Here is a 265,154-nt window from a genome sequence, read left to right as displayed (position 1 = left end):
GTCTGTGGAGTTTATTTTACAGATAAAGGGGTTCCTGGCTGCCTAAAGTGATCCACTCAAGTTAGATAAGAGCAGAAAAGGAAGGAAAATGCCTGGAAGGAAAGTGCTGAGTTGATTGTGTCTGTGCTGTCAGGGCTGTTTTTGCTTGCTGGGGGTTTATGCGTTTAGTTCTCATTCAGAAGTAACTGAAACTGTGTCAGATTTAGTGTACCCTACTTGTAAACATCATTCTCTCTATATATGTTTATATTAATTAATTAATGAGATTCAGTAAGTACTTTATCTGGTCAGGTCACGGTGGATCCAGAGCTTATCCCGGGAACACTGGTGTGAAAGACGAGGAATATGGAGCTCTGATTTGAGATCAGATATATCGAAGATCGAATATAGTATGGAATATTGACAGTGAATCTGAAGCTCATTAATACAAATGTCTTTTTTTCTGAACCCACCAGACAGTTTAATTCCTGATATGAGCTTATTTTTTAAAATACATTTTTAAAAACTCTGCGTACTAAGCATAAAACATAATAATAATAATAATAATAATAATAATAATAATAAATGGAATACATCTTTATGTGTATATTTCATATGAGTAGAACATAAGGATGAACCATACCATTTTACAATCTTTTCAATAATGAATTTGTAATATTATTTGTTATGCAGTTTCATTTGGTTCAGACAAATGCTTTAATGAAGCCTGGATTTCACTGAGTGACAGCATGACAAGTTCATTATAGGACAATTTGTTACCTATAGAGATTTCAATCCATTCTATTAATCACATACACTATATGGCCAAAAGTATGTGGACACCTGACTATCACACCCATATGTGCTTGCTTTAATCCCTCTTTGCACTTATAATAACCTCCACTCTTCTGGGAAAGCTTTCCACTAAGTTTTGGAGCGTGGCTGTGGGGATTTGTCAATTCACCCACGTTAGTGAGATTAGGGACTGATTGTTAGGCAAAGAGCCTAGCGGACAGTCGGCGTTCCAATTCATCCCAGTGTTCAGTGGGGTTGAGGTCAGAGCTCTGTGCAGGTCACTCGAGTTCTACCACACCAAACTGGTCAAACCATGTCTTTATAAATTTTGTGTGCAGGGGCACTGTCATGCTGGAACAGGTTTGGGTCCTTCAGTTCCAGTGAAGGGAAATCTAAATACTACATCATACATACAAAGACATCCTGTTGTTTACTCTGCCATATAACTGCGTGCGTCCACCTTGGTGGCAACAGTTTGATCAAAGGCCCACATACGGCTGTGATGATCAGGCGTCCATATACTTTTGACCATATAGTGTATGGATATCAAGATTTGCTAGCAAAAATCTTTTGAAACATTTAGTGAAATTGTTTACGTAGTGTGACGACAAGACTGCAGGGAGCAGCAACTGACTTTAATATTCCAGATATGAAAACAGCCTCAGTGATGCCTTAGGTCATCCTGCAACAAGATACTAATGATGATGAAATAAAATATTCCATTTATTCTCATAATAAATATTTGGCAATCAAAATTTGCTTGGGTTTATATGTTTTAATCAGCTGCCTCTAGTATGAAGGGTGTAATATGGGTTTTGTAGAGACATTTGAAGAGGTTATTTATTACAAAATTGCAATAGAAATGTGAATGCGTGTCTAGCAGAGTGGCGTGATGATGCAGCGGGAAGCATTGCTGCCTCACAGCTCCTACAAAACATGGCAGTAGGATCAAAATTGCCCCTAGGTGTGAATAAGCGTGTGTGTGTGTGTGTGTGTGTGTGTGTGTATGGTGCCCTGCAGTGCATTGGGTGATTCTACAATGGCACTGACAATTAACCTTTTATCCTGACTGTTTTTTCTTTCTTTCATTTTGCAATACTAAATCTATGAAAACATGTAACCATTAAAAAAAAACACACATTCTTTATTATTTGTTTTTATAGGTGTAACAGGGTTGAGGTTTTGTGTTTGTTTGTTTTATTAACCATATAATTAGCAAATACACCAGCAAGAATCTATGCTAATGGGGCAATGACAAAATTTCCTCGCTTATCAATATATAATTTCGGTAACAGGGCTGTGGTTTCAAAGTGACCTCGTCAGTCAATATTGCATTACCACCAACAATAAAGAAAGAAAGAAGAAGAAGAAGAAGAAGAAGAAGAAGAAGAAATGTAATTATTTTCTTCCCATGATCTCTTGATTAATCAGATTCCTGTTGAACAAATATTTCATAGGGGTGAATATGATATGGTATAATATGATTTTATAAAATTAAATATAATCTGATTTAAATAAAAACTATTTTAATGATTATATTTCAGGTGTAGTTACAGTAGGCTGGGGCATGTAAACAATGCTGATGATTGGTTATATTACTGCATACATTGTTGTAAAAGACAGATATCTTTTAAATGTTTAAATATCTTTTACATTTACATTAAGCCAGAAGAAGACTATGCTGCACACTGGGTGCTACAGCTGTTTCCCCAAACTATGAACAGATAATAATGTGTTCTCCAGAGTGTGGCTAGAGAAAACTGTCATTTTTACAGTATTAATTTTCTAATATTTGGAAAATTTTCTTTGTGAAATTTGTCACATGTAGTAAGTTCTTAGAAAGACACCTGCATCGTTGACTTTTTTCAGGATGCAAGTGTGGACAGGGACAGAATGAGATACTCTAGCGGAATTGTTCTATTCACTGTTTTGCCGGCCAATGAATTTGAGTTTCATAAAGAAAGAGATGAAATACTTTAAAAATATTCTCATGAATAATAATATTTCATTTATAAAAAATAAAATTTTATTTATTTATTTATTTATTTATTTTGCTTTAAAGAATCAATTTCTGTAAGTAATAACTAATAATAGTGATCTTAATTAAAATGCTTTTTTTTTAAAACAAACAAACAAACAAACAAACAAACAAACAAACAGTGGTTTATTTACAACAGTGTGATTGTGAAGTTAGGCTGGCGCTACGCCCGTGTGAAGTCTTTGTGTGGATTATCAGTAACAGACAAACCACAACAAAGCTGCTGACTACAGAAAAAAAAACTCTCCTCTCCATTGATTCTACGTGGCACATACATGCTTCTTTTAAAAAGCTCATTTCTCCTACTTTGTACTCAAGCTGCCACATACACCTTGTGCTGTTTATTGTCAAACAAAAAGCGATGGTTAGAAGGCCAAAGTAGTGTGTGTGTGTGTGTGTGTGTGTGTGTGTGTGTGTGTGTGTGTGTGTGTGTGCTTGTGTGTGAGGGTACAGTGTGGCATCTACTCTTTTTCTGTGAGATCCTTCTTCTCTCCAGCCTCCTGAGACAAGATAATAAGGCACTCCAAAGCACAATCCAGCATTATATTTAGCGACCAAAGCCTCATCTCTTGTCACTATGCGTTTTATTGGGGGCCCGAGATGTGATGCTTCTATCATCAGCCTGTCAGAGCGAGAGGCCCGGAAAGACAAGACCACTCATTTTGTACACTTAACGTCCAAGCCAAATGGCCAGCACTTATACTGAATCTGCCGAAATGGAGGACACGTTTCAGCCCAGGGGTCACCTTCAGCAAAAAGAGAGAGTGAGAGAGTAAAAAAGGGTGAATAGATTAAAAAAATGTGTATTGATTTGTGTAATTAAAGGGGACTTTGAGAGGAAAATGTCTTTGTTATGTACAGATGGATAGGGTTTATGCTTCACTGTTCTAATGTGAAGAGTAATATACGTAAAATTGTACATTTCAAATGTTTACCCCGGCACGGGACTACTGTCATGCCATGTCTAGTGGAAGAAACGTATTTTGACACTGTAGTGCATTTTCAGAGCCATTCAAATGTATCTCTACTCTACTTATTATCCAAAAAGTGTCCTGGAGACATCAATTTGTTTGTTTTAATGGTTAGCCACAAGCAAAATTAGTACTACCTCCTTATCCTGGATTGTTCCATACGCATAGAAGTACACATACACACAGGCATTATGCTTTTAAAATCCCCCTTTGCAGCCCCCAGAACAAAACATGCACATTATGTTTGTGTAATCAGCTTATCCGTGAATAGGGAGGAGGAGGGATTGGTCCTAATGCAACGAGAGCCTTGATGTGCTTTGCTGGGCCTAAGTAATAAAGTGACACACACACACACACACACACACACACACACACACAGTCTTTTCAATGAGACTAGCCTGTGTAAATAGAGCCCAGTGGCCCCAAGTACCTCTCCTAAGGAGTTAGATCTCATTATAGACATGGCCTTCAGTCATCTGCTTACAGCCGACACCCGTTCCCATCTAACTAATGTGTTCCTACCAAGCATGTGTAATCTGCTCGCTAATGCATCTGTAGTGCCCGTAGCTACAGGTAAGACGCTGTTCAAGAACAGGGTTGAGGGAGGGATGGCCATCTAGGAGTTGTACGAAGCCCTTTCTTTAAAAAAAAAAATTAACAAAAAAAAAAAAAACAGGCTTCCAGCAGTTTAACTGAGGGCAGGAGTGTGTCAAGTTTTTATAATGGATTAAAAAAAATAATAATTAGTTGTATGCAGAAAAAGGGTACAAAAGGCTGGAATGTAAAGCATTTTATTATGATATTTTTTGTGGATTGTAATGATGATCTTGCTGGAAAAGCTTTGCATTGGTTAAGGTTTGAAAAATTTTGCATATATTATATCAAAAGTACCTCTATTTTACAATTTAACCCTTTCTCATAGTACACTGGCGTTCTATTCGGACGATAGAATGGAAATCAACTTATCAGACATTTTCAATCAGTATGAACAAATGAATTATTTTGTCATCATAAGTCTGTTATAGGATTAGTCAGGTTTCTGTGTGTAGAGAATGTTGACTTTCTGTTTAGCTGCTGGAGAGCGGGGCGATGGGAACCTGAGATGAAACGGACAGCACTAAACGGACTAAAGCATTTTTGATAGCAAAAAGAAAAAAAACTATACACCTGCCACAATAAAATGATCACATTTAAAACTAGTAGTCTACGCAAAAAATAAATACTTAAGAAAAACTGAAAATTCTTAAAGCCCTGAGTGTCTTCTTTCATATGAGCCATCAACCACTACGGTGGCATGTGATGTCACAAAGAAATTAAATGCTGAACAAGGGCACCCCAAATTCCTTTTTTTTGGCCAGTGGTGAACAGAGTTAAGAAATTGCAAAGAGTGAGAAATGAAATGTGAGTTTATCCTGCAAACAAGACAACAATGAACAAGACATACAGCAAAAACTAGAGAAAACATATTCTGTAGATGTGATATTTATCGGAGTCAGTGTATTTCAGTAGGTCTACATTGTATTAAAGACTTGGATCTTTTATAACAGTTTCTAAATAATTTTAATGTTAATAAATATAAGAATGTGTTGGAGGATGGTCTAGGCTCAGAGAAAACTAATCGGAATGATATTCATATAACGAGAGGCACGCACACCTGCAGCATTGGACACGACGATCAAACAACAACTCGTATTATTATGCATCCATATAGATCAGATTAACACCATTTTAACATATTAAATACAGTGTGAGGTTTAAGTTGCTTCATTTTGCATTTTTATTGTGTGTTGAATCGGAATTTTATTTACACTCGATAATCTATCCCGGATCCGGAGCCTATCCTGTGCACATTCTGGGACACCCGTCTATTTCACAGCGCCATGCACATGTACATTCACACCAACTGGAAACCAGAGAACCAGCATGAAGTTCACACTGTAATTAGGAAAACATGCAAAAAAAAAAAACCCAAACAAAAACAAAACTCCACATGGACAATGCAACACTACCTAGTACACCACCTAGCTTATTTAACTGAATTTCAAAATGTCCTGAAGCAATGAGATTAATGTATCTTCTGATATCTTTTTCTTTCACTCACCATAGTTGGCATAAATCGCGATGTCACATCTGTACCATTATGATACGTCAAGAGGAATCAGAATTCACGGTGCAATTTTACCATCCCAGATTTTGTCCTAAAGTTCCATATGGCAAGGTGAGCGGGCCAACGAACCACATTTGAGTTCTTGAGCAAGGCTTTTAACTTATCCATCCGTTTTCATACCGCTTATCCTACACGGGAGTCTGAAGCCTTTCCCGGGGAACTCGAGGCACAAGCCAGGGGGCTGACCCATTGCATGGCACAATCGCACACACACACAACGGACAATTTGATAATTACATTGTGCATGTCTTTGGACTGAGGAAGAAAACTGAAGTATCTGGAGGAAACCCCCAAGGTACAGGGAGAACATGCAAGCTCTGCACACTGGGCAGAGGCGGGTTTTGAACCCACAACCCCAGAGGTGCGCGGAAAAAATGATAACCACTGAGCCACCATGACCCCTGGCTTTTAACTCTCACCTGCTATATTCATGGATTGCATTCTTCCTGGCTTGGTTAAAAGTGTCTGTGAAATAAATAAATATATTAAAAAACCCATTTGTTCATCATAAGATGGCTGTATAAATAACATGCTCTCCTTACTTCACAGTAAACTAACCTTTAAGGGACACGAGAAGCATATCAGCTGCAAATCACAAACAAATTGTTTTCATATTCATGCAAAATAAATAAAAGCTGCCACCACTTTGGAGTGACACCCTCAGCTCATCATATTCCGGCTCCTCTATCGGTTCCACATTATAATTGAAGCAGTCACCTAATCATATAGATCAAGCATGCGGTTGAAATCAAAATCTCAGGGTTTTCTGATGTAGTGCAGCGCAGGGCTCGGTGTACGGACGTTAACAAGAGCCTGGATGGTCTTCCTGAAGCCTTTATTATTTATGACAGTTTCTCTTTGAGCACTGACCAGTACTAATGCATAACCTTCTGTCCTTCTGCCTTATTCGCTTCCTTTGAAACCACAGACTGAGGAGATGAGAGGCAGGAGAGTGTGCCTGTGTTCATACATAGAAGAGGTAGATGTCTATGTGTGTGTTTGTGTGTAAGAGAGAAAGAAAACTGGAGACACTAGTTATCTGGAAAAGATTTTTATCACCCCTGCCCCATGCACACACACCAACCTCATGCTTAAGGACATGGAATGAAAAATTGTGGGTGCTTCTGTTCTTGCAGAATGAAGTTTCCGTGGCTTCAAAGCCCCACACTTTCTGCGATTTTTTTTTTCTTTTTCTTGTTTTTGCACCCTTCACTAGGTGTTGAGACAGGGCACTAGATGACCTTGCGTGGGAGATTTTGAGAGAGAGAGAATTCGCAGCAGGTCGTCGACAGTGCCCTCCGTCTGCCTGTGTTTATGATGATTTGTATTGATCCTCCATGAAAGAGCTCACAGAGAAGGTGGGGTGGAGGACAGAAGCACTGACTTCACAGGTGAGGAAATAGAGGAGGGATGGAGAAAAGAGTACAGAGGCAATGAGATGATACAAGAGTGAAAGTTTATGATGTAGAATATATTGTTTCTATGTATTTATTCGCTCTGGAGTTTTCATATTTCTGTAAAGATCTTGTCGCAAATAATGTGTTTTTGTGGGAGGAAAGCAGAAGTTATGTTCAGAAAAAAATACCTGCACGCAGTGGTCATTCTAAACAAAACAAGCATAGGATACAATAGTACATATATGGAAAATGACCAAATAAGAAAAAATTGCTTCTTTTAAAATAAAAAAGTTGTTTACAGGGCTCTTGAGTGGTGCGGAGCCCAAACTACGGCCCTGTCATTGTGAAACAGACTCACGTTTTAAGGGTTTTGCTGGGAAGGATAGCCATCTATCAGAGTGACACAATCCAGCTGTGGCCATTTGTGAGGTGATATATACAGATAAGGGCTGTGAGTGCTCTTCTTAAATATGGTGGCTTGTGATTAAATGTGATGTCTCTTACGAAGCACATAACAGACTAGTAGCTGTCACATGATTAGTGAGACTGAGCGGGTAGATGAATTAGGCTACAGTTCAATTAGGATCAGTTTTAATGCTATTTTGTTATTTGTATTATTTTTTATGTCTATCATTCACATTGAGGCCTGGGTTTAGTAAATGTCAGTGCGTGTAAAAATCATGTGCAAAACTGATAACATCAGCCGAATAAAAAAATTAAAAAATAAAAAAAAAATCACAAGATAATTCACTAAGAGGATCTACTATGGAGAACCGAGTCTTTCAAATGAATAAAAGAACACATCTGTTTTACATAACTGCTGTAATGAATATGTAATATGGCATGAAGGAAGTATACAGGGAGTATCAATACTAATTATGCTGCCAATGAAAATGGATTATTTAGATAATTTAACGCTCCCTGAATGATTTAATGTCAGAAAGTGATGAAGAGTGGTTGGGTGCACAAATTAATACAACCAAATTGCAGGTATTAAATTGACTAAGCTTGCTTCTGCTAAAAGCAAACAAACACCAACAAACAAACAAACAAACAAACAAAAACACATTATTTTAAGCTGGAAATTATGTCTCATTAATAATGAGTTAATTCCCAGGAGGAGAAATTAGGGTGTCACAGCAGCAGCAAGACACGTGAAGAAAAAAGAGATCGTATGGAGAACAGTACAGGGATAGATCATCATAAATAATATTATATTGCTGTGGGGAAATTTTGTTTAATATGAGGTATTTTGCTAGTGTTGATATTTCTGTGTTATGCTTGTTGAATAATTACACAAATTATATGTCTAATATAACAAATAGTTTTCTCTTCTGGGATCAAAAGGCTTGGACTTATGTGTGACTTAAAGTAGGAGTAGAGGACTGAAGATGATTGATTTAAAAGGAAAGATTAATATAAATTAATTTAAGCATTAAGGCACAGGATTGGAACAACGTGCATTTTTAACTCAGGAGGGAAACCAGGAGTGTGTACACCTTTGCAAGAACAACACAATGTAAGATCATGAATCATTTCTATGACCTGTTTTTATTGCTTGTTTATTTATGTATGTGAAGGGAGCTGTCTGTGGGCTAAAATGTAGCTTCCGCTAGCTAAATTTGAACTTGACATAGATTAACCGTCTTGACGTCCTCCGTAAGCTTTAACCCTAGCTTTAAAGCCAGTCAGTGAAAATCCAGTTAATGCTGATTCCACTGAATTCTTGTGATAATTATGTTTAAGTAGTTATAGCAGTAGGATGATATTTTTTTATAAATGCTAAGTAATAAAAGAAAATGGTATTTCAGCTAAGCAGATAATAAGACACAAAAAAGCATGTTTTCTGTTATGGAGATAATAAAAGAGATATAAGAAGTGCCCTTCTGCAGACAGAATGGTGGTCAGGAGGCAGAATCCTATTTGTCGCAAATACGGTTAAGATAATTTGAGGTGGGGTTAGCACGAGTGAAAAGCATGATGACCCCAGCATTCCTCTGACTCGCTCTAAAAGGGTTAGAGATTCCATAGACAAGGGATGGACCTTGAAGACTCTGCTTTCACAGATGGGCCTAAAAGGATGAGGAGTCATCTGGGCACATATTTGTCTCTTTCAACCCTCAAGTTGACATTGCTTGAGGATGATGAGCGTAGAGGAAGCTTTGTGAACAGATGTGTCCATCTGTGTGGTAGCTAAATCAACACCGCATTCACGTCTTCGGCCGCCTTTCTGTTCTATACATCTGTTATTACATTCTTTCTCCTTAAATCAGTAAAGATCACTGCAGATAAATGATAGATCAGCATGTGAAAGCTTGACATCTGAATATAGGTAAAAGTTCTGAATATTCCTTATAAGAATATTATATCATTATAAAACAATTTCTGTGTCGTTTGAAATAAATTGACTTATTTCACAAAATGAAAAGAGCTGAAAGAGCTATCGTTCCAATAACATGAGATCATTTTTGATTGAAATAGGTTTAATAGTATTATAATGGCATCTTATGTAGCATCTTATCTAGGAGTATTCCTGCCTTGTGCTCAGTATTCCTGGGATAGGCTCCGGGTCCACAGTGATCCTGACCAAGGTGAAACCTATATGAATGAAGATGAATGTCTTATTTTCCCGTAATTAAGGTTTAACATTGCTTAATTAATGTTTGTCAGTTAATTTTAAAAATATTTGTTAGTCTTCATCCATCACTTAGTCCTGGTTTGAATTTTTACTGTAAATTCGATCAAAAGTCAATTTTGTTCCTTTATTTCTTTCAAATGTACAATTTTAACTTAAGATTTCAGATTTCAGTTAGGGATACTTTTTTCCATTTCATTCAAAAATGGAAGAATGGTGACCTCATCATGGGAGACAGTATAATTACATTTTAGAAAGGTTGAATCAAATCTGTTTTCTCTAATTTGCAGTGATGTTTTAAAATGAACATGAATTATGATAATTAAACAAGTCCTTGATTGGCTCTAAACTCTGATTAAACATTTTAAACCCACACTTTGGCTTCCAGACATTTCTGAAGTTGTTGAGACTCTAGCACCAGCCTGCAACTGGCTGTTTAGACTAAATACTAATGATGGAGCATTTCATATAAAACCAGCAGAGGAGATGAAGCAGATTGATCTGTTAGTGAAACACCGTGCTCCTGAGTCACTGACAGTACTTATTTGCCCACACTGAGCTGTAGACAGAGCTATTTTATGTTTCAAATTCCTTTCTCTAAATCTCCCTCTCTATCAATCTTATGGTCTTTCCTCTGCTCTCTCTGTTTCTTTCTATTCCCCTATCCTCTATTTCTCCAAGCTAAAGTGCTGTTCCTCTCGAGCTATCAGCTACATTAACTAGCCTGAATCAATGACCGTACAGTTTAAACACTGTTCTGGTTATTGACTGGATTTGCTTTTATAAATGCGACCTGTCAATCATCAGGCACACTCACTGTATCCCACCAAACCAAACCACAACCTTTTATGATATTAAGTTGTAATAAAAAATACCGTGTGAACCGAATCATATGCTGTCATCGAATGTGTTATAGAGAGCTAATGGACTTTTGCTTAATGGGAGAGACAGGATACGAGAAAATGAAAGGTATTCGTGAACAGAAAGATATCAATAGCCTTGGAGTTGTTTCATCTAAATCATCTGTAAAACAGTTTCCTGGTCCGAGCAGCTGAAAAGCAGATGGCCCAGTTCATTTTGGGTTTGTGTGCGATGTACTTGCCGAATGAGGGCGGAATGAGATGATAAATAGATGATGTGGCACAAAGCAAAGTGCCAGCAGGAGAGCTAGCTCTACCTAGAGCTCTTTGCGCCTTGCCCTGTTGATTTTGAATAGACGGATTGAGCAGCCCCCTCCGCTCCTACCAACCAACTTATGATATAATGGATTTCCACTAAAATAGCCAGTGTTAAAACTCCTTTTTTTATAGAGGGCAAAATTGATTCATAAATGCACTCAGGGGCCAAAAGCCAACGCGACGCTTTACAAAGCTTTCAATAACGGCCATTTGATTCAGAAATGTTGGACGGAGGTGGCATGTGAAATGGTGATGGCAGCAGTGGTGGCTAGGATGATTGTTTTGTGGTTGTCTGGTGGGGGGTCAGTGTGTGTGTGTGTGTGTGTGTGTGTGTAGTGTGTCAATTACAGCTAGCTCTTTGCACTCTGTAGAAAAACATTAAATAAAATTAATATGTGCTGACTTTCAGACTTGGTCTACCAGATCTATTCATCCGCACTCACTGGTCACCACTTAGATGATCAATGCAACAGAATGTGTTTTTGTGTCTGTTTAAATTAAAGGTGGTCCTTTTGCTGTTGTCTGTTTTAAATCCACTGATGTGCAAAGCTGCCATTGTTGGATCTGCATATTATCCTGGGCATCAAGCCCATCTATCAATTAATTTGGCAATCAAATACCAACGCAAATATTGCATTTATCCTCTTACTAAGACCATTTTCATTGTGTTGATTAAACATCCACTTCCGTGCACGTGTGCATAAACAGCTCATAACAGACTGCATTGAAACAAGCAGAAGCAAATAAAGCTCAGTACAGGGGCTTTCATAATGAGCTTGAAAAGGCTGTTTAGTTTCTTTTTTCCTCACATCTTCCAATTTGGTTATTTGCCAAATCCTGCCCACTACTGAGCTCTCCTGTAGCACATGACCCCTACCAGTCTGGCAGGGGGAGGTTCTAAACCAAATTCTTAAAAATAAAGGTTCCAATTAGAACCAAAAAGGGTTTTTCAGCCTGATGCCGTATGAGAACCCTTTTAATTGGCACAGAGAACCTTTTACTCTCAGGTTCTTTCGAGAACCATCTATTTACTGGTGCTTTAAAGAACCCAGAAATGGTTCTTCACAGCAGTGCCACAAGGAACCATGTTATCATAGGTTCTCTAAAAAACCCTTAGTTAGAGCTTTAAGTAAACAAAGTAGGGTTCTTAAGAGCAATGCCAGGAGAACCTTTTCCAGTCCCATAAAGAACCTTTTAGGGTTCACTTTAACCTGTTAAGGGACGATACCTTGAAGAACCAACATACTGCTCTGAAGAACCTATAATGAACCATAACAAACTTCTTTAATCTCCAAAGAACCATATAGCTCAACTCAAGAGTCAGGTTCTTTGCAGAACCCATGGTACTGTAATGAACCATTAAAGAACCTATCTTCAAGAGTGCATGTGAATCCAGCCACCATCTGCTGCATCACTGGGCAGGTGAACATACTTGGAGGAAAGCACTGTCACTGTGACTGACAGAGATAATGTCATCCCTCCCACCCAGAGAGACCCCAGGCAACAGATTGCTATGGTATCATCAGGATTTGTACTCGTGATCCCCTGACAGACGCTTTTGTGTTGCACCGCTTGAAAGCCGCCTTTTAATTTTTCACATTTGATTTCAACTTGGTTCACTGTTAGCCTCCTGTGTCACACTGAGGCTCAGAAATGCATTTACCCAGCTCATGTACAGTGGACCTTAACGTGCTGTTAAGCAAATTGCATTTTGTAATTTCTTTACATGAAATTTTTGCTTGTCCCATTTTTTCCCCCCTTTCCCCTCATATCAGCGGTAAAAGGTACCAAACGTTCAGCAAGTAGCTTCGGCGAGTTTCTAGCTTGAGTTTAGTGACTGTAGGAAGCATCTTTTCTTCTGACTCTGGTTTTTGTGTAAACTTCCAACCTGTACAAAGAACTCTAGGTGTTAGCTTGTACTACATTTGCATCTGAAAAGCACTTTAAAAAAGATGACATTTTTGATAAAAAGCTTAAATATGAAGGGATTAATCAATTTCCGTTCAACTGCATTCACCAACACATATGTCTTCAAAAGTACTCCACGAACACTTTCACTGGTAATTACAGTATACTATCAATAATACATGTATAAAAGTGGCTTCCTATGAAATCAGTAAAAGTACACTAAGAGTTTCTCCCCATCAGCGCTCTACACATAATTGCATTCTCAGTGTTCTGAAGGTAATCCTCTTAGAGGACAGCTCTCTTTAATAAACAGGTTAAAAGAAGAGTGGGATCTGATAATGGGACGCAACAGTTGCTGAAATCCCCAGACATTTCCTCTGTCAAGCGTTTTAATTTTGTTGCAGGGACACAAATTCATACTTTACCCCTTGTGGAGAAGCCTAAGTGCATGTATTAATTATTGATTTTTTTTTTGTTGTTTTGTTCATGCACTGAAAACAGGTTAACTTCACAATTATGCGCAAGAAGATCAAATGGTTCCTATTTCATCTAACAAAAGACAGCACTGCAAGCTACACTACAGATGTGTATAGGATATATATTATTCACATGGAACTAAATGCACCACGGTGCAGACATAATCTTTCAGTGTAACATCTTCATAAATTACACAGGAGACTGATTTTGTGGTGTACAGGTGAAAGCCCAGGATCTACATATTAAAATTTAGTAATAATGAGCTGGGATGACATGCTAGCCTCTTCTTTCGTGGTTAATTTGACAGAATCTGCTTTTGATATATATATATATATATATATATATATATATATATATATATATATATATATATATATATATATATATATCTGTTATGTTCTGGTATAATAAGATTGCAACAGTTATTGTAAGGAATCATGAGAAAATGTAGATTTTTTGGTTATTCATTGATTTAGCTTCAGAAACTGCTTTATCCTGGCCTATCAGGGGAATATTTGATGTAAGATGGGAATTCACATCAAATAGGATGCCAGTCCCTTGCAGGGCACCATGCACACACACACACACACACACACACACACACACACACACACACACACACACATATATATATATATATATATATATATATATATATATATATATATATATTCAGGTGTTTCCTCCAGGTATTCCGGTTTCCTCCACCAGTCCAGAAACATGCTGTGTAGGCTGATTGACATTTCCAAATTGTCCGCAGTGTGAACGGGTATGTGAATGTGTGTATGATTGTGCACTGCAATGGGTTGGCACCTTGTCCTGTGTGTCCCCCTCCTAATGCCCCGAGTCCACTGGGATAGGCTTCAGGCTCCACGTGACCCTGTGTAGGATAAGCGGTATACAAAATGGATGGATGGATGGAACACAAAATTTGACCTTAAGCAGATGTGCAGCCTTCTCCATCCCTAATTGTGGTCCTTGTTACCATGGTTATCCCTGGACCAGTTTAGTCACATCTGCTTCCCTTTTGTTTTTGTTTGTATTGTGAATGTACTTTAAAATAGTGTTCACTTTATATTTAAAGTCGTTCAGGTGTCATTTGAAAAAAAAGAAAAAAGATTTGGAAAACAGTGCCAAAAAATACACAATTTCAACCTGTTATATTCGGGACAATTTCAGGGAGTAAGTGCAGGGTACTTAACGGCTCTGTAGGTTTTCTTGAAAATATCTAGTGCAATGTACAAAGTATGTTAAACATCAACAGTCATGCACAATTTCCTGCACCACATTTATTCTAATTTGAAAATTATTTATATATATATATATGAAATTGACTTGGTCAGTATTCATGGTGTCATATTTTTCCCTGTGTCAGGTCTCTCTCTCTCTCTCTCTCTCTCTCTCTCTCTCTGTCTGTGTGTTTGTCACAACTGTCAGAACAATACATCATAATGTTTACAATAACGTTTCTTAAAGTGATTTCCTTGATGTAACATAAGAGTTTGTTCCTCTAGTTTCTTTCTCATGTCTCACAGATTTTTTCCTTGTCACTGTCGTTTCCGGTTTGCTGGTGAGGGATTTAAACACAAATGGATATGGATAAGCTGCTTGAAATGAAAATGTCTCTCGTTAAATGTAAAAATTTCAATTTAATTGAATTATTTACCATAATTATCATTCAATATTATGAATCTATTCGAATTACTAAAATAACATGGAGCGATTTTCATGTTGCGAGACAAGATATCATCAGTTCTGACATTCAGTAAGATTGTCTTCAGCAATATGCTTAATAGAGCTCAATTAGTGTAAAATTATTATGACATCCAGTGTGCTGTCGTAACAAACATTATGACACCTCTAATAGTATGACATTATCCATAATGTTAAGATAACACTTTTATATTATTGGACATCAGGTATATGATGTGACCGCATTAACATCAGGCAGGACACGTGTATGGCATGTCCGTGTGTCGTGCAGGATGCAGGATTCATTTAAAGTGCTCCTCTTACTGCTGTAGTGCTTTGTTAATCATCAGAAGCATGTGCTTTAAATATTGAAATTATTCAGTCTCGCCCAAGTGGACTTACTGAAGTGCTTATATACAGCACAAGGACAGTTGTAGCTAAAGGCTTTTATTGGTGTAATTAAAAAAACATTCTCACTCCTCCTGTTTCCACACACAACAGCTCCCGAGTAAAACGCAGGCACTTTCTTTCTGTGTGCTTTTCTGTGTGGTTGTGTCCTTGCTGGTGCATTTTTTCTATGACTCTTCAGAGTAAAAACTCTGAAAGCTGTGGACATTAGTGTTGAGTCAATAGTCTAAAACTGTCCAGTGCCCCATGAAAAATAAGCTTGCTGTAATTAATGAAAGGCAGTGCTACTTTACTGGAGACTGCTCTGTACCAAATGGATGGAGTTACACATTACACTTACTAAAACTAAATAAGCAAGTGCTAACATATAACTGATGTGAATCGAAGATTTGAGAATAAAAAAAGTTTTTATGTATGCATGAATTCTTGGCCATGTAAATTGCTGAGAGCAGTGGAATGGGAGGAATAAAAGGACACAATGAGCTGTGGGCAGTGCTGCCAGTGTGTGTGTGTGTGTGTGTGTGTGTGTGTGTGTGTGCTTATGGCTGAATGTGTTGATAAACTACTTTACCACACCACTTGCAGAGTGGCTTTCTGTCATAACAGCATGACCGTGTGTGTGTGTGTGTGTGTGTGTGTGTGTGTGTGTGTGTGTGTGTGTTTCTTGCAAGAGAAGAAAAGCAGAAATGGGAAGCAAATGGTAGTTTAGGACTCTGTACTTTTTGATGGTTGTCTTGTGTGAGATCATAATGGAATTTGTAAACTAGATTTTTGGGTAGAGAAGTAACTGTCACTTGCCTTCTCTCTCTCTCTCTCTCTCTCTCTCTCTCTCTCTCTCTCTCTCTCTCTCTCTCTCTCTCTCTCTCTCTCTCTCTCTCTCTATTCACTCTGTTAGGTGGCAGAGGTGGTTCAGTCCAGTCAGATGCAAGCAGTAGCCCCTCTGAGCAGGGTCACATGTGTCAGCCCCATCCAGCTTACCCTGTTGGACCACAGGTAAGAACACACACACACACTCTCACACACACACACACACACACACACACACACACACACACACACACACTCAAATTTTCTGAACTTCATGACTCACTTTTAAAAACAACAGTTAATACAATAAATGTGTTATTCAGATATCACTGAACATATATATGAGAAGTTTATGGAGGAATATAGTTTGGCTTAGTATCTTATTAATTATTAATTAAAGTAATTATTATTATTTTTTAAAAATAATTTTCTTTTATTTTCTTTTAAATACTTTAAAGTGTCAACATTTTTTAGTATTGTTTTGACTAATATTTTCACACAGTAGCCATACTTTCAATTAAACACTTTCTCCTGTGAAAACTGGTACGGTTGGGAAATCATCAGGAAACGGGAAGAAGCATAAAGGTCGAGTGATGCTATATCCCACACACTAGAGTCTTGCTCTAAAATATGAGTCCTGTCAAGGTCATCGTGCCAAAACAAACATCTTTCAGCCACACTGGTCTCCTGGCCTCTCGCCACAGCCAATTCCTCTGTTTCGGAATCAATATGTTTTGATGGATTCACACTTCTCCGTCGGATGTTGTGCATTCTGCCATTACTGAGCTGGATCCGTAAGAGGGCAGTTAGCCCTACGTGAGTCTGTCTCTCTCTCTCTCTCCTCAATGCACTGACACAGGCCTGCCATCAGTGTGATTGTGGGTAATCTCTCAGCAGCTTCCCCTGCCAGGCAGCTCTGGGTCCTTGAGTTCCTCCTAACAGAGGACGTGTTCATGAAAAATGGCCAAAAACCAAAACAAAGATCTTGTATGCTGGAAAATATACTGTCTAAAACACTGTCAGCCGTCATCATGAACATTGTGCTTCAGATGCCTTGATGAATAATTAAAACAACTTTAGAGTTAGCTACAGAAAGCAGAACTGACTTTGTTAGATTTTGCAATTGAGGGCTTTTATAAGGGAAAACCACCAGTGAATAAACATGCCTAGCTGAACATGATCTCAGTTACAGAAGAAATGTAAATTTTTATTCATGTTACATATATTAATAAAGTGTCTGCATAAACTCTTCATGACAACCAACGTAAACCTATATAAACATTCAGAAAGGCTTATTCCAAATAGTGTCAACTGCTTTTATTCATTTTGAATGTCAAGTTGGGAGAGACGCAACGCTGTGGTTTAACACTTTCTGGGTTGAGTTACTTTGGAGCATCATGACAGCTGACTTTGTAGCTCACTGTACTTCTGGCATGTGAAAAGGTTTACAGTATATATCCAAGATCAAAACCAAATGCACTCTGATTTACGGATGTATATAACTCTGTTATTACAGCGTGCTGGCACAGGCAGAATTATTCCGAAAAGTCCTATGAATAATCAAATTAAACTCACTTAAACTGGCCAGAGAACTATATACATAATACTACACTATAATAATTTAAATATGTTTTAAAGATGTAGTGCATCTGGTATTCTGGGAAATTATTTCTAGAAAGGACAGAATATACTGCATCATGCAACAAGTTTAAACTAGCTAACCCTTGCAAGCTTGCCTGATGTGTTACAAGGGTGACATTAATACAGTAACATTTATTCATTTGGCAAACGTTATTATACATTAACATTTAAAACTAGTGTTCCGTAAGATTATTTTCTGGTGTTTTAGTCTCAGATGCCACTGTGTTAAATTTGACAGCTTTACTGCGTTTATGTCATTCGGGTCTCCTGGCTTCAAATCGTTATGTATGAATTACACATCTTTCTACATTTCGTAATAATCAATTTGAAATCATGCACGTTTACTTATCTTACATATTCTTTCTTATGGAGCATGTTTAATTTAGTTTTCCCCTACGGGTTATTTAATACATTAACTAACAATCATGTACAAACATGTACTTAAGATATTCATTATTTATGCATGAACTCATAAAACTCATGTCGTAGTTAAGGTTAGCGCTTCATTAGTTCATGATTAGGACATGCCTTAACTTATCATTAGTTCGTATTTAAGTAAGTATTAATTCAGGTATTAGTGCATGATTATTCATGTACAGTTCAGTGTTACTGAGGATTTAATTTAATTTAATTTAGCATTTCTCAGCTAGGGTTCAGATGCAATCTCCAGCCTTTGCGGAACAGAGAAGGGGCTGATGAAAAAACAAGCCAGGAAATGGGAAATGTTATCAAGTGAGCCAGTGAGGGAGAGATAAATTAATGTAGGACGCCCTCAATTATTGTAAGTTTTGTAAAACATTTCTAAAGACCTCTCAGGTTGAGGTTTTCCACTTAACTTTGGTTATTGCCAGCATGGAGTGCTTTACAGTGGCATTTCTTTGACTAATGTCTCTGTCTATTAAGATGGTGGCAGCTATTAAAGAATCTATTTATGCAAAGATGCCAGAGAATATAGCAGTCTGTCCTTGTCTATATGGTTCGAAATTCACTACAGTCACTACAGCCTCCACTTCAGAAGGCTGATGAAGGCCACTGTAATGGCCCAGTCTAGGTCATGTTTTTTTATTCACACCTCAATGAAACCAGAAGTGTTTAAATTATGTCAATCAGAGGAACTTGGAATGATTCTTATTCCACTCTGTTAGTAATGAGACAGAAGCTGGGCCTCTCCAAGAAAACAGAGCCATGTTATATTTGATGATGTATCCAGTGCACACATCTCTCAGAGGTATTAAAATGTCCACTGCGATTTAATATTCACTGTTTGTAAAAAAAAATAAATATATATATATATATATATATATGATACGCTTACTATGCTATGACTGCAATGGTGTGTATATATATATATATATATACCATTGCAGTGATAGCATAGTTAAACTAAGATTATGCTTAAAACCTTGCAAATTTGCTAGCTAGGCGTGATATCCTCACTTGCTTTGATCAAATTGTTGAATAGCTATGTGCTGTTGCAAAATGTTCACATATAATATATACAAGTAATCAGTGCAGTCAAATCCATGATACGCTTACACATATTGCTCTTATACACTTATAGAGATGGTAGCAAGAAAGAAAAAGTTTTAAATTGTACGAATGATGTAATGAAAATTATGGAACTTTAGTCAACAGATAAAACTCCCTGAATTAATCAGTGATTATCACACCACGGACGTAAGCGCGAACACTGAGTAGTGGAGTGAAGCGGTGACGATGAGACTCGTTTGTCAAACACCATGAGTGACTTTTACCTCATGTAATTCTTTCATAAGTGTCACTGATGCATTTTCTTGCTAGTTTCGGATCATATTTAAATTGTGTAACACAATTGTAACTAAGATAATGTTGTGCTGACAGTAGAGTTATTGGAAGCAGTTTATGGTGTAAATAGAATCAATTTATAAGGACATATTAAAGTTACTTGTTCTTTGTATATATAGTAAAGGTTAATTATAGAATGACTACCGTGTGTGACTAACTGAGTTTAGAAACCTAGAGTTCAGTCAGTGTCAGACCAAAGAGTGACATTCACTTTAAGACAGAGAAGCAATGCTGATAAGCTATGTTTGATTGTTTGCCTGAAGGATCCGACAGTACATCACACACCAGGCCACACACACTTCAAACAGCAAGATTAAACACATACCAACTGATTCTGTCACACATGTCCTTGTAGGTGTCTTTTTCAGTGGTTAATTAATTTCCTACTCCGTCTAAGCCAGTGTTCAAAGATGCCTGTTTCTAAATGAAATGACAAGCGGCATTTTTTTAAATGTTAAACAAAAATGATTCTGAGAAGGAAATGACCTCTGTCAGAGTACATAAAATAAAATTCCAGAAATTCTGAATGCAGGATCTACTGTTTAAAATAGTTTAACATTCACATTCACAGTATTTGGCAGATAGCCTCATCCAGATTAACTTTCAGAAGCTTAATTTCTCCATCAGAAACAAATCCTCATGTTTAAGAATGCTCTAAACTAAAACCCCTGTAAGAGAGTGTTTAGTATGAGTTAACACCACAACAAAACACATTATTTTCTATTAAAAAAAAAATTTACATTTACATTTAAGGCATTTAGTAGATGCCCTTATCCAGAGTGACTTACACAACACTTACAGAAGTGTTTTGAAGTCTCTATCAATAAATACATCCCGATACGGGTTCACTAGGTCAGGGATTAAGAATATCATCAGTCTTAAAATTAGTGATCATTTAAGTGCTTCTTCAGCCTTTGTTTGAAGACACACAGTGACTCAGCTGTTTAGACATCCAGGAGATGTTCATTCTAGTCTTGACGCATGTCTTCCTTGTATCGTGAATCTTCTGTGTCACGCGTTAACAATATTCCATCAAGTGTTAAATCATGTGTTTAATCTCTCTCCTCACAAAACAAATGTTCCATTCTGAGGCTGCAAAGAGAGAAAAAAAGTGCTAATAATAATAATGATGATAATGATGGTGATGATTAATTATTATTATTTTTAATTATTATGTTTTAAACTATTTTCTTCTATTTCTTCTGGCCACTCCAGAGCAGTGACTATAGTCTCCCTCTGTATGCAGCATAGTGGCTTATCATACAGATGTGTGTTTGCCCTCTGGTGTCTCTGTAGCAGTCACAGGCTGTGCAGGTGATGTTTAGCAGAGAGAGAGAGAGAGAGAGAGAGAGAGAGAGAGAGAGAGAGAGAGAGAGTGAGTGAGTGAGTCATACAGTCAGACAGTCATAGGCTGCAGTGAGACTTACAGAGCTGAAACCAAAGTTCATGAATGCTGGATGAAACTAAGTAAAAGACCTAACACAACACACACATACGGCAGCACGGTTGCGCACTGGGTAGCATCGCCTCCTCACAGCTCAAGTTTGACCTTGAGCTTGCTTATTCTCTGTGTGTGTGTATTTTCTCCGGGCTCACCCTTCTCCCAAAAACATGCACATAGGCTACACTAATTTGCCCCATGGAGTCAATGTGTATGTAAACGTGTGTGCATCGTGTCCTCCGATGAACAGGCATCCCGTCCCTAGTGTATTCTGTGTATTTACGCCTCACACAGCATTCATGTGGTGTAGTCTGGATCCATTGTGAGCCTGACTCAGATAAAGTGCTTACTGAAGATGAATGAACAACACATGAGCTCATTTCTGATATCCACACAGAGTTGGAGGGTGACTTACAAATGCACTTCTGTGTGATGTGCCCCTCTAACACCATGTGTTTCAAAGACATTATTTGTTCCTGAGAAGCATGTGGAAGAAGAATGCCAGAAAGCAATACCAGCTGATCGCTATCACCGATCATTGTTTCACAACTCTGCAAACTTTATTTTCTGACTTCATAAAAAGTTAGAAATGCTTGCGTGCTGCTTATTTATTAACTGATTTGTAATGTTATTTTTGTTTCAGTCTATCCTGGTGGCCCAGCAGTTGGCCTCAGCCATGAGCGGCGTGATGTCAGGAGGTGCGCCTGGTCTGAACCAGCCAATCCTTATCCCCTTTAATGCAGGTGGTCACCTGGGGGGACAGCAGGGCCTGGTCTTGTCTCTACCTACAGCAGCCAATATCCAGGGACTGGTGGCTGCCGCAGCCGCCGGGGGCATCATGACTCTCCCTCTACAGAACCTGCAAGGTAAGAGTTTATTCTACACCTCAACTGGAATCTTTATAGAGATTACCCAACCACAATGGTACAATCATATAGCATGATACCCATGCACATACCGCACACATGTAGTTTATCCTGTAGTCTCAATCCAACTATGTATTATATGCACTTGTTAAAATTAACATCATTGGAAAATGTCTGTTTTTATGTCCTGACATATACTCTCTATGCATATCTACAATGTATATGTACAAAAATGAATTTCACCGTACACTGTCATAAAAAAGTTCTGGTACATTTTTGTTTCCCAAGTTACGATTAATATAAGTGTAATATCAAATATACAGCAGTGGTCCTTAATGTCCAAATTAATACTCACATGTGTTTCACTGTATTAGCTTCCTGGCTGCTGCTTGGAACCTTTTGTAAAAGGAAAACCCTCTGTTGCTGGGTTTCACGTAGAACTTGAGGAACAAACTGAAGAACTCTAGACGGAATCTATTTCCTTGGACTGTAAGCTTATAAATGAAGTGCAAAGTCCCTATCCATGTGAGATGATGGAAAGAACAATGTGAAGATAAGCACATGCTAAGACAAAAAGGTCTTCAAGGGAGAGCTGGAGGTTTCAGTTTCCTGACAGGGTTTTATTATCTCTCTAATGTTCTACAGAAAACATTAAGCATCCCCAAGAGGGACAAATGGATGAACATTCTGTGGGTTCTAGATATATATTCTTTTTAACGTGGAGTGTAGGCCTATAAAGTTCAAAGTCACTGTCCGAATGGGTTTTAATGTTTAGTCTTGTTGGTATTCAGGATTTAATCTGGTTCCTCAAGGCTTCTCTGGATAATTCGACGGATTTACTTGAAGTCTTTTGTGAAAGGAAACTCTCTGTTGTTCTATATGGAAGCTTTACAGCGCTAGAACCATTTAAAGAGTGTATAAACCACAGTGGTGTCAGCAGAGTGGTGGAGAAGTGAAGCGCTGAGATAAAGCAGTCGTTCGTTTTGTTTCTTTTTGTAGATGCATCCGGGAGCAACCTCCTGTCTTCTCTTCTTCTCTGTCCATCTCTCCATCCTTCATCCCCCCTCTTTTAAACTTTAATGTGTTCTCTTTTGATCACATAGTTGTAAATGGTTTTCATTTTAATGTTTAAAACATTGTCTCTTTTATACCATTAGACCGTTGGATGGAGGAGGGAAACCATCAGTCATAAATCTTGGATGAGATGCCTTTACTAATACCTAACTAAAAAATGCCACGTTATACATTTGAGTGCATGTAAAGTAGCACATCTTTTAGCTCCATCTTTTCGTTTTTTTTTTGTTTGTTTTTTTCCAAGAGGCTCCAGATTAAAATAATGCCCAGGAGAAAAAAGCCCAAAAGAGAGGTGACGGACAGACGGATGGACAGATAGCTGAGGCGCTCAGATGGAGTAAAAGATGTCTCTAATGGACACAAACATGCATAAATAACAACAGGCAACACAGCATCTGAGCTTTTAATAAACACTCATGCAGGCAGAAGAATTCCTAAATGTACCCAGAGTTCCTCAGTCACGATCATATGGCTTGAGGTCTGCTTAACTTTTCTAGAAGCTTCTGAAATAGGAAGCAAAGTGGGGTCTAATACTTTGAGTTTTAACCTTTCAGCATCAAATAACCATGAACTCTTTATGTGAGTTTGACATCACCATTTTTTCCTAAAAGCAACAAATTCAACGGAGTCAAAAAACTGAAGCTATAGAGGAGAACAGGGTAATAATAAACTTTTTTTTTGTTTTCTCATTGCATTGTTTGGACAAATTAGCAAATTTTGTAAAGAAAACCAGTTTGTTTCAGAATTGCAGAAGCTCACAACCTTTTGAAAAAAATGTCAGTGTTTTTGGCATAATTATATAATTCTACATCATATAGAATATCAAATGCATTGAAATAATGATACTAACTAGAAATGAGTTGATCATTTGACATAATGAGATACCATACTTGAAGTAACAAAATAAGTTGTAATAATAACATATATTGAAATAACAAAAGCCAGTAAATTAAAGTAACAACATAATATCTTGAAATAAAAAAAACAATACCTGAAATAAGGACCTAATATCTCAAAGTTAATGATTTATAAAAGTCAAACTAAAGTGGTTATTTACAACCCCAATTCCAAAAAAATGTTTACACTGTGTAAATGTAAATAAAAACAAAATGCAATGTTTGCAAATCTCATAAACCCACATGTTATTCACAATAGAACACACAAAACATATCAAATATTTAAACTGAGAAAATGTACCATTTTAAGAAGAAAAATAAGGCAATTTTGAATTTTATGGTCGCAAGACATCTCAAAAAATTTGGGAGGGGGAAACAAAAGGCGGGAAAAGTAAGTGTTACTAAAAAGAAACAGCTGGAGGTTAATTGGCAACAGGTCAGTAACATGAGTGGGTATAAAAAGAGGATCTTAGAGAGGCGGAGTCTTTCAGAAGTAAAGATGGACAGAAGTTCACCAATCTGCGAAAAACTGCATCTACATTTTGTGGAACAATTTCAGAATAATGTTCCTCAATGTAAAATTGTGAAGACTATGAATATCTCATCACCTACAGCACATAATATCAAACAAAATCTCTGTGTGCAAGGGACAAGGGTGAAAATCAATATTGCATGCCTGTGATCTTCGGGCCCTCAGGCGGCACTGCATTAAAAACAGGCATGATTCTGTAATGGAAATCACCGAATGGGCTCAGAAACACTTCCAGAACTCTGAACACAGTTCCCCGTGCCGTCCACAAATGCTGGTTAAAGCTCTATCATGCAAAGAAGAAGCCATATGTGAACATGATCCAGAAATGCCGCCGTCTTCTCGCCGTGTCCTCTGAACTAAAGAGGACTAAAGAGGAGAGGGACCATCCGGCTTTTTAATCAGCGCTCAGATCAAAAGCCTGCATCTCTGATGGTATGAGGGTGCATTACTGCCTATGGAATGGGAAGCTTGCACATCTGGAAAGTCACCATCAATGCTGAAAGGTATATACAGATTTTAGAGCAATATATACTTCCAACCAGATTCCATCCCATCTTTACTTCTGACAGACTCTGCATCTCTAAGATACTCTTTTTTTTTAATACCCAATCATGTTACTGACGTGTTGCCAATTAACCTAATTAGTTGCAAAATGTTCCTCCAGCTGTTTCTTTTTAGTAACACTTACTTTTCCAGCCTTTTGTTGCCCCCATCCCAACTTTTTTGAGACGTGTTGCGGGCATCAAATTCAAAATTGCCTTATTTTTTTTTCTTAAAATGGTACATTTCCTCAGTTTAAACATTTGATATGTTTTGTATGTTTTATTGTGAATAACATGTGGGTTTATGAGATTTGCAAATCATTGCATTTTGTTTTTATTTACATTTTACACAGCGTCCCAACTTTTTTGGAATTGGGGTTAATACTGATGAGTGTTTTAGTGCATTTAACGATTTGCACAGAATTAATGGCCATATACCTAATACCTAAATTTACACAAATTCAGGAGCTCTTGTAGAATGTGTTTTCCACGAATACTACAATACTGAATTTTCATGAATACTACGTACTTGATTTATGAATACATTTGTAAATCATGTCTAGCTTGAGAATAAGTCCTGCTATTGTCACAGGATGAGTCTGTGCCATTGACAGGCGTGTTTGGATGGTATTTGGACATTTAACATGAACTTCTCGGTCCATTGTGAAACGCACTATTTGCTGAACCTCCAGGTATGTGGCTTAGACAGCTCTTAAACATGGCCCCCATCCTACGGCTACTGGATTCACCCGTGCTCAATAATAACCCACAGACTCTTGTAGATCTCCCCATTCTTGACAGAGCACACTTTTCATGAGTCCATTTTCCTTGATGATGTCAGACTCACTATCAGAAATCTCATCCTCAGGATCACTCGCTGTGGCTGAGTTAGAGGCCTTTGTTTAGAATTTCTCCGCTGTTGCCAGGAGATCTCTGAATGGGTAGAGACAGGGCTCCACCATGTGAAGACAACAGTTTTACTCTTATTAGTAGCTTCCTCAAGCTTTTGCTCCGGTTGGGCAACTCTTCTTCTCTCCTCCTCCAATTGTTCTTGGAGAGATTCAAACTTTGAGATGGGACCATATTATACACTTCATTTTTCTGCCGTCTGAGTTGGGTCTTGCACCGAATCACTTAACTAGTGCTCTTCCCTACAAGCTTTCTGCAGATCAGACTGATCCCAAATACCAACCTTTTCTGTTTTAACGTCACACTTGTCACATATCCAATACAGTGTGCAATGGTACTTTTCACATCTGTTAATTTAGTGATGATGTCTTGTAGCATGATCTCTGTTCCTCAGTGCCCTTTGGCCTAATCATGGGTTTCCTTTGTCACAAATGAAGAATAACATGATAGTCCCTCTCCTTAACTATTGCAGAAAAGTACAGGAGGATACGCATGAACTGTTGGCTTCCAGTTTTACAGATAACATGTCTTCTGCTAATGCAGGATAACTATGTTTATATATATCACCATAAATGTCTTTTTTTTTTTTTAAACCAGAATAACTCTTCAGATAAATGCAGCGTGTGGAAGGATAAATCTGGGGGCAGGATCTTCTCAGTAGATGAATTTTATTTGCAGAAGTTCTTCAGATGGAGAAATACAGGAGTGTAGTCAGAGTTCTGTTTCGGCCTTGTGTTCCTTCCTGTGTGAAAGCCTACCCGATATATAACAAGTTTTTAGGTCGTTTATGCGGTAACATTCAGAAAGGCTTAGCTCATTGTATGATGAAAGGCTCTTTACACGACAGCGTGTAGCACGTATCTATCTCCTTATGTCCATTCTATCCATGTATCTAATGGTGAAGCCTGACTGTATTTGAGTGAAACCAAGTTTAAACTGGAAGTTAGGGTATACACTGCTAGGTAATGTTAACCCGGTATTTTAAACAGATAACACATGTAGCTTGCTTTCTTTTTCTGCAGTGTTCAGATGTTACTGTGATCCACTCACTGTTACACTGTTGGCCTCCTTGTTCATTTTGGCATGTTCGTATTGTATAATGTGGTGTTTCTGTGAATTGAATGAAACTATTTATTTATTTTGGCAGATATTTTGATTGGAATTCTTTTCCCAATTTGTTTAAGATATTTGGCAATTAAACTATAAAATTACATGTGATGTATCATCAGTTTGCTAGCTAGCTAGGTTTTGGACAATCAGAATATCTGAGATGGTAGAATCTGATTCGTCAAATAGGTAATCTTTTGTTTAACAGATTTGTTGATATGAAGTAAAAGATTGAACTGCTTGTTATGTCCCCAAATGTGTATAATTTGATTAACTCTAGATTATTTATACATTATTGGGATTTTACTAGAGACCCTTAATGAGCTAGCAACGTGGGTATTCTATTGAAAATCAATTAATCTTAGGATTTAGTGTAAAACAGTAAACTCTTGCAGGACAGACAGAGACATAATGAAATGTTATTTTAGAAATAGAAGATTGGTGATGTGACATATTGTAGCGTTCATATTGTGCTTTCATTTCTGTGACTGTCAAATTTAATTATATTTCCCAAAACATTTCCTTTTATTCAATTTGTCTTACATTTTCTGCATTCTAGCACAACCAATTAAAGCAAACTTCACGTTCTTGGTGAAATAGCATCTGTGTGGATTTTCCCCTCATTCAACAAGCCTAATTTCAAGAGACCGACAGAATTCAGCCTTAGATCATAAATAACTTTCTTTTCATGACCCATTCAAGTGTTTTTGGAAACACTAATGTAGTGCACCAGTCTGTTCCCTACAGACGTATGCGGCAAATGAAACATCAGCCTCCCGCTTGTCAGAATGTCTCTGAGTTAATGCAGAACAAATGTAGAGTCGGACTCTTTCATATTCATATTGTAAGCTGCCTGGTCACAGATGCATCAGAGCTTGCAGTGTACCGTGCAGCGAGGGAACCGGGGGTTGACGGGAGGGCTAGAGTGTGTGTGTTCTCTTTATAGGAAACATAAAACGGCACTCAGGGGTGAGGGGGTAATTGCCTGCGTCTCTCAGCTCATGTAGGCTAATGAGGAGCCATGTTGGCTCTAATCACTACAATAAGAGAACAGCTTCTTGCTCCCACTGGAATGTCGTTTGCTGTCAAAGAGCTGGATGGCTTTAGATGGAGATGCATAACTGGAACAGAAAACAGAGAGATCAGGGAACTCAACATTTCAAACACCCTTACTTTAGTTTAAAGGAAACTCGAACGTCTAGTATTTGTAAAGTTAACACTAAGTAGACGACAACAAGGTTGATGATTAGAGTTTGTCTAAGGCAGTGAGGCAGAAAAGGGTGGTTTGATATATTTGGGCCAGGCACTCAGATTTTACCTTTATTTAAACTTCTACCTGCTTATTTCTGTGGGTCCTTATAAAATCAAATAAAATTCTCAGTTAGTCTCCTGTTTTGACGTTTATTTGGCTTTATGTGATGGACCGATGTCCCGTATCGGGTGTATTCCAATCTCGCATCCAGTGTTCCTGGTTTCGGCTCCGGATTCACCACGATCAGGTTAAAGCAGTTACTGAAGATGAAAGAGTCAATTAATTTATTTGGCTGATGGTTTTATCCGAAGCATATTACAGTTCAGACGGGACACAGTTAAGGATCAAGGTTTTTGCTCAAGGACCCAACATTGTCTGCTTAACAGAACCAGGTTTCCTGCAAAGTTAGTTGAAGCCAAAATTTCAGCAGGTTGTGTCTTTATTAAGTTCGGTTTCTTGTCTATGCTTCTGAGCTCTGCACAGGTGTGTGTGTGTGTGTGTGTGTGTGTGTGTGTGAGAGAAATCTACTAACTGAATGAAATGTGTTTTGATTCTCAAAATTTTCTTAAATAGCACAAAAGCAAAGGTATTTATTTTAGTAAAGTTCCTCACGATCCCCTTTTTGTCAGCTGCAGAAGCCAGAGTCAAAGTATGCGTAAACTGTACTAAAGCTGATTCTGTTGAAACAACCTCAGTATTCACATGTACAGCTCTCACTTTATTTCAACACAACACTGATGCAAAACCTCGCTCAGTCTCTCCCTCTCTCCCTCTGTCTCTTACTCTTTCTTTCTCTGTGTTTAATTTAAAGTGCTCCCCGCAGTCAGCCTTCTGTAATGTCCTTTAATGATTTAACTTTGCAGCAGTTGTAAGATGACTCGCAGGGGAGCAAGTCGCATTAAATAAATAAGAGTGATAAAATTGCCAGCGCTCTCATACATTTCAAAGCTAATGCGACTGGCGATGTGCTAGCAGCACCTGCACACAGGCTTGCTGGAGTAATTTGATTGATTTGTTGTGACAGGAGCCAAATAATTGAGAGTGAGAGGTGGCGTCGGAGACAGGGAGGGCTGCGCTGTGCTTGCTCTCCAAGGCAATCCCGGCAGAAATTAAGCTTTTCATCTCCCATACACCTCTGATAACGCTCCGGTTCCTTCTCCATCCTGTTCTCTTGCATTTTTTTCCCCTGAATATTGTCTGACTTGAATAAGCAGCTTGCAAGTACGTTGCCAGGTGACTGCATATGACAGTGGGGTAGAAACAAAAATAACACAAATTGTAATGTACACACAGACAGGCTATGAGGTGGAAATGCACACATACCCACACACACAAACACACACACACACACACACACACACACACACACACACACACATATGTATAGAGCACACCATGTCATAAAGACTAGACATCAAGGGACAAGTGACGGAAATTGAATGAATTTATTTTCCATATCATTTATTTTCCATTTCATGCTCAAAAATTAAAATATAGGAATGCTATATATACGTTTGCTATGTAGGAGTCCTTTTTATTACAAAACAGGCTACAGATCAAGAGAAGATTACATCTGCTCTCCTCTTAAAGCTGAAACGCTACAGGCAATGAGAGTCCTTCGAGTGTCTGCTAAAATCCTGCTGTTACTGTTTGGCGTATTTGTGGCATTTGTGGTCTTGAAGCGGACTCAGCAGCCGCCTGGTCTGCCACATGCTGTTCGTTTTAAATGTGACTGGTGGCATTGTCACTCTGTCTAAATGCCGTAAAGAAGAAACAGCCACAGCGAGCATAAGAGAGAACGAGGGAAGATTGAAATAGACAATAATAATGATAATCGGATATGGCTTTGTCTGTTTCAATTGAGCCGACCTCTTTGTCTTGCTGCTTGTATGGTAAAGCACAGAGACACAAACATGCAGTGCGGAAAGCCCGGGTCAGGAACACACCGTCTAAAATAGATACTCCTGTTAATCTTGACAGGGTCTGCCATTCCTTCCCTTCTTCTTTCTGCATTCATCATCCTCACCCGTGTTTGCTATATTCTGTATATTTTATGGTAATAGCATCAGTCTCCAAGTAATTGGAGAGACCCAATAAAGGTTTTTAAAAGGTTGCAACCGTTTGATGTTTGTCTCTGATGGGGAAGTGGTGCAGAAAGGCCTGAAATGACTTAAGCTCCTCAACACTGGCATTAAATTAAACAAATCGCTCCGTGCGCACTTTCTCTGGCATGGTGCGGGCTCCTGAATTTTAGCTGTCTGCCTGTGCTCACTCAGATATTTAAATAGGAGAGGGAGAGCCGGAGTCAGGTTGTGCACACAGAGATGGACAAAGACTTAACACAGGCAGGGGATGATGATGTTGATGCAGAAGGAAAACAGCTAAGGCACAAGGTAGAAGGAGAATTTTTTGTTGTTGCTCAACAAAAATATGTCAGGGATGGAGTCAGGGATGTGTTCAGATGGAAAATGGGCATGAGAAGGTAGTTAATATTGGCAGGTATTGAGGTAGCTGGGATGTAACCAAATATGAGTACATTATTTGAATTGAACATATAATGTGTTCTAAACAGATACAACTACAGATACGGAGGAGGTAGGAGGCACACTATTCACATTGTTCCTGTGCTCATTTTGTATATAGTTTAACATCTTCATGTCACTTCCCAGTAGGACCACTGCTCCATATAGCCCACATAGACCCTGTTGTGCACAAATAAGCCTATCCCTGCTGGGTTTTAAAATATATATATATTTAAAAAACAATAACTTGTACATTAATTGTGTGTGTTCTTCATTCTTCATTAAGTGAGACTCTTACTGGGCAACCAAACTGGCACTATAATTTATTTGTTTTTATGTATTGTGTTAATGAAAAATGTTATCTATCTCCTGTAGTTAAGCCCAACTACAGATAGAGGCGAAATATTTGGAGCACTAGATACACAACAGATAATGAGGCAGATGCAGATAGTAGCACTGCACTACACCCCTACTAAGGAGTGAGACAAATGAAGAAGTGAAAGGTAGGACAGATGAAAAGTTACAGATAAAATAAAATTAATCTTGGTCTTAAAAGTCTTATTAACAGTACCGTCCAAAGATATGATACAAAGCACTACAAAGACAAAGAGCCTGACCCTTTAATTTGATTGAGTGAAATAAGGAATTTATGTTGCTTAAACCATCAGCTACGTACAATTTCATAGACTTATTCGAGTGTAGTTTTTTTTTTTTTTTTCCATGTACTCTCCCAACTCTCTTTCTCCTCTGAGATGTTCACCTCTCCGTTATTAAAGGTCTTGTGCTTGGCTGCTATGTGACGATTCATAAGCGTTCAGTGACAACCCATCATCAGGCCTTGGAAATGGAAATTGATTGGTGATTTACATGGTCAGTGAGAGGAGAAAAACCAACGATATGTTGTAAATGAAATAGTACACTTGGCAGCATAGAGAAAGAGAAAGAGAGAAGGAGAGATGGTAATCTGCGGGAGCTGGCATTCTCCTTTGGTTGAATTGGGTGACGTTTTTACATTTATCTCAGTTCTGCATGAGTCGTAATGCTAATGGTAATTTCATGGGAGTGAACTGCAATGAAAAAGGGGTTATCGTACTGCGACGACAATTGTGTTCTGTCACCGGAGTGACAATATGTCACTCCTTTTGTGTGTGTTTCTGTATGTGCATGTGAGTGTGTGTGTGTGTGTGTGTGTATATATAATATAACATATTGCTTGGTACTCTGACTATGAGAACTGAAGCTTCAAGCTTTTTGTTGAAGCTTTTAAGAGAAAGAGGTAGAGATTTCTAACACCCCTATTGACACAAATATGTACCTTTTGTGAGAATTTGAAGGTAAAGGTATGCCATTTCGTGTTAGAAGAGCGTGAAAGTTCTCTTTGATGGATGGAAAAGTTGCTAAAATATAGGGTGAGGTGCAGAAAAAGAGCTTCTGATGGGCTAAGCCTGCCTTTTAGTTCAATCGCTTGGAAAATGTGAAGTTTAAAAGGTCTGTCCTGTATGAGCATGGCTTTTTTTCTCCGTATTATAGCTCATGTTGTAAGAAAATACACGTTTCCATTTTTGGACACTTATATTTGAAAAGAAGGGGGAAAAAAACATTTTAGTGTTATAGGGGCATAGTGCACTATGTCTTGAATGTCAACAGCAATCAATAGTAACCTAGCAGCTTATCAATGCCCACTTACCCAGGAATCAATACAAATGCTACACAAATCCAGCCATGTCATTATAACCTCAACATCTAATCAATATCTAAAGAATCAACCTATCAATACAAATCAAACTGTTTTTCAATACACATATAGGCAGCTCTGGCTTCTCCATTCAAATACATTCAGCCATAATAACAAATCGATAGACCTTAAAGTGCTGCAATATATTTTAACCGGGATCACTCCTCAGAAATGGATCACTTCCACATTCAGTCATAAGAGCTCTCTGACATACAATGCTGCTTTCACTTGTCATTTCATATCAGAGAAGGGAAAAAAGAGATGAAAACTCAAAATCTGAGATGTTCCAAAAATCGAACCCTAGGGTCACGTGAAGGTCTGCATCTCAGATAACATGTTCCTCGTCTCCCCGAAACACAAGACCCTGTGGTGAGTTAAAACTCAGCAGATGGTACTGAAACCAAGTCCTCTTTTGAAGGCGAAAAGCAGTGGCTGAAAGCCGTCTGCGGTTTCTAATTGCTAGTTCAGGGCCTAATTACCTTAATTAATAGCCATGCTTTCTACGGAAGGTGGCAGGGCTTTGGGTTCGGTGGTGGTGGTGGTGGTGGTGGGGGTCCTGTGTTAAGTGTTAAAGAGGGCTGAACGAGGCCTCAGAGGAAGGACTGGAGAGTGTAATGGTCCCTGGGGGGTCCTTGGTGAAGGCACATAGCAGCTGGATCGTGTAGCACATGAGTAGACCACAGATATCTATTACACCCAAAGCCTTACATCTAACCCCAAACTGCTAAGAAAGCCGAGAGCGAAGGAGAGACGGAGAGATAGCTTAAGTGTGTTTTTTGCCCTCAAACATGCAACTTCTCACCTTCCCTTTCCTCCTTTCCTCCTGTTTCCCCCAACCCCCCCCCCCCCCAACCCCCCCGCCCGTCATTAGGGAGTTTGGGTTACACTCGCCTGACAGTTTTCCTTTTCCTTATACTCACTGTAGCTACAGCTAACATTTGGCTCTCCCTCTACCCATATCTCTCCTGTAACTCTAATAGACTGCATTTTCCATCTTCCCTATAGAGTTTTACATTGTTATAAACTGAGCGCTTGAATTTGGACAGATATGCCATATGAATTGTATTTCCCCAAAACAATGTATGCCCATGATCTGACCTGAATATTATACATTTGTACCTGTTGTGACCTTAAAGATTATGATGCTCATATAGAGTATCCTTTTAATCCGGTTAGTTCAGTTTGACTTTACTGTACACAACTGTGGAAGAGTAATGATTTATATATGAGGTTTCTTCTTCATGTAATCTCAGGGAGACAAAATCACCTCTGGCTTACTTGCAAGGGATCTGCTTTGTAACATTCTCTATTGTTGAAAGCACAATACAAATAAAGTTAAATTGAATTAAATTGAATTATACTAATGAACCTGACAGAAAACATAGCAATAAGACAGACACCTCTGTGTCACTACTAGAATAGTCTCTATTCTGCGACATGCCATGATTTATCTTCTCCTAACAAGCTTTCTGTGTTAAATTAGCCACTGAACATTCAGACATTCAATTTACTCCCACCAGTGAATAGTGGAAAAGTAAAGAAGTAGAGAAAAAAAAACCCATCAGCTTATATGAAAATACACTTTGTTACCACAGCTCTAGCTGCATCTCACCCCAAGCACCCCCCTGCATACCCATTACCTCTATTTCCTTCATTTCCCCTACCCATCACACACTATGTCAGCGTTTGGCTCGAGTTGCTTGTGTAAGTTTGGGGTGCATACATACATTTGCCGTGATGATATATTGTCCTGGAGAGGAATTTCATTTACCTCAGCTGAACCTGTTGCTGCTCACCGAGCATGATAAGCGCATAAGCAGCGCGCCACTTCATTCATCATACATCGCTCATATGCCTTATAGGCCATGCAGAGAGAGAAACCACTAAACCGACAAAAATCGGGCTGCTACTTCACAGAAGAGCTGATCTTCTATTAAATGCTACGTGGAGAGAAACAAAAAGCAACGTACACATTGCTTTTTTTATTCTGAGGCTTTTTTTTTTTTTTTTTTTTTTTTTAAGTACAATTTGCCTCACTTTTTGTTTGGGCACCGCAAAAAATAAATAAATAAAAAACCCAACCCAGCAGCTGGGTACATAATAGAAAGACAGATGATATACAGTGTGTGGAATATGTATCTGATCTACTTCTTGATCATATGTGTTTTATATCAGCAATTTTTTTTTGTCTTTGCGCTTGTGATTTTGCCTTCACTGGACTGGTTTTAAAGGGCATTTAACATCACAGGCAGTGACATGTCAGTGTGTGCATCAATAATCAGTAACACTGCCGTACTTGTGGGCATGATGCCTCTCTCATTTTCTTTTCTCTTTTTTTTTTCCTTTCAACTTTCATGCTCTCCTATCCTTATCCCCTTTCTTTTGGTAAGTGTGAACAGATTTTAAAGACGAGCAAAGGGAATAATTAAAGAGAAGATGGAGCGAGAGGCAAAAAACACCCCCCAAAAAACCCATTGTTTGGTGTTCATCCCACTGAAATCGTTTGTTTTTACTCAGCCCTTGTTCACACCCAGAGTTGCTTTGCACAACAATAAGTCCTTCTTTTTATTTCTACATGACTGCCTGAGTAAGTTTGTGCTCATCTACGCCAGTGGTGCAGAACAACAGACACATAAAAACCTTGCAACAAAAAAGGATTTTTTTTTTTAACATATATTTTAGACAGAAAAGCAGTGTGCTCCATTTAAAGCTCTTTCAGGTAGGCTCTGAACCTAGCGAAGTAATCCCTCTGATAGAAGGAAGACAGAACACGAAGGCTGTGGTCCATCTCTGGATCGGCAAATGCAGCCCCCTGTCCCTCCCCACATGTGCGCACACACGCACACACACACACACACACGCACACACGCTCACACACACACACACACACACACCCCTAAGGCTTTTATTGTCTGTCAACCAGCACTCTGTCTCCCCGACGCATCAGTGCCTACCTCTATTGATTTTTCCGCCCACTGAAACTGCCGGGTGAGCATAAATTTTGCATGAGGCTCTTTACCCGCTGCCACACACTCAATGGATGAAGAAGGGGCATGGGAGAGACCTCAGTAGTGGTGGGCATGGAGTACTGAGGCAGAGGGGCATCAGAGAGTGTAAAGAGTTGACCTCTAAGAGAAGAGAAGAATTTCTGAGGGCTAAAGAAGTATTTGAATTACAGACGGTGTCAGGGGTGTAAGACCATTTAATTCCAGCCTGAAACCTTCTAGTTATTAAAAAAAAAATCTCAACAAGGGAGATGGAACATCATTTATTGTATTAGTAAATACGATGTCTTCAAATAGGCTACACCTTTGAAACTTATCTAAGGATGGAAATTCAGTAACAGCAGTGACACATCATCAGCCACGGACTCTTAAAGCAACACCACTGCCAATAGCAATGTGATTTTCTTGTGTCAATCAAATTGCCACGACTTCTTAACTTCTGCATACAAGTTTGCAATGAAGGATTATGTCCTGATACGATAAGGAACCACACCATCAAAAGTGCTGGAGGAAATTTTGATTAATTCTGGTGAAATTCAGTGCTCACAAGGAATCATTTCATAGGCCTTAAACATAACACAGTCACATACTCCTGTTTAAAGGAGTCATATGATTTTTGACCGTTTTTAAACATTAGTAGAATAGGTTAACATGCTTTAATGTTCAAAAACGGATTACTTGTCACATACTGTACATTATTGCAGTACCTCTATTCCCAGGCTGCCTGAAACGCTCCGATTTCTCCAAAGCCCCTCCTTCCGAATAGCCCAGAGTGCTCTGATTGGCCAGCTGACCCATTGCATTGTGATTGGCCAAAAACTCCAAGCATGTGCCGGAAATGTAACGCCCCTTGGTTCAGCTTCCAAGGCTTCCTAAGCAATTCTAAGTTCCCAAACAAAATGTCTTCAGTTTTACTGTATCAGTTCGAGACCAGTTCGGAAAATGCAGATGATCAAGCGGAACCAACTTTGCAAACACGACTTGAGCAGAACGTGTCACAGTGGTAAGTCTTTATTTTGAAACTCTCTCAGCTTTCAGATATGATGTAAATTCCGACACCCTGGTCTACTCGGTCTGCAAAACTACACTATGTACACAACTTATGTGTGTACATAGGTACTCATGCGATATATCTTTGGAAAGCTAAGATTCCTGTGATTGGATTGATATAAACCATTTCAAGATACAATCACAAAGCAGCTACAATCAATGTGTCTGTCTGACCACCAACATATAAACAAACACTTAAAAACTGAGACAACTTAGCAAACTTTAGCTAGCATGTTAGCAGAGGTCTACAACTGAGCCACAACACCAAACTCAACAGTCACAAAAATTTGACTTACAGGTTCTGATTGAGAAGCGCAAGATTGTCCCAGCAAAGTGGAATCACCCACGTTTTTACGAGTAGTCTTTGTGTACTCGCCCAGGTTCAGGAACATATCCACTGTAAAATGCACTTTGCACAAGCAAACATTTGTGTTTTGTTCTGCTCAGGAACAGCGTTATAAATAAACAGTAACCACTGATTCCTAATTTTGTCTGTTTTTGGAAGGCCAAACAAAGAGGTTTTGCTTTCGCACCGAAACACACAGCGTCTTCGCGACTTCACTGAAGCCTCGCCTTCTTTCTTAGTAGCTGCCTTTGGGTGGGATTATGCTGACAGTGCGCGCTGTGACGTAGAGAAATTACGGTAAATAATTTAAATTAAAGTAAATCTGGACCTCGAACGACGCGTTTCGGGCAGGTCTGAAGCAGTGTTCTCTATGAGATAGAATAAATCCCTTCGGGCGAAAATATGAGTTTTGTGACTTTGCAGAGCTTATACATGCACAAACAGATATATTACACTCCCAAACAGAAGGAAAACATTAAAAATCATGATATGACTCCTTTAAGATCAAGACTACACTGAAAAAAATGGAATCTGATGTCGATTAGATTTAAGAAAAAATATTTCGTATGGTTTAAATAAAAATATTGCCTTTCTCAACAAAATGTGATTTAATTGCTTATGCTATACACTTTATAAAAAGTTTCTAATTACAAAAATTGTAAAGTGAGCATGATCGATTCACATATTCACATTAATTATATTATGAAATCTTGTGCGGATGTTGGCACTGACCGGTACTTTAACTATACTATTTAAATTAACATGGCTAAAACATGTGTGGTTGAATATCGCAGCTGTATTGTGGCTCTAGCAGAATGTTAGCAACCTGGGATTGATCCTCAGCTCAGGTGAGAATGTGGAGTTTGATTTTATTCAGGGCTTTTAAAATACGTGATCAAATCATGTTGGATGTACGAAAACAAATTATGTTAATGTAACTCGATTCAATCATGTGGAACCGATGTACACATTTGAATTCAGTAAATTTTACAAGCTTTTTTTTTTTTCAGTAGAACCCATTGTTCTTTAACATTGAGCTTTGTGGATTGGTTTCTCCTAACAAGCATGGTTTGGAATACATAGCACAATTAGCATGCAGAGCAGATCATCATGTCGGGAAACTTTCATTTGTAGTAAAACGTTTCAAATTATAGGACACTTTGCTGCCATGCTGCCTCAGTGGGATCACAGGTTCAGTTCTGGGCCACTTGTGCCCATGTGGGTTTCATACAGGTTCTTCAGTTTCCTTCTGCTCCCCCAAACATGCTGGTGTGTGAAGTTAATTGCCCCGAGGTGTGAACGAGTTACCTCTACTTCGATCATATGGAGTAAAAAAAAAAAAAAAGCAAATGAATTTCCATTAAAAAAAAAATGAACAAAGATAACACACATCATCTACATATCAGAGAAATTCAGTATAGTATCCCATCATGCCTAGTGTGGGTTTTATACACTGTCTCTCATTGTAATGTACTCTCCTTAGGAGATTCATCATTTTCATAATTTTATTACTTTTAGCTATACATGAAACACCTACTACTGTTGCACATCTCCTACTTTTCCACCTCATCCTCCCTCAAGACACTCCCAAACCCCATCTAAATCCCCCTCTAGGGATGACAATACTGATATATGTGATATGTCATGTATCTCCTAGAGCCAGCTCTGATCCCAACAAGCTGCTTTCTCTAGTCCCCTGAACCCTCTGGACCACTTAGGCTGCCTATCATTTAGTGCTGTCTGATCCCTATCCAAATTGCTGCTTCTGGACCTTTTAGTACTGTCTGAACCCCAAGTGTAAGGAGTAAGATGTGATGTAATGCATACACAGACACACACATTAAAATTCTGGCCCAGATGTGTAGATGTTGTGGTGTTAGGACACACAGGTGCTACAGAGTAATGGGAAAAGTAGCTACACCTCTCCTTCTGTACACAGAGTAAAAATAGCCACACACACTGTCCATCCTGCTCACTGTGACCTCTGTGTAAACTTCTGACAATGAGCCACACGTGACACACACACACACGCACATACACAGTCTGACAACACTCAAACACAAGACAAGTGTCTTTTTTTCATTGGCAGCTCAGAGACGGAGCTTTCAGAATGGACTATGAGCAGCACACAGTACACACACTTTCACCCACACAGACACACACAGGCTATACAGGGGCCACAGAGGTCAGCCAAACAAGCTTGTGTTTAATAGAGGAAATCCTGTGATCTGTTCTGGTGGTTTTGTCTTCTTGCTTCCTTTCTCATGGCTCTGGGGTGAGAGTGAGGTAAAAATGAGTGCTAGATTAGAAAGAGTTCAACAAGAACAGAAGCTGCCAGAAGTCATGGCATTTCTTTTGTCAGGTCCTCAGAGAGAAAGATGGAGGGAAACATGTAGTGATGAGCTGTAATATAGAACAACTGTTTATTGAACTAACTTCTTACAACCCCAATTCCTTTTGGAAAGTTGGGGCACTGTGTAAAATGTAAATAAAAACAGAGTGCAATGATTTGCAAATCTCATGAACCCACGTGTTATTCAAAAGAGAACATAGAAAACATATCAAATGTGTCAACTGGGTAAATGTGCCATTTTAAGAAAAAAATAAAGGGAATTTTGAATTTGATGCCTGCAACACGTCTCAAAAAAGTTGGGACGGGGCAATGAAATAAAACCGAGTCCCTCGGTTGTCCTCAGTGTGAAAAGATGGATCTCATATAGCCGCGGTTGGAAAGGGGTCAAATATGCAGAAGATGCTGGAAAACCAGTGAATGTGCAGGACCTGGAGGATTTTTCCGAACAGCAATGGACAGTTGAACTGCTCAGGACAAACAAGGGACTCAGTATTAAGTATTAAGAATTAAGTATTGTTATTTTAAAAAGCTTATCAGGACAGTACTAAATACAAAGCAAGATGCAATTTTTATGATCCCTCTTATTTATTGTTTTAAATTATGAACACTTTGCAGATTAAATGCATGACCTCAACCGTAAGTAGCGTCTTACATAACAAACTACTTAGCTAGTGTTAGCAAGCAACAAACTTCATATGATCAAATATTATAATAATGTATAATTAGTATTTCAAATAGAATAAATTGCTCCTAGGTGTGAATGTGTGTGCATGTGATGGACTGGCATACCATCCAGGGTGTATTTCTGCGTTCCTGGGTTAGGCTCCAGATACATTCCACCTCAAACCAGGATAAAGTGATTACTGAAGATGAATAAATATTTCAAACAATACCAGAAGTAAAGTAATTACACTCTGATGCTTATAGGAAATAAAAGGAAATGGATATTCTTTGAAGCGGTGAGTCACTGAGTCAGTCGCACTGCCACTTGCTCTGCGTGTTAACTACTGTTCACATCACGTTGCTTAATCAATAAAATCACAGCACACAAGCACCCAAGGGAATTTACTGGTCTACTGAAATAAAAATGAAGAAGGAGATGAAGGATGAACTCTTACTCATGTTTGTAATTATTAAGGAATCTAGATGTAATAATTACAATTAGAAATAAATATCTAAACTAAGATTTTTTTTTTTAACTTCTTGAATTTTTTGGCTCCTTTGTGACAGCTTAGATGGTAAATTAATCATAAAGTGTCTTGATCAAAACCAGTGTATAATTCTGATGATGTCTTTAGAGCCTGCAGTGCAAGATCAGCTCTGACAATTAGCTTCCTCACTCTCTGCGATTAGAGCGGACCCGATGAATTTGCTTTAGTCTTTTAAGGAGAGTGGAAGGTCAGCAGCTCTCCTTAACAAGATGACAGCATTTATAAAGCACTGCCGTTAAGACTTACGGTTACCTGCAGTGGTGCCCATATAATAGGGCCACATGGGGGTTTCTTCAGCGCTTTCCCTGTCTGCCTCTCTTTATTTGTTTTTCTTCTCTTCACATTCCTTTTGTTGTTCCATCTCTTTTTCTGGACCCGTCACTGGAGGCGGGAGAAGGGCCTGCTTTCGCCTTTGATCGTTCCTCAGATTCTGATAATTTTCTGACAGAAATCTGTTTTTTTCACCTTCTTCTTAAATTCATTTTTTCCCTCCTCCCCTTCAGCCTTCTGTTCTTTGCTCTCCTTTTCCACCAGTAGTGCCGTTCCGAGTGCTTCTGAGTTGTGAGAGTGCCACATACACATACACGCTCTGTCAAGGCCTGCAAGACAACTTACCCCAACATTTCAAGCATGAATTGGACTCTTGGCTTTTTTCCGGGCACAGATGCCATATATAATTCATGGCAGGGTGTGAGAGTGGTGTCAACGTGTCAGCAGATAGAAGAAATATAAAAGTGGCCTGTTTACTGGTCGAGAGACACTTTTTTTTTGTTCTTCTCTGATTTTCTTGCTTCTTGGAGTAGAGGAGAGGATCAAATGGATGCCTGCCTGACTCTCAAGCAGAAATAGCCGTACTAATCAAAGCAATGCCAGCCCCAATGTATTTTCCCCAGTTATCTACAAGGAAAAAATCCTGTTTTTAATAATTGAAGTACATCAATTAATTATGGCCACTGGTGTGTCTGGTGCTGACAAATTAATCGGTGTGATGCTAATATGTGTATCACTCTTGCATCATGCATCGATCTATCGTAGTAAACACTATTAGTTACACTGCCAAATTTAAACATTCCAACAAATCAAAATGAATTATTTCTGATGTGAATATTCTGCTGCCTCCTCTGTCCTACATATAAAATCTGTCCTGTCTTTGTTTAAGGAAGTGTTATGATGAATTGTTTGTAATATTAATGTAATGCTGAGACAATACTGTAGTGAGAATATATGATTTTGCCCTGCAGGTGACAGAAAACAGGAAACTGGCACAACTTCACAAGAGTGGTGTGCATATGTTTGCTGCTAAATATGATGTATTTGTTCACATTTACAATAAATATATATATATGGAAGAAGAATGATATTGGGTGTCACAGCATTAAACAAGTCCAGAATTGCGATATTATGAAAGATAATGAAAGCTCCCTTAACCACAGTGAGGAGTGCAGTAGATGAGCTGCAAGATGCAATGTGAAATTACACTAAAGGAACTCTAAGGGCCATTCAAATCAGGAAATTGAAGAAATGCACCGACATCAAAAGAGACATCTTTAATAGCCTGCGGAATGGCGCTGTACTTTCACAGAGGCTTCCAGAAGACAACTGCTCAATAATTTTTAATATGGTAGAATGGAACTCAAATATATTTGCAGTTTCGTAAAGTCACTTGTGGGTTTGTAATGTTTTAGAAAGAAACTAAAAAGCCAAACATTTGGTAGCATTAATTTACATTACATAATCTACACACACATCTATGAAGGCTTAATTCAGCAGGCATAAAGACAGCTTTTGTTGATTTCAATGTCACGGTGTCCCACATAATTATGGGAGAACCCGGAAGATAACCCACGAACAATGGGAGAACATGGCAAGCTTCAGACAGACAGGAACTCTGTATCGAGGTAGCACCGTGCCATCTTATACGTGTTTGCTTGTTATTATAAAATTTTCCGATTAACCTCAACTGTGAAACTATGCTAACCAAAACATATCAGATGTACAGTTATTTACATAGTCATAATGGAATAAAATGTACTCCAAAAATGTCATAACACAACTTAATATATACAAGTCACTTGACTTAGTATTTAGGTTACGTTTATCAGCTTGATAAAGTTTGGCACAAGTTTGAATAACTTTGTATATGTACCTCTATGGCAGTTCTCATGAACATCTCATGTAGGTGTCATGTACTTTTACGAACACTGCGCTTAAGTAAAATATTATCAAACGCCTTTTGGTTGAATTCATGAAACTGCGTAGCTCTATTCATGCTGCGTAGCTCTTAAAGCCATTCTTTCTTCTGCAGCTACCTCATCTCTCAACTCCCAACTCCAGCATCTTCAGCATCTCCAACAAATACAACAGCACCACCAGCAACAACAGCAGCAGCGAGAACGGGAACACCGGGAGCGAGAGCAGCAGCGAGAGCGAGAGCAGCAGCGCGAGCGAGAGCGAGAGCGTGAGCAGCAGAGAGAGCGGGAACGTGAACGAGAGCAACATTGTGGGTCAGCACACCTCCAGTCTCTCAGTCAGCTGCCACCCCATCATCCACTGACTCCTCCAATCAAGTTACAAGCCACTGGTCCTTCGACAGGCACCGCCTCCTCCTGTACCTCGTCCAGTCTTGGTTCAGTTCAGCCTTCACAATCTCCACCTTCTCATAAGCAGAACCAATCACCAGCACACAGCCTACCCTCACCAGTCACACCTCCTCTGCCACTGCAGGTAAGCTCATAGTAAGCTCAATTCAAATGTACACTGGAAGAACACACTTGAGTTATGTAACTGCATTTTAACTCAAGGAAATTAAGGATAAACACCATGGTATACACTTTAGCTTAAAATAATACAGCTTACACAGTAACTTGATACACAATCCACGTTGAACCTGCGCACTACATAAAACCCCGGCGCAATGTTTTCACCCCAAAAACACTGACCAACGACCTTTATTTCTCCTGATGTCCTACAAGTTTGTTATTGCTCCTTATTCCAAAGAAGTCATTTGTGGTTGACATAAATGCTGAATGATGACTGAAGGATAAACTCTAGTCGGGATTTCTGCCTGGCATGGAGACCTTTGAGACAGATCTATATAATGTCTCCTAAATATGATGTCGGTCCACTTAAAGGACCCATTCTTCTACATTATTCACAACATGCCTACAAAAATGGAGGTTAGGAGTGACATAGGGTCTGGGATGAATCTTAGAGAATGGGGCAGTAATTCAATTTAGTGATTGAATCTGTCTGGGGAAATCTTGGATATTACAAATATTGTTTCTGGAAGAGGTACTTGTTTGCCAAGCTGGTCCCTTTGAAAGATTGAAAATTGAAAGTTTATTGTTAAGAGTTCATTCCTGCCATCTTGCTTGCGACAGCAATAGAGCATTATTGAGGACGAAGAGCTTCAGAATATTAAGTTATGAGTTATGATGGTTTTGGTCTAACCTAATTTGAATCAATTACATGATAATTACTTATTGACATGTTTCATATGGGTGAAGTATACACAGCTGATGCTGCATTTAACTGCTGGGATTTAAGATAGTGATCTTTTGTAGTTTTTAATATTAATTTGTTTGTAGCCTGCAGAGACTTGATGATTTTTGTTTAAATAATAAACGAACAGCATAAATGTAAATCCTTAACACACACACACACACACACACACACATATTATGTATATATATATTATGTATACACACACACACACCCACACACACACACACACACACACACACACACATATATATATATATATATGTGTGTGCGTATGTGTGTGTGTGTGTGTGTGTGTGTGTGTGTGTGTATACTGTGGGTGTATTCTCCTCCTTTTTCATTTATCCACCTGTTCATTTGTCCATCCATTTCTCCTCTGGCTCTTCCCTCCTTCTTTAATAACCCTCTTTTATATCCCAGTGGTTTCATTTCAGCCAGAGGTCGCCTCCATGTCCTTCCCCACATTCATCAGCGTCACGGCCCTTTTCTGCTCCGTGCTGTGGCCCCCTTCATGACTGCCGTCAACTTAGGCCATTTATTTCATCTTCTATCCCTCTGTCAGGCCTTTACACATACCAGCTGGACCCTACAGGCCCCTGAGCTTAATGGTCCCTGGAGCCCACAACTAATGCTTATCAAAAAAAGGCTCCTCGGGGTCAATCAGTTATTTTTAATGTTTTTTTTTTTTTTTTCAACAGCAGTTGAAGCACATCTGATTTAATTTGGCATGCAATTTTTGAACCCATGCTTGCACGATTTAGATGCATTATATATATACATAATTTAAGTGTTTACAGGGTAAAGCAGAATTAAAAAGGGAATTGTGAGAACCAGTCAGTAACACCAACATTTCACCAGCATATTTGATGATTTGATGTTTGACCAGTTTCTTTTAGTTTGTGCCAGGAGTTATGATATCGTCTGAGTCCACAAACACTGAAGCACTGTCCACAAACACAGTAACCTTGACACAATCATGCCATGATGAAATTATTCGTTGGTCTAAGAAGTCATTATAGATTAAACTGAGACATCATGGCTCTTTCCCCAGGTCAGAGGAACATTAGGGCTCATTACTTTATTGCCCCATTCAATGGGATTAAGTGTAGTGGTGCCATAAATAAGTAAAAGGTTTACTGTGTCCCTAGGTCATAAGCAAGGACTACATCACATCAGGGCCAAGGACAGAGCCTTGAAGAACACCCTTTGCAGCGTCTGTGGCAGAGTATCAGTTTTGTACTCCAGCCTATAGGATTTGGCTTCTAGAGTGGCTCCTTAGTTTAGATTAAAGTTAATGTTTGTTTAATCCATAGAGCAGGGGTGCTGGACTCTTCTCATCTCCTCTCTTCCAAAGGGGGCAGGATTAGGCCCCCATACCCCCATATATATATATATATATATATATATATATAAATCCACTTTAGTTAAGGACTCCTTCAAGAACTTCCAATTTCAATGATTTAATGCTTAGTGGTTTCCAGTTCTTTTGAAATCACCCCTTCTCACTGTTAACTTTTCACTTTTTTTTGCCTGTAGCATTGACTAAATATCATTCTGTAAATTAATTGCCAGTTGTAGTCAGAGAATAAAAGTATCTTGCATTTTAGCTAACTGTGTTAACACAGTCTGTGTTAATGTCAGGTCAAAGGAAAAATTGCCGTGTGTTGAGCGGTGGACCACCTATCAGACATTTTAATGGAGAAGATGCAGGCTAGTTAACATCTGTCTCCAGGCTGTATTTGGCCCTGGGATGGACTTTGGACACCCCTGGCATACCCCTGGAGGTGTTCAAGTAAACAGTGTTTCATTACCCATTCGTCAACACCCAAACACAGTATGTGTGATAGTGAGAGAAGGGTGAGAGAAGTCCATGATTAGGGTGCCACTTGTGTCCCATTGATGATATATTTGCAAATATGTATGTAAAGTAAAGTTAAAAGACAGTTTAGATATAGCTAAGGGGTCCTTCAAGGCAACCTTTGTATATGATACAAACTTAAACCACTAACAAAAAAAAAAGACTTAGAAAACTTAGAAAAATGCACGTCCCAGCTCACTATAACCTCACTTTTATTAATCTCACAACCATTAAAATACTTCAAAAATGCTATTTTTGCATTAAAGTGTGAATCCATTTAACAGCTCATGCTTAAATCATCCTTTTCCATGAGTCATCCATTATAGGTTATGGAAAAATGTGAGATTTTAGGGTCTCATAACATTCACTCAACCCTCTTACCGTGCGCACATTTACCCCATGAATTCTAAAATTTGCATATTCCACCAGTCACATACACAACTGAAAAGGGAAAAAAAAAAAAGGGTTTTGTTTCTTGATTTTCAATGATATTTTGATTTTGACAGATAAATTAAATTTTAATTTGTTACCCAAATTATAGATTGGAAGTAAATTATTTTTCAAAAGGTAAGAATTTGGTAAATCAATTGAATGTCCTTAATGAACTCATGCCATTAGTATGGATGCTAGTTAACTCCATTTTCTGTATTTGCTAATTCTTTGCTGATATTTTCAATCCTGTTACTCACTGAAAAGCAAACTGAAAAATTACATGAAAGCTTGATTAAAAATAAAAGAAAGAAAGTATAACTTTTAAGAGTCACTAGGGCCAAATGGCACCCCAATCATCGAAGCATGTAAGAAAGATGTGAACATGTGTATGCATCTGCTTCTTGCTCTAGTACGGAAACACCATAAGCCGTCTCTCTTGTGTAGAACTCCCATCACCACACGTGTGTGTGTGTGTGTGTGTGTGTGTGTGTGTGTGTGGCATTTACATCAGCGTCTGAGGTAAAGGGATGCACTGTGTTTCACCCAAGATTGGCTGCTAACGTCTCGGCACAGCCACATACTGACACCCCAAACAACCAGAGAATTAAAGGAATGTTTGTCTCCAAGACCTCTATAATAACCCCTCCTGGTAACATGGGTACAATACACTTTTATTTCTTGTTCTCTCCTCCTGTCCTGTCTTACCGGACAGGAGGAGGGCTGAGCAGAGCTCTTGTAATCAGAAAAGGCCTGAGGGACAAACGAGAGGCTGAAATGACAGCGTTGTGTTTCAGTAATGCCACATTGAGTGAGTCCAATGTAGCCTTTCCTTCTTTCTTTCATACTCTCTCTCTCTCTCTCTCTCTCTCTCTCTCATCTCTGTGTTGTTATTTGTAGGAATGTTTTGAGTAGATCATGTGTCATCAACCTTTCGTTGGTGAAACATCTTTCCATCATCTGTACTTCTGGATGTAGATGATCAAGCACTGATTTCTGGGTCTGGATTAGTGCTTTAGATACTTGCTGTAAAACAAAATACAAAATCCCAATCAGCACAGCACACCTCCTAATCTGGTACCAACTGTAAGGCAGAGAGATGTGAGACAGAGAGACAAAGAATGAAAGAGAGACACAGAGACAAACACAGTGAGGTAGGAAAAGTGCATATATGCGTATGAACTGCTTGTGTGGTAACACACACGTCCACGCACCCACACACACACACACCCACACACACACACACACACACACACACACACACACACACAGGAGATTATCAAATTTGCTTAAGTGTGTTAATGGGATGATTAGCATGGTGACTGGGATTTGCGGTAGTTGATTGATCGGGGCAGCAGGGTTTCTCCACGCTGAGGAAGCTCGGGGATTTGTATATGTCTGAGTGTCTGTGTGTGTGTGTGTGTGTGTGTGTGTGTGTGTGTGTGTGTGTGTGAGTGAGTGGCCGATATAAGCCAGTGAAGTGGCAAATTACAGCAGGCCTACAGCTGTAGGCCGACATTATGATTAATTTGATCAGTAATTTCTCCTGTTTTTCATTCTAATCACCGTGACCATTCTGCTGTGGCAGGTCTTTCAGATCTAATTAAGATCAATTCCACTGTAACCAGCTCAGCTTGTATGCTCTCTCTCTCTCTCTCTCTCTCTCTCTCTCTCTCTCTCTCTCTCTCTCTCTCCTCCCTCTGTCTGTCTCTGTCTCTCTCTCTTTCACACACACACACACACACACACACACACACACACACACACACACACACACACACACACACACACTAATCTGTGGCTAAGAAGTAGTTTTGACTCTCCACATGTGTACATGTGTTATCTCTTTCTCTCGCTCTCTTTCTCTCTCGGTAGAAAATCATAGATTGACAAAGACACTGTGTATAGAGTAATGTTGGTCAGTGCAGTCACATGTTTATGTGACTGTTTACTGGCAAATCCTCTCTGTCCTCGGGTGCAGCCAGTGCTTGAAATTAACTTTGTAGATCACTAGCTAGTCAATAGTGACACCCCAAATGCACTGGTATACATCAGAATCTTCTAAAAATTAATCAATACACTGGAATAATTATTCATTTATTGTGCCGTTGGAACAAGAATACAGCAAATACAGAATACAGAGGATGAAATACAGTTATATACATACACAGTATCATAACACAGATCGTCTTGACACTATATGTTAGCCCGTAGCCTCAGGCTAACATAGCCTGTAGCTAACACACACATATATATATATATATATATATATATATATATATATATATATATATATATATATATATATATATATATATATATATACAGAAGGTCATACGCAGGCGAAATCAACACAGGTAAAGCACTTCTAAATACACAAAGCAATGATCTGCCATGGGAGGGAGACTGACGAGGCCGCCAAAGACATATGAATGGACAAATAGGACAAACAGAAATACACTTGAGAACGTACCAATATTATATATATATTTTTCAGATAGCCTTTAAGAATGCCTTTGACAACAGCAGAATGTATTGAAATCATTCTCATGGCTGAATAAATTCAAAAAGATTGGAAGTGTTGCAGACCAACCGAGAAGTGGATGTCCATGAACATCCACTGAAGAAGGCACAACCGACGTGGTGCTGGCAAACATAGTCCCTTATGTACAGAGACTTTTTGGACACCCTGTATTACATTCACCTTTTATTATTATTCACTTTTTGCCAACTTGTTTTGCATTTTATTCATTGCACATATTTAAAGTGTTTAATGGATTTTAGAAAACATTAATAGAGTATAATATAAGCAATAATCATGAATAGAAATCCTTCACTAGCTAATATTGAAAGAATTCTGTGTTGCTGTGCAATGTCAGTACTTCAGGAAACTGTACCTACAGACCTCTCTTGCATCAATATAGGTCAGGGTTCATGACTCCACTATCAGAAAGACACTGGGCAAAAATGGCATCCATGTAAATGTGGAGAGGTGAAGACCACTGCGAACCCAGAAGAACAGTAAGGCTCATCTGAATTTTGTCAAAACACACCCTGATGATCCTCAAACCTTTTGGGAGAATGTTCTGTGGATTGATGAGTTGAAAGTGGAACTGTTTGGAAGACAGGGCTGCCATTACGTCTGGCGTAAACCAAACACGCATGGTGGTGGAGGTGTGATGGTGTGGGGATGCTTTGCTGATTCAGGGCCTGGGAAATAATATTTGGGAGAAAACATGAATTCTGCTCTCTACCAGAAAATCCTAAAGGAGAATGTCCGGTCTTCAGTCCGTAATCTTTCGATTCAAGCGCAACTGGATTATTTAGCAAGACATTGATCCAAAGCATAGGAGTAAATTCTAATTCTAGAAGTAAGTGAAAGACTGATCTCCAGTTCAAAGCGTTTGATTGCAGTTATTGCTGCTAAAGGTGCCAGATTATAAGTTTAAGGGGCAATTAGTTTTTCACATAGGTGATAGGTGTTGGATAACAGGTTTTTTTTGCGACAAAAAAAAATAAAATAAATAAAAACTGTATTGTGTGTTTACTCAGGTTGCCTTTGTTTTATGTCGTATTTTGTTGGAAGACCTAAAACTATTTAGCATGAGACATACACAAAAACAGAAGAAAACAGATACTTTTTCACAGCACTGTATACTGTCACTTTTTTGTTTATGCCTGAGCAGCTCCATACGGTTACCTACATATTAGACAAATTTGTCACTAATTTCAAGCCCTGAAGAGTATTAAGATATACAGTAGAGGAAGATGTCCTGTCTAACTTCTCTCTGTGTGTCTTTCTTCCTCTATCTCTTTATCTCCTTCTGTGTTTGTGCGCAACCCTCAAGCCCTGAGGCTTAATTACACACTACTACTGGCCAGGATTCAAACAGTGCCAATTTACTGTCACAGCCCCAGTCCATCGACAACTCACCTTCTCTCTCTCTCTCTCTCTCTCTCTCTCTCTCTCTCTCTCTCTCTCTCTCTCTCTCTATTTATCTCTCTCGGCAATTACGCAGGCCTCTTCTTCTCCCTCCTTGTCTCTCTCGTTGTTCCCCTGGTCTCTCCTCTCATCTTTCCCTCCCTCTGCATCCTTCTCGCCATTCTCTACCATTCCCCAGCAATCAGCCATCATTACAGCACACTCTTAAAATCCCATCTCTGCCAAGGTCAGCTGCACGCACACACACATACAAACACACACACATCAACACACACACACACACACACACACGCACGCACGCACACACTAACTCTTCTGTCTTCAACCACTGCTTTTATGTTCTTTAGACATTCTTCATGCGCGCACACACACACGCACACACGCACGCACACACTTCAGGGCCGCCTTTAATTTGCCAGTTTGTGTCAAAACCCTTACGACCAGAGTCCACTTTTCACCTCTTCTGCCCCAGAGTGAGAGGGGATGAGCTCATTGCTAATTATTTTATCCACCCATAATAGCCTGCATTGATGATCTTATTAGGTTTAATGTATCTATTTATTTTGATGGCGATGGCAGCGACACAGTAATTAGGTGTTCATTATAAAACCACTTTGTTTAATTAGCCACCCTCGCTGACTAAAGCCGTTGAGTGGAATAACAGTAAGGTGCCATGCTGCTAGATCCCAGGTGGTTTCTTCGCACCAGTAACCCAACGTGATAATCCGCTCATGTAGCGTCCTGTAGAACACAAAGGCTAAATGTGTGTGAAATTATATGTCCTCTCATTGGATGGGAGCAAAGTGGAAGAGAAAGATGAATGTTGGCATTGCGGATGCCAGTGTAAGTGTTTGATTCGTATTGAGAGCCATTCTTAATCCATCAACAAATCCTTCTTAAATTCTACTAATTACATCATTCTGCACTAATATACATAAAATATTCGTAATTTACTATACTATTTGTTTCTATTTATTATATTCTTGTAGATGTAATATCAAGGCACGAATTACTTGTTACGATGGAAATGGAAGTACATTGAAACTAACGAGAAAAATGACCAGAGTATAAAGCAGTGCTTGATGCAAAGTTATTTAGACATGACATTATCAGTAACCATTTACCTTTAGGTAAATAATAAATAATCATATAATGCTACAAAATTATTACACATCTATTGAACTATTTGTATTCATATATAGATGTATCTACTGAAGCAGAATTGTACTATTTGTTAATTTCATGTTACTTCTAGAAACAAACATTGTAATCACATCTATCTGTCCATACGTCTGAATTTTTTATTTTTTTATTTTTTTTGGACAGATCTACAGAACGTTTTCTCTCAAAACTGTAGAAATACAAATGTCCAAACCTGTCCACTTGTGACCACCAAACCTAACAGTGATGAAGCTCCACCCATAATCACATTATATAGCCCCGAAAAGCTTGCTTAACACATTACATGTCATTATTTTATGCATACCATGCTATGTGTTTCCTTTATAAACCTTATTAACCTCATTCACTAGAGTGGAAACCAATGCGATCACATTGTATTTTTAAAACTCTTGTCAAAATCAGTTCTCCTGAGTGTGTCTTCACAATGAAAAGAACATTTTAAATTTAATATCATCTAAACACTAGATTTTTGGGGTCTGTTAAATGAATTAGTATGCATATGTACACATATTTCATTAGATGGCGCCTCATTTGCATAACTAAATATTCATCATTGAAGTTCCAACACAAGATACAAAAAAATTTGGAAGAATATCAGCAATCAACTGGAAAACACTGATAATGCTGTGTATTATTAAAGAATATCCTATTTATCTGCAGTGTCTTGCTTTAAGGGATGTGTAACTGGTTAACTTGTGAAGTAAAAAAAAAAAAACAACAACAAGAAATACTTGTAAGTATGAAATTTCCACCTATTCTGTGTAATTATCACACTGTAGCACCATGTACACAGTACAAACCTGGTCATTTTCACTAATACTACCAAGTATGCAAGGAAGCTTACTTGTAATTACTACATACTTGTCTAATAAATACTTGGTGCTTACTCTACTCCACTACACAGCACACTACCCATGTTGTATTAGTCTTTGATCACTTATTAGTAGCAAGTTTAGACTAATGTACTCTACTGTATCTATTTTCTGTGGCTCTTTGATCTTTTCCTGTCCTATCCTTTTCACTGCACATGTCTCTGCTCCCTTTCTTCTATCCTGACTCAGTCTCTCTCCCTCTTTCCCTTCCTCCCTGTCCCTCTCCCTCCCTCCCTCCCTCCCTCTCACCGTCTCTCATTAATGCAGGCCAGCAGACAGTCTTTCTTAAGAAGGCAGAAAATTGCCTTACGTAACGAGTGGCTCGCTGTTTGAAAATACAAATGTGCACTGGTGACTGAAGCAGAAAATAAGACTATTGCACATCGGCGGCGGCGCATTTCATATGAATAATTATAAAGCATGGCACGGCGGTAGCGTGCAGAAGCTGGCCACTGAAAGCTACAGAGAAAAGCTCTTTTTTTATTTACTTAGAAATTAGGGATTATTTTTCAGAAAAAAAGCAGGAAGGCTGCAGAAGGTGTCTGGATCAGGATGAGCTGGTGGAAAAAGGAATGACTGTGAATTTTTTTATGACATCTTGCCTGAGAAAAAAGTTTCTTTATTTCTTTCTTTCTTTTTTTTTTTTTGTCCCCCTTACTTTTTACATCAGGAAAACTTTGAGAAAACTCTCCCAGAAAAGGCACATTAACATCATGTGAAATTTGCATACAAGGTTTTATTTAGACGCTACTCATGTTTCTTCACTTTCCTCAAGTAGTGCATATGTTTTCATTTTGACATTTCACGAGTCATGATTTTTACACAATTCAATTATGTCCACATGGTCATTTTTCACATTATTCTCAAAGGAGTAATTCTTCACACATTTTTCTCATATCATGTCACATGTTTCCTTGAAGTCACGTGTGCAGTTGATGGGTGAGGTGCATCGTTGTTTGGTTTTAAAAACCAAAACAAAAACTTGAAATGTATGTGAGTTTTCCATAAGGGTTGTGTTGGCCACACTTTTCCCTGATATTAGCTGTTTTTTTATTAGCTGTACAAATAAAGACAAATAATTAATTGTTGGCCATTAAAAGGCATCACGATGATAACTAAATCTATTACACAAACATGTTCAAGGGCAGAAAACGGAATCAAATGCAGGGCAATGACCAAGTGCGCTCCTTCATCCTCTCACTCTTTTCTCCTCTTCCCACAGCCGTTGGCAGTTCCAAATTTTGTCTTTCTGCATAGATTTTTTTTAAAGAGTTTTGTCATTTGCCCATCCTTCTCTAACAAATCAACACACTCTTGCAGTGTCGTAATGAAAGTAATAAATAACGCTGAAAGGGGTAACAGAACAATTCCGGAAACAAATGGACAATAACGTGTAGCACTTGTTAAGTTTGTTCCAGCCCCTGTAGACCACCTGGAGAAACATATGGAAGAAACTGATCAATGCTGTCTTCAAATGTCATAGATTCATCACTCCACTTAGAGATGATACAGAGCAAGTGCTTGTAGTTGTGTGTACATGCCTGAGTGAGTGTATATTTGAAAGAAGGGTAAGTGTATTTTTGTGTGCGCATGTGTAAGGGTGTGTATGTGTGTGTGTGTGTGTGTGTGCATGCGGGTTATTGATTGAGCCCCTGACCACATCATTGCCACACAGGCGCTCTCAGTCACCATTAATCTTGCACGTTTGCCTTTCCAAATGGCAGCTGGCAGCCGCTGCCGAAAAAGCTCAGCCATTTCTCTTCATTAGCGGCGTTCAGTTTGGGACATGATAGTGTGCAGTCATCATTTACCATTATTCTGTTTATGAAGCTTAGACACAGCTGACCCTCACCAGACTGAATAGAGACCATCAAAAGATCACCAGCCATTGATTAGGCCAATATTAAAGTCATTCAAATGCTGGATTTGTATGCCAGGACAATAAGCAACGTGAAAAGGGATGGCATTCTGTGCAAATGTCGCACAGCACAATTTGATGTGATGGATTAGAACTGTTTAGGTTGTTTTATGTACATACACTGGATTTTATTCCCTTCATTAGATTAACATGTCTAGTTTTTATGTTTTTAATCATGCAATATAACTTTACCATTGATTATCCTGTGTCTGTCTATATTTGTATTGGGTTTGGCTTCTTTCCATGCTTTATTATTCAGGTGAAATACAATTGATATTCATTGTATAAATGGTGTAGGTAAATGCTAGCAAAACTGCTGTCCAAATGCTATTAAGAAAACGCTATTTAGCAGTGAATGTCTCATCAGACCAGCATGCACACACACACACAGAGAGAGAGAGAGAGAGAGAGAGAGAGAGAGAGAGATGGAGTCAATTTGACAGAGACTAAAACCACCTATTTGTTTGAAATTTAGAAATAACAGGATTCTTTTCAATAACGCGTTTATTTCACTTTGTTAATTTCAAGTTACAGTGACCTGAACACAGACATTGTTTATTTTATTTTTATTTATGTATCCTTTATTTAGCCAGGACAGTCCCACTGAGACACAAGATCCCTTCTTCCAGGTAGTCCTGGTCAAGACGGCAGCACAAATAGTTTCGCATGGAAGAAACAGTTTCACACATTGAAACATATACAATACAAAAGAAGAATACAAGGAATACAAGGAGAAATATCAAAAGAGAAAGACACGGAGGCCATAACAGTTATATCCATAACACATTTCACCTCAAGTCAAGCATTATGTAAAACAACAACATGTTTCCTTTAGGGCAGTTTGTAAAAGACCTTTAAAAGTATTCGCAGAAGGAAGTGTTTTGAAGGTAATAGTATTCTGCAACTCGCTCCATGCCTAGGGAGCATAAAAACAGAAGGCAATTTCACCAAGCTCTGCGCTCTGGGAACATTTAACTGAAAGCGGGCAGTAGATTTAATACTGTAAATGCTAATATGATAGGATAAAAGGCTAGAGATGTAATTTGCCTAACAGTGTCTTGACAATAAATAGTAATGTGGGATTTTCTCCTTTGGTATAAAGAGTACCATCGCAAAGATTCATATAAAATGCAACGGTGAGTACGTGAACTTCTACATGTTACAAAGCGTAATGCAGCATGATATACGGAATCCAATTTGTAAAGTTAAGATTAAGTTGCAAATATTTTATTATGAATATATGTCAATTTTCTCTACGTCTAAAAGTGGCCATTTTGTCCTGAACAGTACGTAACAAGTTAAAGCAAATACTTCCAAGCACTAGTGGTAGATCAGCACATAAAGAAATGCCTTAGTTCTTCCTTATGTAGTCTTTCTTGTGTGTTCACAAAGACTTTGCACTGGGACAGTAGTCATAGATGCACCATACATGATTTACCACATTTCCCATTTCTCAACAGAGTAAAGTGTAATCCGGTTAATTTATTAGTCGACGCCTTTTAAAACCATACTGGGTTCATCACAGTGGGGGAAAATAGGATGAAAGACTAATGGATTAAAATCTATGCATGAAATTAGTTATCAGTGATTTGAGAGAGAGAGAGAGAGAGAGAGAGAGAGAGAGAGAGAGAGAACATTCTCTATAATGGCACATACTGTAGTTAATTATCATAAGAGATAATGAGTCACAGGATTGACGCTTAGTGCCAGACTCTCAATCATGATTTTATAGGTGCATTTGTCAGTTTATTCCATGCCTTTTCTCGTCTTCATTTGCATCCTGACTCATTAAACGTGCCCCCTTTTGCCTCTCTTTTTGCTATTTCAAGCAGCACATGGTCAGTTGTATGTAGATACAGTGCCAGACACTGATGATATAAAATCCCAGGCTGGGTGGAAGCTCCAGGTTGGTCTGAAGTCTACTGCTCTTACAAAATGAAAGTGTTTGTAACTGAACTATAATTACCTATCTAATATGGAAAGCGTGATTTTAAGTCATTTGAAATGTGCTTGTGTGATAACTTAGCTTAATTAATGTATACTAATTAACAAACTTCCACCTAATCCTTATCTGTTAGTTTATTTGGGTGAAATAATTATTAAGTCTTACGTTGATATTCTCATTATTCTTAGGTGATGATTTGTTGGTGAAAATAGTGGTCACACTGTCGTTATATTATTATGTTTCAAATTACACCTTAAATGATCAAAAAGGTAACGCTAGTTTGGTGTGTTGGAAAAGTAATGCTAGCTTAATATGCTAGAAAGGTAATAATAGCTTAATGCTAGGTAATACTAGCGTATTTACTAGTTGGGAAGTCTTAATTATGACATCAGGTGCGTTCCAGTCACTTGGTTCAGAGCAAGATGGCAGTGTACCGTCTTTTAATTAACTACAAAAAAAAAAAAAAAAAAAAAAAAATCGCTACAGCAAGTTTTTTTTTTTTTAACACTATTTCTAGAAAATGAAGAACAAAGAATTAGCATCAGGTGTGTTTTGCTTTTTTATGTTTTTAATCAATTTATGAAGCCACTGTAAACTATCATTGCATATTATATTGTAATTGTACAATGCTATTGTATTTTCTTGAGTCTACCACTCGTAATTACGACTTTGTGGTGGCGTACAACTCGTAAATACGACCATTCTGACATGACTTGAACGCATCATTAGTATGTTAGAAAGGTAATGCTAGCTTAGTTGGGTGTAACTGTTAACTGCAAGTTGCTGTTTTGGCAAATAGTAGCTAAGTTAATGTGGCCAATTTATCTAGCTAACACACATAAAAATGTCATTTTAAGCTTTCGTTTAAACAATAGTTGTGTAATTACAGCCTAGCGTCTATGAAATGCCACACGATTTATTTTTACTTAGAAACTCTGTGATGCAGAATTTTGAACCAGAGCCCCTTTTCCTCTCCATAGTTTTCAGTTGTTGTTGCCAGAATCTGGGCATATATATTTTATTCTTTATAAAACTGATTTACTTTGCTTATTTCTTGACATGCAGCCAGAGCAGTTGAACATAAGAAGTAGTAGCCTGTTGGTGGTCAAGGCTGGGGAATAGAGGTTTTAATGGCATTTTGATGTACCAACATAAAGGGAAAGGCTATGCCAAGGGGACAATGAGAAGAATAGAGGGAAAGTGAGGGTGAGGTTTTTGCACAAGGTGCTAAGAAGTCTGCAGAGAGGAGCAGTGAGATAGCAAGCATGTTCACTCTGTCATTAGAAAAAGAGGGAGCGAGGGAGAGCAGAGAGAAAGGACACAAGTGAGATAGGGACAGGATGGTGGCTGTTTTAAAAAGTTGGCAAAAACAGTGCATTGATATGTGTTACTATGTTTATAGAACTATTCTGAAGAGGAAAAAGAAGACCTGCCCAAAACAGCTTCAGCCCTAAACACACACAGTTGTGCAGATATTAGATCACACACTCATGATTTTTACTGAAAATCAACTTTTTTTCTTTTAATACACCAACCTTCTTTCTGGTTGTGTTATATTAATGGTTATTATTATTATTATTATTATTATTATTATTATTATTATTATTATTATTATATCCGTAGCTTTGCACTAGGGATCCTGTGATTCATGATCCATTATAAATGCATTTATAACGTGTTATATACCCTCTATGATACCTAATCATGCTTTAACAAAAGCCTCTATAATTGTCTCCTAAGTCATTATGGTTACAGGCAAAACACTTTATAAATCACAGGCATATGAGTTTACAAAAGTCAGTATAAATAACACGGTAACATGGTAATATCTGCTCATAAAGACTTTATAGACAGTAGTGTTGTAATAACTGTAATACAGGCTCCGCATTATAACTTGCTGTACATATATTCTGTGTTAACAGCACTAGTGCCTGTGATATTCGTATAAACAGATATTACACAATTTAATAAATATTTAATTTGCTATGTATACTGACATTACATATATAGTACTAATGCTTTTTAAAGTTTTATGGATCAAACAATACTTATGAGAGTTTTTATTTTAAATACAGGTTTAAGCCAATCATTCTTAGCTATTATACCACAGCACTGTTAAATTCTCAATTCCATTTGGTCAGAAAGTGTAGATTAATTCTCTGACAGTGTTTCTGGCTGCAAGGTTTATATGAATGCTCTCCTTCTAATATGTCATTGCTTATAGTGACAACTCACATGGGGACTTGAACAGCAGATGTTCCACATGCACAGATTTAAAAAAACAAAAAAACACAAACAAAACTGTTTATGTCTTCTATAACACATTGGAAATGCATCTATAATGCATCCTGATTACTGATTTCATAGGAATTGTGGCTAAAGTGGATACATTTTTTACGTCTAGTGAACTGTTAAGTCTCAGTCCTCCTGTTGCGCCTGTGTGTCAATAAAGTACTCTCTATCTATCTATAAAATTGTACCTAGGCGTTTTTAGTAGTACACTGCATTTAATCCAGTGTATGTACTTTACAAACTGTCAACAATCCTTCAATAGACTGTTAACAGCCTGTAATGTGGCACACATCGACCAACCTAGACAATATTTGAAGAGTTTGTAGTTGTTGATGTTTAGTAGATCATATATCACATCTCTGCTCATCCCTTTGTCCTATCACAATTTCAAATTCAGTTCAGTGATATATTTTATGACATGCTGAAAGACAGTTAAAGCTTATTTGACGTGGTGTAGAGAGTGAGTTCATAGGCTGCTTCATGACCGTCTACTGAGTAATGTGTCTAAAGCATATTATCCAAATGAAGTATTACTGAATATATAAATTAAATCGTCAGGCTTTGAAGACCGCCAGGCTATCTGAAACAGATCTCCGGCTTGTGTCACAGGGCTAATGCAGTTAACATTGCCTTTTTTATTTTTATCTTATAAACAGCTCTGGTTTCCCTGAGATCCTGAACATCTACATCATTAACGGCAGTCACCTTAAGGCCAGCTGAATTGGATAGTGTTCACAGTGAAAGCGATAGAGTCTGTGTGAATAGAAGAGGCAGAAAATGGACTCTAGCTTTTGGAGCGCTTTACTCAGGTGTTCAGAGGTCTCTGTGAGCTAACACAGAGCCATTTTTCCTTCCTTCTGGAGATTACATGGGCTGTTGCTCCATCTGACCGTGCCGGTCAAACGACCGTTGCAGGCCACACAGAACTTAATAGAGTTTAAAATTTACTCACCCGATTTGGCAAAGGCTGCAAAATGTGTGTGCATGTGTGCTTATGTGTGCTTATGTGTGCTTATGTGTGCTTATGTGTGCTTGTGTGTGTGTGTGTGTGTGTGTGTGTGTGTGTGTGTGTGTGTGCCTGAGGATGAGGGATTTTTCCACACTGAATAGATAGATAGTAATTCTGTTTAACTTTGGTCTGCTTATATGGTCAAAACATTTTGTTTCGCATTGTAATTGCTGTATTTCTTGCACCATTAAGATCATTAAACTTAAGTTTCTTTTCTAAGTAGCGAGGTTTAATCATAAAACCTCAGATCTGTACTCTTTAGTTTCATCACCTCTGATCTCTTTTTGGAGAGGAGAGAAGGAAGGAATGTGTTTTACCTGCAATTTCTCTGTGATTTGTTTGCAAGCAGGAGGCCTTTTTAGTGACTCACATCCATGTCTTCAGTAAGGATGCATGGGGCGCCTAAACGTTTCCTGCCTCGCTGTACCTCTTCGAAGCGAGTCAGCCTCCTGGAAAATCACCTGTTTAGCCTCAAATTCTGCAATCCTCTTCTCCTCATGTTTCCCCTTCCTCTTCCACCTCCTGCTGCTGATTTTACTGAAGCACACATTAGCACCAGTGCATCCACACCGGGTCTGAATGATATTAATGAACATAATAGAGGGATTATTGGCTTGCTCATTAGGGATGAATTCCTCATTAGGGTTGGCTTCCTCTGGCTTGCTCAGTAGGGATGAATTCATACATTTAAAATCTAGATCCTGAATTCATATATTTCTGTAAAGCTGCTTTGGGACAACGTCCGTTGTTAAAAGTGCTATATAAATAAAACTGAATTGAATTGAATTTGTGTATAATTATATATTCTAATAAATTGATATACCATTAAATGACATCAGTGTCAGTGGTAGAGCTGTGATGATATTGATTTTGTGGCTTAGAGTTGTGTATGGGTCGTGTTTTATGATACACACATGCTGTGAATTTTGGTTATTTAAAGAGATGTGGTGTTGGGTTTTATATGATTCACAGGGCACATGGCATCCTTTTAGCTCAGCAGTGCTGGTGTGGTATGTAGTGGAAGATGAGAAAGATAACAAGATAAGACCAAGACAAACAAGGCTTAATCAGGCTGAAAGCAATGGCATAATAAAGTAAGATGTGTGAAAGTGACATAAAGTAACCCAACCATTCTGTTCATGGTAACATATTATGCAAGTTTTTAGCTTTTTCTGCCCTGAGACTAGCTAGATGTGATAGAAGCCTTATATAACCAAGATCTTTGGCGACCATTAAAGCAGATTTTAATTATCTCAATATTTGTCCCTAAACTATCCAAGTGTCATTTTCTTATCTCAGTGTTTATGTTTCAAGAAGTGAGCTTGGGTTAGGGTTACTAATATACAATTACTGTATATTAATTAATTAATGTATAATTATTAATTAGCCATGTGAGCTATACTGACGTGAACACCACCTTGATTAAAAAGAAAGAAAAAAAGATAATGTTGCTGTGGCTTTCCAAATTAGCCGAATGCTGTTGGGGATTCCATAACGTTCTAGGTTCAGTAGCTAGCTAGCTCATGCTAATTCATACGTGCTTGTAGCTACATAGTTAGCTATCTAGCAAAGATGCCCCTACACTCTCCTGAGTGTTACCTACAAGCTGTAGCAGCACTTGGATATATTTAACACAACAGGCACATGCTACCAAATACAGAAGTGACATCTTAATTGTAATAAAGAGCTTTCACACTGTAAAACATCAAAAGATCTGACTAGCTAGTCTAGCTCACTCGGCTAGCTGTGAAATGGCAATATCTCCACAGGTTTTGTGAAAAACATGGGATAGTCTCCAGGCTCCCCGCAACGATGTGTACGATAAGCAGTACAGGAAATGGATGGATGATAAAAAATCACATCTGAAATAAAAACCACAAGCAGTACATGTAAAAAGTTGTGAAATATAACTAAAACTACTTGTGAATCATGTGGAATTTGTGTGGCCTTTCTGTGAGGGTACACTGAAAAAAGAAAAAAACATATATTGTGATGCCATCTATTGAGTCCCTTTTTTAATGGTTAGATATTTAACCTTTTGTATTAGTGCAGCAGAGTACAATTATCATTATGTGGAAAGATCTTTGTGATGGAGAATTGTTTTTCGGCTTCTTGTGGCAAAAAAATAAAATAAAATAAAAAGTTCTTGAAGAAAACAAAAATATTTCTTCAGTGGCATCACCCTAGATAACCATTACTGGCACCTTTATTTTTAAGAGTGTAGCATCTCAACTCCACAATAACTCAAATCTGTTAAGAATCACGCCTCTGTGTGTTTCACTACCTGCCTTGAAGCAGTCAAACCTCCTCAAGCCTCTTAATGCATTTAGTTGTCACAATTGTCAAATAGTGAAGTATTGAAGGACGCAAATCATTGCTCTTAACATTTAGGCCACTGATATCATCAACTGCCACTTGACTTTTGCCGAAGGACAAAGGAACACTGGACAAAGAAAAGATGATTTCTGTGATTAGGAGTTTTTAAAAAATATATAAATATATAGCCTTCAGTCCTAGGGACATGGTATCAATCTCATCCAATTTCAGGCCACCAACATGAAATATGATTTCATAAGACAAATGCGATGTCATTCTTAATGTGCTTAACCTTTACTGTCAATGAAAAAGTATTGATCGCTCCGTGGCATTTTCTCATCATTTGATTTCAGAAAGCCTGGTAATACATCGCTAGTGTGGTACAATAAAAGACAAATGGCTGCTGAGTGGTCTCAGTTTAACAAAGGTGGATTCCTTCCCACGAGAGAGAGAGAGAGAGAGAGAGAGAGAGAGAGAGAGAGAGAGAGAGAGAGAGAGAGAGCGGCAGATATCTAACATATTTGTTAAACTTGACACCCCACTTCTTGTAATATCACACTTTTTACACTTTTGTAAAAAAATAAATAAATAAAAATCTATGCAATTTATGGAATGCATAATTTAGAGTGGGGATCTTAAAATGTCATTTGTTGAGCTATGTATACAAAGTGTTGTTGTTTTGTTTGCCAAGTAATCTTAAGTATTTTAATAGTATATGAAATTTAAAAGTAATTCATATTTGATAAGAGAATAATATCAAATAAACTTATGACGGGTGACAGTTGATAAGACTGAAGACACGATAATGCACATTTTGTATTGGTATATATTTAGCCAGATAGCATCAGCCAGTGTAAAATAACAAGCAATGATGACAAGCATTATTACTGATATTACAGCACAGCTTTTTAATTCAGTGTTATATTAAAAAAGGCTAAATATCTGAGGTCACTGTCTGTCTTTGTCTGTCTTAACATAGCTATTTTGATACTTCCCTGCCTCAGCTACTGCCATGTTACTAAAATATGTAGTTAAACTAGTAACTAGTAGCTAACTATTCCCCAACACAGATAAGCAAACACCCACTGAAGTATATAATGTATATTATGTGTTATCGTGTTTATTTCATGTCATTTTTATCCACAACAACATGTAAATATATATCATCATGAAAATATCCCTTGTTTTTGTTTTTTTTAAAAGAGAGAGAGAGCGAGAGAGAGAGAGAGAGAGAGAGAGAGAGAGAGAGAGAGAGAGAGAGAGAGAGGAGATGATTTGTTTAGATATCTCATAACTACATGTCTTGATAGTGAGTTCATCCTAGCCCTAACCACTATTAACCCATGTTCCACCTGTACCTATGGTCTTAAACATATCAAACACAGCATATATCATGACTACAAGGCTCTAGAGATAGTGATGCCACGGATGTAGTTCTAATTACTGCATTAATCTTCCCATAATTCATGCTTAAGATAAACAAGATAGCTAACATTCAAATTTACCTCATTCAAATTTAAACACCTCCTTATGTTTTGTTTAGGTTTGGTCCTGGTTTAGTCATGCTTTAAAATAAGATATTAACTGATATCAGAATCGGTGGAATCTCAGCTTCCAATTGTGTCATTAAAGCCCTCTCTGCCTCTCCTCTCTATCTATTCTCCACTTCATGCAGTGTTTCTATTACTCCCTCATTGTGGAGAGTAATTGGACACTCTGTGCGCAGACTCTGTGAGCTCTTGATCTATTTAAGCAACCTAATAAAAGGCTCCAGTCTGCCTCTCAGGATTCCAAATAGCAAACCATGCACACGACTTGATAGAAGGTTAGCTTGATTTATTAGCTCTGCACAATAGTGTGTGTGTGGTGGGGGGGGACATGGGTGGGAAAAAGGGAGCCTGGGAAATAGAGGAAAAGAGACAGGACACTCCTTTTAGGGAAGGAGGGGAAGCAAGGGAGTAAATAGCTTCCAGGAAGGATGTGGATCACATAAGATCACCTGTAAACTGTAAGCTGTGAAATGGAGGCTGTAAAACATTTATTTTTAACTTGTTATGGCCAGTAACAAGTTCTGTTTTTGGATACTTCTTTTCAGTATAATTTCTGTGATCAGCTGTATATGTTAAAACATTACGGTGAATATTAAATAATTCTAATTAAGCAAATAAAAGCTAATAAATTCAGTGTTGGTCTACTGTTAGTTAAGCCAGTGAGCCTAGATATAGGTGCAACTTGTATACTTGAAGTTGGATGTAAGGACAAACCAGATTTATTATACGTACCTAAGCACACTGTTTCATCTGGAACATGAAACTGGACATGAAGTCAGGGAAACCATGACAATATTGGACTGCTCATAGAAAGGGCTTCATTAGTTTGTAATCCAGTGTCTTTATTTCCTTATCTTTGTTTAGCTCAATCCACTAGCCAGCCAGGCAGCAGTAGCAGCAGCAACCATGGGTTCTATTGCTGGATCACAAATGTTTGGGAATGGTGCTCTGCCGAACCTGCAAGGCGTTACAGGCCAACTGGTCACCAATGCACAGGGACAGGTCAGTAACACACACACACACACAGTAATAATATATATATATATATATATATATATATATATATATATATATATATATATATATATATAAAATTTGGTTAATATAATTTAAAATTTGGTTACTCGCACCTCCGCGGTTGGGGGGTTCGAATCCTGTTTCCGGCCTGAGTTTGCATGTTCTCCCCATGCTTCGGGGGTTTCCGCAGAGTACTCCAGTTTCCTCCCCCTGTCCAAACTGTCCATAGTGTGTGAATGGGTGTGTGAATATATGTGCGATTGTGCCCTGTGATGGGATGGCACCCCTTCCAGGGTATACCCCGCCTTGTGCACAAAGTCCCCTGGCATAAGCTCTAGGCTGCCCGTGACCCTGTGTAGGATAAGCGGTATGGAAAATGGATGGATGGATTATACTGTAGGAGGCACATATTTGTGTGTGTGCAGTTTTTCCTGTCAGTGATCTCAGGAACTGAAGGAATGGTGATGTTAACTTTTCATGGTAACAGACAAGTTAACACTTTATATAAAAGGGCATTTTATCTTCACTAACAGAACTTCATGAAACTTCATGAAGAGACATTTTCTATGAACTAATGACCCTGTCATCTTACCTTTTAGGAAGTGTATTTATTTTTATCTACTTTATATATAGATGAATTGGAATTTGTTGGCTCATTTGCAGTCAAAGTTTATGAAGCACTGATTCAGTACATATTTACAACATATACTGACGTCTTTATAAAATGTGTGTGTTGTGTGTGCATTTCTAATGTTATGAAGCTCATGTCAGCTAAATGAATTGAAATAAAGTAGATACTTTATAGTCTCAAAGCTTCGCTAATATGCTGGTAGTAAAAACAACTTTTAAGATAAGGATAATATCTCTACATATTGTCAGCTCTGAGGCTTTGATATAAGTCTTTTTTATTTTTGTTTGTTTTTGTTTTTTAATAAATAAGACTTGTATGATGGTTCTGTGTGTTACTGAGGTCCAGTATAGATACCCTGAAAATAAGTGTTATTGGAAACAGTAAAATAACTATTTATTCTAAACACACAGTGCATCCGGAAAGTATTCACAGCGCGTCACTTTTCCCACATTTTGTTATGTTACAGTCTTATTAAAAAATGGATTAAATTCATTATTTTCCTCAAAATTCTACAAACAACACCCCATAATGACAACGTGGAAGAAGTTTGTTTGAAATCTTTGCAAATTTATTAAAAATAAAAAACAAAAAAGCACATGTACGTAAGTATTCACAGCCTTTGCCGTGACACTCAGAATTTATCTCAGGTGCGTCCTGTTTCCACTGATCATCCTTCAGATGTTTCTACAGCGTGATTGGAGTCCACCTGTGGTAAATTCAGTCGATTGGACGTGATTTGGAAAGGCACACACCTGTCTGTATAAGGTCCCACAGTTAACAATGCATGTCAGAGCACAAACCCAGCCATGAAGTCCAAGGAATTGTCCGTAGACCTCCGAGACGGGACTGTATCGAGGCACAGATCTGGGGAAGGGTTCAGAAACATTTCTGCAGCATTGAAGGTCCCAATGATCACAGTGGACTCAATCATCCGTAAATGGAAGAAGTTTTGAACCACCAGGACTCTTCCTAGAGCTGGCCGCCCGGCCAAACTGAGCGATCGGGGGAGAAGGACCATGGTCAGGAAGGTGACCAAAAACCCGATGATCACTCTGACAGAGCTCCAGCGTGTCTCTGTGGAGACAGGAGAACCTTCCAGAAGAACAACCATCTCTGCAGAACTCCACCAATCAGGCCTGTATGGTAGAGAGGCCAGACGGAAGACACTCCTCAATGAAAGGTACATAACAGCCCGCCTGGAGTTTGCCAAAAGGCACCTGAAGGACTCTCAGACCATGAGAAACAAAAAGATTGAACTCTTTGGCCTGAATGGCAAGCGTCATGTCTGGAGGAAACCAGGCTCCAGTCATCACCTGGCCAATACCATCCCTACAGTGAAGCATGGTGGTGGCAGCATCATGCTGTGGGGATGTTTTTCAGCGGCAGGAATTGGGAGACTAGTCAGGATCCAGGAAAAGATGAATGCAGCAATGTACAGAGACGTCCTTGATGAAAACCTGCTCCAGAGCGCTCTGGATCTCAGACTGGGGAGAAGGTTCATCTTCCAACAGAACAACGACCCTAAGCACACAGCCAAGATAACGAAGGAGTGTCTACAGGACAACTCTGTGAATGTCCTTGAGTGTCCCAGCCAGAGCCCAGACTTGAACCCGATTGAACATGTCTGGAGAGATCTGAAAATGGCTGTGCACCGACGCTCCCCATCCAACCTGATGGAGCTTGAGAGGTCCTGCAAAGAAGAATGGGAGAAACGGCCCAAAAATAGGTGTGCCAAGCCTGTAGCATCATTCTCAAAAAGATTGAGGCTGTAATTGGTGCCAAAGGTGCTTCAACAAAGTATTGCGCAAAGGCTGTGAATACTTATGTACATGTGCTTTTTTTTTTTTTTTTTTTTTTTTTTTTTTTTTTTTTTTAAATAAATTTGCAAAAATTTCAAACAAACTTCTTTCACGTTGTCATTATGGGGTGTTGTTTGTAGAATTTTGAGGAAAATAATGAATTGAATCCATTTTGGAATAAGACTGTAACATCACACAATGTGGGAAAAGTTAAACACTGTGAATACTTTCCAGATGCACTGTATACCCATCTGCCTCCTTATTCACATATTAACCTTTTCAGTCTGATCCCAATTGGATAAGAAGACATTAGTCTGATCTGATTTGAAAGCTGAAGTGAGTGTGATTATCATGATTGGTCAGCGGCCCAGTTTTGTGGTTTCTTAACCCGAATGTAATGGTTTGATTGGTCTGCAGTGTGTAGACAGGGGGATAAACAGCTGACCTTGTCATATTTATATGGGCCGGCTGCAGAATAGTTCTATCGCTTGCCAGAGGCTTGAACGATGGCGCTTGTCAGAGCTAAGTCCTATCTAATGAATCATCTTATCACAGGTACACACCACCCTTACACTAAAGGGAAAGAGTGTGTGGCCAACATGCCCTTTTCATACCACAAAGCACTTTTAATTTAAACTTTATTATTATTATTATTATTATTATTATTATTATTATTATTATTATTATTATTATTATTATTATTGTTGTTGTTGTTGTTGTTGTTGTTGTTGCAGTTTTTCTGATGTGCTTATGGGTGTCACATAATAAATTCTTAAACAGCATATCTGATTACAGATATATGGTAGGTTTATTTTGTGTGTATTTGCATTGACACTTTTCAGCATGTACAGGCAAGTGTGTGAACATGGTCAGCGTCTTGATGCTGAACATCCCTAATGAGCTTGGCATGTGCTCGGTTTCTGAAGGCACCCGCAGGGCCCTGGCTGGATGTATCGCCGTTACGCTGGCTTTGATGGACCACGCTGTGCGTTTTTTGCTGTGCGTTCATGCTGTCATGGCCGCCTGACACAATCAGGTCATGGAGATGGTCAAAGCCTAGGGCTACAGCCTCTGCTCCTGACCTTATTACAGCAGCCTATTATTTAGTTTGGGCTCTCTAAAACACTTGTACTGTAGGTCTTTGAGCCGGAGCCCCCTCCTTCTCCTCTTTCTGCTTTTAACATTAAAGATACTAATACATGCCCTGAACTAGGCCAGATGATGCCTCAGACATGACACAGAAAAGAAGATAATACAGTCGGAGGCACTGAATTTCAGATGAGACGTTGAGGCCAGGCTGTGTGTTTGTCCTTGTGGCTTTTGGGTTTAAATAGATGCCTGGTGCCAGAACTATCTTAGCCACATTGCCTTAAGCTCAGTCTAAATCTAGTAGAGTGTCCTCTAAGCTAAAACAGATCACATGATTGCCTCTGCTAGAAACATCAGTGAGCACAAGTGAGTATTTATATTATGTATTTTCTCTTGCTGAAAGAGCAGCGTGTGCATTCAAGGAATGTTTCACCTAAAAGACAGAGTGAACGCAGAGTGAATACAGAATTGTTTCAGCAAATTTAAAATAAAACTACAAGTCCTCACTCTGAGCTATAAATCCATCAAGTCAAGCTGCATGCTGAGGAAAAAGATAGATGGAGTTCAGAGGTCTCTCTCTTCGTGTGCTCCCGTTTACACTTAAATATAAAGGAAGCCTCTGGGAGTTATTTTGTGGCTCAGCCTCGGAGGTAAATGGCAATGGATGCTACCTTTCTCTCTTTATCACTGTAAATAGCAGTTCTGGAAGTGTCAGGCTTTTAGCCTTTTGTTCATTGTTTGTGAGTTTGGCTACGGCTGAGCCTGCTTTGTTGACGCTGAACCTTATCATTTGTCAGCAAATTGTCGTTGCCAGATCCTCTTTGTTAATAGAAAGATGGTCGATAATTTGACTGTCTTCCACTTTCTGGTATTCTGTAAAAAGCTGGAAGTGTGTCAGACACTCCTTAGCTGATTCTCTGTGTATGAAAGGCACTAAAATACGCATTGTTAAGATATGTCTTGTCCAGTTACTATTGCTATTTATGAAATAAAAACTGTCATAAAGCATATTATATTCAGTGGAGTATTGAGTTCAAATAGTATGTGCTTTTTTTTTTTGTTCGGTTGTTTGTTGTTCGGCATTATTGGATGTTAGAAGTTTGGGCTTCTCTTCCAATATAGGTTGCAATCTTATTCTCCTCTGAACAGGGGGCACTAGGGGAGAAAATGGGCAGGGATATTGGCTTGCTGACCATGGCGAACACTCCAGATTGGCCTGGCTGGAAGAAGGAGATGACATTTGTTGCAAAACAGTGACTTCTCATGGGAAGAACAGAGAGAAGGAGAGAGAGCGATATGTTCCATTAAAAAAAAAAAAAGATAAAGGATAAAGAAAGCAGAGTTGAAAGGCAGAGGGAACATGGTTGTTGACCTAAGAATGTAATGTTCTTTTATCTTCTTATCTCTTAAACCAGGTGCTCTCAACAATTCAAAAATATATATTATGTAAAATAAATACAGAAGTATGGAAATATATGACTATGCTGTAAATAAGATAGTTAGCATTTGTAATCTGGTGTAGTATAAGAGGAATAAAAGACTTAGTTGGTGTTAGTAACTCCCGGTTATTTCAGGCCGCATCACACCACTCAGTCGTTGATTAATTTCCTATGACAGCATGCCGTATTATGTTTTATTCCTTACATAAATAAATGATTTTGAGTGTTTTATAACTGACGGGAGAAACCAAGGGCGTTCTTTGTTAAATATTCTTTGTTGCATATTTCAATCCATCCTACGTAGCATTGAATGATATTTAACATGAAAAATGGTCTGTAGTTGAAAGACAAGAGACGAGTGAATGGCTCTGTGCCGTCCCGTGCATGTGCGAGCACGCTGTCATCGCCTCGCTGCTCATACAAATAGTAAAACCACTTAGCCCAATGAAGATGAATAATTGAGCAGAGCAGCTCCTGAGACACTAGCATCGTCACCCAGCACAATGAAATATGCTAAGTGGCAGGAGCGAGTGCTGAGGAAGGGATAAAGAGCAGGAGCACAGGAGTGCACAAGATAAAGAGGGACAGGGAGAGAGAGATAAATTATCTTTCGAGTAATGCGAAGCAACGCAGGCAAATGAGCCGTGGAGAGGATGAATTACAGATCACTGGCATGCCACTCTGTCGCTATTATGTCACTGAGAGCGGGATGAAGCAGAGGGGGGATGAGTGGAAGAGTAGAGCACAGAAGGAAGTATTGCTCTTAGTTTCTACGTGGTTTACAGGATTGCCAGTGCGATTTAAGGTGTCCAAGGGTAAATTAGTTATCGGACGTTATGCGCACACTCTAGGTAGAAAATCAGACACCGCCACACACACACACACACACACACACACACACACACACACACACACACACACACACACACACACACAACCAAATATATTGCACTCTTTACATCACAAGTAAGGAAAGGCATTAAAATGGCAACATATGAATTAATTTAATTATGTACAGGAGTAACAGGGTAGAGCAATGTAACAATATTTAGTTTAATTTAGTTTAAGTAACACACACACACACACACACACACACACACACACACACACACACACACACTATCCAAGGCTTTAACTTCTGTTAATATTGGCTCTTACTTTCCTGGCTCTTACTTTTTTCAATAAAAGCTGCAGTTTAAACAATAAATGAATAAATAAATAAAATTATTTCCCTATAAGTCAGTTTTCCACATTGGAACCAGCCAAATGTCCCCAACATTTTGGAAACTTTCAGGTATTCTTATAATTGTGTGGACATGTGATCATCAAGATATAAAAAGCAGACCCATATCCATAAGCATACAATGAATGTAATTTTATTTATTGTTAAAAAATTCCTATGAATCATTTTCATGTTTCTAGATTTATTAAACTGACCTGAATACTCGAGTCCATACCCAGAGTCCCTGGGCTTTGTCACATTTTTTGTTTTAACATAACTTCTGAACTGTAGATTGATTGCACTAAATCATGCAACTTTCAGAAAAATGGGAAATAATAAATAACACTTCCAATATAAGGGGTCAGATATGATCTATTTATTTACAACTAATAATTGTGCACAATGTAAACAGCAGTTATAAGTTATTAGTAGGCAGAAATATCAGCTTATTAGTGTGTTATTTGGTTTTCTCATGTCCTTACTTTATACAGAGACGGAAATAAGTATTGAACGCGTCAACATTTTTTTCAGTAAATATTTTTCCAAGGAGGTTATTCACATGAAATTGTCACCAGACATCAGTATTAACTCAAGAAATCTGAAAATATAAAGAATTCACAACATTAAGGTCCATAAATGAAGTTATGTGTAATAAAATGGAATTACACGGGAAAAAAGTATTGAACACGCTAACTGAAATGTATTTAATACTTCGTGGAGAAGACTTTGTTTGTAATGACAGCTTCAAGACGCTTCCTGTATGAAGAAATCAGTCGCAGTATTCAGGTGTGATTTTGGCCCGTTCTTCTAAATATTGTCTTTAAATCTTGTTCAGTTGGATTCGAGTCAGGTGATTGACTGGGTCATTCTAACACCTTGATTTCTTTTCTCTGAAACCAATTGAGAGTTTCCTTTGCTGTATGCTGTGGATCGTTGTCCTGCTGGAAGTCCACCCACGTCTCATCTTCATCATCCTGGTGGATGGCAGCAGATTCTTCTCAAGAATCTCCCAGTAAAGGGCTCCATTCATCGTTCCTTCAGTTATATGAAGTCTGCCAGTACCATGTGATGAAACACAGCCGCACACCATGATGCTTCACCTCCAAACTTCACTGTTGGTGTAGTGTTTTTAGGGTGATGTGCAGTGACATTTCTTCTCCAAACATGGTGTGTAGTATGATAACCAAAACGTTCAATTTTGCTCTCGTCTGACCAGACTACACTCTCCCAGTATTTCATAGGCTCGTCCAAATGAGTTGTAGCAAACTTTAAACGAGCTTCGACATGCCTTTTCTTTAGTAATGGAGTCTTGCGGGATGAGCGTACATAGAGGCCACGGCAGTGGAGTGCATTGCCTATTGTTTTCTCTGTGACGATGGTACCTGCTGCCTCCAAGTGTTTCTGGAGCTCTTTCCAAGTGGTCCTTGGGCTACTCTTCTGACTATTCTCCAGACTACCTGTTCAGAAATCTTGCGAGGAGCTCTTGTGCGTGGCCGGTTGATGACAGAGTGATGTTACTTCCACTTGTGGATAACGGCCCCAATGGTGCTTACTGGAGGATTCAGAAGTTTTGAAATACGTCTGTATCCAATTCCATCAATATGTTTCACAACAATACAGTTGAGAAGGTCTTGGGAGAGCGCTTTGCTTTTACCCATCATGAGATGTTTCTTGTGTGACACCTTGGTAACGAAAAGCCTTTTTATAGACCATCAATTTACTAACCCAGCTGATATTAATTTGCACAGATAGGAGGTATAACTACTTATTGATTTGCCTTACCTTGCCTTGGAGAACTGCTTTTTCTTAGCATGTTCAATACTTTTTTCCCGTGTCATTCCACTTTATTACACATAACTTTATTTACGCACTTTAATGTTGTGTATTCTTTATATTTCTGGATTTCTTGAGTTGAGAAATTTCATGTTAATAGCCTCATCTGAAATATATTTACTGATTTTTTTTTTGACGCGTTCAATATTTATTTGCCCCACTGTATTTGTAAGTGGTTTTTGCTTCTCCTTATTAATTCTGTTTTTGCAATTGTATGTGACCCTTAATATCAAATCACTTTATTGTCACTTCATCATAACCATAAGTGTACAGGTGGTGAACATCTTGGGTGCATTCTCCACACATGTTCAGTATAAAATACAAGTATACAGACTGCAAGATACACAACAAACACCTGTACAGTATTCACAAATACAAAATACACAGCACCCATATACACGTATGCAGTAGTGGTACCCAGCGTGCAGGTGAGCAGTACAGCATGCAGTAGTGCAAATGGAATGTCAAGGAGTACAGAATAATGATGATAGTGAAATCAACATTGCTGGAATGTATGCTGTGCCGAGCAGCACACGAGACACACTGCGGCACTATCAGTTAGAGTCTGATATCAGTCTATCTATCAGAGTCCGGTGTAAATGTAAATAGAAAGTGTTACCCATATTTTTTTATTTTTTGAGAGACACTGCACACGGAATCTCATTGTACTTGTACACTGACAATAAAGGTATTCATAATTTTGAAGCCTTTGAAAGTAATGATATTATTTGACTCCCAGGCTCATTGCGGTCCATGCACATGAAGTGAATCAAAAATTTTCAGATGGAACAAAGATCATGTCACAGCTTTTGGTGTTTTGAAAATAGAGAAATGAATAAAGAAAGGAAAAGGACTAGAAGAAATGAACACCGGACGAAGGAGAGAAAACAAGCAGGCAGTAGAGTGTTTTGGGGGTTAAAGTACAAGATCCACAGAATTAGAAGTGTGTGTGTGTGTGTGTGTGTGTGTGTGTGTGTGTGTGTGTGTGTGTGTGTGTGTGTGTGTGTGGTGTAGCATTGGTGGTGGAGTGAGAGATGCCTTAAGTGCCACAACTGTATTTCAACCACTTTCTAAATTACAGAGTCACTGAATAGACACAAGCTGTCCATGGCAGACTCACACAGACAAGCACATGCACAAACACACACACACACACACACACACACACACACACATTTCATCTGGTCTTATAATGGATATGAGTCAGTGGTGTGCACCAGTTAACACAAATCTACTCACATCCTGACCTTTACTAGGTGTGTATTATGTGTGTGGAAATCAGCAAACAGGCTGTGTGTATGTGCCTACATTTTCTACAGCACTTTGACCTTAGCAATGCTCAAACCACTTTGACGGATAATCATGTGGGACGTACCTGACAGTCCTAAGCAAAACAAGCCTGATGATCTGAGGTTTCTGATACAAGGACATATAAATGTCGTCTGTGTGTGTGTGTGTGTGTGTGTGTGTGTGTGTGTGTGTGTGTGTGTAAGGCCAATCTTCCAGCAACTTCTTCAGCTGTTTGGTGACTTCTATAATTTCCTTTGAAGTAAAAAAGACTCGTTCCAGACCTCAACTAGAATAAACTGTTTTTTACTCAGTCGATAATTATTACTCACAAATTATATTTGAAACTGAGATCTCTTTTTTTAATTTGAGAAATAAAAACCTAGGTGTGGTCCTTAATGCAATATGCAAAGAAACAACTTGACATTAATTCATAAAGGCCGGCACAAAATAATTTGACAAAAAATATATTTGTTTTAATAATTGATGTAATAAAAGCAGTTCTTTATAGTGGACTTTTATATCTTACTGTTTATGTTTACTGCAGTTAGATCGTATTGTGTTTCTGCATGAATAATGACACAACTACATATTTCATTTGACCTAATGTGAATGAATATGTCTCTGAGTAAACTATGAACTTTTCTTTGTCCACCCCTATATTTACAGATAATTGGTACAATCCCACTGATGCCAAACTCTGCAGGACCTTCCAACCAAACAGGGGGTGGAACTTCATCTCTCCAGGTCCAGCCGATCACGCCGCAACTTCTGACCAATGCACAAGGCCAGATCATCGCTACAGTGATTGGAAACCAGATCCTGCCTGTCATCAACACACAGGGAATCACACTATCACCAATCAAAACTGGACAGCAGGTCAGCACTAATGTCACACACACTGTAATACATTATTACACACTGCTGCACACACACACACACACACACACACACACACACACACACACACACACACACACACACACACACACACAGACAGACTGCTGCATACACACTGCTGATGCATATACACATTATTACTTTACTTCACAATGTTGCACATACACTATACTTCACTATCACACACTGTTGCACACAGCAGCAAAAGTTGTACATCATTACTGTAAATTACTACAGTTTGTCTCTACAGTACATCACTACACTACCTCACTACAGTACATCACTACACTACCTCTCTACAGTACATCACTACACTACCTCACTACAGTACATCACTACACTACCTCTCTACAGTACATCACTACACTACCTCACTACAGTACATCACTACACTACCTCACTACAGTACATCACTACAGTACATCACTACACTACCTCACTACAGTACATCACTACACTACCTCTCTGCAGTACATCACTACACTACCTCACTACAGTACATCACTACACTACCTCTCTACAGTACATCACTACACTACCTCACTACAGTACATCACTACACTACCTCACTACAGTACATCACTGCAGTACATCACTACACTACCTCACTACAGTACATCACTACACTACCTCTCTACAGTACATCACTACACTACCTCTCTACAGTACATCACTACACTACCTCACTACAGTACACCACTACACTACCTCTCTGCAGTACATCACTACACTACCTCACTACAGTACATCACTACACTACCTCACTACAGTACATCACTACACTACCTCACTACAGTACATCACTACACTACCTCACTACATCACTACACTACCTCACTACAGTACATCACTACACTACCTCACTACAGTACATCACTACACTACCTCACTACATCACTACACTACCTCACTACAGTACATCACTACACTACCTCACTACATCACTACACTACCTCACTACAGTACATCACTACACTACCTCACTACAGTACATCACTACACTACCTCACTACAGTACATCACTACACTACCTCACTACAGTACACCACTACACTACCTCTCTGCAGTACATCACTACACTACCTCACTACAGTACATCACTACACTACCTCACTACAGTACACCACTACACTACCTCTCTGCAGTACATCACTACACTACCTCACTACAGTACATCACTACACTACCTCACTACAGTACATCACTACACTACCTCACTACAGTACATCACTACACTACCTCACTACAGTACATCACTACAGTACATCACTACACTACCTCACTACAGTACATCACTACACTACCTCTCTGCAGTACATCACTACACTACCTCACTACAGTACATCACTACACTACCTCACTACAGTACATCACTACACTACCTCACTACAGTACATCACTACAGTACATCACTACACTACCTCACTACAGTACACCACTACACTACCTCACTACAGTACATCACTACACTACCTCACTACAGTACATCACTACACTACCTCACTACAGTACCTCACTACAGTACACCACTACACTACCTCACTACAGTACATCACTACACTCCCTCTCTACAGTACATCACTACACTACCTCACTACAGTACATCACTACACTACCTCTCTGCAGTACATCACTACACTACCTCTCTGCAGTACATCACTACACTACCTCACTACATCACTACACTACCTCACTACAGTACATCACTACACTCCCTCTCTACAGTACATCACTACACTACCTCACTACAGTACATCACTACACTCCCTCTCTACAGTACATCACTACACTACCTCACTACAGTACATCACTACACTACCTCACTACAGTACATCACTACACTCCCTCTCTACAGTACATCACTACACTACCTCACTACATCACTACACTACCTCACTACAGTACATCACTACACTACCTCTCTACAGTACATCACTACACTGTCACTACAGTAAATTACTAGTGTGTCACTACAGTACATTACAAAAGTAAGTTACTAAAGTACACAATACATTGCTACAGTACAATACTAGAGTACATTACTAAAATACATGACTACATTACATCACTACATCACTACAGTACATTGCTATTGTACATCACTACATAAATGACTACAGTATATCAATACCGAAAATTACTATATTACCACTACATTTATTGTATATTATAGTATATTACATTATAGTATATTGCCAGTACATTTCTACAGTACATCACTACAATAAATTGGTACATTACATATACAGAGCATCACTACAGAATATCACTACAGTACATTACTACAGTATATCACTACAGCACATCACTTTACTGTAGTATCGTATAGTGCAAAAATTAGAAAAATTGTTCCTAAATGTTGGTAAATTACAGAACTCTGGTCTCAAGATGTAAATAAACTTGCTATTCAGCCTCAGTCCTGAATTTTGCTCGTTACAGTAACAACTCCAATCATGTTGTTTAAGCTGTTGGTTCATTGGTTATTCATTTTACTCAGTGATGGGATGAACATTGGTTAATGCAGATGTCAATTATTTGGCTTATTTTGGTTGTTATTTGAAATAAAGAAAAAACAATTAATACAATTGTTAGTTACATTGTTAATGCTACTGGGGTATTAATGCTGAAGTTCCTGATTGTTCATGTTAACTAATGTGCTAAATAATGTCAGTTAAAGAAAGAACATTCTTGTCTCTTGGGCAGAGTCTTGTAGAGCGAAAATGCATGTAATGCTTTTTTTTTTTATCTTTCTCTTCATTTTTTTTTCACATTTAGAAAATTATGGTATCTTAGATAAGTTTGATATGATACCTTCATATCAGGAGTGTACAAAATCACCCTAGGCATCCCCTTCTAATTGAAATAAGATCATGATAATGAAGCTAATCACAGCATTTTGAAATGCTCTGTACCGAGGTGCTTAAAACATACCAATACACATTATATAGACATACTGTATGTGCTATTAGAAAATCACACAGTTTAATAGAGAAAGTGAGTCATGTCTTGTGTTCTTATTTCTCCCGATGCCTTTACTGTTCCATCTGAAGCCTATAACCAGTTTGAAGGCCAATTTGAAGGACTCCCACTCTTTATATTATATAGATTTAAAAAAAAAAAAAAAAAAAAAAACACAAGCATGAAGTGCATTTAAAGTTTATGACGTACAGTTAAAACTGAAGAAAAAGTTTCTGCCTTCCTCTTGCATCACAGATATAAAAGAAAAAAAAAAAGACTTAAGAATGCTCATAGCACATAAAAATAAGATGCTATTGTGTTGGTGCTCTGCCTCAGTTACGCTCCTGACAGCACTAGATTACAGAGAAAGAGAGACAGAGAGAGTTTTCCTTAGCTCATAATAAATAGTAGGACATTTTTGGGTTTATGTGTGTCTGTGTAGTAAGAGACAGGCAGGTCTGTGTGCCAGTCTGTGTGGATTTGTGTGTGCGTGTTTGAGTGTGTGCAAGAGAAAAGGATTAAATTATGTGAAAAATAATTGAGTGTTTTTGTGCCTTGTACATATTTACTTACTCATAGTGTGTGACACTATCACTAACACTATCACACACACACACACACACACACACACACACACACACACACACACACACACACACACACACACACACACACACACACACACACAGAGGCATTTGTCTGCACTACACTACTGATATATACTACAGACAAATAGTGCTTGTCCATATCCCACCCCACGATTTAGAGTCACTCAGTGGAAAAATGCACCCAGGTTAATCTCATTTCTCTGGGAGGTGCTGTGTGTCATTTTCATAGGCTGTTTGATCACTCGTGCGAACACGCTAATGTGTTTGTAATAATGTTTATGGTTTTGTGTGCACACTAAAACGCCAACCATTTCTGTGTCCCAGATAATTTATGGCTGTCAAACACGACTGGCTATGTGCGAACACCGCAGATTCGGGATAATTCTCCAGCAGCTGTCGACAGTTCTGACAGTATATGCAACACTTGTTCTGACATCCAAACATACAGCAGCACACACACACACACACACACACACACACACACACACACACACACACACACACACACACACACACACACACACACACACACACTGTCTCTGCAGAGTATAATTAATAGCACTAGGGACTAGCACAAAGAAGCCAACCTACGTTTTCTTCTCCAAGAGCTGCATTGTCTTGATCTTGTAAAAGCAAATCAACTGTGTATATAACATGAATATATCAGTTTTATGCTCTTGACACACCGCTCCTAATGACAACCTGTACAGCACCAGTAGAATTCTGGTAACTTCTTTCACTAAACTGGAGCGTCTGTGATTCAAGTTAAGCACAGAATGCTGAATACGCCAGCCTCCCCATTGTGCATTTTTAATGTGTATATGACAGCAGAGTTTAAAAAAAGTTTGAACCAGAACTAGCATTTCATCTAGTTTAAATCTTTATCTAGGAGCTGCAACAGCAATACTGCAGTCACCCCATAGAGACTGACACCTAAGTTTTTCACAAGAGCTTATGAATATATATATATATATATATATATATATATATATATATATATATATATATATATATATATATATAAAATGTGTAATGATTTTTTTCAACACATGTTGAAAAAAACAACAACTATTCATGGCATCATATTCAGATCAATCTGAAAAATTAAACTGCATGCCCGACACAAATACATGAATCATGTATAAAATTCACAAAATTCACCTGTGCAAAAAGAGAGATCCCCAAATATATCCTTTGCTAAGGTTGGAGTGGAACAACTCGTGTGGTCTGCACAGAGCCCTAACCTCAAGCGCACTAACACCTTTGTGATGAATTAAAAAGCTGACTGTATCTCAGGCCTCCTTGCTTGGCAGAAGTGCCTGATCTCATTAATGCTTTTGTGGGTGAATGTGTAGAAACCCCCACAGCCACATTCCAAAATCTAGTGGAAAGCTTTCCCAGAGATGTTATTTTCACAGCAAAGGGGGAACCAGCTATATCTTAATACCCTGAGTTTTGGATTAGGATGTTCGATGGTCAGATGTCCGCATACTTTTGGCCACATTGTGTATATATTTTCTATGTAAAATTGACCTGTATCTCTGTGATTTTATGCATTGCACTGCTGCCACATGATTGGGTGATTAGACAATTGCATGAATGACCAGGGGTCATTAAAGTGGCTGATGAATGATTTTTTTCCCTAAATTTCGGTGCACACCTGTTTATGCTTGAGCAAAGGCATGGTAATGATTCTACATTTATTACATTGTGTGTATAAGAGATGAGAGTGACAAACTATAAAACTGGCATCTCAGCTATTCCTGGTCTTTCTTATCTACATCTTTAACTTAACCATGCACACTGGTACACTCATACAATTGCCACTGTCTCTGCTACTTACAGTTCCTATGTGCGTTTGTTTGCATGTGTGTATGTGTGTCTCCGTAGCTGTCCCAGGCTGCCCAGGCCCAGCCGCCTCCTCCCGTGTCTCAGCCAGGCCTGCTGCGAATGCCCCACAGCCAGAGTCCTCTCCGCCAAGCATCTTCATCCTCCTCGACATCTTCATCCTCATCTTCAGCACTCAGCGTGGGGCAGCTGGTTAGCAGTGAGTACAAACAGCTCACCCTCTCACATACAGTCCATCCGTGTGCTCACACACGCACACACACACACACACACACACACACACACACACACACACACACACACACACACACACACACACACACACACACACATCTTGTGTGAAATCTTGGATACAATTACTGGTTGGTGAAATGGTGATTATAACAGGCCTAGCTATGTATGCATTTGAAGGCTTAAAAAGAAATAATGTTTTGAATATTGTAAAGCAAACAGAGGTTGTGGTGCTCAAATACACCAATGAAAGTCTGAATACAAATTTTACAAAACAAAAAAACAGAATACAAAGAACTCAGAGAGCTTTGAAACTCTGAAACCGTGTATCAAGGTCTGCCATCTACATGGCCGAACATTGTACTGATATTTATTCCTGTCTTTGTCTGGAGCCGAACAGTATTGGGATTGTTTTTGTGCACTTTTCTTTGTGACCGTGTGCATTAAAAAGTGTATGTGTCATAAACAGAGGCTTGTGTGCGGAGTTGCTTAGCCACCACATATAAATCACTCCCTGCTGCCTGTCACAGACCCGGCGTCTCTTTAAAAAACTGCTTTACTTAGATAAATTCTCATTTGTCACAGGCAATTGCCTTAAACCTGTTTCAAAGGCATCTGCGATGGAGTTTTGAATTCAATAAAAGGGAAGTTGCCATTGATCGACTTGTTGCAAACACAGCCAATGGTCTGTTTCATATTTCTTTTCCCCCCTTCTTCTGTGTCAAAATGTATGTAATACCTCTGGCATTCTCTATTCATTTCATCAATTTGCTGCCATGGTGCAGCTTTGTATGCCACACTGTATTTGTCACAGCATCCTTGTCTGGCACGAATCTGGAGAACAGAGGTTGAAAGTAAGAAAAATCAGTGACCCAGAGCTACAAAAAGCTGAATGTTTGCTATGATCGGACTGAATGAATGAAGGCTTTATATTTTCAGATCTCTCTAAAGAATAAGAACACTACGTCAATATTTCCAATATTTATCTGGATTCATGGTATTATAACATTTATATTCGTACTGAAACAGCAAGGCCAATTATTTTGTGTTCACTATACTGAAGTCACATTATTTTTGAGAGCAAAAGATGAAAATGAGACGATGAATCAGGATTTCAGATGTCATTTCTGGGTATTTTTTTTTATATCTGGATGTGTTAAACAGCTTTGAACGTCGCACCTTTGGTGACAGACGACCCAGTTTTTAGGTGAGCAAAAGTATTGGAACAGATCATCCTAAAGTAAATAACATTTAATATCTGGTTGCTTATCTCTTGTTTATAATAACTGCATCAAGCCGGCGACCCACTGACATAACCTGTTGCATCAACTGTTGCATACTTTTTTTGTGATGCTTTTCCAGGATTTTACCTCAGCCTGTTTAAGTTGTCTGTTTTGGGGGTTTTATCCCTTCAGTCTTCTCTTCAGGAGGTAAAATGCATGCTTAATGTGGTAAAGGTCTGGTTTCAAAGGCATCTGGAGACTTGGCCGGTCTAAAACCTTCCACTTTTCCCCCCTGATAAAGTCCTTTGTTGTGTTGGCAGTGTGATTTCGGTCATTGCCTTGCAGCATGATGAAGTTCCTCCCAAATAGATTAGATGCATTTCTCTGTAAATTAGCAGACAAAATGTTCCTGTAATCTTCTGAATTCCACATCAATAAAGATTAGTGAGTCCATTCCAGAAGCAGTCATGCAAGCCCAAGCCACGACATCATGCTCGAATGATGAGCTTGTACATTTTGGATCATGAGCAGATCTTTACTTTCTCCATATTTTGGCCTTTCCATCACTTTGGTAGAGGTTCATCTTGGTTCCAGAACTTTTGTGGCTCATCTCTGTATTTCTTTGCAAATTCCAATCTAGCTTCAAATTCTTACTACTGATGAGTGGTCTGCATCTTGTGGTATGGGCTCTATATTTCTGCTCTCGAAGTCTTTTTCGAACGGTGGACTGTGATATCTTCACCCCTGCCCTGTGTTTTTCTTCACAGCTCTCACAATGTTTCTGTCATCAGCTGGTGTTGTTTTCCTTGGCTGATCTATTGCATGTCTGGTTACTCAGTACACCACTGATTTCCTTTCCTTTTCAGGACATTCCTAATTGTTTTACATACTATGCCAAATGCTTGTGCAATGGCTCTGATAAATTTTCCCTCTTTTCTCAGCTTCAAAATGGTTTGATTTTCTCCCATAGACAGCTCTCTGGTCTTCATGTTGCTTTATCCTTTTTAACAACAAATGCAGGTGATGTCACAGGTGAAACCCAGGGACCAAACCAAGAGTATACATTCAGAGTTATTAGTTGAGTAAACAATCAATTTGTCCTTAGTGTATTGCAAAAATAAAACAATAATAATAATAAAAAAAGTTGTGTAATGTCATATGGTATTTAATAGACATTTCCAGCATATGTAATGCACTATATTTCCCATAGAGATCCTTCTGTTTTTCTCACCTTCAGTACAATAAACCATTTAGCTAACTGAGTAGTTAATACTGAATTTGAAAGTAGTTATCGAGACTTACTGAGACATAACCACAGACTCAAGCTCTATCAGACCATTGTGTGCGAGTTGGAAACATATGGTGGCATTTGTCTTTAACAGACATGTGTCTCAGTTGCACGCAATTCTGAGCTTGGATTTAAGTCTTTTTTTTTTATTTTTTTTTATTGAGTGATATAGTAGCCAAACATACATAAGCCTAATCAATTCAATTTCTATTCAGATACAGGATGTCAAAATGTCTGTGCCGATTCTGTATATGGAAATTCCTTTGAATGCAAATTTACTCCACTGTTGGAGGTCAACAGATTTTAAAATGTTATAACTTTAATTCTGCCTGCAATATGTACAAGAATAGAGACAGATTTCAGTTCAGAAAAACCTGCACTTCTCAGAACTATATAGAATACAAGTCACCTGTCCTCAATAAACCTTTATAAACCTTAATAAACCTTAATACACCACACAACTTAACTAAAAATAATAAGCTGATAGGTGGCATGCATTGCAGCAGAAGGTCACACTATTATTATTTTCTTAGTTAGCCTAATAGCTCTACTTTCACAGCATCTGTCTCACTCAAAGAATGGAGAAGCAGCAAAGACAACATGAAATTGCATCTTGGTGCTGTTTGTTATTTTTAAGCTAAAGGACAGCCATTCAGTCATATCTTAAAGGAACTGCTCGGGTTTACCTTTAAATGTGTTTGATTGTAACTCAGTATGTCTTGCTAAATATAAGTCATTTATCTTCATCTTCATCTCCACTATTAAACATTACAGGGCCAGAGCAGAGGCGAGTACTGCTCCATGTTTGAAGATCACATTTACTTATGAGGAATGACAAGGGGTCGGTTCAGTAGGTTTTTACCTTCAATATGCCCGGAGGATTCTTTAATAATTCATTGATAATGACCAACATGAATAATTTAATCTGCCAAACTTTTTCCTCTACATAAGTGGAATGCTAAGCAGGACTACAGTGACATACAACACAAAACATATTTCATTGACTTGCAAACTGTTATGTACAAAGTGTAAACGATTTCTTTTATCCAGGAAATATTAACTTGCATTCTTGAAAACACTGGAATTGAATGCATTGTCCAGTTAATTTAGGATAAGGGAGGAATTTTAAACGAACAAGGGGATTTTTCAAATCTCTGTTTTGCAGGTTTGCGAGATGAGAGGCTCACATATTCGATGCTTGCATGCTAAAGTTTTCAATTTAGCACTGAGTATATCCGTTGCCTTCTGATAGATAGATATATGTACAGTATACAGTTACGAATTTCAGTATCACGAGTCAAATAAAAAATTTTGCTCCTTTAAATCCCTCCTGACGACATTATTTCAGAATGTTTTTTTTTTTTTTTTATAGGATAGGATAATTAAATAGGATAATTATTGAATAGGATAATTAAACAAAATACCTAATTTCAAGATTCTATGTTTTAATATTTATCGTTGCTCGTTTTTATATGCTTCTCAGACCCTCAAACTGCTCCAAGTGAAGTGGATGGTGTGAATCTGGAGGAGATCCGAGAATTTGCCAAAGCATTTAAAATCCGTCGTCTGTCTCTGGGTCTGACGCAAACTCAGGTGGGCCAAGCTCTCAGCGCCACGGAGGGGCCTGCCTACAGCCAATCCGCCATCTGCAGGTAAGCAGGGCCATGTGCTGCACAAAACAACAGGTTGCAAAACTAGTTTGATAGTTTTGCATTTGAGATATGGAGTTTGGGGGTATTCCTCTCTCAGTGTAAGTTGAGACACACGAAAGTTACTTTACAGTACAATTATATCAACACCAAAAACACCCAAACCCTGATAATTACCCTACCCAACCCTAACGTAAAAACTTCTATGTCGACTCATCTGCACTGCCTAATGCAATCATTAAAAAAAAGGCAGAGCAGCATTATTATCTCTAAATCTGATGTATAGGTTATGATGATGCTCTGGCTACATATAATACAGTAGCATGTGTACTGACGTAGTCACTGGGGCTGTCTTACTTTTGATAGCAGTGATACGAGGGGTAAAATGAAGAATAATCATTTTTAAAAGGCAAGTGATAAATTCCTAAAGAAAAAATGGATTAAAACACTACTGTTTTTGTGAAACATTAGCCACTTATCAAGTGGAGTTTGCATGTTCTCCCCGCGCTTCAGAAGTTTCCTCCAGGTTTCCTCCCCCAGTCCAAAGACATGTGTTGTAGGCTGATTGGCATCTCTAAATTGTCCATAGTGTGTGAATGTATGTGCAATTGTGCCCTGTGATGGGCTGGCACCCCATCCAGGGTGTCCCACGCCCTGTGCCATGAGTCCCCTGGGATAGACTCCAGGATCCCCCATGATCCTGTGTAGGATAAGTGGTACAGAAAATGGATGGATGGATGGAAGCCACTTACCAAGTCCATCATTGGTAAACCTATCATTAGCATGTGAGATGGTATATCCAAGGATGGATATAACTAATTTTTGGAAAAATAAAATGTACATTCGTGGGGGAAGATGTGAATTTTGGTCATAAATAAGATGATTTTATAAACATTCTTCATTTTATTGGTCGCTGAGAGATTTGACTATTTAACATTATTAATGAACAGTCATTAACATTGAACATTTTTATCCTCCTCAATCATTCTGAATACTGTATAACCAATTACATTACAATGAATAAATAAAATGAAATTAAAATACTGACAGTTATCAAATACCCAGGAAAATCAATATATATGAAAATACTATATGTGCTAGTATAAATAAACTCTCCATAATGTCCGTAAAATAAGAATTCGTACCTACTCCATGCTCCGATTAAGAGTGTAGGCCTGTATTCATATTGAAATAGATGTAAGATCCTAAGATTTCTTTGCTCTGTCCTGTGTATATATATGAGAGTTAAGTTACTGAGTGTATGCAAAATGTATTAGCAGTATTACAAGAAGCACTTAAAGCAGTTAATAATTACTAAGGTCTACATGTGTTCCTCATGGATTTAGCTAAAGAGAACGTGACAGAACTAGGCTTTTAATGTTCTGAGTCCCATAAAAACTACTGACAAAATATTCAGCAAAAAGCCATATAAATCACCTTAGAAGCCTTTTAAATCCATTATTCCCATTATTTGTACTCCTTTATCAGACCTTATGGCTCATGTTGGCATAAATTAATCATATGAGTTTGGATAGACTTACCTATGGGCCGGTGTTTTGCTGTGGGAAACAGCTGGTCATAATAACAAATGCCCATCACATATACATCTGAAATCTAAAGGCTTGATATAAAGACCTTACACATGATAAATTCATATCTTTGGGCTCAGATGCTCTCACACATTAGATTTTTTGTGGCACATTTTAACTTTGTTAAATAGTTTTCTCTTTTTAAGACGATCTTTGCTGAAATCTTAGGGCATGATGATGAGCTGCTTCTGTTTATGTGTCACAGCGATGTCATGCAATTTTTAAAATTTCATCCCATCAACATCAAACGCGAATAAAACCTGAAACAGTGTGACAGAACTGAGGGGCGAGTTGGCGGGGAATTATAAAGCTTCAAACTAATGTTTAAAGTCTCAGAAATTCTGCATGAATTATTTATACTTCCCAAATACATAATTCAGATATTTAGGAAACATACATTAAAAGCCATTACGTTGCCAAATAAATGGATAGTGTGAAGCTTTTACTCCATGTTCTTTCATCTAGGTTCTTTAGAGAGGAGACAGGAGCTTTTATTTATTTATTTAATTACTCGTTTATTTGTATGACATTGGACATGACAGACTGATCTATGTCGTGGAGTTTAACAGCAGACATCACATGCTTTCCTTTGGTTAACATCAACAAAGATAAGGAGGATAAGGATGAGGTGGTTGTTGTTTTTTCTGTGTAGGCTCTTGAGGCTCTTATACTCTGTGCTCAGTCAAACTCAGCTTGACAGATGTCTCCATGTTGTCTGATCTCTCAGAGCTTACACTGGGGAAAAACATTCTTACTACATTCCCCAACAGTCACATAAGGGATGTGGTCAGTCATGATCAAAGCTAATGAATCGAAAAGCTCAGAGATTGGTGAATCTACTGAAGACCTTCAAATGAATCTTAGTGTCCATTTAACACTCCACTAATGATACAAATATTAACATGGCATAGCTTTCTATATGGATAACATTTACTAATTCACTTGTATCAATTGGTAGGAAGCATGGATACGATATTCTGTAATCAAATTCTCTTTCTCTTACATGCAACGATTCACAACCATCTGCAACACAAATCCTACTTAGGATGCAACGATGCGCATGAACACTTCCAAAATGGTCACTGCATAATTTCGAGATGGGATTCGCTTTAAGACGTTTAAGCCACATGAATGTACAACATTAACCCACACTGAAACACCAGCTAACATGAATGATTCATGTACTAGGTTCTGGTTATAATTTGCCAAACAAATTAGGTAGAAACAGTGCTTAACACTGATGTGTATACATAAGAGAATTGGAAGACTGTCTCTCATGTGCATCTTGTATTTTAGCACTCATACACTTATTTACAAAGATAAATATACAGTATATAGCTATATAGTTATAAAAAGGTCAATGAAACTTTACATTTAAAAATATTTATTTTAAAAAATTATAATCTCTTGGTTTATGTGTGTGTAGTTTGGACTTTTTCGGGCCAATGGGCCATTTCCCCGCTTAATTCCAGTTCTATTATAGTGTGGCTTGTAATATGACACTATTCTCATCATAAGAACAACAAAGGGCCACAGATTCACGCAAAAGACAAAATGCTAATATGCTCATAAATGAATAAATAAGACTCCACTATGCCAAATCTCTGGCTTTTGTTAACTCCTCTGTCCAGTGTTCACATAGGGCTGTCACTCATCCTTGTGTTAAGGGAAAAAAAAATGTGTCTTGCTGCATTTGGGGTCCTGAGAGCAGAGGCCTTTGCCCCTGCTCCAGGCTTCTCCTCAACTGCCAGTTAAGATTCCGTCAAAGACATCCTTGTAGGAGTCTGGGACTCATCTCTCTTCTCCCTCTGCTAGGCTTTTCTCGGCCTGTCTGACAGGTGTAAGCTGCTTAGTGAACACCCTCGTACACTATTGTACACACTCAAACACACAATTATATTAGAGTGGCTCTGCCTGTGAACAGTCTCTAAAAGAGGTTTTGTTATTTTTACTTGCTGTTGACATTATCAATTTTACTAACGTGGAAGAAAATGATTTCCCCCAGTGTGATCTTATGTGCTCTGCTCAACTTCTTAATAAACATGATTAAAAAAAATAGAAATATTTGTAACATTTTACATTAAGGTTCATTAATTGACACATCACTTAACATGAACAAACCATGAACTTTAGCACACTTTGTTAAGTACAATTAACAAAGTAACAAAATTTTAAATAATAAAGCAAATAAGAATCTGCTTTAACCAATATTCACACCATCAGAGAGTAAAATTAAATCCACAGTCTGAACCTACACCTTAAGGAACATGTTAGTAGTAACCAGAGTTCAACAACATTCAGGAACGTGCTATGAATTCATTTGTGTAAATTCATTAAACACTAGTCAGTGCAGGTGTATTTATGTTAACATTTAAACAAATATCAATTACTATACATATGTTAACTTACTTTGTTATTTCATTAAGGGAACCTCAATGAACAGTGTTACCAAAACCTGAGATCGGAGAATAATAAGCTGAAATAAAAAGATGACTTTAGTCCCAGTGACATGTCCTAAGTATTTACACACACCTGTTGTCAAAGCAGATCCCCACGTCTGTGTAGGGAATTTATCTGTAGTCCACAAATGTTTTTATATGGTAATTTTATTGCGTATTATATTGCTAATTTATAATATATAGTTAGTGCTGGTTTGGGGTGAAATAGACTGGTGTTCTTTCATTAAAATAAACATACAGTAGTGCACTATGGCGTAAATATGTATAATATATTTACAAAAAAGTTCAATAACATTCACAGAAATTTTTAATTATAATAATATCATCATCATCATCATCATCATCATTCATACATCTTCAGTAACTGCTTAATCCTGGTCAAGGTTGCAGTGGATTTGGAGCCACTTGAACACTGTGTGGAATAAACCCATCACAGGGGACCATGCATACACACATGCCTAATAATAATAATAATAATAATAATAATAATAATAATAATAATAATAAAATATTCAAGTTTCCAAAGTCTAACGAAGTGTATTTGCAAGCATATGCAAAACTGGGGGATGAAAATGTATTAATATTAAACATTTACTGGATGCCAGAGTTGGCATGGATGGAGATGAAGAGAACTTGTGTATTAAAATGGTTGTGCACTATAGTCAATAATTTAAGCCATAAATGTGAATAAATAATGTTTTTACTTGTAAATGCACATTTTGTTGCTTAGGGAAAGAGGGAATATTGAATGAGGTAATATACTTCAGTGTGTTATGTTTAAATCATTGTGCATTTGAGTTAAACATCAGAGTTTAAACCCACTTAAATTGTTTAAATATAGCAGTCAGGTGCTGAATAATTTTGGAGCATCTGATTTTTTTTTTTTTTTTCAGTCTGTGGAAGTGTCTCCTCAGTCCATCACTGCAAACTGAGCACAGAGAGTTACAAAGGGAACTAGCACAGAAAGAAGGCTGTGTTACAAACACGTGCCCTAGTGGAAGTAGATTTCTCAGCATACAAGTGCTGATGCAACAAGAAAGTGGCATAAGAGAAACTCTCTGTCTCATTGGCAGCTTGGACCAGGAGACCCTTCTTGAGAAACTGGGTCAGGCAGCAAACCCCGTTCGCCCAGTCGGGGCAGCCGAAGTAAGCTTGTTCTCTCTCAATTCTCCCCCAGACACACCATCCTGAGAAGCCACTTTTTCCTACCACAGGAAGCCCAAGAGAGCACTATAGCTAGCAGTCTGACAGGCAAACTGAACCCTGGCCTTTTATATCCTGCCAGGTTTGAGAAGTTGGACATCACGCCAAAAAGCGCCCAGAAGATTAAGCCTGTGCTGGAGCGCTGGATGGCTGAGGCAGAAGCCCGCCATCGCTCGGGCATGCAGAACCTGACCGAGTTTATCGGCAGTGAGCCATCGAAAAAGCGCAAGCGCCGGACCTCTTTCACGCCACAGGCCCTGGAGATCCTTAACAGCCACTTCGAGAAGAACACACACCCTTCGGGCCAGGAAATGACCGAGATTGCTGAGAAACTGAACTACGACCGTGAGGTGGTGCGTGTCTGGTTCTGCAATAAAAGGCAGGCGCTTAAAAACACAATAAAGAGGCTGAAACAGCCAGAGCTTGGGGCTGTCGCACCTATGGACCATCTGGCTGACCCTTTGGAAGAACATCCATAGATCAGATGGACTTATGTGAGAAAAACTGGACCCATTTACCAATGATTCATTCGACTGGACACTAAAAACCTGGACGTTTCTAACATTGTACTGTGATGGACCACCAACCAGGATAGAAATGTTAATAGCAGTGCTGTAATGACATTGAAGTGAAGAGATTTAAGCAAAAAAAAAAAAAAAAAAAGTCTAAACGCTTACAAATTTGCAGTCCTCATCCAGGACAAAGCAGAGAATTTACACTAGAGATCACACCTAAATCAAGGACAGCTATAAAACTACTACAACCAAAGTCTGATGTGTCTGATTCCTGAAGGGTTTTTTTGTTTGTTTGTTTGTTTTTTGTAAATGTGTTCTAAATTTTTACATTTGTACTGACCAAAAAGGAAAAGAAGATCTATGTGTAGGGGCAGTGGGGTGGTGGGAGGGTGTAAAATTATCTTTGTCTCACTTGCTCACTTGGGTTTATATGTAAATATTACGATAATTTTGTCTTTAAATTGAAATCACAAACTCTTTGGAAATTTTGTCCCAGAGATGACCACATCATATACCTGTGGTCCTTTCTTTAGTCACCTCACTCCTGTTTGTAAAACTATCATTTAAACGATTTTTTTTTTAATCTCTGGAAGAATGGGTTATATGTCAAAGGTGGTCGATATGGCAGAACCCACATTGTTGCAGCTGTGACTTAAACTACAGTATGTCATTGTATTGCCAAAGCCTTCTAGCCAAAGAACATCATTCTTCAGCCCAAGGACATGGGCTCTAGCCCAAGGACTATACATGGGCAAAAACATTACTTTTTTTTTCTTCTTTTGCTGTGATGACATTTTTCAATGTTTTGTCTCAACAATGGCTTCAGGACTGCATGATTTGCAGCACAAAACCAATGAGTGGTAAATTAAATGAGATCATTGCTACGATTTATCATTTTCGTGAATGTTTTTTTTTTTTTTTTTTTAAACTTTATTATTTGGTAGGTTTGTTGTAACTTTGCACTGTATTTGTTAGACAAAAAAGTGATCAAAACACAACGTTACCAAAATGAACAACCAGTTCTCTCACAAAATTGATAGGAATTCTAAATAGTGGGGTCATTTGTTTGATTTTATACAAATGACACGCTAAGCTAGCTAGCCTAAACATGCATGTGTATTTTTATGAGTTGTCTCATATAAAGTCTTATGAATTTGCAATTTGTTGAAATGACACTATTGCAAATACTGATTGAGCTTCAGAACAAAAAGTACTACAACCCAAGTACTATACTTGCATTACCTGCATATACTTGCATTAAGTTTGTGCTTTCTTTCATTTTGTTGTTACATGACAGAATATTATTTCTTCAGCAGTCATTAAAGATTTCTGTGCTTGAAGAACACTAAAATATTCATTTGTACTAATAAAATCACAATTTTGTTAAATTACAAATTTAAATGACATGATTGTAATATCTGCAAGAAGCAGAGGGAGTGAAGTTGCTTTAGACAAAAAACTTTTGGAAACAAATGTGTAAAAAAAAAAGAAAAGAAAAGAAAAGAAAAAGAAAAGAAAAACTGAGTGAGGCAACTCGTGAGAAGTTATGAATGGTTCAGGTTCGGGTTAAGCAGTTGGTTTTCTTATAACTGTCTCTGTCCTTCTTCGAAATCTGGTGAGAAATCAGGTTGAACTGACTAATGACTGCCACAGGCCATAACACAAATAATAATGTTTCACTTTATAACCCTATTATTTGCCAAACTGTGTGGGTTTACATGTTTAATTTTAGCTTACAACTTTGTTTACATGAAAAAAAGGAGTTACTATTAAAATATGGAAGTGTTAAAATGAGAATGATGACATTTTTTATAATTAAGTGCAAAACATATAACTAGGATGCCACACTATAAATTATAAAGGTTAAAACTTTTTTTTTTAATGAACATTTAAAGTTTTTGCTTTACTACTCTTTCAATATTGTTTTAATCCATAAAGCAATGAAAATATTGTTCTGGCTAGCAAGCTTTGGAAGTAATTCTATTACAGAAAAGTTAGAAAGGTATTTATTAGAGGAATAATAAATGTAATAATTCCAGCAATCAGATTTGATCCAATCATGTCCAAGGTTTTATTCAAGCAAAAGAAATAGAAAAAAAAGAGAGAGAGATTTAACATTTTCCAAATCAGCAAAATTCTGAGAAAAAAAAATTCTCACTTCATCTTAATTTGTCATCATGAACTACAGTAAATGATGTATTGTGTTTGGTTTCAAGGAGATATTTTTAATGCAATACATTGAGCTGTCAGTTTATTAGGTTTATTAGATGTATATTGCTCTAGTTATGACTTATAATCACAAACCTTTTTCATTTTCATCTGACTAGCCTGGGATTCATGGTTGCAGACATGGTATATCATACAGAGGTTTAACAAAGAAGCTGTAACCAAAAAAAAGAAAAGAAAAGAAAAGAAAAGGGGAAAGAAAAAAAACTTAAACCAAGAGACAAAGAAATGAGTTCTGCCTTTGCTCATCTTTTCAATGCTGGACCAAAGCTCAATTGTAATATGCACACTGTACAGAGAAATGGCTAAATGTTGCTGACAATCTTTAAATATTTGAAATGTTTGAGGAAAATGAATGGAAGAAGCATAAAGTCTAGCATCAAGATTACCTCATGACTGTACGTGTATGCAGTGAGTAGTGAGTTTTTAGAAGGACAAGAAATGAACAGCAACTTGTGGCTTTGTGTAAATGTGTGTAAGTAGATTTCACTAGTCATGGTAGGTTCTCAAAGAGAATGAGAGTCTACCAGTTATCTTTCATGCTGTGGTTTCCAGGGTCATGTGTATAGAACATTTTAGACATTATTGTAATGGTTTTGTTTGTTTGTTTGTCTGTTTGCCCCCCATGTGATTTACATTGATGAACTTTATTGACTGTGACTGGAATTGCCCTATATAATAGGGAGCAAGGAGAGCTTTGTGACCGAACTCAATTGTCTTGAACTGATTACACACACACACACACACACACACACACACACACACACACACACACACACACACACACACACACAAACACACACAGAGAGAGAGTGAGAGAGAGAGAGAGTGAAAAGTTGTGACACTGAACACCTCGAAACCAAAGCTGATAAACCTGCTTTAAATTTTATGAAAACTGTACATATATATAAAGCAATATATGTTTGGTCAGTAAAGCTGCACTTTGTGTATTCCTGAACAGCTTCAGATCTGTTACATTTATTTGTACCATAATTAATAATAAACAACTGTTTGACATGAAACATCTGATTTGTTGATACTCATGCTCAGGACCAAAACTATACCGAGATCCACATTAATGTCTCATAGTTACTATTTCACAATGCGGAATGTGTACGATTGCTCGATTGAAATCTCCATTATGTTATTCTTCCATTTTTCCATAAACTCCGACTCGGTTTAAACATCAGATGATACAATATCAGTACAATCTCAAATGTCATGAATAGTTAATAATAAACGTTACCATGTTCATGTTGTGCTGTTAATGAGTAGCACTGAATAATACACCAATTAAAACAATGTAAATTTGAAATGCCTATGCATAGTCGACTGAAGAGCTTGTAACCTGACCTGATCAACTAGCAAGCGGATTTGGCTTGTTGCAGTTACAAATAGTCTAAATAAAATTCCCCCATCAACACTTACAATTACATCATGCTCTCGCACATACTCGCACATTTATATCATAGCTATGTCAGATGTGTCTCCTAAGCTGCTCTCAGGTCAGTACAGAACCAGTCATCACTGCCCACTGGGTTGTCTTAGAATGCAAGCTTTTCCTCACAGTAGACTACTAAATTCTGCCACTACATTACTACTTTAACAGGATGCCACACTTTCCATAATGAATTTCACAGCTGGACATAATGAGAAATAGTAACAAATAACCTCCCCAAACTACCGAAGTCCCGATCTCATTGTCTTCATAGCTATGATTTAAAGAGTTTATTTATAAGTCTTAGGCACATGCAAAGAAATGTGGTAAAACAAAGATACCTTCAAAAAGTAATGAAATTAAATGCTTCTATGTTTAACAAATCTAATAAATGAAGAGTAAACAGTAATAAACAAAGGCAATATTAGGTGTGACAACCCTTTGCTTTTTAAAAACGCATCAGTATCATCAGGTGCACTTTTATAAGGACATTGGCTGGTAAGTTTTACTAACATGGTAACATGGTAACTTGGAGAATCTGCCACAGTTCTTTAGGAGGCTTTGACTGTCACACTTCTGTCTTTGCAGGTAATTCCTAACAGCCTTGTGTTATCTGTTAAATGTGATCTCAGTGACTTTGACCGTGGCATGGTTGTTGGCACTTCAGTGAAACTGGACAGTTATATGGAGTTCAATTTGTGCCAAAACTAAACAAATAAATATACCAGTATGCAAACAAACAAAATCTTGACTCTCAAACAAACGAAAACGAAAAGTTGAGGGCAGGGGATGAACAGAAAAGCGCTTCTATCACACCGTCAGTTGATTACGAGTATCTCGTAATGCCTTTTGGTCAGATGAACGCACCAGCGGTCTTCCAGTGCTTCATTTGGTCCTTCGCAAGACCCTGAACCACTATGCATTTGTCTATTTCGATGACATTCTAATCTTTAGCAATTCACTAAAGGACCATGTGGTTCATGTCTGCCGGATTCTCCAGCTCCTCCTAGAGAACCACCTATACGTAAAGCTTGAAAAGTCACAGTTTCACATTACCAACATCTCATTCTTGGGCTTTATTGTGTCTTGTGTGGAGCTGAGACTGGATCGGGCAAAGACCCAAGTGGTCAAGGAGTGGCCTCAGCCAACGTCGGTCTGGGCAGTCCAGCGGTTCTTAGGCTTCACAAACTTCTTCCATCGTTTCGTGAAGAATTTCAGTACCCTGTTTGCCCCTCTCTGCGCAATTAAGGTTTGTGACCATCTTGATACTCGATTATCTGAAGGTGAACTTAACGAATGGTCTGCTTTTAACCTAGAAACACTGGATTTAACACTTGATTTTGAACATGGTGCAAGTGAAGTAACCAGACTAACAGAGAAGTTCCAAGGTATTTTAAAACAAACGGGCAAGTCTGCCATAGAGTGTATCTGTCAGCAGTACAAGGATTTCAAGTTCACTATTAAAGAAAAATGGAAGATGGGAGCACTGCGGCCATTTGCTAAGATGGTAACCCGGACACTAAAAAGTGAGGAGTTCACTGAGCTTGTTCAGCTGATTGACATTTGTGGTACGTTCCAAGCGTCTAGTGCAGACTGTGAACACGGTTTCATTCTGATGAATCGTATCAAGGCAAAATCACGAAACTATCTTGAGACCAACCACTTGGATCAGCTAATGAGAATCCAGTCTACACAAGCAGAGGGTCTTATATATCTGGACAAGGTCTACAACCACTGGAAAGCAGATGAGACTAGAAAGGTTGTAAAGCAGGTGACAATACTAAATAAATATATTGTAGTATTAATGTGTTTGACTTGGACAGTATTTATACTGTTTACTGTATTGGCCTATAACAATTTTAATAATTTCTTAAGCATATAATCATTATGATGTATACAGTAATTATTAATTAGTTGACAGAAGCTTTCAGTTTTGTATAAGGGTTAGGTTACTATTTTGGTGTATGTGTATAGACCAGCAGAAAAAAGCAGAAACAAGGGATTTTATATTAATAAACAAGGTCTATAATCACTGACGTTAAACAGACAGATAGAAGATTGAAGATACTGTTATTTGTTTAGTGCCTAGCAATACTTTTTTTTTTAATTATTGCTGCAATCCTGTGGTGGTGTATGTGGCATTTTAACATTTTTTTCCCCATCTGTGTTTTTTTAGACCTTCCATATACCTGCAGGGATAGTAAAGGATATATAGAACATATATTATATGCATATGGGTTTAATAAAATGTGTTTGTTTAATTAAACTATTAACTGTATAACTGTATAGTATAACTGTGTATATAATGTGTATATAATAATAACAAAAAAAATCTGATCCCTCCTGTCTTTATTGAGAACAACCAAAAAAACCTCATAGTGCTTGTGGGAAAAGTATGTGAACCCTTGAGTTAATGACCTGAAAAAGGCTAATTGGAGTCAGGTTTCTGCACACCTGCAGTCTCGTTAAGAAAATGAGTTTGGAGGTGTGGACTACAGCTACTTTCACTGATAAAAACCCCTCAAACGTTTGGAGTTTGCTCTGCACAAGAAGCACACGCTTATGTGAGCTGTGCCTCGCCAAAAAGAGCTTTCAGAGGATCTACGATCAAGAAATGTTGATTTACATAAAGCTGACAAGGGTTACAAAGTGATTTAAAAGACTTTATAAATTCACCAGTCTACAGTCAGGCAAACATTCTACAAATGGAGACACTTTGGGACTGTTGCTACTCTACCAAGAAGTGGGTGCACAGTCAAAATGACACCAAGAGCACAACGAAGACTCATCAATGAGGTAAAGAAACAACCCCGAATGACAGCCGAAGATTTGAAGGCATCGTTGGAACTGGCGAACATCTCTGTTCATGAGTCTACAACACGCAAAACACTGAACAAGCAGGGTATCTACAGCAGGACACCACGAAGGAAGCCACTGCTTACTGAAAAGAACATTGCTGCACGCCTGAAATTTGCACAAGAGCACGCTGACACTCCACAGCGGTATGGGCAAAATGTTTTGTGGACTGAAGAAACTAAGATTGAACTATTTGGAAAAACCACACAGCACTACATCTGGCGTAGAAAGGACACGGCGTATCTGTGCTGTCTCTGGGTGAAAAATCCACCCTGAGGCCTTCAGAATTTCAAGTAAATCCCCTCTGTTGTTGAAGCAAATGGAGATGATGTTGTTGATTCATATTCTTTAACCAGACAGATTTTGAGTTTGGCGTATTGGGCATATTTTTTGACACACCACAGCTGCCTACATCAGCACGTAACAGTTAACTGACGTATAACCAACTAGCTCATAAACTTTCTTTCATGTGACATTAAGATTTTCAAGTGCTTTTTACTTAGCTCTGTTGTTTTTGTTGTTGTTGTTGTTGTTGTTGTTGTTGTTGTTTTAACTCACAATGGCTGAAGGAGGAGAAGAAATTGATTTGGTGGCAGATTTACTGGCAACGCCTTTTTCCAGAAGGACCATTCAAGAAAAGCAGGAAATTGTGCAGAAGGGTTGATCAACCCCCCAGCTATCGGGCCTGTCCCAGCCAGGCAAAGGATTTGTGTGGTACTTTCAATCGACCAATTATGAAAGGTACACCTGCCTTACAGTGTCAAAGGAACATTGCAAATTGTATTGCTGGGAATGCTTGCTATTCGCAACTGACCGATATGGTGTTCGGAGCCACACTGGATTTGCAAACCTGAATTACCCAACCAAGGCTGCAACGAGACTCCAAAACATGGCACGACACTTGCAAGCAATGGAGCTTTTGAAAACACTCAGAGACACCTGATCTCAATGATCAAATCTGCGGAAAACAGTGCTCCATAATGATAAAGTCAAGAAAAATAGGGAAATACTGAAAAGATTGATTGATTGTGTCATCTTTCTGGGTAAACAGGAGCTTTCATTTAGGGGACCCGATGAAAGCAAGGAGTCCGCGAATAGGGGTAACTATGTCAAACTTATTTCCTTTCTGGCCAAGCACGACAAAGACTTGCATTACCACCTTTCTACTGACAAACTGTTTAGAGTGACTCCGAGCAAAATAAAAAACAAGCTGATTAGTGCTGTAGCTGAAGTGATGGGAGAGAAGATAAAAAGGGAGATCAAAAAAGCAACTTTCGTTACAGATATGGTGGATGAAACTACAGATGTAAGTACTGCATCCCAGCCTTCACTGGTGCTCAGTTATGTGACAGACACTGATGTCAAGGAGATGTTTGTCAGATTTGACGTTGTTTCGAGTGGCAAGTGGGCTGATGACATTGCTGCTCACATTATCTGATACCTGAAGGAATATGAATGCCTGGATAAAGTTGAGGCACAGTGCTTTGATGGCTCTGCCATCATGGCATCTGGACATAATGGGGTTTAGGCTAAAGTTAAGATGAGGACTCCTATGACTTTATTTATACATTGCTATGCACATCAATTTAACTCAAGGGGCATTAAAGCGTAGAGAATGTAGGATCTTTTTAGGTAGGGTATCCTTACAGGATGTGTGTGCTGTTGCAGGGTGGTCTAGGCCAGTGGTTTTCAAAGTGGGGGCCGCCAGGGGGTGCCCGGGGGCCTCAACAATTTGGTGTGTCCATCCCTCCCACTAGTATCTTTTCTCTTTCTCACTCTCAGACAACCACACACACACACACACACAATCAATTCCTAATGTAACGTAATGTAAAGATGTAAGATGTAATTATTAATAATAAAAAAAGGGGGATATATTCAGAAGACTGTATTTTTAATGTGTTTTAAAGACATCTTGCAAAAGGGGGCCTCGGTCAAATGTTAATGGCAAAAGTTTGGGAACCCCTGGTCTAGGCCACACACATTCATTCGATATAACAGCCTGGATATCCATTCTGCCCCGGGCTCGAGTGTCTTGCAGTGACACTCGGGCTTGGGCCTTTTTGAACAGGCCGTACCCTCGGTATGACGGAGTGGGTATTCTCGTTCCCATAGTGTTATGCTAAATGCAACATGGAGTTCCTTTTGAAAGGGAACATCTGGGTTGATTTTACACAAGGTTGAGATGCCGGTCGCGCGTGAGGGGCGCTCCCATAGTATTATGCTAAACGCAACGTCTCGTTCCTTTCTCAGGGAACAGGGTTACGTGCGTAACACAGACGTTTTGTAGCATTTTTGCTTGTTTGGTTGTCGTATGAGTAAATGTGACTGGTTGTTCTGAGTTTGGACTTTTTTCTCTGGTAATGACACTAATTTGATGTGATGTCTATTTTTGATGCAGCATCTCGTCATATGGCCTATTAGTTGTACATCCTTGATGGTTTGATGGTATCCTCACGCAATTAAAATCAAAATAGCGGCTACTGAATAGCATATAGCCCTAGTGTCATGGTGAGGTTATTTGAAGGTGGTTTAATTGCACGAGATAGCTCTAAAGGCCTAGTTGTAAAATACATGGCTCCCCACTGCTTTTCACACACACAACACAGATTTCATTATGAAGTTCACATCTAAAAGCAAACTGACAATACATGGTTACTACAGCAATTTATTACAGACAACCTTAAGGTCAACTGAAAGGTATCTGCATCAATATTTCAGCGCTTCGTCATAGCAGATAACAGTAATGAGACATGCCTTAGACAAAGAGGGACGCTCATTCTCAGCTGAAAACCTCTAAAAACTTCAACTCCAAAGTTTTTCATCCACAAAGCCTTTCAAAGCTGACTAGCTGCCAAGTGGAAGAGCAGTAAATAAATAAATAATCATCATAAAAAAGCACACACAACATAAATTATTAACATTAGGCTGAGAAGCGATGTCGAAGATGTTCGCATCATCCTTTTTCTCCGTTCCCCCTAGAGTTCTTTTTAAGTGTGGCAGTAGAAGTTGTTTCACATCCCCCTTTTTTTCACACCCATTTCTCTTTTAGTTCGGTAATTGTGCTATTTCTTCTGCTATTGTTTATCATCTGTCAATCTGTTTTGGCCTAGAAGCAAAGATGGAAAACAAATGGAACTTTTCCATCTCTGTTTCAATGTTACTGTCGATACAATGGCAAACAGCATGTATTAGTTTGGATTCATCTGTTCAAGGTAATACAGTAATTCACTGCTGTATTGTGGCTGTGTGCGTGACATAACCTATACTGTATCACACATCCATGGCCGGGATTATTCAAGGCTCTGATAGAAGCACAAGAGAGACGGTTAGACATTGATCCGCTTCAGTTCAGACTGTGTTGTATTCTAGTGTTTCTTGAATAAGCAAAATGACATACAGACCTGATGACTTTGAAAGCTACACATATATGAGAAGCTTTTTACACCAGTGCACTAATCTTTATGTTAATTTATGTTGTATTAATATTTATGGCATTAGATAGAAGAAAAATCAGGTCTCATGAGAAATTTAAACAATTTGAAAAAAAGAAGCATGGCGTGGTTGGATTTTTTTTTTTTTTTTTTTTTTTACCATTACACCCTAACTACAGTAAAGCTTGTTATCATTTCTTGAGTCTTACAAAATAATATGAAGATAAAGTTTTCACAGATTGAAAATCAACCTTAAAGCAAAATTTTCATGAATCTCAGACAGTTTATGAGTTAATTACTTATTAGATTCATTAACCTAATGAACAGGAGATGCAGTATTCTTTATATTGTTGTCACATAATGTAAGAGGAGACCGCTGCAGGTAAGGCAGTTTAATAAACGTCCAGGCAAATAATCCAAATTAAAAAACAGTACTCAAAAACAGGCACAGGCTATGTTCTCCAAACAGGATATCAGAGTTTAAGCAAATACAAAAACAATATAAGGGTCAAAACCAGCAAAGATCAGACACCATGTAAGGTTGGTAACAACCGAGACAAAAGGCAACTGATCGCATACTTCACAGAGTTCTGGTGGTAGAAAGTCTCTATATAAAGGGTGTGTGTGTGTGTGTGTGTGTGTGTGTGTGTGTGTGTGTGTGTGTGTGTCTGTGTGAAAGGGATCAGGTGTGCACAATCAGAAGTCCTGTGACTGATATGCAGGCCTGGACTGGCCATCGGTAGCACCGGGAGAATTCACGGTGGCCTGACAACTGATGTGGCCCGCTGCCCTACTGTTTGTTTATTTGTTTACTATTTTGTATTATTGCGTGTCCTATGTGCTCAAGTGATCCTTTCCGACTTCAGTATTTGACAATAAATTGATAATAAATTGATAATAAATCATGAACCTGTTAGTTTTGACTTGCAACGCTACCATTCTCCTCCTAAATTTGGACTGCTTTACTACCTCTAGGGTTGTCAGTGGTTTCAAAATTTGCTGTGGGTGTATGGGGTGGTCTGGATGAATGTGAGACTCCTGACCTGAAATTATGTCTCAGTCCGGCCCCCTGATGTGTGTGTTATGGGGAGTGGAGTCCATGGCGACGATGTCTGTAGGCTATGGTGCATGTTGGGAACTGGAATCTGTGATGTGAGTTGATCTGACAATTGTGTATACACAGTGAGCTCATAGTAATTGTATCATGTGGCATAACAGCATATTTTCCTTAATAGAGTGCTGCATGGATGAGGTATTATTTGTAGGCCAGCCCAGAAGTTAGCATCACCCTGGTTCCCTCAACAAAAATCCAATAGGATTTTTCCACTGGCTTTTAGATTACTGCAGAAAACAAGATCTGTGACCAACTAAGGTTTATGATTCTTACATGTTTTTTTCAGCAAGATAATCTTCACAAATGAACACAGACTTTAGGAATTTTGAAGCTTAAATACAGTCTCCAGAGTTAAAAAGATAAAGTTATACAGACTTTATGTCATGATTTCCCCTCGTGCTAGTGCTGGAGCACGCAAGCTTGAGGTGCTTCCATTTCGTGATGGAATACTTTGCCATAACTTGGATGCAGCAGAATTTTCAAGAGGCCCTATAAAAGGGAAAAGCCAAGGTGGGAGAAGGAGGGGAAGTTCTTCATAATTCAAGCCAACCAGGAATGGCTCGACATGATGTATGCTATCAGGGGGCAAGGAGGAACCTTCCAACCAGGCTGGAACCATCCCCCACCCTCCCTCCCCCACTGTGGATCTCATCCAGCCTGCCAAGTCCACGGAGAACGTTGTTCAGCCTCACTGCTCATCTGAGGATGCTGCTCAGTCTCCCTGTTCAGCTGAAGACGTTGCTCTGCCTTCTGGTGCGGCCAAGAGCTCCGCTTTTCTTCCCTGCTCCGCCTCAGACATCACTATGTCAGGCTCCGCTTTGGGTATCGCTCCACCTTCCTACTCCACTGAGGACGTCGCTCCGCCTTCCTGCTTGTGTGAGGACGTCGCACTGCCATCCTGCTCAGCCGAGGACGTCACTCTACCTTCCTGCTCAGCGGAGGACACCGCTCTGCCATCCTGCTCCGCTTAGGACGTCACTCTGCATCTATGCACCTTTTCTTTTCTTTGCGCCATAAGTCGCTCCCCCTTCCTGCTCCATGGAGGACATCGCCCCCCACATTCTTCACGGAGAGCATCGCTCCTTCCTCTGGCCTCGCGGAGAATCTCACCCCCCTCTGGCCTTACAGAGAATCTCGCTCCCCCTCTAGCCTTGCGGAGAACTTCACTCCTCCCTCTGGCCTCATGGAGAACTTCGCTCCCCCCTCAGACCTCGCGGAGAGCATAACTCCCCCCTCTAGCTTTATGGGGAACGTCGCTTCCCCCTTGGGCTCTGCCAACGTCACTTCCCCATTGGGCTCTGCCTTAAGCTACGTTCCTCCTGCTGGCTGCACAGTAACCGTCGCTACACATTCAAGCCAGGCTGGGGATATCACGTCATCTCTTTGCGGTGCGGAAGAGACCACCACCCACCTGAACCTCAGAGAGCATGCCATGTTCCTGTCTGAGGTCGACAAGATGGCCTCCCAAGCCATGTTCCTGTCCGAGGTCGACGAGATAGTCACCTAAGTTCTGCTCACACCTGAGTCGCCTGACACGGCCAACCAAGTTCTGCTCACGCCTGAGTCTGCTGACACGGCCAGCCAAGTTATGAAAATGCCAGAGGCTGGATGACATGGCCAGCCAAGTTCTGCCATCTTGTTCTGCTGAGGAAGTTGCTCTGCCTTCCTGTTCTTCCGATGCTAACGATCCCGCCCGGGTGCTGCCTAGGAACCTGCTCCAGCCTAATGCCTGCTCCTCGGCTCAAGGAGCCCGCTATCTGTGGTATATGTGGTATATATCTGTGCTATATGCCTGCCTCGGGACCTGAGGGGCTGTGAAGATATTTTGACCAGAGGACCAGGACCACCAGGGGAGGGAGTGATTTCTGTCTGGTGCTCTGGGAGTAGCGCACTTTGGGGAGGGGTGGTCTCTGTCGCTATTTCCCCTTGCACTAGTGCTGGAGCATTTAGCAGGCTCCGAAGCTCGAAGTGCGAGCGCGAGCTTCTGGGTTTTTTAGTGACATTGACTTGTTTACTGTCAACACATGTGTTTTGTTATGATTTCAGTCCTGTCTCTGTCCCTGTATTGTCATTAGTTGTTTTCCTTATGTTTCAGCATTGTTCTCAGCTGTCTTGTTTTTCACCCTTGATGATGTTTGTGATTTAAACTCCTCGTGTGTCTACGCACTTCGCAAAGTATTGAGTGTATTCACTATACCAAGCCGGTGATTTGTTCTCGTGTCTAGGTTTGATCTTGCTTCCAGTTTCTCGTTTTGTGCTTTGCCTTGCCTGTTTCATGCCCATTTGCCGATCGCCTGACCCTTTGCCTGTTCTCACCACACCTGTGCGTCATGATTTGGGTTTGTCTAATAAAGCTCTTATCTGCACTTGCATACGTCTCAACCCACCATTACATGACACTTTAGCTATAAACTACAAACGAATTACACCATGGTTGCATGACTTCAACATCACCACCACTAACTTTCCAACTTTTAAATCTTTATTTAAAAACATGTTCCTAAGGTTCTACTGTACTCTTTTTGTGGTTGAATTGGCCCTCCATCTTTTTTCGGGAATGTGACCATGTTGCATTGTTTTTGGAGACAATAATGTCTGTTTGTTTAAACATGTATTATAGATAAATCTACAAGTTGGACAGTTTGAGTTGGAATAGTTTGCGAGTATAAACACAGTGAGGCTGTAGTAGATGAGTTTTCCTGTTCGGCGTGATGATGTTTAATGTCCCCGACAACCTCTGTAGTCCCATTTAGCCACATGTTAGCAACTGCCTTTTTTAATACACGTAAAAGCTTTAAAAACCATGAGTGGGGTATTAATGATGTATTTTGTATAGTAGGATAAAGCATAAAAATATCTTGAGCTTGTGTTAACCACAAACTTTATTTCAGGCATTTAACCAAAAACCCATTCAGAAAAACCCACTGACTTCAGGACGATGGAACCGGAAGTGATAAAATGCTCATTTATTTCCAGGTTTTAGGACTCATCCTAACACCACTCTATATTGAACTGTAAAACAAATAATAATCAAACACCAGATTCCACACAAAAGTCTTTATTTTTCTTTCTATCTCATCATAATAAAACACAACTTTCAAATCTGAAAGTAAGAGAAGAAAAAAGACTCCAGGAGAAACATCAGGACATGTCAGCAGCTCAAATGGATTATGTTTCAATATCAGTCAGGACACTAGCAAAGAAAAATGAGATTGTGTGTGTGTGTGTGTGTGTGTGTGTGTGTGTGTGTGTGTGACACACACACACACACACACACACACACACACACATATATATATATATATATATATATATATATATATATATATATATATATATATATATATATATATATATATATATATGTATGTATGTGTGTAAGTGCGTGCGTGCAAAATGCCGACGGTTTTAAATTGCACTCTTTGTTTTTCCATCTGAACAGAGCTGCTCTCATGCCTTATCTCTGCCGCGGTGGACGTGCAGCAGGGCTGATGTTCTCGGAAAATGAACTGTCGCGGCATCGCTCAAACGTGCACCCTCAAATACACACCTTCACATAAACACTCTAATTTCACACTTACAACTCTGCCTCTTTCTCTCTCTTTTGCCATCAAATTCAGACACATTCCCATTCTGTCACAGACACAGACACAAATATATAGCGTTGGATGTGGTGTTTGCACACACCTTGTTGCCTCCGGAGGGGCAATTATCGATGCTCATAGGCTGTCCAAGGTGTCTGCATACACTCATCTCTCCGGCCCTGTCCATCTCCCGTCCCCATCATTAGAGGTGAAAATGTCTGACATTGATGACCGAGACAAGAGAGGCCATTGTTCTTCGCTCCATTGAGCTTTTACAGCTATAGTGTGGGGGCAGGACATCAAGAGGGGCTGCACATATCTCAAAAGGTGCCAAAACAGATTACAACTTAAAAGAATTAGTTCTTTAGAGACTTTTAGAAATTTCATGTAGTTATATTTATTCATTTGGCTTTTATCCCAAGTGAATCAAGCATCTTTAGCTGAGTAAGGATCCAGCTTAGCTCCTCTCATTCCCTGGCTTAGGATACTAGCATTTCCCTAACAACATGATTCAATTACTCTTGCAGATTTTACATCAATAGAAATAGATATAATAGAAATAATGAAGTGGCTGATATAACTTACAACACAATGTGTTTTCTGCCTTAATGTACACTTTTGTATCTAATTCCTATCTAAGGCAATAAATCTGGCGATTAGTTTGTTTTCGTCAGGTTTTAAAGTTGAAATAAATATTTCATGTCAGAAACCAAACATTAAGATCTTTGGTCATAAACCTGAACCAAAACATTAGACTGCTACTGCTGAGTAAGAGGACAAGAAACAGGACAAAACCATCCATCGCTTATCCTACATAGGGTCGAGGGGAGCCTGGAGCCTATCCCAGGGGACTCGGGGAACAAGGCGGGAGACACCCTGGATGGGGTACAACACGTCTTTAGATTGGGGACCGTACCCAGAGGAAACCCCCAAAGCATAAAGAGAACATGCAAATGCCACACACAGGGAGGAGGTGGGATTCGAACCCCCAACCCTGGAAACATGCTAAACACTAAGCTACTGTGCGCTTCATTTCAAGTCAGAAAAATATGTGAAGGTGAAAGAAGGTGTCACAGTAAAGAATGATGTAGTGAAATTATAGGACCAAAATCCCCAAATCCCACTGAAGCTACAAATTTCAAACGTCACACTCCATGTTGTGCTGCTTAATCCATGTCCAAGTGCAGGAACATTAGTTTATTCCCACAAAAAAATTCCTAATCAAGAGAAGAGGGGAAGTATTGCCTTACTCCCTATCAAACTAGCACTCGCTAGTTTGGGGGGTTGGGGGGTGGCAATTACAACCCCTCCCAATATTTATACCATGATCAACTGAAACATATGTAGAAGTAATTTATTTTGTAACATTATCGGTGTTCTGAATCGATTGTTAGTTTGTTATAATAAAGGAAAATACTAAGATCCCCCCTCCCTTACCGGTAATGCCCAACTATTAATACTGTTTGACTGGGAGAGCACAGGTGGCTTTGAATGTGAAGAGGACCGCTGCCCAGCAGACTATTTTACATTGCTGGTCAGAGAGGGCCAGTAAAAAAATCCTCTGGAGGTAGGATAATATGGTGTAATCTACCTAACAACACTCCACATATATTGTGGCTCTATATCTAGCTAGCGAATTCACTGCAATTTAGCCATTATCAAAACTATCAATATAACAAGTTAGCGAAAAACAGCCTTGTGTTATGTTAGCTACATTTTATTTGAATAGTTCCCATTATTATCATCAACAACAAGGTTGTTCACACTAAATGATTTTAATCAGTTATAGTGTACATTCATTCGGACTGTTATGATACCCTGTGTAATTTGTTTTAATTAAATGCATGTGGACGTTAGATAGATAGATAGATAGATAGATAGATAGATAGACAGATAGATAGATAGATAGAGAGATAGATAGATAGATAGATAGATAGATAGATAGATAGATAGATAGATAGATAAACAGTGGATAATTATGTAACGACACTGCAGATATAACAAAGCAATATTTTTTTCAATGTCTTTTTTTTAAAATTATTATTTAATTTAAAATATTGCTAAGCATACCCATTCACACTTCAATCCTCCCAAATCTACACCCATGCTTAAATTATGCTTACACCTGCATAAAAATAGAGCATCTGGATCTGCTGGATCAATTTTTGTACTGGATTCGTGTCACACATCCACAACATACTTTGAAACGCAACATTTGTTCGTTTCCTTGCATCCCATTTACCCAGTAATAACATTTTTAGAACTTGAACGCAGATGTTTTATACAAAATGCAGCTTAACAAGTTTTAAATTATTACAATTAAACTTATCCTGCAGGCTGTAAACATACGGAGGTCTGGCTTTTTCAGGACCCCCTGCAGGCCAGGCTGAAACACTCCGAGAAGTGAAAGAAAATGGCTACCGAGAAGGGTGTGCAAGTATAGAGACGAATCACAAGGAGAGGTGTCAACAGGCCTATAATGATAGCTGATGTGCCCTGAAAGACATTCTTCTCTTTCGCATTGTCTCTCTTTTTTCATACTCTCTATTTCTTTTCTTTCTGGCCCCCTCTCAGTCTAACCTGCGTGAGTTGCACTTGAAAAGTTAATAAGGGGTAAGCTAAAACAGAGGACAAGATGTGCCATCTGTAAACACACACACACACACACACACAGACACACACACATACACTTCAACCTCTATTTCAGTAGCCAAGCTCCTCTTCCCTCCAAACTTTCTCTTTACCCTTACATTTTTTAAAAGGTGGATAGCAAAAAGGGATGGAGAGACAGAGAGAGAGAGACAGAGAGAGAGAGAGTTCCTTCTGCTAGTCGCCAAGGTGCTCTCTAGTCCATTGTGTGGTGTGCTGTCAGGTTAAATTAGGGAGTACAGGCTCCGTGAGTGTAAAAAAATCAATACTTGATGGAAGATTGCTCCCCGGAAAATCTGTTTTGATACCAGGTTTAATTCTTGACCAAAGGCTCTGGTAAAATGACATGCCATTACGGCCAAAAATGAACACATTCTGCAGTGGAAATTGGATGGAAATGTGTCAGGTGATTGGCCCTGGCTCCTTGTTTTTTTGCTCTTCCCACTGAGAGGCAGTGTGTGATGGGGGGAGAGTGCGCCACTGGAGTGAAGGAAAAGCCTCAGAGCCTCTAGCATCTCCACCTCAGCCCTCCTGAGTACTCTCCATGCTATTGTTGTCCGGTTTGTGCAAATGCACTACAGCTCGGCCAGAATGCATTTGTCCGTCGTCTGTGTCTCCTGTGTGCTCCCTTGAAGCGTGCGATGAAGAATAGCCTATCCTAAAACAAAGCAGGGACCTCTTTTGTTTGTCTCCAAGGTGTAGTGGAAAGAAAGGGGAGATGCAATATTGATAAGAGAAATAATGTTTTGGGGTTTTTTTTTTATCAGACATTCCTGAGAAAGTTCCATCAGTTTTGTGCATCAACTAAAAAACAAGTCTGCATATTAGAATTACTTTTTTTTTTTTTTCATTTTGATAGATGTAATAGACCTACATTATTCTTAAACAACACAAATGACTGAGATCAATATACTTCAGGTGCCCTGTTAATAGTAACTCTTTACATTAAGGATTACATTTTAGTAATTTATTGTGCTGTTAATAATTGATCTATTAATTAATTAATAATTCACTGACTCTACATTAAGCATTACTATCAAGTAATACCAGACCCAGACTGGCCATCGGTAGCAGCGGGAGGATTCCCGGTGGCCTGACAACTGATTTGGCCTGCTGTTTTTTTAAAAACATTTTTTAAATGTATTTATTATTTTATATTATCATGTGTCCTGTGTACTCAAATGATCCTTTCCGACTTTTGATAATAAATCGATAACGAATCGTGAATCTGTTAGTTTTGACTTGCAACTCTACCACTCTCCTCAGCTCTGGCGAACGGTTTGGAACAGATTCATCCCTGCACAGAGCGAGGATGGAGAGGAAGCGGCCAGGTGGAGCAGAGAGGGAAAGGGCATACAAAAAAGAAAGCCCTCTAAAAAGAAGCTGCAAAAATGTAACAAAATTACCGACCAGTTCAGGGCTTCAAGTGCAGGTCAGTCTCATCTGTAAATACTGTAGCTTTGTGTTCGCTAACTTAGCTAAACAAGCATTAACTACAGTTTCACTACTAGCAAACCCCAGAACTATTACTACTGTCACTTAAAATATGCTAAAGGACAGCATCATCTATCATATAGTTATAATAACTAAGTAACTAAGCAGACAAATATCAGACAAATTTATTATTTTAAATGTTGAAATGATAAACACAGATAGGGCAAACAACAACAACAACAACAAACCATTTTTTCAAGCTATGAGTCATTAAAGGTAATATGTTCAATATTATGATTTTTCTAAATTGAAATTGTCATGATGTATTTCAAACAGATATTTAGGCAGTTTAGAAAATTATGTCTTCTCATATGTGAGGTTGAAAAAACAAACAAACAAACAAACAAACAAACAAAAAAACCTTTTTTCCTCTTTTTTTTCCACAGTAAGGTGGAGAGAGGCAACCTGGCACTAACTCTGGTGCGGTGGTCACATTTCAGGGTCAACCTGACATGACAGGTAGAGGTAAATGAAGAGAAATTAAAAATGCTTTAATATATTTGTATGAAATATAGTATGGTTAAACCTCAGGTATTTTAAGTATTTTTTAAATCACTGCCCTACTGTAATGCATTCATTTAAACTCAAGGAAATTTAGATTCTGTGCTCAGAAATTACAGTGAGGTTAACAGTTCTAATTTTCCAACAATGTGGAGACAGTTCTGTTCATGGCATACATGAAGAATGGAAAATAAAAGAAAAGAAAAAGTCTTTTTTTAACCTCTCTTCTGCATCTAATGTACTTCTTTTGAGTGAAAAGTAGAGAGTTACTGGCAGCTTTGCCCTTCTGGTGTTTGTTAAATGCTTGGCATACCCATGTAAGCTGATATAAATTAGGACTGCTTCACTACCTCTAGGTTTCTTGTTTATGTTTTTATGGGATGACCGTACTGTGTGCAATAAATTGAATTTAGGAAAGAAAAAAATAAGGTTGTCAGTGGTTTCAAAAATTTGTTGTGGGCGTATGGGGTGACCTGGATGAGTGTGAGAATCCTGGCCTAATGGAGTAATCCATTAAACTTTTAACAGTGAGTCACTGAGAGCATTGAGCTGTGATAGTTTTGTTCAGTATTTCTTTAGCTCTGGTCCACTTTGACCGGACAAGCAGAGTGCTGATATTTAGTATAGCAGCACTGATACACTTCACTGTGTGTGTCACTGCTCGCCTGTGTACACTTCATAAAATTCTAATTCTAGCTATAGTTCATTACACTGAAAAGTTTACTACACTTACTGCCAGACAGGCTGTGTGTTTGATTAAAACTGAAGTATTTATGTGTTAGTTGTGTGAATTAAGCTCATGATATGTTAACTGGGGTTGCACAATGTATCAGGGCTACAAAATAATAACTAATGACAGCTTGAGTACATAAAAAAAAAAAATATATATATATATATATATATATATATATATATATATTACTGACGTTACTGATGTCTTATGAAATTAACTATACATTACTGGTATTAAGTGCATTTTTTACTTGAATAATTTCTAAACAAGTATTTTCCTGTTCAAACATGTCTTTCCGTCTCCATTTTGCATTTCCATACACACTTAAACTGCATTTCTGACCAACAAAAACAGATCTGTTTGAATCTGCTCTCCAATGTGGATAAATCTGAAAAAGGGAAATATTGACACATGATTGTTATGTGATCTCCACAGTTATAATCAAACAAACAAACAAACAACTTATTGCAATGTGGTGTGCTGTGTTAGGTATTTTAACTTCCATGTTTGTCTGTTTAGTATATATTATATATTAAACATGTTTAATGTTCAGGATGTCAAAGCAAACAAAAATGGCAGAAACGACATTGTGGTCATGGGTCACAAAGACAGTGTGATCATTTCCTTTCATTTTTATGTTTCATTTTTAATAGGACACTTTTGGGGAAATAGACTGAAGATGTTAGTGTGAACAAAACAAAAACAATGTTTTTAAAATGACCTATGTTAGTGTGGTCTAAGCCTAAGTATTATTATAACGAGTCACCGGCGGCTCTGAAAATAAGTTGAGAGATTTTAAAAAGGTCTGCTTCTGCATTTCCTGCATCACCTCCTCAGTGGGCTTTTATTTATCCAGTGAGAGCTGGACACTATACTGTACCCTGAGATGAATAATGGCATTGAAATGAGCCAGGTGGCTTGTTTAAAAAGTGCACACCTGCAAAATATTTTTCCCATCAGGACAACGAAGATTAATGAGGCGTATTCATTCATTTCATTACAAAGGTCACCAATCTGTTTGAGTGTCCCCTCATCTACAGACTGAACCAAAGTGTGACACATTAGATGAGCTTGTAAATTAAATGGCCTAAATTAATCATATAACTGACTGACTGATATTAGCATGCTAATCATACCTGAAAGAGCTGCAGTGATTTATGTTACTGTGGGTTTTTTTGTTTGTTTGTTTGTTTGTTTTTAATCTCACCAAGTCCTCCGAAAGGCGAGGATGCTGAAAATCTAAAAGTGCCGTGTAGGACAGCACTCACCTACTATATGAATTCAACGGGAATTGGGCGCCATCTAGTGGAAAAAGCCTTACAGCACCCTTTATGCTAGTGATATTTTCGAATCTGCCAGTTTCCAGTTATTTGGTCCTCCTCTTAATTCTTATGTTGGCCACCTTCTGGGATTTATAGTACTTTCATACTATTGACCTTAGCACTTTAATAAATATCAATAAAGAAAAAATGACTAATAATTATTGTATAAATTATAGCCTATATACTTTTTTTTTTTTTTTTTTTGCAAGAAAGATTGTCTGGAACTGAGGATGGGTTTTCTGGCCCTCAAATTCTTCTTACCAACTCTGAGACACCACATACTGGTCTAGTCGGACAGTATTTAAGTTTACATGCACATCAATATTCTGATATTAATCAGAATTTTACTGATTAATATCAATAACAGTTTACTGACCACAAAATCAAGGTCCTGACATGGCCATCGCAGTCTGCTGACTTGAAACCGATAGAAAACCTGTGGGGTGAACTGAAGAGGAGAGTCCACCAGCGTGGACCTCAAAATTTGAAGGATCTGGAGAGTTTCTGTATGGAGGAAGATTCCTTGCCAAGTATTCTCCAACCTCCTCAGGTATAATAGGAGAAGACTCAGAGCTGTTATCTTGGCAAAGGGAGCTAGCACAAAGTACTGACTAAAAGGGTATTAAAATAATTGTTGTGCAATAATAATAATAATAATAATAATAATAATAATAATAATAATAATAAGGTTAAATGATTTCTTTTTCTTTCTCTAAGCAAAAGGAGAACACTTGTGGTTGTTTTAATACTGGCAATAATTTCCATATGTTTTTTTTTTCATGCAGTGTTGTTGGTTTTAACAGTTGTGCTGTATTGTATATATTTTTTATATTCCTAGTATGGTCAAGGAGAAATGTCAAACTCGGTTGACAATTAAGTTGTATTGTATTGTATTGTATTATAAATTTGTTGCATGTAAACACCTTATTCACTGAAAGTAGATATATATGTGCACGCTCACTCCGCAAGGAATTGCAGGTGCTTATCTGTAGGCTAGGTATTAAGGAATGGCAACACAGGCATACTTACAACAACATGAATACATGAATATTCTGATGCCTGTACACATATAAACATCATATTCGGAATATGGCTGCAACCCGGATATAGACCTTAAAAGGAATTTGATGTGCATGTAAACATAGTCATAGTTGTTATGCTCAGATACATCAATCACCAAGGCAGCACGAGGTCAGAAGGCACCCTCTACTTTGCACAAAAGTAACTCAGGAGGATTCACCCATGGTTAGCCTGAGTGAGAGAAACTCACTTGTTGGGTTGGCACATTGCTGCAGCAGACACACAGTCGAGGCAGTGTATACCCAGGAGAGTGGTGTCTGTATCCAGAAGTGGCGTGTCTGACAAGACAAATTTGGACCTCTTTGCTGATGCCAAATGAACTCATTGGACCCCATTTATCAAACTTTTAGCAAAGTTCTGCATAAATGTCTATGTAAGCAAAAGAGCTTGAACATGAAATGACTACAATATGGTGAAAGAAAAGGTTAATGGAAGTGGAAGTTATTTCTACGCCAATAAAAATAGCAAACAGTATAATAGGTTAAGATTTATTTTAATCAAATTACAGAAAGGGTAAGTTAGGTGTAAATTAAGTGAGGTAAAATAAATAAATAAATAAATAAATAAAAAGGGAATATTTTGACATTAAAAATGGAGGAGACCAGAGATCTGCACTGTGCCCAGGTGATCTGCTCCAGGGGTGCTGTATCTTGGCTGACCCTGCGCTCTGTGGAGGAGATCGCCATGTCATTCCTGACATGCTGGGGTATGTGAAGAAAAGAATTTCACTGTGCTGTAATGTATACGCGATCAATAAAGACTCATTATCATTATTAGTAGAGAGGAGAGAGTGATGTAGCCGATTCAGAGATGGGGATTATTAGGGAGCCATGATGGAGAAGGGCCAATGGGGAAATTTCGCCAGGACACCCGGGTTATACCCCTACTCGTTACAAGAAGTTTCCTGGGATTTTTAATGACTACAGAGAGTCAGGACCTTGGTTTAACGTCTCATCTGAAAGACGGTGCTGTTTTTACAGTATAGTGTCTCTGTCACTATACTGGGGCATGAGGCCCCACACACACAACAGGGAGAGCAGCCCCTGCTTGCAAGTTCTTTGTATGACTAAGCGTACTTGGCTATTAAAGCCTGATTCTGATTAGTAGAGGTATTTAAGAAGCTGTTTCCATCGACTATCAGCTGACAGAGGTGGTCTACAGTAACAGTTTGACGAGCTGAGTGATTTGGAAGCTGGGAGCTGGTCAGACCAAGCTGGATTTTTCAGCAGGGCAGATTTCCTATCCTTGGTCTATTCCTGCCTATCCACAGTGACGCTGATAAGAATAAAGCAATTACTAAAATGAAATTTAGAGGATAGGCCCTGTGTGTGTGGAGTTCGCATGTTCTCCCCGTGCTGCGGGGGTTTCCTCCAGGTACTCCGGTTTCCTCCCCCAGTCCAAACACATGCATGGTAGGCTGATTGGCGTGTCTAAAGTGTCCGTAGTGTATGAATGGGTGTGTGAGTGTGTATGTGAGTGTGCCCTGTGATGGATTAGCACCCTGTCCAGGGTGTACCCCGCCTTGTGCCCGATGCTCTCTGGGATAGGCTCCAGGTTCCCCGTGACCCTGAAAAGGATAAAGCGGTGTAGAAGATGGATGGATGGATGGATGGAAATTTAGAGGATATTTTATGACAATCTGCTCCTACCTGTGGGAAAGGTATTGTTTCTACAAAGGCAAACACTAAAGCTGCCAGAAGATAGGTGGCGATCTATGCTATTTTCAATTGACCAAAGAAAGTGAAGGAGAGGAAACACACGACGCGGGTTGATGACGTGGGCACATGGTCACGTGGTCAGAGACATGGCGATCTCCTCCACAGGCGTGGTTCTATGGAGAAGCGGCTTTAAAGACGGCTGTAAGAGGCCGTAGTGTATGTTCGGAAGAAGCAGATTGATGACTGTGAGCTGATAGAGTTGTTGTTTTAGTCAGCATGTCCTGGGTAACTGCAGTACCGCGGAGCGATGATGTTTTTGATGAGGACCTGGATGAACTCAGCCTTCCAAACAAAGAATGGAGGTGCAGTATGGAAAAGCGAGCTAAGGTGAGGCAGTTTTCCGTCTTCTCACGTGTGTGACGCTAATGCTGACGTGAAACCGATAATAATATGTGCACACGTGGGTTATCTTTATGGATATTCACCTTTGCCGGGCAACCGTTTGAAACCTATCCACACATCCGTTGCGTTTTATTTAAACGTATTCATATTCTCGTGAAGGTGCCTTCCTAACAAAACAAACAAACAAACAAACAAAAACCCTCAAATAAATATTTCAAAATAACACACAGCCTAATAAAAGCGGTATGCAAGTTCGTACTAACATTAGTCATGCTATTTGTTTTCCGGAAGTAACATAAGTGTAAAATCACGTGGACCAGGATACAGTATTTGAGGTTGATATTCTCTGTTGACCCCGCCCCAAAAATAAATAAAAACAAAACAACAGAACTCCTCATAGAATTTGTAATATTTTTAATGGTTATAATTGAAACTGTAATGGACCCAGTGGGTCTCTACTGGTAATTTTGTTGCCTTCTATTTGCAGCATGTTATGCCTAGTTGATACCATTAAGGAGCAGTAATGGTTTTAATGGTTAGCTGATGGATTGTAATGGTATTTGTGGTGGAAACCATTAGAATTTCTTTGATGGTTTCTATTGTTGTTTTTCCAGCGGAGTTGGAAACAGGCAGCATGTTTGGAGTGGGAAAGATAACATATTTTAATAGTATTCATTCATCTACTGTAATTGTATTATCCTGGTAAGGGTTTGTGGTGAATACAGAGCCTGTCCTGGGAACGCTGGGTGTGAGGTGGGAATACACCCCGGATGAGATGACAGTCGTAAGACACTGTGCGTTCAAACCTTCACACCTAGGGGCAATTTAGCATAGCCAGTTTACCAAGCATGGTTTTGGATGGTGGGTGAAACCAGAGAGCCCAGAGGTGGTCTTAATTATATTAAAACTACACATTTTCTGTACTAATAGTTTGGGGAAAGTGTGTGAAATAACTTTGTATTGAGCTCAGGATGGAATCAGGGACCCCGGAGCTGTGTGGAAACAAAGCTTCCTACCCTGCTGAAAGAAACAATAGAAACCCTGAAAGAAGTTGTAATGGTTTTAATGGAACTGTAATGGTTCCTGTGGGTCTCTACCGATAATTTGTTGCCTTCTATTGGTGGCATGGTCAGCTAGTGGATACCATTTAACGACCAGTAATGGTTTTAATGGTTAGCTGATGGTTTACAATGATATTTGTATGTAGTGGAAGCCATTAGAATTTCTGTGACGCTTATTGTTTTTTTTTTCAGCAGGGTGCTTCACCATCAGTGCTATCCATTTTAAAACTGTTTTGATTAACTGCATTGCAAAAACACCCTTTCTATATTAACAGTGTGGAACAACTGTATGACAACTTGGTATAATAAAATTAGGGATGGGACTGGAATGGACAATGTGGTTTTCTATCAGGATGGTTTCAGGGATGGAATTGATGCAGGCAAAGAGGCTTCCCTTCAGCAGGGCTTCAACTTGGGCTACAGAGAAGGAGCTGTTAAAATGAAGGCTATTGGTCAATTCAAAGGAATTGTTAGGTAAGTATTTACCTGTTATGACTGTTTGTCCTTTTTGGAAGTGGGCAGAACAAACCCCTGTGTCCATACTGCTTATGTCGAGATTAAACCTATAATCTCCCTTTTAACAGTTGACAACCCCCTTTATACATCTAAAAGCTTAGGGGTGTAAAGGGGGTCTAAACTTGGTGTATATACCCCCTTTATAAAGTGCAAAAGTATTCCCCTCCTGTAAACCTTGCAGAAGTATTCTAACCCCTTTAAAAGTCATCAGCTTTGTCTTGTCATCAGTCATTGATTACAAATGACTTTTCCAGACAGTATTTTATTCCAAACCAGTTTGATCTGAATGTCAAAATTCACTGTTTGTCAACAGATCTGTAAGGGGAAGGAAAAAAAACCTGACAATGCTGATTGCATAAGTACTCAACCCTTTCAGACTAGTACTTTATAGAACCACATTTGGCTGCTGTTTCAGCTTTAAGTCTGCTGTCTTTCAGGTGCTTCACCAAGTTCCAGGTGTTACCTCGGTTTGTTTGAAATGAACGCTAGCATCGGTTACACATCGGAAACCAATACTAGCTTTCCTCTCTTTTCCTCTCAACGAGTTGGGGTGGAGCTAAACTTATTAAGCTAAGCTAATCTTCTGTAGTTTTTCCTGTGTGCTTGTAGGCGTTCTTCTTCTTCACCACATGTGGACCGACTAAAACACTTGCGCGTATTTGCTGCCCCCTTTCAGGTCCGGAAGAATTGCGACCTCGTTACCTTTATTACAACCAGTACTTATGTTACTGCAGAAAAATAAGTACCGTCACGTTTTAAGAATGTTGGTACCGAAGTATCGGTTCTCGTGACATCCCTACACGTTTCATGTAGAGCTTCTGGAATATGGGTGGGTTGAATACTTATGCAAGCAGCATAATTCGGTTTTTGATTTTCTATGAAATATTTGCTGACCAGTAATTAAATTTGACTTTCAAAATTCAATGTAAGAGAACATGGGTATGCAATAAAATACTTGCAGGAAGAATATGTGCATTTATCGTTTGTTTTACAGACGCATCTAATAAATTCCAAAGGGGTTGAATATTTTTGCACGCAACAAGATGTCTAAAAACTTATAAAAGGGGTATAAACATAAAGAATATACATACGATGTACCCACCCAGATCATTAATTGGTGATGGGAGTGCTGTTTTTCTCCTCCTCTCTGGAGAAGGTTCTGTCAGATCACCACCATTATTGAGGGCATTCATGTGAGTGGGCTGTTCTGCTTGACTTCAGTGTGCCTCTGTATTATCCTGCACATACCAGAACTAGCCCATTCTCATTATGTGCACAGATTTGCACAATATTTCTGTGTACTCTCCATTTGCCAGTCAGCAGTGTTTTCTGAGATGTTTTGTTAACTTTTGTATCTTTTTATGTGCTAATGTGCTGCTGCTGTGTGATGCCCAGTTCAATGTTTTGTTTGCCCAGAAGCATAATTACTTGGGCTAAAAAGCTAATGCAATACAATACGAGAGAGAGAGAGAGAGAGAGAGAGAGAGAGAGAAGTAAATTAATACAGACAGGGAAATAAACAACTAAGTGATATAATTTTACTAACAAAGCGTTAGAAAGTTTAGGCTGCGAGCTGTGTTCTCACATCACATATAAAATTTATTATTCGGGACTAGCTAGTGTGTATATTTTGTGTGGACATGCTTATCTGTGTGGAAATGTACTGTGTACAGTTTCATAAGTGTGTGCACATTTCAGAGTTTTGTGTGTTCCTGGTTCTGAAAAGATTGTTGGTATTCCCCGAGTGCACGCAGTCATCCTAATAATAAAAACACGTGTGTGTGTGTAGTGCAGGAGGAGATAGGATTTGAAAGTAAATGCAGGTTACATCATTGAGGTGTGTTGCACCAATGTAAAGGGCATTGAACTTCCATAACAAATTAGTGCATTTGTTTTGCCAACGTCAATAAGGAGTAGATTTATTTATTTATTTATTTATTTTCCCTCTCTTTTCTGGTTGTTCAACCTACTTTCAAGACTTGCTTCTTCTGGACATTTGAGCTAGTGATTTGTACACCCCTGGATTTCTGTAGTTGGATGGAGGGCCTTTTTCTTATTCTTCTTTCATCCAGGCCAAGCTCAGTTATTTAAATCACTTCAACATATCATTACTAATTAGCTTATTTGTGTATATGGATGACATGATAAATTTGACACATTGTCCTTGCCTTCCACAGTGCTCTGCGGTCTTGGTGTCAGTCACAGCCGTCAATTAGCTCAGAGCCCATCACACAGCTGCTTCAGAAAGTAGAGAAACATGAAGAAGGCATATTTGAGGCCATGCGCAAAGCTCAGGAGCTGCCTTCTTCCAGTGTATCAGAGCTTGTTGGAGAGATGGATGACCTGGGTGTAGATCAGAGTGATCGTGGAGGCTCTGACTGCTGCAGAAATGATGAAGGTAGTGAATGTTGCCGGAAAGGACAGAGTGACCGCTGTGGATGTGACGAGGACATTAGTGAGAGTTCAGCTGGGACTCATACTGAGAGTTTGTTTGTGAAGGACGAGAGTCTGGAGCAGTTACTTCACAGGTGTATGGAGCTCGTGACTGAAATGGGACTCCCTGAAGAGCTGAGGCTCCATATTCAACAGCTCCGAAGCACGTGTATTTGAACTGAATTTATTATACTACAAGTGAGCCACAATTTCATGGCTTGTTATCAGTGTTAGATTTTTACACAAAGCATCAAAATAAATTATTTCCAGAAATCCATAATGTAGTGTTTTGTGTCCCACTGACAGAAAAAAGACAAACACAGTGCCATTTGTAAAGCCATATACCAGTCCCACCAGGATTTTGCAATTGCAGAAATTGATGCAAAATCAAGCAAACTCCACAATATTTTTAGGAGCTTGCAGTTTTTCAAAATTACTGCAGATTTGGCCCAAAATGTTTCATGTGACTTAATCACAACGTGCATTTGGCCAAGACCCGCTTCGATGCATGTAAGTCTAACATGAATACAGCTGAAAGATTTCATTTACCAACAAACATCACTGCGAAAGAGCATGCAAAACCATTTCCTGCAATAGCAATTTCACTAATTCACGTAATTTTATGTGGGGGGAAAAAAGCAAAAAAAAAAAAAAAACTCCCAAGTTCCATCACAAATTTAGAAAAAAAGCTGCAGCACAATCAAGCATTTTTGGCTGCAAGAATCACAAAAAAAAACCTAAGCAAGATCGTGTACAGACCGATATGAGAGGTGAGAAGGTGTGAAGAAACTGTGTATTTTATACTTGCGTGTTAAGAGGCCTCGGCCCTGAAGATTTCCTGTGTCAGAAAATTTAAAGCTACAGTTTTACCTCTGACTATTACAAAGCATTGATGCTAGAAACTGCTTACAAAAAGATTAAACAAATCATTCCTTGCAGGAAAATTCGATATCAATGATTACATACATTTTCAAATCAGTTTATGTGGAGCATCCACATTAAAGTCCTTGTTTAAACTGTTACTATAGAACAACTAATTATTGGGACTATAATGAGCACATTTATTATATCTATCTATCTGTGTGTATGTGTGTGTGTGTGTGTGTGTGTGTAATATATATATATATATATAATGAATGATATTTTGCTAAAAGTGTTTATTTCCCCTATGTACGGAGACTTTTGGGACACCATCTGTATGTTATTTACTGCATGCTACATTTGTGTAACTTATCGAAACACTAAATACGTACTGTATTTGAGCTTACAACCAGCCACAGCAGTGTAAACTAGCTGTTTCCTAGTTCTTAATGAGGGACAGTGGTGGCTCAGCGGTCGAGGCTCTGGGTTGCTGATCGGAAGGTCGGGGGCTTCGGGCCCCTGCACCGACAAGCTGCCACTGTTGGGCCCTTGACCAAGGCCCTTCAGCCTCTCCGCTCCAGGGGTGGCGTATCATGGCTGACACCAGCTTCCTAACAAGCTGGGATATGCGAAGAACAGAATTTCACTGTGCTGCAATGTATATAGTATGTAATAAAGACTTCATTCCTTCTAATGCTTTAAATATGTTTTTCATTTAAATGTTATCATTGTGGTTTTTTTCTATCTTAGCATTGCGTACTAGTATTTAATAATTTCTTATTACTTTATTACTTTATCTTAGTCATTTTCCTACGACTCCTTGATTAAGTTATACCTCTTTGTAAGGCTGCCTTAAGACTATTTTAGATGTAAAATACTTGACCAGTATGGGGATTAGGACGCGGCTCAAGTCTTCTAGCCTTACAGTTGCGCAAGACCTTTTTATTTAAACCCTTCCTTAGTTAAAACCGTCGGGAATCACGTTACTCCATAACCCTCACTCCATTTATAGCACGAATACACCGGTCTAAGACATTGTTACGGACAACGTGTTGTGTATTTCACTTGTAAGTATCTGAAGTTCATGAGTGGGCGTGGTCCAGGAGGAAAAGCGAAACTACAGTAAAAGTCCAACTTCCTGGTTGCTGAAAATGGTGGTGTCTCAACATATGTCCAGCAAAGGTTGCAGCAATTAGGTAGGTAAAAGGGAAGTGTGCAATTAATACACTACCATAATTAGATACACGCTTTTATACATAAAGATGATAAAAGCGAGGGTAGTTTGGTTAGCATTAGCAATTTAATGCGTGTCGCAGGTTTAGAGCGCGCGCTGTCGTAAAGCAGCAGCACTTGTCGCACTTTTGGAAAATACCCCTGATATAATTTATTTTAAATAGTTTTTTTTTTTTTTTTTTTTTTTTTAAATCGTCCGTGTAGTAAAATATCTTGTGCTTTCGCGTTGTAAACGGTTTCATTGTTCGGCGCGTGTCCGTGTTCGGCACAGAGTGGTACGTTTTTATCACTGAGGTAAATTTTTATTCAGTTGCTTCAGTCCTTCAGTCTAGTGAGGCGGAGTGAAATCAGACCAGAGACACCTGTTAAAGAAGCTGACAGCGATATAATCCCAAAACACCATCTGAGGAACAAGTGCAGAAAGTTCGAGACGCCTGTGAGGAACAGAGCTGCGGCGGAACGCCAGGTTTTGGAGAAAGTGCAGTAAACAGATGCGTAGCAGGTCAAACTACACGCTTTAAAAAGAAAAGACGAGGGTACCGCAGTGATTATGCTGAAAATCACAATGACAGACTTTCGCTCTGGTATTTAAAGCGGTAGGACAGCATAGCAGTGATTTACAGAGACGCGTATTAGCTTACATATTACACATAGTGCGAATGCCGCAGTGGAAGTATAAACCCTACTGACCCCATTCTGGAGCTGCAACTCCAGTTACTTGTTGCTTCCATCTGTACACTGTGTTGTCATTTATCTGTTGAAGAACTTGTTTAAGACTGTATGTTTCACTTGCTTATGGCTATCTGACAATGTTTCACTCCCCTCTTGCACTGGTATAAACCTGTACAGCAGCATACTTGAGGTTTCTTTGTCTCATTACAGCCTGCTTTCATTGCCATTCATCTTAAATGACCATTTTATCCTGGTCAGGGTCACAGTGGATCCAGAACCTGTCCTGGGAACACTGCGTGAGGCAGGAATACACCCCCGGATGGGATGGACTGCCATCCCATCCGGGATGGGATGACTGGGATGGCAGTCCATGACATGGCGACATGCGCGCGCACACACTTTCGCTCACACCTAAGGGCAATTTATTATAGACAGTCCACCGAACAGCATGGAGGTTAGAGGAAACCAGAGAACTGGGTGGTGGCTGCGGCGGGGGGGAGGGATGATGACACCCCCATGTGCATGTACAGGAACACTGCATAGATAGTAACCCAAGCTCAGGATCAAACCAGGGACTCTGGAGCTGTGAGGTGGCAATGCTGTGTGCTGAAACACTTTGCCACCCCTACACCCAATAACAACTAATTTGTTAATTGTTCATTTTTTTGCTGTTAACAGGCTTGAATGTAGGACCAGACTGGACCACGTCGGGCTCTGCTGATAATCAGCTGTCACCAGGTTGCGATATTACAGGTATACCTTGCTGAATATGTTCATACGCGTTGGTAGTAGCGGACACTTAACACTGTATCTTGAGATGTTGGCAAGTCTGTCCTGATGTATTTGGATATTCTTCAGTCTGGTCTTTAACTGAGGAAAAAGTGGAGGTTTGAAGCCCATTTCAGATGATTGGGTGAGAGCAATTGTAAACCCTTAACATGGGAAACAGCTTTTGCTGCCCGTCATCAAACCCGTGCGATCACACGGTGGATGAAACGCAGGGGCTGCTGAACTCGCCCGATTCGAAGGTTACAGCCAGGCCGCTAACGACTGATTGCATCAGCCAAGCACTGGAGGTTGAGGAGAGGTAAGGTGCTCAAAAAAACTGCTTTGACAAATGCAATGTGAAGAAGAGTAATAATAAAAGATTGAGTAATGATTTATTTCTTGGGGCTCCTTTATTCTTCCAGCAGCAAAAATGAAGCAGACTGCATAAGACAAGAAAAAGATGTAGTCAGCACGCAACCGAAAGCAGCTCCTAAGTCAGTTGAGGGGTCTGTACAGAGTTCTTATGGTTCTGTAATCCAGATGCTCCACACTGATGTCTCTCTCACTGCACAAACTAGCCAAAGTGTGTCAGAAGTGCCAGAGGAACTAGTAGATGCTGCAACTACATCCACAGAAACGAAAAAGGGTGATGAGACTACAAAAGAGACCCCGACTTTTGCCACTGAAGTCACTGATACATTGGTAGTTAATGCACCAACAGAGTTGGCTAAAGTGAAAGAGGAAACCGAGGCTCAATTAACTGACGCACTGAAAAAAGAGGACAAAGCAGGCGAGCATAAGTTGACGGTGCAGGATGCAGCAGAAGAATGTCCTGCTGATGAGCTACCCGATGCGCAGGTGGACACCGAGAAGGAGGTTGCTGAACAGGACACCGAGGAGAGACAAGCTGAAGCAGATGAAAATGAGGATTCTGCTGAGATAAAAAGAAATAAAGAAGCTGGTGAGGTAGCTAGAGAGAAGGAGGAACTCAAAACACCTGTAGAAGTTTTACCTATGATGGATACCCTTCAAAACAAAGAGCCAGTTCTGAATAACTTGACAATTGATGGACATGAAGTAAAAGGACTCCTGACTCCAAAGGACATAGCAGAGAACAGAGCAGATACCTTGCTACCAGAAAATTCCAGTCAGGAACCCGAGGTCTCTTTATCAGAGCCCTCATGTGAGGTAGATAAAACAGCATTAGCCATTGAAAAATCAGTTGCTGCTAAAGTGCTAGAAAACCATGAAGAGCATGTTTCCACCATGTCTGAAATGAAAGAAGACCGTTTACCTCCTAAAACTCAGGAAACTTCAGAGCAGGAGTCCTCTCCAACAGTGAACATTACTGAGGAATCCACTGTGAACTATATAGAAAATGGCCTCATGGATGACTTGACTGGTGATTTGAAAGATGAGAACCCAGCTGAGGTGGAGGTAGAAGTACCTGCATCGACTGAGATATTGCAGAAACCATGTGCGGAACCTTCACATATTGAGAATCAAGAGCTGATGTGCGAACCCCCTGCCAACAGTAATAGGTGAGCATAGATCACTGGTAATCAAACTTGTTTTGCATTGCTTGTTACTAGTTTACTAGTCTTGGTGCCCTTTATGTTTTTATAATATGGTTCTGCAACAACCAGTGAAATGTTGGCCACTGGACACTATTTAGCATCAGCAGCCCAATGTCACCTGTAGTTTTTGTAGTAGCGTTTTTCTCCTTGCACTGCACCCTACCTGACATCACTGGCACTAGTCAGCCCTCATTAGCACTCCCTGAACTTGCTGAATTGATGTCGGAGGGGGAAAGTGTCCTCTTGGCTCTTCAGCTTATTGAATCAGTCCAGTTGAAGAGAACCAAATCAGACAAAGCAAACAAATGAGGGCACATGTGGAGTCTTATTTTTAGCTTCTGCATGTCTGTGCAGTATTTCACAACTTCTGATCTTGTGCTATAACTAGCTATATTTTTGCTACAACAAAATGTTAAATTGGATATACTCCAATCCAGAGTTTGTCTGGATACTGGCCCGAATCTAATGATCAGTATTGAATTGGCTTTTAAATGTTTGTTTTTTTTCTCATTCGATTCACACACGTACACCGATCAGCCATAATATTAAAACCACTGACAGGTGACGTGAATAACATTGATTACCTCGTCTCAGTGGGGTGGGATTTATTAGGCAACAAGTGAACAGTCAGTTCTCAAAGTTGATGTGTTGAAAGTAGGAAAAATGGGCAAGCATAAGGATCTGAGCGACTTTAAAGGGCTAAATTGTGATGGCTGGACGACTGGGTCAGAGAATCTGCAGAATGGCCGGTCTTGTGGGGTATTCCTGCTATACAGCTGGTGAACCAGTGACCGGGTCATGGGCGCCCAAGGCTCATTTATGCGTGTGGGGAGCGAGGCTAGCCCTTCTGGTCCGATCCCACAGAAGAGCTACTCTAGCACTAATTGCTGAAAAAGTTAATGCTGGCTATGATGGAAAGGTGTCAGAACACACTGTGCATCACAGGTCAGAGCTGCTTTGACAGCACAAGCGGGAGCTACACTATATTTGGTAGGTGGTTTTAATGTTATGACTGATCAGTGTATTTTATGCCATGAAGGCACCTGATTATTGACACTACAAAGCGTGAGGTCAGTCAAACATCTGCTTCCTGTGAAAGTAGGTGGTTTATGGCCATGTTTAGTGCAAGACTACTGTAAGTCTGGCTTATACTATCAGATATCAGTATCAAGTTCCTGCCCATAGGTCTTATGTTGATATAGTATAGTAAAACATACAAGAAACGTTTGCATAGATTCACAGCTGTGTGAGAATTGTATCTAGGCTGGTTTCTTGGGCTACATCCAAAAACTGCACGGTAGTACCGTGCTAATGGTATATCCAAACGTGCGTCCTTATAGTACTGTTTCTATAGTATTTTTAGTATAAGTTTGTTTTTTCTTCCCCCAACCCCCATAGGCCTGGTTCTTCTGGGTCGTCTTTTTGGGGGTAGAAAGCACCAGAATACTACTGCCACCTCCTGCCCCGGAAATTTATTTCCTTTCACAGAGCCTAATTAGTAAATAGGTTGTAATTTAAATAGACTTTTCTCAGTACCCTAAATTTGACTTTGCTGGCAGCAATATCACAAAGCCCAAGACCAGAATGACACAACGGCAAAAAAAAAAAAAGTTCAGTGTCCTTATCTGGCATTCATCACATGATATTTGTCATGTTTATGTAGGCTATATGTTGGTATGTTGTTCCTAGAAGCATAAGCTTACATACATTACTGTATGCTCACATACATAAACTATCTATAAATTTTAAATTAAGGCATTTTTTGTATTTATTAAATAAATTTAGAGTACAGAATTCATTAGCATCTTTGCTGAATAACATGAATTATTTTCATGATTCTGTCTGTTCAGCTTAAATTAGCATGTGCCACTTGACTTGTGTATAGGGGCAATACATCAGTATATAACAATAAAATGATTGAATTGCTTACTAATGTAGCATTTGAAAAAGTATTGAGGTTTTGGTCATTTGTGCAGTACTTGTAGTGATTAAGCATCATATGACTTTCTTTACCATGATTATTCTGTATCAGCTGTCATTTTGACTCCTGTTCAATTCTAATTAGGATGCCAAGTCACATAAATATTCTTGGATATCTAACTGCTCTACACAGATCGAGCCTTTTATGTGTAGTACACAGCTGTGTAGCCTCGAGATCAGGATCGATGAGGTGATCTCCATTTAAATCTTGCCTCTCTTCTCTAGTGCAAGCATTGCAGAGCAGGTGGAGAAACCAGAGCCCACAGACAATGCAGAAGTCCAGATGACAATCACCGAGTGTATAAAAAAGGAAGATGATGGAGAGGCTTTTCAGAATGGTTTGCACACACACGCTCCTGTAGAGACGCCTGAATCTACAGAGAAGTCGGAGTAAGAACTTCCTGTTGTTTTACACTTCCCACCAGCAGGTGGAATTAAAGGTCTAGAATAGCTTTCTAAATTTGTTTTGACGTTAAGAAGGGGACTAATAATAGCACATCCACCTCCATGTTTTTACTTTGGGCTCACAAGGTGGAATTTTGGGCTGTCTATTAACAGGCTTTTAAGTTTACTATTTAAATTCAACAATAAGTAGCCAAAGATGAAAAATGACCAAGCGAGAACATGTTATAAACAAAAGTTTACTTGAACTGTCAACTAGTTGTATCATTTTTATTTTGCTTGTGAAAAGAAATTCACATATGAGCTGTATTTTCATCGCACATGGGTTGAACCGGGCTGGGCTAAGCAGATAATTTTATGATCTCTTAACTTTAGAGTGGCCTTCTGAGAATACATGATTATTTATAGAGATACACAAATTATAGTGTGGCATTTCATAATGCATTTGGTAGCAGGCACATGCTTATAAATCTGCACATATCATTTTTCCTAACTATTAGTCATGAGGGAGACATTTGCGGATGAGATTTAATATTGTGTTAGAGATTACAGCATGTGGCTATGATGTGTTACTGCACTCACAAGAGGGCAAACGAATATGATTTAGAACGCAATGGCTCAACTGTTATAAATGAATAATTTATAATGCATGGCTATAAACTTTAATGTGTACTTCCATTTAAAGAATCGTCACTTGTTTATAATAACACCCAAATTGTCTCATTTGCAGTGAACAAGTTGATGAAAATGGTCCAGTCGAGGCATTCTTATTGGATCATGACCTCATGGAAGAGATGGAGCCAGCGCACCAGGCCAGTGAGAATGATGAGACAACAACAGAAGACGAAAAAGAAAATACAGAAAGCAACCAGGCCCAAAAAGGAGAGATTATTTTCAGCAGTAGCCATGACTTGAAAGTTGCACTGATACCTGTGAGTGACATAGAAAACATTGCAGAGAAGGAGGAGGAGCACGAGGAGTAAGTATCTCTGTCCTCCAAATCATTCATTTTAGTAGAACAGAGCTTCGGGTTGTATAGATACTTTCAGTGTATCTTTAAGTTGAGCGTATACTGTACTATATTAAAAGTTTTTATTTACTTATAATCTTTCTTACAATGTCTTTATTAAATGCAGTTTTCTCCCTTTTCACTTTCAAACAGACTTTAAAATGCTGCAATTTGTGTTTGAGATATGTGCAACAGGGAAACGTATATTTTAGGTAGCAAAATCTTAGTTTTAGTTTTCAGAACTATCAATAGTATAAAATGTTAAAATGTCATCCTGTTAAGGGTTTTCCCAGGCTGCCACTTACATTTGTGTTTTGCCTTACTTTTTTTTTTCCGCAGCAGTGAAGACCTCTACCGGGCACATGATGAGATTGAACAAGAGCAGGCCAAAGAAATGAAACTGATGCCAATCCTGGAGTTTACAAGTATTAATCATCTTTGATCTACCTAATTGAGTGTTTTCGTAAAGTGGTAGGAAGCAGAACAGTGTCCTTGAATTCTGCGTTATTATAATTACAACCTGAAAACTTGAAAAAATTTGTTTCGAGACAGACCTTGCATACTTCCATACCTTCTGGCATTTCTTTAAAACTTTCATAGGGTCATCTTTTCACACTGCACATGAAAGATTTGGAAGGGAGATTCACAGCACCGCAAATTCGTGAAGTAAAATATTTGTCTATAAATGACTCCTGCCTACCTCCTGCCACTTTATATAATCATAAAATACATTTCTACAGAAATGTAATAAGTAGTGTACAGAAAAGGTTTCTAAACTACATGGACTGTTGGAGCCAAATATCTTAACAAAAGCTTGAGTGTTTAAATGAGTGTTTTTAGGTAATGTAGCTCTTCTTTCAGTCCCTGGAGTGGAGAAGTGCAGCTTAGCCGCTCCTGTTGACATTTTGGCCTACAGTGAGAGAGAGTGGAAGGGAAATACAGCCAAGAGTAATCTCATCAGAAAGGTGAGTGAAAGTTGTAAAAGGATGGCAGATGTGCTACTTCTGCAGTGTAATTACAGGAAGATTATAGGAAAGAACACTACCACCAACTAGGTGCTAGCATAATTTCTGAGAGGCAGCCAAAATGAACTTCAGAGCTTTCAGTCTTTCAGAACAGTAGCAGGGCCTTAGATGTCCATCGAACAATATATTATAGTTGTAATAGAAAACATTGATTTGAAGGTATGATTTGAGGCTCTAATATATATATATATATATATATATATATATATATATATATAGGACTCTTGTCCCCTAGTAAGATTTAAACGCAGCCAAGTCACCCAATACAGTGGTGCAGGGATTTTGTACCGGAAGTTAGTATCTCACTTGTTCCCTCGCAAAAACCCAATAGGATTTTCACATAGGCTTTTGGATTATTGCAAAAAATAAGCCCCGTGATCAACAAAAGTGTACATAACTAAAAGGTTTCTCTATCAAGATAATTTTCACAAATGAACACGACTTTTATTAAGTTTGAAGCCTAAATACAATCGCCAGAAATAAACAGCCAACCGTACGCTGTAAACGAACTACGCCACAGTCACGCGACTTCGTCACGATCACCAAGCTTCCGACAACTTTTCCAAACTTGAAGCAAAACATTTTCCATAATACGGATTTACTCCGTGGGTGAATTTTCATCGACTTTTTTTTTTTTTGGGGGGAGGGGATTGTGCACAGCACACCTGGACCAGTTTATCTGCAAAGTTTTTTACCTGTTTGGCGTGATGACATTTAATGTCCCCGACACCCTCTGTAGTCCCATTTGGTAAGTTGTTAGTGTCATGATTTCCCCTCGTGCAAGTGCTGGAGCACGCAGCGAAGCTCGCAGTGCGAGCGCTAAAATGCTAACTCATTTCCGGGTTTTGGCATTACAAAATGACGTCATCCCTGCGCCACTCTATGGTGATTGGCTGTAAGTTTAGGAAGCGTGTGATTTGATGTGCGGCAGAGTTCCTATGAGCAGAGGACCAACTTTAAACTTCAATATCGCAGTCGATCATGTTCATGTAATCGTGGGAAGTCAAAATCGTAATCGAGATCAATATTCGATTAACTGTGCAGCCGTAATATGGTGTATTAACACTGAAGCTTGTGGTTCATGTTGATTAATATGGTAAGTGGTTTTCTTGCTTATGAAACAGCCTAATTTGAAAAATGGTATTTTGTCCTTTAACCAAAAACAGTTTTAATATATCAGGCTAATTATATCTTACATGTATGTGTGCACTTTTTGCTTCTGAAAATGCACCAGTTAATAGATCCTGTTGCAACAGCAACAACAAAAAAACTAAGCCTGAGGCACTTTGCTTGCGCAGCGAAGCGGAAGATGTACCAGCGTTACCTTGTTCAAAATAAGCACACCTCTTACTTGCTTTACGTAGGAGGGTGGTCCGGTTAGATGCCTTACTCATGCGGTCATAGAACCATGTTCTATTATGGTTGTTACATTTGTTTTGATATCACGATGGGATATGCTGACTACTTTATATCCAGAGAAGCTCATCATGAAGGCAGAATGTCACAAGCACATGAGCGTGCTTGTTAGAATGAGGCGAGGCCCAGTTTGTTGCAGCACAAATGTCCTGAACAGAAACACCACAAAGCAAGACCCAAAACATCACACACACTAACTCAAGAGTCACAGTCCAGTGGAACAAGTACTACATATTTAATAGGCTTTCCCAAGAGACCTTGCGCACATGAAATAAGCAACTGATCAGCCTTTGTAAATCCCTCTGTCCTATGCATGTAAATGTTCATAGCGGGCATGCTGCTCCTCTAAACCACACAGCAGGGGAATAGTTGAATAGGAAGGCATGCCATCGCTGATTCAAAAAAAAAAATCTTGGCAATAAAAGTTGAGTGAGGTTTCATTGAAACCTTCTGTATACTCCGAACTGAAAACTATATATCTGCTTAACATGCTTATTCTATGTTAAAGATAGAAGATGCTACGGTAAAGATTAGCTCTGAGTCGTTGAATTGTTGAAAACAGGCATATCCCATAGAGTTACAGAGAGACTTTTATTTCTAGTGTACAGTTACGCCTAGATTAAAAATAAATAAATAAATAAATAATAATAATAATAATCATTTGTGTTTCTATTATTTTATTATTTAAAATCATTTTGCAGGGCTACTCTGAGATATCTTGTAGTTTTACTGCGCTGAGGAGAGTAAGGGGGGACAACTACTGCTCTCTGAGAGCTACACTGTATCAGGTGCTGGCCACTACAACGCACACACCAGCCTGGCTACTGGAGGAAGATTTCACATCGGTAAGAGCTCATAAATTCAGTTCATAGCTTCTTAATTATTAGGAATCGCACCACTGAGATACTAAACAATGGATCATATTGTCATTGTCAGGCCAGTCAACATGCATGAAGCAAAACCCCTAAGTCGATATAAAAGAAAAGAAAAAAAACATCAGATCCAGATGTCTAACAAAACAGTGCTTAGTGACAAAGCACTCAATGCATGTGATTTAAATCGGTGAACTAGATCTGACATTTTTTTTTTGTTTCAAGCTGAGATTGTGATGAGATTTGCAATGAAGTACCATATCCATATTTAATGCATTCAGATTACCATATATATATATTAGTATGACGTAATCTGAATGTTTTATAAAGTGTGCCTATGGTGACTCATTGTAAATATCGTTATAGCATCTTGGTTTGAATTATTGGCATCCTGCATGTGCAAAAAAAATAATTATTAAATGGATAACTCATACAGTGAGTAATAATTTGTGTTTAGATATATGGTGGTGTATGGATATATTTTCAAATCTTAGGTTTTTTTTTTTTTTTTGAGTAGTGCATTTTTAAAACATGTGCTTTTGAAATGTCTATCAAGATTGGAGGTAGTTGTACAGGATCTTTGGTCTTCTTCTATGAAGAGGAATCTCAAACTGTTCCGTCCTTAGGTTTGCATATGCGGATTGCCTTCATTAATTTAGACTACATAACATTAATATGATTGAAACCCAGAGGCTAAAATGATTTCTGATTTTGTGATCTGCTAACCATTTATGTGTTGATTTGGATGTTTGTTTGGGGTCCTCACCTTGTTGAAAGATCCAACTTTGCCTCCTGGGAGAGGCAATCAGATTTTGAGCTACAGAATGTTGGTACTAGCAAAATTCCTTCTTACATGTGCCTCTGGACCCAATAGCAATCCACCACCATATTTTCCTTGCATGCAGGAAATATTTTCTTTAACCAGACTTGATGATGGTGTGCATGGGCAAACGATTTTGACTTAAGAAGAGGTTCTTTCATGTAACCCTTCCAAACGGCTTGCTGTGAATCAGCCAAAGTGTACAGTTCAGTTTGGGCACCTCCTTGCCTTCTTCATCCTCACCATTGTGCATGTGGGCAGTACCCTCATTGTTCCTAACTGTTCAGAAATCTGACCCTGGTATTGTGCTGGTCATGAAATACTAATTCACTTCTGTTTTTATCCATTTTGAAGTTGCCAGAAAAAATTGAAGCTCAGGAGCATTTGATAGGTATGTGGGCGTTCCCCCCTCAGTGTGTCAAAGCAGGAGAGGATGAGGATGCTGTGGAGAAACTTAAACACTATCTGGAGCTCCTGCAGAAAAGAGTAAATCACTTAACACCTTTTCCTTCTGAAAATAAATTGTGTTTGCTAATACTTTTATATTTAGTCTGCAAAACAATACATTCGTTTATTCATTGTTTTTTTTTTTTTAATGCAGTTGTAGCATTTATAGCAAGTTTAGTGTTCAATGAACATCTATATCAATATACACTAGAGATGCACTGATCCTACATTTCTCAGCCGATACGATAACCGATTATGCAGAGTGATGTCGGCCGATACCGATAGTTCTGCCTTTTATGCCTTCTTTTAAATTAATAATAATTAATTCCACAATTCTGAAAGAAATGCAAATAAAAACTTTATTCTCTCCATTTCATCAAGTTGTTTCACAGTAACTCGTTAACATTAACACATGAACTAAATTCTGAAGATTAAAGTAAGATTTCTTAACTTATTGAATGTTATTAATTCATTGACTGCATTAAAAAAAAAAAACCTCCTGTTAGTCTCACATTCACTCACCACAAACAAAAGCATTTCTACTTCATCAATGAACATCAAACTGGTAATCTATAGACCTAATATAAATCTTTTTTTGATGATATTAACATCTGCATATGAAACATGGTACTCTACAAATATATTTTTCTGTGCTATATATATATATATATATAATATACTACTTTTTTGTCAACTCCTCTTCATTTAAATCTTTTAACGGTGTACTGGCGCTTTGATCTCCTGCTTCACTGCTGCTCAGTTCCGGTGTAAAATTTTTATCAGTGCAGAGATTACAGAGATTACAAACTGCAGTTCTGTCATCATTCCACACAAGAGACATCTTCACACTCGGCACAAATTCAACGTGTTTTCCCGCCCCCTTTTTATTGACAGGATATAATCTGCCCTCATCATCGGATGTTTTTAAACTATCGGCCGATAGCGGGGAAAAATAGCCTTTATCGGCCGAGACATATGTGCATCTCTAATATACACTCATCTTGGCATGATGACACCACACACCTCAATAACAAAGGGAACACCAGACATGAGATATAACAGGAGTATAAATAAGACCGGTTCCACCTGCACTCCCTAAGCAGGTTCTACTCACTGGCACCCCATCTTGAACACCTGATTCTAATTTTATGGATTTGAAGGTGTGTTAAATGTAGGGGTGTATTTACTTTTTCCATGTGACGGATCTGTTTTTTGTTAATTTAAAGTGTGAAAATTACTACAGAAAGCCAGTTTTGTGTGTCATTTGATTGTGGATCACCTTTATTAATAGGCACTGTTTCAAAGATGATCAAATGTTTGCTTGTCCAAATATGTCAAAAAACAACAATAATACCCATGGGGTGTACTTATTTTTTCACACGACCGTACATCATATTATGTAATATCTTCTGATTGTGTATGTGTGTCTGGCTGTGTGTGTTCCCAGTGGCAGGCAGCAGTCGAGTCAGAGAGCTTAGAGGATAAGCAGGCCGTGTGTGATCAGGTGTTTCAGGGTGGAGAAGAAGAGTATGCTCTTCTGGAGGTGCTGAAGTTCCTCATGCTGGTTAAGGCAGTGGAGCTTCATAGCAAAATGCAGGCAGAACACGAAGTGCCTGTCTTCTGTTGGCTATTGTTTGCCCGTGACACGTCTGAAAACCCCAGAATGTTCTTCAGCAATCACCTGAGCCAAGTTGGCTTCAGTGGCGGCCTAGAACAGGTGACACAATCTGACCTTATATAAATCGCTACACACAGCTTTATGAACAGAGGCAACACTTGAAGCGTAGCAGAATCCTGAAAATATCCTCTTTTTTTTTTTTTTTTTTTTTGGAGTATGTGCACTAGCAGCATATGTAGCATGGGTATAGGTGAACAGATTGCTGTTCCAGTCGCCTGGAATAGAAATATCTGTCCAGGCTGTAGGTGTTTTTGTTTGTTTGTTTGTTTGATTGTTTTTTTAAAATTTAGCACTGCCTGGCAGATGAGAGCTGATAATTCTGAATGTAATCTATATTTTAGTGTCATGGCTAGATAATGAATTTATGATTTGTCATCTGCTAACAGCAAATCCTTCTTCAACTACAATTACAAATGCAAGTTTTTTTTTATTTGTTTCTATGACAGATGACGTGTCATCTGTAAAAAAGCATTTACAGTTTATATTTTGTGACACCTGCCCTAGAGAAATGAACAGCACCAAGTAGCCTGTCATGTCTAACACTATTAGAAACCGTTGTAGAAAGATCTAGGCCCACATGATCTGTAAAACATTTTTAGCTCTTTTATATGTTTTGGTTTGTGCATGTGGACGTCGATTCTTCAGTTCAGCCACATGTTTTTAGCACAGTTCAGATTGATTTTGTGTTTCTTTAACCAGTTTGGTGTTGATTTGGAAGTATGTTTGTTTTATCATGTTAAAAATTCTAATCCAAACTTTTTGGTACAGGCAACCATGTTTTGAGCTGAAATCTCCTGATACTTTTTGCAGAATTCATGATGCCATCAGTCTTCACAACCAGGGTATGAAATTAACACCCGCCACATGCAGGTGAATTGTCGGCAGTGGCGTGTAAAATCGTCTGGTCATCCGCCACTTTGGAGGAGGGTACATTTTCTTCCAAAAATAGATATCTAAACTTGCGTAATTTAGCTGTACCCGTTCCTCCCTCGATGGTCGTGATTACTATTGGCTGTACAAACATTAAACGTCACTTTGAAAGTGGAAGCGAAGAAAAAGTAAAAACCCGGAAGTGTGCAAATCGCTAATCCTATGTTGCGTTCATAAAAGAACTCTCGCCTAACGACTTGTGAAAACCGTTATTAGCATATTCTTCTTATTAGCATATCTGATTTGGATATGAGTGTTTGAAAGTTATTTAAATTCAATGAATGCATGAGCAGATGAGAGTAACACTTCCCAGGTTCAAGTAGGGAAAGAGGAAGCTGGAGGCAGGAACACTCAAAGGGTGCTTCATTCTTTATCTTTTACTTTTGCTTTCCAGCAGTTTTAATTTCTACACTCTCTCACTCTCGCTTCTACGGGAGGCAACTGAAAGCACAAAGAGATGCAAACAAATCAACTTTTTTCTGTTTTTGTGAGGTGGCTGTTAGAAATTCCGAGTGGCAGGTTAAAAGATAAATAAATAAATAAATCACCAGCCCCTGTGGCAGGTGGAGGAAAAAGTTAATTTCAGACCCTGTTCACAACAGCACCTGTTTTAAATACCCGTGTCTAATGTGGTTAAGCATGTGTCTAACGTATAGAAACGTTGTAAAACGTAATCGGTATTGGCACTGTTGCAGGTGGAGATGTTTCTGCTCGGTTATGCCTTACAGCACACGATTCAAACCTTCAGGCTCTACAAGACCGACACGGAGGAATTTGTGACGCACTACCCTGACGACCATAAACAGGACTGGCCCTGTGTGTGTATCATCACAGAGGATGACCGCCATTACAACGTCCCTATTAGGAAGCCGACACAATACAGAGTGTAACACCATTGTGTTCTGACCTCATCTGATCGGTCATTTTCAGGATTTCTGTAAGCGAGTGGAGGAAGAAAATTGAGAGTGAGACTATGACATCACCATGCACTGCCTTCACCCAAGTAATTATTAATATATCTGGGAAGTCACTGGATATTAACTGGATTTCTGGGAGGTGATTGGACGAACGGAGTTAAGGTGAATGACTAATTATTAGAAAATAATATTTCTGTCTAAAATTGACTTGTGTTTGGTTTAAGTTGTTAGCTGTTTGGCTGAAGCTAACAACACTAACAAAAGCACTCAGGTTTTTTTGTGCAATTCTTTGACTTTTTTTTTTGTTGTTGTTTTGTTTAGATTTTGTATTACAACGAGTTTACAGTTGTTAATTCATCACTTCTTAATTCATACAATTGCGATGTTTAGAATGAAGTTACGCATGATTGTTACAAAAAAATACTGTACAGGTGTTTACCAAAAACTGTTTTAAAACTTCTTACAGTTCCGGTGGATATAAAAAGTCTACACACCCCTGTTAAAAAGGCAGGTTTTTGTGACGAAAATAAATGAAACCAAGATGTGTCATGTCCAGAACCTTTTCTACCTTTATTGTGAAATTTTAACCTATTCATTAAGGTGGAAAACATTGAGTCATTTTACGGTGGGAAAAATCCGGTTGCATAAGTGTGCACACCCCTAAATTAATACTTAGTCGAAGCACCTTTAGATTTTATCACAGCATTAAATCTTTTTGGGTAAGAGTCAGTCAGTTTGGCACATCTTGACTTAGCAATATTCTGCCTTTTTCCTTGTAAAAAGCATTCTACCGGTCGCACTGTCTGGGCGTCTCCTGTGCACAGCGCTCTTCAGGCCACCACACAGATTTTTGATTGGATTTAGAATCTGGACTCTGGCTGGGCCATTCCAAAACCTTGAACTTGTTTTGGTGAAGCCGTTCCTTTGTTGATCTAGAGGTTTGCTTCAGGTCGTTGTCATTCTGAGAGGTGACATTGCTCTTCATCTTAAGTGTTTTAGCAGAAGCCTTAAGGTTTTGCGCCAAAATTTACTGGTATTTGTAGCTATTCATTATTCCCTCCACCCTGATTAAAGCCCCAGTTCCAAATAAAGAAAACCAGCCCCAAAATATGATGATGCCACCACCATGCTTCCCCATGGGGATGGTTGTGGTGGTGTTTTTTTTTTTTTTTTTTTGTGTGTGTGTGTGTGTGCACCAAAAATATCTTTTGGTATTATGTCCCTAACCCTCAGTTAGACTTTGGTCTCATCAGATCATGACACATTATTCCACATGGTTTTGGGAGATAAGATGATTTATTTATTTATTTATTTATTGTTAGTCTTCTGTCTTGCCGCCCTACCCCATAGCCCAGAGCTATGAAGAATTTGGGAGATTACTGTCACATGTTGGGTGCAACAAGTCCTTGCCAGAAATTTCTACAGTACTTTTAATGTTGCTGTAGGCCTACTGGCAGCCTCCCTGACCAGGTTTCTGGATGTTAACAAGACATCAGGAAAATCCTATAGGAACAGCTTTACTTTATTTGGGGGTAATCAGTCACTAAACACTGCCACATTCACAATTATAAAAGGGTGTGTGTTTACACAACCTGGGTATTGGAAGTTGTTTTTTTGTTTGTTTGTTTTTTTTTTTTCTTTCTGTTTTTTCACAAAAAAATATTTCTGGGCGTTTGTCACTTGATATTTATAGGTTGCAATTCCACAATAAAAGTGAGAAAAGGTTCTGACATGATTTAACTTGGTTTCATTCTTTTTACATCACAAAAGCCTGCCATTTTTAACAGGGGTGTGTAGACTTTTTTTTTTATACCCACTGTACAGGTGTGCAGTCATGAACAATACTGCTAACTGACACAAGCTGATAGTTTTCTCGGAGACATAAAATTCAGCTTCATGAACACATCCACATGAAACACCCCTGAAATAGTCTCTTGTGCTCTTTTTGATGTATGTCCTTGATCAAAACTCCATATTTGATATTAAGCCAGGAAAGAGAATGTTTTTAACCAGTATCACATTCAGACAGAGGGCGATTGAGATTTAATAGATTTATAGTTATACGTAGAGACAGGTGACAAAAAACCTGGTGCACGGTTGCAGGGTAGGGGCTGTTATGCTGGCATTGGTTGGCCCCACTTATCCCCTTAGTGCAAAGCATCACTAGAAATCAAAACAAAGCCATCCTCACCTCTGATGACACATTTCTATCCTGGTGGGAATGGTCTCTTCCAGTAGGACTCATCAATACAGCATGAGGGCTCATTGAATGGTGTGATGAGGTGGTATGGTGTGATCTCATGCTATGGCCTTCACAGTCACCAGATCTAAACCTGTGGGAGATCTGAGTGATGTGTGTGTTGGGAGTGGTGTTCATCCCTCCAGTACAGTTCCCGAAATGTGTAAAATGTACACCAACACCTTACTAACACACACTAAGATGGTTTACTTTAATTTGTCACCCACCCAAAGACACTTGTTGAATAATAGAATTGAACTAATTGAAAGATATTATTTTGTTATTCATCATAACACAAGTTGGAAGTGGGGGGGGATTTTAAGGCTATAGTGCCAGATATTTTAGGGGAAAACCTTAATTACATTTGGAAATGTTGTTTTGCACAGACAACAGCAGTTGTTCCCCCTCAGACCACAAGGATAGCAGCCATTCCTCAATTTGTTCTGTTCTGGCTCCAAAAAAAACAAACCTCAAATGTGTAATCAAGGGCTGTGGAGCACTTATTTATTTTCCTCTGGCTCCAGTATGCTTTAAACTGAACTGTGGGGGAAAAATGGACTACACTGTTGTTCAGTTACCATCTCAGCCATTTATTCCATCAGCCCACTTCATAGAAACATGCTTCTCTCGCTCCTTAGCTGTTTAGATAATGAAGGAAACCTGACTGTTCGGTCACTACTTAATGCGGTTTTAGTTCTGTAGTTTTTCTTTCTTAAGTTATGTAATAATTTTGTTGTTTGTCTCAAACTGCTGCCAAGATGTTTTAGTATTACTACTTTGTCATGTATAGTTAATGTAATGAAATCTGATGTAAAATGTCAAAAATGGTGCTTTAGAAAATGTCAGTCTTGCATACAATGTTTTTTTCCAGTCCTCATTGTTTATCATCAGGCACGTTTTCTGCTTCAGGAAAGAAAATTCAACAAATTTTTATTTATGGTTAGCGTTCTTCGTCTGGTTCAGTATTGTGCAGAAAATGGAAACGAGCACTGTTGAATAGGTGTTTTTTTGTGACGTTGACTAGCTCTTCTTGCTTGTGGAAATATAAATAAATATTTTATGAATAATGTTTACATTAAGTTAATATAATAATATAATGAACAGTTGAACACAAACGAACAGACCTTTAGGCAAATTTGTATTTGACAAACAGCATAGTGACATTGCAATAAAAGTCAGTAGGTAACTTTGTTATTAAAATAACTTGTTCATATAGATGATGCAAAAATAAACATGCAGCTACTAACTGGCCCACTTTTGATGGAACAGTGTATTGTGTGAACTATGAAAATACGACGGCGACATTGGGTGAACGTTTCAAGCACGGCTAATATCTGCACGTCGATACTACATGGGAGAGAACACGCTAAAATAGAAGCATCAGAAGTGTTCAGAAATCTCCAGCACCACTGTTTGACTGTAGCCATGTTCAACAAATGAAATGATCCCTTTAAAGTGAAAGAAGGCGCTTGTTAAAGGTGCATCTAATGACAGTTCAAATGGAAAAAAAAATGTATATAAAAAAATCTGTACATACTGTAGATACAATTTAAGATTCTACTGACCAGTTCGCTCTACCCTGATGTTGGCAGTTAAAGCAAGTGTACAGTTTACTGACCTTTTCCACTACAAATGCCTCAAAAATAAGCAGTATGCACTGGGCTCCTGTCAATACTGAATTTCCCTGTAACCGTTCGGTTATAAACAGTTTTTAACACTACAGGGTTTGAGCTCTGACCATGTGAGTAATAGTTCAGCTCTATAAGATGTACAGCGATCAGCCATCCTGCTTAATATTTTGTACAGTGGATATAAAAAGTCTATACACCCCCGATAATGGCAGGTTTTAGTAAAAGTAAGAAACTAGAGCCATCCAATTGCAAGGGTATCTTCTGTGCACGGCTTGCTTCAGGTCACGGGTTGTAGGTGCTTTCGGCAGTGGGCAGGAGTCAGCATGGGCGCTCGGACCGGTCTGCGGCTACACAACCCCATACGCAGCAAACCGCGACACACTGTATTCCGACACCTTTCGATCATAGCCAGCGTTCGCTTTTTCAGCTATTTGTGCTACAGTAGCTCTTCTGTGAAATCAAACAAGCATCAGTGAGCCTCGGGTGCCCGTGACCCTGTTGCTGGTTTACTGGTTGTCCTTCCTTGGATTATCTTTGGTAGGTACTAACCGCTGCGTACTCAGAACACCCCACAAGACCCGAGACTTGGAGATGCTCTGACACAGTCGTCTAGCCATCACAATTTGGCCCTTGTGAAAGTTGTTCAAATCCTTACGCTTGCCCATTTTTCCTGCTTCCAACACCTCGAGAACAGACTTCACATCTGCCTAATACAACCCCAATTCTGAAAAAGTTGGGACAGTATGGAAAATGGGGAGGGAAAAGAAAATTTAAAAAATCAGCTTACTCTGCAATATACTGAAAACACATTAGTTGATGTTGTACTTTGAATTTAATTTATTTTTGAAACTATACACTCATTTGAAATCTGATGACTGTAACACACTCCAAAAAAGTTGGGACAGTTGACTGCTTACCACTGTGTAATATCACCTTTCTTTTTGATAACACTTAAGCGTTTAGGGTGCTAAAGACACCAGTTGGTTAAGTTTAGCAAGGAGAATTTTCCCGCATTCATCCATTATGCATTTCTTCAGCTCCAAAGTGTACGGGGTTTTCGTTGCCTTACTTTAGCTGCAGGTCATGCACTTATAATCCAGACAGAATGTGGTTTGGCATTGCCCTGCTCTGGATGGCAGTGTATGTTGCTCCAAACATTCTGCATTAATGGTGCCCTCACGGTTACCCATACCATGGGCACTGACACGCCCACATACCATGACAGACGCTGGCTTTTGGACCTGACGCCGATAACAGCTTGGATGGTCCTTTTCCTCTTTGGCCCGGAGAACCATCACCATTTTATTTCAAACGGTCACATCGCTATTAGGCCTAAATTGCCCCAGTCCCAACTTTCTTGGAATGTGTAGCATGCATCAATTTCAAAATAAATGTTTACCTTCCAAAAAAAAAAAACACCACCACCACTATGCAGTTGATTCGGTAAAACATCAAATACCTTGTCTGACTTTTATTTTAACAAAAAAACAAAAAGTACATTTAAAATCACTCCTCTGTTTTTATTAGCGTTTATTAGCATACTGTCCCAACTTTTTCAGAATTGGGGTTGTATATCTAATAATTTAATTTTAGGTTATGGCTGATCGTGTATATTGCAAAAGGCTGAGAATATATGCACAAGTTATTAAAGTTAAAAAAAAAAAAAAAAAAAAAAAAAAAAAACAGCGAGAGTATTACACTTCAAACATAAAACCTAATTAAAGTAAACATTCAGCCATGTGACTCAGTTGTGAAGTTGTACATGAAGTTGATCTATGTAATGTAAGAGGACATAAACCACATTTAAGACATTTCGTCTTAGAAATTCGTCATCTGCACCGGTGGGTCAGTATAAAAACAGCAAATTTTACATTTTCAAACACTTACAAAAAAGATGTACTTTATCTGTTTAAAAAATGAAATAAATCAATCTCATTACGTAATGCATGAGTGTTCTTAGCTCAACACATCTTTCAGGCTGCCTGGACCCTGCAGGGACAGAAGCAAGAGATCCGGTCAAAGTTTGCACAATGCTCGTGGCAAACTCCCCAGGACGCCTGGAATGACGTACCAGTTGATTTCCTCAGAAGTTTCTGAGAGCTGTTTTAACAGGTAAAGGGTGGTCACATTTGGTTAAAAAAATGAGTTTCGTTATTGTTGAAAGCATTGTTTTTCGTAATATTTATACGGCGGCATGGTGGTGCAGTTGGTAGCACGGCTGCCTCGCTGCGACAGGGCTCGCGAGCCTGTGCAGTTTCAAATGTTCCCTCCATGTTCATGTGGGATTCCACCCAAAAACACCAGTATTTGGACTGGCTAGCAGGCTAGCAGTGTGTGCGTGTGTACATGTTGCCCTGGGATGGACTGGTGTACCATTTAAGGTGTACAGTGGCAAGAGAAAGTATGTGAACCTTTTGGAATTTCATGGATTTCTGAATAAATTTGTCATAAAATGTGATCTGATCTTCATCTAGGTCAGGGGTGTTGACAAATATAATGTGTCTAAAATAATAACAAAAAATAAATTCTGATCCCTCATGTCTTTATTGAACACACTCATTCAACATTCAAAATGGCAGTGAAAAAGTAAGTGAACCCTTAGTATTAATAAATGGTCGACCCCCCGGCAGCAATCACCTCAACCAGGCGCTTCCTGTAGCTGTGGATCAGACCTGCACGTCGTTCAGGAGGAGTTTTATCCCGTTCTTCCTGCAGAACTGCTTTAGAGCTAAAGCATCCTTCGTATCCTTCGGACGTCTCATGTGTACGACTCTCTTCAAGTCATTCCATAGCATCTCTATCGGGTTGAGGTCCGGGCTCTGACTCCGCCCCTCCAAAAGGCGGATTTTGTTTTTCTGAAGCCGTTCTGTTGTGGACTCGCTCCGGTGTTTTGGGTCGTTGTCCCGCTGCATCACCCAACTTCTACACGGTTTCAGCTGACGCACAGATATTCTCATTATCCCGAAGAATTGTCTGATATACTCGGGAATTCATCTTCAGCTCAGTGACTGCACGCTGGCCGGGCCGTGATGCAGCAGAGCAGGCCCAAATCATGACGTTTCCTCCACCGTACTGTACGGTTGGGATGATGTTTTCATCATGATACGCCGTGTCCTTTCTACGCCAGATGTAGTGCTGTGTGGTTTTCCCAAATAGTTAAATCTTAGTTTCTTCAGTCCACAAAACATTTTGCCCATACCGCTGTGGAGTGTCACTGTGCTCTGTGCAAACTTCAGGCGTGCAGCAGCGTTCTTTTCAGTAACCACTTCGTGGTGTCCTGCCGTAGATACCCTGCTTGTTCAGTGTTTTACGTATTGTAGACTCATGAACAGAGATGTCCGCCAGTTCCAACGATGCTTCAAATCTTCGGCTGTCATTCGGGGTTGTTTCTTTACCTCACTGACGAGTCTTCATTGTGCTCTTGGTGTCATTTTGACTGTGCACCCACTTCTTGGTAGAGTAGCAACAGTCCAAAAGTGTCTCCATTTGTAGAATGTTTGCCTGACTGTAGACTGGTGAATTTATAAAGTCTTTTAAATCACTTTGTGACCCTTGTCAGCTTTATGTAAATCAACATTTCTTGATCGTAGATCCTCTGAAAGCTCTTTTTGGCGAGGCACGGCTCACGTAAGCGTGTGCTTCTTGTGCAGAGCAAACTCCAAACGTTTGAGGGGTTTTTATCAGTGAAAGTAGCTGTAGTCCACACCCCCAAACTCATTTTCTTAACGAGACTGCAGGTGTGCAGAAACCTGACTCCAATTAGCTTTTTCCAGGTCATTAACTCAAGGGTTCACATACTTTTCCCACAAGCACTATGAGGGTTTTTTGGTTGTTCTCAATAAAGACAGGAGGGATCAGAATTTATTGTGTTATTATATTAGACACATTGTATTTGTTAATGCCCCTGACTTAGATGAAGATCAGATCACATTTTATGACAAATTTATTCAGAAATCCACGAAATTCCAAAAGCTTCACACACTTTCTCTTGCCTCTGTATTTCTGCCTCACCCCCACAACCCCCCCGTCCCCCGCCCAGTGTTCCCGGGATGGGCGCGGAATTCAACGTGACCCTAACCAGGCCGAAGCGGTCACTTATGAGGAATGAATAAATAAATTAATGTGCCTAAGACTTTTACACAGTACTGTGTATGTATGGAGATTCGGGAAAACCATTTTATTCATCAGACTTTAAACGATTTACTGTAATGGACGTGTGGGTGAGACGCATGAAAAAGACACGGCCTGTAGAGCGCTACAGAGTAGAAAATGTAAAGAAAATTTTGATCATGTGGAAGATTTTTTCCTAGGCTCACTCACACACACACACACACACAAGATCCCTGTAAAGCTTATTAACTTATTTGGAATTCCTGTCTTTTGGATTGTAAAGAGTGTAAATTTTGTTGTGAGCTATAGTTACACCTGCATCGTGGAATTCAACTAAATTCTGAAAGCACAACAGCAACGTTTCCATGCCTGACATTTTGCCATCATACTGGGCTCTGATTCTTAATACATAGGCTTACCAATTTTGTAGTTTGGTAACAATACTAGTAGTTACTGTCAGTCAAAGTAGTGTGTTTGATAATGTATGACCCTCCGTGCTTCCCTGACGGGCAGGTCTGTGGGGGTGGTGAGGGGGGGGGGGGGGTAACCCTATGGAGTGTATCAGATGATCAATCTGGCTCCTTTGTGTCTGGGGGTGTTGTGGAGAGGTGTGTGGGGGGGGGGAATGGCCCCCCTCCCAACAAAAGGTGTTTATGTTAATGAGTTTGGTTTTTGGTGGGGTGAAATACGTCTGAAAAGAAATAATGTGTTTAATGTGGGGATGTGTTTGTGTTCGTTCGTGTGTGTGTGTGTGTGTATTTCCTTTGTGTAAACACACTGTTAGAAAAGCGTGATGTTTGAATGTGTACATATGAGTAGAATATTTATTTTGTGAAAAAAATTTTCCACTTTAAATGTTTTGTTTTTGTTCACAAATATTTTTTGTAATTCCGCTTCATAAAAAACATCATCGATGACGTCGCCGTCATTATCACACAACCTATAGACGGGACGTTCGCGTGATATGCGTCCTGTTATTGTGAAGAACTCGTGCGTGTAGTTTTCTTTATAACCTTTTGTGAACGGACCTCTTACTTTAGAAATTCTAACAATGTCGCCAACTTTATATTTAAATGTAGGGGTTACGCCGGGGCCGTCTTTAGATCCATATAGGATTTTATACACGGCGGATTCATTTTCTTTGTCCACATCAATAGGTCTCATCTTAATGCTCCTGTGACAGCTGGTGTTGTATCCGTCCGTGATGTAGAATATCGATACAGCGTTTGGAGTTTGTAGCAGTTAAATATCTCCACATCCGCCCTTTTAAGGTTCTATTAAACCGCTCGACGATGCACGCTTTTAAACCGGTGGCTGCTGCAAAATGTTGTATGTTGTACTTTTTTGTCATGCTTTGAAAATGTTCATTAAAAAAATTCTTTCCCTTCATCTGTCTGTAGTTTACGGGGCCCCCTGCCCTCATCCAGAGAGCACGGAGCGTTGTAAATTATCAAACACACTACTTTGACAGTTTGACAGAAAGTGTATGATATAACTACTACTACGTTGTAAGTATTTTAAAAAAACAGTAATACGGAATCATAATGCTCCATCATAATATTACAAATAACTCCTTGATGACTTGAAAGTAAAGTACTTCTATTCATTTAGTGTCTGAAATAAAAGTTTATACTTTCCAAATATAGGTATGGATTGCACCTTGTACTGTTGTTTTGTAGGGGGTTTTGGGACACTTACAACACTTTACTTGAGCTTCATGAGAATTTGTTTACAAAAAATAATATAAAAAAATAATTATAAAGCATAGTTTCCAAACTACAAAGAATTGTAAACATGGTTATAAAGCTTTATCAAAATAGAGAGAGAAAATCTTAATTAAATGTTTTTAGCAATTAAAACTAATCACCATGACCCTGAATTGTTTCATATGTACATTTCGGTCTAAGCTGATGCTAGAAAGAACTTTCCCACAAGGGTTTGTTGCTTTAAACAAACAAACAAACAAACAAACAAACAAAAAAACCCTGAATCAATAATCCATGCATCCTCCTATAAACCACAGACCACTAGATAGAACAAGTTTAGCATAAAAAAAGAGAAAATGATACGATTTCCGTTGTGTATTTCCCTGAATAGCTAATTTTATAAAAAATAAAATAAAAATAAAAAATTAGATATCACTGTAATACATCAAAATTCTATTTGTGCGTTAGGCGACACTGTGCAATAACAGATATTGTGCGTTTTAAGGCCCACACTGTAACAGACAATATGTTCCACTGTGTCAAAGTTCAGTACATGTGCTGTTTGCCAGATTGTCTCCCTCTGTGCAGTTAGATGCCCTTGGGTGGTGTTTGTGACAAGTTGGTGTGACGCGGAGAACACAAACTCGGTACTGCTGAATTTGCAAACATTTCGTTATTAGCTGCTGAACTGAGTATCTGATGAATGTCAGTGCAAAAGGGTTCTGTCAGTTGTAGAAAGTGCTGTAGCAGATAGATCAGTTCGGGCTTGGTCTGAGCAGGAAAGCCCAACTCACACGGTGCAGTCCTGTTATTTGGTTTCAGGAGTACAGGTTTGCATTGTTAGTTTTTCTTTAAGTTAACAGGGAAAATCCCCTGTGTTTTCCCCCTCGGGTCATCGACTTTACCTCAGGTTTCTCTTTTCGTTCATTTCTCTCCATCAATCCTTCTGTCCCTCTTCCTCCTCATCCACCTCTTGGATGTCATCTAACGCCGCTGTGGATGTGACATCACTCATCGGGGTAGAGTCGTCCCCCTGCATGACTATCTCCGTGCCTGAATTCTTTCTCTAGAGTGAAAGGGTTTGATGTTCGACGGATGAAAGAAATGAGCAGATATCGGTAATACACAGAGACTACAAATAAGTGTACTTAAAAATGGCAGTGGTAGCTCAGTGGTTAAGATGCTGGACTTCTGATTGGAAGGTCACGAGTTCAAATCCCAGCACCACCCTTTATCAAGGCCCTTAACCCTCAACTACTCAGTAGTATAAATGTACGTCGCGAGAATTTGTGATCTTCACTCACCTGCTGCCGATACACGTAGCACGCCCCCAACGCCACCATCGTGGCCTCTCCGAGGAAGCCGGCCAGTAGTGAGCCCACTCCTAATGCAGCACCATTCACCCTGTACAGCAATACATGAAAACCTGAGCATACTGCATCACACACACACACACGTATACAGATCATCAAAATAGCCTGAATGATCTAGATCGCAAATACATGTAAGAATACACACACAGCTGTGAGCAAGCAGGATGTGTATAGATCACTGGGCAGTCCAACATGATCAAAAACAGGTTTACAGACATGCAATTCGGACAACAAAGTAGATTTTATATATAGTACAGTACATGGATACTTTATGCCCGACTCTCACTGCATTACCATCTATGTAGTAGCGTACAGTGACGTTCTAGCGGTGTACATGTAGCTGTAGCGGTCTGAACACTGATCCGTTATTACATTTCCACCATACTCTAGGCATTCTCAAAATCCACAGACAAAAGGTCATCGAGTCTCATGCAACGTGCAACATGCCCAACGTACGCAGAAATATGTTTCCAGGAGGAAATCTAGGTTATTAGCACACAGTTCATTACAAAAACAGGAACATTTTGAGAATCAAAAACTAAAAAGATGTCATCATATATTCTTAAGCTATATGTAACTCTCACAAATCTTATATAAAGAATGAAACACGACGAGTGAGGAGTGTTGTTCCCTTACTAAACAGCAACGCATTTATCTTCAATTGCATTCCACTATTAAAAAAAAATCCAAATCAATTAAAACACTAACATCATCATACATGTTTATGTAACGTTTATTCTCACCCCATATAAGGAAGGACTAAGAGACTAGTGATGAGCACGACTATCCTCAGCACAGAGCTAGGGGCCAGCACAAACGTCTTCTTCAGAGTCATCAACCACCCTGTCAGATGAGCTCGAATAGTCACTGGAACACACAAAGCAGGTCAAAGGTCACACGAACTGTATTTGTACGGTGAAGGGAAGTGCCTTGTATTTATTTAATCTCCTTTTAAAGATTTTTAGTCTGTAAACCTAAAGGAGAAACCAAAGAGAAATGAGGTATTGGACAACAGATCTATCGCATATTTTTATATATGGGCAAGTAGTGTACTATATGTTATGTTAAGACAGTAACACTTCATTTAGATAACCCACACTGCAGATACTACAAACCGTAAACAACCTACAGACTGTTAGCAACCTGCCAGGTGATCATCAACCAACTTATTAACTTAAGTTAGCATTAACTTTTCAGCTGATAATTGAGTGTTCTGTAAAAGTTGGTTGATTACGAGGGTTTGATAGTGTTACCGGGTTTGATAGATATTGATAGTCTTTATATATTCTTAGTCAGAGGTGATTATTTCATACTTGGTTAATAGTATCCAAAAGCTGATTTTATATACAGATCGTTGGCAAATTAACCCTTTAACAGACACGGTGAAATACTTGTGCAAAAAATGTGCAAAATCTTTTTCTACCCACATTTACAAAGGGTGCAATCGATCAATCTGTCTTACTTTCTTTTGTGTGGATAATGCACAGTATTTCATGACGGCTCCGTGGATGAGTTGGGCTTGAAATCTAACCTGGAATAGGGAAGAAGGAGAATATCCGAAGAGGAACCGTGCAAAGCTGAGCAAAATTCTCATCCACTCCAATTACATTCACCAGGATCAGCTCAGACACACCAGGGGTCCAGAACACTATGAAGCATAGCTAGATGGGAAACACACGTGTGCACGTATTAATGCATCATCCATAAAAAGCACCAGGCATGGCTTCAAAGAACCAATAATGCACACGATGCATTTAACATTTTCCAAACAATCTCATCCTGCCAGTCATGCTTTGTAGCGTGTGTAGTCACTGTTTTTCTCATCTGTGGTGTTTTGATAGTGCCTCGGAAACCAGCACGGTTTGTCACTGTTCATGCAGGGGCATGCAGCGAGAAGCCACCCTGGCTTGAGCAGTACTTCTTATGCAATGCCCACTCTTTGTCTGGCAGGCATGTCTGGCAGGCTCCGCCAAGCATAAGCTTGAATAACTTGTTTACAATGAGGGAGCCTGTGTGTCCTCCCAGGCTTTTTATGCACCCTTCTGAAACACACAACCCTCCCAAACCCTCCCAAACCCTCCCACATACCACAAAACATCCTGTTATTGAACTGAGAAAGCTCCCCAACTGTACCAGGGATCAGGCTTCAAAGAAACAGATCCTTAACCCTGCTGAGGGTTCCTGGCGAGACTTGCATTTTATGGGAATACCAACTTCACTACACCTCTTAAGTCTGTATTTTGAGCGAAAACATGGATAGCTTTAAGGAAGGTAAACTCACAGCTAAAGCCATTGCAACTTTCAGTGATTACAAAACATCAGACGTGGTTATATTTCACCATATTCAATGCTAATAAAAAGATTTCAGGCTACTGTCTAAATCTGCATCGTGACCCGTTTATGCTAGCATTAAATCAGGGTCATAAGCCACATTTAAAAGGTGCTTCCCATTAATACACAATAAAATGGAAAGAAAAAAATAAACAAAATGTGGCACAGTTAGGAAGGAGGAATTAAAATACTTTAGTGCAACTTTTAATATCACTTTTCATAGACACTGCGTAATAGGATGCAGATTAATTGCTTTTCTTGGTTGCCATAATTGCAAGTCCGTGATTTAAGAGTGTTCCTGACCAAAGATAGCTGCCTTAACGTTCGATGCAATGACACATTCCATCACGGGATAAGCTTTACAACAGATGTTTGTTTGTTTTTAACTGATGTAACGTATTCCACAGTGCTGTTGAGCTCTTGATTCCGATTTGTTAGGAGGAGTTGATTAATATTCTATAACAGCATGGCCCTGACAAGAAGCGACATGAAATTCTATTCACAGGATTATATTACTGTGTTCGTTGCATTATTATGGTTTCTATAGTAACAGCTAACATACAGGGACTTGTATGGTGGACGCTCCAGATAGCCAAGGCTAATAATAGTCCAGTTACACAATACATTTAAAAAATAAATAAATAAATAAATAAAAAAATTAAACAAATAAATAAAATCAATACATAAAAGAAATAGTAGAAACTAAATGTTGGACTAATTTCTTAAGATATTTCTTGCAGGGTCACTGCGGTGTATGAAACTGACCAGCCTGTTCTGTTCATTCACAAAAATTCTCAGCTTTACTCAACTATTAAGTTGTGACAGCAACCTTCTTATTATCCTACCACAAAATTCCACTCTTATTTATACTGTAATCATTTCCGTGATGTAGATGCAACCAATGGTAATTTGAAGAAGAAAAAAAAAAAAGTCACTGCACATGAGTAACCACAGAATTTCAAAAACAAGTCAGATCTCGAGTTGAAAGAATATTATTCTGTAAGTGGATGCAAAAAAGAAAAGAAAACACTTGGATATGATTACTGCTACATAAATAACACGGGTGTAAAATTCAATCAGTTTAATAAAGTCCCACATCCTATTTCAACCAAACACATTTAGTTTCAATGATGCAAAAATAAATTAATTAATAAATCTCCAACATAAAATGTTCTTTTATTCAAGTGACTCAAATTCAGGTGTGAAATGAGGGCAAAGTTGAGGCCCTTTGGGCAAATTTTGAATACAAATCAGTCAAGTGGCTAATTACTGAAGTCATTTAAACTACATCAGGGTTTAATTAAGAATGAACAGTAGATAAAAAGTTGTTTTAAAGCGTATAAAAACGTTTTAAAAATATTTATAGAGTATATTATCCATTGTATTGGAGATCTTTTTTTCATGGTTTTAGAACGGTTTCGATGCCAAGTGAGCTAATCTCTTGGATGGAAGCAGCTTTTTGATTGTCAGCTGACTGTTGAACTACTTGGGCATGTGCCAGGGTCTCCTATTTACTACAAGTGTGGTAGTAAATCACAAAGCAATCCTAATTCTTTGGCTAAATCTTCCTCCAACTTCATTCAAAAAGCATGTGACTACAAGTCACATCACAGACTATACAGAACCTGAAGTGCTTGAACTCTCACATGCTGCAGATCCCGATTTCCCGCCAGGCCTCGAGTCTTAAGTAGATTTAATGGAAATCTGCGTGTTAAAAGAAATCTGTAGCTTGGCCTCATCTATGAACTTTGGTACCACATGAACACAAAACCTACAGTCTACTTTGACAGTATTGGGGATGTATTTGAGGTATTTCATCTGTCTCAGGACTAAGGACCAGATGAATCCCATATCTGTGTGTTCCTGCTTGGCTTTTCTTTTTGGCTTTGCATGCACCCATACATACATGCGAGGTGACGGGGAAGAGTATAACACAAGGAGCACATGTGCACACACGCTAAGGTCTTCCGACAATGTCATGTAGTGAAATATAATGCAGGGTTTGTTAAACAGCACAGTCATACTAACTCCTGTCTGTGTGTACGCATGTCAGACTATAAGAATATTATATGATATGAAGCAATTCACTTAGCACCAACACTACAGGGGTCGGTCCCCAGCTTTGGAGGACAAGCCTCCTCTCGTTCCTTCCTACTGAAGGAACGAGATTAAGTTTTTTTTTCCTTCTATATTACAAGAATCACTCATAGAACACTACTTGGCTCCGTAACACACTTTAGCCTCAAGTTAGAAGTCCACAAGACTGAATGCAGGTGCCCCCAGCACACATGCTTTATATACCTTTATAAGGAAGTTCTGAAAGTGGTGTTCACCTTATCGACTGGAACCTTTTCATTTTCTGAATCCTAGGAATTCAAGGTTTCCCCAGGGACTGCTAGACAGCAGTAAGTCTCCATCTACCCCAAACGTGCATGCAGCTGCCATAGCAACACACCACAGCACCATGTATATCATCTCTCTGGGTTCCCATAGATTAATAACCCTTAATTAACAATTAATAACCCTTCATTAAGTACACCCATCATCACCACAATCATTAAGAGAGTAATTAGCAGCCAGGTATTTGCTTGTATATAGCAGTGAGGACCAGACAATTGTTATTTAGTTTGTGAGAAATAAAAACACAGAATTAAAGGAGGGTGTACTTTCTTTTTCCCCCATGACTATGGTAAAGCCAGACAGGATTAAGAAAACTCCCGCTGCCTTAAACTGGCCAATACAGTGGACCAACACCAGCAGATGACATGGCACGCCAAATCATCACCGACTGTGGAAACGTCACCCTGGACTTCAAGCAACCTGGATTCCGTGCCTCTCCACTCTTCCTCCAGACTCTGGAACCTTGATTTCCAAATGAAATGCAACGTTTACTTCCATCTTCCCCGTGATTGTGGTTGCGTACTGAACCGGACTGAGAGATTAAAGGCTCAGGAAACCTTTGTAGGTGTTTTGAGTTAATTATCCGATTAGAGGTCTTCTCAGGTCGACGTTTCTGTTTTATAAATTCTTTCTTCTGATATTTTGAGTTACAGGATTTTTGATTTCCGTGAGCTGTGAGCCGTAATCAAGATTAAAGCAAAAAAGGCTTGAAATATTTCACTTTATGTGTAATGAATCTAGAATATATGAATATATGTTATATATGAATATATATGTTTACATCATTTAGAACCGACATCAACCGTTTTCCCATGGGATTTTGGTACCGGTTATACCAATACGCACATGCACAAATAAGCTCCGACTGAATGCACTGGTATACCAAGTGTTTTTGGGAATCGGTCTTCTATTTAAACAGTTATTAATTGGATTCCCAATATGGTCAAGCAGATGTAAATTGGCCTCAATCTGTTTACTCTACTACGACCGAGGTGCAATAGGATTTTTGTTCCAGTTGAGATATTTAATAAGATTGCTGTGCTACATATTAACATATCTAATGTTTGTTTCTGTACAGAAGACGAGAGACTGAACTAACACAACAAAACACTTTCAAAGCAAATTTTAAATCAAGGTGGACTTCATTAGACTTCAGCTTTTGTCAGCAAAAACCAACAAACTGTCCAAGTGAGGTTGTATGCAGTCATTCTTACCGTTACAGACATTGTAAAGCAGGCTAAGGTGAACTTCTTGATATGGGATTTTGTCACTCCAGCACCAGCAGCTAACTTGTTGTTTAAATTATTCTGGGTAAAGAAAAGAAAAATATATATATTGTTACAAAATGATGGAATCACAGAAAAAGGTCACCAGTCAAAAATCTGAAAGCAACATATCAGGTACCACATTAAAAAAACAAAACAAAACCAAAAAAAAACACAAGAACATGGCGCTGGAATGGCATTACATTCAGCGTATATTATTACTCCTTATTCCCAGAGTTCCCAGGATAGGCTCTAGAGCCACTGAGACAGTGACCAGGCCAAAGCAACTACTAAGGAAGAATAAATGAAATCAATCAATGAATTTGTAGATGGACAGGGATGGACCATCTTTTGTGCCTACATCCCTTTTTTTTTGCTAAAAGATTTCAGTGAAGATGGTAAAATACTTTAATCAAATTCTATATCGTGATGGGTCAATAAATGTGTGTTTATATTTATATTCAAACTATATTTAAATGTATAGTTAGGTTTACATTTAGTATGGGGGCTTGTTTATATGATCTGTTGTCCAAAGGTTTAAAAAAAAATAAAACAGCACTTTTGTGCATCTCTGTGTAATCTAAACATGACTAAATTAACTCCTTTTAAAATTTGCATTTAAACAGATGATGCAAATGAACCTAATTAACATACTAATTTAGAAAAACAGTTGTTTACATATACAAATCACACATTCCAAAAACACTCACATGTAAACCCTAAGAAACAAAAACTGCCCAACATATTACAACTAGGCCCGTGATAATGTTGTCGATTTATCGTACAAGATATGGAAATGACCAACAATTTTTGCAGAGTTCGATATTGGCCATTGTGTCAACATGCGTGTTATTCATTCTTTTGTAAACAGCCACCAACATTTTAGCCTTTCGTGCTGCTTCTGTTCTCACGTCTGCTCTAGGGCTGTCGAATAACACTTAGAATATGTGTCGAGTTTAATATTTATAAAAATAAATAAAATAAAATAAAAAAATAAATAAATAAATAAAAACACATTCGAAGGCAAAAACTGTGCATTTGAATTTAAGATGTGTAGCAAGCACTACCACCGATTTTAATTTAAAAAATACTGTTGAATAATCAACATGCAAGATATTAATAATACAGTAATGTCTTTCGAAGAAGAAAAATCTAGAAAGAATAGTTCTAGTGCTTCAAACAATCCAATCACCGTTAGTAATGTCGGGGTTTGAGTGAATAACAATGAATAACTAAAGCACACAAAATTCACCATGTTGTATTACAATAGTGGACTCACTGTAATTTTTCAGTAGGCCAGGTTTTCACAAGAAGAGCAGTTTAAATTTTCATATTATATATATATATATATATATAAAATTTAAACTGCTCATACATACATACACATATATATATATACACATATATATATATACACACATATATATACACATACACACACACATACACACACACATATATATATATATATATATATATATATATATATATATATATACACACACACACACACACACACACACATATATATATATACACACACACATACATAGATACATACACACACACACACACATTTAAGATAATATATAAAATGTGTGAATATTTGCTTAAATTCTTCATTTTCTCAACAAATTATACACTGTTGATTAATATTCATTAGCATTTTAGTCAGAGTAAAATTGACTAAAATTAATCCATTTAGTCAAGATTTTGTCATAGGACAAAAACCATGACTAAAAACAGTGTGAGAATTTACGCTGGAACTGGCCTGAAAGCCTATAGGTTCAATTTTTTATGCACTGTAATTTAAAAATAAATGCACTTTGTTAACACACAGGTTTGTTCTACGCAATAAACGATATAATGCTGCCGTTTGGTTTGTATTTATTTGTTGAGCCCTCTTGTGGAATGTTAAATATTTTGTGTTCACTAGCAACGGAAATTTCGTCGTTAGAATTCGAATACAAAAATCAAATTTGGGAAATATTGAAGTGAAAATTATAACCAACTTGTACCAGTGGCATAAAATGGACTTGGACAACAAAAAAAGTAGTTATCGTGACAGGCCTAATTACAACCTCTTCATGCTTTTTACAAGTAAATGTAAGGTCATTCATATTATATCAAGAGAACATTGTCCTCTTCAGTCTTGCCAAACACAAACAACTGAATCATAGACTTTCTGGTAGGTTCACACCACCGCAGGCAAGTCACTGTTATATCACCACTATGTAATTAGCTGCAGGTGTGCTTAAAAGAGACACGCTAATGAAAAACATGTTGGCTGAAATGGACAAGGTGTGTTGATCTGGAAAATTCCACCCTCTTGGTGCAGATCAGGACATGTTTGAGAACTTCTCATTGATATAAAAGGTGAACATCCTACTCTAGCATAGCTCTCAAATATCCTTAAAAAAAAACAAGGTACCTTACATGACCCGTCTAAAATGTTGTGTTATGTTTACACTATATTTTATCAAGCAAGTTATTTTAACTCTCATCCAATACCTACTCAAACCTAGACCTTATTATCCATTAGGATCAATATGGCCCATTTTGAAATGTATTAGAAGTGGAACAGTCCCCAGTCCGACAGAGAAAATGACTCATCACTGGGGAAAGCCAAATATCTGCAACATTAAAAGGTTGTTCAAATTATACTTCCACTTCCTCATGATTTTCTCTGTTTATGTAAGTGACAAAATATTTACCTTCCAGAATTTATGATTCTGGAAATACAGAAGCGGCTGCTAATTAACACCGTCTTTGTTCTGTCTGTGTTTTATGGACACGTAGCATTTTATGGACATATAGCATCAAATATTTAACTTTGCACGGAGGGGCACGGTGTATTAGAGGTGGGTTAGCACATTTGCCTCACACCTGTAGGGTTGTGGGGTTTGAATCCCGCTTCTGCCCCTAGTGCGCAGAGTTTGCATGTTCTCCCCGTGCTTTGGGGGTTTCCTCTGGTTTCCTCCCCAGTCCAAAGACATGCATTGTAGACTGACTGGCATTTCCAAATTGTTTGTAGTGCATGTGTGTGTCATTGTGCACTGCGATGGGCTGGCCTCTTGTCCGGGGAAATTCAAGACCATCGTTACCCTCCCCAGGAGTGTTCGACCAACAAAGATCAAGAAGTGTAAGAGTCTGCAAGGTCACAAAGGAACCCAGGGTAACTTCTAAGCAACTAAAGACCTCTCTCACATTGGCTAATGTTAATGTTCATGGATTCACCATCAGGAGAACACTGAACATCAGTGGTGTGCATGGCAGGGTTGCAAGGAGAAAGCCACTGCTCTCCAAAAAGAACACTGCTGCCCATCTGATGTTTGCTAAAGATCACGTGGACAAGTCAGAAGCCTACTGGAGAATGTTTTGTGGATAGAGGAGACCAAAATAGAATTTATGGTTTAATTGAGAAGCGTTATGTTTGGAAAAAGGGAAACACTACATTTCAGCAGAAGTACCTTGACCCATCTGTGAAACATGCTTGTGGAAGCGTCATGGTTTGGGTCTGTTTTGCTGAATCTGGGCCAAACAGGTGGAACAATGAACAATCACTGATGGAACAATGCATTCTGAATTATACAGCGAATTCTAAAGGAAAATGTCAGAACATGTGTCCATGACGTGAATCATGGGCTTGTGAAGCACACACGTAATTCTACTAAAGAACGGTTAAAGAAGAATAAAGTTAATTATTTGGAATGGCCGAGTCAAAGTCCTGACATTGATGCAGTAGAAATGTTGTGGAAGGACCTGAAGCGAGCAGTTCATGTGAGGAAACCCACCAACATCCCAGAGTTGAAGCTGTTCTGTACTGAGGAACGGGACAAAACTCCTCCGAGCCGATGTGCAGGACTGATCAACACTTACCCCGAACGTTTAGTTGCAGTTATTGCTGTACAAGGGGGTCACATCAGATACTGAAAGCAAAGGGTCACAGACTTTTGCCACCCTGAGATATGTAATATTGGATCATTGTCCTCAATACAAGATAGTGGCGTGTTCAGACGCAGCGGCTTTGCACTCTCCTATACGATGCTCATGCATATGATGACCTGTTGCCAATTAATCTCCAGCTGTTTCTTTTTCGTAACACTTACTTTTCCAGCCTTTTCTTGCCCCCTTTCTTTTTTTGAGACGTGTTGCGACCATCAAATTCAAAATTACCTTGTTTTTTTGTTTGTTTTTTTTCTTAAAATGGTACATTTACTCAGTTTAAACATTTACATACATTTACATTTATTCCCTTAGCAGACGCTTTTATCCAAAGCGACTTACAAATGAGAAAGATACAAGCAAAACATTTGATACATTTGAACATTTGGTATGTGTAAAAGATGAGGATTCATGTTAGATTAAATCCATTAGAGTCACTGAGTGGAATAACGTATGCTAGGATGTCGAGTATAAGGAGTAAAACATGAAAAACACACCTTGTCGAATGCTGGATAGATAGCTCGTAGTTCGGTTAGCCAACCATAGGGCATGTGTCCCACTGGATAGGTGGCTGTGAGCACTGCTACAGCCTTGCAACACACACACAGACAGATTCAGTGCATTTGAGTACAAACGTTGTGCCTGTTTGTCACAAGCTAAAAGCCAGGACCACTAACCTCTGTGGAAGCAGAGCTGCCTTGCTGTGCAGTGCTGAGATTTCGTGACACAAACAGGTTGACGATAGGCCTGCTGATCCTTTGGGTGGCCAATATGAGTGCCAGTGGCCACCAGAAGCTCAACATCATCTTGATGGTGGTATCTCCCTAGAAAACACCACAAACCTAAAATGAGAAATGAATAGCCTGGCAAAGCTCTTTGATGGATTGGCTATTTCTGACCAGTCAAGTCTCTACTCTAATATTACAAAATAACAGTGATCACTTCTCAAATGCAGTCACATGATCAACAAACGTATAGTGTTCCTTCCTATTTCTAGATATCATGTAACTGTTGCTTAATTGAGCAAAATAAATATGAAAATATTCAAAATCCAAAAAGCTTTTAAGTAGTGAAATATATTCTACAAAACATTAGTTTCAAAATGATTAGCACCCTTACCTAATGAATATTATATGACACCTGTCCTGTGGAGAATAACAGCATTAATCTCTTCCTGTAGCGTCGAACGAACTCTATTGTGCAGAACATTTTAAGCTCCTTGACATTCTCAGGTTTGTGCATGTACACTTTCCACTCTAAACATCTATATTTTGCAGTGGGTATCTGGTGCTTTTCGGTGTGTGCAGTCCATAATGCCAGCGGTAGTTCAAGGGCCACACTTTGTTTAGTACTTTCATGAAGGGCTTCCTTCTTGCAACAATTCCAAACAATTTCTTGCTATGAATGTGACATTTAATCGTTAAAGAATCGACATTGAATAACAGACTAAACCATGCAATTCTAAAACTGATTTTGGTTAACCTTCCTCCTCACTATATATATTCATTACCATTATTCTAGTACACGTTGATCTTACCATAAGATGTTGTTCCAGAACTGTATGGGCTTTCTTAGATGTTGTTGGCCAGCTCTAATCTGGTCTTCCTATTTTTGAGGCTTACCGATGGTTTACATCTTGTGGTAAACCCTCTGTGTTTACTCTGGTGAAGACTTCTCTTGATTGTTGACTGACACAGATTTGTCTACCTACTGGAGGGTGTTCTTGATCTGGCCAGCTGTTGTTAAGGGGTTTTCTTCACCAGGGAAAAATTCGTCGGTCATCTACCATAGTAGTTTTATGTGGTCTTCCGGGCCTTTTGGCGTTCCTTAGCTCACTTTACTTCCTTATAAGAATGTACCAAATAGTTCATCTGGCCACAAACGTTGCCATCTCTGATGGGTTTGATTAGATTTTTTAGTCTAATGATGGCTTGCTTCACTTTGAACTTATTGAGAGTTAACAGCAAAAAAAGTCGGCATTTTGAACTCCTGTTAATTATTTCATTTGAACTCTAAACTCTGTACTGTAGACAGCTAAAAAAAATAAATATATTTGTCAAATGTCCAAATCAACTGCACACACATAGCAATATACAATTATAAAAAATAAAATCGCACTCTCAATTGTGATGTTATACTAAATATCAGCACGGTTGCGATTCGCCCGTAGCTAATCACGGTCACGCAAATACTCAGTACAACAGCACAATCGAGGGCTCGATACTGCTTTTACACAAGAGTTTTATAAATAAGGAATTAATATCAACTAACTGACATTTCAGACACAATAAGGACAAATAATTTGTTTATTTTTGGTCCACAAATGGAAATGGTGGACTGTTGCTTGAATTGGAATTCTACGTGGTGAAAGAGACAAGTTGAGCAAACAAACAGTAAGACGTCCCATTACTGTTATACTAAATATAAGCACACTGGGGGGGGGGGGGGAAATAAAATCACTCGTCCACTCCAATTAGTGGACTGGAACTAACTGTTGTACAGTATAATGAATGAAGAAGGTGGTTCAGCTCATTACATATAGTAAGTGTGAACAGTTACACACTGCTTATCTTGCATCTGAAGTGGGTAAAGAGTTAGTAACTGTACCCCCATGTCCTGGCTGTTGGAGTCAGGAAAGTGGTCATGAATGTTGCAGTAGTAGCCCAGTCCCACGATGCTAAAGCGCACCAGTGCTCCCATGTACAAAGACAGGATTGGAATGAGCAAGGGTTCAACACACTCCAGGTTGCTGTGGAGCAGGATTGCCACAAAAATGATCTACAGGAGAGGAAATGAATAAAGATGAAATACTGCTGTGGATGTTGTACCTGGTCTTAAAACAGTACTGAAGGAGTTAACCATGAAACTGTATGCTGATGACAAACACAACAATACAATACATGCAGAAAAGAAAAGACAAAAAAAAGAAAAGGAAAACAACAACCAAAAGGATAGGATACAATGAAAATATAGAAAATGAAACTAAAACCTTAGTGGACATCAAACACTACGCAGCTCTTTCAGTAGCACAAAAGAGCTGTTGACTGGAATCATTTTCACCCCTGGCAGAACTAAAAACCGTCTGCATCAAGTTCCAATTTTGTGTTTATCCACCTTCCCTGATGTATTTATTTAAAAAATAAAAATAAAATAAAAATAAAAAATCACCACACACACACACACACACACACACACACACACACACACACACATTTCTTATGTGTTCGCCCATGACTCAAGAGTTCTGAATCGTAACTGACAGTTATGATGACAGAAGATGGTGAGAGAGATCTAGTACCTGTGTTATAACGTCAGAGATTGAAGAGGAGCCCACCAGCAGGCTGTATTTGTGCTTTAGAAGGATGCCAGCATGAATCCACGCCTTTGGGGGAAATAAAGAAACCAAACATAATTCATTATTCATGTATAATGTCTTATTTCACTTGATGAACACAATATACAGTTGTGCTCATAAATGTGCATACCCCTTGCAGAATGTTAATAAGTTTTTTTTAAAAAAAAATAAAAAATAAGAGGGATCATTTAAAAAAATATATATTTTTTTTTTTCTTTAGTACTGCCATGAATAAACTATATCACATAACAGATATTTACATACAGTCCACAAGACACAATAATAACTAAAATTTACAACGACTGCTTTTATATTTTGTGATATTTATTCATGAGTCCCGTGTTTGTCCTGAGCAGTTAAACTGCCCACTGTTCTTCAGGAAAATCCTCCAGGTCCTGCACGTTCTTTACTTTTCAAGCATCTTGTGCATATTTGTCCTCTTTCTAACAGTGGCTATATGAGATCACACTGAGGACAACCGAGGGACTCGTACACAATGCAAACATTCACTGATGCTCAAAAAGTCCACACCATACATAAAGTGCCAGGAGGATGTAAACTTTTGATCAGAATGATCAGTGTGAATTGGAATTATTCCGTCTCCTGGGAAACGTAAATATCGTATGTAGCTTCTGAAGGGCAGCACTAAATGAAACCAATCATCCTGTTCGAAAGTTTACACCTTAATGTAGTGTACTGCCTTCTTGAGCATCACTGAATATTTGCACCTTACGTAATATACGCGTATAGGTTTGCTTAGAAACTGCCAGCAGTTGTGTTACATTTAAAAATAAACCTTAGTTTAATGAAATGTGTTAGCTTAATGTCTACAAAACAAACAATAAGAAGGAGGAAAACAAACAAACAAAAAAAAAAGTTCTTAAAACACACACACACACACACACACACACACACACACACATTTATATTATATTACAATATTCATAAGTACAACTTTCTTGTGTTGTAAATAATACATCTTCAGAAAAGGTATTGTGAGATTATCACCGTGTAAACGTTAATGGAGATGTGGCAGAGTGAAAATAACACACTGGCCTTATTTTTTTGGCTTTGACAGGGTCATGGCGGTTTGCCTACATCACAGCACACTGGTGCCAGATTAAATGTTGCCTTGAATTTGGTACTTATCTTTCCAGCTTAAACCAGTTTTAGACTGTGTCATTTCAGCAGTCTCTGAAGAGCAGTGCTCGTCACTCTATGAGATGATCCAATAAAATCTTGGTCAAATTCTATAACAGACTGTGCAGTAATGTGTCAGATCATACAATGAAGATCCTCTAATGACAGACCTACTACTACCTGTTCATGATCCAGGATTTTACACTACTGTATTTATAGCTGTTCCATGAGTTCTGCATCATCCTACGCCATCTTCCTTTCGGTAGCCGTTGGATGAGGACTGTTGCAGCGGTCACATTCTGAGACTTTAATGAAGCATTTCTGATGCTGCCAGGAGTTTTTCTATCAGGTGACTTTGGACGCAATGGAACTAAACCGGCTGCTGGTCAGCAAGCCGTATTACGCGCCGATCTCAACTCATGAACTAAAAGTTATTTTAATATGTGTGCTTTTTGTCAACAGCAAAATCATACAGATAACCCTGGCTTGAATCATTATTTATATAGGAACTAGTGCTGATTTCCAGTGTTTTAAACATGAGTTAAAATAGGAAAAAAAAAAAAAAACATTTTTTTTTTTTCCCCTTCACTAATTCAATTGAAGTTTTAATGTCCCAAAGTGGAAGCACTGCACACCAGTGACTATTCACTCAAACGAAAGGACAGACATGTACCAAAATATTTCATGGTTTAAAAATGTTTACTTTTACTAAAGAAACGAACTAAACTACAGTAGAACACTTCTTTCTACCCAGCTGTATTTTGTTGCCTCGTTGGAACATTTTGTGATGGTAAAAGTTTTACATCGCTACATTAGGTCAGGAACTCCAGCAGGCTGTAAACAATTCCCGAGATGACTCACCTGTTCAGTTAAAAAAAAAAAAGAGTGCTCTCAAACAACGAGATGAAAAGGCTCCAATTTCAGATGTGGTCATTTATTACTCTGAGAGCTGACATGCTGTTTTAGTTGATATTGTCACTATTTTCTTTATATGAAAGCTATTTTTGGACAATAGTCAGACTGTAAACTCGAGTCTACACTATTAGGGGGCCTGAATAAACTGTACAGTTAACGACGATAGATTTTATAGAACTGTAAAGTTTATCATGATTTGGTTTTTAAATGAAACCAAACACCAAATCAATAATAAAAAAAAAAAAAAATTAGGGAACTGAAGGTACTTTAGACTCACCATGGCATCCAGTAAAGGGAACACTGCAAGGTAAAGAAATGCCTTTCGCGTCTTGTTGCCAACAGATTCATCCACATGGTGGAGTTTGTTGATGACGTAATATCCTAGATCTGTGTAAGCTGTGACAAAATAACACCATTTGTAATAAATGTATAAGCCACGGACCCACCATGTGTTGTATTGTCAATTCTGTTTCCATCAAATGAAAGTAAAAATAGACCAGAAGAAGCCATTTAGTTGCTTCTACTACTGGCATTGTGCCTTGCTTAACACCATCACAGAGCAGGATCTAATATCATCGAACAGAATTTTGTATGTGAAGAATCACAACATAAATTTTTATTACCACAGGACATACAGTGCCCTCTGGCACCCTTGGAAAACATGACCAAAGGCTATGAAAAATGGTCTATTGTTTAACCTTTTGTCTAAAATTTTTTTTTTAATTTAAAAAAAAAAATCACAAAAATACTCTCATGGATATTAAACAACTGCAAACAAAACACAGGTTTATCACAAATGAATAAATAAATAAAATTATATCTTTGTTAAATATAGGTGTGCACCAATTATTGGCACCCTTTTAGTTGATATTTTATGCTTCCTCTCTTGCCAAGATAACAGCTCTGAGTCTTCTCCTATAACGCCTGATACATGGCGAGGGATCTGAGAGCGTTCCTCCATACAGAACCTCTCCAGATCCTTCACATTTCTAGGTCCACGCTGGTGGACTCTCCTCTTCAGTTCACCCCACAGGTGTTCTATGGGGTTCAGGTCAGGGGACTGGGATGGTCAGAGCAGGACCTTGATTTTGTGGACAGTAAACCATTTTTGTGTTGATGTTGATGATGTTTTGGATCATTGTCCTGCTGGAAGATCCGACCACGGCCCCTTTGAATCTTTCTGTCAGAGGCAGTCAGGTTTTCATTTAATATCTGTAGATATTTGATAGTCCATGATGCCATGTATCCTAACAAAATGTCCAGGTCCTCTGGCAGAAAAACAGCCCAGAACATTAAAGATCCTCCTCCATATTTAACCGTGGACATGAGGGACTTTTCCATACGGCTCCCTCTCTGTGTGCTCCAGAACCACCTCTGTGTTTATTACCAAAAAGCTCTATTTTGGTTTCATCTGACCGTAGAACCCGATCCCATTTGAAGTTCCAGTAGTGTCGGCACACTGAAGACGCTCGAGTTTGTTTTTGGATGAGAGTAGAGGCTTTATTCTTGAAACCTTCCAAACAGCTTGTGGTGATGTCGGTGACTTCGGATTGTAGTTTTGGAGACTTTCTGACCCCCAAGACACAACTAACTTCTGCAGTTCTCCAGCTGTGATCCTTGGAGATGTTTTATCCACTCGAACCGTCCTCTTCACAGTGCGTTGAGACGATACAGACACACGTCCAATTCCAGGTCGATTCATAACATTTCCAGTTGACTGGAACTTCTTAATTATTGCCCTGATGGTGAAATGGGCGTTTTCAATGCATTTTCACATTTTGTGAAGCTCAACAACCTTCATCACAGCTAAATTCATTGGTCTTACAGGTTGTTATGAATGACTAAGGGAATTTGGCCTGTGTGTTACCTCATATTTATACCCCTGTGAAACAGGAAGTCATGGTTGAACAATTTCCTGTTCCTAATCATCCAGGTGTACTAAGAAATGTAAAATATCTATGGCAATATACTTCAAATATATATTCTCATATGAATTTATAGGGATGCACACCTGCATTTACCAAAGATGTATATATTCTTTTGGATAAACCTGTGTTGTGCAATTGTTTGATATCCATGACAGCAGAGTATCTTTGTGAATTTTTCTGTAACAAAATATCTCAAGTTTAAACAATAAAGACAAATTTTTCACAGCTTTATTAGCTGACATTTTCCAAGGGTGAAAAAGTTCCAGAACACACACATACCTATGAGAACATGGAGGATCATAGCTATAACCCCAGCTACAAGCATACATAGCACTGCTTTTCTTCTGTCCTTCTTGCCGTGGACCAGCACCAGCCCAACACTCTTAAAGTCACTCATGGGCCCAGTGAAGAATTTCATGAGCGAGTAGGCCAAACCGTAGCTGGCCAGCATCTCCACACGGTCCTCTTTTACTGACGCGATGCCTCTGTTCAGAGCCTGTCAAAGACATAGATGAGACACAAACACAATCGGTCAGTTTTGACCTTCATTTAATTTCCCAATCCATAATGCTTTTATCCAAAGGAACTACCAAGGTAGACAGAATACAAGCCAAACATACATCTCAACAATGGATGGTTGACTGAGAACTCAACTGGTGCTCTTTAACAGCAGAACCTTGAAACACTGAGACACCGCGGTGTCATAAATAAGCTGTAAATGTGGGCAGGGATAACCTTAAAAGGTACTGTTATTCCATATTCTAAAACGGGTTAGAGATGTGCTTCGGGAATGAGATAATGTGAGGCCGAACAAAATAATTCTCAGGAGTAGGCTTTTTTTTTCCCCCCATGTGGTCGAGAGCAGATGGTCAGTTATGAAGCTCAGGGGAACATCAAAGCCCGTGTTCGTTAACATGGGAGTGTATTAGACACAGTGGCGACTCGAGCCACTCGAGTGGCGCTGTTCGACGTGTTCGCCACGTTCTTCATTTATCTTCAGTAACCCATGCACTCAAGAAACTCTACAGTTCACTACATAAACACATGTAATGCCCCGATTCGTTTCTCTGTCAGGTTTCTACCCGTCTGTGTGGGAGCTTCTAAAAATAAACACATACACAGACACAGAGACACACACACACACACACACACACACACACACACACACACACGCGAACTCTGTCCCTTGCACAGAAATAGTAGTGAGCATGACATTTAGTCAGACTACAGTCCACCTCACTGTAAACAAGCCCACTTGCACTACAAAAAAAAAAAAAAAGGGGACTGAACACACTGTTCAGTTTTGATATATATATTAGCCCTGAAATTCATAAATGTCTTTTAAAAAAGTGCGATTTATGCTCGGTTATTATTATGCATTAACCTGCAGGCCAGCAGTTAATCAGCAGTCACCAAGTTAGCATAATGTTCCATGAAAGTCTGCTGAATATACTAGCAGTTACTGCCTTCAGCGCCAAAAGCATTATAGCATGTTTGGTTAAGTTTCTTTCCTCTATTTTTTTTATTCTATGGTCTTACCCACAAGTCCAGCTGCTGGCTAAGCCCCCACACTTGAGCTGAAAAATAAACTGAATAAGGTGCTGAATGTGCAAGAAAAAGACACCAAAAAAAGACCTGCTGGACCAAACGGAGACAACTATTCCCATGAAATAAAAGTCTATGAGGGCTCTAAATGAAGAGAAGTTTTGGTGCATTTTAGTGCTAAATATCTTTTGCGGGGGGGTTTAGAAATGTAAATCATTTCATAAAACATTCAAGAGGGCCTTGAAGGGGTCAAACATGGTTTTTAATGTTTTCCTTCTGTTTGGGAGTGTAATGTATCCGTTTGTGCATGTATAAGCTCTGCAAAGTCAGAAAACTCATATTTTCCACCAAAGGGACTCTCTCTCACAGAACACTGCTCCAGACCTGCCCGAAACGCATTGTTCGAAGTCCAGTTTTACTTCCGGAATTTCTCTACGTCACAGCGCACTGTCAGCATAATCCCACTCGAAGGCGGCCACTAAGAAAGAAGGCGAGGCTTCAGTGAATTCAGGCACCATGTCACGGAGACGCTGTGTGTTTCGGTGCGAAAGCAAAACCTTTGTTTGGCCTTCTGAAAATGGACAAAATTAGGAGTCAGGAATAGCAAACTTTTGCTTGTGCACAGTGCATTTCATGGAGGAGATCCTCCTGAACCTGGGCGAGTACGAGGCAGGCGACACACAAAGGCTACTCCCAGGTTGCTCTGACACTATTGTGCTTCTGAATCAAAAGCTGTAAGTGTGTTTGATTATTTTATGAAGTATCTGCTACTGACTGTTCGAATGCGGACTTTTGTGTTGTGGCTCAGTTGTAGACCTCTGAGAACATGCTAGCTAAAGTTTGCCAAGTTGCCTCAATTTTTATTTTATTTTTTTAAGTGCTTGTATCTCGGTGGTCTGACAGATGTCGATTGTAGCTGCTTTGTGATTGTATCTTGAAACAGTTTATATCACTCGAATCACAAGAATGCTAGCTTTCCAAAGATATATCGCACGAGTACCCCTGTACCGCAGCTGTGCACAGCATAGTTAGTCCCGCCAGCAGGGTTGTAATTTACATCGTATCTGAAAGGTGAGAGAGGAACAAAACCAAAACATAGCGCTGTGAAATGTTCTGCTCAAGTCGCGTTTGCAAACTTGCTTTCGCTCGATCATCCGCATTTTCTGAATCGCGCTTGAACTGATCCGGTAAAACCGACGACGTGTTGCTTAGGAGCTTAGAATTGCTTTAGAAGCACGGAGGTAACGCTAAAGCTAACGCTAAGGGGCATTACTTTTCTGATACATGCAAGGCTTTTGGCCAATCAACGCAACGGGTCAGCTGGCCAATCAGAGCACTCTGGGCTTTGGAGAAATCAGAGTGTTTTAGGCAGCCTAGGAATAGACGTACTGCAGTAATGTACAATATTTGATTTGACAAATAACAAGCACATTAACCTATTCTCTTACAACCAATAAACAACATAATTAATGTTTAAAAATCATGATATGACCCCTTTAATTAATCGGTATGATCAGCTGCCTCTCAGTATTCCGTCATACGTTTAAGACGAGTTTTATAATGTATAAGGTCGATAAAAGAAGCTTTATTGTATATCAGCTATTCAACAAATGTGCATCTTTAAAATGTCCTCATTCTCAACTCCATGCCTTTAAATTGCATTGAAAAAACTAATAGGTACACATACATACATTATATACAGACATACATACACACACACACACACACACACACACACACACACACACACACACACACATATACACGCATATATAAAAAAATGACAGATATAAGACCATCACTTTTCCAGCTGTTGCGAGGGGCAGCATACTCATTACACCATTTAGTTCCATAAACAGTCCTTCCAGGATTTTGCGATTATGTGGGACATCATCACGACGCACACTCAGCCGAAGCCCTCTTCGATTCCCGTTCAACGAACACGAACAGGTAAAAGCCGCATCAAAATCAAGCAATTTTGGCCGGAACGATCACAAATCCTGTACGGACTGCATAGAGTAAATATCGCAAACGTAGAAACTGCACCAAACACTAACGCGGGCCCACAGAATTAAATCCAACACATTTCTTCACTCAGAGGCCAAACTTTAAGTGCAGACAGCACGTCCAGGATGTACTGAACCACTTCTACTGTAAAATATAACAGAGGAAAATTTAAGGAGAGGGGAAGGGGAGATTACAGAGTGGATAATGTCCAGACTTTATCACTTCACCATGGTGACCTCGCGTGCACCTCGCAAACCGTCACAACGGCAACAGGAACATCTTTGTGGTGTCAATCACTAGACTGCACGCTGCAAGTCTTCACGTTGTTGACTCCCTTTCACAGCGTTGCTCTAAAAATTCAGCAGCATGCAACTTAAGCCGAGAGTGAAAACCTCTCGACTTACTCTTGTTTGTGGCCATCGCTATTAATGTTGTCCTGTCTAAAACAACAACATCTATGGTCTATGGCTTCGGCGCTTTAAACCAATGGAGAACTGAGTATTTTTAACAGAAGCCATATTAATAAAATAAGTTAATAAATAATAATAATAATAATAATAATAATAATAATAATAATAATCAACATCAACAATATCATTAACAGCAATAATAATAATAATAATAATAATAATAATAATAATAATATTAACATTAACAACAGCAACAATAACAACAACAATTAATAAATGATGATGATGATGATGATGAGGATGAGGATGAGGATATATTCCCATGGTATCAAGCGACGCATTTTCAAGCGCCAATCAGAAGAGAGCAGTGGAAGCGGAGGATTATGGGAATATCCTTCATGTTTACTGCCATATTTTTGATTTATTTATTTATTTATTTTAAAATCTTTCTTCTTTTGAATAATGTAAAATGATATCATATATAAAACAGCGCTCGTGCTTGCGACACCGCTGCACGGTGATATATGGAGTTCGGGAGGTCATATCAGCGCTCGTGTGCTGAACCGCTCGCGCTCAGGAGCAGTGCATGAAGCTTTCCACTGCAGTTCAGCAAGCACACTCTGGGACTGGACGGACACGGGAAGAGAGGACGCGCTCGCGGATTCTTCTTTTCTTACCTGCTCCCCAAAATCGATGGCGATGTTGGTAACAGCCAGAGGAATCAGGAATCTGATGAGAGGCCAGTAAGCGGTGAGGCAGGTCAGCTCCACCATGATCCTAGCGAAATTAATCAAATGTCGGCTTACATTCGCGTCGCTCCGATAATCAAACACCAGCAAGCAGCCGGTTATACCTTCTACTCCTCTATAACCGACTGCGGCACTCAGCCCTCAGGACTCAGCACGTAACTGAGTCATGGACCATCATGCAAGACGTTTCGCAGCGGTGAGAAACAGAAGGTCATCAAAACATGAAAAATATTATAAATCTCAAGACACGCGAAGCGGTCCGCAGAAAACAGAGAACTGACAGCTTAGCTTCTCAAGTTCTATCGATAAACATCAGCTTCCGCGCACGGACGGCATTAACCCGGCTGTTCTGTCTGTCTGCTGCGCTTCTGTCTCAGCTTTTAGGACGCACGTGAGCCTGCACGACACTAACCCCGCCCCTCCGGAAGTACACGTCACATGCCCCGCCCACCAACCTGTAAACCCTAATGACCAATCAGAATGTACTGCAGCTCATTCTCTCACCAGTACAACACAATTCAAGTAAAGCAAGCAGCTAAATTAAGAGTAGATGCTTTAGATAATTTATGATCGGAGATAAGAGTGTATGAGTTCACTTTAGGGACTGTGATCCTGAATTTAACTTTACTTACCAAACAATAGGTTAGCGTTTCATTTATTTGTTTGTTTGTTTGTTTGTTTGTTGGTATAAAATGACATTTGTCTGTTCCTCAGAGCTCTTTTTAAATTAGAGCATTCAAAATGTTGCACAAAGGAGCTGCGTGTGTCTTGTAAATGTTCTCTTATCTCTGTATCACAAACAGGCAATGAAGGGCTTAGTCTCAAACTCATAGAGTGAATCAGTTTACCCCATACTATGGGTTAGTTATATCATAGCCCAGTGTTTAATGTAACATTATGAAATAAGTGAAGAATTATGACAAAAACATTTTTATTTAACACTAAGCACACAGTGGGTTAGTGGTTAGCACGTTTGCCTCACAATGCCAGGGTCGGGGGTTCGATTCCCGCCGCTGCTTTGTGTGTGTGGAGTTTGCATGTTCTCCCCGTGCTGCGGGGGTTTCCTCCGGGTACTCCGGTTTCCTCCCCCAGGCCAAAGACATGCATGGTAGGCTGATTGGCGTGTCTAAAGTGTCTGTAGTGTATGAATGGGTGTGTGAGTGTGTATGTGATTGTGCCCTGTGATGGTTTGGCACCCTGTCCAGGGTGTACCCTGCCTTGTGCTCGATGCTCCCTGGGATAGGCTCCAGGTTCCCCGCAACCCAGCAGGATAAGCAGTACAGAAGATGGATAGATGGAACTGTGTGTGTGTGATAAGGGACAGATTATGAGGCAATGTACTTGGCATGGGTGCACAAAGTATGTAAGCCAAATACCTCACTACCTTATCTCCTTCAGCTTCATGAACCTGAAATCTATCTACTTGTCTGCATTTTCACACTATCGCACTAGCACAGACAGGCATAGACAGGAATTACTTTCAGTTCAGTGAAAACATATAGAAAATAAAATAATAACTGCATAATCATTATAAACCACGGTTTCCCATCAAACAATACAAAACAAAAACAAAAATACACTTAAAGAAATAATTCCTGACCTACAGCAGCTTACTTCATTAGCTCTCACCTCCACTTCTCTGTGCTTTGTAGCTATCTGGCAGGTAGCTTTCAAACAGAAACAAGCAAAACACATGATCCAAAGTGGTTAATCCTGTTTCTCACCATAGCAGCTAGTAGTAATATAAAAGGAATGCATTGATTTAAAAAAAAAAAAACAGTGTAATAACTATTATTATCTAATCGTGCATATACATAAATCGCCTCTGTTAACTCTTCTTTATCTTAGAAATATCCTATTCCAATTTCAGAGTCTGGGTTATTGGTGTTTAATCGATAGAATATCCATCCATCCATTTTACATACCGCTTTTTAGCCTACACAGGGTCATGGGGCCTACACAGGAGCCTATCCCAGGGATAGCCACAGGCCCTGGAGCTTATCCCAGGGAACTCGGGGCAGTAGCCAGGGGACACCCTGGACAGGGTGCCGACCCATCACAGGGCACAATCATACTCACATTACGGACAATTTAGAGACGCAAATCAGTCTTCAACGAATGTCTTTGGACTGGGGGGGCGGGGACCAGAGTACCCTGATGAAACCCCCAAAGCATTGGGCAAGCATGCAAAGTCCACACACACAGGGTGAGATTTGAGCCCCCATCCACATAGGCGCAAGGCAAACATGCTATACACTTGGAGGAATTTGAGGAATATTACCCCGTTCCTCAGTACAGAACAACTTCAACTCTGGGATGTTGGTGAGTTTCCTCACATGAACTGCTTGCTTCAGGTCCTTCCACAATATTTCTATAGGAGTAAGGTCAGGACATTAACTTGGCCATTCCAAAACATTAACTTTATTCTTCTTATCCGTTCTTTGGTAGAATGACTTATGTGCTTAGGGTTATCGTCTTGCTTCATGACCCACTTTCTCTTGAGATTCAGATCATGGACAGATGTCCTGATATTTTCCTTAAGAATTTTCTGGTATAATTCATAATTCATTGTTCCATCAGTGATGGCAAGTCATCCTGTCCCAGATGCAGCAGAGCAGGCCCAAACCATGATACTACCACCACCATGTTTCATAGATAGTTCTCATAGACGGTTGTTATGCTGGAGTGCAGTGTTTTCCTTTCTCCAAACACAACACCTCTCCTTTAAACCAAAATTTGGTCTCATCTGTTCACAAAACTTTTTCCAGTAGCCTTCTGACTTGTCCATGTGATCTTTAGCAAACTGCAGATGGGCAGCAATGTTCTTTTTGGAGAGCAGTCGCTTTCTCATTGCAACCCTGTCATGCACACCATTGTTGTTCTGCGTTCCTGATGGTGGACATGAACATTAACATTCGACAATGTGAGAGAGACCTTTATTTGCTTAGAAGTTACCCTGTGTTCCTTGGTGATCTCGCAGACTTTTACCCACCTTGCCCTTGGCGTGATGCTTGTTGGTCGACCACTCCTGGGGAGGGCAACGATTGTTCTAAATTTCCTCAATTTTGTACAAAATCTGTCTGACTGTTAATTGGTGGAGTCGGAACTCTTTAGAGATGACTTTATGATGAGGGTTGTTGATGAGCATCAACAACCCTTTTTTTTCTGAGGTGCTCAGAAATGTCTTTTTCTTGTGCCACACTTCCACAAGCATGTGTTGTGAAGATCAGACTCTGATAAATGCCTGTTCTTTAAATAAATCAGGGCGCTCACTCACACCTGATTGTCATTCATTTAAAAACCTGACTCTAATTTCACCTTCAGATTAACTGTTAATCCTAGAGGTTCACATACTTTTGCCACTCACAGATATGTAATATCGGATCATTTTCCTTAATAAATAAATGACCAAGTATAATATTTTTGTCTCCTTTGTTTAATTGGGTTCTCTTTGTCTACTTTTAGGACTTTAGTGTGAAACCTTGATGGTGTTTTAGATCATATTTATGCAGAAATATAGAAAATTCTAAAGGGTTCACAAATGTCCAAGCTCTACTGTATTTATATTAGCATAATGTATTAAGTGCATTAATATAAAGCTGTGATTTGCCTTAAAGCTAGAACTACTCTCGGATCCATGTTGTTATGTAAAATTATATGGCACCAGTGTTTCATTAATCATCAGAGCTGATTAAAAACTGCAGCTCTAACAATAGTGCTACTACAAGACAAATCACAGGATTATATTAATGTACTCGTTCGTTTATGCTTAGGTGTAAATCACTTTCAGACATGCTGTCTTTGGAAAATAATCAACTTCGTGCTGGTAACAGAAACTCAGCTTCATGTTAGGCCACATCACACCAGCCCATCGCTGATTATTTCTCTTTAACCTTTAACAACGTGTCCCATAATTTTTTCTTTATTTAATCAACACCTTCATGCCAAACAGAACTGAGCATCCAAAGGCGCTGTGCAATAAAAGATGGTATGTTGGCCCCACCCCAAAAAAAATCTTTATCGTGACAGTTACGCAAGTGTTAGCTGTGTAGTATTATATTTGCTTCCACCTTCTGGACATTATTCTGTTATGTGAGGATGTCGTTTTCAAGCTTACATATCATCACTGCATATTTCTGTAATATTATGTTAACCACCAATCTAGCAGCATTTACAGTATTTTAACAGTATTATGTGACAACCCTTCTCTTGGTATGACTTGAATTTTTTTTTTTTGGCTCCCTCTACCTGATACACTGGACAGAATTCTTCTCCATATCGTACCTCCCCGTGTTCCATAGCAGACTGTTTTTCCACTGGTAGTAGGCTGCCAGCATGGATTACTCAATGAAACACCTTTTTGCTGAAGATTTAGTGTAAATAATGTAGATTTTGGTGTGTGTCAGTAGAATTATATATATATGTATATATATATATATAAAAAAAAATTACAGTGGTTTGACACTCATGTCTCATGTCTGAATCTACCATGAAAGCACAAGACAAGTTGCTTTCATATACATTAAGACCTGAATTAGTGTCAAGAAGAACTTGTTATAGGATTAATACAGAAGCATTAACATTAAAGATCAGTGACTTTTTATGTCATGCACAGTACAGTTTGTCAAGGACAGTGGGTTTTTTGGGTATAATTTAAAAAAAAAAAAATGTTTTACAGGTTCTTTGGGTAATTAGTGGTTTTTAACTAGGAAAATTCTTCAATTAAAATTCAAGTTTATTTGTATAGCACTTTTAGAAATAGATTCTCACAAACAACAAATTCTCACAGAGCAGCTTTAGAGTAGTCTGTATGTATAAGCTAGCTCTCTAACGGGCGAGTCAGAGGCAACAGTGGTGAGAAAACCTCCCCGAGAAGACACGAGATAGAAACCTTGAACCTTGAAGACATGAGTGAGGAACCAGAACCAGACGATAGTGCGATTATAAATAACTCCAGTAAACATTTATATAGAGAAAAGGCAGTACATGTGCTGAAGTGATACATAATGTTTGGTGTGAATGTATTATGTATAGAAATCCTGCAGTTGGCGTGAGACAGATTTTTCTATCCCATCAGCAGTTTTTAGGGGGTGCTACATTATCCAACTGAGATTATCCACCATAGCAGAAGGATGAGTCTCATAAACTGTTTTTGGGAAGTGCAAGGCTTTAGCTGTGTTGTACAGTTCGACAAAGAACTTTAAAGAGTTCAAATCCAATTCCCCTTTCAGTAAGGAAGTAAAAGCAACAGTTTTACTCTTTAAATTCCTAATCCTCTGAGCCCTGCTATTTTCATTTTACACACATTACAGCACAGCAGAATGTTTCACTGCTGAAAGGGGATAACTCAGTACAAATGTTAAAATACTTCTACCAGTGTATCCCTTACATCTTATATTACACATATTATTACACATATTTTATTGTTTAACCCAAGACAGTCCAAAGGATGAGATATAATAATAATAATAATAATAATAATAATAATAATAATAAGTAGTAGTAGTAGTAGTAGTAGTAGTTGTATTATTATTATTATTATTATTATTATTATTATTATTATTGCTAATTGCAACTTTTAGAATGACCCAATACAATAAAGCCAAATAAAACCTCTTCTCCACCTTACCTAATCTGGGCACATATCGCAATAATAGCTGCGTGCTCCATAATCAGAAACTGTGATATCTAGAACTCAATTTGGCCAATAAATATGTTAGGATGTAATGAAATGATCTTCTGAAAACTTCTTAATAATAATAATAATAATAATAATAATAATAATAATAATAATAACAATAATACTTTCTTATTTGTGTTTGTTCTAAAGTTTAGATTCAAAGTGAAACTTCTTGTAGGCAGCACAGTGTCACACAAGACTCCAATAGCTCTAGGATCCCTGTTCCCTGAGCTCTGTGTGGACTTCTGCCTTACCTGTGGGATCTCCAGTTTCTTCCCCCTCCTAATCACATGGATGTGAAACAGTGTGTGGATTGCTGTCCAATCCAGAGTGCATTCACGCCTTGAGTCTTGTTTCCAGGCTCCACCACAACCCTGACCAGGAAAATGCAGCTACTGAAGATGAATGAATGCCAATGAAACTAAATAAAATAACTGACAACAGGGGGCGCCATACACCCATCTATCATTACTTGCACACACCCATCTATTATTAGCAAAGTCACCCTTATAATTTAAGGCCAGACCTCCTCTTTTATGTCTTGTATTACAAAAAAGTAAACATACATATTTTTTTTTAAGTTTAATTAGAATAATGAGATATTAAGTATTATTGCATTAATAATACCTGTTTTGTTGTTGTTGTTGTTGTTTTATTTTATACAGAACTTACAGAACTCTTGTGTTGTTTTACTGCAGATACATTCATTATGAATGCTGAATATTAATTATTATCAGAATATTAATAACAGTTCTTCACACTACATGACTGGATTAAATGTTGATTTGGGATTTTAAATGAAATTCCAATAGATGACTGATGACAGTAAAAGTCATGTGACACTAAAATGTTATAAATATACTTGTGGCATTCAGTGAAGCACCAGTGAGTTCCTGTAACTGAATCATGTTGAATATAATTAGGTATGTCCAAACGACTACAAACAAATGGCTTCAAAGTGAGTCATACACCATGCAGCCCCCTGACACCCTCACACTGGGCTTTCCATTCCTTTACACTGATGTTCAGACTATTCAAGCAAGCCTATGCTGGTGTTTTGGTTTTTATCCCTTTAAGCTACTCACACTAGATAAAATGAGTCAAGAGGATACTTTAGCAAACACCTTCATGTAGGCTACAGACCTATGAACTGAACAGGGCTATATAGTCATTTAATGCTCCACTTCTATTAGAGTATGCTAACTGGACTACAAATTGTTCCATGGAAACAAACCAAATTTACATATCCATTGTGAATGCTGTAATTACATAACCATAAATGTTCTTTATCACTTTTGGTCTTTAATGTTGAAAAACACGTCTTTCATTCTCTTGTTGATTACTATTTTCTTAATGCCGTCATCATTATGTCTCTTTTGATCATGTTCTACAGATAAATAAATAAAAATTCAAATCTCTCACATACTACTACTCTGTAGTATAGTCTAGCATAGTATAGTCAGAGTATGTCTCAGATAGTACTCTGATTGCATATGCCAAGTTTTGCTGTATGTAAGTTTTCATTTAGGCCTGTGTATCCTATACAGAGGACTGATATTATAATGCCTTCCCATTTACATCATGCTTTGAACCTCTGCGCTCCCCTTTTCTTTTTATACATTATACACGTGCTTTCCAAATTTGCACTTTAACACAGCGAGCATCCTTGCTCATATTTTTTGCAGGTGAGTTGCGAGCCCAATTCCACCCTGATAAAAAATTTTTTTGGTATATTTCTTTGCTATCTAATTACCCTCCCCCCCCAAATCCCCCCTCCCCTCACATATCCAGAAGAAACAAATGTTTATCTTGGTGTAAGTTCATAAAGGTTAGTTACACCAATAACTGCACTCTGCTCCCCGTTTATTGTCTGTGCATGTTTTCCGCATGTCATGTTTCCTCTGGGTTTTCCTGTTTCCTACCACCTCCTAAAACACACAGGTACCCAGTGGATTGACTACTCTAATTTTCCCCTAGATATGAATGATTGTGTGAATGTGTGTATGCATGGTGCTCTGTGATAGACCGGTGTCCCTTCCAGGGTGTATTCCCACATTAAACCCAGTGTTCCTAGGATTGGCTCCTGGAATAGGTTCATGAATGAATGAATGAATGAATGAACAAAATTCTCTACCCACTGAAGTGTCATAATATTAGCAATGAGTTCAACAGAGAATACAGACAAATATGAAGCTCTGTTTTTAATAGGTGACTGAAATTTAGAATTACGCATCACTGCTCCAGAGCACAATACTGATAATCAATGTATTGATAAACTATATACTCTACTGGTAGAATTCTATATTCTTCCAGAATTGATCCTTTTAGGTATGGACAACAGCTATGGTAAAATCAAAGGCGAGGACACACTTGTACTCTATGTACGATATAATTTGTCATACCCAGTACGCCTTTATGTTTTCTCTGTCCGCCCCACACTTCTGATTGTACTCTGCCTGTTCTTACATCACTCTGTAAACACAGTGCTAGTGTGTCATTATGTCCTTGCAATGAGACATAGTATAGCTAAGGCCAATAATACATGCCTCGCTTCAATGGCTTCCTTCATCTACACCTGAAGCCTGAAAGCCTCACAGCATATCATGAGTGTGTGTCACCATAATATTTAATGTATTCAACCGTGACTCACTAGCTGACCCTTACTGACTCCATGCATCTAGTGCTGATCTAATTAATGCATGATGTGATTCATTAGATCTTAGATTAATTAGATATTAGAATTCGAAGCATAGGGTGACATTTTTTATTATTGTTTTTTTTTTTTTTTTCTTTTCGTTTGCATTTCATCTTCAGACAACTTTAGTGTCTACAGATATAATTCTCAGTCAGGATGCTCTTCCCCATCTCCCACCCAGCCAATTCACATGTTGTCGTCACAGACATTTCCCCCACCCAACAGCTGGTGTCCTTCCGAGAGGAGAAAAAATAGTCCCTGTGTGAGTCTATCCGACGATAATGTTGTCAAATGTAAAGGATAAATCATTAAAAAAAATAAAGAAAGAAGACGTTACCAGAGTAAAGACGTGTTGAGTCTAAACACTATGTTTGCAGAATTGCAGAAAGTAGTCTTTAACGAGTGTGTGCTGATTTGGCGGGAAACTGGGCGGATGGATACACGAAACTGGGGAAGCGGCTGAGTCGCGAGCGCAGTCAGACTTATTCGTGTTACGATGACAAGCAGTGATCAGACGGATTACTGACTCCGAGTGTGCGCGTGCGTGCGTGCGTGTGTGCGTGTGTGTGTGTGTGTGAGAGCGAGCGAGAGAGCGAGCGCGCGAGCGAGAGAGAGAGAGAGTGTGTGTCTGTTGTGTCTGCGCTTACTGATTACTACCCGCTCTGGATCAGAAGACTGGATTTATACATGCTGCTTGGGAGCACTACACAGTGTTGGATTATACTGTTTTTGGGGTTGTTGTTTTTGTTTTTTTTGCACGATTTCTTCGCGTCATCTCCTGAACAGTTCTGAAGCTGATTGTTAATACATGGTGAGTGCGTTTGCTGAACTTAACTGCGCATTAAGCGGGGGTTTTTTCGGGGGGCGGCAACAGTCCGGATCAGTGCGTTATTCTAAATGAGCTCTAGTAGGTTCAGACTGAGATTTAGATCTTTATGTTTTTTTTCTTTTTTTTCTTTCTTTTTTCTTTTTTAAATGTCAGTGATTGTGTGTGTGTGTGTGTGTGTGTGTGTGTGTGTGTGTGTGTGTGTGCGTGTATCAGAACATTACGCACGGCTGACTGGTGGAGTGTGTACTCTGACAGCATGCAGCGCTGCACTGTTTCTAAAGGTTCTGGGTTCACTATAAACTGTGATGGCGACTGTAAGGGTGGTGTGAAGGATTGCACACAGTGCTTTAGCTGACATGAACGTTTTGCATGTGCACTCTGTAATTAATGATCATGCTCGTGCTCCAGCTGTCAGACTAGAAGTTCATCTCTCTCTCTCTCTCTCTCCCTCTCTCTCTCTCGCGCGCGCGCACCCATCACAGCTATCATGCCAATGAGCAGTGGCCTGGCGTGGAAGAACTACGATTATGACTACGACTCGGTGCAGCCGTACTTCTACTTCGACAACGATGAGGAGGACTTTTACAAGCAGCTGCAGCAGGGTCAGGCGCCCAGCGAGGACATCTGGAAGAAGTTCGAGCTCTTGCCCACGCCGCCGCTTTCCCCGAGCCGGCGGCCCTCCACAGCTGAGCAGCTGGAGATAGTGAGCGAGTTCCTCGGCGACGACGCGGTCAACCAGAGCTTCATCTGCGACTCGGATTCCTCGCAGACTTTCCTCAAGTCCATCATCATCCAGGACTGCATGTGGAGCGGCTTTTCTGCTGTCGCCAAGCTCGAGAAGGTGGTGTCCGAGAGGCTCGCGACGCTGCACGCGGCGCGGAAAAGCTTATCCACGTCTTCCGGTGGTGATGCAGCGGACAGCAGCGGGGTCTATTTGCACGATCTTAGCGCGTCGGAGTGTATCGATCCTTCCATGGTTTTCCCTTATGCGCTTACGGAATCGCCCAAGTGCGCAAAACTGACAGCGCCTGCGGATCACGCGCCGCCTGTAGACACGCCACCCAACAGCGGCTGCAGCAGCGATTCAGGTACGTTGAATGCTCTGATCGTAGAAATAAAAAGACGTGCATGTTGCTTCACGATAGTGATTAAGGATATCGTGTTTGGAAGGGAGGGGGAGGTCTGTCGCATCTTCACATGGCGTTAATTATGATATAGAGTGATGTAGATATAGAGTGCAAAACAGAGTGATGTAGTGGTCAGAGAGGGAAAGTGTGTCGGTCTGCTATGAATGTGAGTGATCTGGGCTTGCACAAGCTTCCTCTTCTCCTCCCACACATTTGTGAACAAGTCTGGACTATAAGTCAAGCTTTGAGACTGCAGTGTTCAAATATCAGCTGATAAAGAAAGTGGGTGGGGACCAGAATGCAGAGATTCCTCCCCCCCCTCCCCCCCTCCCCCTCCCTGTCTGCAGAATACCTCACGCAACATTCCAATATTTTCCCACAAGCTCTCAACTGTGGGAACATACAAACACAGAGGAGATTCCTCTACTCATAGCTATAATATTTTCATTCTCATTGCAGATGATGAAGAAGAGGAAGACGAGGAAGATGAGGAAGACGATGAGGAGGAGATTGATGTGGTGACAGTGGAGAAGCGTCAGAGGAGGAGCGAGGCCGAAGTGACCGAATCCAGGCAGCCCAGTCCGCTAGTGCTGAAGCGCTGCCACGTCTCCACACAGCAGCACAATTACGCCGCCCAGCCTTCCACACGGCATGAGCATCCAGTCAGCAAGCGCCCACGCCTTGAAACCTCCTCCACAGGCCACGGTACCATCCGACACAGCAAGCCAAGGAAGTGCACAAGTCCACGCACGTCCGACTCGGAGGACAATGACAAGCGGAAGACGCACAATGTGCTGGAGCGTCAGCGGCGCAACGAACTCAAGCTAAGCTTTTTCGCCCTACGTGACGAGATCCCCGAGGTAGCCAACAATGAAAAGGCAGCCAAGGTGATGATCCTGAAAAAAGCAGCAGAGTGCATCCACAGCATGCAGGCAGATGAACGAAGGCTGCTGTCCATGAAAGAACAGCTGAGGAGAAAGAGCGAACTATTAAAACACAGACTACAGCAGTTACGGAGGTCCCAGCTATAAAAAAAAAAAAAAAAAAAAAAAAAAAAAGCAGGAAAGCTATAGAGAGACTTTTAACAAAACCAAGCAAACAGACTTTTAAGAACCGTTTCTCCTCATTTTTTATGCAAGTTGCGCATATTGTGATTTTTTTGTTTGTTCGTTTTCTTTTGAATATTGTCAGATTTTTTTTGTCTATGTTTAAAACCGCCACAAGTGGTGGTCGATTAAAATAATTTGTATTTAAGTCATTTATTTTTATTAATAAAACAAGAAAACACAGGGAGTTCTGTCCCTAACAAAATAATTTGTATTTTTGTTTTTGTATATACTGAATTCATATTTCATAAAAAAAAGTGTATTTTTTGATCTTTATTGTCTGAGTGTTCTTCAGACAGTATTTTGTTTTGCTGTATGTTCAAACAATTCTGAACCATAAATGCATTTTTCTGAAAACACTGTGTTCTGGATTTTTAACTATTTAAATGAAATATAAACGGTGTGCACATCACTCTTCAGCAGTCCCTTAAATGTATGTTTCTCAGCAGGAACACAGCAGTGACACCATTATTTTTAAACCAAAAACGTGAAATATAATTGATAACAGGTTTGTAGTTCATGATCCGTCTTTCGCACACTCATACATAAGTCTACGCACAGAACTCAAGAGCAGCTAATAACAATGAAGTACAGTATGTACCTGTAGAGCGGTCTGAGCGATGAACACGTAGCAGGCCGATCGTTTTGTTACTGAGGTGTATCTGATCTAACCAAACAGCAAAATAAGGTCTAGACTACAATGTAATGCGGTATACATTAGATCAGTGGTCACCAACCCTGTTCCTAGAGAGCTACTTCCCTGAAGACTTTAGCTCCGATAATCGTGCCCACCTGACCATATAATCATTGCCTTAATAAGTTCTTGATCAACTAAAACAGGTGTGTTAGACTTTGATTGGAGATGAAACCTGAAGGAAGGTCGATCTCAGGGAAGAGGATTGGTGAGCACTGCACTAGATGGTCCTTTGCATGTGTATGTACAGGGTTTAATAAGGAATAGAAATGTACAGTATGTGCATATATGTAAATAGAACCGAATTGAGTTTTATTGTCGCATAAAAGCTGCACATGGTGTCTCTGGTCCTACATCAGACACATTAAAAAAAAAAAACAAAAAAAAAAAAAAAAAAAAAAAAAACATACACACAGCAAATGTTGTTTGTTTATTTCTTTCAGCTGACTGTCATGAGAAAAGCTGAGCACTTACAATTGTGGATTCTATAGGGCTACCATATACACTCACCGCAATCACTGCTGCTCGGTGCCAACCACACCCGCCCACACTAGACTTTATTCCTCATCGATATTCTGACAAAATCCCGCCTCCTGCGTTTGATTGGTTGGAGCCGATTAGTTCCTGTGCTGTGATTGGATAGCGGTTCGCACTCCGTTGTTTATGTGTAACCTATGCACATCAACCCCTAGTTTCAGAAGTGAAAGTGTTCTGAAAATGGGTAGGCGAAAAAAAGGGGCGTGGGGGGGGGGGGGGGGGGGCAGAAAATAAACGCGCCATGTTTGTTTACGTGGTAAATTAGTTAAGCAGATTTAAACCTTAATGACTCGTGAATCATTAATCTGATTCATTTTTCATGCGAGTGTTTCATGTTCATGACAGATTGTGTGTGTGTGTGTGTGTGTGTGTGTGTGTGTGTGTGTGTAAAAATCCTGCCCATGTCGCATATCTACAAAATATTTAAATCACCACTGAATTCCGTTCCGACGTCGCTGTACAAGCCCGGTTCCATGCTTAAAGGCTGCGCGCGCCTCTTTCCCGGCGCTGCGGTAAACCAGTGAGATCAGCCAGTGTACACCGTGACGTCACCCGCAGTCTCGCGCTGTATGCGGAGCTTCGAGCACATGGGATACAAGGTCGAGCCACAGTGACTACCCAAAGTGGCCAACAACACAAAACAAAGAATCACCGTGCACCTCAAGTGGAACACAAGTGGAAGAAATGCTGAGCAGAAGATGGTAGGTGTAGGAGTATTTTCCAGTTTTAATTCCACCTTTTGTGCTTGGTCAGTAGCCAAACATGTCTGCCAGATTATATGTGCATGTAACTCTGTAAGAATAAATGCAAGATTAATACAACTCTATTTGCCAGTTGCATGAATGCATGTATTAATGTGGACATTGTATATGATGTATATGTATTAGTCATCTACGGCATGTGATAACTGTCTTTTTCCTTATAATAATAAAAAATGGACATTTTATATGATATATATATATAATCTTTTTTTTGTTTATCGGAACAGTTTATTAGTTCCTCTTGAAATATCCAAAGAAGCATGTTACTCAAATAATGCAAATCATAAAAAACATTACTATTAGTAGATTACTATGAAATGCCACAATGTAGACTATTCCTTTGTCTTTAACATGTCATGATATGATGCCATGCATCATATCATGCATAAAGATGACTGTAAATATGCGTATATAGAGATGGAATTCAGCCAGATTGAGCTGATATGTTTGGAATTTGCTTTCTCAATCCACCTTTGTAATCAGAAAAACTATTGTAGTCTATAGTACGTCGTTATTTTGTATGCCTGTGCCAATAAATCTGAAAAGATTGGCTACCTTTAGCGCACTTTGCTTAAAATTATATTTCAATTGACTACATGCCAAAATATTTCACACAGAGGAGCAGATCAGTTAGACTGCGTCTCTGCAGCTTGTTGATTTTACTTTGTGGAAAATCCAGCCACTGCATTGTATAAAGTCAGTCGTGTTCGCTCTGCAGTGAAAAGCTGCACAGCTATATAAGAGACTGTATTAATTATATTAATGTTTTAAAGTGCCAGCATTTATTCTTTTGGTTAAGATTGTCTATGGTGTTAGTTTGAGCAGTGTGTACATGGGAACGAGTATTGTGGTTTCATTTTGTCCGTCCTCCTCCAGGAACATGTCCTCATTTCTATCAAGGTTTTATTCTAGAATTCACTACAACAATATTAAACAATTTTTTTCACGATCTGCTGTGTTTTCAATGGCAAAGATTTATTCATAGTGTAAGCTAGAAACACAACCCGAGCAAAACAGTTTTGCACAGAAATGCTAATATTATTGTTATATTTAAAGCCACAATTCAATTCACTCCGAAAATCGATGAGTCGGTACTCATGGCTACTATCAGTACACAAATCTAAAATACATTGCCTTACAGCTGCTCATGCATTTGTGTGCATATTAAATATTCCGTATATAACGATATGTAACATATAACAGTGGAAGAAAACATGCTTCTGATGGCAGCTTGAAATAACAAAGTTTTGAATGAAGTAAAATTTCAAGGAAAAAACAAAACGGAAAATATACTTAAATTAAACACAAAAATATTGAAATATGGAAATGAATATCTAAAACATCACAATCAAACTGTTGAGCTTTGTGTGCCAATGGTTTGGCAAACTGTTAGAGGGCGCACCTATTTATGAGAGGTATATATACATATTATATCTTATTATTACATATATTGCCTTACTATTTTGCATAATTGTTTAGTGTTTTGCATTACTAACAAAACGGCAAAGCATTCGCATTCATGTTTCTTTCATAATTCACTAACGAAAGTTGTCTGAAGTTACTTTATGAAATATCATCTGGTGCAACCATCAAGAAAAGACTATTTTGAGGTTTTACATTGAAAATAATTCAAAAGGCAAAAAGTGATATACAGCAGTATGCCAAGGGTCTTTGGAAACATCTAGAAGGTTTATAAGAAATTGTCAAATTTGGGAAACCCCCAGTGGGTTAACTCTGATTATCTTAAAAAATAAAATAAAAAAAGTATTTTTTTTAAAGAAAGAAAACTATTACCAAAGCAGACATGTTCCCATTGCCTATTGTATTCACAAATAAGTGAATAGGAAAATAAAAAAAATAAAAAAAGGTAAAACATGTTTAAAGTGACCATATTCTACGTTTTGAACTTTTTGTAAAACCTTTAAAAGAAAACTTTAATGTTAATGGATGATGAAATGTTTATGTGTGAGATTTTAGACCTGGTTTGTACTATTTGTTATATGGAATTTTTGGTCTATCAATCATTTTAACCATGCATGGTCTTCTCATCATTTGGCGTGACCACCCATCATGTGGCATAAACAATAATTTAATTTACTGAATTAAAATTAAAAATAAAACACAAGTTCTGAGGCTAATTCACAGATACAATTTGCTGAAGTGGGTATTAGTCACGTATATGTCAAAAATAAAAACTGTAACGTCTGTAAAGTGTATGAACAAAATGGCAGTGCAGCACATGAATTAGTACACAAATAACATACAAGTTCATGACTTACTGAAATTCATAAATAATACATTGCAGTTTTTCTACAGACATTACCTGTAATATTTTAAGCATATTTAATAATATATTATTTGGATAATATATATATTATCATATATTCATAATATATGCTAATTGACTGTGTGATCTATACAATTACATATATATTAATATATATAATTATATTAATATACATTAATATAATTTTATAATAAGCGTTATGTGCTTATGCTAACTCTATTGTCAGCCAATTGTCAAATAATATGAATAGGTGTATGAAACAAAGTAATTTTATTACAGTTCCACTGAAAATTATTAGTAATTTTATTCCTTAACAACAGGGATTTTGCAAAAAATAATCTCAGTGCCCCTTGAACACGTGGCAAAAGGCGTTTCTTGAACTGAAAATGAGAGCAGTTTAAAAATTTACAACTGTTTGACATTTTTGAAAATATTTTGCAGCAGCATCAGTAGTTTTAACATTTGAACCATTGTGTACATTGTTTACTTCATGGAATCATTTATTATCATATAAAATAAACATGACAGGAGTTGCCTGTATGTAAATATGAGCGTGAAAAAGTACTGTAAGAAGTAGCTCTCCCCTGGAGAGCCTCCCAGGTTCCCTTCAGTTCTGCTCTTGGTTAAGGGAAGTGAAAGCTGTCAACTGTGTGTGTGTGTGTGTGTGTGTGTGTGTGCGTGTGTGTGTGTGTGTGTGTGTGTGTGGCCAGTTTCCAACACAGAGACAGACTTGTTGGCCTCTTTTGGGCCAGTTTCCATGAGTTATGTAATCCCTGTGTTTGGAATGGAGCTCCCTGCTCTCAGTCAGATGGAGACCTGACTCTCTCTGTCTTTCTCTCTCTCTCTCTCTCTCTTGCTCTCTCGCTCTCTCTCGCTTGCTCTCTCGCTCTCTCTGTTACCCTGCTTCCTCTTTTCTCCTCTCCCTGGCCCCTTTCCCTTTAATTTTTAAATGCACGTTTTCTTTGCGGTAAGTGTTTGTACATACCTCGGGCTCTTATAGATGAAGCAGATCAGTCTGTTATGACTGTATAAAACTGTCAAAATATGTGATTGACTAACAAACACAATAAATATATTTGAAATCTTTTTTGTCATATTTTATTGTTACTTATTGAAAGCAGACTGGGCTATAAACACAACAGGTCTCATTAATTCTTGCTGCGAATATTTGTTTGTTTGTCACTCACACTGAGAATGCAGATATACTGTAATTCGTTATTTTGTCAGTTAAGTATCTGAGAGAGATCAGTTTGGCTTTTAGTTGTTTTCTATTCAAAGAAAAAAAAATGCGGAAAAATACTAAGGGGGTGGAAGGGGAGAGAAAAATAACGTATGAGGTCGTGTGGGGGTAAAAGGGGTCATGGGTCGTTAAGAGCAATGGTATGCATTTTAGGGGAAGCCATGACATCACTTCCTGCTGATGTCATTTTTCTACCTGCATGAAACCACTGTACCACACACAGATGGTTTCTCCGCTTACACACTATTGCCTCCATCTTTTCCATTTAAACTTTTATTTTCATGGCTATCAATGCATGCACCTCTGAGATCATCCATAAATGCTTCCCATTACTTATACATATTATTTATGTCTTTCTTATTGCTTGTTCTTCTTCTACTACTTCATCTCTCTCTCTCTCTCTCTCTCTCTCTCTCTCTCTCTCTCTCTCTCTCTCTCTCTCTCTCAGTCTTTCCATCAAACCACAGCACAGTGCACACACAGTGGTGCTGTGTGGGTTTTGCCCACCTGTGTTGACCCAAACTGTTTTCTAAAAGCAGAGTGTTAGAGTCAGTGGGCCTCAGCTCGTATGCGTCAAAACATACTGCTGGAAAATAAGCACTCCCACATTCACAAACTTAACAAGATGCACATCCACCACCACGGAGCAGTTTTCTGCCTGGAAGCCTGATCACTTAAAGTTTGAGGATTTTAATGTTCTGTTCATTTCTTAGCAGTAGATGTACCACTGTCTCAGGCATGTCAACAACTCAGCTGTAACAGTTATAACCTGCCCAATACTCTCATCTAATAATTATTAACAAAAGAACCAATATTTATGAAAATAGACAGAAACGTTTATTCAAAATTGGGGGTTGTGAAATCAGACCATGTTCGGGAATGTTTGCATTCAGTTTTAAAATGATTTTCTTTTTTGTACTGATTTTATTCATACAAATTTTGTATCCCATTGGATACATGAGGTTCAGTGTCATGCAAGGGCAGTGGCCCAATATCCCCTTTATTTGAAGTCTTCTTTAACCTTTTTAGACATTACAAGAAAAAAAAAAGCTTATTATCTCCATGAACAGCTTCACCAAAGAGAGAGACAACTGAGAGAGATAACTGTTCTGTGAGACAACGTTTGCAGAGAAAGTTGCACTAATTAAGAAAAGATAAAGAGTCCTTATTGGTCACATATACATTACAATACAGTGAAATTCTTTTCTTCACATACCCCAGCATGTTAGGATGCTGGGGTCAGAGCGCAGGGTCAGCCATGATACAGCGCCCCCTGGAGCAGAGAGGGTTAAGGGCCTTGCTCAAGGGCCCAACAGTGGCAGCTTGGCAGTGCTGGGGCTTGAACCCTCGACCTTCCGATCAGTAACCCAGAGCCTTAACCGCCAAGTCACCACTGCTGTTGTTGTTAAACGATGGAGAGCATATCACTTATTGCATGTGAAATTCCTTGTATATGTTCTATTTTACTCACTTTTATGAAAGGTCCCATTCATTCTGTAGTTGATTACAGAAGTATTCCTTTATCAGTTCCCTTTTGCGTTAAATCTGGACGTGGCTTTTGCTGATGTCCTTCCCTATCACTAAACTACTTGTGGTGTATCTGAAATTCTTATGCATTGCTCCGTTTAAAACATGCATTTTCATTTCTGTTTCATTCCTGCAACCTGACAACTTATTTGGAGGAAGACAGGGAGAACTACAGTTAAACTATAAGGTCGGAGTAAGTGCTGGTGCTCAAAGGTACTACAATCTATAGTCATTAAAGGTAATTCAGTCTCGTGTACTAGACTAACAACACTTCAAAAAACAACAACAAAAAAACAACACAGTTTTGCACTGTTCTTAAAATAAACCTCCACCCTAACACAAATGAAATATGTTTATATTGAAATATTTCTGATGTGCTTAGCAATTCTGGCGCTAATTTGTTAGGTGATGCTCTATTTTGATTATTCCTGTGAGAAGTTTGCGGTTGTGTGTCGTGTTGATGTCACGGGTGGACATTGCTAGATCAGTTACAATGGTGTTTAATAGGAGAAAGAAATCAACAACAATCTTAAACTTAATTGAGGAAGCCCGGGTTTCTCTGTTAGCGAGAGCTTCTTTTCCGGTGGCATTTAGTGTCATGTTAATGAGCACTCTAAAGTAGAAGTTGTGGAGACGGAAAATGTTGGACTCAGAGTTACAGAATGCATTGCAGCTACAGTATATGATGCAGTTGTTACAGCAGAGACTTAGTTATTTACTAAGCTATGACATGAGGAGTGTAAACTATCAGGGGTAGTTTGTTGAGACAATAGGGTCTTATGCACCCCTTTTCTCCTCTCTTCTAAAAAGCATGACCAAAGCCAGAACTTTTTTTTTTCTTTGAGATTTAGGTACATAATGGATACATGTAGAATGGGCTAGCTCCAAGAATGTTCAATGTTTTCACATGTGTCCTGATGATGTAGCATGCTTATATAAATGCTTATTCTTTGTATGGTGCACCTGTCTTCCTGATTCACAAAATGGCAGAAAATCTGTAGTCTCCTTAAAGGACTAAAATGCTACTGCTCTGGATTCTTTAAGAAGAAATGTATTCCCACTGGTGCCACTATTAGCTAACAGCATTGTGGGTAACACAGGAAACCATTAAACAATGTGAAAATAGACCAGCATGTCAATGAAATAAATCTTTTATCCCAGTGATCACATATTGATTATACACCGATCAGCCATAACATTAAAACCACTGACAGGTGAAGAGTAACGTTGATTATCTCATTACAGTGGCACCTTTCAAGGGTTGGGACTGTTGCATGTGCGGTGCTTACCTGGGGACGAAATGGCACCATTATGCACTATGGGAAGAAGACAAGCCTGCAGAGGCAGTGTGATACTCTGGCCAATGTTACGCTGTGAAACCTTGGGTCCTAGCATTCATGTGGATGTTACTTTGACACGTACCACCTACCGAAACATTGTTGCAGACCAAGAACACCCCTCATGACAACAGTATTCCCTAATGGCAGTGGCCTCTTTCAGCAGGATAACGTGCCCTGCCACACTGCAAAAAATGTTCAGGAATGGTTTAAGAACATGACAAAGAGTTCAAGGGTTTGATTTGGCCTCCAAATTCCCCAGATCATAATCTGATCGAGCATCTGTGGGATGTGCTGGACAAACAGGTCCGATCCATAGAGGCCCCACCTCGCAACTTACAGGATCTGATGCTAACATATTGGTGCCGGATACCACAGCACACCTTCAGAGGTCTTGTGGAGTCCATACCTTGACAGGTCAGAGCTGCTTTGGTAGCATAAGGGGGATCTACATAAAATTGGGCAGGTGGTTTTAATGTTATGGCTGATCCGTGTAATTAGTGCTTCCACACTGCAATGGTTTCTCATTGCAGGCAAACCTAACATCAGGACTACGTACAACATCTGTTGACTGGCTTCCTTGTCTGTTAAAGCCTGTTTTCCAGACAGTGTGCATAATGTAGTCTGTCATTAGTTTGTCGTTTAGCAAGCGTCTCATGTTGTTAAAGTGCTAGGCTTTAACTGAGCCCACCCAAGTATATAAAGACTCAGACATGTATACAGGTAAAAAAAAAAGTTAGATAGTCTGTTTAGCTCTAGGGCTGTTCTCTGGTACAGGCTGACTCTGTGGCCTTGGTGTGTTTTAGTCACAAGAAATGACCCATAATATGTAATTGAAGTAAATTTGCAGTGGTAAAGATGACAATAAATAAAAAGGTTTCCTAGTTCCAGTTGTGTGAATCATTGGATGTGTGTGACATAAAGGGCTAGCTGTGTGCGTCAGGGTGAAGTGTGTTTTTATTTGTATTGTGTGCCTTGGAATGTTAGGCGGTAGAATTGGGCTAAAAGTAATACACAGATCTCAAATATGGACATTTCTCGGGATGAGAGTAAATGAAATTAAAGATACACACAGGATTTGTAAAGGTGGATGTGCTGATCTAATTTGTAAAATAATGTGCTTATATAAAGTTTTCATTCATTCTTTCATTCATCTTCAGTAACTACTTTACTGGAGCGTATCCTGAGAGCACAGGGCACGAGGCACAAATATTTCCTGAATGGGATTTCTGCAGGGCGCCATGCACACATGCATTCACACAATCAATAACCAATCCACCTACTGGCATGTTTCAAGGAGGTGGGAAGACCCCAGACAACCCAGAGTAAAAACCCCATACAGATGAAGCTCCACACAGACAGTAACCCAAACTCAGGATCAAACCTGTGAAGCAGTAACATTACCCGCTGCATCACCACCGTGCTGTCCATATCAAAATTTACATAATGATAATTACATAATAAACCTTTTATTACAGTTTATTGCATTGTGAGCATACAGGATACAGTGCCCTCCACAAATATTGGCACCCTTGGTAAATGTGAGCAAAGAAGTCTGTGAAAAATTGTCTTTATTGTTTAACGTTTTGATCTTTTGTTTAAAAAAATCACAAAAATACTCTGCTCTCATGAATATCAAACAATACACAGTTGTATAAAATAGATCTTTGTTAAATATAGGTGTGCAACACTTATTGGCACTCTTTTAGCCAATACTTTGTGCTATCTCCCTTTGCCAAGCTCTGAGTCTTCTCCTATAACGCCTGATGAGGTTGGAGAATACATGGCGAGGGATCTGAGAGCGTTCCTCCATACAGAACCTCTCCAGATCCTTCACATTTCAGGTCCACGCTGGTGGACTCTCCTCTTCAGTTCACTCCACAGGTTTTCTATGGGGTTCAGGTCAGGGGACTGGGATGGTCATGGCAGGACATTGATATTGTGGTCAGTAAACCATTTCTGTGTTGATGTTGATGATATTTTGGATCATCGTCCTGCTGGAAGATCCAACCACGGCCCATTTGAATCTTTCTGGCAGAGAAAGTCAGGTTTTCCTTTAATATCTGTTGATATTTGATAGAGTCCATGATGCCATGTATCCTAACAAAATGTCCAGGTCCTCTGGCAGAAAAACAGCCCAAAACATTAAAGATCCACCTCCATATTTAACCGTGGACATGAGGAACTTTTCATACGGCTCCCTCTCTGTGTGACCAAAACCACCTCTGTGTTTATTACCAAAAAGCTCTATATTGGTTTCAAAAAGCTCTATTTCGATCCCATTCGAAGTTCCAGTAGTGTCTGGCAAACTGAAGATGCTTGAGTTTGTTTTTGGATGAGAGTAGAGGCTTTTTTAGAGTTTTTTCTTAAAACCCTTCCAAACAACTTGTGGTGATGTAGGTGACTTCAGCTCGTAGTCTTGGAGACTTTGTGACCCCAAGACGCAACTAACATCTGCAGTTCCCCAGCTGTGATCCTTGGAGATTTTCTGGCCAGTTCAACCACACTCTTAAAAAGGTTCCAACCACTCGCTAAAGCAGCTGAGGGTGAAGGTGATGGACTGGCCACGCATGTCTCCAGACCTAAACCCTATTGAGCGTCTGTGGGGCATCCTCAAACGGAAGGTGGAGGAGCACAAGGTCTCTAACATCCACCAGCTCCGTGATGTGGTCATGGAGGAGTGGAAGAGGACTCCAGTGGAAGCTGTGAAGCTCTGGTATACTCCATGCCCAAGAGGGTTTAGGCAGTGCTGGAAAATAATGGTGGCCACGCAAAATATTGACACTTTGGGCCCAATTTGGACATTTGCACACCTATATTTAACAAGGATAGTTATTTATAAACCTGTGTTGTGTTTGCAATTGTTAGATATCCATGAGAGCAGAGTATTTTTGTGATTTATTTATTTTTTAACAAAAGATCAAAAGATTAAACAATAAAGACCATTTTTCGCAGATATGCCTGAGAAGGCACCTGCGATGTTACGAGTTCAAATGTTTACATACGCTTGATTTACACTGATCATCCTGTTCAAAAGTTTACCCACTGGATCTTAAGGCATTGTGCTGCCTTCTTGAGCATCAGTGAATGTTTGCACCTCTTGTAATAGTTGTCAGTAGATATCAGTCGGAAAAGATGGATCTCAAAAATACGGCCACTGCTGGAAAGGGGTCAAATATGCAGAAGATGCTTAAAAACCGAAGAATGTGCAGGACCTGGAGGATTTAACTGTTTAGCAGGACAATGAAGGGACTCATGAACAAGTATTACAAAACATAAACACAGCCGTTAATCATCCAGGTAACAACACAAGACTCAAGTGTGTGTAAACTTTTTAACTGGTTCATTTGTGTAAATTCGGTTATTATTTTGTCTTGTGGACTATATGTAAACATTTGTTATGTGAAATAGCTTCTTCAGGGCAGAACTGAATAAAAAACAACATGCATTTTAATACCCCTCTTTTTTAAAATTATTGTACATTTTTTTTTTTGCAGATTTTGCAAGGGGTGTGTAAACTTATGACCTCAACTGTATGTGTTGAATATTACAATATTATTGTAGAATTGATTATTGGTACATGACCTTTATAAAGTCAGTTAGACATAATCAGTATGGCATTCAGTCATGACCCGCGGCTAGACAGGGAGAGAGTCAGCAGCTGAAGGAGGCACGAGCTCTCACTGGTCCATTTTCAACTTCTGTTAACGTGGCCCACATGATTCATAGCGACTACAAACAGTGTGTTTGTTTCCTTGCCAGCACGCCACATTCTTGAGAATCACATGCATCGCACATGCACACACACTCGCCACACACACGCCACACACACACACACCGGCAATGCTTCTGTCATTGGGGAAGGAGGTCTAAGAAGATTCCTAGATGCAGGAGGTCCAGATATTCACTGACTACATTTACACGGACAGCAGTAATCTAGCAGTAATCTAATTATTGACCTTATAATGAATAAGACAATATTGTGATTAAGGTGTTTCATGTTCCCGTTTTACATGTTGCAGAACATAGATCGATTAACGGCACGCATCATTACGTCCCCACGCCGCGCCACGCCGTCCGACGTCCCTCCAGAATTCCACGTACCGACATACATTTGGTCTTTGTTGTGGTACTGTATACAGATTTAGGTGTTTATATTTTAAATTTTACGAAAGCTTCAAGTGCAGTCAATTTTTTGTCATTCTGTACGTGCAAATAGACGACGAGCTTGAAGCTGTGGGCTGCGTCCTTTACACTGCATACTTTATATGTGTATTTCACCTACTATATAGTAGGTAAGTACGCTGTTTCGGACGCAGCCGTGCTCTCTTGTGTGCCGTGAAATGGTTGAGAACTGTGTGTATGTGTACCGGTGGAAAATGCGGTGAAAACTCCCACACGGTGTTAATAGTGTGTTTAAGGTGTGTACATGTCTGTAATGTACTTTGATAATGCGACTAAAACAGGAGTACCCCACACGTCTTCATTTGATTTGTGTTTACTTCGAGTATGACTTTAGTCGGATTAAGATCATCAATAATCGCTGTTTACATGCTAGTTTCTTAATCAGAATATCGCCTTAATCAGGTTAATATCGGATTATTGTCGTCCATGTAAACGTACTGAGTCGTTAAACAGATTAGATTAAACATAGGCTCTTATTATTACAATGGGAAAGTACTGTTTTTGTTTGCTGCCAGTAAAATTGCTTAAAAACAGTAGCTGTTTAAATCACTTGAAATCGCCAAATATGTGTTAAAGAATGTGTTCGTGTGAGTGTGTGTGTGTGTGTGTGTGTGTGTGTGTCCGTGTCCACTTGCGCATTTTGTGGCTGCATGCCACCACACAGCCTTTCTCTGCTTGTCGTTGTTCTACATTTCTATCACACTGACTTAGATTTGGTTATGGTGAATCAAAAATCATCCCTTTTGTGAAGCCCTTGCCAGATTAACTAAAAGCGATGCAGTGAGCACACTCTTTTGCATAACGTTCAGTTTTGTTGAGCCAGATTTTTCAATCGGAATGAATTGCATGAACCACGCCGATGTTGCAGAAGTGGACACGTTTCCGTAGAGGTCACACCAGATGCGAATAAAATCTGTGTGGTGAAAAAATCTGTTCATTTGAATGAAAGGACATTTATAGTTTTTTCCTCAGATTCTAACTGTCACTTTCGTGTCTCATTGACACTGTCAGTTGGGTTTGTTCCTCAAATCTCTCTCTCTCTCTCTCTCTCTCTCTCTCTCTCTCTCTCTCTCTCTCTCTCTCTTTTTATATGACGACATTTATTAATAATGACCTTTTTACAAAGTACTTATGACAACATTCATGAAGGCTGACTTAAGACTGCAGCAGAATGACTTCAGGTCAAACCAACCTACTCTGACCTACCCTCAGTGTCAGGGGGATGATTTAATTTAAATTAATTTAATTAGCACCACTACAAGTTACCCAACCTATGGCACATTGACTTGGGGCTCGGAACCGCAATCAGATTTGGATTCAAATGGACTTGCGCAACAACCACAAACATGAAAACTATTCAAAAGAATCACTTGCTCAGGTTTTGTGTCAGTTATAAATAAACACTGAAAATTGCTAGCACTAAATTGTTATACACCTATTAGCTATAGTGGATATAAAAAATCAACACACCAGGTAAGTTTTTATGATGAAATACATCCGAATCAACAAAGGAATGGCTTAACCAAAAGAAGATTAGTGTTTTTGAAAGAGCTCGCCAGAGCCCAGACCTGACTCCAACTAAAAATCTGTGGGGTGACCTGAAGCACAGGAGATGCCCTTACAATTTGACAGATCTAGAATGTTTTGGCAACAAAGAGTGAGAAAATATTGCACAGTCACCATGTGCCACGCTGACAGACTCTTACCCAAAAAGTCTGAGTGATGTAATAAAATCAACAAAGTATTAATTTAGGGGTGTGCACATGTATGCAACTAAATTATTGTAAGTTTTTTTTTTTTTGTAAGTTCTTTTTTCCCTATAAAGTTTACTTTGCAGTATCACATTGAAGGTGAGAAAAGGCCTGACATGATTTATCTTAGTGTCATTCTTTTACTTCACAAAAACCCGCCATTTTTTGGAGGTGCTTAGACTTTTTATATCCGCACTATATAGCTAGCACTCTAACTGTACTATTCTGGCTCTGTGCTTGAAGAAGAAAGGGTTTATGTGGTGGTCATAAGGGTTGCACCTGGGTGTGTATTGTGGACTTTGAGGTGATAGTGATTTAAAAATCAGTGAGTCTCTATATCACGTCACTCCCCACCACATTCCACTGAGTGCTGAACATTTAGATAGTTTAAATACCTCAGATTTCAGTTCTTAGATATTTAAACAATCTATTATTATTATTATTATTATTATTAGTAGTAGTAGTAGTAGTAGTAGTAGTAGTAGTAGTAGTAGTAGTATGCCTTAGTGTATGATGGAAATAATAACAGTAATGACATATGAGAATATTGCATGTCTGGAGTATATTAGATTTTCTGAAAGCAAGACTATGCAAAAAAAAAAACCCCAACTGTGCATTTCTGTATTTATTTTGGTACAAATGAGAAAGAGGCAGACAAATTGTTCATCTGCCAGATCTTTTACAGCAGAGTGTTGTAAGAGATTCGCCTGCAGGAGCTAAAGGCCAGTACAGTATAATACCTGTCTGAATAACTACTTTTGTCTTTTGATCTGTCTGTCACTTTCTGTCTGTCTCTAACTTGATCTCACCTGAGGGTTAATTGGGATGATTGACAGACTATGTGTTGTGACCTCATTCTCAGTCAATCTGTGCATGAAAGCAGCTTCGGCTTACATCTGAGGAGGGTGTGTGCGGTTAACAGAGAAAGCTGTTTTAAAAAACAGAGTAGCAACGGTGGGAACTGTTTCACAGCTTTGTTCATTATATTGGGGCGTTGATGTGATCATAAAATGAGTCTCTCATATCTGAAGTGCATGCATAAACTTGTGTTTCGCAGAATCATTTAGTCATCATGAAGAGAGTGTCGTTTACACCTTGCAGATAATTATGCCCCATATTCATTCAGGCGTATTTGCTCGAGCTACGCATGGTGTCTTTGAAATCACATTGTTGATTGATAAAACTTTTTCATGTTGGAGCTGTCCTTTACAAGCCCACGTAAATGAGAGGCTTCCCCCCTTTTCCTCATCACACTTCTACACTGCAGCTCATGTCTTTGTTGTTCATCTCACACTTTTTCCATCTTCTGAAATGGATCCGCTGCGTTAGTGGGAGTGTGGAACAAGTGTCACAGCCGACACTTGATCCTCTACATTGGGACTGAAGAGTGTGTGTGTGTGCGTGCGTGCGTGTGTGTGTGTGTGTGTGTGTGTGAGAGAGAGAGAGAGAGAGAGAGAGAGAAAAAACATGAAAAAGGTTTCCTTTTGGTTCCTGAAGTTAAGGTTAGGGTTAGGTTTAGTTGTAGGCTGGCGGTGTAACGATACACAAAATTCTAATTCAATACAATATGATACATATTTAGTAGAAGAGAAAATAAGCATTGCCTGAATGAGCATCTTAGGTTTCCATTTTCAAATTATTTAAACATTCAACATTATAAAAGTCACAATACCTGAATCTTAATAATGACAGTGTTTGTGTGATCCATTCAGACTCAGCAGTGTGTAGGGAAACAAAATTATCATAGCTAGTTGTGTTCTCCATGAAGTCAAATATTTTTTTAATTCTTTACTCTCCACTAGTGAAAGTTTACAATCGTCACATTGATTTCTTTAACCCAGATTGAATTACTGAGGAAAGGCTGCCTAAATGCGGCTGCGTGTGTGTGTGTGTGTGTGTGTGTGTGTGTGTGTGTGTGTGTGTGTGTTCCAGTTCCTGCTTGCTGCTGACCATATGCTAGTATATGCTAGCGTATTATTATTAATTTATATATATATATTATTTAGATATATATAGTGTATTTATTTATTTTCTATACAGAATTGCTTTTGGCTTTTAGTTGCTGAGGTTAAGGTCGGAATCAGATGTCACACTAAATTTTGCATAATACATGAAGTGTCCAGGGGAACAGGATGTATTAGAAAAAAGTTCCTTAATCAGCAAATAAATTGTCCACTACTCTGCATTTTTTACATGTAATCTATGTGTATTACTCAAGTACACTGCAGTTACTTCCTGGTTTCTTGCTCATACATAAAAATGTGATTGTTTGTAAAGTGGTACTGGAGTTAACAGTTCCAGTTTAGGTGTGGACATATCACTATGATCATTCATAAGGCAGCATAAAATCGCTAGAACACTAAGCTATTAGGACACAGAGACAGCAAGGTGTGTCCAAAATTGTACACCTATGCACTATTCTATGCCATTTTGTAGTATAAATAGTGTGATTATTGTGTTTACACTGAAAAACCCCTCAAAAACAAAGTGCACTTTAAGTTCCCGGATGATGCACTTATTCGACCGAATAAGCAGGAGGGGAGGAGCTATATCAGACTCAGATGCTGAACGATCAAGATGGCCGAAGATACTCTGGTGGAGCGCTTACAAATGTAAGTTGAATTCTTATAATAACACATAGGTTGCCTACCGGGTTTTGTTATTTAAGAGCTCTCTTCTCACATGGAAGCTTTGGCTAGTTATCTGTTTAGCTATTTAGCAGCATCGCATCACATGCTTTTGACGAAATTTGCGCTCAAGCGAGAAACGCGGATGCACGGAACAATCCGGATAGTGTACCATTGAAGGTGTACCAGTGCTGAAAGTGTACCATTTGAGACGATACTACCCTTCTAAAATTCCTACACTAGATGGCAGAGTGCATAGTGCATAGTATAAGTGTATGGTGTGTACTATGTCATTTGGGACACAACTACAGACTATGTGCGTAAGAATGCACCGGATATTGTGGTTGTTTTAGAGACAGTGTTGGGGAAGCACCAAACACCTGATCCTAATCAAGCATGCCGATCTCGGCCTGTTGTAATCGTTCTGCTAAATATGCAGCTCAGTTTCATAAACTTCCCCTGTTCGGGGCGTGCGTAAGTGAGGGACTAAGTGCGCTAGCATAGGCCATTCATAGTTCCCTATACACGTCCATTAGTTAAGTCACAGTGTATGAATTTCTTTTTGAAGCCAAGACCTTTAATTTTCAATCCGATATTTTGTAAATGGAGTTTTTCTCCCACACATGATTAGTAACTGGCAGCTCTTACTTGATTATGGAATATAACTAAACAGATCCTTTGCCATTCAGATGCTACTCAGCACAGTATGTCCTCTATCTCTTTTTGTGAAGCAGACTTGGACATATTTTCTATTGGCTTTAGTCAAATTATAAGAATTAAGAATCACTTATTTCCGACATTTCATTGGCTTAATGCAATTAAGTGGATTAAGTGCACAATGGGGAGAGATTGTGAGCCTATGCTGATCATCATCATCATCAACCTCTCTCTCCCTCTCTCTCGCACACACACACACACACACACACACACACACACACACACACACACACACACACATTTTACTTTTATTCTCCAGTGCATCTTTTACATTTAGTCTGGCTATTTAGTCAAACTAGTTGGTACTTAGTTGGTACTGCTCAGAGCAAATGGAAAAGTTGCCACATGAGTCACTATACAATTAGGTTGTATGTAGATATGACTGCTACTCGTGAAATGTACAATTCTACTGAAATGAGAGTAATAATGATAGAGTTCATGTATAAAAAGATTTCCGGTGCCTGCTTTCTTCATATGAATGGATTTAAAAAGTTTCTCAGGTATCCTGAGTTTGTGAAGACTATAGCAATCATGGAAACCATTGCAGTATCCGGGATTTGTAAAGATCATGGGTGCCTATAAGGTCAGAATTATTGATGGCTATCTCGTATTGGCTAAACTGTTTAAACCAGAGAAGGTTCAATTACAAATTGGGTATTGATTGTTATAATTTGCAAGTGTTTTGTAAAACACCACCTTATCAGTGGTGGTGTTTTATACCTCTTATCCACATTTTCCAGTGATTACTTCTGCATAACTAGTCCTGGAATGGTGTCATTTTATATATATTGACTGTTAGTACCACACTTTATGTAAAATGAATGTTTGTCTATGGATGTAATGCATTCAACCAAAAATGCAAAGGGGTGTCACGCTTTCCTTCCACCCTACCTGATTTATATGGTATTCATTACATTTTTGCATTAGATTTCTGCTATCTCTCTGATAGGTCTGTTTCGAATATGTGGAAAAATACAACAGGACAGTAGAGAAGTTTTACAAGTCCCATGTCTACAAAGGTGGAAATTATACTTCAGTATAACTGTAATGTAATATTTTCAATATCCGAACTCAATTACATGTCCTTAAAAAAACCCCAAAGACACACAATTTTACTCCTTACATTTTCATTTAGAACTTCCAAGTAAATAACTTCTAAAAGATTCTCAGAAGACTGTGACTTTATTTTTAATGCCGCATGCCAATCCATACTGTTCCTGTACATTTAACTACATTTATTAACTACTGTATATATTAGAGATTCAAACAAACCCATAACAGATCGGCTGGATTAAAAAAAAATGATGGATTCACCTTTGTACAAACACCTATTAGTTTCACATGCCTTTCATACATTAAGGTTATTTTAATAGACAAAAGGTACACAATTATGTGAGCAGTTTCACACTGATGAGATCACAAAAATAGGTACAAATGCCTTTGCAACTTTTATATGAATTGTTATGGTAGAAGGATCGTTAAATAGGATAAATGTGTCCTCATGTGCATGAACCAACAAAGAATTCAAAATCCAAGGCAGATTTTTTCCACACATTGAATGAGACCAGACCAGTGAGTTGTTATAAAAATTATTATAAGTTTATATTCATTGCTTTAAACTTCCATAGTGTAAAAAGTGCAACGATCAGTGAATAAAACAGGCCTGTGACCCGTTATGCAAATTGTCACAACTTTTCCAAATGCTCCACTGTGTGTAAGGGGCGGGGGAAACTGGTGGGAGTTGCTTAAAAGGTTTAGTTTAATTCAAGTTTATTGTCATTATGTGACAATATTGCGATCTATTAGTAACGAGGCCACGTTGCTCCTCACTTGCAGTGTAGACGCGCTGATCAACAGTGGGAGAGCAAGTAAGATCTGTAATGTCACATTAAAACGCTACGATCAAAGTAAACAATATGCCTATAGGCAGTGAGTAACAGAAACAGTGAGCGTTTATCATTTTTTTAAATGATTAATTTAGGACTGTAGTTTTATGGATGCTTTTTTATGCATCCGTAAAAAAATAATGCATAAATACTATGTGCTACAACTGTCACAGTACTGTCTTATCACCATCTATTGACCTGAAAATTCCTGAGTCAGTTTACTTGGTTTTATTGTTTTAAATAGAGAACATTAAATTGTTACACTATTTTAGGCAAGGTTGAACACAATGGAGCAGCTGTTTCTGAAATATATCTCGTTTCACTCCACTACTTACGTGGCCTTACAAAGAAAAGTTTTATAGCTGTGTAAGTTCGTCCTAATGGTGGTCAGTTTGGTTTCTGTGGTTCAGACAGTGTTCAGACAGTCAGTCTAGAGAGAGGGACTGTGTTGTGTTGGTATGTAAAAACTTAAAAGAAGAAGTCTTTATTTGTCACAGATATTACAGCACAGTGAAATGCTTTTCTTCACATATCGTTAGGAAATTGGGGTCAGAGCACAGGGCCTTTCTCAAGGGCCCATCAGCGCTAGCTTGGCAGTGCTGAGGTTTGAACCCCTGACCTTTGGCCCGCAACCCAGGGCCTTAACTGTCGAGCCACCACTGCACTAATTTGGAACATGATTTTGCGAATGGGAAAGCACTCCTGGATGTGATGCAGTGTGGTGAAAGTTAGTTGCTGCTTTGGATTTGGGAACTTCACACATGCACAAAAAAACTGAATCATCAGAATCTGGAGGTGGGTAGAAACTGGAGAAACTCCACTAAAACAGTATCTTAAGCTCAAGATCCATCCTGGGACCCTGGAGCTGTGAAATATACATATTACTGGACTGCAAACATGCATTATATTTGACTGAATAAATGTTTAACTTATTAATATCCAACAATAATTGGAGTAGAGATATCAGAACCATAGTCTTGACAAAGTTCTGCTTAAACTGGGTCATGTCCTGCTGTGTTCTTTTGCCCCCCCAAAAGCTTTTGACACTCAAATATTTCCTTTTGCTTATTGCTCATTGTCCACAAAAAGAATATAAAGAGGCAGAGGTCAGAGGTTACTCAGTAGGGCTCTCACAGGGTCACATCAGCCAGGGAGGAGAGGTGATGATGGCAAATGGGACATTCAGATCATCTCAGTGTGGTGGTATGAAAAGAACTGTGAAAAATGCAGATTAATGAGGAGAAGTGTGCTGTGTGTTCTTGTCTTGATAGAAGGAGAAGGTGTGGAGAAGGAGCTATAGAGGGGAAGAGATTGTATTACATAACATAAAATAACAGTTGTCTAGTTTAGGCTTGCCTTTTGTTCTGGGCAGTGACCGGAATAAAAAGTATTTTTAATTGCATCATTGTGCTTTACGTTACCAACGGCTTCCTGTACAAGTCATTCACAGAAATGGCTCTATATGTCTAGTGCTCTGATTTTCAGAGTCATTGCCTTCCGACCAATTTTTTTAATCAATTCTGTGGGAGAGCCATTAAACAGCATGTCTTCATTCAGAAAAAAAAAAAACACCCTCCATTCAGTAGAATGTTATATATTCCTCAATACTTTGAATTTTGCGTACCCCAATTTGTATGTAATATAATATTCGCTTGTAGTAATCTGATATCACCATCATCACCATCATCATCATCATCAGCAGCAGCAGCAGCAGCATTGTTACCATTATATATACCATTGGTGTATGCCTTTTGTCGGGTTTCTGCTGGTCCTGTCCTCTTTTGTACGCCTTGTTTTTTGGCCTTTGTCAGTTTTTATCAGACAACAAGCAGAAACGGAGCAGTCTACAGTTAATGCTGAATCACTGAGGGAAGAATACACCATTATATCTGCTTTTTCCTTTGGTGGTTTCTTCTATAACTGATGTGAGCTGAAGATCCAGATAATAAAAGAGAGCACAAAAACACACATGGACCTGAAACCTGACTTCACTGCAGGAACAGTGGACAGTTCTCCAGAGAATAAGTCTAAGTTAGCATTTAGTTTATCAGTAGTATAAGCATTCCCCTGGGGGCATTGGAGAACTGCTCAGAACTATAGGTCTAAGTGGTACAAAAAGCTTATTGAATACTTACTTTTTTCTTTCTTTTTTTTTATCTCAATTCATAAGGAGTAATACATGAAAGGCCCTGCTGTTATATGGATTTAATACACGCCAGGATGGTGAGATACCCCAGGGTGTTACCTCTCTGAAGTGTATTATTTTTCATAATAATAATAATAATAATAATAATAATAAAAAACGTTATTTTATAAAGTGCCTTTAAAGCAGCTTCTCAAAGCGCTGCACATAAAATCACATTCATCTGAAGGGTGTTAATCTGCTAGTGATTTGCTAATGATTACAATGTTTAATTTATTAACGAAGGCACGCTTTTCAACGGTTTATAGTTTGACGTTGTGGAATGTCGGTGAAACAAGTTAGTTCCTGCAAACAGTCATACCCTCACCTGCATCCTCTCTCTCTCGCTTTCAAAAGATGCAGGTTGTAATTATACCAAGAAACTGGAAAGCATAAACTTCTCTGTTCTGAAGACTTTCTTGTGCTCGGAAACTTTACAATGTACTGTCACTGTTACAAAATGCTGACACCCAAGACTCCGTCCTGAAATGTTACATTAACGTCTCCTAACAACAACTTAATTATATCAATGATTATTCATTTTTCTTTGTTTTTAAAATTGGTTTATTATTAGCCGTAGATTATATGGAGTGCACACATTACAAGTCCCAGTATATGAGCGGTTACCGGTGTTCTGGACACATGACAAATTTGCTGACTTTCAACTGGATTTTCAACATAATCACAGAAGACTTGCGACTCTGACTTTGACCTCAATGACTTGTGACTTCACATGGACCCTTTGACTTGGAAAGACTGGGTACATTAACAAAACTGAAGAATAAAAATTATACATTGAAAGTGTGAACTGAATCAGTTATTTTTTTCCCCAACAAACAATTCATTTTCAGCAAATCAGCACCAACCTTAATTTCCAATGTCTATGTAAACCAGAGTCAGTAAGCCAAACAAATTGCACTAGACAATGTCAAAGTTGAAGGATCACTCGGTCACCGACGACAGTTTTGTACTAGGCACTTTTGTGGTAGCCACGATCCCAAAGATAGTGGCCTTTGCCTACATGTAGCCTTCACCTACAAACATCATGTTGTTCACAACAACAAATGGGTTGCAACATGTAGAACCTGCAGTTGAGAATGTCAGATGCAGCATCTGAGGTAGGTAGTATTTAACTTAGAGTTAGTATGCTAGTGCTGCCTGCCTCCATTGCCTCCATGTTTGCAGCCATGGTGGCATCATACTTTGTCCCCATCATGCACAAATGACTCAGAGCCTTTTCGCCAATTTGGTCAAACACACACACACACACACACACACACACACACACACACACACACACACACACACACACACACACACATCATGTTATGCCAACCCCTGGCATTGCATGAGCAGCAGTTTGAAAAGATGCAGTCGGCTGTGGTCGTGGTCAGCTCCCTGATTGGTAGTTATTATGTAATAGAGGATAGCTGCATGATGGGTGGGAACTGGCCATGACTAAATGTTAGGGAAAGGAGATTAGGATTTTTTAAAAAAGATCTAAAATAGCGGAACTGATATGTCTGGTGTGACTGAAAATTACTTTCAATCAAATCCCAGGGTAAAGCCAATTTGAACAGAAATAGATGAAAACGCCTTTTATTTCAAATTGAACTAAAACATTCAGTTTTTATAGTCATAGTCAGTGCTTAGATTGTAAATCTGCAGGTCCTGGTGATGCTATGGCATCATTGCCTGTTACACCTCCACCAGTGCCCTTAGGTTTACCGCTCTTCCTTAAAAAACGCCTAACCCATCCAAAACCATTCAGGCCTCCCCAGTGACTACGGCTGTAGAAAACCCCACTGGCACTGTTAATGCATGCTTAGTGCCACTGGTTCCTTATGGTCTCTCCTGTTACACCTAATACCACTCAGGCATGCTCGCCTAACACAACCAGAGCCATACAGACCTTCCCAGCGACTAAGGCTGTGACAAGCCCCACTGGCACCATTAATTAACAGAATTAAAGGTTAACAAGGAAGAGTTTTACAAGGAACCCTTTCAACCTTAGAACCACTTGGAAATCATTATTATTACCATTGTAGGTGTTTAAAATGTTTTCATGCTCATGGCTTTTAAGACATTTCACCTGATTTGTTGGGTCTCATTTGCATATTCAGGTATTTTTCAAAGCAGGTACATATTTAATATTGTTCAGTACAAACATCACAGTTCAATGGTCATCATGTGTTCTTAACTTTATAATGTTTTGGGGAAGCTAGACCTAGTTCAGTTCAGAGTTGGAATCTGACATACACCTGAAACACACACTTTTAAAACATTGTTCCAAGCTGGGTTTAGCTTCCATGTATATTCTTGTAATCGCAAGAATTTAAATCCAATAAAATCATATTTGGCCATTAGGACCTTTCACAGCCCCAAGGCTAATGCTGAATATTTACAATGCACAGGAATGCTAATATAAGACAATGCAGCTTTTTTTATCAAGTGTCTGGTCACTGTACATTGTATCGTGTAGGTTACACTCCTCTGTATCTCTATGCCCTGAAAAGGAGGTGAAGAGACCAAAATGCTCATAAGAAAGCGTGTGGTCTGGCAGTCATCACTTTGCTGAAGGTGTTTTGTCTAAACTTACGCCCTTGCTCTTTATTTCTCTCGCATACTCTCGGTCTGTCTCACCCTCACCACTGTGTCCCTCAGAGTTTAAACAAACACTGGTGTCTCGTGTAAATATTTAGTGCTTTCTCTTGGAGTGTTCAAAGGCTTCTGGAAAAATGAATGGAGCAGTTTTCACCCTGTTCACTTGCAAACAGAGCAGCTAGAGAAAAACAGAGACGCGGGATGAGCCAAAACGAGCAGCTGTAGGTGAACGCGGGTTAACAGAGTGCAAAGCAAATCTATGTACAAGTGTTGTTTTTTTTGTTTTACAAGTGATTAAAATTTCTGATTACTCACGATGAGAACCAGACTTAGAAAGGAAAAGAACAGAAGCTGTTTTTGCAAGAGATGTTTGATAAGAAGTTTGTCTTATTACTAGAGATGGCATCTGATACCCAGAACGGGTATCCACTGATAAGAGCAAAAAAAAACAAAAAAACAAATGTCACAGATGTCAGCGAGATATCTAGCTTGTAATGTGAAATGACTGAATATAACTGCAGCATTGAACTACAGCCAATGAGAAAGCAAGAAACGGGGCACGACTGGGGAAGTTTCAGTGGGAGGAGTCCAAGGAGTGGTTTCAATGAGAATAAACTAGATCAGGGGTCACCAACACGGTGCCCGCCGGCATCAGGTCGCCCCCAAGGACCACATGAGTCGCCCGCAGGCCTGTTCTAAAAATAAAAAAAGTTTACAATTTGATACGCGTTTCTAATTAAATTGAATAATTATTTCAAGTTTTTATTCCCGTATTGAAGTTGAAAAGGTATAGTTCACAAGTCAGTTCGTGGAGAGTAAGCTAGCGGGCGCAGCGAAGACAGGTGGGCTGAATGTGGTTTCTTGCCCCAAAAACATGGCCGAGAAAAGAATGAAAACTTATCATTTTCACAGTGAATGGGAGGAAGAGTTCTTTTTTACTACTGTGAAAGAAACCTTCGTGTGTTTAATTTGCGGGGCGACTGTGGCAACGGCAAAGCGGCACAATGTGGAGAGACACTTCTCTACGTGTCACAAAAGCTACCATGCTAACTACCCACTGGGCAGCGCGCTACAGGCAGAAAAAGCCCGTGAGCTAGAGGCAGCTTTGGGTAAGCAGCAATCTTTTTTCATGAGACCGGCGAAAAAAACCAAAAAGCAACCGAAGCCTCGTATAGAGCTACACATTCTCTGATAAAGAAGAAGGCGGCATTTTCAGACAGAGAAGTTTTCAAAGAAGCAATGATGATAATTGCTAACACTGTACTTAAAGATGAGAAAAATGTAACCGATCTAATCTCCGCTCTCTCCGATGACCAACTGGGGGTCTACGATGGCTAGACGAGTGTCGGCTATGTTCGGTAACTTGGCCGGTCGATCTGGTGAAGTGCAGGTGGTTTAGCATCCAGCGCGACGGGTCCACAGACAGCAGCAGTACAGCTGCTTGAGTCATGTGTGTCATTCATTTCCAATCCTTACATGAACGTGGACATAACATGCATTGCTGAGCAACTAAGTGCACCATTCAACTTGGATGCTGAACAGGTGGAGCTTGAAATCGTAACATCGCAAAATGACCTCCACCTCAAAGTCTACCAGGCTGCACCAAACCTTTGGTGCCTTGTTGACACAGAAAAGTACAGTGGGGTATGCACAGCAGCTATGAAGGTTGCCAGCCTGTTTGGTTCAACCTATCTCTGTGAATCAGCGTTTTCTGACATGAACTTCATCAAGAACAAACACAGAACTCGCCTCACTGATGCACATCGGGAAGACTCACTCAGAGTTGCAGTGTCAAGTTACACACCAGATTACAATACACTGGTGAACAGCATGCAATGCCAGTCTTCCCACTAACAAAGAAACAAATACCAGATGTTGTCAGTGGCAACATGGCAGTGCCATGGCAAAGTTGAATTAAAATATTGAAAAATTGTGTTCAATTCCAAAGTGTGTTCATGAAATGTAACAGATATGATTTTGTTAAAAATGCCGCAGATTTCAAAATGTGATAGGATTTATTTAAAAATATGAAAGTTGATTTTTCTTAAACATTACATAATTGATAACTTTTTCAAACATGGTGCAACATAGTTCATGATTTGTTCAAATGGTCTGTCAGTGGCTAGTGGCAATGGGACATTTTTCCTATGAAATGTTGTAGAAGTGATCGTCTCAAAATGTAAACAATTGCTGAGATTAATAGAAATAAAGTGTTGAATATTGACATTATCTGTTTCCCACCTTGTTAATTCATTGTTGATAGTTATTGTGAGAAATCATTAACGCGATCAGTGTCGTCACATAGATGAGTATCATTTATCATTAATGATAATATATAACGAAAGGCAAACTGAGCAAATTTGTTATTTCAGAAGAGTTTATCAAACTGGTAGCCCTTCGTATGACTCGGTACCCATGAAGTAGCTCGCAGTTTCAAAGAGGTTGGTGACCCCTGAACTAGATAGAGCTTGTATCAGAATAACTTTGCATTCATGGAATTTTTTCCAATAATTTAAATTATTGGAAAAAAACCCCAAACACCAGCAGGCCGGTACCTGTGTTCATTGCAACATTTTTTATTTACCACCAAGTCTCTCTGCAGAACAGACAGTCCTTACTGCCCGCATCTCCCCAACCATTCCCTCCTCCATTTCCCTCTGTGAAAATCGTATAGTGTGTAGTAGCCATAAATCACTCTGGAAAATCAACTTGAATCAAATGCACAAAAAATATTTTTTTGAGAATAATGACAATGACCATAGTGATTGAACATGCTTCTTTACAATCGAGTTATAAACAGTCTTTAGAAATATCTCCTGATGACACATAAACATTTCCTTAAACACCATTTGCAAATAGCAGTCATGTCTGCAGGCCCATGCTTGTGTGCCAGTGGAAATGGGATATCACCATGTTTAAAAATAACACTCTGCAATCCAGCATAGACCAAAGTACAGAGGAACAGAGCAACTGTGGTCATCTTGTGGGGTGGATGGATTCTATATACCCTCGCTCTCTTTCTTTTCCACACGCATGCCACAATATTGAAGTATATCTACAGTAGGTCTAGTACTTGTGGACATCGTGTCTTATTCGCACTCGCTTTGCCACAAATGGGAGAAAAACTCATTACACTGCCTTCAGATCAAATATGTCCAGTAAATGATTTTTATTTCCAATGCGGCAGTGCACCAACAGGAAAGATTACTCAAATTTGAGACTAGTGGGTTCTATCAGAATGAATATGCACTACTTCTGTGGACTAAAGTGCAATATCTAGCCTGCATATTTCTTTTTTTTTTTTTTTAGAATTCAATAATTGAAATGCATGTTGAATACTCGAGTCCGAGTCCATATACTTAAGTCTTCACTCAGGACTGATTCTGGGCTGTGGCTCAGATTTATGAAAGCATCATCAACCAGATATTTTAAATCACATCATTGACTCACTCAATTTTATCCATTTTCTCTGAGCCAGGGTAACAGTTTTTGAGACCACTGCATGCCTGATCTTAGTGTCCTATTGGTCTTTAGCCCATTTGGTCTCAATCTTGTCTTGGTCTTGACCACAAGTCTTGAATATGGTCAAGAGAATACAGTCATACCATTGTCTGTAATTTGGATTTGTAAACTTTAAATCATTTTCCAGGGACACTGAGAAAAATTACATGCCTTTTTAGTCTTGGCCTTGTGTTGGTCACATTGTCAAGGGCTTTGGTATAGCTATGGTCTTAGATATGTTCTTGAATACAACACTCACGAGTGATCATTATTGATGAATAGCTATGAAAAGAATATTTCTTCACATTTAAATGTATGGCATTTGACAGATGGCCTTATCTAAAGCAACTTACAGAAGTGCTTTGAGTCTCTATCAATAAATACATCCCAATACTAGTTCACTTGGTCATGGACTACCAATACCATCAGTCTAAAAACTCTTTTGGGGAGGTAATATAGTAGCAAAAGCACACAGACAGCACTTTTTTTTTTTTTTTTAATAAAAAGTGCTCATTTAAGTACTTTAGGAAGAGGTAGGTCTTTAGACATCGTTTGAAGACCACCAGTGACCCAGCTGTTCAGACATCTATGAGAAGTTCATTCCACCGCCTAGGTGCCAAAACAGAGAAGAGTCTTGATGCATGCCTTTCTTGTACCCTGAAAGATGGTGGGACCAGCCGAGCAGTACTATAGGATCAGAGGGAGCATGGTGCAGTGCGGGGTGTGATAAGTGCTTTGAAGTAAGTGGGTACTGGTCTGTTTTTGGCTTTGTAGGCAAGCATCAGTGTTTTAAATCTGATGCGGGCAGCTACAGGGAGCCAGTGGAGGGAGTGTAGCAATGGGGTGGTGTGGGAGAACGTAGGAAGGTTGAAAACCAGTCGCGTAGCTGCATTATGGATCAGTTGTAGTGTTGAAATGGTGCCCGGACCTGCAAGAAGCTGCCCTTGAAATGACAAGGGACTGAACAAGCACCTCAGTGGCCTGTATGGATAGAAATGGACCCATCCTTCTGATGTTGTAAAGTAGAAATCGACATGAGCGTGTCAGATTAGCAGGATGAGAGGAAAAGGACAGCTGATTGTCCATGGTTATGCCAAGGTTGCGTGCAATTACCGAAGGTGAGATCAGAGAGTTATCCGGGGAGATCACAAGATCCTCACATGGCGATGAATCACCTGGGATGAAAAGCAGTCCAGTTTTGCTGGGATTATGTTTCAGTTGATGAGTTGCCATCCATGATGAGATGTCTGCCAGACATCTGAGATCTGAGCAGAAACAAGAGCGTCTGAGGGAGGGAAGGAGAGGATGAGTTGAGTGTCATCCGCATAGCAGTGGTATGACAACCCATGTGAGGATATGACCTCATAAAGAGATCGGGCATAGAGGGAGCCGAGGTTTGTGGGACACCAGTGGAGAGTCTGCAGGGAGCAGATGTGGATCCCCTCCATGTCACCTGATATAACCAACCTTCCAGGTAGGAATTTGTGTGGTATTCTGGTGCAGATTGGTAAATTCAAAGCATAATTACTCAATTTCTTATGGTACAGTGTAACATAATGGAGGGTTGAGGTGGATGCAAGTGCAGATAAGAGCTTTATTAGATGAGAGATAGGCAGACAAATCCAAATCGTGAAACACAGGTGTGGTGAGAACAGGCAAAGTGTCAAGCGATCGGCAAACGGGCATGACACAGGCAAGGCAAAGCACAAAACGAGAAACTGGAAGCAAGATCAAACCTAGACACGAGAACAAAACAACACCAGCTTTCTATGGTGAATATACTCAATACTTTACAAAGTGCATAGACACATGAGGGGTTTAAATCACAAACATCATCAGGGGTGAAATACAAGACAGCTGAGAACAATGATGACACATAAGGAAAACAACTAATGACAATACAGGGGCGGAGACAGGACAGAAATCATAACAAAACACGTGTTAAAAGTAAACAAAGTCAGTCAGTATGTTTACATGGACAACAATAATCCGATATTAACCCGATTAAGACAATACTCTGATTAAGAAACTAGCATGTAAACAGCGATTTTTTATTACCCTAATCCGATTAAAGTCACACTCGAAGTAAACACGAATGGGATTAAGACGTGTGGAGTACTCCTGTTTTAGCCGCATTATGGACGTGTATTACAGACATGTACTCACCTTAATCACACTATTAACGCCGTGTGGGAGTTTTCACCGCATTGTGCGACAGGTCACGTACACACACGGCGGCGCTCAACCGACTGACGGTAAACAAGAGAGCACGGCTGCGTCCCAAACCGCGTACGTACCCGCTATATAGTAGGAGAAATACATGTATCTCGGCTACTATATATTAGGTAAGTATGCGGTTTGGGACGCAGCCCACGGCTTCAAGCAGTCGTCTATTTGCACGTACAGCACGACAGATAATTAACTGCACTTGAAGCTTTCGTAAAATTAAAAATGAAACACATTTACATTACATTTACATTTATTCGTTTAGCAGACGCTTTCATCCAAAGCGACTTACAAATGAGAAAATATAAGCAAAACTGTACACGGTACCATAACGAAGACCAACTGTATGTCGATACGTGAAATTCTGGAGGGAACGTCGGACGGTGTGGCGTGGGGACGTAATGACGCGTGCTGTTAATCGATCTATGTTCTATAACATGTAAAACGGGAACATGAAAGGAATATTCTGAAAGCAACTCATGTAAACACCTTAATCACATTATTGTCTTATTCAGAATAAGGTCAATAATTAGATTACAGCTGCATGTAAATGTTGTCTCTGTCACTGAAAAACCTGGAAGCGCGCACTCGCACTTCGAGCTTCAGAAGGGAAATTGTGACATACAGTCTTAAAAAACTCTAGAACCTTAAGTACTTTCTTCAGTTTCTTCAAGCGTTCTTCAGTTATGCTAGGAGAACCCTTAAAAATTGTAATTAGAACTATACAACAGCGGGTCACTAAGCAGAATCCCTTTAAAACACAAAAGGCACTTTTTTCTAATAGTTTATGCATAATTCAGTGCATGTACTAATTGGAAGCTCAGAGCTATTTTAATCGCTGGCTGCTTATGCAAGCTCTGATCTTGCAAAATTCAACTTTACACCAGTTTGAGCATGACGAAAATCAGTGCTGTATCAAGAAGCTCATCTGGCAATCAGTGAATGTGTGTGTCCTCCAAACATAAATCTGACATATCCAGTGGAGTGAGAAATTACCTGACGCTTTATCTGCTACTCCAGCAGGAGACCTAAGACTCATGACTGTCAGTCAGAATGATGGGCTGTGTCACAATGAGTCTTGTGCTATGTTAGATGATGCAGCAATCTTCACACATAGATAGTAATGATTTCTGTGAATAATTCAGAGAAAATAGCACTTACAGTAGCATAATGTCATGTCTGCTCATTGTTTTTAAAATCATGCCTTAATTTTCACATTTCTAACACTCTAAAGTGTCTGTCATGTATAAACTGCACTGGTAGTAAATGTAAGCATATGAATCAGTTATTCAAAACTTGTACAATCACAGCAGGGTTGTTCTGTGCTCTAAAAATGAACAAATGATCTGCTGTACAGCCACAGATAACATCATCTCTCTTTATGGGACATAAAAGTTAATAACCGGAGATGAAGGGAAGGAACGTATAAGCCAGTGGACATACGGAAGCCCGAGATTAAGCCTCTGGGCCCTGAATCAACCCTCTGTGCCTCTGGTTTGGACAACAAGCATTTGTCCCAGTGGGTGACATTGATAGCCTCTGTGTCATCACTTCCAAAATACATTCATTAAATGTTAATAAAATTTGTTTTGAATGTGGCCTTTTGTTTCTTCTGAAGCACTATATCCTCCCAAGTCTGTGATAAACTCTATTTGCCAGTCAGCTAAGTTGGTAAATAAGTTTGTCATGATTCAGCTTGTGTGGAGAAAATGTCATTTTGGAGACGGTTTTGTTACAGTACGGCTTTATATAACAATTGTCACTAGTTTTGCGTTGTAGAATACTGTATGGTTTTGGTTCTTTCCTGTAATCGCTTTTTTGTCAAACCTAGTTTAATATGATAATACCTACAAAACATAAAAAAAATATATATTATTAAGTTATAGTTTTTGTGTAAAACTTACTTGGACCAAGCATAACTACTAAAGCCGCTAACTTATATTTTATGTTCAAGCAAGACGAAATCCATTCATTTAGAAGTAATATTTTACAACACGTGATGAAAGGTTGGTGATCTCAAGCCTTTCACTCTTCACATTCACCTCTTGCACGTCATGCCTGTCGATCAAGAGTAACACGTGTAGTTTACAGGTTGCAGCCGTGAATATGACTGCAAGTATTACAAGTAAACATCAGCATGTATATCGAAAGAGTAAACACACTCTTTCAGCCTCTCACTCTCATTTCTTGGTAATCTTTCACTTACAGTCTGCTGAGGCTTGTTGGAACTTGAAGCTAAATTATGAGTCTCTGTTACTCAATGAAAATTTAATTGATGTTACATTGAGCCAGAAGTGTTCACATGGTGAGTTCCATATATTTCTCAACAATATGGTTCTATTGGCCAATATTGTCAAGCAGCTTATCTGAACTCATTTTGTACCAATGATGATTATTTAAGGCCAGAGGGCTCTTTTTGATTTTTGACAAAGATATGCAGCTGTTTGGTTTTTTGAATAAATTACAGGGTTATTAGGTGCATCAATAGTCTTTTGATTGTTCATTCAATAGTCCAGAGCTGTCTCATGTCTGATGATTCCCCATTCCATTCTACTTAAGCCCAACTTGCTCCTCCTGGAGTAGCATTCCATGACTTACTTTTCCTGGCTCTAAATTTCCTATGTTAACCGTTCGAAGGTCTGGGTAATTAGGTAATGAGTTGAAAGTTAAGTGATGGTAATTAGGTGATGATAGAATGTAGGAAAAGAATAAAATGTTCAGTATTGGGGATACCCCAGGACCTGGATTTTGATACAGTAGTGTTCTCCAAGCTGTGTCTTTTCAGCTCCCATGTCAGACTAACATCTAACATAATCTGTCTTTTAACTTTAGAGCCAACACATTTATCTGTAGGTGGAGAGGTGTGAATAAATGGCTTCCTACTGAAACCACTATTAGGATATGCCAGATGGTAAATGTCAGAAACTTGAAGAAAGCCAAAATACTCACTTGAAATCTCATTTCCTCTGGGTGTACTAGAACAGCTGCTATGCTGATTCTTATCGGTTCCGGTCATGCCTAAAGAGCACTAAGGTTGGCCTTTAAACCCAGAGACCCTGGTTTTCAAGGGAAAGAACCTCTCTAGTGTCAAGTGATAAGACTTTACTGTTGCCTGTAGCCAACTAGGTCAGGTTTTCCTAGCAAGTGTAAAGGCTTGCCTCAGGGTGAGGAAAGGCAATATTTAGAGTCACTCAGAACACATTACCACATCACTGGTGCTCCAGTTGTCTGCTGGCCAGCTGCCTTCTTGGCAGTTTATCAGGCCAAAAAAAGATAGACTTTGTCTTGCTACAATATATTTAGCCCATGAACTCTTGCTGAACTGAACCATAGTAAATGAATCGAATAATTTCATTACTTAGCTATGAGTTCTATACAGAGTTGGACCACAGTCCAACTACTACCAGACATCCCCTATAGGCTATATGAATTAATTTAATTTTCTCTGAGAAAATGTGGGTTTTGTGGGATTCTGGAAGCATTCAACATGAAAGGATGGTTTACTTCCTGAATGGTTCTATAAGATTCTTTATGATTGTGAAGAAGTGCATCAGTGCTAATGATATTTACAGAATTAGGAAAGTTGTATTTTGCCTTGTGGCAGAATAGCAGCACATAAACCTAGGCCATTCTAGAGGTGTGTGTTTTTGTTTTTTGTTTTTCCTGAAAAAATTCTGACCAATCCCACACACTTCCACAGACACACTTGACTGTTCGAACATATAAACAATTTAGTCATTGAAACCACAGTGACCCTGACCTGGATAAACAAATGCAGTTAATGTGTCACATCCAACACTCATGTTCATCATTATGGCTCTTCTTTGTCATGTGAGTTTCATTTCTGACTGCCGCCTCCCACCTGCATGAGTTTTATCTTCCAAAAACAGCTAAAGACCCACCTGTTCCATGAACACTTAACTGACAAAACAAAAAAACTTACACTGGTTCTTACACATCTACTCTACACTTTGCTTCTCTCGATCTCAATAAAAAAAACTTGTACGGTAGCACTACTTTTATTGTTCTCCGCTTGATATATCGCTTTGCTTGTATTTACTCATTTGTGAGTCGCTTTGGATAAAAGCGTCCGCTAAATGGATGAATGTAAATGAGTAAATAACGTCTTCTCATGGAACATTTTGTTGGATCCCACAGGTCTTACAGGATCAATTAAATTAAATGACGTTTTTTTGTGTATGGCAGACATGTTCACAAGTCCCTGAGGTCCAAGTCCGAGAAAAAACTAAAAAAAAAAAACTTAAAAATAAAAAAGTTACAATAACCTAGTTGCTTAAGTGTGCACACCCTTTTATAATTGGGGATGTGGCTATGTTCAGAATGAACCCATCACATTCTCATGTTCAAAAGAAATGATCATACAGCTGTCATCAGTGAAATGATTCTGATTAATCCCAAATAAAGACCAGCTGTTTCCGTAGGGATTCTCTTGGTTTCATCGGACTGCTGAAGCCATGGTCCACAAAGAGCTTTCAAAGCGTGCATGGTATCTCACATGTGAAAGGTATCAAACAGGAGAGTGGTATAAAAGAATTTCCAAAACATTAGATGTACCATGGAACACTGTAAAGACCATCATCAACAAATAGAGAAAATGGAGCACCACAGTGACATCACCAAGAACAGGACGTCCAAAATAGTACTGATTACTCTCTGCATGTGACAATCTCTCATATTCTTCACGTCGGGGCTATGGGGTAGGGTAGATAGACGGAAGCCCTTTCTCAGAAAAAACATGAAAGCTCAACTAAATCACCGCAAACCATGTGGCAAAATGTGTTATGATCTGGTGAGACAAATTCCAAAAGGTATAATAATTCCATAATTTCAAAAGGTATGTTTTTGGCCTAAAAAAAAAAATCACATCACCAAAAGAAGACCATACCCACGGTGAAGCATGGTGGTGGCAGCATCGTGCTTTAGGGCTGCTGTTCTTCAGCCAGAACTGGGGCTTTCATCATGGTGGAAGGAATCATGAATAGCTACAGATACCAGTAATGCTAGTAAGCTGAAGATGAAAAGGAATTTCACCTTTCAGCATGGCAATGACCCAAAGCATACATCCAAACCAACAAAGGAATGATTAATGTTTTCGAATGACCTCGCCAGAGCCCAGACATGAATCCGACTGCAAATCTATGAGGTAACCAGCGGGCTATGCAAGATGTGCTACGCTTATAGACTCTTATCCAAAAAGTGTATTAAAAATAGAGTGCTGTATTAAATTCAACAAATTAATAGTTTATGGGTGTGTACACTTGTGCAACTAGGCTATTGTAAGGTGTGTCCCCCCCCCCCCCCCAAAAAAAAAAAAAAAGTTTCTGATTGTTTTTCACTTTATTTGTATATTTTGTAATTTCACGTTAAAGGTAGAAAATGATCTGACATGATTTATCTTAGTGTCATTCTTTTTTCTCAAAAACCTGCTTTTTTTTTGGTATAAAATGCATGTTTTTGATACCAGTGCTCTCTCTGGCCTTTTGTAGCAATGAAAATGAGCCTTTACCTGTGACTCTACGTAAATGCCAAATTTCAACTCTTCAATAGGGCATTAAAACTAGAACATTGAAATGGTTATTTATCTACTTGTCTCTTTTCCTCTATTCAAGTTTTTTTTTTTTTTTTTTTTTTTAAACAAACTGTGCAGGAATGTGTTCAAGGGCTTGGGTAGAGAAGTGTATATATGTGTGCACGTGAGTTGGAACTTGTGCATTTAAATGGCTCATCATAAATAACACAACCACTTAAGGGCAAAAGTGTGCCCGTGCATGTGTCTGCGTGGGAACATGTCAAGCCAGTCCCATTTTAAATGGTGTCTCCCCTTCTCAAAAGTTCTTGCCAAAACCTCATCACTATCCCAAGAATATCCTGCTGGGAGTGCTAAATGTCAGAGGTGCAGTGTGAGGAGTACAGGAATTACAGCACACACTTTGATAGCATTGCTGACATGACCTGCATTCAGACAAGGTTCAGATTTAGTATGAGGTCTACTTCATGGCCTACATCCACTCAAAACAGAGTAGTAACTATAGATTATATACACTGACATCAAAAAGTGTGACATTCTATCTGTTCTCTGTATAAATAATAGCACACATGCACACCGACCCTCTTTTCTCTAGTAGTGGGGAAACGTATTTAAAATGATTAAGGTTTGAAAGATGGCAGTAGTGGTCTTTTCCTCATCTAAATCATTCCTGTGTGTTGGAATTCCTATACATTTTAGTTGATTCTGATCACTGATATTAATCAGCACTGTTATTATGTGTCCTGACAACACTAATAATAATAGTGTCCTACTATAGCCCCATAAGTTTGACACTCAAAACGTCATGCTGTGTTTTATCAGCCATGCCCACTCCACTCCTCACCGCCTCACTTCACATCATATACTCAGCGAATCACTACATACATTGTTAAGGTAGCATGTGGCATGACCTAGATTTGAACAGGGATCAGACTGAAAGTCCTCCTACATGAGCCTCATATGGTTATTGCAGAGGATTTTCCACACTTAACATGGCATAGTGACGCTAACAATAGCATACAAACCCTAAACATCTGTCAGCTGATTGAGTCCATACCACTGGGTCTCTGGTGGAAGTGATGACTGTGGTGTATACAAAGAAGACCAAACAGTTGGCCATCAGCTACATTCTATATACATGGCATTAATAAACTGAGCAATTTGAAGCAGTCAGAGTTCATGAAAAGTTACAAATGGTTAACTTGCTTAAACTTGAAGGGGTGGTTAAGGTAGAGTTGTACCTCTGCATATGTGTACATAAACATATCTATGTCAAGATGCAGAGAAGGGGGTTGAACAACTGCTGATTGGTTGAGCAGGAAATTAAAGACCTTAACATTGAAGAAGAAGCAAACAACTGGGTTTGTCATCTCTCAGTGTCGGTTTGTTTGGAAATGCTCTACTGTGTGCCCTGTTTTTTAGTGACACTTTGACTTGTCTATATGATTTCTGAACACTTAAAATGATCATTTCATTAAATAGCTAAGTTTTCATTAAATTCCATTAAATACCTGTTGCCTTTCACAATTTAATAGCAGCTTCTTGGTTCTGGCTAAACACAGCAAGACATGCGTATAGACGTTAAAGATTAGTTGTAATGCAGCTGTATATGCGCAAATCCTGTACATTCCTGACTTTCCCATTTCGAAACCAAATCATAGGCTATTTTCTGCTGATCGTTATATTTTAGTGAAGATCAGTGAGGCTTTTATATTTTTGCCTTAGTTGGCATGGGTGTAGATGAGAGATGAAATACTGGGACACGTCATACTTTAAAAAGCAGAATGTTGTGTCTAATGAAAAATTCATATAACAGCACTGTATGGGAAAAGTGAAAGTGTTTCAGGTTAATATTCTCTTTTATTATGCAATATCCACGCTCAAGTTTTGCTTTGGAGAATATCTGAAGAATCACATTGTCTGCTGTCTGCTGAAAACTTGACCTATGACTTGCAAAGGTTTTCTGTTTGTTTGTTTGTTTGTTTGTTTGTTTATGTGCTAACGTGTGCTGATACACAGATTCAGAAGTATAAATAGTGAACATGAGCTTCTTTTAGTGGACAGCATTCAAATGGCAGCATTCATATGAACTCCAACTAAATCACTTAACGGTGAATTTTGTGGGGGTGTATATCAAATAATTGCACAACTGCAACTTTACATAAATGGATACAATAAGTGGGTCAGGAATTGTATTCTTAGTCTCTGGAAGTCTTGTTTTTCTACAGTTAAGCATGTTGGCATAAACTTGCATGTTTCTAAGAACCATTAAAAGCTTCACAAGTTGATAAGGGACATATTTGCTTGGTTATTCCACATATTAACTTTCTCTCTGGCATCACCACTCTGTAGATATCAAAAGAAATGACAGACTGTCATTGTTTCAAAGCAATGGACCGCTAATTCCTAAGATGTGAATGTCAACAATGCCTGTATTAAGAGAAAGAAAACATGGTTCAGTAGTTAAAGTTCATTGGTTTGAATGCTTTCTAAAGAGTAATAATGAATTTTAAGCTTTGTGCATCTGTGTGAATGTCCAAAGGGTATCTTTTACTGTACGTTACATAAAGCGCTCATGCTCATTATTCCATAGCATGCTTTTACTGTAAGTGAGAAGTCAACACTGATGGATTTTTGGTTAAACAAAGGTACATACATGTAGATGTATATTTAAGGCCATCCAGCAGTTAAAGTTCTTTGATGTAAATCTTCTCTGTTTCTCTTTTGTAAATCGTCTCTTATAAAACTGTGTTTCAGCATGAAACTGCAGGATCCAGTAATATTATCTCCAAGTCCAAGTCCAAACCAGCTTCCATGAAGACACATTATGAGATTATCTAAGAGGACACAGACATAACATCTGTTAACAGTTAGAGGTTTTTGAGGTAATACATAAATGTTGTTGAAAGACTCTTTCCGCATATAATAAATTGCATAATGCATTATAAAACACTTAGCCGTTTTGACCGGGTGTTTCGTTGTCCTGTACATCGAGTACTTTTTCAGTTCCACATCCTCTGTAGTTCCCATTTTATCAGCCGATGTGGATGACCTAACTCCACAAAGAGCCTCTCTAAAAACTTATATGTGACAGAGCGTGTTAAAGTTTTAAGAAAAAGAGAAATGTCCAAGTTACCCCCATGTATACAGAGTAAATGCATTTTACATATACAGTGACCTTCACTAATATTGGCACCCTTGGTAAATATGAGCAAAGAAGGCTGTGAAAAATTGTCTTTATTGATTAACCTTTTGATCTTTTGTTTAAAAAAATCACAAAAATACTCTGCTCTCATGGATGTCAAACAATCGCAAACAAAACACAGGTTTATCCAAAAAAAAAAGAGATCTTTGTTAAATATAGGTGTGCAACAATTATTGGCACCCTTGTAGTCAATATTTTGTTCTACCCTCCCTTTGCCAAGATAACAGCTCTGAGTCTTCTATAACGCCTGATGAGGTTGGAGAATACATGACAAGGGATCTGAGACCGTTCCTCCATTCAGAATCTCTCCAGATCCTTCAAATGTTAAGGTCCATGCTAGTGGACTCGTCTCTTCTTGGGGGGGGGGGGGGGGGGGGTTCCACGCTTTGCCTCTCCTTTTTTTTTCTTCTCAAAACTAAACTCCCAATAGTTTTTGTCGTTTCATTTTGCATCTCAACTAACAATCAGCATAAAAATTATGCCGTGGTAATTATCGTCCATAATGCTGTAAAAAACCTAAAGCATCATCACTGACACTCACACACACTTCACAGTCACACAGACACACCAACGGTGATGACTGATAAGTATGATATACTTTTTAATTTTATAAAAAAAATAAATATATAAAAAAACCACGGGTGATGAGTGTCCTGTTGCACAGCCTTGCACACACTGCCGCTTACTTACATCGGCATTTGGGGGACCAAAAAAAAAGACACGAGGGATGTTAAGTGTGGCTCAGTACTGTTAATCGGATTCGGTGGGGCAGCGGTGGGGCGGTGCCCCAGATATTGTGACGTCCTAGCCGGCTGCCTATGATGCCTAATGGATTAACCGGCCCTGCCTGATGGAGGAAATGGGCATTTTCAATGGTTTTACTATTTTCTTATAGACACTTCCCATTTTGTGTCGCTCAACAACCTTTTGCTGCACATCACAGTTATATTCCTTGCTCTTACCCATTGTTATGAATGACTAAGGGAATTTGGGTCTATGTGTCACCTCATATTTATACCCCTGTGAAACAGGAGTTCATGGTTGAAGAATATCCTGTTCCTAGTCACCCAGGTGTACTAAACATTTTTAAATATGAATGGGAATATACTTCAAATATATTTTTCTCATATGAATTCATAGGGCTGCCAATAATTGTTGCACACCAATATTTGACGAAGATTTTTTTTTCATAAACCTGTGTTGTGTTTGCAATTGTTTGATATCCATGAGAGCAGGGTATTTTTGTGATTTTTTTTTTTTTTTAAACAAAATATCAAAAGGTTAAACAATAAAGACAAATTTTCACAGCCAGGCTGCCGATGTTAATGGAGGACGCTGCATGTGTAAGACTTCACTACACAGGTACATGAGGAGATTTTATCTGCTTTCCTCATGTTTGTTGAGAAGGTTTGAAGGACAGCTCTGGAATGCAGTGTGATTTTGACTGAACGTGACAAGTGTAAAGTCAGAAGAAACACACACACACACACACACACACACACACACACACACACACAGAGATGAGTCTAACACGATCCTTTATTAAAAATTCCATTCCAAGAAAGTTTAATTTTATTGTTGCTTTGTAATGATGATAACTAGTAACTTGTAAGTAACTAATTAAATTGCTTCATTTGCCCGTATGTACATATCCAAATTAGATTAACAGATTAAAGTGACTTTTTTTTGGTCGAGAAATAGATCTTCCTCTTATTTCTAGAAAATCAAGATTTCAACAGAGTGGTATGTAATATAAGTCAAACCAGAGGGCATTGCATAATCACAGCTTTCCTGGCATGATGATGTATATGTCCACAGGTCTATCTCTCTGTTCATCTGTCAGATAGATAGTGTCTCACAAGAGAATTTTTTTAAAAATTACATTGTTGGAAAAAGCGTTTGTGGCCATGAGACACACTTGTTAGTAATATATAGAAAGTAGTGCATGCGATCTTCTGTTATATCTCGTATGAATCAACATTTCACTGTGACTCAAAAGCCTGTATCATCTTGACTATCAAAGATTATGAAATGTAGTTCATCTCAAATGAAGGGAACTCCTAAACCTGACTATATTCTCCCTTATAGTCTAAAATTCACATTTATACACAATGCATTGAATGATGTTGAAAGATGTACTGTACGTTATTCTGTACTTACAGTTTGCATTCAGTTCTTATACATGTTTTCTGTAACCATTCTGCAGATACTTAATATGTGACATAAAAAAATTTTACAAATAAGAAAGACTGATTGATTCATTCTCTGTTTCCTGTACCTTTTTGCTTTCCCTGTCTTTTTTTTTTCTTATGTTGCAACTCCCTCTCCTCACATAGTGATACTTTCTTCCACTCCCATCAGAGATTAAGTAACCACTTACCTATCTGTCACCATTAGGAATGTTCCAGTCTGAATTCCCACACAAGTTGGAATATGTAGATGTAGTGAAAGTTCAATGGACTGTGTATAAGTGTGTGTGTGTGTGTGTGTGTGTGTGTGTGTGTGTGTGTGTGTGTGTGTGTGTGTGTGTGTGTGTGTGAAGATACCATCTGTAAGCGAATAATATGGGTAAGGAAGTGATGCCCCTTGAGCGGCATTCCGTCCACCTGATATTGAGTTCCGAGTGACTGATTTTCCCACTGGATCCTACATTCCATCCATGTTTCCTTGGGGGAGGATACAGCCCAGTGAAGGCTTAAGACATACACAGGAAAGGAAAGAAAAATGTGTACACACATTCAACCCACACACAGGATAACCTATACATGCATAGTCATTACTGCATCCCTTTTTCTCACCAACACGATAAATCCAAAGTTACAAATGACTAAAGTTAATGTGAATGATAGGGCTAGCACTTGTAAGGTGGACGATACACATTATCATAATCTAATAATAAAATGAGTTATAAAGAGGGCTGTTATTAAAGAAAAAAAATAAAATCTTTGGAAGGAGTCTCCAGTGTCAGATCTTTGTAATGGTCAAGGAAATGCTGTTTTCCTTCAGGTCCAGGAGGGAGTCATTCACTGGGTTTTGTGGTTTCTCTGTAATAAATCTGATTAACTTGTTTCGCAGCTGTTCATGCACCTATAAACGGGTATAAACTGTGCTGTATTCTTCAACAAATGAAAAATGATTAGCATTTGTAAGTTTGTCTTGTATGTAAAATTCTGTTTTGAAGCAGGATCTTTAATTGCCAGGATGATACTTGTGTACTTGTGTAATCTAACAGCTGTTGAATTTCTCTCTTCTGTCTGAGATTAATCAACTAGTCCCTTGACTAGACCAAAAGCAGATATGAATCTCTTTTCTTGGTGTCTCTGTCAGCCAGCATAGTATTCCAAATAAACCATATCTTCCATAAAGAGACATGTTGCACTACCCCGTCCCTGATTACGTTCCTAAGATACCACTGCCCTTCATGTTTTATTCCTTATTTAAGATATAGCTTGATAAACTATATAGCCAGAAATATGTGGACACCTGTGCATCAAACCCATATGTGGGCCGTCCCCAAAATGTTGCCACAAAGTTGAAAACACAATTACATAGAATGTCTTTGCATGCTGTAGCTTTTTAAGATTTTCCTTCGTTGGAACTAAGCGGCTCAAACCTGTTCCAGCCTACCGATGTCCCTGTGCACAAAGTGAGCTCCATAAAGACATGGTTTGCTAAAGCTGGAGTAGAACAGCTCGACTGGCCTGCACACAGCCCTGACCTCAACCCCACTGAACACTTTTGGGATGTACTGGAGTGCTGACTGTGTGCCAGGCCAACTTGTCTGGCATCAGTGCTTGACCTCACTAATACCAAAATCTAGTGGAAAACCTTCCCAGAAGATTGGAGGTTATTATAACAGCAAAGGAAAACTAAATCTTTAATGGGCTGTTCAGCAAGCACATATGGGTGTAATAGCTAGATGATCACATACTTTTGGCCATATAGTGTATAAAGATTATTTAAAAAGAAAAAAAAAAGCGCTTAAATCTAGCTGTTGAAATTAGCTCCAGCCAGCAAGAGCAATTTTTTTGGCTTTCATTTTAGTAACCCCACCCCACAGTTTACCCTTTTCTGAATGTTTCTTATTAGTTAGTTCATGCAATTTCTTGCAAGAGCAAGTTGGTTTTCCTGTTGTTCAAACTAGCAGCAACACAACAATGTAGTTGGAAGCTGTAACAATTTACAGTGACAGTTACAATAGCATACAAATTACAGTTGAGGTCATAAGATTACATACACCTTGCAGAATCTGCAAACTGTCAATAATAAAAAAATAAAAATAAAAAAATAAAAGGGATCATTTAAATTGCATGTTGTTTTTTATTTAGCACTGCCCTGAAGAAGCTATTTCACATAACAGATGTTTACATATAGTCCACAAGACACATTAATAACTGAATTTACACAAATGAACCGGTTCAAAAGTTTACATACGCATGATTCATAATACTGTGTGTTGTTACCTGGATGATCAATGACTGCTTTTATGTTTTGTAATAGTTGTTCATGTGTCCCTTGTTGGTCCTGAGCTGTTTAACTGTTCTTAAGAAAAGTCTTTCAGGTCCTGCACATTATATGGTTTTCTAGCATCTTCTGCATATTTGACCCCTTTCCAACTGTGGCTATATGATGTTGAGATCCATCTTTTCACACTTAGGACAACTGAGGGACTCGTACACGACTATTACAAAAGGTGCAAACATTCACTGATGCTCGGTAAGGCAACATACTACATTAAGAGTGGGAGCGGGGGGGGGGGGGGGGGGGGGGGGGTGTGAACTTTTGAACAGCATGTGTGCATGTGTGTATGTATGCTTTGGACAACCCCTAGAGGCTTTCACATTGGTTTTCCGGTGATAAGTGAGCAGTTTACCAGTGACTAAATTAGAAATGAACTGAGTGAGTCACACTCCCGGGACAGTTGGGGGTTTACCCAAAGTTTGGATATACCAGGTTTTTAAAAAAAAATTTAAAAATAAAAATAATATATTAAGTTTCTTTTTCTCTATAACCCAGGTGAGTGGAATCCAGCACTACACAATTAGAATTCAGCTGACAGGAAGGTTATTGCTGCTGCCACATAAAACAGAGACAAATGTGAGCTCGTGACAGTCCTCTGATAATTGACTCATTACTGAACAAAACCCACAGCATAAAAGAAACGGTAAATGCTTAACTGTTTAATGTGTTACATTCACAGTTGCCCTGACACACTGTCTCCCTGGGACCAATCATGCCATCCCACTGATCTCAGATCAAATATTTCAAAATATAAAGTCTCAGACATACTTTATTCTGTACATTTCTTTTTATGTCAGACATTATTAATTTCAGTTATTTTAATTGTTGTATGTAGTATGTCAGTTAAAAGCTAATCAGGTCTAAACACAGGGTGTTTAATAGGCAACTATATAACAGGGAGTGCTGCTATAGGTGTACGTTATAGTTTCCAATAATATTCTATGTTTTGTCAGCAATTTGGCAATTTAATATATTAAAGAATGGCGTCATATGCTTTATCCATTTATACTTGCATTTAATGTTGTGGAATATCTGTGAAACAAGTTTCTGTTATCACGTGTTATCAGCACTTTTTCACACACCACGCTTAACAGTGCAGGATTACCTCTGACTGTTACAAAGCACTGACACTGGAGACTCCTTACAAAAAAAAAAAAACCTAAATAAGCATCTCACAGAAATTGTCACCATATCAATGCTTTTAATTCATTTACAAAATCCTTTTGTAATTTGTTACTACTGAAAAAATACCTTATTAGAATGAGTGCATTAATAGAGACCTTGCATTTGGAACTACTAGCAGAGCTGCTGTTATAGAAAAATTAAGCAGCACCTTTTGACCAATTGTGCATTTAACAGTGCTGTGGTGCAATTTATTTATTTAATTAATTAATTTTTGTACAGACCGGCACCTGATATTGACTCAATTTACATGGAGCCTTTCAATAGATTAAAAAAAAAAATGCATAATGTTACTTCATGTAAGTGAAAATTATAGAATCTTATTTGAGGACTGTCTTAGTTGTCCATAATTAATAAAAAAGTGTTCTTGGCAGTGGACGCGAACTTTTGGTCCTTGGTCTTTATTGGGAAGGTGTGCAAACAGACAGTAAAGCTTGTGCTTTTCGGTTACTGAGTCATTTCTTAGTAGGCTGGAAGAATCAGGACTTTCCCCTTTTCTCTCTGTTTGATTTGTGATTATTCAAATCTCCCTGTAGCAGACTGTGAGAACACATTACTGGCTGCTTCATGCTGTTGCAGGGGGGTAATCCCAAGTGCAGACTGAAACTGGACCTATCAGATGGAACACATTTACCTGACATCATTTTTGAATTTCTGTACCATAATTACTGAACTCATAAATGAAGAACATTGAAAAGAGGGTGCAATGACTCTATGTAATTAACTATGAGGAGAGGAATTAATAGCTGTACAACTTATGAATACATCTGTCACACCTGCCTCGACTCGAACCTCTTTGCCTTCCCACACCCTGTGCACCCCTCTTATACTTTTTGTTTGTATTTTGTTTCCTGTCATTAAATATCAGCTTCTCTTAACTAGTTTCATACCTTAGTTTCTATTCCCTGAAAATGGGTTCTTCGTGATCTTGTGCATGTTTATGTTATAATGAACCTTGATTCCTGAACTTCTCCCCCATCCCCCCCCCCCCCCCCCCCCCCCCCCCCCCCCCCCCCCCCCCCTCTTTTTCATAGTTTCATGGTTCTCAGTATCTGGTGTTTTCAATTTTTGACCTTTGTACTTCTGTATTTGAGCATGGATTACCCTTTGACCTGCCTGCTGGTTTTTTTGTTTTGTTTCTTTTTTTAATGACAATGACATCAGTTACATCTCCTGTGTAGAAAGGTCCTGAAATGTATCAACTGAGTCACACAGGAAGGATCTGTTTCATGTGTGATTGTCAGCACTGAAGATTCATAAATGGATGAATAAGTGAAGATCAACGCCTTCTTTAAATTTGAGTTAGGGAGTATGACACATCAGCTGAAAGTGCAGTGAACAGCAAGTTTACAGATCTAATACATTTTTAGTATTTTTTTTTTAGCAGTTTTTTTTAGGTGGATAATATTATGAAATATCCTTTTGATTTGACCGACTGGTGCAGCACCTTTGTTTTTCTCTGCCATCAGCACAGCACCTTAATCACCTTGCTTGGTCTCTTATAACAACCACTGCCTCCACAAAGCCACTAGCATTGTGGATGACCCCTCTCACTCATCCCATGGACTCATCACCTTCCCGCCGTCTGACAGAAGTTACGGGGGCATCCTTGTCACCACCAGCGGTCTCTGCAACAGTTTCATCCCTGAGGCAGTCAGACACCCTGCTGCCTCTCAGTGTTCACCTGGACTTGTCAAACACCTAACCCAGTAGGACCCAATACAACTGCAAACCTGCACTTTACAAAGCTGCATCAGAAACTTCATGGAATGTTCTACTTATTGCTGCTACAGATATACTTTTTGCTGCTACACCACTAAATGGTTTACAGTTTTCAGTGTTCTGTGTATTTATTGTTCTGTTCTGTGTATTCTTTTTCCTGCACTTGTCACACTATTTTGTATTTGCACTGTATGTCGTCTTATGTGTTGCACCATGGTCCTGGAGAAACAACGTTTTGTTAATAACTTAAAAAAAAAAAAAAAAACATGCGGGATCATAAAAAAAATGCATTTTGTTTTTTTAATTAGTACTGCTCTCCATAAGCTAATTCACATAACAGATGTTTTCATACAGTATCTCATAAAAGTGAGTACACCCCTCACATGTGTGTAAATATTTGATGATAACTTTTCATGTGCAACACTGAAGAAATGACACTGTGCTACAGTGTAAAGTAGTGAGTGTACAGCTTGTGTAACAGTGTAAATTTGCTGTCCCCTCAAAATAACTCAACACACAGACATTAATGTCTAAACCGCTGGCAACAAAAGTGAGTACACCCCTAAGTGAAAATGTCCAAATTGGCCCCAATTAGCCATTGTCCCTCCCCGGTGTCATGTGACTTGTTAGTGTTACAGGGTCTCAGGTGTAAATGGGGAGCAGGTGTGTTAAATTCGGGGTCATCGCTCTCACACTCCCTCATACTGGTCACTGGAAGTTCAACATGGCACCTGATTGTGAGGGGTGTACTCACTTTTGTGAGACACTGTATAATCCACAAGACACAATAATAACTCAATTTACAACAATGAACCAGTTCAAAAGTTTACATATGCTTGATTTAACTACTGTGTGTTGTTACCTGGATGATCAACAGCTGTTTTTATGTTTTGTGAAAGTTGTTCACGAGTCCCTTCCTTGTTCTGAGAAGATAAACTGGGCACTCATAAGAAAAAGCCTCCAGGTCCTACACATTATGTTTTACAGCATCTTTTGCATATTTCATCCCTTTCCATCAGTGGCTATATGATTTTGAGATCCATCTTTTCACACTTAAGATAACTGAGGGACTCATACACATGCAAAATGTGCAAACATTCATTGATTCTCGAGAAGGCAACATGATACATTAAGATACAGGGGGTCTAAAATTTTGAACAGGGTGATCTGTGTAAATTGTTATTTATATCGAGGAATGCCAATAAAAACCCACTTCGTGTGACTGGACTTGACTTGCTCACAGAAGCTACTCTATGGCTCCACCAGCACGATCATCAATTGTTCTGCTATGTTGGCATGCGTAATGTGCCTCTTTTGAGAAGTAGTTTCTTTTGTAGATTGGTACAACATTTAAGTATTTTATCTACAACAGGGCAAGACAACATGGATGTAGAAGTTCTAAGTTTTGCAATTCCATTCCTTTCAAGTAAAGAAAGGAACAACAGAGAACAATCTTGTCAAAGACCCAGAAACTGACACCGTTTACTGCCAGGCAATTGAGAAGCTAGTTGAAGCTAATTCAATAATCCGGATTATTCTTAACACTTTGATATTGGTTTATGCCAAAATCTTAAGGTCCAGCATACTGGTAAAAAAAAAAAAAAAAAAGAGCTGTCTGTTTAGGTTTTATCTGTTCTTTCCGTCTTCATAATGTCAGCCTACATCAGCATCTGCTACCTGGGAGCCTCAGTTGTGGGTCTTCTGATATTTAACATGTTCCCATTTGTGGTGAGATTAAGTGTATGTTCCAGCAGGCCCTCCTAATATCTGAAAATACAGGAGATACATTTTGAGTAAATATTGAGATGAAGAGAGAAGTGTAATTTAACATCAATAAGTTCCAAACACTCCTTTCTGGAATATTGTAAACATCTGCTATCTCCTACCAGGCTACTACTTGATGTTTTTGGAATAGCATGAAAGTGTCAACTGATAGAAAAACTTTGAGAGTAATCATAAGCTGTTAAAACAAGTTGAGCCTCTCAGGCTGTAGACAGGTATTGTTAGCCTCAGCCTTTCCTCCAATGGGCAAAATGTCTGTAAATAAGAATATGGATCTTCTTTGAGCATGACCTAGAGATGTTCTGAACTGTGGAATTCTACCATATTCTCCTTATCTGCTGGTACTCTTTTTTTTTTTTTTGCTGGTGTGTCAGGTCATTCTTAAGCCTGTTAAATAATCTTAGTAAACAGCACTTATTATTCGAGTCAACCCCTAAATGAGACATCTTGGTGGTAATTTTTTATGAAGTGCAAGGTATCATCAGTCTTCATGGTTGTCTTGTCTTGTTATGATACAGATGTCAGGAAATGTGGAAAGCAACAAAAACTAAACTGAAAACCTTCACTACTATATTACTATATACTTATATACTATACCTATAAATTTTTAGGTAGCTAGGGGTTCTTCACTTCCTGTCTGATGCAACTTTGTGCTTCTTCTTATTTTTTTGTTTTGTTTTACCGAAACAGTCTCAGAGAAACACACACTTATCTGATTATCTAAGCACCCATCAACTCCTGTCACCTGTCTACCAACAGGGAAGGGTCAGAGGTGATTGTTAGGGTCATGGTGTTAAATTTAAAGAATTCCATGGTGAACAGACAAAGGGAAAGTGTCTGGTTGTGGGAGGTCAACAGTTGTTTTATGTCTTACACTTGTGAACTTGTTTAGGTATAAAAACAATCCCCATCACCCCCACCCTCCCTTTTTTTTTTTTTTTCATTGTTAAAGGCACTTAATGGTACCTGAAGGCACTTCTAACTTTTGTGGTCAGGGGATCTTTGGAGTAGTCATATTCATACTAACTACTTTAAAATGTTTTGCCTTCACTCTTGTAAACGGACTATCTTTCTCTCTTTACTTACTTGTGTTTTATCTCACCCACCCTTTTGTCTGATGCATGTCCAATGATGCACTTCAGCTATATCAATCTGTGTTGCATTCTTAGTACGTGTTCTGAAGTCGAAAGGCTTGAAGTGGTGTGAGCAAAACAAACAAACAAACAAAACACTATAATACCTAACCGTAAGTTTAAGGTTGGGTGTGAAGGCTTTATTTGTTACTTCTGAAATAAAATGACTGATGCCATGTATATGAGCATCAATCACATTTATGTTTTCATAAACTTTAACTACCTTCCTCTCATTTTTATTAGAACAAAAATATATAAAATTCCCTTGAGCTTACAACTCATAATTTTCCTATCACATTTATTAATACATATTAGTTCTTTCATTATTTCAACACTATTTTCTTGTATTATTAATTGAATCACATTGTTCCTATTTCTCATCCCAAAGCATTTTGAGGTGTATTGTAAATGTATCTCCAAGGTGCTATATAAAGTATTTGATTTAATGATGATGATGATGATTGCTATAATTTCAACAAAATGAAATTTTAACTAAACTCGAGCACACTTAATGGTACTAAATGAATCACGTAGTAATTACAGCCTGCTATAATTATTACAACTTGTTCCATGATATAGATGATATTATAATTATTTGCTAATATAACAAATCCTTATCCTATCAATGTCCTATCGAAACAAGCACTTGACCTACAGTCTGTGTGAACATTTTATTTATGTGCAGGTGTGGCTTCCTTTTCGAAGCTGACTGTGGGAGCGGCCTGTGTCAAGGTTAATGTTGTTAATGCTCTTCACAACAACAATCAGTCCTGTTAAAATGTACAATTAGCAGCAAGCATGGGTCATGAGTAGACTGACATTCAGTTTCACTATGAACTTAACTTTACAGGAAAGGAGAAATCAGTATGCGTCTCCTGTGGGAATCTAGTCTAATCAGCAAAACAATATTTCTGCTTATTCAGGGATTGAGTATATCTTAAACAAACATGTAGAATAACCGGATGTCAGATAATAACTTTGATCCTGTATGATGAAAGGAAATTATTATACCTTTTATGATCAGTCCACCACTTTAAGTGCCATGTGACCAAAGCAGTATTTCTTTTTTTTAAAAAACATTACTAATAAACTAATAAATCAATCAGACAATCTGTCTCTGTATGACCAGACTTTTAAAAAGTAGTTTCACGTGCACTGATTACAATATACTACAACGAAGTTGCATTAAAAGTACTTGACTGGATGTGTTTTCTTGAAATTGCTCCTAGTATATTAATAAACTACTCTATGAGTGGGATCCATTGGGATCAATAATTAGACTGTTGAATGATTGTTTTCTGAGTGCACAGTATAAACTAACGTTTAGTTGTTTCTTTGGACCAAAGCAGCTTTCCTTGTTTAATAAGAATACAGTCATTTAGTACAGGTTAGTCTTTTTTCTTTTTGTCTTTTACTTACAATTAAACCATGCAGTACATACTTGAAGATTCATTAAAGGTTCATTTACAGTAAGAGAACTCTTTATGTTCCTTAATTTGACTACTGAACCTTGTTCAGTCATGACAGAGAAATACATTTACCTGCTAATTTGTTTTATGCGTGCATCAAGACTATTGATCATGCTTTTAGATTCAGTGAGTGTTTTAGTTTTACAATCTAGTGTAAAAAAGGGGGGGGGGGGTTGGGGGTGACTCATGAGCTTTGATTCACCTCTTCTGTCTTCTTTATGTTATGTGTTTGAGCTGAAACTGTGTTTCTAAATTTTCTATCAGCATCACTTAGTAATTAGACGACTAATGTTAATGTTTCTCATGAGAAAATAATCATGAACATAAGTGAATACAATAAAATTAAACACATAATTACATAATGTGTACATAATGGTACAGACCGGTGACAAATGCAAGAAAATCCAACTTAAAGTGTGTTAATATGGTGTTGGGCCACCACGAGCCACCAGAACAGCTTCAAATCGCCTTGGCATACATTCTACAAGTCCCTAGAATTATACTGGAGAGCTGAACACCATTATTCCAAATGATATCCAAATGAGATTGATGTTTTAATGACGGTGTTGGAGAGCACTGTCTAACACGCCGATATCATAACAGAGCCACTGTTTGTTCCTTTAATTTGTCACCCATCCTCATTTTATTAGATACTTTTAAATACTCAAGCAGAATCAAACATATTGAGCTAAATGACCAAGTGCTGCCTACAGCCGCACACTGTTGTTTCGTTATCACTTCATCAGTCACGTTTTGTTAATAACAAAATTGCAAGCAAACTTTAAAAGTTCCATATCCACAGCCAAGTCTGAACCTCCCAGCAGATGCAACTATGTTTAAGGTACCTAGTAGAATTTATGATGTCATTAGTTTTCAAAACAGCCGCCATGGATCCATCACCAGTGTTCAATGACCATATATTTTCATATATATAAAATGTGCATGAGGGACTTTCCTCATATGCTGTGCCCAATTTTCAACTGATGCTGATGGTGCAGATGGTGTGGATGGACATTTTTTTTTTTTACTTTCTAAATAAGAGTTAATTCTCATGAGACCACAACAGATGTTTATTTGTGGGTTTACTATTTGCGGTTTCAATTATGATTAGTGAAAATCAGAAACTGCTGGATTGTGCTCAGAAAGCACACTACAGCTACATATTGTGTATATAGTGCCTGTCCATTCTCTAATAAGTGAATAATTTTGGATAATGTAAGTTTTTAACATGTAACAATATACTAAAATATATAACCAATGAAAACAATAAATAACATTAACAATTTTGTATGATAGTATGATTTTGTCATAATTAAATGGTCATTTTATGGGATACATTTAGCAAAAACAAAAAAAAACAACCAAATATAAATAGAATTGTCAAAAAAAAAAAATCAGTCTCTAGTTCTCAGTATATTTGGTTAAAAAAAATTAAAAGAAGGGGGCTGAGGCTTAGAGTTTTATGTAGTCTGATACGTCTGATTCATTCAGCCACTCTCATTCTGAATGGATGTGGGCGTGTTCACACTTGAGATGAGGATAATACCGCAACACTAATCTTAGTAGTATCGGTTTCAGTCATTACTCGGTAGTTGACTGACAGCAGCCAAACGATGAGAAGGATTCTCTATGTTTGAAACTAAACACTGCACTCTGTAGCCAATGAGAAACCAGCGTACAGGAAAAAGGAGCAAAAAGAGAAAGTAAGAATCTATAGTGCTGTAAAGTACTATAAAGTACCATTTAAGAATCTGTATGTGTAAATGGTGGACATATGGGATGTGTTTAAGGAATACAAGCAAGCCGAGCACTAACCCCCAGCACTGACCGCCCTGTAGCTCTACCCCAATGCTCTGCAATGAAGTAAAAATAGCACTGCCTCATTAAGCCCTAATCTATCTTTATCAGCTAATCATCAATTAATGTTGCAGAACAGACTATCACTCATTCAGTCCCTTTATCTGATGGACTAAAGGCCTGGCCATGCTGCATGTGCCCAAGCTGGTCTGATTTAGTGAGAGAGCAATTTAATATCTTTCCACTTCATCATGAATTAAGCATCTTTTGAAGTGGCTGGAAAACTGCTGCACTTTTTAGCAATTTATCATCCACTGCTAATGGCCCATGGTATATATTTAAGAGTTCAATTATTTGTATGTTTTAGCATGGATCTTTTTTTTTCCCATCAGAAAAGTGACCAGAAAAAAAAGGCAATATGTGACCGAAATGCCTTGCCTTCAGGTTACATCCTGACCTCACTGACCTCAAAGTGACCTGCTGGAAAGAGTTCTGTCAAGGAAGCAGCTGTTGCGTGTGAGACTACTTTCAGCTTTAAAAGCCAACGTATGCAAGAATCATTGCCAGCCCAGCAGGCTGATACCTGTTGCATCAACTCCTGCTGGTTTGCCCATATGTGTGAACTTGATGTCCTATTGTGAAGGAATGATGTCCTTTCTGTTTTTCCCACACAACCACTGTCTCTCTTCTTCCCTCTCCAAATCCAACATGTTCTTTAGCTTAGGTATAATAATGACGATGGTCATTGCATCAGTTCTTATGCCACTCAGTTATATAATTCAAGATTCGATAGATTAATGCAGTAGGGTTTGCAAACTATAGCATGTTGTCATCAGTATTGAATTCAATTCAATTCAATTCAATTTTATTTGTATAGCGTGTTTTACAATGGACATTGTCTCAAAGCAGCTTTACAGAAACATATAAACACAGTATACAGATATTAAAAGTGCGAATTTATCCCAATTGAGCGAGCCGGTGGTGACGGTGGAGAGGAAAAACTCCCTAAGATGTTAGAGGAAGAAACCTTGAGAGGAACCAGACACAGAAGGGAACCCGTCCTCATCTGGGTAACAACAGACAGTGTGAAAAAGTTCATCATGGTTTTATATGAAGTCTGTATGGCCTTAGAAGCAGCCGTAGTCCCAGCAGTCTGGAACCGGAGTAGATGAGAGCTCCATTCAGAGGTAGGTTATCCGAACGGGTCAGGCAGGTCCGGAGAAGAAAAAGGATCTCTAGTATCTCCATAAAATCGTGTGGGGCTCGGCAGAAGGAGAGAGGGAGAGAAGAGATTATTAGGACTGTGCTTAGCGTAACAGAAAGTCTAGTCAGGGTAGGCTTGAGTAAACGAATACGTTTTCAGCCTAGACTTAAACACTGAGACTGTGTCTGAGTCCCGAACACTAATAGGAAGACTGTTCCATAACTGTGGGGCTCTATAAGAGAAAGCTCTTCCCCCTGCTGTAGCCTTCACTAGTCGAGATATCATCAGATAGCCTGCATCTTTTGATCTAAGTAGGCGTGACGGATCATATAAAACCAAAAGGTCGCTTAGATATTGTGGCGCGAGACCGTTTAGTGCTTTATTGGTTAATAATAGTATTTTATAATCAATGCGAGATTTCACTGGGAGCCAATGAAGTGTTTTATTATTGCGAAGTAGTAGTTTTTCCTTGCCACCGTCACCTCTGGCTTGCTCATGCACCCTGAATTTATCTGTTTCTGTAAAGCTGCTTTGGGGCAATGTCCATTGTTAAAAGTGCTATACAAATAAAACTGAATTTAATTTAAATGAATAACAACATACATTAGTTTAAAGTCCATCCTTCATCCATCAATTATTTTTATTATTATATTTATCATATATAATTTATTATAATTATTATTGTTATTATTTATTATATAATTATTAAACATCAAATGACAGTTTGGGCGGGACTTCTGAAGGTATGTGAGACCACAGTGGCTCCCCCTTGCAGCTGAATGTGTAGTAAGCAATGCACAGCATATCTCAATGAATTTTAGCTGGATGGTGTAATGGATGGTAAAAAAAAAAAAAAAAGAAAAAGAAAAAAAAAAGAAGGAAAATCACACTTGCAGGTGTTGTCTGTAAACTTTCACATCACAAACAGTATCAAAGGTAACATTCAAAGATAAGGAAGAAAAACTGCAAGATGTAATTGAATGTGTACCAAAGTCATGGTTGGTCACATGACTTAGATCTAGTGACTGTGACTTTACTTGTTAAAGCCTCAAATAGCACTTCATTTTGTGAAATATAATAAACGTGTTTGACTCTGTGTTTTGAATTGAGGTTAACATTATGCATATACAAACAGTGGAAAAAATCACACATCACTGTACATGTGCCAATCACTGTGCTGTGGGTGGGCTGATGGGAACTTTCTTGCTGAGTTTCTGTTAACTAACTTCATATGTTTACTTCTGTACCAATTTGCACTTCAAAGGCAAAAAAGTACGTTGTGTTTTCCCCTGTCTCCTTTACTGCATTTCACAAAAAAAGTGTTCTTTGAAAACACATGAAATGATGGAACATACCTATAATTAATCAAAATCAGTGGGATTATACAGTGTGAAAGAGAGGGATAAGGAATCGAAAGCAGATAAAAACCAAATAAAAGATTGCAGATTAAAGAGAGAGGAAAGCAAAATCCCCACATCCTGTTATGGTGGTTTATTGCTCTCTTTTCTTTCTCTCAACCTATTTTATTTTATGCTCATAGGCATATGCTGTCTGAAAGGTACAAAGAAGGAGTTTACACAGATGCTAACGGTGACATAAAGAAATGGGAGTGGAGGTGTGAGGAGTGGATAATGAGTAGGACTACATGATAAAATACATATGTAATATAGAAAGTTCTCAAAAAAAAACAACATTTTTTGAGAAAAACATTGCCTATGGGGTTATAAATCTTCAGGCAAGACATTATTTTACTTTACTAAAGTATTTCACTATAAAACAAAGAATAATTGGGGCATCAGCGTATCGGTAGTTCGGAGGCCAACACAGTTTAACACTAAACCTCAGTAAACATCTAAATAAATTCCTATAAATTGATGGTTAGTGAATAATGTATACTTTTACCTGTTCTGCTGTATTTGTCATCTACTTTTTTGACTTACATTCACTTTCAGTGATTACCTTTGATTAAAAAAAATATTTTTTTAATTGATGTTATCTACTGTTTTGATGTCAAGCAAATATTAACTGTGCTTGAACAGCTCTTTGAACGCCATCAAATATATGTATTGTGTACACATTTTTCATAGTGTATTTTGTTTATTGGGTGTAGTAGAATAGGTTGACATGCACGTTCAAAAACGCATTTTTGTCACATACTGTACATTATTGCAGTACCTCTATTCCCAGGCTGCCTGAAATGCTCTGATTTCTCCAAAGCCCCTCCTTCCAAAAAGCCCAGAGTGCTCTGATGGGCTAGCTGACCCATTGCGTTGTGATTGGCCAAAAACCTCAAGCGTGTGTCGGAAATGTAACGCCCCTTGAGTTAGCTTCAGCCTCCAAGGCTTCTAAAGCAGTTCTAAACTCTTAAGCAACATGTTGTCGGTTTTTACCATATCAGTTCGAGTCCGAGTCAGATTCAGAAAATGCTGATGATTAAGCAGAACCAACTTTGCAAAGATGACTTGAGCAGAACGTTTCACAGTGTAAGTTTTTACCTTTCAAGTACGGCGGTCTGTCGCGTTAAGTGAAAAGCAATGCTATGTACACAGCTTCTCTGTGTACTCATACGGTACTCATGCGATATATATCTTTGGAAAGCTAAGATTCTTGTGATTAGATTGATATTAACCGTTTCAAGATACAAGCACAACAGCAGCTACTATCAACGTTTCTGTCAGACCACCAACATACAAACACACATTTGAGGCAACTTAGTAAATTTTAGCTAGCACATTAACAGACGTCTAACTGAGCCCTGGGCCACAACACATAACTCCACATTTGAACAGTCAATAGCAGATACTACATAAAATAATCAAACATGCTTACAGGCTCTGATTCAGAAGCACAAGAGTGTCCAAGCAAATTGGGAATCGCCCCACTTTTCAAGAGTAGCCTTTGGGTGTAGCCTGCCTTGTACTTGTGTAGATTTAGGAAGCTATCATCTGTAAAATGTGCTGTGCACAAGAAAATGTTTGGATTGTACTGTACAATACAGGAACAGCATTATAAATAAACAGTAACCACTCGTTTCTAATTTAAACTGTTTTTGGAAGGCCGAACAAAGAGGTTTCGCTTTCTCACTGAAACACACAGCAGCTCCATGACATGGTGTCTGAATTCACCAAAGCCTCGCCTTCTTTCCTCGCGCCTGCCTTTGAGCGGTATTATACTAATAGGTCACATGGTGGAGGCTGGAATCGAACCCCCCAACCATGGAGGTGCAAGGCATACATGCTAACTAACACTAAGCTACTGGGTCCCCCCCAGAATCAATATATGCGGTTGGAAATGCATAGACTTGTACATCGTAAAGCAATTGTTTTCTTAGACTCTGGCCATGACAATGATATCACAGGTATGAATTTTATTTTTAAAAATATCAACACTCTTAACAGTAATTATGGTGCATGATGAAATGTCTTCAGAGATATACCTGCTGTGATATAAATAAACACTCATACTCACACCCACTTTCAGAAATGAGTTTATCTTCGTGATGGATGAGGTGGAACCCCATGTGGACATGCACAGAAACTCTGCACAGACAGTAACATGAGTTCTGGGCACCCTGGAGCTGTGAGGCATCAGCTCTACCTGCTGCACCAACATGCTGCCCCGCCAGCAAACAGTCTTGTTTTAACAATGCAGTTTATTTTAGACCAAACACCTTTCAACAATGACACCCACCCCCCTCCTCTGTCAAGTGCACACTGCGCTCTGCGCACATATAGACATGATGTGCAGCAGTGGTTGTGAGTTCCTTGGTGTTGTAGTGTCATTTCTAAGAATTTAGCTTACCCATATAGCGCTGACTGGTCGTGTGTCTCTTAAAATAGCACTAGAGTTCTTTGGTAAACCCCCATGAATGTGTCCTACATAGGAAACAACGTATATACATACTTATCTATATGAAGGTTTGAGATGTACAGATAATGTTAGTTGGAATGGTGCCAAGTGATGAGAAAAACTATACTTTTCACAATCACAAAATATATCAAAGAGGAAGTCTATATGAACTTGTGGTTTTCAAGATAAATTTAGATGGAATGGTACTAACAGAGAACAAAACTGTACTTGAGTAAATTAAATACAGCAGAGAATCATCTGTGTTGCAGTAGTTGAGAAATGCTACTGTGGGGCTGGAAGCTTCTTTTCATACCTCTAGCTATACCTATAGCTTCATGTCCTCGTAAACTTTGACACCTATATTTCCTTTTCCATTCTTTCTGACAGCTATTGTTCCCCAAATTTAAGAAGTGTCTGCACTCACACTTGTGGTGATAGCTCCACCTGTGGTTATGCCTGAGTTATTTCAGAGTGATAACTATTAACTATTTCTGCCCTACACAAGGTGAATTGTTGTTCTGGTAATAACTAATGAAAGTGGTGGAAAATTATGTCAAATGAATACAAGTGGCCAATTTGCATACTACTCTTAGCCCTGTTTTTTTGTTTTGGCTTTTAAAAAAATCATTTTTCAACGCTGAATTTAAGAAAAAATGCATTTAAACATTCAAAAATGGTGTTAACCCATCTGAGGCAACAATGCTTCTTTGCTGACAATGGCTGCATTTTGTCCTTGAGTAACAGGGCTGAAAGGGACAGGATTTTAACAATAGAATTAGCATAGAATTAGCATACACACAAAATGTGTTCACATAGCATGGCACAAGGGCAATAAAGAAATTTTTAATGAATTAAATAAAAAAATATGTTTTTAATTTATTGTTCGTTATTTGCTATATAACACAATTTCACAACTTGTTCCTGGGTAGTAAGTGTTCTTTACTAATAGATTAATTAATTGATGCCTCAACAGTATAGTACAACCCAAATCCTGAAAAAGTTGTGACAGTATGGATTCTCAATCGAAGACAGGTTAGGACTGCAGGCCAGCCATGCTAGCATCCCCACTCTCTGCTTACAAAACCATGCGCTTGTAATCCGGGCAGAATGTGGTTCGGCGTTATCCTGCTCTGGATGGCAGCATATGTTGCTCCAAAATGTCTACATATCTTTCTGCATTAATGCTGCCCTCACAGATGCGCAAGTTACCCATGCCATGGGCACTGACACACCCCCATACCATGACAGACACTGGCTTTTTGACCTGACGCTGATAACAGCTCGGATGGTCCTTTTCCTCTTTGGCCCGGAGAACACGACGGCTGTTATGTCCAAAAACTATTTGAAATGTTGACCCGTCAGATCACAAAACACGATTCCACTGTGCTACTGTCCATCTCAGATGAGACCGAGCCCAGAGAAGTGGGCGGAGCTTCTGGACAGTGTTGATGTATGGCTTCTGCTTTGCACAGTAAAGCCTTAATTTGCATCTGTGGATGCAGCGGCGAATGGTGTTGACTGACAAAGGTTTAACAAAGTATTCCCAAGTCCATGTCAGGATATCCATTACACACTCCTGACTGTTTTTAAGACAGTGACATCTGAGGGATCGGAGATCACGCACATTGCCCTTTGCGCACCATGATTTTACCATATTTCTTGAATCTTTCAATTATATTGTGCACTGTAGAAGGTGAAATGCCCAAAATCCTACTGATTTATCTTTGGGGAATGTTGTTTTCAAAGTGTTGGATTATTCACTGACGCATAAATATAGCAGGGAAACTTGGAGACCCATCAGGAATAGCTCAGATGACCTCCCAGCCATACTCATCATACTTCAAGGCATCCAGCAATGTCTTGACACTGTTGTGTCCTCTTTGAGGTCAAAGTTATTTTTAAAAATAACTTTGTCCTGGACACAAAAGCAACCATTTTTTTAAATAGGGGAAGAATATCCATTTTCTATACGTTTGCAATTAGGAAATAACACTACCCAGGAACACACACGTACACGCACACACACACACACAAATTGTTACATGTTGTAATTTGAGTACCAGTATTGTACTTTTCAAGTGATCCCATCAATCAATATCAAAATCTAACTGAAAATTAATTTTGCCAACAGTTGTGATAAGACACATTTGACAATTGTACAGATTTACCAAAATGGAGGATGGAAGATGATTTGCAACTCTCCAGTTCTTTGCCATTTTGGCTCATCCAGCTACCCGTGTGGCTCAGTGAGAGCAGAGCGAGTGGGTGAGAGCAAGTTTTGGATGACAAAATTTAAATTAGAGAGCACACTGAGTTATTTTCCAGCATGCTGTTCTGTTCTTCTGTTGCTGCTTTACAAAAGTGACATTTCCACTACTTACATAGTAGTAAGGATTTATTCACGTCATTTATTCACTGACGGGAATAAATCCTAAACCTGCATGGGGAACATTTTTTAAATGTTTAAAATATTTAACTGTCAAAGGCACAGTTATATGCTTAGACTGGATTGTACCTTCTTTATAAGTTATTTAAAGCTCAGTATTTATAGGGCTACATGACACTTATGTAAACCTACATAAACATTTATAAGGGATTATTCCATTAGGAGCCAGCTTTCATTAATATTACTGTCAACGTTTCGTCGAAAGTAAACGTTAAATAATGCATCATAATGGCAGAATCCTGTATTTCCTCTGACCCCTAAGTAATGTGATTTTCACATTTCTTTGCATAAGATTTGTAAGATTGCATTATATATATATATATATATATATATATATATATATATATATATATATATATATATATATATATATATATATAAATGCTTATGGCAATGTCATAATATTGTAATGACACAGTTATATATGGTATATTTTCACTGTCCCCAAAATAGAGTAATAGCTTTGATGTTTGACATGGAATATCTCCACTATTATGGGACTCCATAAGTCCCGTATTCTGACTTATCTCACTTTCTGACATTCCAGAAGTGCAATGAACTACAAAGTCAGTTGTTATGACAATCTAATGTATGTCAACTCAGACAATGTCAAAACTTTACAGCATGGCAACAAAAGTGTTACTTGACTGGGTGTTGTGCCCATGGGTCATGAAAGTTGACAAATGCAGTCTTCACACATTTTGAATGAACTTCTGTAAATGTTCATGTAGGTTTTAAGTAATGGCTTAAATAGGTGTTATGTAGTTACTCTAAAGAAAAGCATCTGCATAGGATGAAACCTAATCCTGAAGTGTTTCTCATACACTTTTGATAAAACACTTTCACTGAGTCTCTTACTCAGCGAAACTTATAATGGGCAATCTTATTTCATGCACTTATCTGAGAACTATTTTAGACTATTTGATGTCTGTGTTAGACAGCTCAAAACTTGTTTGATGCATTGACATGCTTGTGGTTTTACTGACAGCTGTGCAACATTAACAACGCCAAAAATTCTTTCCTTTACCAAAACTGACAGTGTAACAGCCTATAATTTTCAGTCTTACTGCAGTTTCTCTATGCTTTTTGTAGACAAGGCCTATAGTAACCAGGCAACGTAATAGGAAGGCAGTAATGTGAATTTACCAATGGTGGTATGAGAAACGCCTCCCACAATACCACACGTGCTCTCTGTTCTCTAAAAGTTCAATGGATTCATCAACCCTCATCAGTTACGTGTAAGATCTTCCAATGCATTATATTCACACTTGTTCATGGTATGAGCACATACTGTAGGAAAAGTCTGAATGTGAGAAATGGGAGTTGATGGTGAAGTTATACAATACAAATGCAATCACATCTGTAAAAAAGGTTTCTCTCTCTGTCTCTCTCTCTCTCTCTCTCACACACACACACACACACACACACACACACACACACACACACACACACACTCATGAAACGTCACTTCCTTTTGCAGGAATGTTAATGCTAAAATGGTAGCATTTAGATCAGATAAGCAAATGATTGTGTGTGTCTGTGTGTGTGTGTGTGTGTGTGTGTCTGACAGCAGCTGTTGGCTGTGTGTTTTTGTGCGTTAGCCATTAGTGACACCACGTGCCGTGCTGGTGTCTGAATCATTGCCTCTCTTGTCCATGAATGCACCTCTCTGTGCAGCAAAGAAGCAAGGAAAGAGGGGAAGAGGGATGGTGAGAGTGAGGAGGAGGAGGAATATCTGCTTTAGTGCACTAAATAAGCTCTGGAAGACAGTCTGACACATCAAGTATTCACTTTTCCCTGAAATAACTCCTTCTCACTTCCTGCAGCTCTCTCTCTCTCTCTCTGGTTGCTTGAGACTCAGGGACAGAGATGGGTGACAATCTAATTACGGCCTTCATAAGTACAGGCTTTCCTTCACTGCTTTGGATAACAGCGGCCTGTAATGTTCCTGAGACTGTCTACTAAATGTTAATTTCCACTTACAGGGAGGTTTGAGGACAAAATGACTTGAAAAGATGAGGTAACATTTAGACATATAGGGTATGAATACTGATATTTGACTGGTAAAAACTCTCCGTGGTCGGCGAATTCAGATCCTGCCAGACACAGTGTTTAGTAAAGATAGCGTCTAGTAAAGTCCTCACTTAAAGGACATATACACTTTACTGTAAATAAAGTACATACACTTCATGATAAGTAAAGATCTGTTCTACACCTCCTTTTATTCAATAATGCATGTATCTTATGCTGAAGGAAAAAAAGTGGCTGATTAAGTGTCCTGCCATCAGTGACTGCCACAGGCATCATTACCTGCTGCTAGCCTCTAATTCATATAACCGCTGCTGTGGACTCACTGTTTTCTAGTAAATCACAGCTACAGTGGTCATGTTCAAATGAGAAATTAATTCAGTTGGGATTCATGTAGTTTGCTAAATGCCAAAGTGTCCTTGGGCAAGACACTGAACCCCACGTTGCTCCCAATAGCAGGTTAGTGCCTTGAATGGTGCCAGTGTTGTGTGTGTGTGTGTGTGTGTGTGTTTCTATGTGTGTGTGTGTGTGACAACTAGCAAAGCACACATCTTAGCTACGGTAAATAATGTTAACAGTGCTGGACACCAGGGTTTGTTTGCACAGTTGAACAGACAGTGGTGAAACAGGCGACCCTTGAAAGTTTCTTGCTAAACGCAGGCGACTCTGATCAGCCTAATCAAGACAGTGAGGAACATGTTGAGATCACGGAGATATACAGTACAGTGTGATAGTCTTAGGCACATACAAATAAATGCTGTACAGCAAAGATGCCTTAAAAAAAATAATGAAATTAAATGTTTCTACATTAAAAAATACTATAAAGAGCAGTAAATAGAAATAAATTAAACAATGTCGATATTTGGTGTGACGACCATTTGCTTTAAAAAAAATAAAATAAAAAAAAAGAAGTATTAGTCGTTTCAGGTAGAATTAGTACAGTTTTATAAGGAAATGTTCTGTAAGTTTTACTGAGCGTCGTGCAGAACCAGCCACAGTTCTTCTGGAGAATTTGACTTTCTCACTTGCTTCTTATTTTTGCAGCAAAACCCAGCAGCCTTGGTTTTATTATACTGCTTTCTTTACTGACATACACACTTTTACTTGATGGTGTCATCCTTGTATAGCCCAAAATTTCATTGTTGTCTCACAGCAGTAGTAATTAACATGACACCCACTGCCTGCTGCACTACGCACGTCGGCCGAGACATGATCTGGCTGATGGGAGAACAGTTTTACTAGGCAGATTAATTAGCATGCACAGATGCCAGAGTATTATACTGTATTATACTGATGAAACTGAGCACGATAAAGTGCAGTGCAAAGCTGTCCATTCTACCACTTTTTAGCCTAGTCTGTTGGGTTTCTCGGAAACTAAATCTATTACTTGCCTGGTGGGCTAGGTAAAGAATTCATGGCTTGTCCACTTATTCGCTTTAAATGACTTTAATCTTCTTCAGAACAATTTGATGTGTGAAGAACATTCTGACACTGGAGAGAGAGTGAATTCCTAGAATACAGCAAAACAGCTATTTGAGACCGAAAGGCATTTAAATGTGATATTTTATTAGTGGTTAAATTGCTAGTAGAACTAGTACATGTATGGTACACTTGGTATGGTATTTTGTTTATAAAAATAAATAAATATTTGCATCAAATGGATGGTGCTTCATTCTTTATTGTTCATTGTGCTGAACAGGAAATCAAACAGCTGACAGCCTCTCATTATACTAGTCAACCACCAGCCTTCACACTCTCTGTCTCTGTCTCTGTCTGTCTCTGTCTGTCTCTCTCTCTCTCTCTCTCTCTCCCTCTCTTTCACACAGACACACACACACACTTTTTTTTTTTTTCTCCAAAAGCTTAGATAGTTTCCGGCACTACACTCTGAAGTATTGCCCTACTACGTTGCTAAACTGTATACTTGCTGCTGTGTGTCACAGCAGGAAGCTCTCTCTCTCTCTCTCTCTCTCTCTCTCTCACACACACACACACACACACACACACGGTTGCATTTCCAACACATCTTCGAGTTGTCATTTCATTAATGATTCCCTTTAACAACTTAACCACTCCTCATCTGATAACAGCTTCAGCTCTGTCTCCTACACTGCTTTAACCACGCTTTCCTAATCTAAGTAAACAAATACAAAAGGAGCCAATACAAAGCAGGCCGTTAGGGATCAAAGAGAGTCCAAACACTCCCCATGTTATGGGAGATAAAGTGTTGATTCAGCATGCATGACAATTTATCACAGTTTATGAGCACTGTGTCCTGACTCAGAGATACCATTCGACTGTGCTCTCACTCTGGAGTCGTTTTTAACTCTGTGAATGTGCTGACGGAGTGGAGAGCTTATTGCATAAAGGTATTTTTTGGTTCAGGTGTTTAAAATTGAGCTTTCTCGGAAGCTCGGAGCAAATGTCATAGTAAAATCATACGTCCAGCAGATCATATGGAATATTTCTAGGTGTTTTTTTTTTGTTGTTACAGATGAGAAGCTTTTTATATTGACTGTCAACGAACATTCTCAATGAAAGTGTTTGTTCTTATTGTGACTTTATGGATTTTTGTGTTTTCATTTGTTGTTAGAAGTCTTATATCATTTTTAATACTAATATCTTATAAACAACAAAGAAGTAAATGAGATTTTATATTGTGTAGAATGTATGCATATTAGGGTTAGAGTCATATTCTATTTGCAATTGTGAGAAGATATTCCACATCAATAGGGTAGTGGTAGAGTTAGGATGGTTAGGTGGTTAAGATGTTGATGCTGCTATTGCTGGACCCTTGAGCAAGGCCCTTAACCCTCAACTGCTCAGTTGTATAAGTGAGATAAATGTAAGATGCTCTGGATAAGGGTATCTGCCAAATTCCATAAATGTAAATTTATATCCAAGAACTTTTTGTGACAATTTACTGTGTTTTTGAAAATTAGCCAACTGATCAAATCAGAGAGAATCTGTAGTTCTGGACACATTAATACGCTCATTTAGACAGTAATTCCTATTTGTCTGTATTACATTCTGCAACAAAATGTGCTTTCTTGATTTTTATTTTCTCTCTGTCTAGATGTGACAGTCAGTGTAATTGGGTTCACTGTTGGTTCTGTACACACTCGTGGGGCAGTGGAACAGTCTGCACTTTGGGAAAGTAACAACAACAAAGTCAACATAACAGTCATGGAGCCAAATTCCATGGATAAGCCGAATTTCCACGAAAACTTCAACTGAAACTGTAACACATGGGCCTCACACACCACAGATGCGCGTACACACACACAGTGAGGGTTTTTTGTTAATAAATGTAATTCATACACCAACTGTGTATTGTGTTTTTCATCATGAACAAATTGTGTCTTTATGCCCAACTCTAGGACACTAGCATAAACTACTATTAGAGAGAGAGAGAGAGAGAGAGAGAGAGAGAGAGAGAGAGAGAGAGAGAGAGAGAGAGACTCACTTTCAAAGTGTTCCACACAGCTTTCCAGGGAACGCTAAATGCTTCTACTGAAAGCGGTTTAGGAAAAGTACATACCTCTGCACACACACATGCACACTCACACATACAGTACAGTGTGTTTCTTAGTGTTCCTTGTGTAGGAAGCAACTGGAGATGTGTAATTGAACCCTTTTAAATGTGAATTTACAGCTGACATCCACACTAGCCTCAAATTCCAGGCAACGCAATATTGCCTGCATACCTACATACACAGAACCACTCTTGTTGAATCGCCTCCTTGACATGCATCAGTTATAATTTTTAGTAATTCTACGTATGCTGAGTTCTCATATGGCTCTCTAGTACACAGTAATTGCTTGTGACCAAATCACTCTTAGATCCAGATCTTGCATAACCTACTGGTAACTGCATTAAACATGCCTTGCTTTGAAATCAATTCAAAACAATCTGATATTAGTCTTTTTACCTGTTTAGTTTTGCTCTGTGGATTCACTGCAACAAAGAAAATATAAAAATACTTAACCTGGTCAGATATAGCTGGTGATTTTAACTTTCATCAGCATTGTCCAACAACAAAGTTCTACAGAAACTAAAACACCCTTGACAACAAACAGTGTCTTTTGGGGAATTAGGTAAGGTAAGCAAGGCCTTAAGATGTCCAATCCCTGACCTCTTCTATGTTTACATCATGTTCTGTTTGTTCTGAAGCTGTTTGTTCTTGGTCACGATGACTCATGAATGAAAGTGTTATAAGTGCTTGGGCATGGTAATGCAAGTAATGTAAGTGTGTTAAACTTCCTATTTATATTTGCAGCTGGATTAACATAGCAGTGTATTCATAAGAAGAAGCAGCCAAAATTATTTTCTATTTTGTCTTTTTTTTTTCTTTCTTTTTTTAATTAACCAGAGGAATAGCTCTAGGCTCTAGTTTTCACAAGCATTAAGTGTGAAATTACGCTACTAATACACAATATGTTAACTATTTTGCAATTGTGTACACCATCTGGTATTGTAAAAACAACTCTGTGGTATATATGATCTTTCTTATGCTGAATGAGTTCAACATATTGCCCTTGCATGTGCCAGGCAAATGGCCTAATTAAACCCATCAGAAACCAACCTGTTCTTTACAACTCCAACTGTATAAACCCTGACTTGATATAGGTTACTTTATATAAATGAAAGTGTGCATTCTGCCTAGATTTTAGTGTCTAGAGAAACTGCTTCCTACTGAAAAGCCCAGAGAGCTTAGAGGAGATTTAAACCGAGGTCATTAACTAATGGAGCTTAGGGCTGTGCATCTGCTCAGACTAAAAAATGGCTAACTAACAATTACCCTAAGTCGGAATACACTGAACAGAGCCACTACCTTGGCAGAGAGCCACAGTGCTGAAGATTTTAGCCATAGACCATATGATGACATGATTTATTGTTCAAATATTGAAAAACTTCAAGACAGTTTTTTTTTTTTAATTGTAGGTTCACTGTAAGCAAGTTCTGTTAGTTGAAACAGGACCAGATAAAGAACATTGGATTCACATGCACACACACACACACACACACACACACACACACACACACACACACACATATATATATATATATACATATATCAGACAGCATATAATAAAGAGGGTGATCTGTAATATACAGAGTTATGTGATAGGTGGTCAGAAATTATACAAATTGTAATAGAACTCCATGAGAGCTGGCTGGACTCATTGCATCTGAACTGCACTGATCGTGACAATGGCTTCCACAGAGAGTGTGAATGCCATTCAAGATTACCACTCTCAGCTAAGGATTGAGCCATCTGTCTCTCACCCATCCCATTTGGTATCTCCCCTTGAAGTGCCACCTTAACCAGGCCCATATGGCCATCTCCATGGTCTTCAGCAATCTCAAATCTCAGGGCTGAGCCTCTTTCTGACAAGAATAATAGCCTTTGAGAGTTTGAACACAGTGGGATTTGGGATTTGATAACTGTTGTGGTTATTCTGGAGCAGTTTGCTTCAATGAATGTTATAGATGGTATTTAAGTGTATTTGGATGCACTGACATTTAAAATGTAAAAGTTTATTTGATGTTTTACTTTTTTATTATTAATTTTACATTCACTGTTTTTCCCAAGTGCCAGAAGAAGAAATATCTGAGGTTATTATTTTAAATGCCCAAAACATACTGTGTAATTGCAGGATTTAATTGAGTTACAGTAAAATGTCATTTATACAGCACTGTTGATAACACACATCTTTATAAAATTCCTGATGTAGATTTAGATGCCTAATGAGCAAGCCAGAAGCGACAGTGGCAAGGAAAAACTCTCTGATATGATGACATATAGAAGAAACGTTGAGAGGAACCAGACTTAAAAGGGAACCCATGTTCTTCTGGATGGCACCAGATAGTGAGATTATAAAATCATCACAGTATACAACTGTGAAAGAGGACAGGCAAACAGTACTAGGTGTGTTATGAAAGAAAGAGAGAGAGAGAGAGAGAGAGAGAGAGAGAGAGAGAGAGAGAGAGAGAGAGAGAGAGAGAGAGAGAGAGAACAAACAGATTATTAGGTATGCTCTTATTCTGTAGAGCAGAGGTTCTCAACCTTGTGTAACTAAAGACCCCCAAGCCTCCCCTATCATGAGGAGTAATAAATAAGCTTTGTTGCAAGATAGGTTTTAGCTCAAATAAAACTTATAAAATAAAATAGAGGCTAACTGCAATGCTGTTTTTTGTTATTACAAAATCCCATTTGTGAAATAAACTACTTTTTTTTGTTATCTCCCTCTCTGTTAGTATGAGAAACTGGGCTGGTTTTGAGGCAGCTGATGCAGTTCTCACAAGACCAATTGATTTTCCAATGAAACTTGGAGTCCGGGATTTACATTCTCATTTATGGCATTTGGCAGATGTCCTCATTCAGAGCAACTGACGTCACTATCGATAAATACCTCCTCATAATGGTTCAATAGGCAAGGGACTAAGAGTACTATCAGTCTAAAATCCTGTTGGGGAGGTAGTATAGTACACACAAGACGACAAAATTTTTGAAAAGTACTTTTAGCCAATTTAATTACTTCAGGAAGAGGTATGTCTTTATCTAGGGAAGTTCATTCCACCACCCAGAACAGGGAACAGCCTTGATGAATGTTTTCCTTATACCCTGAAAGATGGTGGGTTCAACTGAGCAGTTCTCAGAGGATCACAGGGAGCACGGTGCAGTGCAGGGTGTGATAAGTGCTTTAAGGTAGATGGGTGCTGGTTCCTTTTTGTCTTTGTAGACAGGCATCAGTATTTGTAATCTGATGTGGGCAGCTACAGGAAGCCAGTGTAGGAAGTGTAGCAGTATTCATTCAATCCACTTATAGTTATACTACAACTGTACTATTTCTTTTTATTTACTCAAACTGAAGGATTACACACACATGCAACTAAGAAAAACATTCTTCAAAATGTGTACCTTAAAGGAAGCAGAGCAACACACAGATAAGAATGAATTGATATAGATATTTTGTTTAATATATGAACAGTTTGATTCCAAGAATCAATATATCAGGTTTTAGGAATTTTGGTATTAAAGATTAATTTGTAAAATCACTTTCTATTCACAGCGTGAACAATTATCATAAACTGGAAACAAAAACACTTGGCATGTCTTTCAAAAATAAACTGCATAGGTGACTTGATATTCCTTTCTAAGGTAACGTGTAGCTGGTAGTGCTGCTTCTTGATTTTTCAAATCCAGGAAATCTCATTAAATACTTGACTAGGTTCCCATACTTCCACCCTGCTCATATAAGTCTATACCACACATTTACTAAAACACATCAAAGGCAGCAATAAAGATAACACCATGTGAAGCTCTTATTTAGACACCAAATCATATCTTAACTGCACATCAAAGTGCCGGAAACTCTGACGCATACAGAATTACTTTTAATTTCATTTTCTTTTTTACACTACTGCTAATGGTTTAGTTTGGCCGTTTGCTATCTCTTAGTTAAGTTTAAAGAATGACAAAGTGGAAAAGCAGGTCTGAAGGTAGCGTACTTAGACAGGGCAGGTTGTGTATGTCTCTGTGTGTGTGAGAAAAGACAATCTGTCTGCATTTGCCCCCTCCTTCACCTCTTGCTCTTATCCTACAAGGCCCTTCTTCCACACTGAGTACCTATCAGACATTGGTCAAGTCAGGGACATCAGTCCATGTCAGGGGCCCACTGCAAACATACGGACTAAATGGGGTCAGAGGTTGTCAAACATTTGTTCAAGGCCACGACTGACCTTATGCATGGCATAATAAATGTGAATGTTACTGAAGTGGGTCGCTGTGACAGCACCTGCAACTGATGCTTTGAAAGTTTTAACTTACACCCAAAAAAAGGAACTGACTGACAATTTAAAAATGTACCAATCATGAATCAAAGTAATTGCTTTATCTCAATTAGGGTCATGGTGGATATGGAGGCTATCCCAGGAACACCAGGTACAAGACCGGGACACACCCTGAATCCTGCTGCACATGTCTGAGAATTGCTTCACTCTATTGTTTATCTGCTAAACTGCACTGGTTTCAATAAAACCAGAAATCTTGCATCTGTCTCTCTGCTTCATGACACTCACTTGTTTTTATTGTGGAGAGGTGAACAGGCATCTCTTTTCCTATCAATGTGAGGTCTGCGCGACGCTATTGTAGTCTGTGAAAGCCTATTTTCCCTTGTTATGAATGACTAATGTGTTATAATATCTCCGAATGACTTTTACACAGTCTTTTTATGATTTGTGGGCTGAAGGAGCGTTTATAGTTGATTATGCAATTTGGTAAACAATAAGAACCTCTGGCAGTTATAGTCATAAATGTTATTTTGCTTTAAAAGTGTATGACATTTAACTCTGATTACCCTTGTTCTGTGATTCTGCTGAAACGAGCGAAATGAACAAAATGGCTGTATAAAAAACTTGTTAATTTTGCTGATTGAGATTCAAAGATCCACGTCAGTAAAATGATCCAAAGTAGGTTATGTTGTTTACTTTGGAAAGATTAATAAAATCTTTAATGGTGTGTGCATAACTCCACAGCTGCCAAAGGAATATCCTGAAGGAAATAAAAGGAGCGGTAGCATAGCACAGATACGAACCATACAGACACCACATACAGACAATATAGTTCAGTTCAGACTGGAGAATACAAATGACACAGTAGAAGGTCAAAAGCTTATCTTTGCCCATTTATTGTACACTCACCTTCCACATAAGTAGAAACACCTGTACACCTGATAATTTATGCAGTTATCTAATCCGGTGGTTTTCAAAGTGGGGGCCTTGGGGGCTGCCGGGGGGCGTCTGGGAGGCCTCAACAATTTGGTGTGAAAAATAGATAAATACATGATTTTCTCTTTCTCACTCTCAGACAACCACACACACACACACACACACACACACACACACACACACACACACACACACACACAATCAATTCCTAATGTAATGTAATGTAAATTTGTAAGATGTAATTTTTAATAAATAAAAAATGCGGATATATTCAGAAGTCTGTATTTTTAATGTGTTTTAAAGACGTCTTGCAAAAGGGAGGCCTCGGTCAAATGTTTATGCCATTTGGGGGGGCCTTGACCTGGAAAACTTTGGGAACCCCTGATCTAATCAGCCAATCATGTGGCAGCAGCACAATGCTTGAAATCATGCAGAACCAAGAACTTAACAGTTAATGTTCACAGTTCTGATCAAACATCAGAATGGGGGAAAAGTGTGATCTCTGTTATTTTAACCATGGTTGTTGGTGCCAGATGGGCTAGTTTGAGTATTTCAGAAACTGACAATCTCCTGGGATTTTCATACACAACAATCTCAAGAGATTACACAGAATGGTGTGAAACACAAAAAACATCCTGTAAATGGAGGGTCTGCAGGATGAAACACCTTGTTGATGAAGGAGATCATGCCCAGACTGGCTGACAGGAAGGATATAGTAACTCAAATAAGCACTATTTACAAGTGTGGGGTGCAGAAAAGCATCTCAGAACACAGAACAACTTGAGGTGGATAGGCTACAACAGTAGGAGACCACATCAGGTTCCACTTGTTTCTTGGGCAAAGGCTCACCCACACTGGACAGTTGAAGAATAGAAAGAAATTCACCTAGTCTTTTATCAGTCTTGTATGGATGAATCTGTGCCCATGACAGCCTCAGATTCTTGTTCTTGGCTGACAGGAGTGAAACCTAATGAGGTCTTCTGCTGTTGTAGACCATCCACCTCAAGATTAAATGTTTTGTGTTTTCTCAGATGCTTTTCTGTTTACCACGGTTGTAAAAGTGCTTATTACTTTGAGTTACTTCCATTATGATTCTCAAGAAGTGAGGTGTACATGGGAGTGGTTCTTTTTCTTTGTCCTTTTACTGCAACCCTTTGTTGTGTTTTTTTTTAACAACTTAAGTTCCCTTCTTAACTAATTATACAACCTTGGGTTATTATACGACCTCTGAAATGGAGACAGCTAAGTGCAGTTTGATGGAATCACTCGATTCTGATAAAGCTAGTCTGAGTGAAGCTAGCAGTAGCCAATTGCACCTTGCAGCAGTTAATGGTGAGCTAGCTCCTGCTTTATTATGGAAAATCTTGACAACAAATATCCAGGGAGAAAATCAGTGAAGCACTGAATCACAGAATTGCATTCCTCTTATGATACCCCCAATGCCATTAGTTCTAAGATTTTAGACACTGAGACATCAGTAGCTGATGTAGATCAATGACTTATCAAGCTTGAGCCACTCTGCAAATCTTTATTATCTAAAAACTTACAGAAAAACTGGGCAATTTAGGAAATCGCTCTCAGAGAAACAATCTACGAGTCGTCTGTATCCCCGAAATCATGACCCTGGCATCAGTTATAGATGATTAATTTCCTTTTAGTAAACACACAAGATTTCTTTCTGTCATAAGATCAATCTCTTCCCTTGCTTTATCTTCAAAGGCACTCCTCCCTCTTATATCTGCACAAGTAGTGAATTGTTTTCCATTAGTCTTAATTATTTTCAAAGCAAGATATTGTCACAGAATAAGAAGGTCTAACTCTGCTATAGTGTGATCTCTGAACAGTAAATCACAAGTGTAATTATTCTATCTATATTGTGCTGTGCTCCTGCTGAGTTACCGACACTCTGAGCCAAGGTGAGCCTTAAGATCAGAGAACGAGATGTAGCCAGTGATAGCTCATCGGGGTCTGTCTCTGTGAAGTGGCTGTATTAGCTTCACTCAAGCTCTGTTTTTCAATGCACTATTGCACTGCCCGCTACCAGCTCTTCACATCTGCGTTCCAAGTCTGTAAAGGTACAGTAAAGGTTCCATGGGACTACTCATTGGAGTTTTCTTTGGTCCCTGCTGCTACAGTGCAACAAAGAATCTTAACTTTCACTTCCTAACAAGTTCTGCAGCCATACTGTATCTGCTGTTTGCTTCACTCTTCACAATGGCTGCACAGCACAGCAACCAGAGGAAGGTGATGAGTATACAGCAGCATTTTCATAGGCTGAGTTGTGGTCCCTATGTGTTCCCATTATGCTGCAGTTCTGTAATAAAAATACCTTTGCACTATGCTCACAAAAATGAGGATCTTTGGGTGTGTTGAGAAATATTTTCTGCATCTTTCATTGACAGGTTCTATAAATAATAATAATAAATAAATCAAATAAACCAGCTTGGGTTTGTATACAAAAAAAATTATACCACAGTAAGTGAAAATACCAATGTAGGCTGCGGCAGACCGGTTCTATTGCAGAATATAAATGGTTTGTTTGCATCTTGTAAAGAACAGGTGGCCAAAGTTTATAGGAAGAAAAATACACCAAGAAAAATAAGAGCTTTCCAGTGACGCAGAAACAGCTAGGAGATAGTTTATGCAGATTACATCAACGGAGTGAACCTCTATTTCCTACTGTGTCAGCAAAGTTCATCTTCAGTATCAGGCTGAACTAGATTGAACTAGTTTTACATGTGGAGATGGGGTATTGTGATTATTACCTGAGTATCTCTGGGATTTTAATCCCAATCAAATCTGTCAAGTAAACATTTTTATGTGCATGTATGGAAAGATTTACTGAGACACAAGCCCTAAAAAGTTCTTAAAATAAAGATAAAAACAATCAGTTTGAATTAAAATGAGATGTCTAGAATTTTAGTGTTACCATGAAGACACTGTCGTCATCCATCTTATCCTATCTAAATATTACATATGCTTAAACTGAACTTAAATTAACTACACTCTTACCTAAGCACTGTTGTCAGCACAGCTTGGCAAGCAACATAGTTAACAAAGGTTATAAACCCATGGGAATGCTAATTTTTGCAATTGAAATGGTTACCTGTCAGCTGTTATCTATGCTAGCTCATTAGCAAGCTGAAAGAAATGTGATGAATTCTGCTGGTCACAGTAGATTATGGGATGCAAGGCTTTGTTTTCATGGAAATGGGTGACAGGTGAGGTCAGGTTATTATCTCAATGTTATTGTACTTCACCTTGAAAGTGCTAAATTTTAAACTCTACCCGGTGGCCCTCTGATGCATGTTGGTCAATATAGATAATATATTTCAATGTGGACCTTGAATACGGCTTACTGAAGATGAATGAATGAATATATGAATGAATGAATGAATGAATGAAATGGTGGCTGTAGTTTGGGTTGGCTGTGTACCGGTTATTATTGATCATGATGTGGTGGCCTTGGTATTCACTGACTCAGCACAAATGAATCTTGGGACACAAACAATATCACAGACCAAACTTTATTTAAATGTGCCAGTCATGAGGATGAGCCAAGGTCAAAGCTATAAGAACAGGATGAAGAGGAAGTGATAAAAGAGTTTAACCAGACCTCTTCTAGACTAAGCAAAACAGAACAACAACTGATAGATGCTTTTAAAATAGTGTTGTGTTTTTACCTCTTTATATGCAGGTCCTTGACTTTTTGAGTTAGAGCACAGACCCTTTAGTTTGCTATCGAATTTGATTTCTTTCTTCAAGCGGAATAATTTCACTATGTTAGTTCTTATAATGTGCCTACAACGTACCTTGAAATAAAGGTGATCTGACCTGTAGAATACGAATGAGTCACCATATAACATACTGCAAAAAATAAATAAATAAATAAATAAAACAAAGAAAAAAAACCCCGAGCCGTCAGTCCTATCTGCATATGCATATGCACGAGTATCTGAGCCATTCAGTGTAAACAATCAAACTTAGAGGTGCTGCAATATAATTCAGGAGTGTATGAAATGTCAATAAAGGTCACAGTGCACAGCAAATGATTAGATGTCTCGGACTCTGGTCATTGTTGGTTGTGTGTAATGTTCTGAGTTGTCTCACATCACCATGTCATATGTCCTACTCTGGCTCACCCAGCTGTTTGAGGCACAGATGGTTGATAGTTTCCATGGTAAAGGATGTGGCATGAGGAAGGGAAAGAGTGAGTCATTCAGTCCAATAAATGACCACAACAAACAGGAGCAGCACACGTCAGACAGGGAGCCAACACTAAGGCTTAGAAAAGTCAGTGTTAAATCGGAAGTCAGTGTTAAATCAGTAGATTTGCAATTTACCTTTGGTCAAAAGTGGCGTTGGTGCACAGCTGATCTAACACAAAATGATGTAAAAGTCTAATTACAACCCCTCGTGTAATCTACTGTTTTAAGGTTTCATATGTAAACGGTCTGCACTTATATAGCGCTTTTATCCAAAGCGCTTTACACTGTGTCTCATTCACACACACACACACACACACGGTAGCAGAGCTGCCATGCAAGGTGCTAACTTGCCATCGGGAGCAACTTGGGGTTCAGTGTCTCGCCCAAGGACACTTCGGTATGTGGAGTCACGTGGGCCGGGAATCGAACCACCAACCCTACAATTAGTGGACAACCCGCTCTACCACCTGATCCACAGCCGCCCCATTGTACAACATAATAGGAAAAGCTACAACTGCCTTTAACTTTAACCGTGTCTCTTATAATTAGTAACAAATGTTTAGTGTTACAGTAGCTGATCAAAAGCAAAATACATCACTATTTACAACACATCATTAGTAGATCCAATCCAACTTAATACCTTCATTCAACATCCATCTTTGCCTGTTCAGTGGTATGTAATGATACACATGGATGTATAATGTCAGAATAATGTCTGTGCACCACATCTGTGCATTAATTGCAGTAACCATGGACAACGTTTTCAACATTCAACATAACAGGAATGTTAGTGAGAAAAGAGCAAACAAAGTGAGAACTGTGGTATAAAAGACTATAATCATGCTTGCAGCATGAATACCAGTGACAGATTATTAGCACAATCTTGTCATTTTTATATCCACAAAATGTTGTATTCATTTAAACACAGTGTGTGTTGTTACCAAATTAAGACTTAATTCTCTAACCAGCCAATAACTGCATCTCCAGCAAGAAAGCATTGTGTTGGGTTGAAAAACAAGATTCACAAATGGCAAATGGTTTTAGCTGACAATCAATTGGCCAGAACAGCAGCCGTTATGGATTTACATCATTTGTTGACATAAGGACAAGGGTGTACAGAGAAGTAGAGGAGGAGGGAAAGAGAGAAGAGGCGTCAGCAACGGGTGCTAGCAAGCTGGAACAGGTGGAAGACTTTCAGTGAACCAGTAGAGAGGCCATACATGCATGCACACACACACACACACACACACACACACACACACACACACACAGCACTGAAGAGAGCAGGTGCCTGTCAGCTGCAATACATAGATCAACTTTTCCAGCAGTGGCTTGGGGGAGAGAGAGAGAGAGAGAGAGAGAGAGAGAGAGAGAGAGAGAGAGAGAGAGAGAGAGAGAGAGAGAGAGAGAGAGATGGGAAGGAAGCCCATATTTGTACAGTTAAATTTGAGGTCTGAAGTTAACAACGGCAATGTAGCAAACATCAAAACATAGGGAGAAAAAAGCAAATATATAGGGGGGAAAAAGAAACAAGTTAGTACAAAGTCACTGATAAGCATTTAAAAACCCTCAAGCAAAAGAAAAGGAACTGAAAGGAAAAAGTTTTTAAAAAAACCTCACACTGAAGGTGTCAGCTGTCAGGTTGCCGACAAAAACAGCTGGTACCAAGAACATGGCAAGAGAGTACAGAGTGTTCAGAGTAGCCTGGAGCATTGCCAAACCACATGCCAAAGATTATCCAAAGTCTTTGTCTAGATTATATAACTATATATTCTATACAGCGTTGGGAGAGTTACTTTAAAAACGTATTCCATTACAGTTACAAATTACTTCATAAAAATGTAATCAGTAATGTAATCCAATTATCACAATATGAAAGTAATGCAATCTGATTATTTTTGGATTATGTCAAGGCCAAATATGTAAATAAAGTCAAGAGAAAAGCAATATAATCTAAAATACTTTTATTTCGAGCTTATTTTAGAGCTTTAAAACGTGTTCAGTGTTTGAATTTGTTTTAATAAAATAAATAATTGAATAAATAAAAAATCATTGTCCCTGATGCAGGTAACATTACATCACAAAAGCGAGGGTGACCATATTCTGGTTTTCCAAAGAGGGGACCAGTTAGTTATTTATTTATTTATTTTTTGGGGGGGGTGGGGGGTGGATTGTTGGTGGGGGCGGGGGCTTAATAGCATTCAAAACAGTGTTACTATGAATGCTGAATTTAATACACTGAAAAAGACACTAGTAGCATCACATAAATATATATAAATAAAACTGGTTTCACTCTGCCCACATTTTACATTTTTTCCTACATTCTTTTGAATGTCCTTAGAATAAAATAAAATATCAGATGCCACGAGTGTACCGTCATTTACACATTTGAATGGCCATGTAAAAGAAGCAATGTGATAACATGAAATACAAAATTTCCTTTTATGGTAATTACCATAGGAACTGTTTCGACTCAGGACAAGTTGATTTGCTGCTATTGTCAAGCAACTGTTTGACGCCGTACACAACAGCGCTTCACCTTTGAACATTCGCTGAGAGTAGGTTAATGAGAGGCAGGAATTTGGCCAATACTTGCTGCAAGCCTTTTATAATCGACCAATCAGTGTGCGAGAAGGCGGGAGTTACAGAGAGGGGTTAAAGCAATGCAAATATGCACACACACGATGCAGTATTAGACAATAAGCACATCATAATGAAACTAAAGCCGAATCCCGGACGTTTTCTCAAATTTAGATGCTTTTTTAAGGTCCGAACAAGAAGACATGTCTGGGAAAAAGAGGACGTATGGTCACCCTAACAAAAGCATTTCAGAGAACAATTTGTGTTCATTTGTGTTAATAACATTAAATGTAACTATAAATGGTTAAAAAGCATGACCATTCACTTATAAATTAAAATTTGTAACCATTGGCAAATCTTTGTGATAACACTTTGGGAAGTGCTGTTATAGAAAAATTATCCTCTGCTTTACATTTCGGAGTATTATACTAACTTAGGCATAGATTATTTTCTCATAACAGCATAAGCCTTTTTTTGGGTTAGGGTTCACTGGAATATGCAGTGAACAGAACACACTCATCTCTCAGTTTGACAAATTGCAAACCTCTTGTGTGTGTTCTTCTGTGACCTGCCACGGCCGTAATGAAAATGACACAGCATGGCAAAGCTAGTCATCAAGCAGCAGGGCTACAGACTGCCAGCACTGATTTCCACCCTGTTGGCATACTTGAGCTCAAGCCAAACCTGCCCTGAGACACAAGCTCCAGCCACGGGCCTGAAGCACAGAAATAGCACAGCTCTGGCTTGGATGTTTAATGCTCTGGAAAAAAAAATCCCCTTTCATTTAAACGGCCTTTAAATCACCAGCATTGCTGTATTCTAGGTGAATACTGGGTGAGCACTGGCCAGTCAGACTGGAGTCTCTTTAAAACACACACATCTCTCTCTCTCTCTCTCTCTCTCTCTCTCTCTCTCTCTCTCTCTCTCTCTCTCTCTCTCTCTCTCTCTCTCTCTCTCTCTCTCTCTCTCTCTCTCTCTCTCTCTCTCTCTCTCTCCTTGAGACCACATGAGTTTATGTCTTTTCACTACACCACATAAAGGGCAGAGTAAAGTCAGTAAAGACTGATTTGCTGGTTTTGGACAGAAATCGGACAGCCTATACTGTGTTTAGTGGGTGACTACAAGATTTTTCTTGAAGCTGAGATTAAGATACTTTCATATGAAAAAAACAGGGGAGTTAAGTGCTTTTAGCTTCCTAAAGGGTTTTTTTCTTTTCCTGAAACTGGAATCTTTGTCTACTATGCTTAATTTTTCCACTGTATTTGTATTCACACTTATACTATTATTATTAAAGTACACCACATTTGGCGATTAGAAAATGACCAGAAGATCCAGAGTCTGTCCCCAGTGTAGCCTCAGATTCCTGTTCTTGGCTGACAAGAATGAAACCCAAAAGTTTGGTGTGTTATGTGTTCAGAGATGCTGTTCTGCTTTTCAGAGTTATTATAACCTTCCTGTCAGCTCAAACCAGTCTGGATGTTCTCCCCTGACCTCGCAAATCATCAACAAGCCCAAAGAACTGCCACTCACTGGATGTTTCTTCCGTACCATTCTTTGTGTGAAAATATAGAAAAAAAAATTGTGTCCGAATCTCAGAAAATCAACAGTTTCAAAAATACTCACATTAGTCCATCTGGCATCAACAACGATACCATGATCAAAATCACTGAGATCAATGAGTCACTGATGTCTGATGTGACGTGTACTCATTATTATTATTTATTATTTCCAGACTGCACATTAAAATGAATAACATGACCAGGAATGTATTCTTCCTGTTCCTTTGGAGCAAATTTATTAATAGATTTTTAGCACTCGTGACACAGATTGGTGGTGAGAGAGACCGTTTTGTCTAACCTCAAAGGTCATGACCAGGATATGCATGTGACAGAGAGATTAGTGTCACAGACAGAGGAAGGAATTGGTAAAACAAAGCAGCAATTTTAGGTAAGGGAGTGATGACGTGATCATTAGTGAAAGGTTGGGACACAGGTTAATTGCTTTCCGCTTGAAATGATGGCACCTCTACAGTCAACACAGCAGTGCTGCTGTGATTCATTTCAAGGAGACATGATGAGGATGGTGATCACACTGCACAAGTTAAGCAGTCTGTTATACTGTAGGTCTTCATGTCAGATGATCCATCAATTCTTAAGTTTGAGGTACGGTGTAATCTGTAAGTAATTGTACGGTGAAGTTGGTGGTGAGATGATCCTGCTCAGTACTTGTAACGAAACAGTGGTTTTAAGGTTGATAGTAGGAAAGTCCATTCCAGGTAAACTCTTTATGAATGATAATGCTTTTTATACATTTTAAAGGGGGTCATAAGCTATTGCACAGTTTGCTGATCACCATTTGTGCAATGGTGTGTGATGTTCTATCTTAAAAGTTCCAAGTTGGTTCTAGATGTGGCATTTTTATTTGGAGTTTCTCAGACTTATCAGCACCAAGGAAGTGCTTCGGCAAAGGACTATACACTTTCTAGTCCAGGCTTGCTGAGGGCCTCTCTAACTAAGGGGCCCTGAGTAGTCAGTTCCACTAATCCCCCAGCAGTGACAACCTGGCCCTTAACATAATACATGAGGGAAAAAGAACAGACCACCCCCTCACTCTGATGGACATTCTGAGAAGTTTAAGGAAAAAGGTATTTGTGATGATTTTGGAGTCAGTTCCTAAAAGGTTTGTCTAATAATAATTTATCTTAATTAAATGTCATTCTATTGTAATATACAGACAAGATTAATCTTATGTATGTAAAACACCCGACTCCAAACACAAAATATAACACATATATAAATATAAAACCGTTTGAAACACTGGCTCGCTCTGGGAGTGCTATTGTAATGTATTTGAATATAATCATTTGAACACACCATGTTTTCTTCAGTTTCAGCTCATAGTCATGTTATTGTGTTTTATAAAATTGAAATTATTTGTCTGTATAGAGTGGGGTATTGGAGTGGGCTTTGTACTTCCTGCTGCACCAAGTAAGTCATTCATGGGTTGATAAATGCACCAATGAAATAAAGATGTAATCATGTTTTCCAGGGAAACAGCCTTTCATAAGTCTAAGGGTGTATAAGACTCCCAGTATAAGTCATTTGAGGCTGTCAAAGGCTATTTTGCTGCTAGAAGTCCAGGCTCTTTTGAAGATTGATGGCATCATACGTTGCTCTCATTAGCAGGATAGTTCAGCTTAAAACATATTTGCTTCTTCCAAGGGGTTAAATCCTCTCTGTCCTCAAGTAGTTTCTACAACATGATAATGAGTGCAAACATATATACAAATCAATACAGAAAAGGTTGCAGGAACACCAAGTCAGTGTTTTGCAATGGCCATCTCAGTGTCTGGATGTGTCCCCTACTGCTGGACTAAATTGGAGAGGGCAGTCCACATGCACACACCTAACAATATAAAGGAGCTTGAAATCTTCTGTACATCGTAGTGGACTAGATCTCTCTACAAGTGTCTCCAACCTGGTTAGACATGACAGAAATGACCAAATATTGTTGGCTTGTCAATATTCTTTGAAAACAGTGTTTGGCATGAATTGCACTACATTAAAAAGGTTCAAGGTCCACAGTTTGATTCTGAGCTTGAGATACTGTCTTTGTGGAGTTTTGCATGTTCTCCCCTGTGTTTGTTACCTCCAGGTTCTCCTGTGTCTTCCCGCCTCCTAAAAACATGCAAATTGGTCGATTGGCTATGATAAATTGCCCCAGGTATGAATGTGTGTTTATGGTGACCTGTGATGGACTTTCAGGGTGTTTGACACCTCATACCCGGTGTTCCTGGGATTCACCATGGTTACTGAAGATGACTGAATGTTTGAAGAAAAGAAAAAAAAAAGTGTTAAAATAAAAAAATCACATATTGTATGTATTATTCATTTTATATTTTCATGCCAGTAATTTTAGGGTTGACTGTCTTATTTAATGCCCAAACCCTAAGAATCATTAAACATAAAAAAATTCCACCCAAGTGAACTATTCAAATGTTTTAATTGCTGTAGACATTTTAAACACCAAATACAAAAATGCACATTCAGGGTAAATATACATTTGAAGATGTTACTCAATACTATTCTCTTCTGATATATATATATATATATATATATATATATATATATATATATATATATATATATATATATATATATATATATATATATATAAACTTCCATCAGTTAAATTATAAATTTCTTTATATAAGATATACATTTCTTTATCTGTAAACAGGATCTCCTCATGAAATCAAACTACTGTATATGTGTTTGTTGTTTTTACTATAATACTTCGTGGATGAATAAGTGAACTCCTCATTACTCTTTATTAAGTTGTACAGCTACAATGAATTAAGTGAAGCAGTTCAAACAAGACGTGCTCATCATTGGCTATAAACTATTTGGTTAAACCTAATTAAGGAGGTTTCGAAAGTTTTGACAAGTCCCTTGTGCAAACACGCTGTCCTCAGGGCTAACCATCCAGCAATTTCATTAACTCTTCTAATAGCGAAGGTGTCCATTACATGGCAGGAAGGAAAACATATATCTCCAATATTTTTCTCTGAGAAAACTAATAAGCTAGAAAAGTCTAATAAATCTCAGAAATGGTTCCCATAAACAAAACCCTTCGTTTAAATATATCCTTTCAAATGTCCACAGATTAAAAAAAAAAAAAAGAGGTGAAAAAATCTTCACCACAACACAAACACCTGCTGTGTGATTATCAATCAATTACATGAGGTTCACACAGTGCTAAAAGTCTGTTCTACCTCTAAGAATTATTTGAGCGTTACTCTGAATCATTCTGATTTATTCTGTTTATTCACTCTAGCCTTTAGCTGTCTCTACCAACTGATGTCTAGACACTCCATCATGTGTGAAAGATAACAGCCAATTCCGGACTGTCTGATAGTGTGACCCTAACTACCACATGAAGAATGGAATAATTAGTGTGAGCACTTAAATATGGCAGGTTCACATCCTTCATAAATTTCATAGCTCATGTTCTTAAAGACCTAAGCGCTTAAACATTTATGAGGTTGCTGAGGGTCATGAATCTCACGGTGTTACGTGGCTACACATATCACGAAACCTGAGTAACTTCACTGTGCAAAATATAATAATAAGAGTTTTTATCCAGTGAGTTACATTAGCAAACTGAACAAGACTGATCAGTAGCCCCTACCATGACTGATTAACTTATTAATTTAGCTATTAATTTTGCTTGATCACAAATGAAAATGCTGATCCCAGAAACTGCTCATGCAGTCCTTGCTTAATTATGTCATAAAAATATTTAAAAATTGTTATGAAGCAAAATCGGATGAATTTATTAAAGCAAGATTGCTTACTGTAATTTATCATTTGATCAAAATTCTTCTTTGACAAGCAGACATCGTTGCTCAGTCTCTATTTCTCTCTCTCATTCTCTCGCTCTTACTCTCTCTCTCTCTGCCAGTGAATCTGTTTGAAGGCTAATATTCCACCATTCGCCAGCTGCTCCCTTGGCAACACTGGCGTTTCTGTTGCCATGGCAATACTCACTCGAGCTTAGCCAGGCATAAGGTCTGGCACACTGCCATGCCAACGTGTGAGTGCATGGCAGTTGGTTTGGATTTTTATCTATGGATGTGTGTTCCAGGGTACAACTGTGTGTATGTATGTGTGTCTGTGTGTGTGTGTGTCTGTGTGTGTGTGTGTGTGTGTGTGTGTGTGTGTGTGTGTGTATGTGTGTCTGTGTGTGTGTGTGTTGTGCCCGGGACAGGTGTATGTGTGAGTGTTTGTGGTCATCATAAACGTGCATGTGTGCATGTGTGCATGTGTGCGTGCATATGTGTGCAGGACAGACATGCGTTTGGGGAAAGTCAGGGTGTTTGGGACTGCCCCAAAACTGAGTGTGTGTGTGTGTGTGTGTGTGTGTGTGTGTGTGTGTGTGTGTGTGTGTGAGGAATTTTGTAATTATCTGTCATTCTCTACAAGAATTCTACTTAAACACAGAGTTCTTACTTAAAGGCTATCACTGTACATTAATGTTGATCCTGACACTTGTGTCACAGAAGATAAGCCATATACGTTTATAAATGAAAAAAGTACATTATCACATTGATATCCTTTTTAGGATATTGTAAAATATATCTATAATGGAACATATATATATATATATATATATATATATATATATATATATATATATATATATATATATATATATATATATATATATATGTTCCATTTAGAATGTGATGTTCAAATCAGGGTTTTTTTGGGCTGTAGTAAACACACACACACACACACACACACACACACACACACATCGTCAGCAGGAAGGAAGCTTCTGCTGTCTGCTGTGGTTCAGTTGCCCCAGAAACCAGGTGATGCGTACGCACACGGAGTGTGTAGCAGATGACATAACAGATTCCATGACGAAAACAGTGACAGCACAGAAAACCTGAGAGATGGAAGAGGTGAGGATGTGATTTGTCGCTTGTTTACAGACACCAGTTGAGACTAAAACTGACACATTTAAAGGAACATGATGTCATAAATTCAATTTAATTAAGCTGAAATCATATTATTGCTATACATGAGGAAATCTACTTTAGATTAAACCTCAACACTGGTGAATGCTCTGATTAGCTCAGAAGGCATTGATTAATTTGTCTATAACATCAGTCATGACGTTAGTGCCAGCTGTAATTCAAATCATTAGGTTCATATTCTAATGCATTATTGCTTTTATAGTAACGACTAATTCACAGGGCCTTGTATGGTGGAAGCTCCACATTATCTATGGCTAATAATATATGGATAAAAATATATTGCTATTTAAACATTGTGTTTGTTAAAGAAAAATGTATAATCAGTCATACACGAGGGGACTTTTATATATAACATTCACAGACAGAGTCTCCGGTGTCAGGGCTGTGTAACAATAAGTACATTGTAAAAGTAAATCAGGACAGGACAATGTGTGTTCTAGTTTCTTGCTAAGATGACAAGCTGCATATTTTTGTCTTATTAGCTTCAAGACAGAAAGAAAAGAGGCTAGTGAGGGAATGAGGTTATAGCTATTATAAGTGATAACAGGTGCTAACTTGTTTTGTGGACACTCCACATCATTAAATGTAACTAAGAATGGTTAAAAAATGTTATGTTATTTTTTTAGAAATTAAAAATTGTAATCACTGGCAAATTGTTCTGGTATAATAGAAGTAAAACACTTCAAGATGTACATTACATTACATTTATGCACTTAGCAGACGCTTTTATCCAAAGCGACTTACAAATGAGAAAGATACAAGCAAAATGTACTGTTGTAAAATAATAATTATAACTTCAGGGTGGTAATGGTATCACAACATTGTGTTCTTTAATTGCTGATTATTTTCCTACATTAGCACACCCTGTTGTGTTTTATTCCTCACTTGAATGTCTCCACAGCTAACAACAACAACAGTAATAATAATAATAATAATAATAATAATAATAATAATAATAATAATAATAATAAATTCTTTGTAACAGGTAAATTCTGATACTTGAATTAAACCCTTTAAATGCTGATGACATTACAAGTTATCTTATTTTAGAAGACGGACCTCATCAAGCCAAGACATTCTGGTTGAGTTTTAAGATCTGTACTTTTTCTACTTGAAAAAACTATTTTATTCGAAGTTTTCTGTTCCTCTCATATGTCTATTTTATTTTCTGCAAAAAGAACCGCC

The 265,154-nt window shown here is 38.7% G+C and overlaps 5 protein-coding genes and 1 long non-coding RNA gene across 17 annotated transcripts in view; 5 read left to right on the top strand and 1 right to left on the bottom strand.

Moving 5' to 3' along the window:
* The first annotated feature begins 22,017 nt into the window (after window positions 1-22,017).
* pou6f2 (POU class 6 homeobox 2) lies at window positions 22,018-91,247 on the top strand. Its single transcript, XM_017452855.3, has 7 exons — window positions 22,018-22,224; window positions 43,064-43,482; window positions 64,438-64,575; window positions 74,560-74,769; window positions 80,247-80,403; window positions 84,430-84,598; window positions 89,821-91,247. Exons 1-7 carry the CDS (start codon window positions 22,035-22,037, stop codon window positions 90,323-90,325), a joined length of 1,788 nt encoding a protein of 595 aa, XP_017308344.2. The 5' UTR covers window positions 22,018-22,034; the 3' UTR covers window positions 90,326-91,247.
* A 23,301-nt stretch (window positions 91,248-114,548) lies between these two features.
* otulina (OTU deubiquitinase with linear linkage specificity a) lies at window positions 114,549-119,142 on the top strand. 2 transcript variants are annotated; one of them, XM_017453340.3, is made up of 3 exons: window positions 114,549-114,837; window positions 116,229-116,387; window positions 118,607-119,142. In XM_017453340.3, exons 1-3 carry the CDS (start codon window positions 114,758-114,760, stop codon window positions 119,037-119,039), a joined length of 672 nt encoding a protein of 223 aa, XP_017308829.1. In that variant the 5' UTR covers window positions 114,549-114,757; the 3' UTR covers window positions 119,040-119,142. The 2 variants fall into 2 exon arrangements, with proteins under 2 accessions (XP_017308829.1, XP_017308830.1); XM_017453341.3 differs by having other exon boundaries at window positions 114,553-114,837; window positions 116,266-116,387.
* Window positions 119,143-120,570: 1,428 nt separating this feature from the next.
* LOC108256445 (uncharacterized) lies at window positions 120,571-138,775 on the top strand. Of its 9 annotated transcripts, XR_008393331.1 has the most exons (13): window positions 120,571-120,919; window positions 122,307-122,381; window positions 122,487-122,715; window positions 122,819-123,937; window positions 126,179-126,343; window positions 127,086-127,334; window positions 127,704-127,789; window positions 128,214-128,329; window positions 130,507-130,650; window positions 131,852-131,983; window positions 133,392-133,661; window positions 134,391-134,464; window positions 135,248-135,386. XR_008393331.1 is itself a non-coding variant. In XM_053675036.1 (12 exons), exons 3-12 carry the CDS (start codon window positions 122,567-122,569, stop codon window positions 135,440-135,442), a joined length of 2,622 nt encoding a protein of 873 aa, XP_053531011.1. In that variant the 5' UTR covers window positions 120,573-120,919; window positions 122,307-122,381; window positions 122,487-122,566; the 3' UTR covers window positions 135,443-138,775. The 9 variants fall into 9 exon arrangements, 8 of the variants coding, with proteins under 8 accessions (XP_053531011.1, XP_053531012.1, XP_053531010.1 ...); XM_053675036.1 differs by lacking the exon at window positions 134,391-134,464 and having other exon boundaries at window positions 120,573-120,919; window positions 122,822-123,937; window positions 135,248-138,775; XM_053675037.1 differs by lacking the exon at window positions 134,391-134,464 and having other exon boundaries at window positions 120,573-120,919; window positions 127,707-127,789; window positions 135,248-138,775.
* ankha (ANKH inorganic pyrophosphate transport regulator a) lies at window positions 136,812-168,907 on the bottom strand. Of its 3 annotated transcripts, none has more exons than XM_017453331.3 (13): window positions 168,447-168,907; window positions 164,087-164,303; window positions 162,157-162,275; window positions 159,768-159,851; window positions 159,077-159,247; window positions 157,147-157,293; window positions 156,967-157,059; window positions 152,474-152,566; window positions 148,060-148,189; window positions 147,272-147,395; window positions 146,460-146,559; window positions 146,061-146,221; window positions 136,812-145,960 (listed from the first exon to the last, which is right to left on the bottom strand). In XM_017453331.3, the coding sequence occupies exons 1-12, from the start codon at window positions 168,540-168,542 to the stop codon at window positions 146,093-146,095; spliced, it is 1,503 nt and encodes a 500-aa protein (XP_017308820.1). In that variant the 5' UTR covers window positions 168,543-168,907; the 3' UTR covers window positions 136,812-145,960; window positions 146,061-146,092. The 3 variants fall into 3 exon arrangements, with proteins under 3 accessions (XP_017308820.1, XP_017308821.1, XP_053531015.1); XM_017453332.3 differs by having other exon boundaries at window positions 136,812-140,063; XM_053675040.1 differs by having other exon boundaries at window positions 136,812-146,221.
* An 8,519-nt stretch (window positions 168,908-177,426) lies between these two features.
* myca (MYC proto-oncogene, bHLH transcription factor a) lies at window positions 177,427-179,884 on the top strand. The gene is given in 5 exon segments (NM_001200090.1): window positions 177,427-177,704; window positions 178,205-178,577; window positions 178,579-178,637; window positions 178,640-178,810; window positions 179,309-179,884. Coding segments are annotated over 4 exon segments (1,170 nt in total). The 5' UTR covers window positions 177,427-177,704; window positions 178,205-178,209; the 3' UTR covers window positions 179,881-179,884.
* An 83,828-nt stretch (window positions 179,885-263,712) lies between these two features.
* The window catches only part of LOC108256282 (uncharacterized), a 4,560-nt gene continuing 3,118 nt past the window's right edge, over window positions 263,713-265,154 (top strand). The window contains exon 1 of the long non-coding RNA XR_001810265.1: window positions 263,713-263,894. This is a non-coding gene — a long non-coding RNA (uncharacterized LOC108256282). The remainder of the gene's footprint in view (window positions 263,895-265,154) is intronic.

Source organism: Ictalurus punctatus, chromosome 23 (assembly GCF_001660625.3).
Source record: "Ictalurus punctatus breed USDA103 chromosome 23, Coco_2.0, whole genome shotgun sequence".
Taxonomy (NCBI): Eukaryota; Metazoa; Chordata; class Actinopteri; order Siluriformes; family Ictaluridae; genus Ictalurus; species Ictalurus punctatus.
This window is presented reverse-complemented; position numbering and strand designations above follow the sequence as displayed.

Coding starts and splice junctions, on each gene's coding strand:
- LOC108256445 (XM_053675035.1), top strand. CDS start 122,567: ATGGGAAACAGCTTTTGCTGCCCGTCATCAAACCCGTGCGATCACACG. Junction 123,938..126,178: donor CCCCCTGCCAACAGTAATAG/GTGAGCATAGAT, acceptor TCTCTTCTCTAG/TGCAAGCATTGCAGAGCAGG. Junction 131,984..133,391: donor TGGAGCTCCTGCAGAAAAGA/GTAAATCACTTA, acceptor GTGTGTTCCCAG/TGGCAGGCAGCAGTCGAGTC.
- pou6f2 (XM_017452855.3), top strand. CDS start 22,035: ATGAGCGGCGTGATGTCAGGAGGTGCGCCTGGTCTGAACCAGCCAATC. Junction 43,483..64,437: donor CACCTCCTCTGCCACTGCAG/GTAAGCTCATAG, acceptor ATCTTTGTTTAG/CTCAATCCACTAGCCAGCCA. Junction 74,770..80,246: donor CAATCAAAACTGGACAGCAG/GTCAGCACTAAT, acceptor GTGTCTCCGTAG/CTGTCCCAGGCTGCCCAGGC.
- otulina (XM_017453340.3), top strand. CDS start 114,758: ATGATGTTTTTGATGAGGACCTGGATGAACTCAGCCTTCCAAACAAAG. Junction 114,838..116,228: donor GTATGGAAAAGCGAGCTAAG/GTGAGGCAGTTT, acceptor TAATAAAATTAG/GGATGGGACTGGAATGGACA. Junction 116,388..118,606: donor CAATTCAAAGGAATTGTTAG/GTAAGTATTTAC, acceptor TGCCTTCCACAG/TGCTCTGCGGTCTTGGTGTC.
- ankha (XM_053675040.1), bottom strand. CDS start 168,542: ATGGTGGAGCTGACCTGCCTCACCGCTTACTGGCCTCTCATCAGATTC. Junction 159,852..162,156: donor TCCCTTTACTGGATGCCATG/GTGAGTCTAAAG, acceptor TTTCCCCCAAAG/GCGTGGATTCATGCTGGCAT. Junction 146,560..147,271: donor TTAGTCCTTCCTTATATGGG/GTGAGAATAAAC, acceptor ATTGCTGTACAG/GGTGAATGGTGCTGCATTAG.